Source organism: Haemaphysalis longicornis, unplaced genomic scaffold, assembly GCF_048455015.1.
Source record: "Haemaphysalis longicornis isolate Haplotype H1 unplaced genomic scaffold, Haemaphysalis longicornis Haplotype H1 scaffold_3, whole genome shotgun sequence".
Classification (NCBI taxonomy): Eukaryota; Metazoa; Arthropoda; class Arachnida; order Ixodida; family Ixodidae; genus Haemaphysalis; species Haemaphysalis longicornis.
Window position 1 is genome coordinate 48,424,831 of NW_027526335.1, and position 288,358 is coordinate 48,713,188.

Consider the following 288,358-nt stretch of genomic DNA (forward strand, 5'->3'; position numbering starts at 1 on the left):
AAGAATACCGACAGGAAATCTCCGGTATGCACACCGTAGGGCTAACGTTTGGGCTTTGGGTGTACGTCGTGATTCGGAACCTGCTGCCTGGTGTTCGCTTCGGCCATGCCGAAATGAAGGAATCGGATAGACGCCAGCTTCATAACGCGACGGAGCCAGGTTCGATTCGAGCCACGGGAAGCGCTTTTTCTTTCACTTCACCAGCAATCATTCATCCTCAAGGCCAGAGAAAGTTGGCTTTCCTGCAGGGCGCATTGGCGTACAACGCCTTCGGTGAGGACACTGAAGCTTCACTTTAAAAAGTAGCCAATAAATTTGGTTTAGGGGGCAGCTTGAACTCTACCCTGTAAAGGTTTGTCTGTGCAGATGTGCAGGTATATGCAGATTTGACACATTGGAACATGTAACGCTCTTCTCTGCTTGAAGCGGCGGTTTATTCATGTTCTGATGGCATGAATGAACCACGCGGTTTGGATTGATAGACTTCGTACTCCGCGACGCAGGTTTTTCTTCCTTTCCTTTAATCTTCTGTGACGACCAATAGGCGGGTGCGCAAAGTTGCCGGTGCCCGGCCGTTCAGGCCACCTTGAAGAAAAGCGCTGCATTCGATGGCGCCGACATTAAACCTGCGGCTGCTTCGCTCCCCTAATCTATTTCGCACTAGAGAAGTTTATCTCTATTTCCACCTCGAGATAATAGAGGTAAGCTATCACGCGTAAGAAACAACTCGCATTTGCTGACAAGTGCTTGCTGATGGGGCTAGAACAAATTCATTGCGGCCGATCCAATTCTGAGGTATTAGCTAATCGCTTTCCAAATGACCTCGACACAAACACCAAAAAATGATAAAAAATCAACGTACTGCTGGCTCAAATTAGAAACGCTGTATGACACAACCACAAATGCCACCCGTTACCACAAACAAGACAGAAAACAAAATTAAAGCAGACAATATACGACTCTTGTCGAGCCGTCCAGAACCGGGGGCCCCTGTTGCTTCCCCCGTGGCTCCTGGGCAGCCAGAACGTACTGCCTTGGCTGTACGTGAAGAGCCTACGCCCTGATGAAATAGTAAAGAGACGCAAGCAAATTGTACCGAAAGTTAAGCAACGCCTAACCACTTTGCCTGTTTTGTAGAAAAATGGCAATTTGGAAACGTTTGCATTCCAGATTTTAACACCTGATAATTCCTACAAGCAGTGCCAACCCACTTTACCTACGGGCTTCCTTGGCGCTCGTGATAGTTCATTTATTTTCCTATGTTTACTCAACGATGCCCTCATTACCAATTATGATCAACAGAACGCGTAGAAAAAGCCTTGGCGCTAAAGGACACACGTACGGGGGTTCTAGGCCAGTCGGCTGCTGTTGGCAACTCGGGGACGTTCGTTTCACGGCCGCGGATCAGAGAGAAGAAACCCTTCCCTTCGGCTATCGGGGAAGCCTTGGCTACCAGCCCTAATGGATTCATACGTATGTAAGTTTACCCTGCCCGTATCTCTCCTCCTCCCCCGCTGCGCGCGGCAAGACGATAAAGATATGTTCCTGCTCATCGGACGCTCAGACGCCGCAATGTTTGTAACCAGTGCGCTACTAATTCTCTCGACGTCACTGCTGTTGGCTCTGCTCATGTAAGTCTGAAGCTGCCTGCGTATTCTAGCGTGCACTTTTAGGAGAAGTTCACCTCGCTTCCCGAGCGGGTATTCACGCTTGGTTGAATGATTGGACTTCTTTGTGTTCGGCATATTACTTGCAGAAGCAGTTCGAAAACGTTACAGAACGATAGCATTGAGATACAAGTAGGCGGCGTCCGACTGGTCATTGCTGTTTGCATGCAGCTGCAGCTCACGTTAATAGTTGCTTGATTGTAGGGTTTTAACGCGCCGTCGCAACGCCGGCGATGAGGCGCGCCGTAGTGGAGGGCTCCGGATTAATTTTGACCGCCCGGGGATCTTTCACGTGCGCCGAAATCTCGTACACACGGGCGTTTTTGATTTTCGCTTCCATCAGAAAAGCCGCGGCTGGGAATCGAACCCGCGACCTCGTGCTCAGCAGCGCAACGCCTTAGCCACTGAACCACCGCGGCGAGTCGCGGTAATAGTTGTGTGAAATTAAGGCACTGAAGTGCAGACTTTAAAGCATTGTTTTTTTTTTTTTATTCTGAAGTGCAGCGGAAGCCGTGAAGTTCAGCCGCAGCAGCGAAAAGTTTGAAGGGATACCTCTGAATCAAGGGTATATTGTGAAGGGATGATCAAGGTGTATCCTCAGCATTGCAACCCCTCAAAAGTTGCTGAAGGGATGCGAAGCCTGTAATTAGCAAGTTGTCCGTCAACGGACTAACAACGGACTAACGTTACGGGAGTTTGTGTCCAAGGTTGGAATGGAAACACCATCGTTCGGCGTGTGAGCGTTTTGGTTTGTCTTCTCACCGCACTGTGCGCCCGCTCACGCAAGGTTTATCTAACTTTGTTGCTGCGATGAGTGAAAACGGCGCACGCAGCTGTAATCGTTTATTTTTTATTTCGTGCTGAGCGCCCAACGGACGATGGAAATACGACGGTCTTTCCATATCAGGGTTGGTCACGAAATCTCGTAAATTGTTCGCACTGCGGGTACGCGACCCGTCGCTAGGATGCGTGGCATCTACTGAAAGCCACGCGCTCCGTTGTTCGTATTTCAATTTATCACGATAGTACACGTCATTCAGTTCTCAAAAAAAAAAAAAAAAATTCTGCGGCATTCACGGAGGCTAGTTCTTCTACGGTAACACAATATATTCGACATATCTGAAGGCATCCCAAGAATTAATATTCATAGAAATTTAGAAGGAACGGAAATTCCGCAGGGTGGAATGACCATTAAATGTTGTCAGGTATACAGATCTATTCAAATGTGATGGCACAAATATTCTTAAACTCAAGCACATTTTTTTTTATGAAGTAGCTTTGCGGAGGCTACAGAAAGCCTCCAACTGTTTTTTAGCTTGTTAAAACTGATACAAATTAACCAAGGATTAGCCAGAGACGTACAAAACAACTTTTTGTATGCATGCCTTACATATTGAAGCTACCACTTCGCTGTCAGCCACGCCATTGCGGTGGGCTACAGATTAGTTTTCACCACTTGGGGATCTTTACGAGCGCCGCAATCTCGATGCACGACGTGTTCGTTTATCGCCTTCATCGGAGAGCCGCTCCAAGGATGAACCTAGGTCCTTTTACTTAGCAGCATGAATTCTTTGCCACTGAGAAATAACCTCGGGACCCCCCAAATAGGAGCAACTTGCTGATACCACAAAAAAAGCATTCAAATTACTTTTCACAGCCTCTGTACATTCACAGATAGTCTTACCAGATTCATTGGTAAGTAAAACAAAACACATTTTGTGTTTTTCTTTAAGATGGCGGCGACGGCACTTTTCCTACTTCGAAAAGCTCGGCATACCTGGGCCCAAGCCAAACCTAATCTGGGGGAACCTTAGGGAGTACCACTCTATGGTAAGCATGAACCTACTTGTACATCAAACGTGGCAGCCTTTTTACGAAACATCCACTGACCTTTTTATCTCTCGCTGTCTCTGCATTCAGCATTTCAACTCATTCATAATGTGTGACATATTCCAAAGAATTACTCGAATGAAAGAAGAAGAAAACAAGAAAAATTTTTTCTTCTGATCGGTTATTAGAATAGCTGTTTTTACAGCAGTATTGATTTTTTTATGTTCTCAAATTGTTAGCACCACTTTACCCTCTGTAATCCCACTTCTATTTTCCCTTAGTTTTAATTCGTAAGCTTCCTCAACAATAACACCACAATCAGACTTGCTCAATCCCCAAGAGTGGGTACGCGCTATTCTTTTTATGGCCCCAACAAACAAACCAACCAACCGGCCATAATTGTTATGGTAATTGAGCGACTAAGCAGCCGTACCCGGAACCGGCGCCCTCCGCGAAAAGCGGCGCACAAAGTTCGCTCAGCGATTACGCAGTCTGTGTTTCAACAATGAAAAGAAAAGATCACAAAAAAATTGGTGCCTCTTGCTGCACTAGTGGTGAAAGGCTGGAGAAGCAGAAGACCTTGGGTGGACCTAGCTTCTCCCCACAGTAGCAGTTTTCGTCATCCCTTTCGTCGTCGTCTTCCGACGGCACAGCCACGCAGGGAAAATCTTGTAGCGCGTCGTCGCGATTGTTAGACCTCCGCTTCTTCTTCAGCTGGTCTGGTGGCCATCTCCACCTATGGATTGCGAAGGCTTGACAGATTCGTTGTCATCATCTTCGGCGCGGCGGACCCGTGGCGCGCCGGTCGCTACACGGCGACGACGACGACGACGACGACGACGACGACGACGACAAAGACAGGCGCTCCTCATATTGTATAAGCCCGCGCGCAAGCGCGGCGACGCCGGGCGGTCACCGCAAGGTCCGCGCTTACGCGTGCTCGGGGTTTTGTATTTACGCCGGCTGGATTTGTGTAGGTCTAAACAGCGCTGCTGTAAACGTTGCGCTTTGCAAAGCAACGCCTGGAATTTGAATGTTTCAGCTTGCGCCCTGCAAGCCGACCTGCGATTGCGGCCGGTTGACGTTAGACTAAAAGCCATAACGTTAGTCTTAACGTAGGACCCTCGCATATCCTATTGTTACGTGAGGCCCTCGCACACCAGCGTTCGCTGTCGCATAACCCGTCGCAGCCTATGCGGCCGGACGACAAGCCGGTGCTCACCCGGGTGGCCAGCCGCTGGGATGAAAATTATGATCAGGTGGGAAGACATTTGAGCCACTGGGACTTTTCACCAAAGGTGTAAGATGAGAAATTGGTTAGATTGGTTCGCGATACCACAGCGCCCCAACTTAGGCAAAATCCGCTGAACACTCCTGAATTTTTTTTTTTATGTTAGGGTACAACGAATGATTTATCATTATTAGGCAAGGAAGCGCATGTGATGTAAGATAGTCGTTATAGCGACTTATTGTTGCGTTAGCGTTGCTGTTTCAGAAAATAATTAAAGCTTGTTTGCCATGCAACAAAATTCAAATTTCAGTGGCCACCTCTGTGCCCTCCACCATCTCGTATTTGCTCCTCACCTATAGACCATTCTGTTTGTTTTCTTATAGTGCGACGGTGCAGTTAGGTTTTCTTAAGGAAGGCCTTGGGCACATACCTCAGCATACTGCCGCTCACAAATCGCTTGCAGACAACACTCCCACTGACTAAGGATGCCTCTCACTGGATGGTGGCCCTAACATCATCATCGTGCTCACCTCACTCGTACTTTTATTTTTAAGATAGGCTTTGCGGACTCGCCATTGTGCTCTATGTGCTGTGTGAAAGAAAACCTGCGGTATGTATGGTGCTACTGCCCGCAGCATACAACTGAACGCGAAACTGTGAAAAGAACTCGTCTGGGAATGCTACGCGGGAACTCTTTAGAACTGCATCAATTTCTTGGTCCGTAGCAAAATGACACTGACTCCGCACAAGACAAAAAAGGTCTTTTAACATTTTTTCCTGACTTGGGATTAATCGAGGTTCTTTATTAACCTCGAGATCCTGAGATATTTTCTTCTAATGCTGTAATTTTTTCTACGTTCCGAACTGATTTCATTTTCTTCTCTCTTATTAATTGTTGTTCCGAACGTCTTCCTCCTTTTTCTTTTCTCTTTTCTCCTCACTAGGTTCATTACATCTGAAGTAGCAAGCCCCGCCGTTTGTGGGGCTAACCTCTTCGGTATTCATTAAGGCTTCCCCTCTCTCTCTCCTGCTCTAAAGTATAATAATTGTAGTCTCTCTCCCTACTCGCTTTCATCACCCACACACTCGCACTTGCGCTCACCACTCGCATTGGCCACTCACGCTCACCACTCGCATCTTCCACTCACTCACAACTCACAACTGCCACGAACACTTATCAGAATTCTCACTCAGGTTGCTTCTTTCTTTACATGAGAATTTCAACTTTGGTGTATGTAAACCACATGGATCGTTCTACTTTGTGCAAATTCGGTAACATTGATGTCTAGCCTGGAAATAGAGAAGACCAGGATGCCGTCACGTGCAGTCCTTATTAGCTTTTTCGTTTCACTTTGAAGCCATCAAAAAGCACCTCTAAACACTTAAATGTGTTTATAGGGAAATTCTGGTAATATGTCCTCTTTTCATAAGCGGCGACGTCACCAGCTGCACTATTCAGAGAGAGAGAAAGAGAGAGAACTTTTATTTGAGCGATGGTTACTATGGGTTGTTGCTGGCTTCGCGAAGGCCAGCCGCTACTTCAGTAGCTCTGCGTTCGAGGGCCTCCTGAATCTCTTGGTTAGAGCTATCCAACACATCTCTCCATACCTCTCTGCTGGATATTTTAGGGAAGAGGTCGTAAGAGCAAGCGCACATGGAGTGTTCCAGAGTGGCATGATGGACGCATTACGGACAGTCAGGAGACGGGAATGCAGAGGGGTGGATGTGGTGTGGACGAGGTCTGCCCACTGAAGAGCCTCTTTGCAGGAGTCGCCAATAACAAGTTTGCTAAGGCGTGAGAGAGGAATGGGCGTGAGAGAAAGTGCGACGACAGAGTGCTCCATGACGTCGTCCCCACTTCCTCCGGGCGCCACCTCACGCGGCCGAGTTACGCGCTCTGGATAGGCGGGGAGGTAGAGCGAACGACCGAGGGACAAAAATCATGGTATCACATTATCAGAGCGCAAGCGAGAGTAGGCAACTACACGGCTAGCGGTGTTTTAAAAAACCAGCGACTCGCTTTGCTTTCGTATTCCGAGCAAGCCAGTCAAACGGTCCACAACGCCAACCTCGTCACTTCAAGCAGAAGCCCCCGTCGCTTGAACTCAGTAAATCGTTTTTAGTTCACCGGCACACATTGGAGCTTTGCAGCCACGCCGACAACTGCGGGAAACCAACTTCTGGTATCATCATATTCAGAATTGAGTTAAATATGAGAGCGCGGTAAAATTGAGAAAGAAAAGTTTCGGTACGTATTTCATCGCATAGCCGCATGCACTAAAAAAAGCTACAGAATTCTGACAACTTCGTATCACCTTGCCACAGAAACGTCGTCAACATGTCAAAAAATGCAGAAATGGCGTTGGAATTTACTTGAACTCATTAGAAACCCTGACGTACAGCAGCGGTGGTTCTTTCCGATTTTCGGGCAGCAATACGACAATGCGGATGAGGCCACAAGCAATGAAACCACTGTTCCTGCTTGCAGAAGCAAAATGCAGTGCTCCCAATTTGCATCCGTGATAGCAATGCACACAACAAACTTGCCATTGTGCGGACGAGGTAGCAGCCAACAATTATTTTGAGATCCTGCAGATACCTACTAATCCCTTACTGAGGCAATCAAAGTGAGGATTTGGTAGCCAGTCTTCGGTGAGTGGGCGCGGCAAAACGCTCGGCGTGTAATGCGAACGGTTCAATGACAATAAAAAACGCGGCAGTTTAGTCATTAAAAACGCTATGCCCCTGCCCAACAAGGAGCATACTAATAAAACTAACACATCGCTCGCGGTGCCCAAACAAGCGACGCTACTAAGTTCATCTCGTACCATGCACTTACTGAGACTTGTCTTTTCTAAAAACTTCAGAATTCATTATTTTCCTAGTATCACGCTGTAAGGAGCTCCATACGCAAATCTCTGAATACAAACCAACACAAGCGCGAACGGACACAAGCGCGCTCAACTTTTTGTAGCTTTGGAAATAGCGACAACGACGACAACGTGGCACCTCACAGGTAGCGCCAACGCGTGCCCACGCCTCCGAGCACTAACGAACAAAGATGTTTTAACTCACTCGCTCACTCACAAAGTATGTATTCGGACTGCCGTCTCTGCTAATCTGTATCCAACCGGCAAGTGCACGACAATCTGTGGGGCACCAAATGCGAGGAATTCGAGACTGTCAAGTTCCATTGAGCGTACTAGCGTAGCAAGCATGACGGGGGCTGCAAGGAGCGGGCTAACAACAAAGCGAGATACGGAAATAAAACAGCGCCACCAAGCAAGCAAGCAAGCAAGCAAGCGCAAGCAAATTCGTCTTCATAAATGGTGGACGACAGTGAACGGACAGAGTGAAAAACCAAAATGCGGGTGTTCGAGTCTCAATTTCAGATAGCGCATGTAGTTGCACAACCGTATTTGGTAAACTACCGTCAATAAAAACATATTAGATCGAGCAGCGCGTATTTTGCCTCTCGGGATGTGAGTATATGAAGTATATATGTCAGAAACTGCGCGCAACAGTAGTGATTGGTACTCCTAGATCCGAGCAGGTGAACGAAGAGTCAGACCTAACGTACGAATCTGACTTGTCAAACGGCATAAAGGCATACACAAACTTCAGCTGAAGCCAGTGAAAAAAGTGAATGACGCAGGCGGCGCGTCGTCATGACAAATATTCATTCAGATCCTTGTAAAGGCGAGCTACTTTGTTGATTAGTTGATTGATCGTGGTGTTAACACACCGATGCTACACAGGCGATGAGGCACGCCGTAGTGGAGGGCGCCGCATTAATTTTGACCACCTGGGGATCTTTAACGCGCACCGAAAATTCGAACACACGTGTGTTTTTGCTTTTCGCCTGCATCACAACTACTTTGTTCCTACACGTTGTGAAAGGCTTCGGTATTCATCTATAGGAATTAATACAACACGCATGTGACCATAAGAAACGCAAAAAGTGTGGTGCAATTTGCAATGAAATCCAGCAAAGAAGTTTTCAGGCGTTTGAAACAGGGGCAGTAACAGATAAAGTGCATCAAGACAAGCACCGTAACCACCGTAGAAGGAAAAGTGACGACGGGTCTCCGTGAAAGCGAAGTATGATGAAAGAGCGCCGCTGTAACTAGAAATGACAAGTACTTGTACGCAAAGACACCAAGGCGTTGAAAAGAGCTAGTTCTTTCAAAACACGCTATCCGACCATCCTAACTGTTTGGCCATTATTATACGCGAACACAAAAAAAATTGGGATGCCTCTTCTAGCTAGTACGGGCGCTCACAATTTGCGCTTTGAAATGGGCTATATGTTGACAGCCACAGCAATCTAGCTAGTGATGTACATCAAGAACTGCACCACCATACCACGGTGCTGTCTGATCCTTCCATCGCAGCGCACAGCATGCACCTGCTTTCTCGCGAAAATGTTACCGACACCAATTCCGCCACAAAACGCTACGAGCCCGAAAATAACATTCGCGGTGAGTGTACGTAGCGTCATAACACAAAAAAATACCAGTGCGGTACGACGTCAGTCGTCTATAAAATCGTATTCCTAAATCATCACGATACCTGAGAGAATGCAATTGCCGACACGGTGCGCCACAGGGGGAGTGCATTGACGACATACTCCAGAAACTAAATGCAATCACGCACCTAACAAGTGGTTGTGCGTTCGAGTGGATAGCACAAGTGGCAACCTGCAGTGAGCGAGCGGCTCCTGCGATGAGTAGCAAACAGCCAGTCCAGTACAAGAGCAAGAGTAGCGCCCACCATGGCAAGCCCGAGACATCGCATGAGGGCATTAACTATTCGCAAGTGATGAGTGGCACGCCTACGGTGAGAGGTGAGCGGGGCTAACCGTGAGTCGCGCTGGCACTCCTTCGCACTAGCACTGGCCAGCCAAAAGCCATGGCGGTGCTCTTTCAAGACTCATTCCTGAGTGGTGAGTGGGAGGTGTGTGAGTGAACTCGTGAGTGAGCCAGCCATGCTTGGGCGACCAACTTCCCTGCGTGCCTGGTCTCCTGCTCCCAGCTACGTTTTCCTTGGTCAGTACAAAATTCTTCCGAAATACAAGTGGTTCCCTACCCTACTGTCTATGATTACCACGTGGACGTTGTATTGTGGTACGCTTCCACAGAAACTTTCGACTCGGAGGGTAAAATACAAATGCCGACCTTTCCATAGACCCCGTGTTAAGGGATTGTAGTAAGAAATTAAATGCTTGGCATGCTTACTTCTCACGGCATCCAAACCTATTACTTTAGAAGTACTGGCATGTAACGACAAGTGCTTTCTCTTTGAACAGGAACTGTACAAGGTTCTCGGAAAATGGCGACAGCGTTATGGTGACATCTTTGGGTAAGACAGTGGTTTAAAGAGAACGTTACACAAGTCATTACCCTAAGTACACGTTTTACAAACATAAAATGATGAGAAGAGAATTTTGCTTTTTTTCTTGAAAGCAATTTTGGTAACTCTATTGTTTATTGACAGCCGTAATTTATTTCCTCCCATAGGTTTTTCAACGGAGACGTCCCTTTTGTTGTCGTCAGTGACCTGAAACTTATCGAAGAGATCTATGTGCGCAACTTCCAGAACTTCGTTGATAGAGGTGTAAGTGTTGCCGAAAGTTTTTATTAGCATATTTTAATCAAATCAGCAAAACGACCTTACGTTACAAAGTGTAGTAATTTCTTAAAATTGATGTTACTACACCATGATGACACACAACTTCTTTTGGTCAAACCTGTAATTTTAAGCACCATGGACTAATTAATAGCACAAGAAGTGTGATGTAGAAGCTGCAGCACCGAGAAAATAGCCGTTATGACCATATTTGCAGCTGCCCAGCCGGCGCGAGGATGCCGACAGATGAAAGCAAATCACATCTTTTTCTAGTTCGTTTTTCTGAACAAAGGCTACTGCTACCGTACAATGAAGGGCTATGCTATTTCTGAAGCATTCAATCTTTCCCCTCAAACTGCTTACAGCACTAAATTATTTGTGATCATCGGACACATCTATTACCATGATTCCTTATGTACTCTAAACAGCAGCTCAGGATAACAGGTCAAATTAACAACGCTGTATTTGGGACCAACTTTGACACTGCAATAAAAATACTCGCCATTAGCAAAGGCTTGATTAGTTCATTTGGATACAATCATAGGCTTAGTACCTAACATGAGCGGATCCACGTTTTAAGCGCAGACAGGCGACACAAAAGAAGAGGACACACGAGCGCTTGAAGATTAACAGGGAAAAGGGCTCAAAGAACTAGAAATAAACTGCAGTAGAATGGAAAGTTGAGATGGTTGAATCTGATTCATGTTTAAAGCGGAGACAGACGACACACAAGAAGAGCACAACACGGATCGCTGATAATAATTGTATTCTGCATAAATTTAAAGACAGCACAAAATAACGAATCATTCCACTTTGTAAAGGCGGATGACCAGTGAAGCTGAGTTGACACAGTGCGCTTACTATATCACGTTGGCTGTGCTGGCGTGAAAATTAGTGGCGACGTTAACGCCAACGGTGCGGCAAAGCTTTCGCGTGTTCGGCAGGCAGAGTTCTCTCCCCGGCGAACGCTTTCTTCGGTATAAGGTTCCTATGAGCGAGCAAGGAAGCACGCAACGACACAAATAGACCAAGAAATAAACACACGAACACCTCGCGCTTCAAAGATGGAAAACATCACGATTGTGCTCAAGCAAAGGCAACTTCCGCCACCTTCGGGGAGACGGATGATACTAGCCACGAATGTACTTAGAGCAGGGACAAACAGATGACGGGGTTTTTGTTGACGTAAAACAAAAAAACGCACGGAGCCATAGGCATAAACAGCTTCGCTGTAAATGTAGAGCGCTTTTCTTTTACCAGAATGTAGCATGATGCCTGCATTTCTCTTTCAGTTCACAATGATGACGGACCAGATGCATCCTGTATTGAAAAATTCCATATTACACATTCCTGGATCTCCGTGGAAAAGTATCCGCACTGCCGTTGCACACGGACTGAGCGCAAGCAAGCTGAAACTTGTACGTATACTAAATACAAGCAATCTCAAAGCAGTTGTAATTTTCATATAAAAGAAACCTGCGATGTATCAGAAAAAAATTATTCGCGACTAATTTATACGTCTACGTTAGTTGTTTCTGAAGTACCCAAATAATTGCACCAAATGCCAACGGGTGTCCTGTACTTCTGCGCTCATTACAAATTATTCTTATGAGGCTTCCTTGGGTAGAAGTACAGAAAGAAGTAGAGAAAAAAAATAGAGATAGACTACAGGCAGCTTTCTTCATTGCGTTGCTTTGCCCCAGCTGGCCTTGTGCCCAAAAAAACCCAACTATCTCGTTATTTCTTTATTGGTTGATTAAATCTTAATTTCGAAAAACTTAGTTATGGCATTACCACAAAAACCTTCGTTGAAAGCACGCATTTCTTTCATGCATGTCAGTTCAGTAAACTAGAATGTAGTGGTGTTTATTGCAGTGCAGTGCACTACAATACAATAACATGAAGTACAACATATGACCCGCCGCGGTGGCCCAGTGGATATAGCGTTGTACTGCTAAACCTAAGGACGCGGGTTTCATTCCCGGCCTCGGCGGCCGGTGTTCTTACGGAGGCGGAAGATTTTCATGAGAAGAGCAGAAACAATTCTAAGGCGCCTTTCACTTATTTGTACATAAAGCACGGAAGTTATAAGATTTTGTATTGTGGGAACTCACGATTTCAGGCAAGGTTGCGCTGTGCTTGTAAAGTACAATGAAGATGCCTTGGCGCTCCACAACTTTTGCAGGCAACGAAGCATACAGCGAAACACTGAACTAGCTAGCAAACCTTTCTTCATTAGTAAATAAAACTGTCATTAAAGCCTGTCTTTGAACTGTAGGCAAATCAGTCTCACATCAGTTTACGTTAACAAACGTGCTACTGCCTTGCTCGTCTGACGTTTAATTAGCCAGTCTATTGCGTAAGAGCCCTTTGCCGCATATTCATATTAAAAAATTGGGAAAACTAATAATTTCGCTTTATTATTGGTCATACTACGTTACTGACATTTAATTCCACCAAAGCCCTCGCCTTTAAGGAGCATTGCGGAGACGCGAACGCTATTCGGAGATACTCCTGGCATCCAATAACGTGCATTGGTACTACTGGGCTGGAAGATCACCTGTCTTCTAGAGAATAGCATGCTTTTTCTAAGTAGTAATACGTTTGGTATTTACTTATGACCTCGCCTAATTATTTATGGCTAAGCCCCTTCACTAGCGAGAGAGACACAAATTAACTCAGCGGTTTTAAGTTCGCAACACTTTGTAAAAGGAATGAGGTCTCACTTCTTTCTACAGATGATGCCCCACATCCAAGAAGATGCGGACATATTCATCAAGTCCATGGAAAAGTACGCCGACTCCGGTGAAGAAGTGCACATACTGCACAAGTTCGAAGAACTGGCCATGGACTACGTTGCGCGAGGAGCGTTCGGCATCGATGAACGTTTTCAGGGAAAGCCCGACCACCCTGCATTGGCGGTTGCCAAAGCAGCATTTAGAGGTTGCATGATTGGCCCTTTCCACATGATCGCACGTACGTGACCATCCGATTACGACTATGGTTGATAGACCCACGTGTTTTCTAAAGGGTTCATCTGAAAGGAATGGATACCGGCTTACGGCAGTCGCGCATAAGCATGCGTGGTTTCTATACAACACTTGCACAACCTGAGAAACAGACACCTTACGCGGTTCTTTCGGACTTCAGGCAAGGCTCCGTTTAATGACCATAACTTCAATAAACTTGTAAATGACAATTTCGGGAGATAAAGTTAACAACAGGGTCCATAAACATGATCAGTTTATTGCGTGGAACGAGCCATGGAGTGGTTTCTCAAAGTTGCTTAGCAACCACGAACATGAACCATTAATCATTTAGCAGTTGTTACCTCATAGCCAAGTGTCACGCCATCACCACGTGTCTTCATAATGGCATACATCTGTTGTTCGAAACGGCTTGTACGCTTTCATCATCGTAAGCAGCAGTAGCCTAGTTCTGTATACTGCGGACGAATGGACCTCTCCCATAGACCTCCAGCAGCGCTGGTTTGGCGCTGTCCGAACCCTACATTAAACCCCGTCTTTTCAAGTGTTATTTCTTAAGTAATTATCTCTCGTCTCCTTAATTTTAGTCACGTTTGTCAGTAGTTATTCCATTATCCTAATGGTCCACCCGTTGTCTGTTCTCCGCACTACTTACCCGAATAATCGCCCATTTGTCCACTGAATCCACTACGTCAACCGAGTGTTCAGTGTAATGCAAAACGCACGTTTCCTATCCCTAAGTGTCACTTCTATCACGTGCTGTCTATGGCCATAAGGACCGCCATATGAGGAAGCTGTCTTATGATGTAGGTCCCTCAGCTAACACGCGACTTTCCACCGAACAAAACACTGCCCCGTCGAAACAATTCTGGCTACTTTGAGCGCGAACTCTGATAAAACAGTTCCCGGGGACACATATCTCTGCCTACGGTGCTTGAAGGTGCAAGCATTGCGGCTTCCGGTCGCAGTGTACGCATCCTGTGCTTCGGTGTTGATGGCGCACTGGAATAGTTAACTGGGCTTAGCCGATGCAAACTTTCTATTCCGAGACAGAGTGAGAGTTATTGGAACGGACAGCACAGGCACTAGGTAGGCTGGCGGCTTTTCTTGGCGCTCTAGGATGCTAACCGCCGCGCGTGGTCGCAGAATTAAATGCGGAAACATTATTTAACTATGTTGGTAGAAAACCCGGCACTGAGGGCACACAAATAGGCCAACGCACGCGCACAAAATGGTCGACTGGTGAAACAATTAACCCTTTGGTGGACACAACAAAGGACAAATGTTATCGTGTTGAGAACATTATTGGCGGTGAGATGTTTGAGTGGCTCCCCCTGGATCTGACGTCGGCTTAGGGACCCGCTCTGGTGTCGTCTGCTACAATCGCGCCGCTGCTACACCAGCGCCTCGGTCGTCCGGTTGTGACTGGCAGTAGTGCCTTTGCTAGAAATCGCCCGATTTGATGCTTGGGTGCTTTAAAAAGCGTGTTTTCAATCAGATTCTGACAGCTCTGAATAATTTCAAGCTTTATCCCGCACAAGTTTACAACACACGAGGAGAGAGAGAACGACTTTTAGAGAGCATCGCTCACACAATCGTGTGTAACTCGTCCTCTCTAGCGTATTTGCGAGTTTCAGTACTCAGAGCTCCTCGATAAGAATTCCAAATGCGCAGGCTTCCCTAAACTATTTCTGAGATATCCTTATGAAGACTCATACAGTCTAATGCTACGCATCAAGCAGCGGGTCGCACAGCAGGAAATAAAACGGGTGTTTCCTATTTCTTTCGTTGTTGTTGTTAACTTGTGTTAGATGAATGTTTTTTTTTTCTGTGCCCAACGCATTCATTTTTCTGCACCGTCCCAAACGTCCTAGGAAATTCGGGGATGTTTTCGAGGCTCACGAAGTTCGTGTGGATATGCAATGCAATGAGGTTTGTGCTATGGCGCAGATAACGTTGTCCACAGTACTCGAAGGCGGCTTCTGTGCACCTAATTTCTATCGAACCATCGTTATCGTAACGAACTCAATCTCAACCCGAACATTTATGATATAATTACGGTGTTGAAAACTTGATATACTTGCTAACGAACGCAATAAATAGTATACATGCCAATTTTCAGTATAACACAATTCGAAACGAAGGAATATGTCCAGATAGCTCTTTGTTGTTTTCCAACCCCTTCAGTCGCAAAGAACAAATCCTGGCCTACTCGGGATGACATTCGGTGAATTGAAGAATGAATCTTACTCTCTCGTCTTGGGCTGAGGAGCCTGCCCACTAACCAGCGCGATTTTACTGTTTAAGTTTTCTCCTCCTGGTTCTCCTAGTCTTGAGTGCAGTTTTACTATAACGCCTATCTGAATATTGGGATGATATGGCTGTGGCAAATGTACCAAAATATCCCTCAAAATCTGAACATAGCCTTACTGTATGTTTGCCATACAGGTTACTCGTTTTGCTCAATAATAAGCCTGCATACTGGTTAGAAGCCCGGCATAAAACCAGCACGCGCCTATACACAAAGCCGGTTATTTGGAAATTAACCTACATTATTTGTGCCCCATAGTGCATGTCGGCACACTTTCATGCCGTGACAACGTAAAGTGACTTGATACAATAGTTTCGAGCGTTAGGAAAGGTTGCCAAATCTGTTTTACCTTACATAAGATTAGCTGGAATCGTAATGCCTTCTACGAAAGCCGACAGCCCCAAAGGCCTGGAATTTGTTTTGCTCCTCCATTTTCGCTGTTGTCGGTTATTAGCAGCTGACTGTTCCTTTTGTTCGAATGCTTACATGAGAAGCTGACGCCTAGCTCCGACTCTTCGCGCTCCGCACAGGACCAGCTTCGCAGCAGTGCATGGGCGACACCGGCAAGGTTTCTTTTTTTTTTCCGGAGCGGTATCAATAACTATACTTAAAATCATGCCTTGAGCTAGTTTACGCTATTTTAAGTCGTTTCTTACGAAAAAAAGTTGCGCATACGCGAGATCTGCGGCGGACAAGCACAAAATCTCAACCGCGCGCAAAGAAACAGCAGAGAGAGCGAGCCCGATTGAAGCAGACGACAAATGCGTGAATCCCTAAGCCGACGTCAAGGAGGCGCGTTCGGCAGCGCCGCCCGTGGTCGCGCTCACCGCCAATAAAATGGCTGTTTATCACTTCTTAATTATAACAAAAAATTCAAAAGTCAAGAAGAGTTTGGTCGCTTAGAAAAAAGTGGGACCTGTATTTCTCACTGTCCAGTTGGGTCACCTTGCTGAAGTGGGGCCCATTTGTTCCGTTGCCTACTTGGCGCAGGTACTTGTTCTTGTGAAATGGTGCACATAAACTCTCACGGGGGGGTTGTTGCATACATTCAATGAATAGTTATCGCCGACTTGGTTTTTGCTGCTTGAGCTCTAGCGCCACCACCATGAGATGAAGCTCTGATTCATAGGCGGAGGCATGCTAACTATATACGTATCCCGATGAAGTTCTTGTGGAGGTGCTTTTTCATCCGGAGGTATTTCTTCTTACTTCCATGCAAAAATACCATCGCTGCGGTATGAACGGCCTTCGCTCTGTCGCGGAGCAAATCGCACAGCTTATCGTACAAATCATTTTGTTTATCTACACACGCTCAAAAATCACAGAATATAGCTATTCGTTGTTTCTGAGACGATACTATAGTGCAAGAAACACAATATTTGCTCACCAGAAGTTTTTTTTCTTGCTTGAAAATAGCTTACAAAAACGGAAAAAATTACGTTATGTACATGAAAAACCACAGGATATTGCCTGTCCTGCAGTGCATTTTCCTTAAGCAGCAACGTTACGAAGGTGCATCTGGAATGTCCTGCTATAGCTGCTGGGTGAAGTTATTGACCCGTATGCAATGCCGCCAGAATTTTCAGGCAGCAATAGTGCCGAAAACGGTAAATAGAAAGTGTGACGTATGCGTACCGCTGTCCAACAAAGGGTTAAAACAGCGTTATGAATTCCTGGGAATAAAGCCACGTTAGTGAGGGGGCTGCTTTCAACAAATTCCAGTATGGAAACTAGTAAATGTCTGTTTGGTAAGATTCGAGCAAGGTTCCTCCGTAACAGGCCTCGGGCCCGTAACGTCTGTAACACCGCATCTCTAAGATAGTAATAATTAAAGGTGAATCCAGGGAATTAATTGTGGCATTTAACTTAGAAACAGCCGACAGGTACTCCGTCAAACAAAAATTTCAGCGTTGTAATTACACAAGTGGCAATTGCACGAGTAGCAAAGCGTATTTCCTCTAATAGCGTGTATGAAGGGCTATCGAGGGCGATTGGCCAAGCCTCTCAGTCATTAATAATTGGAAGAGGAAAAAAACGCCTCCAGTGTTATTGTGGGATCGCGATAAACATGTCTTATAAATTCCACCGGACACGTCCCGCTGTGGACACCACGTCATTGCCCTCCACAGAATGAACGCATTGCATTCCACACAATGCTTTTCCTAAAAATTAAATGAAGCTCAGATGACTGCGGCTTCATGTATATATGGCTGCGGCTACAAGCAAATTCATGTAGCAGCGCGAGCCGTTGGAACACTGACATTTCGGTGAATGCGCTACTAGCACGTGGTCACCAGCAAAGTTGCACGCCGTTCAAAACATACTTTCGACTTCAAGCTTGTACGTCTTATGGCTTGGATATGCACCCTAAGTGAAACAGTTGTTATTGGGCACCATTGTCAAGATAAAATTATTACCTAGGGATAACGCTTATACGTCTCATCATTTGGATATGCATCTTGAGACGAATATTCATTAATAGTTGCGATGTTTAAGACAATACATGTGCTTTAAACGATAACGGTTATTATGAATATACTTCCTAATTTTATTAGTACATCTGACAAGAGTTGTTAACCGAAGGGTAGAATGGGCTCAAAATTGTTGCTGACAAGTCGGTCCCGAGGAGTGCAATGATGTATAGACGATAACAAAGATGCAGGGAAAGGGTCTTGAACTTTCAACATTACCTCCTTCGAGGTCCGACCACACAGAGTTTGCTGTGAAAAGCCGCATGAATTAATCGCTCGGATGTATTTATTTTAGAAGTCGCAGAAGAACCCAACTACTTAACTGCGAGGCAGAACATAAATTTCACGCGACAGCTGAACATGAGTCTTTTAGGTTTCCGTCCGTGTATGTTCTCCTTCGTTTGTTGCAGGTACCGAATCTGTAAATGATTCATCTTGTATGGCACAATGCTTAGTGATACTTGCTATATCTTTTCCTCATCAACCTTGCGCAATTAGAATCGAGCTCAAGGAGGTCGTCTGTTTTGACAATGAAAACTTTTATTCGAAATAACTAAGTCATAAAATGAAGGTTTAGCTCAAACTATTTTTTACTCCCTAGAGTGTACCACGACTTTTGGAGCACTTATGAAGCCACTTTATTGGCTATCACTCTATCTGGGTGAATACTCATTCCAAAGCATGAACGACCAGGCGGCGAAGATAATTGAAATAAGGAAGCAGGAACCTAAGGCAAGTGCATCATCTGTCTTGAACGACTGTATTATGTGTTGAGCGGTTTTGCAAGCATTAGTTTCAAAATAACAGAACTCAGAGCTGAAGGGTTTGAGATTGTAGGGTCGTATTCTTGGAGAAATTTTCACAAGAAGGTACTTAACAGAAATCAGAATTACAAGGCAATTTGGTCAGCTGAACCACCACAGAACTTCGAACATCCGTGAAAGAAACAAGTAATTTTTATACATTCATGTTTTTTTACCTTTTTTTGCTCTGTTTCTTCGACAGCGGCGAAAGCCTGACATCTTGCAAAATCTTCTAGATGCTGAATACGTCGAGACAGAACAAAAAATCAGTGGTTCAAACCTGCCCAACGGTAACACACAGTTCATTTTTCCTGCATGAATTGTTGGTTTATGTGGATGCTCTCCCTACCGTTTGTTCGAAAAATCGGTTTTGTTGTACAGTTTCGGCGTTTTAACGGCCTCTGATAGCTCCACATTGCACATTTGAGGTTGCTGTTTCAGATTTTCTCTTCATTTGCTCGAATTGTTTCCTCAGCTCTCTACGAGAACGTAACTGCAGTTCCACCTCTGGGAGCTTTGCGTGTAATACCGTGCATTTAAATTTATAATGAATTTGTGCACAAGTACGTAATGTTTCGAAAACGTGAAAAGTCCTCACAAACCCTCACACAGAATTTGAATGTCGTGCTGCTGATTGCTCAATAGGATTTCACTATCAGGCTTTTATTAGGAGGTGGTAGTCAGATTACTTTTGTTTTGGTACATAGATGTTTCATGGCTGCGTACTTTTCAACGATTACTTTTGTATTTAGCACAATTTTTCTCGACTTGTGTTCCTGAGACCAAACTTTTTGAAGTTCCAGAGTTCAAAAAAACATCTTCAACCCCACATATATTACTGTGATTCGTTATATTTCTTGTTTATTGCATTTGTAGATTTTATAAAGCTTTCTACGTACCCCAAGGTCGTATAGCAAATGACACATTAACATATGACGAAGGTTTTTGCAGTGCTCCTAACTATACCAGCGATACCTAGGTGTTGCCATGTCTAGCTATAATTCTCCTTTGAAGTCAAAAACGGCAGTTGTCTCATCTTTTGCGGTCCTTCTTCTTAGCTTCCAGAAGGACTAACAGTTATAACCCCTACTGTGACGTTTCAAACATCTTCGATTTTGCATGCGGGTTCTTTAAAGGAACACTAATGTGTAACAGTGAGTTGGCCCATATTTGTAGATTAAATGGTCGTGAATATAAATTTACCACTGGCAGGAGTAGCAGTAGTTTATTAACACAAAAAATTCGAAAAGCTTGAAAACTGGTGCCAACGCCTTAGACATTTTTGCGCACTACTATTTGTTATATCACAAATTGTGGACATAGGGAGGAATGGAACCGGTGGGGCTTTTCCTACGGGTTTTTCTGAAACAAACCCTGAAGCAGGCACAATATTTAAATGTTAAATAAATCTATGCGGAAACGTTTGTTGGTCATGCGCTTTTTAAGATACAGAATCTTTATCTAAAGAACGGTATAAAATGTGATGCTTTGTTTAAGTTGAAATTTTCTTGATGGTTCTCCTTGCGTACACGCGCAATCAAACATGCATGCATGCGGTTGAAAGCTACAGCCTACCGCGCCTAATGACCACTAGCGCGTATACAGGGTGATCAAAATTAACTCCACACGTTTTTCTAAATTTAGGCGCTTAGATTTACGTGAAGACCACCTCTACAGTGAGGTTATGCGTATAGGGAGACACATAATTAGGTGGTAAATATTGACGCCGGTGGCTTGATAAACTGAAACTGAATAATTAACTTTTAGTGGCTGCAGTAAGCAGGTATGTTTGCATTGAAAAGGTGGATGCAATCGTGTTTCTACGCAGTTTCATTTGGCAGAATTCTTCTAGCGCATCCGTACCCCGAGAAATATAATTGCGTAGTTTAATTGCCGTTCGCGCTTGCTAGACAGCGAAGACCGGCGCAAACCTTCTTTTTTTGTGACGTGCCTGCTTTGCACGGTGTTTAGTTTGACAACGGGGTGGAGGCATAGGCAAAAGTGATAACTGGCACTCTTTCAGCCTTGGCTGGCGTTATCGCAATCTGCAGTAGGCAGAATCGCTATCGAAACACAGAACAAAAGGGAGGAGCGTCGCGCCGGTCTTCGCTGTATAGCATGCGTAATCATGCGAACAGCAATTAATCTTTGTCCTTCGTTATCTCGGAGTACAGATGCTGTAGAAGAATTCTGCGAAATGAAACTGCGTAGAAACACGATTGCGTGCAACTATTCCATACAAACATGATTGGTTTCTGCAGCCGTTAAAAAGTTAATTCTTTAATTTTAGGTAATTAAGCCACCCACATCAGTATTTAACACCTAATCATGTGTCCCCCTAGGCGCATAACCTCACTGTTCTAAGATAACCTCATTGTATATCTAAGTGGCTAATTAATAAAAACAACCGGTCGACTTAATTTTGATCTCCCTGTATATGCACCAACCCGTTGTAAAGCAATGTTATTAACGCAATGTACTTGAGATGAGAGGGCCGTTAACTTATTTGGTCAACTGCACATGTATTTTCAGCACATTCTTTAAGGTTACCGCCATCCTCGTCATTCCGATGACGCTTCCAAGGTGTCACCTTAAGCCCCACTTTTAAAGCGCCGGCCTGGTGGGCGAATTTGCCTCTGCACAGCCACAAGAAAATGACATTAAAAAGGATCCTTTATGATTGGCTGGGACGAAAGTGAAAGCCAATGAGAACAGGCTTTTATGAAGATGTCAATAATCGAGGAAATCTGGCACCGGTCTATCTGGGCTCTTTTGAAGTACTCTGAAACGACATAAAAAATGAGGTAGTGTCTAATATCACGGCAACCGTCAGAAATTTCTCGCGGCAGTCACCTCTCATTGACTGAAAACGCTACCCGGAGGTTCAATGGTATCAATATTCCCTAAAAGCCGAGCTTGCAGCTGCCCCTGTAGCGCTGTGGTATAGTACTATGTTATAAACGAGAAGGCTCACATCCAAGTCCGACATTGCCAGGTTTTTTTTTTCAGCTTTCGGTATTTTTCGGTCATCGTGGTTTTGTTAATGCTTTTTTTACTCTGTTTTTTACTATATCAAGAGATCGACGCACAGGACTTCTGGAATGGGTTGAATTACATTTAATATAGGCTGTGTTCTGTGTCGTTGGGCTGGGTTAGATTAGGTTTGTTGCAGTTTGGCTGGATTTGGGTAGGTTATGACACGTTCGGTTAGGTTACTTTAGGCTCGGTGAAGTTATGTTACATTAGGTTACGTTGGGACGTAATAATATTCAGCACATTTTTGGCCAGCAAGCTTTTTTCGAAACTGCCACGAGAATTTCCCAGAGGTAATTGTCACGGTTTCCGTGAGATTAGACAAAGAAAAGAATTAAAGCGGAACGGTAGAAAGAAATGCCAACTTTAAATATTTGTTTACGCAGACACAAGTCATCGCTAGCCGTCGAGTAAACGCCGCGGGAGCTAAACAACGCGTGTTCTTTAAACGGCCGTGAGGACAAAATACCACTTCGTTTAATTCAAAAGATCTAGCGTTTGCTAAACCCCTCGGCTCCATTTTACCGATTAAGAACCTTTTATGGTGGAAAAACGCCATAAATACCAATGAACTTTCAAATTTGTGCGTCTGAGACCCAATATGTGCAGGAGGGACGTTTTATGGGAACCACCAAAAATAGTAATCCGTGTGTTAACAGCACGTTAGCATTCAAGTGATACGACCAAACGTAACTAGATGTCCCTCTGCAATCGCTCAGTAATGTTTCTTGGCGATGTCGTAGCTTGGAGGGCGCCAACTGCACAACTTCATGTGACGTCATAGGAAAATTTCCCAAAGGGCCTCGGTTGTCGCCACTGCTTCGTATGTTTTCATTATATCTGAAATATTTTTTTGCAGTTTGCGATAAAATTATTATTATTGCTATTGGAACAGAGCAGCCTTTTTGATTGACCGATAATGTATGATGTCTTCACAGCCCCTTTAGGTTAAAACAAAATGTTTTCCCGCCTTCATTGCCGTTTTCAACAAATGATTGATACTTTTCTCTACTTCCGTCCTAAAAGAACTTTTGTGGCGAAGTGTTCAGTAAAAATATTTTGCAGATGTAAATTTATTAATTACGCCAATAGCACTACCGTAAAAAGGAAAGAAGTAAGAAAAGGTTTATTTAATGTTAATATTTCTACAGCCTTAGCGGCTAACACGCCTGTTCAGATTGCCATTGTAGATTGAGAGGCGGTTATAATATATAGTTCCTTGCAGTCGTGCCTACGGTTGTGCCACTTTGACCTGCTTAGCTGTGCCTCGACAAGCACATGTTGTGGGCATGTTCGTCTTATTCCTTGGCAGGAACCCCCAAGTCCAGAGCCCTAACCACAGAAGAAGTTGTCACCACTGCTGCAATACTTTTCGCGGCGGGGTAAGGTACCATTCAGTAATCATTATTAAAATTTACTTCTGCAACTGAAACCCAATACGGGCTATCTCACTCTGCGAAATTCCGTTCCCTAGTGGGTACAAGCCTGGCATTTCCTGTGCGCCACCAGGACCATCTACTGTATCTCTTGGAACACCCCTATTCGTTTATGCAACTGGTAAAAGGGCTTCGCCTCCCTGCTTTGTTAGTCTACTGATAGAACAGTGCATTAAGAGCGAATGCCAGTGGTTCGGTACCCAGCACTGCCGATGTCTTTTTCCAAAAGCAAAAATTTGTTTTCGTAAAATGAACTTTTAGCTCAATTCTGGGGTCTCGTTTTGCAAACAGAAGTGATTTGGCATCTTTTAGGTTGGTTTATATGAAGAACGCCGCCTATCGACGCGTTTAAGTAACGTTTTGCAGCGCACCAGTAGTGCCGTTATCGTAAATATCTTGAAGCAGAATACATGTCCCCCTTATTGTACCGCTTTCAGAATACAGGACGACTTAACAGATGTGAATCGAGACGATGACCCCGCTGTTGCCTTACGCAACACAACGAACAACGCACTTAAAAACAGTTAGATGGCATGGACTGGCTGAGGAATATGTGTTGTTTGTTAAGACGACGGTGTGGCATGCATGGTGGGAGATTATTCTAGATACCATTCAGCAGGGGGCATAAAATTTTTATAAGGAGCCCTTCACGGACAGCGCTGTGTATGATTGCTATAGATTACAAAAAAAGAGTGCATTTAAAAGGTCTCACTCGTTTACTGTGAAGTTTTTTGTGTCCGCACAATACAAATCCTTTATTTTTCCGGGAACCAGAAAATAGACAAAATATTTTCAATACGTGAATTTCGAAATGATAATTCAACGATAACTGCTGCTTCATTTTGAGAGCGTCCTTACGCCTCAAAATATAGAAGCACGTTGTCGCTCCCAACATTTACTTTTCCGTCGAGACCAAAGGTTCGGAAGTGACAATTACTTCTGCTCACGTGTAGGAATGCGAAACCCAAGCAACGGCGCCAGAGTACCACCGCGCTCCTCCACTGCGCAGTTCCCACCGCAGATGTCACGTGATTTTTGGAATCATTAATGTGGGCGCCGACAAGGATGTCACTTTTCGCGTTTGATGAAACACACCAGGATCTCACATTAATGACTAGGCTCTTGCATTTTGTTGAGTTTTCTAGTGTTCAGTTGGAGCAGGAGTAGGAATAACATTTATTTTTCTAGGGGAAAGAGGAGGGGGAAATGTGAGTGGGTGGAAGCCTCAGTCCAGGCCCACCTTCAGGCCTCGCGCAGCCCTCGCCCGGGAGATCAGGTACTCCTGATCCTCGAGCTGGAAGCTGGTCAGCCTGTGCTCCCACTGCTCCAATGTAGGTGATGGAATTGGGTTGAGATTTTTGACGCACTCCCATACGAGGTGATAGGTGGTGTTTGGTGTATTGCATGTTGTGCAGTTGTAGGGAAAAACAGTTGGAGAAATATGATGTAACATTGCCATGTTGTAGTAAGTCTGTGTTTGGATTCGGCGAGCACATTTTTTCCTAAATGCAGATTTGAGACGACGGCCACGGCCCTCAGCTACGTTGTTTTCCTCCTTGCGAAGCACCAGGATGTGCAAGAAAGGCTTCGACAAGAAATTATGGATGCTGTTGCTGCTAACGTAAGCGATGTTTGTCCCGGCAGTGTAGAAATAATGACCTTACGGGTTAGGTCTGATGGCAGGTTGCCAATGTCGAAATGCTTGTTTGGGGGAATGAGGGTTTGTTTTGGCTTTCGATAGGTACAAAAATTCTCTTTAAAAATCATGTCAAATTACAATTCTGAGTTTTGCTTTCCCAAATAAGCCAACGAGCAACGTATAATTAAAGGGACACTAAAGTGAATTTTTGAAACTTTACTTGTGTGTGCATTGTATAGAGGGGCTCAAATATTCAGTTTTCGCCGTTTAACCGGTCGCTAAAGCAGTATTTAATTTGTGAAGCCTGAAAGAAGAAAAAAGTACCTTGCGTTGTCTTTGGCGGCCGCAACAACTACAGCAGTGACGCGCAATGACGGGAACTTGTCTTGCAGTGTGATTGGACGATGTTCAAGACTTTAAAGGTCGTGTATACGCACTTGCGTATGTTTCAATGTTATATATTTTTAGAAAGAACTTTAGTAATATTTGCAGCAAGCATATGCGTCGAGAGGAAGTTCGTATGGTTTATTTCTGGAGAGTTGTTCAAACCGGTTTCGGTTTCGGATTCGTGCAATACGACCAGTCATTGCCACAGCAACAAGTTCTGTTTGCTACATGTTGGAAAACAGTACTCACGTTACCATTGTTAATGTGTACTGTTTTTTATATATGCAGAACGGGGTTCTGGATTACGAAACGTTCATGAAGAAAATGAAGTACTTGGGGCAAGTAGTGGACGAGGCGCTACGTCTTAATCCGCCAGGGCTCACGTAAGTAAACCACCAGTGAGAAGCAGTACTACAGCCGGCAGTTCTTTTCTTGCCTGTTGAATGCGCGGTGACGGCGTATGCAAAAAAAAAAAAAAAAATCACACACGCTTAAAACCACTGTCACCATCACTCCAATGTTGGCGTTTCTTTGCCATCTCCTCTGACTGGCGAACTACTATGGAGCGTGGAGTTTTATGCTAATATCTACTAGAGGGAAATCTCGCTCCACTTCCAAGGAGAACCACGCTTCAGCGAACATTCCGCTATGTTTTGGGCAGGCACGTTCCACTTCTGCTTGGCATGGCTCATGAACAATCTATAAAGTTGCCACTGGCTTCAAAAAAGCAACAGTATTACTGTAGAAGAATAATCGTATTTGTTATGTTAATATAAATTAAAATGTCGGAAAGGTTTTTTTCTCAAGGATTAAGAAAAGCTTCATGCAAGAGGAACAAGAAAACAAGGTAACTGTTTTTTGTTTATTTTGGATTCGAGACAAAAACAAGTCATGTGGCTAGCCAAGCTAAGTATGCGAGGAAGGTCGCTAGCTGCAATGGCGGGGCTTACGACGGGGCGCCACTGCAGTGCCAGATTTGCTCTTGTGTATATTATTATGAAACTATGCCTTGGAGGGACCTTCAGGCGTGGTCGTTAGTGAAGGCCGAACGTTGCCTCTACAAGAATTAATTCGGAGCTCTCTACTACAGAGTGCTTCAGAAGCCATGATTTAACGTCGGAGCATTAAACCCTAAATTATTTTTTAATTTAAATGCCTCTCCAGGCACAAATATCTGAGAGCTGAAATGGAGGTCGACGCTTACAAAAAACATTTGTTGTCGGCCGTAAGCTAAGCAGTATCGCGAACTATTGTAATACAAACAAAGCTTAAGTCTTCCGGGTTTTTGTGGCCACCTGAGAAATAATAAGGCTCCGTAGTACACAAAGCCACCATGAAAGCCTATACTCCGACTGTCATGTGTAAGACCTACAGTTCTCCGCATTCGAAGTTGATGTGTTGCGCTGGAAAACACCACGCGTGCAATGCAAGGTCCCTACCGATGTCGACTATCTTCCGCGCTGGCTGCTTGTCTCCTGCGTTTCGAACGTCAAGCTTTTCCTGAAGGGAAAGCGACTGACGTTTTCGTGACGCCATCAAGGCACGTCAAAGTTCGTGGTTGCAAGTTAAACGGGGTTCTCAAAGATTGAAGAGCACGATGAGGACGAGAGCACATGCTATTCTTGAGGTGGGGCTCTTATGGCGAACAGGCCCTTCCGGAATTCCGAAGTGAAACTTCTGTTGTAAGCGCAGTGATGAGGATGATAGCGTGGAGTAACATAGGGCCATCTAGTGGCGACGAATTGCACCCGCAAGCGGCTTCATACAATCAGTTGCGTAGCCAAGCCTGGCGAAGTCTCGTCAAACGCCAAAATGGCGGCCCGCCATTGTTACCGGGGTGGGTTCGGAGTGTCAGATTGCGACGATGATCCGGGAACATAATCTGAAACACGACGTAACAGGGAGGATTTTAATACATGGGCCTCTATGTGAGCTGCGCCTGCACTAGACAAAAACAACGTAGCAGCCAAGAAAACGCAGCACTAAGGAACGTAAGAACAGGGTCCTACTGTAATTGGTCGGATAAAATTTTGACAAACGAAAAAAAGGAAAAGAAAATTTTCATAAAAATTATCGGGCAAAATCAGAAACTTGCATCCTATACACCTCCCCCAAACCCCGGAGGCTAAACAAAAAAGTCCGCAAAAGAACGTTGGAAATACAAATAGAAAATGGCGTAAATGAACCAGCTGTGCGGTACGTTATTGATTTTCTGAAAAAAAAATCATGATTAGCGAAGTAAAGGAAGTACTTCGCTATACTGGTATACATTTGCCTCATTGGCGAAACGAAATAAAAGAAAACATAAAATGAATGAAGCAATCCAACGTCTTTTGGTAATAATAGCCATAATTAGCTGTAAAAAATTCACACTCTAGATAAGCGGGATAAAAATCCTACGCGTCAGTTAAAAATTCGCTGCACAAATTCTCAGAATTTCGGCAGATATTTTAACAGCACAGCCCTTGTAGGTCCAGTTGCAACGGCAGTCTGCCCTAATATTGCGTCGCATTCCTCCCGGAGAAGTTTTTTCTGCTCTGCAAAAACTGGTTGAAAAATTAATCAAAAAGTAAAGCTACGTAATAGGGCCTTCATAATTTGATACAGGAAGGCTTACATCGCCCGAAAAACTGTCTTCTCAGCAATGAACTTCTGTCTAGAGGTGAAGCCGACTTTAAGAAAATCAGTGTAAGCTGGGTTTTGGTAAGGCTTTTTCATATTGCCTTTGCGCAGTGAAGCGTGGTAAGCAATGGAGGAAGTCTGATTGTATAAAAAAGAGCTAGATATCTCGCGACATCGAAAGTATCCCTACAACAAATCATACATCAATTAGCCGTCAGAAGGACTATTCACGCCGAGTTTGATTCACTTGTCATAAATAGTTAGTCACAGTGTAGTTGTAAACGTTACAGACTTAGTGTTTGCTGTCAGAACATGGCAATCAACGGAGGAAATATGGTTAGAGATAGTGGCAGTAATCGGTGTTTTTCTGGTACTTTCCGGAAACAAATTATAAGGCAACTGGCAGCTAAGATGATGGCAACATTACACACAGGAAGAAAATGGAAGCTCAGCATAATCTTCGCAAAGACAACTTCCAACTCCGCTGTATCAACTGATTTCACATTGGGTGGAACTGGGTTTAGTTTTTTACCAAGAGGGTGGCTCCAAGAAAGTGTGACTGGGGCAAATGTGGTATTTGGAGAAAATATTACTGTAATTTCCACCCCTAAATGTTACCCGGAGTGGGGAAAAGAAGTGGTAGTTCTTTTTTTTTTTACTTGCTTGAGGATGAATGCAACTTTCGCGTCTTCAACTCGCAGTGTACCGTGAACGCACCTGAATGAAACGGCAGCGCTTTGAAAAAAAAAAAAGTTATTTAAGCTTCGTCACAGTAATGATATAAAATGCTGTGACTGCATTTTTTTCACTTGCAACAACGTCACCATTTGCAGATTTGTGACACGAAAAGCCAAAGAAGATTTCCAGTACAACGGCATCACTTTCAAAGCGGGAACGGCTTTTATGGTGTCGCAGTACCACATTATGAGGGATCCCAGATACTGGACTGACCCTTCGGTGTTTAATCCAGACAGGTTCGTTCGTTTTTCTCTTTTCTTTTTTATTGGCGTTCTGAAGTTTTTGGAAAGAGAAAGTGAACCACTGAGTGCGGTGGTCCCGGGAATACGATTCGGATATGTAAAATCCCGAACAATGTGATAACGGAAGCTCGCTCCTCGACGAATGGATCTCCAAGAGCGAGAGCCGTATCAGGAAAAAGAATCATCGTAGTTACTTAGTTCTCAGCTAGCATTTTCAGATTTTCAAGGTAGCACTTAAAAAAAAACAATTATCTCTGCTCCTTTTTCTTTGCCACCTAAGATATATACACGCCTACTGACGAGAGCCGGAACTGCTGTGAGAGATAGTTTTGGGAGTACGCTAAAAACTCTGACGTCACCCCTTTTGTACTGTGATGACACCCCTCAGTACTTTTTATGGGTTTCTGAATGAAAAAGCCTTATTGTCCAATTAAACCCCAGTCTGGCATATCCAAAGCCCTGCGTTCTCTGGCTACCTCATACTGTTTGTATCGCGATCTGCCCAAAGGATTTCGAATGGTTGGGATTTGTCTCTTGCGCGTTGCGCCGCTGCTTTTTCTGCCGCCTTGCCATAGAAGGCTCGACATTGGTGAGTTTCTCTGTCGGTCTGCTCGCCCGTTTTGCGGTGTTCTTCTCCTTCCTGATGTTACTGTGGTGTGGTGAGAGAAAGGACCACTTCACGCTGTCGCTGACTTTAGGCTCATGCCACGGAACGCTTCACGCTATAGAACTCTTCCAAGCTCCGATTCACGGCGTCCGACACCTACGCTAACGCCGATTTTTTTACTCAGTGGGGTAGTTAATACCTTTGCATAAAATGTCAATGAACGGGCATACATTTATGTGTGTGAATGCTTTGAGGATGTATATAAATTAACCAACAGAAGTAGCCCTATTGAACACGACAAGTGCAGTTTCCGCGCAGAACCGACTGAAAAAATCACCTGGCGTTCGGAGGAGACAAAGGTTCTCAAGTAGCGGGTGCCCCAACGATGCCCCCAAGATGCGCTGGCGTTCATTGCGTTGCTCTCGCAAGCAGCGCGACTGCCCGTCAGCAGAGGCTCGTTTCCCGATCCACCCGATCAAATACGACAAAAGCCGTGCTAAATTTGTAAATTCCGCGCGTCGTCCGCCAAAAAAATCGATTTTGTAGAATTCAAATTTGGCGCCGTTGGAAGACCGCCTCATAGTCTCTACAATGGCAGAAAGAGGGCGCCAGGAGTCCGCTAGAAGTAGGAGTTCCTGTATAAACATCCCCCTCGCGAGGGGCACGATCAAATGTAGAGCATTTCCGGGGGCGCACGACGTTAGATAGTTTGCGTTACGTTAATGTTGTTGCACTTGTGGCAACTGCTGACGAGAGAGCGCTCGTCAGCAGTAATTTGAATGAGTCAACGATATAACGCGCGTTAGTAGCGTTCCATTCTGTGCCGGCTTTGTGGCGCAGTGGGTAGAACACCATGTACATTGCGTTCTGCCCGCAGGGTCGAAGGATCGAAACCTGGCGCCGGATAGCATTTTCTTTTTTATATAGTAGGGACAACGACGGTGCGGACTACGGACGTCAACGCGGGTGACATCGTGAGTTACTGAAATGCTCTGCATTTAAAACAAGCGGTACACCGGGGCTCCCGTTCTTCTCTGATGTTTTAGAAACCATCACTAAGCGAACACTTTTCAAGCGAGCGGTTGGTTGAGCGGGTGGGTCAACGGCGCCACGCTGTCGGGCTACATCTGCCAGGTGCCGTCTTGTGTCCAGTGGTATGATGGCAGTCATTTTACCGTACATGTTGCAAAAGTGAGGCTCGGTGCCTCCTTTACGACTACACCTTTAACACTGGTCGCCTCGACACGTTACGTACCGTGCGATCGTTCTTGACGCCGTTGTGGTAAACAGGTGAAGACCGCATACGCCGGCAGAGGCAAAGCAGGATTGGAGCTTTTTTTCTGCGCGCGTTTTGCGAACACTTCCAACGTCTTCTTCGGTGAAAAATGCCGGAATAACGGCCTCGATAGCCAAGTTTCCATCGTAACTCTGGCGTCTTAAATTAAACCCCCAACCGCTAGAGGCCCCTAAAGAAAAAGCTAGGAACAGAGACACAAATTGTATGGTTTATTGATTTCTGACGCGATCTGTGGTTTTTTTTTACTGATTAGGACTCTGGCGTTGAGCATGACACTGACTTGTCGCGCACCGTTCATACGCCGAGTTCTCATGCGTGTTAGATATTCTTGTTTTGCCACTACTAAATTCAGTTTCATCAACTGCGCAGGTTTTCTGGTGACCACGACGCCATCCTGAGGCATATGCCGTTCGGTGTGGGACCACGTAACTGCGTTGGAATGAGGCTGGCGCTCTTCAAGATAAGATATACGATCGCCAGGTTATTACAGAAGTATCGCCTCGAACTTGGACCGTCTCAGAAGGTGTGGTATGAATTCGACAGGATGACGATAAAAACGTCGCTTTACCTCTATCGGCTTTTTCATTAAGCAGGAAATAAATCTAACTCTCACTTCTCGAAAGAAAAGGTGAAAAATAAAAATCGCCGCGGTCGCTTTTGGCGTCAGCTGTCAAGGATATGGTGCTCAAAGGACAAACGCGAATCGCAGGTTGCAAGAGCTAGCGCACCGAATATTTGCTTTAAATATGTGAGGTACATCAGTGGCCCGTACATAGATTCATCGCTAGTTTGGGGAGTTGTCACATTTTGCGGAAACCTCTTCCCCTAACTGTATATTTCGCGTCATAACGAACAAAATCAAAACCCTAGGTCTTCATGTTTGTAGATATGTTGCTGGAAGTTCACGTATAGGCGCCACTGTCTATGTTCGAGGACCATAATGTTTGTAACCTGAGCAGCGCTATGCATGTAGAGCCGCTAGTTACGCGCTTATTTTATGATTTTAAGCTCAATGTCATGCGAAAGCGTGCATCAAAAATTTCAGTTTGTTAACAAGATGGACAACCCAAGTACGAAACGGAAGACAAGCTGGCTTTAAAGAAAAAAAATATCGGTTTTGGTAAGGGTCTTCCAAAAAAATAAACTTTATAAAAATCAGCCGCATGTCTGCTCCCATGTCCGCAAATGTCGGCGAGAGCCGCCACTGCATCCTCTCTCCCCCTCCCAACTTTCACGATGTTTTCCTGCTGTCTCGGTCCTTCCATGATAAACACACGGAAGGTTTGCTGGATTCGATTTCCCCGTGTTCTCACTGCTGCCGCGCCATGTTTTGCGACCTTTTGTTAGAGTTCCGAGCCACGAATCGAAGGCTACAGCGGGAGCCTCCTTTGTATTTTTCGGTTAAACTGTTTCGTTTAAAGGGAATTTTTTGTTTAAGATCACAAAAATTGCGCTGATATCAATATTTATTGAAAGTGATGTATGTGAGAGTCTAATGAAACTGAAGTACTGATGTTCAGATTCAAAAACATTGTTATCTTTTACCTTAGCAATATTACCAAGTATAAACTATGCTTCCAGATTCAGTTGTTTAGACATTGTTTTGCCTGTATAATCATCTCATACAAAAGGTCTTATAACTTTCGGGCCGGAGGCTGAATCGAGGTACAGAGGTACATATAGACATTCATGCGGTCAGAAAGACCAAATTTTTCTTTAAAGTAGCCCACTAAGGACCACCATCTTTAAAAGTTTGAGGGGAAGCTCGCCTAAAAATTTAAAAAGATCCGTGACCCTAATTCGCACCTGAACACAAACTTAGTTCTTGGACGTAGCGTAGAGCGAGGTTTCTTTCTTAGCCAGGCGCTTGATGCGGCCAATATTATTACCTTTGTAATCTACTGGATAAACATCTGACGGCGTTGTTTATTCACTGCCTATACTTATACTCTAAAATCATGCCTTTTAGGAAGATAAGAAATGCACGCCGGTTATTGAAGATAGGAGTAAAAAGAAAGATACGCTATCATTTGTGGGTGGCCGGCCACAAAATAACTTAACGTCGTTAACATTTGGCCCGTTTTCAGGGTACACTGGAATTGGGACAGTACGCCATGGTCTCCACCCCAGCACGAGGTCCCTGGATCGTGTTTCACAGGCTCGACAACGGCTACCATAGAAAATGATATCCTGAGCTCATCATATGCAAGCAATGAAAACAGACAATAAAAATTACGGGGGCTTCGATCTTGTTGGCGTATTAGCGTGGTCGACCACGCCTTTTGGGCGCTGAAACTAGCGGTTATAGAACTAGTTTTATCCCGTGACGCGGCGCAAACTGCGTCTAAATGGAGACTGGCGAAACTTCACGCTACTACTTTTCCGGAATGTGAAATCGAACTTTTTTTACAGGCCATTCGTTTGTACACACTAAAAGAGGAATATTGATTGGGCCTTGAAATCCTTCTCGCGCATGCTTGGGCAAGAGTTCGTTATGCTTGAAAGCACTCATTCAGAGGTGTAAAACAGTTCTGCTTTCATTATTACGGGTTAATTTCTGCCTCATAAATAATTTCTCCCTGGAAATGACTTTGATGACAACATATTGATCGAAACACAGCCCGGAAAAGCAGAACAGCAGTACCAAGCTGTTGGTGTCACTTTTGAGCACAACTTACCTCTTACGTGCAGGAGTCTCTGAAATAATTTTCTAATATAATTTAAAGAGTGTAAATTACGAGCTCTAGTGTAACGCCCCCGGGTGTGGCAGCAATTCTCTTTTAATGAATAGCATGCACCTGCAGGTAAAATCGATGCAATGAAATACGTGATCCAATGAAATCCGATTTTGTGGCAACACGTAAGCCGCAGCTTTTATAAGCGTGTCGATGGCGTGAGACCTATCGTAATAATCACACACCATAGTATAGGTGCGCAAGCGTTTCTTGCCTTAGCATGTAATATGTCGCGTTGGACACCGTGTATTCATGTCTGATGTAAGAGAATCCGCGAATTGTGGATCAGCCAGGGACAAGATAGTTCCTAGCAGCTGAAATGCGTTGACCAGTAGAAGTACATCGCAGAATTCAGCCTGTATATGAACAAACGCGTGGCGGGTAAGCACTGACTGAATAGATCGGAATGGTGATGAACCACCAAAGCAAACAAAAACAATGATCAACCAAACCGCAAATTTAACCATAAAGGGCCTTCTCCTGTACGAAATCCGCTGCCTCGGCAATTGGTTGCAACGGCTGTATGAATACCTTCATCCACATCTTCTAAGCATTTGGAGCATCTCGCTTCCTTTTATACTGATTTACTTGATTATATCGTGTTTCATGATATAATTTTGCCCTGATCAAGGCTCACGAATGGGTTTGCTTGAAAACACCTCATAAAAAGCGATGCTGTGGATGCATTCAACACCTCGATGACGGTACTGTTGATGCTGACCCGCACGTAGTGGGCAGTGATCGAGTGTTTCAGAGTCAAAGGTTTAGCCCGTGCACCAAGTCTTTTACGTGTGTACGTATGAAAAGAAAGCCTGGTCAGTGCAAAGCGGGGAAGTGCATGAGTTGAATCGTTAACCTTGACGCGGAGAATGGGGTAGAGCGGGCCCGGCGAGTCTCGGGGTCACTTCAGCTGATAAGGGAGCGGTCTGATAGAACTCCGTGAGTGCTGAGTATGCAGAAAGCTGAACAAGCAGTAACACTTCGCTGAGGGGTCGATAAGAGGGAAGAACACACGTCAGATAGGCACTAGGTACTGTATACCAGCGTGGCATATGCGTGGCATATGCGCACATAATTATCCCTAAAAAAGAAGGTATCAACTAATCATATTCGAAAAGGTTCTTCTTTGTACGTCTTCTCCACCTGCCCCTTGCGGCTTGGCAGAAAGGTATGGTGAGTGGCTGAGCACGTCTCTTTACCGTCTGCTGTTTTTCATCAACAAATTGTTTCTTCAGGCTAAGAAAACTTTTAAACTTTCGCCCCCATTTCTTTTTATTAGCTTCGGGTGGAGTGGGTTTTGTTCCCAACTTTTTTGTTGTTTCTTTTAGGAACAATGTGAAATAAATAAATCAAAATCGATTGTAGGCACCAATCGACGACCGGCCGAGCCATATTAGTGACAAGGAAACGTAAACTTCCGTCCAATTTTAGTAGCGTGTATACTAAATCCGATACTTAATATTACCCCGCTCATTAGCTCATAAGGGGGTTGCATCCTGCAAGAGAGCTCTTGGCGGTTTCTAAAATAATTCTGTACGGAATACGGGCGAGTCTATGGCAACTCAAGAGATCCATCGACCAACACAACGGGCAACCCGCACACGACAGCGCAATAGACGACGCAATGAGACCCCCAAGCTAGAAAGAACGGCCGTATTAGTTACCAGGGAAGGCGCCCGAGGAGGCGCCATGTTTGATTATACCGAAGCACTCTGCTACATTGCCGTCCTAATATTTTAGAGGGGGTAGTCTTGCTTAGACTATCTCAATTATAAATTGGCTGCCCGTCCATCTGTCTGTCTATCCGTGCGTCTTTTCGTCCATTCGTCTTTCGGTCTGTTTGTCCGTCTTCCAGTCCGTCTGTCTGTCTGTCTGTCTGTCTGTCTGTCTGTCTGTCTGTCTGTCTGTCTGTCTGTCTGTCTGTCTGTCTGTCTGTCTGTCTGTCTGTCTGTCTGTCTGTCTGTCTGTCTGTCTGTCTGTCTGTCTGTCTGTCTTCTCTGTTACTAATTCAACCGCCCAGTCAAAAAGTTGGCTGCACTTCGCTCTAAATGTAATCAAAAGGCGATAGTATTCTTCCACCCCTGCCATGTAAACACCTATCGTCTCTCCTCCGCTGCGCCCTTCCCCCCTCCTCTCTCATGCTCTTCCACTCCCGTCCCTTTCCTCCCCCGCCGGGTTTGCTGAAGCAATTTCAACTTTCCCGCGTTCAACGGGTCGCGCCATCTACTAGAACATTTTGTTGCGGTTCAACTTGAACCCTCCCACGAGGTCCAGGCTCGCAAGGGCCTTTTTTACCTTCGGGTCAAAGCAGTCTTTACAGCGCGTATTGTTTATTTTCTATGGCAAAAATAGAGCAGCCATGTATATTTGATTTAAGGGACACTGCAAATGCCACCTATGTATTGATGCTTTGCTTCAAATATGCCTAACGATTTCTTGAATTGTGTTTAGCATGAAGTGTGTTTATACTTCAAATATGCCATGTGCTATCACAGCGCGAAGAAAGACCATGGATGAGAAGAAGACTACAAATAAGCGCTGACAAGGCTTCTTTTTGTCCCTGGTCTTTTTTCGCCCTGAGTAGATCATGGATTACTAACTAAACGGAACCCGCACGCTATTAGCTCGAAAATGCCTTTTTTTTCCGCAAGCATTAATGTTGACAAGCATGAAGTGTGCCTCCAGATTTAGTTTTCTGGAACGGTTTGGCTTATGTAAACCTGTCGTTCATGTATTTCTGCCGGCTTTGGTCGTAAAGAACAATAGAGGAACAAACATACCCCTTTTCGTAACAACGCACTGAATAAGACAAGTGGGCATGCATTGACATCCTCCTTTTTACCCGGTCACTGCTGAGATTTCATGTGGCCCCTAGAATGGGGTGTACACCCGACACGTGATAGACTCCAGAGCACGGTGGTAGCGCGCTGCTCACTGTGCCCAAATTGCCCATTTCTGGAAAGTGCGTCGGGGTACGTTCATTCTGGAGTGTTGTGCACAGCGGATTTCGAGGCCTAGGAGTCCTGCGATATATAAACATAACGCACTGCCCCAGAGGCATCTTTGCGTGCCTGATCATAGTGTCGGGTGCTTTTACGTTGTGGCGCAACCGAAATGGTTGCGCCACAAATTCGGTTTCGAAATGGTTTCGAAACCATTTCGGTTTCGAAATTTCGGTTTCGAAATTCGAAATGGTTGCGCCACAAAAACCGAAATGGCTGTGTGGCCTTATCAAACCCCGTTCTACATGGTGCAAATTTTAACTGCTAAATCCCACCGGCGGCACAACGGTGCGGCAAAACGATCATTTTTTTTAAATTTTCACTGCCGTGACAAATACCCAAATGCCAAGACGCGTTCAGAGGAGAAGTTCGACTTTTACAATTTTCGGCAATCCGCCACAGCAACGAGAATACATCGTTCTGCCGCGCGAGCGGTTCCGGAAATCCGAATTCGCCGGCGAAACTCGCACCATGTTATAGACATGGACGGGAGTTTTTATACAAGAGTTCTGAGACGAGTTTGCAGGAGTTCTGTCTACGTTAAGGCGCATGCGACGAAAAGTTTTGTTTTTAATTTTGGAGGAGCTTTTGTTCCTTGGAGAGGAAGAGTTCCTCAAACAGTGGTCATGTGCTTTTGTTTCTGTAGAGAAAGGGCGAGTAGCCCTAACTTTCAGGCAAGCATGGCTTGGCTGACTCGCCTCTTGAAAATATATTCCTATTTTTTTATTTATAGCTGTACATGGGCTTGTGTAGTTGTACAATGGCATTTCGCCTGCTTCAGGTAGTAAACGTAATTGGGCTGAGAATTTTCAGCGACTGTATTTTCCTGCAGGCATTGTACATGAATGTTCTTTGCTCTATAGCCTGTGTTTCAAGGGTAAGGTTTTGTGTGTATTGACAAACAAACTTTCTTCTAGAAGACATACAGAAAGTCAGACCAATGCTTTTGGGTTTATGTACCCCAAGAAAGACTATCTTCTTAAAAGCGGAAAACTAGTCTGGAGTGTATGGGTTTCTGTAACTCGTCAGTACCATACATAATTGTTCAGTATTCATCATACACCTGTGGTGTTTACGGATAGGTCATTAAGCCAAATGTATCTGCCCCTTACTCGTACCACTTCACCATGCGAGCTTAATAGCTGGAATGAAAGAAGGCCTTACGTTCTCGTACACGCTAGCGAAAGAAACTCTATTAGAGGGTTTTGAACATGTAGCGCACGCTGTGCTAGCGGCAGTGGGTACAGGGACATGACTGCGCACGCGTGCATTCGTTCCGTTGACGTTCAGACCATTCCGCAACAATTATGTATGCACGAATGTGTTCCGGAGACGGGCGGTCCTTTTAGGCACTGCCCGAACGCTCACCCCGCTTTCGGGTCCCGGTACCCACCGCCGCTAGCATAGCGCACGTTACCCGCTATGCTAAGACTCTCTATTGCTACTAACAGTCCCGACACGTACCGCGCTCGGTGGGTATTGACCAGCTGTTTCCGTAAGGGCAAATACCTTTCCCGTGTGTCCTCATAAAACACGGCCAATGTCAAAGTCGTTTGAAATATGTCAATTAAGATATGTTTCAGGCTGTCAACCTCTCCAGAGTTAAAAACCATGGAGTAAGTGTTAGGAACGGACGGGGCGCAACGGCAATTGAACCCTGCTTCCTCAAATGCACATTCTAGCTACAAACAAATAAAATGGGGGGGGGGGGGGGGGCGAGGGCGGAGAGTGGGGCGGGGGGGGGGGGGGGGCAAAGAGGCCATTCAGACAAAATGCAAGTTTGTTCTATTTGAAAGATTTGGTGTTTTAGAGTGCCCCAAGCGCTTTTCCTGCAGCCAGTGATACGTTATTCAATGAGAAATTAAACTATTTAAGTTAAAATTTTGAGTCGCCCACCAAATCGTGTGTCTCGCCATGCCTGCCATGACGTCACAAGGGTCTTCAAGCGAAATTCAAGTGCACTGTTTGGTCTGCAGCTGACTGCGGAGCCTTGTGTACCTTTAGTCCTCCTAGATAACGCCCCCATATTGCTCCGCACCGCTGTTGTCCTTCGCTTTGTTTTTGACCGTATTTTCACCAGGCTTGTGTTTGTTACGGCAGGTAGTAATCGTTTCGTGCCACGTGAGGTATGTTCGACAAACAGGGTCGCGTAAGACAATGTCGCTTACGCCAAACGGCCAGTGTAATGTCAAGCAAGCACAAAGATTCGCACTGCTGTGCAGCTATACTAAGCATAGTGCCCGCAGTACCAACCACAGTACGCACTTGTATGTATTTACGTGTACTTTCGTAACTGCCATTCTTTATATGAATGTTTATTACGATTAAGCGAAAATATCTTGTTCTGCAAGCTTATGAGCCCTGCGTGACTTGCGTTTGCTTTTTGCCAGTCTCAGCCAACTGCACGTCTGCGCACGTGGCGTCATATGATCTAGTTCGGATAAGGAGCTAATGAATCGCACGACCATTATATTGCTTCTTGTTATTGGATATCTTATTTGAGCGATGTTTACGTTACAAGGGGTCTTAGTATGATTCTAACGAGGCAGTCTTTCGAACGAACCAAACCGGTGTACTGTCTGCATGGCGCCTTTAAGTCTGCTGACGGGCTCTGACTGCGAACGCATTATGGGAATCAGAATTGCGGAATCGGGTGTGAGCCTATGAAGGCAGCTGTTATTATAAAGACAGTGCTTATAGAAGTGCTCAGTTTTTTATGCCTACACACGTGAACAAATCTACATATACGGGCGTCTCGAAAGCCAGCAGCCCGACTGCTAGCAAAATCATGGAGTGCGTTCGTACGAGTGCGCTTGTGCACGGAGTAAGAGCACCCTTGATCTCGGTAAAATCTTTCGCAGGCAGTGAGTACAATTTTATCGCTTTGTACGCCAGGCCAGAGGCCATGACCGGTCCCAGAGTCACTTTCGCGGCAAAATGCTTTGTGAAGCTCATGTTCCATAACTACGCACAAACACGGCTGGAAAACAGCTTTTATCGAAGCCATTCAACGGACAATGTTAGCAGGATATGGGTCAGTGCTGCCTCACCGATATCGCTGATTATATTATCATGCATCGTTTCTCGCGGCCCATCACGTGCTTTACAGAACGGCTTCAAAATTAGCATCCACAAATTATGACATGTGGACAACAGAACGTCCTCAGCCGGTAATGAAGTAATAGGCAAGTATAGTACCCCACATATAAATTCCGCACACACACACGCACGCATGCCTCCTCTTCATACTTCGACCCTCCATACATTGGAACCCTCCACGCTGACTTTAATTTCCTAATACTTTCTAAATAGCGCTGTAGCACGAGCAGTTTAGAGCTATCAGGGTACGGTCCTCACCCCAAGGAGCCCACCTGCCTCTGTTCGAACTGTCCACATGTAAGATGCCTCAAGCCACAAACACCTCACCTACTACTCTCACTTGCCCCAGTTGACCTTAAAGTCTTCCTGCGAAAGTGAAGTCTCTCTCTCTCTCTCTCTCTCTCTCTCTCTCTCTCTCTCTCTCGTTTACGCGTTATTTCTTCCTTTGGGTGTGTGCAGAGTTTGCCGCTCAGGAATACACCCTTTCCTGGGGCCAATACAAACTTGATTTTTTTTTCTTTTAAGGTTTTTGCGTGTACATGTCCACACAAATGTAATGTCTATTCGATAGCTACTACTGATTAATAGCTGCTGAGAGGCCATAGACCATATTGGAGTTCATCAAATGAGCAAGGACATTAAGCCTTTTGGGTAAACGGTGCGCAAGTGTTTCCCTTCTGTCACATTCTAACTGGAGAAATTGCCAGTGTAAAAATATTATCAGAGGTTGCGGTCGCATCCACCAGCAAGTATTTCAGTGACTTTATTTTATGGTTGACCTTTGTGGATGACTGCAACAGCGTTTACAGTCTCAGGGTGTCGTAGATACAAGTAACACTACAGATGACTGATTATTTCTGATTCTCTAAGTTTTCGATTACTATTGAGGATAAATCTTTTGTGTGGTTGCGGAAGCTTTAATTGTGAATTTTTTTTTCATTTCTGGAAATGTGTTTACCTCTCATTACTGTGTATTGTGTCTCTGTTGTGGTGCATCACCCATTGTTTATTATTCTACATGTGTTGCAAAGAATGATAACAATTTCCGTTTAGTGCAGTGAAATAAATATTTTTTCATTTATCTAGTGTCTGTTTTATGTTGCTTGACAAGATGTGAACACACGACAGAACTCGTAACTACCTGTAAACGGTACTGGTAAATTACAATTTCACGTTTAAAAGATGTATTTTTTTCTTTTAAAATCATGTGTCACCAAGCCTGATGATGATCAAATAAACACTAACCAATGCATCAGAGCGCCGAAATACCGTTCCGATGCCTGTCGCGAAGAGCAGCGCTTCCCAGCCATTTAAACTACCGGCTACAGTCAGTAACCGCGAAACAGAAACCGAAAGTTAGCTGTCAGTTCTTTGTCTAGCCGCTCGGTGTGTTGCAGTCAATTCTGCCGCAGGGTTTTATGGGTGTGTCTTCTCTTACTAGTATTTTTTTCTCTGTCCCGGTATTCAGCTACTGCCAGTACTCCGTACACACACGGACGCTGCGATGTTGGTTACCAGTGCGCTGTTGATTCTCTTCACGTCGCTGCTTGTGGCATTACTAATGTAAGTCCGAGGCTTTCTGTGGATTCCAATGGTTGTGCCTGCCCTTTTAGACGCTATTGAATTTCGTTACTGCGAAACAGCTGATGCCTAACCCCCGCAGTTTTCCTTGAAGTAAAGCCGCTTTACTCGGCGCAGCTACGGCGTTCCTTTCGCCACCGCCGACCCCTCTTCTTGCCGCTGTCTTGGATGTTTAAGCACGCGCACATAAGCGGTTGCTGATTTATGCGTGCAGGTGCGGGGAGTGGAGGGAGGACGGGGGGTGGGGCGTGCCCCCGAATCTGTATGTTTCATGCCCACATTGATGATGCGACCGTTCGGACGGGAGGCTTAGACGTGGACGGCAAACATCGGAATGAAACCTGTCTGGTGCATTCATAGGTCAAGCGGATTGGGTTGTGTGTTGTACAGATAGTAAGATGCCGATGACGCAAGAAGAAAACACACAGCCCCATATTCATTCGCTAGACTAAAGCTGTAGTCCTTCAGTTTTATTCAGTCAAATGGCTAGGAGGTGCGCTCAACCGCAAATTACAAACAAACGCGGTTTGTTTCGGGCACTCCGTCGACCTCATCAAGCTTGGCAGGTAATCAGTCGTCACATTATGGAAGGGCCCTATTTTTTATTACAAGCTGATATTACGTTTGGACGGACCTTCGGCTTTGCGCATCCATGTTTTCACCACAAAAACAGGGTGTAAACGTAAAAGACGAAAACAGTGGAAGCAACCTGAACGACGCCCACATCATCATCTTTTTTTATCTAACATCAACTGGCGTTAACAATAGTAGGAAGATACTGCAGTGAAGTGCAAAGTTTAGAAGAAAGTATTTTCAGTAAAGTGCTTTTTCTCCGGAGGGAAGGATTTAAGGTTCTGTGATGAAACAGAAGTATTAACATATCTCGATCCATACAGTGCGACTGAGTGCGTGAATGGGCAAAGTAGCTGGAATATAGTATTCAGTATAAGCTGTGTTTACCTGTTCATTGAGGTAAACGCGTGGAAAGGCGTACGTAGCATTATTCTTTTATGAATCAAGAAGTTATGCGACGCACGTTATGTTTCACTGCGCCTAATAAATTTCAAGCTTTCTTCGTAACAAGGATATGCCGCGGTTATCTTAACGTAACACAGTGTGGGATGTTTAGGTCTGGGATGGAAGCTACCTTAAACGCGGCCGGGAACTGGCGATAAAAACGTTACAAATTACCACGCTTATATGCAATCGTTCAAATTGGCCGCTCATTCCGAGACGTAATACAAACTATTCAATTTAACAACAGAAGCTGACTAAAAAATAGTTTTCCGTGGGAGCTCGCTTCGTCAGCTCGACGACACTTGGGAGCCGACGGCACTCACCCTCCCTTCATCAGGGACACCCTCTGTTGCAACAATTGAGCTTGCAAACCTGAACGGTACCCTCCATCCGACGGCGTCTGAAGGGTACTGACTTCAGATAGTTCGGCATAGCCTCACGTAGCTGCCTTCCTAATCTCGCGGAGCGAACTGCAGACAAGCTACATAAATGTTCGTGTCTGGAAGTGAACGTAACTACCGAAACCAAGCGATGAGGTTGCAGTGACGCGAAGAAGCGAAGAATGTCGCATTTGATAGTGTGAAACATTGCGAGAATGGGAACAGCCGCAAAGAAGGGGAAGTCGAAAGATCAGTAATTTTTTCAGCACCTTTTAAGTAGCAGTGTGCATTGGATATCCCAACATGTCGCGGTGCATCTTTACTTCCAAGCTCCAACACCTGCACATAAGCAATACCAATCGTTTCAATGCGGCCAAACCAATTGCACTAACAAATGCTTCCTATGCGCGAGGCTTTGTAAGAGTGACAATTCGTAGCGGCCTCGAAGCAAGGCAGCCAACAACGGCACACATGGCGGGCTCTGACGATTATCGGTATGCAACGTGCCTCTTTTTTTCTTGTTGTCGAGTGCGTCGCCACATTCCGCCGCTACAACGTCAAGGTAAAAGATCTGTCCCCAGATGGCGTGTTGGGTTTGGCATTCAGTATGATGGTACAGCGATGGAATGGGCAAAGATGAGATCTAATTTCCGTACCTTGGGCAACAGCTGTCCTCGGAAGCTGTGAGCGCAATGCACACACGCTACATGGCTTTTCTAGCGGCACATGCGATCTTGTTTTCGACTCCAACATTTAAATATTGGAAATGCCAGTTCAGCAAATTTAGGGCTTATCCTGGACACACTGAAATAATTCTAGAGTCAGCATAAATGCCCCATTTTCAGTACCTGAGGTTTCATCCCTTAGTTACTGAAGTGAGATTAGGGGCAAGTGGTATGGTTCAGTTGCGCCGTAGATTGTAACACCAAAACGCACTGCAGGAAATCCCGTTTTACACACTGGTATTCGACAAAATACCCATGATGGTGATGATGATGAAGCCCCTTAAGAAGAAATGTCGCCCCTGGCAGGAATCTAACCTTGGCCCCTTGCGTTATGAGGCCGACGTCTATCCGATTGCGCCATCCCGACATGGTCGAAGCAATTTAGATGATGGACTCTCACTTTGATCCTCGTTTCATGGGAGAAAGCTTCGCGATCTAACTTATCTCTCTTAAGAAAGGGGCTTCGATGTGTCCGACAATTCTAGCGTTTTTTTCATTATATCATGTCAGAAAGTTTACCCTGAAGGAAACCTCCAAACAGTAAAATGAAAAAAAATCTTGCTTGATCATTTTTGATATCGTATCAATTTTACATCGAGCTGTCACAAAATGTACAATCAATTATAGGCCGTATCGAAGGATGCAGGATCGGTTTCAAGTCAGCTGTGTGTGTCCGTAGTTACAAGTGGTGAACAGTATCTATCGACCGGTAAGGATTGTAGGAGAAACAAGGGGAGACATACGATGTTGTATCTTGTTGTATTGCATTTTGTTGGCGTGGATAACTTCATTGGAGGGTTCGTATAACGTTGATGCAGGGCAGAAGATTACGTCTCAAACTTCAAATACGTGCTATCTTCCTCTTGCGCTTTGCTATCAGTGCTAAAACGAAGCCCATCTTGCGGCATTCTCACATTCCAGCGCTGTGTCCAGCGGCAGAATTTTTTCCTTTACTCTGTTTGGAAGAGAGCGCTTACTAAACAGTGGAAATGATTCTCACTCGAAAAGTTTCCATGATACTTATTGCTGAGTGATGACGCCATTTTTTGTGAGACAAAACTGCATTCCAAAAATTCAAAGCCAGGACAACGCAGAAGGCATGGAGATTTACCTCGGCGGGATAAGCTCTCATTGTTCTCACGCATTCAGCTGCCTTCAAAAGGAATTGAAAAAAGCGGTCGTATATTTAGGCCGATTTGCTCTACAAAGTGACTTCCTGGCAGCAATAGGAAGCGTCGAGGCAGTTCCTTCTCTTGTAAGAACTTGTCTAATAACTGGCCTGGCCCCTCGCCATAAAAAAGAACAATATTTGGGTGTTTCACAACCCGGAGCGACCTCTGGGCTGACGAGCGCTGTACAGGAGGGCTACAGATTAATTCAGATTACGCGGGAATCTTAAAAGTGCGCCAATGTATCGGAACACGGGCGTTTAGCTCTTTAGCCTCCATTCGAAAAATGCCAGCCATGGCCATGACTCCATTCAGGTCATCGGGATCAGCCGAAGAACGCCCCAATTACGAAGCAACCACTCTGTCTCCGGGCCAAACAGGAGGAATGTGCTCATTTCCTTAAGCCTTTCTTCCAATTACTTTTGACGGCACCATACGTGTAGAGATAGTCTTATCTGCCAGGCACTGGAGTGATACATAAGTTGAAGAAAATAGAAAGGCGGTTTGGCTAGGCCAACCACGTAATATCATGCAAACACAGCATGCATGTTTGTTTTTAAAGTGTTGTCCAATACACGAGTGGGGTTTAACTCGGTCGGTATGTGGGTTGTCTACCAGCAGAAACTGTCGGTCATGCGCCGGAGCGAAGGAGCTTAACCCTGGCATTTGTTGTGAGACCTTGCATCGCTAACCGCTGCCGGCACCTTGGCGTTCAAAGGGGTGCACCAAACACTTATTTCTAATAAGTACCGGTTGACGACGCTAATTTCCTAATCCCGAAGTTGAGCCTAAAGCTCATCTGTTTAAGTTTATTGGTTGGTAACCTCCAAGTAGAACGTTACGACGCGCTAAGCAATTTTGTATTCATTGCACGTAGAGCAGCGGGTACCGGTTGACGACTTTAGACCTCAAAGCGCGACGTTGGACCTCGCGTCCGGTCGTTGCAAACCTCCGTCTACCTTTCTGCGGTGCGCGCCAACCCAGGAGCAAGGAGATGATCATGTCGAAAATATGGAAGCCTTCTCGCAGTACAGAAGGTGGCGTGATAAATGCTTTGGCGCTAAAAATATCTTCGTCTTCTTCTTCAAGACGGCGGCGGTGGCACTTTTCCTACTTCGAGAAACTTGGCATCCCGGGGCCGAAGCCAAACATCATATGGGGAAACCTGAGAGAATACCACTCCATGGTAAGCATGAACCTCCTTTTATGTCAAACGTAGTAGTTCTTTTATAAAACTTCCACTGATCTTTTTCTCTCTCGAGCTGTCTTTCAGCGCAGTGTATTCCAGATCAATCTACCCGAGGGTGACAATCCAAATTCAAAGGGAAAGAGCAGTTTATCTGCAGTGTAACATTTCAGTATCTTTTAAATTGATCGATTGATTGGCTGTTTATTGAAGGAGGTCATAAGACCCTCAAGGGGGTCTTATGACATATATATATAGATATATATATATATATATATATATATATTGAAAGGCGAAGATTCGAGGCAGCCTTTTATTCAGGCGATCGGGGCCGAAGAACACCAGATCACACAATGATGATGATAATCTACAAAATGAAGAAGTGGCGGAGGCCACTGTGTGATGATGGGGATTTACAGGTGATGCATAGAAATGCGCCCTTGTGAGGGGATTGGCCCTCACACTAGTTCGTCCCTCCAAGCGATGCAGCCACCTGACTCAATCCGTCCCCACACTATTTCCTCCCTCTTCGCGAAGGCAGGCGCCCGTCGCCATCAGTCCTCACACTATATATATATAGTGTGAGAACTGATATATATATATATATATATATATATATATATATATATATATATATATATATATATATATATATATATATACAGTCGAACACGGCTATATCGAACACGGGTATATCGAATTATTGTCTATATCGAATTCATAAATTATCCCCTTGAAAATTCTGTGTAAAAGTATAGGAATTCGTACGTTTATATCGAACCGTATTTTTCCCGACATCGGGTATATCGAACGCCGCGGGAGCTGGTAGGTGCTCTTCGGCGGTCGCTGCACCCCCGATTGAGGTTGAGGAGGATGTGGAGGAATGCGCGGGCATGGCGAAGGTCGGGTACAGGAGGCGACTCCTCGATAGGCTTTTGATGAACCTCCGCGTGGGCACCGAGCTTAAAGTTGACCTGCTGGGAGCCATGCATATGATGACAAGCGCTTGGAACGGCGTGAAGAAGGAGACCGTGGCCAACTGCTTCCGGAAGGCAGGCTTTGTGACGGCCGAACTTTCCGAAGCTTGCGAAGACGGCGACGACGACGACGAGTGCATGGGCGACACGTTTTGTGAGTTGTCGTCCCTTTTCCCGGCTGCTGTTCCAGCCGGAGTGTCTGCCGACGACTTCGTGACCGCTGACACCAATGTTCAGGCTGTTTCGAGCCTCGGTGACGAGGATATTGTAGCTGCGGTCGCAGGAACCCAGGCCGATAGCTCGAGTGGTGAAGATCGTCCGGACGAGGAGGCGGCTGCACGATCGTACTCCACGGGTGAAGTGGCCGCTGCTTTCAGCTTGATTCGCCGTTGTTGCGGCGACATGGAAGGAACTGGGCTGTCGCACCTGGACGGCCTCGAGAAGATTGAGACCAGCGTCTTTAATTTCATTTCCAGGACGAAGAAGCAGGCCAAGATCAGCGATTTTTTTTCACGGAAATAAAGCGGCCTGTTGCGTCGTAAGTGCGGAATTAGTTGTCATTCTTGAATGCGCCCATCGGTAAGTGATCGGTCGCCATAGATGAGGTCTCAGAGCCCATATTTTTTATATCGAATTTTTCATATATCGAACTATTTCGCGATCCCCTTGGAGTTCGATATATCCGTGTTCGACTGTATATATATATATATATATATATATATATATATATATATATATATATATATATATATATATATATATATATATATATATATATTGTATAAGTAAAGAGTCGGATTCACAGCAAGAACAATAACAAACAAGGTTTACTTACGTAGCGGTAACGGGACTTGCCTTCATCAGAGTAAAGTAAGTCCCGTTACCGCTACGTAAGTAAACCTTGTTTGTTATTGTTCTTGCTGTGAATCCGACTCTTTATTTATACTATTTCTGCGCGCTTTGTGAGTTTATCTTTCTCTAGATTTATATATATATGGTGTTGTGTACCGACGTGGCAAAAACTTGAGGGACCTCTTAGTCAACGCTAAAACAGAGCCACCTGAGCGAGCTCAAGGCTGCCGACCATGCGGCAAGCCGCGCTGTAAAGTCTGCGCCCACATCGAGACGACTAATATTGCCCAAGCCAGCAGGTCAACCTTTAAATATGCTATCAAAGAAAATTTAAATTGCGACACCTCAAACGTAATCTATAAACTTCGTTGCCTCGTTTGTAATCAGGAGTACATTGGACAGACCGAAACGCCCTTCCGCACCAGATTTAACAATCACAAGTCGCATGTAAAGGGACTTCCCGGTCTTCCACTGTCCAGGCACCTCCGCCTCCCGGATCACTCCTTCGAAAGAATACAAGTAGTGTTAATTCAGTCCGGCTTCCGCAATACTTACGAGCGGGAACAGAGAGAATCGTTCTTTATACATAAATTTCGGACGCTTACTGAGGGTATAAACGAGAGCGCAGGGAGATTGGGCTGCCTACGAGGCCATACGTGAACTTTTTTTATTATTATTATTATTATTATTTTTTTTGGGGGGGGGGGGAGGGGGCGGGGGGCGTGCGGCGAGGGAGCCAAACGAGTGCTGTTAGCAATAAATCTGCGGTTCAGACCTACTTTTCTCCTCATTATCGTTTTGCCATTTTTAACAAAATAGAGAACCCGCGCCTGGCGACCACACGGTTCGAGCTTCGGGAAAACGGAAGGGGGGGGGGGGGGCTAGGGGGGTGCGTTTCCGCACGGGAATGACTCCTCTGGCGACGTTTCGGCGCTCCGCTAGCGCTTCTGCACCAATAAATCTCCGTGGCGCGCCGCGCCGACTCGGGCTATCGATTACAACACGACTTCGGACCATGTTGAGTGCGCGGACCTTGCCCGACGCCGCAGCCTCCGTACTCATGTTTCCTCCGCTCTCTCGCTATGTGTGTTTAGACCCTGTATTGGCATTCGTGAGCTACTGGGGGCCATGTGGCGCCTATCTACATTCGCAACAACGTTCTTCAAACATAATTCACTCCTAGGGATTTTTCTTCGGTTTTTTTTTTTGTTTTTTTTTGTTTCTCTTTTTGCAGTACGCGGAATGCGGCACGTCACGTCATTCTGAGCCGCTGAGCGGTCCCTCACTCTACCTTTCAAGTTTCCGCTGTTCGACCTTCGTATTCGTCAGTGTCTGCTTCTGAGAACCCCCCTTTCTTCTGCCTCTCCTTTTCTCCCCTCTTTCTCTATTTCTAATTGCCTCCTTCTTTATACTCCTTTTTTTTCTCCTGTTTTCCTTTTCCCCTCTCCTTGCTTTGTATCGCCGCTCGCCTGGGGAGAGACGTGTATATGTGCCGCTGAGATTATTGTACATGTTTGCTTTCATTTATTTGGTTTCTTTTCTGGCAAGAAAGAGAGGTAGAGGGCAAAATTCCCCTCTCTCGTGAAGTGTGTTTCGTAGAGCATTTTCAGTCACTTGTAATTTTCCCTGAAGCAGACCAGACCACTGGTCGAAACTGTCGAAATAAAGTATTTGTTAGTGTTTTCCAAGTGGTCGCACCCAAGTTTTTGAATATTTAAACAGTAGCCAAGAATTCCTTCTCTGCTATATATATATATATATATATATATATATATATATATATATATATATATCTCGAAGGCATGTTAACTTCATTAACCGTAATAAATAAATAAAAAGCCTAGCCTAGCAAGGGTCTCGGTTTTGGCAGCCTTGATGCCCTAGGTAGTATAAGAGGGCTTCCCGCTAGTTACCCGCTCATGAAAGGCTGTAGACGTTCGAGTCACGCCCCGGGCGTTTAAAAGAAGGTCCCCTTCTCCCCGTGTAGTCAGAGTGGCGCTGGCTACCACCCTCAAGCGTCAGATACACTTCTAGTAAATATAAATAGCCCAGAAAGTGAAGGAGAGCACAGTCGCCCAGATAGCCGAATTGGTAAGGCATTCGAGATCTAATCGAAAGGCGTGGGTTCGGTCCCCACTCTGGGCGCGTGTTTTTCTTCCTTTCTTTCTTCCGTATATTAAAAAATATTAACTTCATTAACCGTAATAAAAAAAAGCCTAATCACACCCTTATGCCTCCTTTGGCGTTGTAGACTGCCGACCTATCTTTCTGTATTTCCTCAACGAGCCCCTCATTTCCTTACTATATGTATATGTATATGTATATGTATATGTATATATATATATATATATATATATATATATATATATATATATATATATATATATATATATACAGAAAGAAATGCCGGCAGTCTATATATATAGCGAATCAGAATAGGAAATGAGGGGGCTCATTGAAAATAACACAGAAATAAGAGTTCGCAGTCAAGAAAACTTCGGAAAGAAAAGGGGAGGATGTGGTAGGTCATTAAAACAGATAAATAATTTGGAAAGAAAGAAAGAAAGTGAAGAAAAAATGCCCGCCAGGTGGGATCCGAACCCACGACCTCCAGAATACCGGTCTGGTGCGATCGCACCAAACTGATCTTCCTCAGGCCTTCCTGAGGAAGACCTGTCTCAAGCCTTCCTGAGGAAGACCTATCTCAGGTCGAAACGTTGGAAATAAGGTCTCCGAAGAGCGTACTTCTACTTTGTGCGTATACCTGCAGCAACTAAGGACTCTACTTCACGACTATATATATAAATATATATATATTTATCAACTAGGCATGGATTTGTCCCCGTTACGCAAAGACGGACAGGCAATGTGTCCTAATCATCTGACTGGCTGTGTTTGACATTTGTTTTAAAGTTTTATTGTCTTAGCAAATAAAGTCGCTAAAACTGAAACTTGACTGCTGCGTAGGAAAACGTCCCTTGATGTGGCCCTTCGTTGGCGCGATAAAGTCTCTTGATTTAGGCGTCAAGTGAAGGCATCCTGTTTTCTTTTGCTTAAGCAACGCCGAAATTACAATCCTCCCTACAAAATACCTTAGGCGACCAAGTTGGATCTTTGTCTGGACTCTGGTGTAGTGCTGCTTGTTATGTTTTCGTGGTTCTATATTCATCCCAAATACGAACTGGTCACAACAACCACGTCTGCGCTCCCTGCTTCGTCTTGTCTTGGTACGTTCAATTAAAAATTGCTTTAATTGGATCATGAACAGAAAATTCGGACGTTTCGTGGAGACCCCGGTGCATATAATCACTGGCCGTATTGACATGCGTGGCCTATTTACTCCTTGCGTCGCCAAAACATTTTACTTTGGCGCGACTTACATGTCATGATGCATCTTTTTCTTTAACAGGAACTGTACAAGGTATTGGGAAAGTGGCATCAGCAGTATGGGGACATATTTGGGTAAGACATTGGTCTACAGCGAATGTTTGGCATGTTGCCCTATTTATGTGCTGTTCACAAACGTATCGCGATGCGGATGCCTTTATTGTTTTTCAAAAGCAATTTTGGCAGGTTTATGGTCCGTTAACAGCCACCATGTATCTTTTGTCTCATAGGTTCTTTAACGGGGACGTCCCTTTTGTTGTCGTGAATGATCTCAAACTTATTGAAGAGATTTACGTCCGCAACTTCCAGAACTTCGTGGATAGAGGCGTAAGTGTTGCCTGAAGTTCTCTATTGAGCTTTTTAAACAATTTGGAACAATTTTCATCCATAGCCATGGTTTAAATATTTAAAATTCAAGTACGTACATGACATCACACCGCATCGTGGGCGGAAAAATTTTTCAAGATTAAACTGCCGGACCATGTGTTAACATATGCAGTTCGATAGAAAAGCGCGAACACGCAAAAAATCGCCTCCTCTACACAACTTCGGGATCGCAGACAGCGTCGTGCTGCCGACGGGTGGCAGCGAAACACCCCTTTTTCAAGTTTGTTGACTACGGCGATTGTGGCTATACTGAGAAGGATTCTGGGCCATGTTTAAGGCTTCCCTAGATTCTCCATCATACTGAATGTCATACTAAATCATGTTATCACCGGGAGGGTGTATTGCAACATTTTATTGTGTGTCCTGACCAAAACTGAGTATTCACAGCTCAAAGCAATATTGCAACATTTAGGCCAATTTAACTTGTAAGCTGCGTCTAAATTGGGCAAAAGCATATCTTTGTTTGTACCGGGTATCGTGCTTGTGATGTGGACTGAAAACGGAAGTGCCAGCGTAAAGGCCCAAAGTTCGAGTAATAGAGAACTTATGTGCATACGTACAACAAAAAACACACACACAACAAAACAAAAGATTGTGCTATGAAGTGTGGGCTCAAGAAGCTGTTTTCATTTCGATGCTGTGTTACTCGGATGCCAAAAATGTTGAAGGAAGAAACAAATGATCTCTGCCTCGGAATGCAAATTATAGCGCATGAAGTGGCGGGTTCGATTCAGTCGAGTGGCCAGGGCAGATATTTCCGATAGCGGCTAGAAAGAACACCCATGCGCACACAATTGAACTACGCAATAAATGTTCCCGCAAGTGTAAATATTATTGTAACCGTGAACTATGTCCATCCTCACGCACGAAGTGTATTTTTGACGCTATTTGGGGTGGTATTGACCAATTTTCACCTTCTGCATATTTACTCAATTTCGCATTTTTCTGTGTTTACGCTAGGTTTTTACGCCGGCATTGTGAATTGGAAGTAAATTGATGTCCTCTAACGTCAGAATCCGGACGCTAAATGGGTTCTTTGAAACCTGATTTTTTTTGTTCACTTGTCAGCTGTGCCTAGAGTTGTTTTATTCAGCTTTACGGTTCATACCGCCAGCTAGAGAGCGGATGACTTGCATACCTGTGCACACCAACACGTCGAAATCCTTATGGCAAATCTCTTCCGCTTTCGAAACTTTGCACCCGTTTCTTTTCCCCTAATAATGAATTACGCCTTCATTTCTTTTCAGCTCACAATGATGACAGACCAGATGCATCCTTTCTTGAAAAAGTCCATAATTCACATCTGTGGGTCCCCGTGGAAAAATATCCGTACCGCCGTGGCATGTGGGTTTACAGCACGGAAGCTGAAGCTTGTACGTATATATTACCAGAAGGTATTGCTCAGAATGTGGTCGCGGTAACCAAATTTATTCGTGAGACAGATTCTAGTAAATTAATAGGTACTAACTGATACGCATACGTTGGTCGACTCCGACATTGCCCAAATCAGTAAACGTTATGATGTCTTCAGTAATGTTTATCTCGATACATAGAAGATACATTCATGGTTTGATAAAAGCACGGTCACGCTACGTCGACACGACGGCCGTGCCGACGATTCGCTAACTCGTAGGCCAACAACCGAGTTGGCAGACCGCGTTGTCACCCTTCGGCGACACAAACACGCCTGCCCATGGGGAAACCGCGTGGTGGGACTGGCTCGCCGACCAAAGACGCCGGTAAAACCGGTCGGCCCCCCGGCCGGCAGACGTGTCGTTGGAAAACGACGGAGAAGAGAAAACTGCGCCCCGACAGGTATCGTGCCGTAATAAATGCGATTATTTTGTTAATTCATACGGTGTACTCGACTTAGTAACGTTCACGAAGCTTAGAATACTCAAGAATAGTGCTGATGCGCTCAATATTTAGGGTTTACTATGCTTCGGCCATGCCCTCCGGTGACTTCGCAACCCAGGAGATGGAAACTGCATATGCGTGTGCTACCGGAACGCATTAGGAAAAAAAATTCATGCATCTCCACGAAGTGAATCATAAAGAGTGGTCGAAGCACTGGGGATCGTTCTTACCGTAAATCACCCGTGGGATTACCCACTCCCGCATGTAAATGAGTGACAACGCGTGTGTACAGTACATACAATTCCAATCTAATCCAATCCGATACAATTCAATTCAATCCAAACCAATCCCATCCAATTCCTATCGAATCCAATCCAATGCTCCTCGCGCATGCGCAACACTGTGTGCACGGACGCCAAGGGAGAAGCCACGGACAAAGCAAGGTCGTAAGGTGCTTCGCCCCTAAAAAATGTCAGTAACGGGCAGAAGAAGAGTTAAGGAAGGTAATTAGGGTAATAAGGAATCAATATCGACCAAATGTTCACAGGAAAGCGTAAAACCAAGTACGGCAAGGACTGTTCCCGCAGTGGGAAATCCCAGCCGCAGGCGGGGAGGCATTTGCTATCGCTTTACTCCGGTAAGTACAGCACATTTGCTGTTTATGAGCCATTGTGTGTGCTTAAGGAAACCTTGCTGCGCAAGGGTTATTTAGACATTTCCGTTTAGCAGCTAGGAATTCTATAAACCAGCTACTGAACGCTGGTGTATAAGACGCGAAGGGTGGGCTTTCATCTAGTACACAGGTTATTTCACCAAAGCCTACCATTTCTGTCGTGGCACAGTGGCTTCAAGCGTCGAGCGCTTTCCATCAACGTGGCGAGTTAAAGTCCCGGGAGGCGCTTGTTTTTTTTTTCTGGGTGGTTTGTAAAGTGGCCTGATTTGCGTGTCCTAAACGCGAAATAATTTTTAATGATTTTTAGAAGCAAACACCTTTGTCATAGAAAATATTTCTCGAAGCAGTGAGCTGATTCTTACAGCCACGCAATCAGTTTTACTTTTTTTCTAACGTGTTTCGTGAAAATTCAAAACCATAATGACATTCTAAGGTTTTCCTTATTACACGAGGATAAATGTCCGCTAACGTATGCACTAATTAATTTACATCCCTTTTCTACGTGCTACATATTACATTAACACCGAAGGTGTTGATCAAATCGGAACTTTTTGCGTCCGCAGTTGAAAATACCAACAAAATACCTAGCGCATGCCTTGCTGCGACTACCGGGCATAAAAAAAAACAAGAAAATGTCGAGAGCTCGTGTGCGCGTGCCTCACGACGACCGCCTGGCGTCCCCGGCGCAAGCTTGTCATTCGAGCATACCAACTTAGGAACATTGGCCAAAAAAAGAACAAAACTACAGCGTTCGCTGTAAACATGGCAACACTTGCTCGGAACGAGAAAGACTCCAGCGTTTGCCATAATCGTGCCAAGACTTGCTAGGAACGAGAAAGACACGTCATAGCATACGCCCCTCCCACGTGATGTCCCATGATTTTCACTTCCAATAAAAATGAAGCAAGTTCACACGGATGAAGCAAAAGTCGTTGGGACAGCAAAGGAGAAGCAAATAGGCTGCGATCGTGAACTAGAACCATCGGGATCGTCGTGAAGATTGCGCACATCTGCGATACCTTCAAGTCTTATGCGTTTGTGGGAGCTTCCTTCATTTTTTTGAGCGGGGTACAATCAGAACATCGAAACACGGCTCCTTTTTCTTCTTTGTCCGTGATCCGATATGAAGCTAACGAGCACACACAGTACAATCAGTACACAGGCGAGTACGCAGGTATGCCTTCAGTCAAGGCAGCAGCCCCACAGTACTTCCAATTGAGTAGAGAAAAAAAGGGTTACCCGGCGGAGTGGCGAGGCGGCGACGTGCGGGGTAGCGAGCCGTCGGTGTGGTGTGACAAGCGAGCCAGCCGACATTGTGTAGACACCACCGCCCAACCGATTTCTGGACAAGGGCGGTTGACCGACGGTACGCGTAGCCGCGGTGTGACATGGCCGCCGACAGCTCGCCGACACGGTGTCTGCCGACCGAATCGGTTGACGGTCGAGCTAGTGCGACCGTGTGACCAAGCTTTTACAAGGCAACAAAGAAAGCTTCGCGTTTTCTTTATGCAGTAGATTGAAGCTTTTCGCACCGACTTGCACGTGTCATTATGCCGCCACTGGTGAAACTGACATCGAGGTGCGCCTTGATCTCATTCAGCTGAATTCAGTACAAGGAATTACAGCACTGCAGTACAATGGAATTAATACAACTCAACGTAAATTACTCCAATACAGTTCAATAAAATACAATAATAATGTAATAGAAAATACAACACGATGGAAGATACTTTCATGCAACACAATGGAGTACAACGTCATGCAATGCAATACAAGAATGAGCCGATGAAATTTTATCGTTTTACAAATCCGTATTGTCAGTCTCAGCCTAACCACCGGTCATATCAGCGTTTTGAACTACGAGTAAAAAATTCCGGAAAAGTAAGATTGATTGAGCACGTACGTTGTTTTACTACAAAGTATGTTTCGGGATGTTTTGCTGATTACAAATAGTTTGGAGAAACAAAAAACTCCCCCCACCTACCCGAAGGGGATCGTGCGGAAATGCGAATGCACTGGGTGCACCGATGAGTGCGCTGCGGCAAGCAGTAACGGAGAGAGGCGTGCGCTCCACTGCATTTATATACATTTTCCGAGCGCAGCGAGCGGAGAGAGGGAACGCGGAGAGGAGAGAGAGACCCGCGCAACACGCCCACCCCGCGCGCGAGCTCTCTCTCCCGCCGAGCTCCGCGATGCGAGCGCCCTCACACGCCCGAGCGCGCTCCTCCTCTCCACTCACTCTCCGCTACTCCGCCCGAGCTCCGCGATGCGAGCGCCCTCACACGCCCGAGTGCGCTCCTCCTCTCCCCTTGCCCTCCGCTACTCCCGCCCGAGCTACCACCTGCTCCGGTTGCTAGGCGCGCCACAGCTGTTGCTAGGGGCGAGGAGGAGCGCGGAGAGATAACACATGCGGGCGCACGCCGACGGAGCACGACAACCCCCGACTGTAGCGGCGCGGGTCCGCCGCGCCGAGACGACGACGATGACGACGAAAGCAGAACTACGAGGCGCGCGCTCACGTGCGCTCGCGCTGGAGGAATGCAGGCGCACGCCGACGGAGCACGACAACCCCCGACTAAGAAATGCATTCGCATTTAAAACCGCTGTTCATGAGGCAGCCAGTGATGCACCCAGTGATACGGGCAGTGATAGAAGAGCAGAACCAAAGTATATGATGTTCTTATTTTGTATAGAGAACGGGCAATTTTCTGATTTGGTGTTATAAGCATTCACAATATAAGAGAAGATTGAGCTGTGTTACCGACTTATAGTTCATTAAGCTGGATTAGGGGTACCGAGCTGTTAGAGGCCAGGCTGCATAGAACGAAATAATTAGCCCACCAGAAAACAATCTTTACGTAGACATGACCCTCGGCCGGGAATTCCGCCGCCGTACCAGTTAAGACAGATTCTATAAAGAATTTTGCGCGCCGCGTGTTTTTTCACGAGATCCGTCGACTGTACTTTATCCAGGCGTTTTATAGACCTTGTCAAAAAGAAAGGCTCGTTGCCACAAGCACGAAGTTTAAAAGATTGTTACTACTGTAGCTTTCGTATGTGTATGTCACATGCGATGGCAACAAGTTTTCAGATATGCCACTGTCTTGAAGAAATATTGCGCGAATGACGCCTTCATTGCAGGCAATGTTGAGTTCCAATTACATGTGGCACCAATATGACCGTCGAATCCCTCGTAACTTCCAAACAATTTTACGCTATTCCCATTATGGATACTTCTGGTATCTATTTAGGACCACACTCGACTAAATACACTCTTAGCCAAAAAGGACTAACGGGGCATCGGCGTCAGTCCTTTTGGGGACTAACTGCGTTGCCACTAGCATTAGTCTTTTTTGGGACTAACGGCAAGGGTTCCAACTGTTAGTCCCTCTGCACTTAGTCCCTTGATGGGTACTTAGGCACCTAGGCACTTAGACTTACTGCCAGTTTAGGTTCGCCGTGGCGGCCACTATTAGGACCGGTACTGGAAAAGGAGCCGTTAGATAACACTGTATTCTGAAAAAAAAAAAAAAAAACACCATGAGGTAAAGAAAGATAATATGGTTCTGTTAGAGGGCTTTTATTACGGCGGACAGTCCGCGCCTTCGAGGAAAACTTCATTTTGTCGTTCTGCTGTGGTCCGGCAGATTACAACTTTGAGTTCCACGAAATATGGAGAAAAATGCTGTATTCGTCCAATTTACACCAGATTTTAACCGTTATTTTCAAGTTTTATTCTGGAAATAGTTGCGATTACGAGGGTGCAACTATTTTTGCCTTTCTCAACCTCAGAGTGTACGCATCCCTTGCTGATCCGGCGTTTTGCCAAACTTTTTGTAATTTTTCTTCTTAAAGGGGTCCTGAAATGCCTTCCGCCGATGCATGGATGTACATGTAACCAAATAAAGCAATGTATTAGCAATCTCCTCCTGCAAGAATTTTGTTAAAGCGATGAGTATTAGCTGAGAAATCGTAAATCAAAAACCGCGAATTATCGTCGCGCCGTATTTCCTCCTCCTTTCAACTGTTTCTTCGCTGTTGGCCTCCCCTCCCATGATGCTCCGCTCCTCAGCGGTGACGTACTTCCGCTATTGCGCTCCCACAGACTGCCGTCTGCTACGGGCCAGCTCTTTCGGCTTTTTCATCTCTGTAGACACCATGGAGACAGGCTGCAAAAGCGAACGAATGACCTGGCCGCATGTGTGCGGCCTGGCCTTGCCCTTTCGCGGTGTACGTAGCTGCAGGGCTGCAGTTGGTATCGGCGGCGAACTCGCAGCCGCGTGGGGAGAATCGTGCGCTCGTTCCCTTTGGTGCACCGCGCACTGTTTATCCAAAAAGCGCGGTCTCAGATGTGGCCCCGCTGGTGCCGGGTGTTATTTTGCGGTGGTTGTAATTCCTACTACCGGCGGCATGTGAAAAAATACATTTTCAACCGACACAGAACACTTGCACAAAACGCGCCGGATCGGATCGCTTTATCAGCGGCGATGAACGTGAAGGCGAAGAGCAAACCAACGCTGCACTCGATCAGCGAGAACCCGTGTTCTGACAAGCTGCACCCATGTGTTGCATTCAACACTGACGGGAAAGCGTTTGTTTGCACTTGTTTGGATAGTCGTAAAATGTCCAAACACTCCGGCACTCCGCTAGCAGATCAGCCGGCGAGACATTTCGGAAAACATTTGACAGATGGCGCCGTATGCATTAGTGTGTCGCTACGCAAAACTGATGAGACGCTCTACTAAAACTCCCATCGCGGTGTCACGTAGCGGGACGCAAAAATTTAGCGTTTAGCGTATGCAAAGGCCACAAACGCTGTACTAAAACTCTATTAGCAGCAAAATAACGTGCGTATGTGAAACCGCTTGCGTTTACAAAGCTGCACGCCGAGCGCGTACGTTTCAAACCTAGTGACATCGTTTAAATACACTGGCAAGCACAGTGTAACGTAGTCAGATATCAACCGTATGCTCAGGCGACAAGCAAGAGCTTGTTTTATGTGGGGCGGAGATTGCGCATAAAGGCCCGTTCGCACTTGCGACGAAAGCGAGTGAGAGCGGCAGGAATTCCGTCGCTTTGTCGCGCGACGATTGTTTTTGTCGAATGGTCGGGACAAATTTTGGTTGCGCGACAGAATTCCCGTCGCTTTCGTTCGCTTTCGTCGCAAGCGGGAATGGAAAGTTCTGCCGCTGCCGTCTGCTACGCAGCTCGGAGGTAACCGCGCGATCTGCTCGGGCCGGATGAACGCGCACACTCCCGCACGGCAGCGCCCCAAGCGGCAGACGGCCGCGTACATCGCTCCCGGCGCCCGCCTGGAGCCTGCCCTCGGCACACTAGCCAGTATATTTCAGGCTATAATGGAGGAAAGATTTTTTGCTTCCGATGAACCTAGTTCTTCGCCCCTGTGTTTTTAAATACGTGAAGTGGTTAGCACGTCGTCCTCACGCAGCTCTGTATCGTCGTAGCATCGCTGATTGTCCGAACGAAGCTTGCAGCTAAGCCAATGCAGCGACCGAAGCTGTGTGTGTGTGTGTGCATCGCCTCCTGTGTGTTGTGGGCGCGTTCGTTTCGCGATGAAATGCGACATTGTACTTCTGCGGGTGGATAGTGCTTCCCATGGTCTGGATTATCTTTCTCGAACGACGTTCCACTCAACCTCGCATGGGGTATGTGCAGTGTGCCTGGCTAAAAGCCTTCTCGCTTGCGCGCCAGAGTTGTGACTTGCTGCTCGTCCCCGCAAACCGGGTGTGAGGTGAGTGCCGTATTTACGACGGGCAGGAGACGGCAACTCATCGTCTGTCAATCGCGGTTCAGACTTGCAACGCATGTTGTGACGTTGCGTTCGTTCGAAACGCATCTCTGGATTGTTTTGAAGTTGAATAAAATGTACGCGTCAAACCCGGGCATTCGGCTCAGGGCGTTCTCTGCGATTGCACCAAAGAAGTGCCACGGGACTTTCTTTATGGTACGTACTCACGTAAGATAAAATCCACGTCGCGTTATGGCCGTGTTGCATTCAATACAAACGGTTAAGCGTTTGTTTACACTTGTTTCGTTTGTCGAAAAATGTCAAAGCACTCCGGCACTCCGCTGGCAGATCAGCCGGCGAGCCGACGCTGAGCAGACGACTCATCTCTTTGCCGGAAGTGCGTGAAAAAGCCGCCCAATAGCAGGATGTCTAGCTCATGATGAACATCTGGGAATCGATGATGTAGACATGTGAAGATGGCGGCGTCCAAAAACACGAAGGAAAGGGTGATAAAAAAGCGACAAACTTTGCAACAAAAGTGTGAGCTTTCCGCTGCGCGTAAAAGAGTAATACTTGGCACAGGTGACGTTGGCGACCCAATCTAGCGATTGCGCTAGTTCATTTAGTGTGCTCAAAATGCCTTTCAGGGCCCCTTTAAAATAGCACGTTTTCATTTAAAATTTAATATGTCCGCGAGTAATTCTTGTATCCTAGCAGCACCATGTTGTAATTTTAGTGTTCGTGTTTGCCTAAAAAGAGCCCTTCAAGAGTCTCGACCACGTGTTAACCACGCTTTATGACATTTCTGGCTATAAATTTATTAAAACTGCAATTTCAAAAAAAAAAAAAGTTAGCGGTTAGGTTCATTTTTGTACGCTTCTCCTGCTGGGGTGGTTATTTATGCTGTTGGGCAGCTCGTTTGAAGGAAAACTGCGTTTTTACTATTTTAGGGTTAAGTAAAAAATTGGGTAAATATTGACCGAAACAAATAAAAATTAGGCCGTCGTCGGCAGTAACGCACAGCGAATCGACTGGCGTTGGTTTTAAAAAAGAACTGACACTCTGACGCTAGGGTGCAACAAGCTCACGAACTTCAGAAAAAAGGGCGAATGGGGAAAAGCCGCCGCCGCCGCAGCTCACCTTTCGCATGTCCGTCCCTGCTGTCCGCCGAACAAGTAGAAACAAGTCGGAGGGCCCCCGGCAGTGGAAGCAACAGTAACGTTGCGGGAGCAAACGGTGCGGTTAGTCTTTCCGTTGGTCCCATTCGTTTCGAGGGTCCAACGTTTGGTCCCTTCATTTTGCACACGGCCCCAATCTTGGCGTCTTTGTTCTTTGGGGGACTAAATGTTCTTCGCGATGCGTAAATGCTGCAGTTCGTCTTATTTTCTCCCATTGTGGCTAAGAGTGCAGAGGGAGACCATTAACTAGCGACAGAGACCAAAAATACCGGATTGGTTTATATTTAAAAATTTAAAATGAGCTCACACTTTCTCCTGCAGATGATGCCCCACATAGAAGAAAATGCGGATATCTTCATCAAATATATGGGGAAGTACGCAGACTCCGGTAAAGAAGTGCACATGCTTCACAAGTTCGAAGAATTGTCAATGGACTACGTTGCGCGAGGTGCGTTCGGCATCGATGAGCGCTTCCAAGGAAAGCCCGACCACCCTGCTTTGGCCGTCGCCAAAGCAACACTTAGAGGCTGCATGATTGGACCTTTTCACATGATCGCACGTAAGTGACCAGTCGATGATGGCTATGAGTGGCCGAATTTTATTTAGGGTTTTTTGCAGCGGAACTGTTGTTACTGGCCGTAATTCCCGCGTTGCAAAAAACTCCCCGGCCGCATACACACATAATGAGATTGGCCAAGATTTGCAAAAAAAGGGAAAATCCAGCGTTCGCCGTAATCATGGCTACACTTGCTCAGAGCAAGAAAGACGCATAGCGTACGCCCCTCGTTTGTTCGTACTCGTGTCGTCGTTCGCATGCGCTCGCTATCGTAGAAGATCCCTCGCGCGCGGCAGCGTCTCAGACACCCTGTTTGAGAGAGGTCACCACGGCTGCCGCATTCTCTGGAAGCCATAATGGATAATTGGAGACATGGCTTTGAGAGTGCCCCTCCTTCCAGAGACGGCTTGCAGATACTGCCACCGTTGTCTCGAGTCGATGACGGAGAGCTGGAGGAAGTCTACAAGGCTGAGGATGACTTTGCACCCACCACTCGCCGCGAAGACGACAACCTCTTCAATACATATGGCGACGATTTCTAGCACCGCGACTGTGCAAATAAACAATGATACCGAGACTTAACTATGTGTCCGGAAATGCTCACCTACAACAGCTCCGCCTGTCAAGTCTTGCTCGTGAGTGCAACCGTCCCTAAATTTTGTGAAGGATTGATGTAGGATGAAACGCCCTGGTTTGCGGTGTTCTCGCGAAAGGATGAAGGTTTTACAGACGCCTCACGGAAGCACTAAATGGTATGATTCGAGAGAACGTGTAGGAAAAAGTTAGGAATTTCTGTCGCTTTTTGTCATGGGCATGCGTAGAATGGTTCCTGAAAATTGCGTTCTAGAGGCCTGAAAGACGAACTCAGTGGTTCAGTACCTACGTCCAAAAGTGCGAGTATCACGCAGCGAACAATCTGTAATGGCGAAAGTTTGCAGTTGGGAGAGGCATTAGTCCTTGCCATCCTCAACCAAGGCAGCGTACCTTTGTCCCCTGCGGGACGAAGGCTGCTTTTAAAAACTTCAAACCAGCCTACTCTGCGCGCTTTGAGAGAAAAATAGAAGTGGTAATTAATTTATGTGCCCTGGAGTCTTCGAATCTTTTAACTTCGTGTAATCTGCCCCCCACCCCACTACCAGTAACGTGTCTCGGTAGCTATTGAGTTTTCCTAAGGGTGCACCCGTTGTAAATTCTCCGCATTCCATATCCCTGCCAAAATTCACTTCTTTCGCCCAGTTCGAGCTATTTAATATCGTACAGCCGGGTTCGCTGTTTAGTCCGTCTCAGTGGTTTCTTTGGTATCATTATTCGCTTTTCTAACCATAGCTACTTGCGTGGCTATAAATAACACAATATCAACAAGCTGTCTTCAAGAATTTGGTATTCCAGGGAGCGCATTTGTATTTTCTTCGCCCAGTCTTTGTGTCTTGTTTTTCGCCGGTTTTTACAAAACTTCGGCCTTAAGAAAACCCTTAGCACAACAAGCAACTTTATTTAAATAGAAAGATTCAATTGTAAAATATTACTGGAAATTTGCACCCGAAGCGCGAACAGTGCAAAAATGTCGCATTAAGTAGCAGAAATGGGGGACCACCCGCAAGCTACATTACCGCACTTAACGTTTGAAGGTGTAAGTGTAATTTGCGCTGCTTCCTTACAGCGGCGACAAAGCAACCGTACGTTGACACAGTTCTTGCGGCTTGCTTTCAAAATTGAGACTTTTTCGCGTTGTAAATAAAGCATGACGATATTTTAGCCTTATTTAAAAATACCAAAGGGTACAGCACAGACACATCAACGAAATCAGCATAAGGAGGTATTACAAGCAACAAGGACACTACGCCGTGCATTGAGTACCCAATTATCACAACAGCACTCACTGTCATTGCCTGAAGCTAGAATAACACTGACACCCAGCTCATGCCAAAAAAAAAAAAAAAAAGAATCAGAGTTCAAGCTTATTTTTTCTCTTTAGATTGTACAACGACTTTTGGAGCACTTATGAAGCCTCTTCACTGGTTGTCACTGTGTCTGGGAGAATATTCATTTCAAAACCTTACCGACCAGACTGCGAAGATAGTTGAGTTACGAAAACAAGACCCGTCGGTGAGTGGAGCCTCTCTGTATTCTGTGTTGGGCTTTTTCGGCAAAGCCTACTTGCTAAGGGATTGAATAGATATTTGTCATGTTTGAGATCGCGCTCTGGCATCGTTACGAAAATTTCTACATGAAAGTGCTAGGCAGACACCAGCGTCAGGAAATAATTAGGCTGGTTAAATGAAACTGAAACTGCCAAGTCGTATAAAAGACATATCTAACTTTGTATTTAAAGTTTCTTTTTCCTTTCGTGCTTTCGCCTTCTCGAAGCTTCGAAAGCCCGACATCTTGCAAAATCTACTTGATGCCGAATACGTAGAGACGGAGCAAGATGGAAACGATACAAGCCTGTCAAACGGTAACACAGCTTGAATTTTTCGAGAAAATATGGTTTGTTCACATGCGTTTTTTTAGAGTTAGTCGAAAATATTTATTTTGTCTGTGGCCCATAAAGGGTGGTCATGATGCGGGCACTTTAGCTCCATTAGGTCCACAAATTAGAAAAAGTGAGGTGAAGCGCTACGAGTTTTTGTGCAATAAACGTCATAATTACACTTTGGCAGAACACCCGTGCACTGCATTCAGCCTTCTGCCATGTCTCAGAAGACAAATTTGGCTAGGAGGTGTCATGAGTCTCTATGTTATGGAGACCGTTTTGGGGGGGAATGTAGCACTGCGAGAATCATTCCAATTTGTTTCAAAGCGTTTGGTAAACTTACATTCTGAATGAACCTTCTCTGTACATCCATTCGCGGTAGTAAAAGTTGCGTAAATGAAAACTATCTTTAAGTACGTATATAGCCTAAGGAGCCAACCCACCAATTATGATCCCTGCGATAGCTTGCGACAGCTGTTAGTAGTGTCGTCTCGTAGTGTCTAGTGCTGTCTACTCGTGTGCAGCTTTAATCATTTCGGCTGCCATAAGATTACAATACGCAGCCGCATGTCATTGTCCTTCCTTTACAGTATCCCTAAAGTACAGAGCCCTAACCACAGAAGAGATAGTCACCAGCGCCTCAACGCTGTTTGTTGCTGGGTAAGATACCACTCCCTTAGCGTCATAACATCTCAGTCCCATTTCCCTTGACATGGGCCGAGAAAACGATGCGACACACGCCGCTGACCGCGTTATTACACTCCAGGCGTTTTCGTTGCCGGAAGAGGGCCTTTCCGCACCATCCACCTATCCCTCGGTTACTTCCGGATACAATGTAATCTAATGCTGTTTTTGCCAACTACGGCTTCAATACGTTCCTCCTCACCTATCCATCAGCACACAGGCTGCCCTAATTCTGCGTCGACTACAGACCAACACATACTACTACTCTTTGATACTCAACATCTCTCCGTCTATTCACCCCTACAATTGCCCCTCCTGCTCTGCCCCGAAAGCCACTTTCCACCTATTCTGGGACTGCCCCCATGCGCCCTAGTCTGGCATTCTCCCCACGAGCCCTCCCTTCTCCTTCCCCCAAGCAATAAGACGGCGATCCGACCAGCCCACGGTACGGTAACCAGGAACGCCTTATCGCTCACCCGTAGGCTGCTGCAATGGCTCGCGGCTTTCCCGACTAAAAAAGCTCCCCACTTGTATGCTCATTAAAGGTTTTATACCCACATCTAGTGCAATATACACCCTGCAAAAGTTTTAATAACGCAGCATCGCAAGAATGCACTACTGCTTTAACGTATGTAGTTTGAGGCAATCACCACCCGTCTGCCTTGCATGATGCGCCAAACATCGTGCTTAAAATAAGTTGAATGGTATGTGTGCAACGAAAAATGTAGCTCTTTCATAAAACGACGAGTCGAACATACGTGCTGTATGATGGGCACCAAAACATATTCCTCCATAGTTGCACGCTACAAGCCTGAAATACTTTTGGAAAAATATTTTTGGCGTAGAGAACACTTTATCTCATTAGCATGCCGGAAAAATGCATTTTCAGGGGCCATTTGATTGATGGCGATGTTTTTTTGGTGTGCAACAGTACAAAACTTTGTTTTCCATATTTTATTTCAAGAAATTTACTAATACCAAATTTTGTAACATCCTTTAAAAAATCTTAACGACTAGCTAGTGATACAAAAGGCTCGTCGTTTTTGAACAAATTTTTTATTTTATTTTGTGGCTCAGTTTCAACTTAAGGTGTAATGCGCATGTGGGTTTCTTTTATCAAGTGCACCATATCTAAGGGAAAGTATCTTACATCTTTCTAAGTTGTTGCTGTTTTCAATTGGGTTGTTGCTGTTTTCAATTGCCGTAATGCAGATTCGAAACGACTGCTGCAGCACTCAGTTACACAGTTTATCTCCTCGCGAAGCACCCAGAAGTTCAAGAAAGGCTTCGACAAGAAATCGCCGATGCTGTTGCTTATAACGTAAGCAGTGCGTTTTCCTGCAATGTAACGAGACTTACTTTACGGTTATGGTTTCATTGGACGACCTAGTCGCGAGAACGCTTGCTTCGTAAAATCGAGCTTTCCGTTACCTTTTCAGTGTGAATTGAGACACTTTTTGAAATCTCCCTCGAGAATAAATTTTCCCGATTTTGTTCTCATACTAAGCCTTATAAAAAATGCGTAGGCAAGACATTGCCTAAGAAGTAAAAACACACTCCGCCCTTTCTCATGTGGTAACTTCCGTCATTGTTATTAGTGTGCCTGCACTTATTACTGCCATAAATAAATTGCGTACGACTAAATCTTTGGGATTGCGTACTGCCGAATCGTCGCAGAAAATATATCTTTTGCTGCACCACTCAGAGTGCATTAATAGAAAATGCCACCAAATATCCGCGTGCTTCCTGGCCGTGAATTTGAACCGCGACGTAATTTGCATGTGAAAGAATATCCAAGAAATCTTGTTTTTCTAAATATACAGTTTTAGAACCTACACTAACACGACTCATTCTTACTCTATTTTGATATATATAGGAGGGTTTTCTGAATTATGAAGTAGTCATGAAGAAGGCGAAGTACTTGGCGCAAGTAGTCGACGAGGCGCTGCGTCTTTTTCCGCCAGGGCTCACGTAAGTACATTAAAATCTATAAAACGCTCAGGTTCCGTCTCTCATTGTGAAATGCACTGGCTCACACCGCAAAAATAACGGACAATAGGATTTCGAACACTTGAGTACACTCTCATCCTCATTGAAGCTTTGGTGCTTTATGGCGCAGCCCTTTGGCGGCAGATACTGTGGTTTGACGTTCGAGCCTACACAAGAGAACCACAGCTACTCTGCTCCGTCAGATTTCACACTGGGTGGAAATAGTTTGAATTTTTTTCAGCTATTTTAGAGCCACTTGTGAGGCGAATAAAGACTGTCCTACACATTAACGTATTGCAGTTGCACTTCATGTGAGAATGGAGACGAACCCCCGCTTCCTTTGCTGCTCCCACCCCATAAGGAAAATGCTTTTTTTTTTCATGAGACCCGTGATCATGATTAGCTCTTTGCTGATAAACAGCGTATTTTTCTTTTTAGGCAGCGGGAATGTTGGTGTGGCAACAACCGCTTGTCTGCGGCCCCCGCACGCCGGCTCGCATAGCGACGCTGCTTCCAGCGTGTAGGAGTAGCGCCATCGAGGGGCAGCCAGAGAAGGCGTTGCGTACGCAGACGTTCCAACACTTGAAAATATTGACTTAAACCAAAATAGGCGTTCCCGGGTTGACTAACGCAGCAAAAGCACGCAAAGAGTCGTCATAAAAGAGGCTATGCACACAGAAATGTGCAAGGGTCACACAATTGCGTGGCCGAGTGTTGCACCATGTATTGCACCAAGACCGAAACGAAGTTGTCGTTTGGGATCGCCGAGTGATCTAACGGCTCGGCTTCCGCTATATTGTTTCGAGCTTTCTTTTTGTTCTTGATCGTTGGAACACGACGCTACAATAAACTTCCAGGTTTTCTGTGGCGTCAGTGTTTTTATAAACTTGTGATTGCATTTTGTTAAAATATTTGTCACGCACTTCTAACTACTTGCTGTGTAAGCTGTTTGGTATAGCAAGTGGCAGCGACACTCGCCTTCCAGTTTTCGCTATGCGCTACCTTAATTTACAAAACCTACGCGTAAGATTGGCATATTTGTGTTCTCTGTGAAATAATCTATCTATACAAGGTGTTGCGACGAATATTGGAACACATTAAAAATGTTTACTGAGCGAACCTCCGCTCTGTTCGCGCCCAAACTTGCCACGAAGGTCGCATTTTGTGGTCTATTTTGTTTCATACCGGGAACAACGGTGGTACTTACCTGTGTATTCTGAAAATAAATGAAAACGATTTTCGCCTATAGGAAAATGGCGGCTGATTAGGACGTGCGAGCCAGCGCAAGTCGATGTTGGAACGACGGAACCACCTGGGGTATGCAAAACGAAAGGCACGTTTGGGATTCACGGTAGGAAGGGGCCTAATGGTGCAGCAGACGATTAGAAAATGCACCTAGTAATAAGCTAGCAGACGATCAGAAAACCCGGTTTTCGGGCTCGCACGTCCAAATCAGCCGCCATTTCCCATAGGCGAAAATTGTTTTTATTTATTTTCAGAATAAACAGGTAAGTACCGTTGTTCCCGGTGTCAAACAAAATAGACCACAAAATGCGACCTTCGTGTGAAGTATGAGCGCAAACAGAGTGGCGGTTCGCTCAGGAAAATTTTTTAAGGTGTTCCAATTATCGTCGCAACACCCTGTATAAAGCAACTTGTATTGTGCCTACCGTGTTTCTTTATAGTCCGCGTTCACGACGAAGGTGCATGCACGAAACAGACACGTTATTAAATCTTGGGCATTTGGGCTTGATTAAAGGCATTAGAAATAGCCTTATACAAATACGTCACTTTCCGCAGATTTATGACACGCAGAGCCAAAGAAGATTTCGTGTACGACGACATCAGATTCAAGGCTGGAACCTGCTTTATGGTGTCGCAGTACCAGATGCAAAGAAGTCCGAATAGCTGGACAGACCCCTCGGAGTTTATTCCAGATAGGTGCGGTGTTTTTTTGTGTGCCTGTATGACGGCTCGGTATCATTTGGTACATGGGAAGCGAACTCGTTTCTACAACAATTCATCTAATAAGGTGAAAACTGCATCAGCAAGTGGAAGCCAAGTGTAGCACGACACTATCGTGCTACACGTGACAGGTGGCGTCACGTGTGCCATGGTATCGTGACAGCCATATTACTGTGCACTTTGCAACAGTGATGCGTACTGCAGTCTGTTGCGGCGAGTTTTGCTAAAACTAACCGCCCCAAAACGCTGCGTGCTGGGCGGTCGTTCTGCGGGCCATTCTCGTTAACACGTGCAGAGTAAACTCGTGCAGCTGCGAATCTTGATTAGAGCTTTCCTCCTCTAAACTTCGGAGAACGTCTGCCTATTGTCTCTTCGGTGAGAAATACCAATCTAACGGCCCGGATAGCCCCGTTTCGATTGTAACATTCGCTCTTAAGAACTTTTATTGTTAAAATCGATACCAAAGCTGTACCATAAGGTACTGCAAACCCTACGAAGACTGCAGCAAACCAAGCCTAACTGATACCTAGGAGCACAGAAAAAAAGTATATCGTATCTTATTGAAATGAAAATATTATATCGACGTTTAAAGAGGCCATGAACAGAAAGAAAATCTGTAGAAATTCAGAGAATTGTCTACTAAAGCTTGGAATTCTTATCCCACTTTTCTTTAATGTGAGTTCTTTGCAGCAGTTTCTTTTCTAAATCCTGTCCGAGTGATCATCTGCATTTACGCTATTTTAACGAGTTAAGGTTGAACTTCTGTGAAATCTGCAACATTGTAAAAATGCAGGGCGTTACACCTTTCGCCATTTTCCGTAACTTTTTATATTTTTCTTATTTTTTAGTTTTTGCAAAATTTCATTCGTGGCTTACCTTTCAAACGGTGAGACATCAGTGAATCTCCTAAGTAAACCATCGTGTCCGTTTACTCCTTCAGTACCGCGCGTATATAACCAAACACGACACACGCTGGCTGAGTATCACTACAGGCGCTCGCCACAACGTCGCCGACGGGGAGCTACTCTCGCTCTTTCGCTATTTTTCGTCTGGCTCTCTATACCGAACCCAAGCAGATATGGAGTGCTGCCTGCTCCGGAAGTAACCCTCATTAATTGTAGGGTTTTAATGCGCCGATGCAACGCATGCGATGAGGCACGCCATGGTGGAGGGCTCCGGATTAATTTTGACCACCTGGGGATCATTAACGTGTGCCAAAATCTCGTACACGGAAGTAACCCTCATCGCGGATACCTAAAGGGCGATAGTAGAAAGGTTCAACCATTCTAGTGGGAAGGCTCTTAGGGACATAAACAGCGGTTCCTCACCAGACAAGGATCTGGCCACCCTGGTGCAGTAGTTGGCCGCCACCTCCCATGACTAACCAACTCAACTATCGATCCTCAGTCAACAGCAGCTGTATAAGGCCTGTCGAATGCGGCGGTAGAAAAACGATAGAGCAGAGAGGGCTAAGAATATCTGGGCCCGGTCAGGCCGCCGTCGGAACTTGATTCTGGCATCGTTCAACGCACGCACTCTGTCTAGGGAGGGAAGCTTAACTGTACTACTAGATGAGCTCTCTGACATTAAGTGGGATATTACAAGTTTAAAAGAAGTAACAAGGACAGGAAAAGAGTTCCTGGAGCTCACTACCGGAAATATTCCATTCTACAGTGGACCTCCAGAGAAGAAAGAACGCGGGGTGGGATTTTAATCCACAGAGGATTAACAGGAAACGTGGAGGAGTTTTTAAGCATTAACGAGAGCGTAGCGGCTGTTGGGATCATGCTAGACAAGCGATACAGGTCAAAGATAGTACAAGCCTATGCGCCAACAACCAGCTATGACGACGAAGCCGTAGATCGCGTTTACGAGGATGTCGAATCAGCAATGAAGAAGGCAACAACGCAGTTCACGATTGTGATGGGAGATTTTAGCGCAAAACGGTGTAAGAAGCAAAGGGGAGAAATTATAGTGGGAAACATCGGAATAGACAATCGCAACAGTCAAGAAGATACACTGGTGGAATTTGTAGAGAGAAATACCCAGAGGTTAGTGAACACATTCCTCTACAAAAGAAACAATAGGAAATGGGCATGGAGAAGTCCTGATGGTAAAACAAAAAAAACGGAATTGACTTCATTTTAAGTGACACCCCTGGAATCGTGCAAGACGTAGCGGTGCTAAGTAAGATTCCGGCCCGCGTTCACAGGATGGTTAAATGCAAGCTAAGGCTCAAATCAGCATAGAAAAGACGAAACTCGCGAAAACTAAAAAAAAAACCCGCATGGAATCAGTCAGATCCAGATCGCAGGAGTTTAAAAAAACTGTTTAGTAAGTAGAGGGCGACGACGAAGAGCTGGGAATGCGTGTGTGCTCCAACTTTTCTTCGTTCTTTCCTTTATTTTTTGCCTTTTTCTCTTTCGCACGTGCAGTATAGAAAACTAGGCTCTAGCCAGTTTAACATTCCTGCCTTCCTTCTACATCCTTCCTTTCTTCCTTCAATAAGCAGGACGAGGTCAGTGTGCTGAGGTTAAATGACAATCTATCATAGGCACTCAGTGAATCACCAGCAGCTGTAGGAGAAGCAACATGTAGAGAACAAAAATCTAACATCGGCCCTAAGGGATCAGTAGAAGCTGTGGGAGAAGCCAGGTGTAGAGAACAAACTGGAAAAATAAGAAAACGATTGAAGCATTTGCCAAACGTAAGAAGACGAAAGTGTCAAGTGTGGCGGATCGGTTTACATTAACGAGCTGTCAAAACAGATTAACCAAAATAAAACAAAAGATGGTCATGCTTATAACACGTCAGTGATCGAGGAACGCTGCAAATAGTGGGAACCTTGAAAGCGACTAAGAAAAAGCAAGTCATCGGCAAAGACACAATGTACGCTTTCAGAGATGAGGAGGGAAACATTACGCAAAGCTTGGGCTAGATAATAAGGTAACAGAAGCATTCTACACCAGGCTCTATGCCAGTGTTGTTAGACCAGGGAAAACTACTGAGAATACAAGACCAACATGCGATGTCCTATTAGTAACAAAAGAGGAAGTTGGAAAGGCGCTCAAAGCCATAAAAATAGGAAAAGCTGCAGGTGATGACGGAATAACCACAGATCTCTTGAAGGAGGGAGGAGATATTGTACTGGGAAAGCTTGCTGCACTATTTCCATAATGCTTGAATACCCTAAAATTGCCAATGGCCTGGAAAAACACCAACTAAATTTTGATTCATAAGAACGCAGATCCCAAGGACTTCAAGAATTACAAACCCGTCAGCCTACTCTAATCAGCCTACTCTACTCTAGTTGTTTACAAGCTGTTTACCAAAGTTATAATTAGCCGCACAGGTCAGCCTTGATCAGCCTTGATCATTTCAGCCTTGACTCCCATCAACCCAAATAATAGCTGGGTTTAAGAAAGGGTGCTGAGCCATAGATCACCTCCATGTCGTCAACCAAGTGATGGGAAAAATCCGCAGACTACAGTAAGCTGCTTCAGATTTATTTACAGATTGCAATAAAGCATTTGATTCCGTACTTACAGCAGGCGGTTTAGAATTACAAGAAGACCAGGGAATAAAGGAAACATTCTAATGACTGCTAGAAGTCATATATAAGGGATGCACGCCCAGGATAAACGTCCACAAGCAAAACGATTAACATTCCTGTTCCGAACGGGAGTAAGACAGCGAGATGCCATCTCTCCAAAACTATTCGCAGCATGTCTGAAGGGGCTATCTAGAAAGTTTGAGTAGGAAAGCACAAGATTAAAGATAAACTGGGAACACGTGAGCCACGTGAGGTTTGCAGACGACGTAGGCTTGTTGTGTGAGACTACAGAACGCATGCAAACAATGCTAGAGGAACTGCAATCAGAAATCGCACCCAGAGGACCAAAATAATTATGAATAAATCTGAAGTAATGAGGAATGAGTATGCCACGAACGTTTTCTTCAGCTTAGCAAACAAAACGCTACATGATGTAGCAGAATATAACTACCTCGTACGTATGCTGAGTGCTGACTCCAACCACGAGAGAATAATATCGCTTAGAATAGTTATGTACTGGGGAGCATTCGGGAAGCACTCTCAAATAATAAAAAGTAAGCTACCTCTGTCACTCAGAAGAAAATCTAAAAGCAGTGCATACTGCCGGGGATTACATACGGAGCTGGAATTTGGCTTCTTTCTAAACAACTAGAAAGCAAAATTAGGTCGACCCATCTAGCTATAGAACGAATAATGTTAGGAACAACACTCCGGGACAAGAAACGCGCTAGATGGATCAGAGAACAAACTAGAATCCACTGTATCATAGTTTAAATAGAGAAAAAAAGAAATGGATTTCGGCTGGCTATGTAGTAAGGCGAAACGACTACCGGCGTATAATTAGGGTAACAAAATGGATATGAAGATACGGGTTAGAAGAAGAGGAAGGCCAATAACCTAATGAAGGGATGAAACACAGAACTTCGGGGGTAAACTACTGTGAACTAGAGCAGCGCCCGACAGGAGCCGCTGGATTTCAATGGGTGAAGCCTTCGTCCTGTAGTGAACCGGAGCAGGCTGATGAGGATGAAAATTTCGTTTGACGAATTGTCTCCATTCTCACTATTATAACAATTACAGGTGAAACTTTCGCGAAAGCTTGATTATTGCGGCAATGCAGAGCTTTACAAGGTCCTGACTGTGACGCCACTCGGCAAATATTCCTACGTATTAAAATACAGCATTGTTGAGTTGGAAGCACCAGCGCTTGCTATATTACTCCGCTCAATTGCAGCCACAAAAGATGAGTTTGGACCGCCTAAATCGCCGGACCTATTAACAAAATGCAATTTTTTTTTGCTGTATATAGTGACGTAATATCAGCCGTAGGGACGAAATTTAGACCAGCACTACACATATATTTATTAGTGGGTTAACTGCGTGTCAGCAATCTATTTTTGTGGTCAATTGAGCTAAATGTTCTCCTACAATCGCTCAGTCATGTTTCTTGGAGGTCGCCCAAATCGACAGCCGCCAATCGTGCAATTAAGATTCTATAACGTCACAGAGAAATTGCCGGAAAAGGGCTCGAGAGTCGCTACTGCTGCATTTAGTTTTTTTTCTATCTAGATTATTTGTTTGAAGTTTGCGAATAAACTCTTGTGATTGTTACCGCGACAAAGTAATCTAAAAAACCAAACATGCATTCTGCCTCAATTTCATCTAAACTGGGTAAAAAATGTATGCCTTACGGTACGAACTGGCATGGCCAGTTTCGTACCGTGCATACGAGGAGTTTTGATGCACATTGTATACCTTTGTCTTGTCACAACTTAATGCAGTTTCATTGAATGCGCAGGTTTTCCGGCGATCATCACCCCGTTTTGAGGCACATGCCCTTTGGTGTGGGACCACGTAATTGCGTCGGGATGAGGCTGGCACTGTTGAATATAAGATACACTGTGGCCAGAATACTACAGAAGTACCGTCTGGAGCTCGGACCATCTCAAAAGGTAGGTGGCAGGTTTGAAAGCGTGTTGCTTAGAAACGTCGTTTTAGCTTTTTCAGCTATACTCGATGTCTGTTTTACAATATGCTGAAAATTATAGTAACTCTGTTTTCTAAAAATGTAATAGAAAGAGCCGTGGCTGGGTTTCGCGTGAGCGGTAAATGATAAGCTCGACTTAGACAACCAATCGGAAGGAAAAGTTGTGAGGGTATGCTCACTGAATATTTAATTGGAAGAAATGTAAGTGGTCATCTAACAATTAGAAGCACGTCTGGTTCGGTACTAACTGGTATTTTAAATCGTCGTCTCAGCGCGTGCAAATAAATTCGTGGTAGCTTATACCCCTGAGGGGGTGTAAAAGTTGGGGCTGCATGTCACAGAAGAGCATAACGTCGTTAATACTTCTCCCATTTTCAGGGAACAATGGAGATGGGGCAGTATGCGATGGTGTCGACGCCAGCAAGGGGCCCCTGGATCGTGCTTCACTCACTGGATAACGGCTGCATCACAAAATGATCTAATGAGCTCATAACACGCAAGCAATGTACGGAGACAATAAAAAGTATCCTCAGTTAGGCGTTTGTGCCTGAAGTGAATTGAGTGACCAAAGTCATAGCTGTCCATGGCGTGTACCTGCTACACTCACGGGACATCACGTTCACGTTCCAGCATCAGGCACCAGGATTCTTTTTCTTTCCCCTCTGGTGGTGTACCAGTAAGCAGAGAGCTCAAGGGCTTGGCTCCTGCTCTGGAGACCGGGGTTTAAATCCCACATGAACAGAAATGTCCTTTATGTATTTATTTTCACTTTACAGCGGCGTCATTTTGGCATCATTGATGTGGATGTCGATCATGACGATGATGACCACTCGTCATAGTCGATGAAACAGCTGAGGCTTTCACCTTACTAATGACCCTTGGTTTTCTAAATGACAAAATTTGTTTTGCTATTGACACCCCAAAATTTCGGACTTTAATAATTGCTCTGATCACATTCGTCAGCAATAGAGTGAGATGCAGCCAAGCGTGTTTGAATTTGGGCTCAATTATTGACCTAATTTGTTGAAACACCGTTTAATAGAGGGGAACAAAGAAGAGTGGGGAACATCAGATGGAGGGCGCGGAGAATACAAGTGGTTTACTCTAAACGTATATAGACGATACACTCATGATAATGTCACGTGTTCAAGCTGTCCAAAAGATGAAAGTAAATCTACACTAACGACCTTAAATTGTCTAGGGCACCGCAACATAGGCTGTATATTAGTCTCAGTTCAATGGCGGGTTGAGTGACGCAGTGGACAACGTGAAAAGCTTCGATCGGTTCCCATGTCTGTTTCCTGTGTGGAAGTCAAATGTCGGTATCTGCGCAGAATGCGGTACAGCTCCTTCGCCAGCAGTGCTTAGTCATGTACGAGTGTGCATCACTCCTTTCATTGCTCCGGAGCTCACGAAGACACATAATTATGCACCGCCCGGTTTTGCAATTGTAGGATGAACCACACGTCTGAGTAGTATGGTACACGCGCCTGTACGGCACGGGACATAACGGTGGGCCCAATGCCAAAACCAAGTACCTGGTGCCTACCCAGGGCCCCACCTTCCTTTTTAATGCACAGCTTTGCTAACCTAGTGGAGCCGTATTCCGCCGTCACCAGCAATTTGATCTTCATGTGACCGCAGCTGCGCCGTAGCCTTGGCAATGCACCGCGTGACAGGCCGCGTCGAGTTTCTGTTCAACCACCGCCGCCGGATTGGCGCATGCTCTCTCCGCAGCTGGGTCACCACCTGACCAGGTGACCAGCAGAGCACCTGGCTTAGAGTACCCCTAATCGGTGCGATTTAGGTGCGAGGTCGGGCCGTCTTTTCTGAGCGCTGAGCGGGAGCAGGCCATGGGCCGTCGTCGGCAAGCGGCGCCTGACCACCCCGCGGATACCGCTCGGCGAGCTGCTTCACTAGAGAGTGTCCGGAATGCCAAGTGCGGGAAGCTAGCGTCGGAGACTGAGGAAGATCGAGTCGCTCGGCTCGCAAATCGGCGGAAGCTTTTTATAGGCAGAGTTAGCTGAGCTAAGCCGCAGCCATTGTTGGTACAGCTGGTATGCATCTGGCAAGAATTTGAATATCATAAGCAGTAGGCGACCTCCGGCACCGAAAATTATTTGAAGATATATTGGTGCATCTATAAAAATGAGTGAGCATCGTATCCTTCTCGCTGGCGAACTCGAACCTCACTCCGACGCTCAGGCTATTTTCCCGCATTAGAAGCCGCAGCGCGGTGTTTCTCGCGGGCTCCTGACACACAGTGCCACTGTGCTTTGCGTACCACCCCGTTATTCTCCCAAACCAACATGACCGCACGTGTCTTTCAATCACAGCCATGCATGAAAGCTAGATCCACTCATTAGAGAATTAATAGTCACCCAACTTCGGGAGCCCTTTTCGAAATTGCTGAACACTTTGGCTGAAGTTCCAGAGATCTCCAGTCGGGCCTCTTTCTCAAGATCACATTATCGAAGCTGTCGCGTTCTCCATGGGGTTGGGGGGCTGTTCCTGAGGGCATTTGTACTTCTGGTCACCGCATTCAGAATACAGGAAGACCTATGTCGTTGTGTTCTGGTATGACATCGCGCGGACCATTCAACTGTAATTCGTGTCTCCCATGACGGAATCTAGGATGTTTGTTGGCGTAACTGAGTTTCACTGAAGGCGAGAGTCACCACCCAGGGGGAAGAGGCAGCCATTGCCGTAGTCATCCCCTCCAACCACAATAAAATAACTTTAACTCGCGCAAGAGGCCTGTATATGCTTTATAAAAGGCCACGTGTACAAATGCGTTCACGAAATACTTTGTAAACATTCGTCGCAAAAGGTGCTCATCATCTTGACCTGGGCGCATGGGTCAAAAGGGGAACGAGGCCTCCGATGCCGAAGCCAGATATCTTCTTGCCCTGTCACCTTCCTACGGATCCCCGTCCCTGGACACGGCGACTGTACTTTCGCCGAATAATTAATCCTATTGAGGCTCAACAGACGGACAAATCTATCATAGGACAAAAGACTCACTGAAGAGTACACTTTCCAGACACACCATACAGACACACAACTCACACTGGCTAAACCACACCTTGTTACTCCACGCTATATTCCCCGTTTGCTTCTTTCGATGCGAGATGACGGACGCTTATCACATGGTATGGGCCTGCCATTACACACCAAGTACACACCCAATCACGAAACCTTCGAGGAAGCAGTTGGAGGCCAAACTACGTAGAGATGCCCCTGCCTGCCAACGATGGCTCGTAGAGAGAGCCACAGCGTCGTTGGAAGCCAGTATAACCGGGAAAACAAGGTAGCCACTTTTTGCCTTGTCAGCGGGGCTGTGGTATTTGACCAAGAAGACGCCAAGTGCTCATGAGCGCGTGCCTCCCGGCGACCGCCGACGGTCTGTGGCACGTCCAGTGGCTTAGCAAAAAAAATACTGGCAAAAACCCGAGGAATGCCTCGCGTGGCCGAGCAAGCAACGCCACGGCTGGCGCAACACATGCTCCACGGAACATCGACGCGACTCCAGGAACGCCGCACATACGTCGCGTACGTACGCGCCTCTGCTCCAAACCAGCTGTCGTTTTTTTTTCTTTATTACCAGTCTTCAACACACACTTACAACACAAAAATAACCACACTGCATTTGGTACAACACACACCGACATTAACAGACCAGCTGTCGTCAAGTGCAACCGCGAGTGTAATGCTTGGCATGAGGAACACGATGATATCGATGCATATGAAGATGACTACTACAGCACAGTCTATCACAGGGCTAAGGGGCGGCAGAATATGTAAACAAACCATTGCAAACTTGTACAAATTCGTGGCGGTGATGTCCTTCAGTGCTCACGTAGAACGAAATCCTGCAGCTTCGATATGGGTGAAGCCTTTTTTGACAAAGTGCAAGCTTTTCCTTATATTTTAAAGACGATAGTCTTTCTTGGGCTACTTAAACCCAGAAATTTTGGTCTGTCTGTCTGTCCGTCTGTCTGTCTGTGACTCGATTCAGCCACCCGGCCAAAGCAAAACAATGCCTGCGCAATAGTCTTATACAGGGTGTCCCAGCTATCATGCACCAAGATTTAAAAAAAGAGTAAAGGCGTAACTCGAAAGACACCAGGTGCATAATGTTTGCAGTACTGTGAAGAAGCGGACAGTATTTTTTTCTTTAATGAGACTTAATTAACTAATTGTAATTAATTATCTAACTCTAGAAATACTCTTTTAATCACTAAAGTGTCAATGAGGCACTTGAAGGTAACCACGAGGGGCATCTAACTGCGGTATTTTCAGCAATGAGCTAATTGCGTACACATTTATTCTGACTGATAAAGGAAACCCGCGAAATATGAAAAATACCACGTGACGGCGCCTCCGCGCGCACCGTAAAGCAACGCCCTCAAACAGGCTGCCTCTGAGTTAGCCAGAATGAAATAGACAAAAGAAAGAAAGAAGAAATCGCGACCGAGTTTGTTCCTTATCTGCACACGCGTCCCGCGATTCTTGCTGCTGCTGCTCCTTCCATGCATGCTATTATCAAGGTGATGCGCTGTCTCTTCGGGCGGGTAACACGCGAAGCAGTTGCTTTCAATCAGCTTTGTTTGGGGACGCTGCTTTACAATGCGCGCGTAAGCGTCGTCACGTGGTATTTTTCATATTTCGCGGGTTTCCTTTATCAGTCAAAATAAATGAGTACGCAATTAGTTCGTCGCTGAAAATAGCGCAGTTAGATGCCCCTCGTGGTTACCTACAAGTCCCTCATTGACACTTTAGTGATTAGGACAGTATTTATCGAGTTAGATAATTAATTACAATTAATTAATTAAGTCTCATTAACGAAAAAATTACTCTCCGCTTCTTCACAGTACTGCAAACATTATGCACTAGGTTTTCTTAGAGTTACACAATTTCTCTTTTTTTAAATCTTGGCGCATGATAGCTGGGACACCCTGTATAGTCAGAGCTAAAAATACCCGTCTATGTCCGGTGTAATGCTCATACTTGTCAAGATTGTTGAAGAAGAACAAGACATTACGCAAATATGAGACAACAAATCAATACAGAAGTGATATCTGCAGTGTTCCTTTATAAAAAATCAAACATGCTGGACTTTTGCGAAAATAATACTTCATCAACTGCAAAAAAAGAATTCACTCCGCCGTCGCCTGCTGTCGCCCGCGCCACTACAGCTTCGGGCGCCATTTTAAGAAATCAACCGGCAACAGTTACGCAAGGTCCCACTAGATAGATTCTACGTTCTGCTTGCAACGCACGTGGAGTAGGGAAACGCGGTTCTATAAACGTTGAAGTAGGCCGCCTCGATGAACGCTCGTCTTCACCGTACGGCAGCGTTCGCATCGAGACACCCGGTTTGGAGCAGTGGAACGCGGGAAATTTAAAATGATTTAAGCAAACATTTTGCGTATTTACCTTGGGAGGAGCGCGACGCAAGAGGAACAACATGAGAGGTGAGCGGGAAAGCGAAAGGAGGCATTTACTTCGCAAAAGCCGATAAAGACTATCGTCTTTTGACGGCATTTGCAACGAAAGGAGCAGATACGCGGCCATTTTTTTTAAACAAAGATGTTCTGAATTAATCAAACAATGAATCAATCATAATTTCCGTCTATGCTTTTATGCGAATCAGCAACTTGTGCAGAAGAATGGTCGTATTTTAATACAAGAGTTGCAAGTGTTTCATTTATTGTCGCTTTAAGACGAAAGCTTTAAATGCAGCGTCAAGCGTCGGCTTGGTTTACATAAGGCTGAAGTGCCACCGAAAGCGCAAGCAGAATGAAGGCAGAGAAAATAAATAGGCCGATCATTTCATCCTGGAACCTACAAAAGGTGACTCCAGCAGGAATCCCTGCACCATCGCCAAGCCTTTTAACATGAAAACATGTTTATCTGCACAATAAATGACGAGGATACGAAGAAAGGACACACGGCTATACATTCGGTTACATTGTGTTACACATAGACAGTATTCTTATGTCGTTCACTGCGACTTCTTTTATTTATTCTATTTCCCTATTCCATGCTGCTTATTATTGCGTCAAAAAGAATACAGAACGGTAAGAAAAAAACCTGAATGGTGAAAGCAGTCAAGGGTTGACACACTAACAGGTAAATGACAGAAAAAAACTCAGACGCAACGCACTGTGGACTGCTGTGTGTACCTGGTTAAGGGTAATCCCACTGAGACATACGTTAGCTTCAGTTGACAAAAGGTGCACCTGGTTATATCGTTGCGGCCTCCGACTTAGACACATGTGTGAGAGGCATGTTTTGAGGTCTACAGGAGTAATTTAAGCATGCTCATTACAGCAGTGTAGCAAAGCACGTTTAAGCTCATTGCGGAAAGGGCGAATAAAAAGTAAACAATCCCCGTTCTGTGGGAACACGCCAATACCGCAAAGAGAAAAATCAAAGAGAAAATGAAAATGATGAAAGACGAAAAGGACTGCGAGGATGGCGATGGGAGGACATAATCGCTCCGGTGTAGACATAGAGGAGAGGTAATAATCGCGACAGGCTACCATTTGACTGGGGATGGCAGAGCTAGAATTAAGATGTTATTCGTTTCGCAATCCAACAGCGTTAATGTCTCCCTGAATATTTTATTGTCCACAAAGCGTTTCCGTACGACGGTGAACTCGGCAGATCATCGTCAAAGGCGGGCCTCAGCAAGTCTGTGAGGCGCAATCCAGAGGTCCCATATGTGCATCGAGACCATGGCGTATTGTCCCAATTCCATTGTTCCCTGAAAATGTACCAAACGTTAGGAAATTATGCTATTCCGCGACCTACGGTCCACCACTATGCGTCTGCTATAATACGTAGAATTCTGTGCCGACTTTTCCTCTGCCCCCCCAGCCAGGACCATGTCACGCCCTGCGTTTAAACAATATTGCAGATTTCACAAAAGTTTCAGCTTTAGTCGTTATAGTAGCACATACAGAGATAATCGGTTGAACAAAGTTTCGAAAACCAAAAAACAAGAAAACAAAAATATAGCGAAAATGGCGAACCTTGTGACACCCTTCATTTACGCAAAAATGCACTTTTGGCGGAAGTAACATCTGTAATAGTTGAAATAGCGTAAATGGAAATAATTGTTTGGACAGAGTTTAAAACTGTCTAAGGGCTGGTCTTCACGACAGCCTGCTCTAGTATTGTGCACGATTCTTCCGGAGCAGGTTTCTCCGCCCTGCAAAAGCTGGTTGCCAGTACAGTAAAAAAATTCAATAAAAATAGAGGTGTGTAATAGGGCATTCATAATTTCATATAGGACGGCTTATATAACCACTAAAAATGTCTTACCAGCTATACATTTCAGCTTAGAGGTAAAGCCGACTTTGAGAAGATCGGTGAAAGCGGCCTGACCTTGTAAGCTCGTTTTTCCATATTGCCTTTTGCGTTGTGAAGTACGGCCATCTACGAAGGGAGTATGATTATAGGAAAGAGCACAAATTCTTGTGTTATAGAAAGAACCAAGAAACAGACTAAATGACAATTAGCCGCTGAAACGACTAAACACGCCACGTTTCATTCACTTGTCATGAATAGTCAGTTCAGAGTGCTGTTGTAAACGAAAAGCCAAAGAACATTTCCCATTAAAAGACATGAATTTCAAAGCGGGACCGGCTTTAATGGTGTCGCAGTACCACATTCTGAGGTATCTCAGATACTAGACTGACCCTTCGTTGTTCAGTTCAGACAGGTTGGTTGTGTTTTTACCTTTTGTTTTTCCTTGGCGTTCTGAGGGTTTTGGAGAGAGGAAGTGAGCCACCGAGTTCGGTGGTGACGGAAACACAACTGGAGTAAGTAAAAGCCCGAACAATGTGATAACAGAAACTCGCTCCTTGACGAATGGATCTCCAAGAGCGAGAACCGTATCACGAAAGAGAATAATCAGAGTTACTTATTTAGTTAACGTTGTTGGCTTTTCAAGGTGGCGCCTAACGCACGACAAAATATTACTGCTCCTTTTTTTTGCCACTTAAGATATGTGTGGCCAACTGACGACTACTGGAACCGCTGTGGGAGATTGTTTTTGGAGTAGGCTAAAACTCTGAGGACACCCCCTAGTACTAGTTATGGGTTTCCGAATGAAAAAGCCTAAATGCCCAGTTGAGCGCTAGTCTTAAATTTCCAAAAGACTGAGTCCTCTGGCGACCCCATACGCAATCTGCCTCAAGGATTTCGAATAGCCGCGATCTGTGTCTTGCGCGTTGCGCCGCTGTTTGTTTCAGACACCTTGTAATGGGAGGGTCGGAGATGGGGAGGTTCGCTCCCTGTCTGCTCGCTCGTTTGGCAGCGTTCTTCCGTTCCCTTATTTTATTGTGGTGTGCTGGCCCGAAGGCCCACTTTATACTACTGCCAATGTTAGGCGCATGCTATGAAATGCTTCGCGCTATGGAAACATGCCAAACGGCCAATTCACGGCGTTCTACGTGTACACAGACACCGCTTTTTCACTATTCGGGGTATTTATTACCGTTGCATTAAAATGTCAACCAACAGGCAGAGAATTACTGCTGTGAATGCAATGAGCACGTATACAGACTAACCGACAGGAGTAGCACCAATCAACACGACGAGTGCAGTTTCAACGCAGAAGCGCGTGAAATTCAAGTGGTACTTAGAGCCTCGTGTTCTTATCTCGTGTTTTGGAAACCACCGCTACGCGAACACTTTTCAAGCGAGCGGTGCGTTGAGTGTGTGTTTCAACACAACGACGCTGTCGTGCTACATCTGCCAGGTGGCGTCATGTGTCCCGTGGTATTGTGGCAGCCATTTTAGCGTACGCGTTCTAACAGGGATGCGCGCTGCATGCTGTTGCGGCGACTCCTGTTACAACTGGCGCTTCGTCAAGCTACGTTAATGGGGCAGTTCTACGCATCGTTCTGGTTATCGCGAGAATGGGGCATAATCACGCAGATACAAATCAGAATGATAGCTTTCTTCCCTCCCACTTTGGCCAACGCCTCGTGGAGAAATACCGAAATAATGGCCTCGATAACTACTACGTTTCGATAGTAACACTGGAGTCTAAAATTAAACCCCAAAACACTAGTGGCCAGGAAAGAAGTAGCTAGGAACAGAGACATAAAGTGTATGGTTTCTTAGTTATGACACGACCTGTGGGATATTTTTACTGATGGGCTCTGGCGGTGAGTATGGCACTGACTTGTAGCGCACCTTTTATGCGCAGACTTCTTATGCGTATTCAATATAATGGTTTTTCCACTAATAAATTCAGTTTCATCAATTGTGCAGGTTGTCTGGTGATGACGACGCCATCCCGAGGCATATTCCGATCGGTGTGGGACCACGCGACTGTGTCGGGCCGAAGCTGAGGCTTTTCAAGATAAGATATACGATCGCGATATTATTGCAGAAGTATCGCCTGGACATGGGACCATCTCAAAAGGTATCATATCAGCTCGACAGCTTCAAGATAAAAACGTCGCTTTACGCCTATCGGCTATTGCTCCTGTTACGTTAGGCTGAAAACGAAACTAGCGCTCATTTCTCAAAACAAACAGTGGAAAATTCCTATCGCCGCTGTCGCTTTTCGCGTGCGCGGCGAGGTATGTGTTGCTAAAAGAACAAATGTGAAGCGCAGTTTGGAAGATCAATTTCACTAAATGTTCTCATTAATTACATGAGGCATCAGCGGTCATTGCATAGATTCATTGCTTGATTGTCGAGTTTACAAATATTACGCAATAGTTCTTCTCCCCTAACTGTACATTGTGCTTCGACAAGAACAAAATTGAACCCCTACAACTTCATGCCTGTAGCTTTGCAGCTTTAAGTTTCTGTGTAAACGACACTGTTTACTTTCGATGAACACAACGTTTTCAACCAGAATCAAGATAGTTTCACATGTACAGTCTCTCATTTACGTGCTTGGCTTACGAATTTATGCTCCGCGTCATGCAACAACAGTATATTAGAACTATTCCGTTTGGTGATCAGTTGGGCATGACAGGTTCAAAAGGGAAGACAAGCTTCTGTTTATAAAGGTGGGGGTGGGACTAGTGTCACTAAAATTTCCTGTTTCTTTTTTATTGATTTCGCCGATGCTTAACCACCTGGCGAACCCGAAACATCACTTTGAATACTTGAGTGCATGTTACTTAATTAAATGGAACAGCTTAAAATTAGTTCGTTTTGGTTTTACGTGCTTCCACCCCAGAGGGGGCGTGTGACCGAATAACGGTATGACGTCACCGTTTTTTGCGGACGTCAAAACACTGTGAAGGTCACTGGGAGCGTTGTTTCGACCGCCCCGCCACTGGAGCTGAGCAGCTCAGCTGACTGATGGTGTTAGGCCTAGCATTGTGGCAGAAATTTGGTGACCGCTTTCAAGTAAAGTCCTGATGGTACCTTCTGTTGCGATTCTGGGCTTTATTACAGCTCTTTTCCCGCGTGTGGAACTTTATTTTTGGCAAGAGTGCCTTTCTGGGCACCGGTTATGCCTGTAGCTCCGGATACGGGCATCACTTTGTAAGCGCACCAGCGCCCAGTCGCCGCTTGCATGGGCGCGTGTGTGAATTGACATAACGAGTTTCTGACGAACATCGGCGGCACACGGCACGTCACTCGCTTCCAGGAGTGATGTCGCGCCGGTATCCAGTTGCTGCGCGCGTCTTCGCGTGCTGTTCCGTCGACGCGATCAATGAAGTCCGATTGAAGTATGTTCCCCGCGTCGCAGGCCGCTCATATTTCAGCGGGGGTATTCTGTTGAGTAAAGGAAGCAAACTGCATAATAATATTAATACCAAAAATTGGTGTCAGTACCCCTGTAAGAAAAATTATCGGTTTATTCAAGCTCTTCAGAATAAAAAAAAACACCCTTAAAAATCGGCGGGACATCTGCTGACTTTTCCGCAAATTTCGTCCAAAGACAATAGTGTTTTTCCACCCCCGCTGCGCAATTCTGTCTCCTTTCTCTTTCGCTCACCTTTCATGCTGTTTCCTTCCGGTTTCCGTCCTGCCGTGATAAACACACCGCAAGTTTACTTAATTCGATTTTCCCGAGTTAGCTCAGCTGCCCCGCCACTTTTTGGGATCTCTTGTTACAATTCTGAGTTACGAGTGCGAAGTTATACGGCGACCCCTTTTTTTTATTTTGTGGTTAAAATATTGATTCAACATATTTTTTTTGTTTTCAATCGCCAAAATTACGCGGAGATTTAATTTAGTGAAAGTACTGTGCTATAGCAGTTGTGTGTTTACGTTCAGCTTCAAATACGCGCAATGCTTTCTTTTCGCTTAACAATATTGACAAGTATAAATTATAACACTTTATCTTTGTCGATTCAGTACTTTGGACATTGTTTTGCCTATATAATCGTCTCGTTCAAAGGTTCTTATAGCCTTTGGCCGGGAGGCTGAATTAAGGGACAGAGAGACAGACAAACCTGCATACAGACGACATTTTTCCGTTCAAGTCGCCCACGAAGGACTATCGTCTTTAAAAGTATTGAGGGGAAGCTCCCCCAAGAATTACAAAGGTCGTTGACCCTATTTCACACCTAAACACCAACTTTAGTTCTTCAATCTGGCGTAGGGTGGGGATTTTTGAGGAGGCGCTTGATGCGAGAAATATTATTACCTTCGTAAAATACTGTAGAAATATTTCACGGCATGGTTTATTCGGTGCCTACTTGGATCAGGAAACAGATAAAGAAATGAAGGAACGTCACACTAACACATAAGACTTGAAGGTAGCGAAGCTTTATGCAACGTTCACGATCATACGGAAGATTTAGGTCCAGGATTGCAGCCGACTTGCTGCGTATTCGCTGCCGAAACGACCTTTACTTCATCATTGTTTCTATCAGTACGAGCTTCCTTCATTTTTTTTGGAAGTGACAATCATTATACATCACCCTGGAGGGGCGTACGCTATGACGTGTCTTTCTCGTTCAGAGCAAATGCTGCCACGATTACGACGAAGGCTGGAGTCTTTCTTCTGCGAGTAAGTGTTGCCACGATTAAAGCAAACGCTAAAGTTTTCTTTTTTTTTTACCAAGAAAATGCCGTCCGCTCGGCGTTTTCTTGGTATTGGTTAACTGGCGGGGGTCGCCGCAATGTTGGCCAATATCCCTAAGTGGGTATACGCTTGGCTTGACGAACATACGCATGGGACGCTGGGAGGTCGTTGCGTTGCACCCACACACACGAGCGCTCAGTATTTTCCTGCATTTTTTTAAGTGCCAGGTGACCGCCGCGAGGACCGTGCTACGTGCGCGCGCTCGGAAATTTCTTGGTATTTTTAATCGCGGACGCGAAAAATTACGATTTGCTAAACAGCTTCGCTGTTAAAAAAACCGCGGAACTTATTGCACAGAACAGTAAAAAAAGAGACGCTAACTGTTGTGGATGGAATAGCCAATAACTCAACGTAGTTAGTTTTCTTTACTTTAAGGAACCATAAAATTGGGCCAGTACGCAAAAATCTCCATACAAGCACGGGACACGGATCTGGCTTCACAGTCTAGCCAACGACCATCGTGGAATGTGATCTGCGGAGCTCCCCATATGCAACCAAGGAAAAGAGACAATAGAAATTACCGGTGCTTCGTTCCTGTTGGTTTATTTGTTTAGTCGACCAAGCCTTTCGGGTGCTAAAAGTGGCGGTTTTATAGTCAGTTTCCTCCCGTGACGTGGTGCAAAATAAAGTTTTTGCCACGCCATAACTTTCCCTGAATATAAAATTGAACACATTTCACATGTCACGTCATGAAGGAGGGTTCCAGAAATATTTAATAACCTGCAGTGCCTATCACCATCGATTAAGGAAACGTTACCCGTTTTGTTATGTATTTGATATTCCACAGATTTTAAATACTCATTTCTTCATGCTTAATGAGTAGGAATCATTAGTCCTGTAAATCTTTCTCGCGCTTGTTAGGAAAAGTATTCGATATGCTTGGAAATCTCATCGAAAAGTGTAGAAACGTCCTACTTTGATTATTGAGTATTTATTCGAGCCACGTAGACAATTTAATCATGGCAATAACCTATTAATAAAACCACATGGCGACAAAGCAGAACACCAGAATCAAGCTGTTGGTGCTGCTTTTGACTACAACTATCCTGCAGGAGTCTCGGAAATCATTTTCTTATATAAGTTAAAAAGTTTCAATTACGAGCTTTAGTGTAACGCCCCCGGGTATCGCAGCAACGGGGAGAGTGCACTTGCAGGTACAATAGATCAATGAATACGTGATCAAAGGAACTCCAATTTTGTGGCAACACGTACGCTGTAGCATTTATAACTATGTCGATGCCGTTGGACTCATTGTGACAATCACACATTACAGTATAAGTGAGAATAGGTTGATTGCCTAAGCGTGTTTTATGTAGCGTTAAACCCCGTGTATTCATGTCCGATGTAAATCTCATATACGTCTATTGTAAACCCGACACTTGTGGATCCGTGAGCGGCGATTTAGTTTCTACCAGCTACAATGCGCTGACCAGTTGAAGTTCATCGGGTAATGAAGCGTGTATATGGTGACAAATGGGTGCCGGGTAAGCACTGAGTGATGGGTCCTAACGGTGATGGACCACCAAAGCATAAAACGTTGGAGAAAGACTCCCGCTGATAAAGTAAAGCTCACCGCAGTTTTAGCCAGGAAGGGTCTCCTCCCGGACAATATTCGCCGCCTCCCCAATTAGTGGCAATGAGTGTGCGGATACGTTCAGCGAATACTTCTGACACCTGGTGTGTATCTCGCTTCCTCATGTACTGATTTAATTATTTATACCATGTTTCCTGATATACTATTTGTTCTCAAATCAAGGTTCACCAGCGGCTTTGCTCTGTAAACATCTCGTAAAAGGCGATGCTGTGGATTCACTGAACACATCGTTAAACGCACTTTTGATGTTGGAGCCGCGGATTGGGGCAATCACTGGATCGTTCGCAGTTCAGGGGAATGGCCGACAAAGTCTCCGACAAAGGTCCGGCAACATGAAAAGAAAGCCTGGCCAGCACAAAGCGGAAAAGCGCATGACTTGAACTGTTGACTTTGACGCGGAGAATGAGGATGTTGCCGCCAGGGCGGGTCTTGGGGTCACTTCCGCCGATAGGCGAGTGGTCTGACAGAAAGCCGCGAACGCTGAGTACTTCATGGGAAAGCAGTAAGACTTCTCTGAGGCGCCGATAAGAGGGAAGAATACGCGTCTGATAAGCACTGGGAACTTTTATCGGCGTGCGATCTGCACCCATACCTATCTTTAAGTAAGAGCATCAACTAACTATTCTAAAGAGGGCTCTTCTTTGTTCTGTGTATCCTCCAGCTGCTCCTTACGGCTTGGTATTGGACGTAGATAAGGCGACTGGCTGAGGATGTTTCTTTAGCGTCTGCTGTTTGTTCATCAAAAATTGTTCCTTCAGGCAAAAATACATTGAGAATTTCGCTCTTTTTCATTTACTTTTTGTTATATTTAAAGCGGTAGTAGCTTGATTGGAGAGGGTTTTGTAATCCACAGTTGTCGGTTTCAGAAACAACGTGAACTAACTAAATAAGGGCCCCCATGCGAGTATAGGCAGAAAACAACGACTTGCTCAGTTCTTTTGGTGGCCAGGAAACGTAAACATGCGTCCCGTTTTAGTGGCGGGTAGACAAACTATTATACTAATATTACCTACTCAACAGCAGGTGAGGGGGCTGCATCCCGGAAGAGAGTTTTGAGTGGTTTCCGAAAAACATCTGCACGGGAAACGGGGGCCTGTATTGCACTTCAAGGGCTCCATCGACCTACACTACGGGCACCTCTTACACGACAACGCAATGACAGACGCAACGGTTCCCTCAAGCTATGGAGAACGTCCGTATTGGTTGCCAAGGAAGGCGCGTCAGTAGGCGCCATTTTTGACTATACCTAAGCATGTTGCCACACTGCCCTCCTGATATCTAAAGGCGATAGTCTTGGTTACTCTACCTAGAATAAAAACTGTTCGTTCGTCCGTCCGTCTGTCCCTTTGATTCAACCGTCCAGTAAAAAAATTCGCCGCTCACTTCGCGGCATGTGTCGCTGAAAGACAATAGTTTTCTGCCGCCCTGCCACGGTAAAGGCCTCTCTTCTCTGCTTCGCGGCCTCTTATGCTCTTGGCCCGCCGTCTATTAACACACGGAGGGATTTCTGAAGTAAATTCAATTTTCCTGCATTCCACTGTTAGTGCTATATACAAGAACATTTTGTTGCTGCTGAACTTGGAACACTCCCACGAGGTCCATGCTCGCGTGGCGCTTTTTTGTATTCTGGGGTCAAAACACGTATTTTTCATTTCCTATCGCAACAATCAATTAGCCGCGCATATTTGATTTAGGAACTTTGAAAATGCCGCCTATGTATTGGTTCTTTGCCTCAAATGTGCGGGATGTTTTGTTCTTCCACAACTAATAATGTTGCGAAGCCTGAAGTGTGTTGCCGCTTGAAGTATGCCTAAGGTTTTTTTTCCCCAACCATTATGTTGACAAGTATGAAGTCTGTTTCCAGATTTAGTTGTTTAGAAAAGTTTTGCCCGTGCAAAACTGTCGTCCAAGTATTCTTTAGGGATGTGGTCTGAAGGCTGAATCTAGGAAGAGACGATCCTCTTCTCGGAACCAATTAATCGACTGAGTAGTGTCTGTGCTACACGGTAACTTTCAATTGACAATTGTACTATCGCCCACAACTGTGTCCTATGTATTTACTGTGGGGAACTCGATAGACAGTTGGTGCAACGGCTTTTGGAAGGCCTTTGAAACAGCCGTGTAGCACAGGCATTAGACATGTTGGGACGCATTGACCCCTTCCTTTTCACCAGGTCACCTGAGAGATTTCATTTGGCGCCTTAAATGGGGTGTTCACCCAACACGCGATAGACTCCAGAGCACGGGGGTAACGCGCAGCTCAGTGTGCCCCAATTGCCCATTCCTAGAAAATAGCAAACATGTGGTCCGAAAAACGTGTCGTGGCACCGTCATTCTGGCATGTTGTGCATTGCGGATTTCGAGGTCAGGGATCCTGCGGTGGTACTGTCCCAGAGGCCGCTTTGCGTGCCTGCTCATAGTGTCGGCTGCTTTTACGTTGCGGCAAAAGCGCTGAAGAGCAGTCGCGAATGGTTACCATCGTCGGACTGTGTGGCTCATTCTAAAGCCCGTTCTACATGGTGCGAATTTTGGGTTTGAATTTTGGGTGCCAACTCGCATCTGCGGCGCTGTTGGCGCGGCAAAGCTATCTATATTTTGTAGCGTAAGCTACACCGGCCGAGGTTGAGCAGTTTCGCGTGGACCTTGAAGGGCTGTGCTGCGCAAGCGCGAGGAGCATTAGATTGAATTGGATTGGATTGGATTGGATTGTATAGGATTTGAATTGGATTGGATCGGATCGGATTAAATTGGATCCCATTGGAGTACGGGTGTGTAGAGAATTGGGTCTGCACATTGGCCGGTCTGTGCATTCCAGAGACGTGACGTCATAGCCACGACAGACGCACTGGCGCCGACGCGTGCCCAGCTGTGCCGGCTCCGGTCTTTTCGGTACAGGACGTTTCGGTACAGGGCGTTTCGGTACGGTCTTTTCGGTGCACGGGCGTTTCGGTACACGGGCGTTTCGGGACACGGGCGTTTCGGGACACGGACCTTTTGGTACAGGACATTTCGGTACAGGGCGGTTCGGTACAGGTCGTTTCGTTTAGGCGAGCGCTTTAGGCTGCGAGCGTTGTTTACGGGGTGGTTACAAGCACGGAATTTGTACCTATTTATTACAAATGTTCTTGTTCGAAATTCTGCGTTATTTTAGGCCAGCAGTTGGTTATGCGGCCTTCCCAAAAAAACCTCTGTTGATTTGTTAAATATTAGCTGCGATATTTGTAGCATTCAGACAACCTACTAGTGTTCATTATTTTGTTTCTTAGCGACCTATTATCACCAGAATGTTATATAACAAATCAGTGATAGTATCATCGTGTTTTTCACTCGTTTTTTTTGACGACTTATTATCACCTGTTTATTTTTTCGAAAATCAGTGAGGTAAATATTTTCTTTTTGCACTTTGCGGAAACCCTTCGACAACGGTTGCGGGAATGAGTCCCACCGCACGGCGAAGGAACCTGTCCCTTTATAACGTAATGACGAAGAAGTTGCAATTTCTTGTGTTTCTGCATTTGTGTGCGTTGCTTTCTTCTGATAACGCAAGTACTTGAGGTGTTATTAGCAATGCATTACGGAAGGTACCTATTGTACCTTGCCGCGCGCTTCCGTCCCGACTTATTCGTAGTTAGCAGGGACTGCGGCGGGTTTATTGTGTTTGTGAATCAAATTTGAAATTCTTTGTAATGACGTTGAAAGCACTCTGTAATGTTTTATGCAGCATACATACAGTTATTCGTCTTCGCAAGGACTGCTCATCTGAAATTCTTGGCGTTTTGCTAATATGGTCGTGACCTGAGACCAATGTCACCTGCTGCTCCCCATAATCAGTACTTTTTTGAGCCGCACAGCGTTAAAATGATCTTCGCAGAAGCAGGTGTCGGCACATTATACATGGCATATATATATATATAAAAAAAAACAAGTGCCGACTGCAACAGGCATGCTGCAGGTTAAAATGAGCCGCTGCAAATCAAATCGCGTGGGATGATGTAAGTGAAAAACCCAGTGTAACACTTTAGCGCTACTATTCCGACGGATAAAGTTTCTAACTGCACTGTTAAACCATTTCATTCTTATTTATAAGATAGGTGTTTACTTAGTTTAACAGCCCGGAAGAGCGCTTAGTGCGTAAGAAATATTTCCCGCAGCAAACATGCACGTCAAAGCAGCGTCCCCGAATAGGAGCCACGTTGGATCGTGGCTCATTGGTACCTCTGAAGTACGGTACTTTTGTGACAAATAACTTCGCTACTCAGAACAAAATTTAAAAGAATGTCTAAGTAATTGAATAATCGATTCAAAGAACATTTATGCGAAAAGTAAACAAATGAAACAGGATCGAGGAACTATCCTCAACAAATATTTACAGGAGAAATCGCTTGAAAAGCATGCGGATTCGTAAGTAGGCGTTAAATAATCACAATATGAGCTCAGAAGCCGTCTTAAAAAATAGATCATAGGGATCCTGTGCAAAATGAAATCAAAACAAAAACAAAATAAAGAACTAACTGATATGTTCATGCAGCGAAAACTCTTTAAACCCGTAAATTTTTTATTCTGGACCAAAATTTTCGGCCGAAGGGGCTGCGGAACCCCAATGGAGGTTCCCCGTGGGGTCAGTCACCTGTCTTACCAGAATTTCTCTGGACGCACGGAGAGTGGGGGAGGAGCGTGCATGGCTTGCGGCGGAGCTTGCCTAAAACGCTCGCCCTAAGATCGGGCTCCCGCTGACATTCATGCCGCTAACCATTCGGGGTACCAAGGCATGTTTTTTTTTTTTTTTTAACAGAATGCGCCGAAGCCCAAGAGATCACGTGGGCGACGACGGTATGGGAAACGCGAGGGCGCAAATAAAAATTCAGCCCCGCGAGAGGACGAATATTTAGTATTTCTTTTTTTATTGTAGTGTTTAACGCGCCGACGCAAAACGCAGGCGATGAGGCGCGCCGTAGTGGAGGGCTCCGGATTAATTCTGACAACCTGGGGATCTTTAACGTGCGCCGAAATCTCGTACACACGGGCGTTTTTGCTTTTCGCCTCCATCAGAAAAGCGGACGCCGTGGCCGGTAATCGAACCCGCGACCTCGTGCTCAGCAGTGCAACGCCTTAGCCACTGTGCCACCGCGGCGGGTAGAAAATACATGATGATATTGTCGCTAAAGAAACGAAGTAATGAACAAGCCCATCTTATAAATAAGAATGAAATGGTTTAACAGTGCAGTTAGAAACATTATCCGTCGGAATAGTAGCGCTAATGTGTTACACTGGGTTTTTCACTTACATCATCCCATTTTATGGCTACGGTTACGCAAATAGGCATTTTTTTGGCATGGCCGCATAAATTTCTACTGGACTAAAGTAACGCAGAAATACAAGCAACAACAGTTGTAATAAACAGGTTCGATTTGCGTACTTGCAACTCCCATGTTAACAACGCACGCGAATTTGGCCGCCTCAAACGCTCGCTCGAATTCGTTTTCGCACCGAAACGACCTGTACCGAACCGCCCTGTACCGAAATGTCCTGTACCGAAACACCCGTGTCCAGAAACGCCCGTGTCCCGAAACGCCCGTGTCCCGAAACGTCCGTGTACCGAAAATATTGTACCGAAACGCCCTGTACCGAACCGCCCTGTACCGAAAAGACCTAGACCCCAGCTGTGCACCTCCGTTGCGCAGTAGCCAAGTCTGACGCTGCGCCGGAGCCGCTTGATAGCCGTTTCGCGTGGCTCCTAGATAGCCGTGCTGCGCCTGGGTGAGGAAGAGTGACTGGACTGGACTGGACTGGACTGGACTGGATTGGATTGGATTGTATTGAACTGTAAATCGTTTTAGCAGTAGTAAGCATGATAATCAGCTAATCCTAGACAACCAGGAAACCTAAGAATAACCACCTGAACCTTACCTCACGCTACGTATATCATGGCATAGACGAGCTGAGCCACTGCTAATTTTTTTTTATTTTCACTGCTTTGACAAATAGCCAATTCCCAAGCGGCGTTCACAGGAGCAGTTCAACTGCTCCAAACATTTGGCAATTGGCTACAGCAACGAGAATAGTTTGTTCTGCCGCCGAAGCGGATTCGCAGGCAAAATTTACAACACGTGATAGACATAGATAGGTGTTTTCATGCCGGAGTTCTGACACCATTTGGCAAGAGTTCTGTGTACCTTAGGTCGCATGAGATGGGAAGTTTTGTCTTGCCTTTGGGAGGCGCTTTTCTTCCTTGGAGCGGAGCAGCTCCTCAGACAGTGGTCATGAGCTTTTGTTTCTATACAGGAAGGATGAGTAGCCCTAACTTTGAAACCAGCATGGCATGGCTGACGCGCCTTTTTAAAATATATACACATTCTTATTTATAGCTATAGTGTACAGTGGCATACCGCCTGCTGTAGATAGTTCACGTGGTTGTGCTCTGTATACCTGTAGGCACTGTACATGGATATGATGCAGACCGCCAATATCTCCAGGTTTAAAATCCAAAAAAGTGAGGTGCTGCAACTGAACCCCGCTTCATCAAATGCGAAATCTAACTACAGAAAAGCAAATTTCTGCGGACACTTAAGTCTGCTTACGGGTTCTGAAGGCGAAATATTTATGGAAATCAGAAGTGGGGAAGCGGCTGTGAGTGTATGGGGGCCGCTGTTAATAAAAGGAAAGCACAAATAGTATGGCTCACATTTTTATGCCTACATACAAATCTACAAATGCGGTCGTCTCCGAAGCAAGTAGCCTCACTGCAACCAACATCACGGAGTGCGTTTGTGCGCGAACGAGCACCCTTGACCTCGATAGACCTTTCGATGGCAGGGAGTACAATTTTATCGCTTTGTACTCCAGACCACAGGCCATGAATGGTCCCGCCGTCATTTTCTCGGCAAAATGCTTTGTGAAGCTGTTTTCCGGTGACGCAGAAAGCCCGCAGGTAAGCAGCTTTCATGGAAGTCATTCAACAGATAATGTTAGCAGGAAATGGGTCAATGCTGCCTCATCAATGCCAATGATTATATTATCATGCTTCGTTTCTGACGGTCGATCACGTGCTTCAAAAAACGGCTTGACAATTAGTATTCGCAAATTATGAGACGTGAGGAACAGAACTAACTGAGCCGGTCATGAACAAATAGGCAAGTATACCAGCCCACATACTCGCCCGCACGCCCACATGCACGCACGCATGCCTCCCACTCATATATCGACCCTCATACATTGGAACTCTCTATTCTTACTGATTGTGCACTACGTTCTAGAAAGCACTCTAGAGGCGTGAGTCCGCTGTGCTCACCTCACGGGGCCTCTCCTGCTTTCGCAAGCACACCTGTTTCTGTTCGAACTGTCCACCTTCAACACATCCCATGACACAAACACCCCGTCTTCTACTCCCGCTTCCTCCACATGACCTTACAGTCTTCCTGCCAAATTTTCTCCCTCTCTCTCTAGTTTTCGCATTATTTTCTCATTTGTGTTTGTGCAGGGTTAGATTAAACGCATAATTTTTGGGAAATGATAGCCATCATCGCGCTGCCTTTGTACTTTTCTCCGTGAAGGATGCGAAGTAGAGGGCGCTCTGTGAACACAGCCTATGATCGGAAGTTGCAGCTTGATCCATGGTCTGCCGCCGTAGTGCCCTTCAGCGGTGTTGCAGAAGTCATTTTCGGTTTCCACCGTACCAACGCAAATGGCATCAAAAAGCCTATCGGCAAACCACAAAGAATCAAAGCTCGCGAGGGGGGCTTGAAGATAATACGGATGTATTTTTAAGAGCACGGCTGCTACACACTGAGCCCCTTTAAAGCTGGCTTTGCAACTCTAAGTAAACGAATTGCTGGTAACCTATTCACTCGAGTTAAGTAAAGGTTGTTTTTATAAGTAAATATTGGTGTCCCTCTGGCCATTTTATTAAAAATCTTCTCTAGACCGCACGCTTTACGTGAAACTGATATACGCTGAGTGTCTCTGAAGCCAGCTTCACTAGTATACACCATGTATTGCTGAGAAATTGTTTTGCAGGTGCAATATAGGTTGTCTGTTATGAAACTTCGAAGGCGCCGAGGTCATTTATTAAATGCATCAAAGGCCGCAAGTATTGAGCACAATAACTGACCACTATACACCGAGCCCTGCCAAAGTTGTCGTTGCTAGTATACGAAAATGCCTTGCTGGGAAGACATTTTTAGGGCAATATTAGAGAATTTTTTTGAATATAAATTGTACTAATCACTAAGGCTTACATGGAAGATGGTTCTTCACGTGCGGTCGCCACAGAAGTCCTACGCATATAAAGGGCCCTAAGTAGGGTCTGAAGGGCTATAGCACTACGAGCTGATAAGCAAGAGCAGAACAACCTAGAGACACTTGTCAAGGCGCTTGCTTTCCGAAGTACGCGCAGCCACTGGTCCCGCTCAGTAGGTAGTTCGTCCGGCTTTTTATTTTTAGCAACCGGCGCGCATGCGCCACCTAATACCAGCTGCGTGGCACTGCTTTTCGCGTCGGCCGTGCTGGCGGTGGCACGTCAGTTCTAGCATAGGGGAAACCAGGGTTTGAACACCAGATAGGAGGGCTCCAAAACCAACTTGCTCACTCACGACAATAGTTGGAGATTTGCACCTACGACTACCGGCCTGCTTACGTTTCTTCCATGCGGCGCTGTCGCAGAGAACACGAAACGCAGTTATCGGCTGAGTCGACTTCTCCTTTCTCTTTAAATAAAGTAACTCTCTATAAAGCACCTTTCAATAAAGCATCAATAAATTAGATTCAATAAATTCAATAAATTCAAAACATTCAATAAAGTAGATAGGCTGGTGATGATGATGATGATGAATAAAGCATCTCTCTCTCTCTCTCTCTCTGTAGGGAACCTGTTGAAATGTCCACAGATCGCCTCTGATAATAGATAGGCGCCGTTGATTGTATTTATGTATGTATGTATGTATGTATGTATGTATGTATGTATGTATGTATGTATGTATGTATGTATGTATGTATGTACGTATGTATGTATGTATGTACCCGCCGCGGTGGCTCAGTGGCTAGCGCGTTGCGCTGCTGAGCACGAGGTCGCGGGTTCGATGCCATGCCGCGGCGGCCGCTTTTCTGATGGAGGCGAAAAGCAAAAACGCCCGTGCGCATGAGATTTCGGCGCACGTTAAAGATCCCCAGGTGGTCAAAATTAATCCGGAGCCCTCCGCTATGGCGCGCCTCATCGTCTCCGTTGCGGCGGCGCGTTAAATCCTACAATCAATCAGTCAATATGTGTGTATGCATGTATGCATGTATGCATGCATGAATGCATGTTGTATGCATGTATGCATGTATGCATGCATGCATGCATGCTTCTAGTTACGTTTTCACAAGAAATGTGCGACGCGCAACGCTTCTGCCGCGCTGACGATAAATGCAACGAACGGTCATGCAACGCCTCGTTCGAAACTGTTTTGCGAGCAGACGATAACTCAAGCCCACATTCCGGCTGCAGACGGATAGACGGGCGGCAGACCCTCCTGAAGCCATTTCCGGCGAACCACCTAAAGAAAAGCGACGTATGGAAAACTCGTCTCCAGTGGTCATATTGCGCACACACCGGCTGTTTGTCGACTGGTGGTGTCGATGGTGCGGTCGCCACCAACACTTCCGTGGAAGCTGCCGGTCGCGTAGAACCCCAGCTCACACAACACTTACTCTATAGACAGCCATCGAGTGAAAGCCGTCTCGAAGTCGTCGCAAGCGGCTGTCGGTCGCGAGATGACTGCCCAGCCATTCATTGCACAGTACTTTTGTAGAGATAAAAACGAGCTCAAGTTTTACCTCCGTTTAAAAGATCTGCCGGAGTAGAAATATGCCAGCTTCGGCGACCAGGAATAATGATCCACGCTCAGTCAGCGGCCTCTACGATCATCACGAGTTCATCTCGGCTGTGCAATACAGTTCCTGAGTTTTCTCCTAGTTTTAAGTTTAATCAAGCACATCCAGCCCACTCGTGAGTGCAGCATCGCGACGGAAGTAACACCCACCCACGGCGTCGACTTTGTGGATGGCGTAGCGGCGTAGCCACGAAGTCGTAATTTGATGCCCGCTAGCAGCGACAAGAACATAGCACCAAACAAAATGAAGTCCCAGTGCAACCGTGAGTCAATGGTGCCACAGTCTCGGGGGCGGTCAGTCCGAACTTGCGTTCACTCTTGTTCGAGCCGATAGATGCGGTCAAGACAACAAGATTTTGCCACGGCAGCCTTCTTGATACACTGTTAAAGCACAGTCGTTGACATATGACACCTTCAACGACTAAACTCACTCGCCAAAGCTCAAAGACGCTCTTGACACGCTGAATTGGGGCGATTTTTGGTAAGCACCCACTGTGCACACTCAACCAAGCCGTAAAGAAATGCCATGTTTGATGGCCGGGAGTAGCGCGCGTTTCTTCCGCTATAGTGAATCCCTCTGCTTACTTCTTTTATGCTTGCGATGAGCTGCTCTGGGTCTACCCTCCAGTGATGTAGCAAACATAATTCAGTGGATGAACAGAGCACCGAGAAAAACGGACCACCCCGTGCCAGGAGTGGCCAACACGCAGGCTGGAGATTGCAAAGTAGTGGTGGGGTTATTTAGTTTATGCGAGGGAATGAGTATTGCATATCAATTCCAGATGACGCTGCATGCGGACGATAGCACAAGCCTTACTTTGTCAACGTAAGCGGCCCCAATACGGTGCGCTGAATATGCCAGGCGTGCTGCGCGCGGTTCTCGGGAGTATCGGATGCCCCACTATCACTACTTTCATGACCCAAGCAGATGGAAACTCGGCAGTAGGCAGAACTCGAGCCTTCTGGAATAGCGCCCCTGCTAGGCGCTGCGTTGTGCGCCGATTAGCTGCTGCGTTGTGCGGCGATTCGTGCGCGGTCCATGTCCACCGTGAAGGCAGATTGTTGCTTTAGTCGCGTGCGGTCAGTTTCTGCCTGCAGAAGACGTTCCGTGCTTGTCAGTGTTCTTCATATCTTGTAAACAATGCGCTATATCGACAAACTCAGCTCACCTCGTGTGACGGAGGCTGACGATTGACATTTGTCCCTCTCGTGGAGTGTCGCTCTCGTAAACGCCGCCCAAATCACCATAACAATCTTCACCTTTCCCCAGGCCCGGAAACGCTGATTTACTGCAGCATTTGATGGAACCAGCCAATAGAGGCGCCGTAACCTTCAGTGCCACCTGGGTCATAGAGGCTACGTCGTAGGCAAAAAGCTACGTCAGATCACCGTTGAATGGTGGCAAGACTTCACATGCAAAGAAGGGAAGAAAAGAAAGCTTATCTAGAGATAGCGCGCTTGAAATCGCGACCTATTTGGGGCAGATTTAAAATAGTTTCTTTAGGGGCACGCGAATCTCGTTGATGTTGCGCATCGGGAAGCATGTTGTCTATGAAACTACGCTGGGCGGGCTGGACGATAGCTGATATCCTGCGGGGGAGGAGGTGTGCAAACAGTAGAAACGTCCTTGTGCCCGCCTAACACAACCCACGGCGCATTTGCAGATACTTCCAGTACGCCGGCCACACGGACGCCGCGATGTTGGTCACTGGTGCGCTGTTGATTCTCTCCACGTCGCTGGTAGTGACACTGATCATGTAAGTTCGGTGTTCCAATGGTTGTGCCTGCCATTTTCGAAGCTATTTAACTTTCTTACGGCGAAGCAGAATATGCCTAACCCCCGCAGTATTCATTCCGGTGAAGCCGCTTTACTCGGCACCGCTCCGGTGTTCCTTTTCACCACCGCCTACTTTCTTGCCGGTGTCTTTGACGTTTCAGCACGCGCACGTAAGCGGTAGCGGGTTTAAGCGTGCACGTGTGAGGTGCGGAGGGAAGAGGGGGGGGGGGGGGGGGCGTACAAGCGGACCTATAGGTTGCATGTCCTAACTGATGATATGTCCGTTGTGAGGGCGGGAGGCTTACATGTGGACGTCATGCGGACGAATGCGACCTGTCTGGTGTCTTCACTGGTCGAGCGGATTGGGTTGTGTGTTCCACGGACAGTAAGATGGCGACGACGCAAGAGGGAAATAGACCACCTCATGTTTTTTTGCTAGAATAAAGCTTGAGTCCTCACAAGTTTCATCCAGCTAAATGGCTAGGAATAATGTTCAATTGCAAATTACAAACTAACGTGGTTTGTTTCGCGCACTCAGTCCACTGCGTCCATCTTGGCTGGTCATCCATATTCTCTCAATTAAAGGGCCCTATTTTTTATTTCAAGCTCGTATTTACGTTCGGATGGACCCACGGACTTACGCGTTTATGTTTTGACCACAGCAACAGCGTGTAAACGTGTGAGACGAGAACAGTGTAGGGAAAGTAAACGACACCCACATCACACTTTTCTTCACCTAACATCAGCACGTTAACAATAGTAGTAAGTGACTGGAGCGAGGTGCAAACTTTACAAAAATTTGTTTTCAGTCCAGAGCTTTTTCTTCGGTGGGAAAGATTAAAGGATCGATGATAAAAAGGTAGCCAAATATCTTGATCCAAACAGTACGACTGAATGCCCTAATGGGCAAAGGATCTGAAATATAATCATTCGGTGTAAGTTGTGTGTATCTCTTTATTGAGGAAAACGTGCCTAACAGGCGTGCGGGGCATTCATATTTTATTAAACAAGAAGTTTTGCGACGTCCGTTATGTCCCATTGAAGTTAATAAATTTCGAGCTTCTCTTCGGAGCAACGAGATGTCGCTGTTTCATTAACGTAAAGCCCACTGGGATGTCTACTTATGGCGCCGGCAGGGCCATCTCAAGCAGATTCATTGCACAGTTTTTGTACGCTGGAGAAGGCTGCGTACCCAAAAGTGCAATACGATTTTTAGGCCTCAAGCAACCTTTGGCGCGGCCGGGAACTGTCGATAAAAATTGGCCACTCAGTGTGAGACGTAATACAAACTACTAAATTTACCTACTCAAGCAGAATAAAAAAGTATTTTCCCCTGGGCACTCGCTTCGCCAGCTCGATGACACTTGGCAGTCGACGATGCGGACCTTCGCTTCTTGAAAGACACAGTCTGTTGTAACATTTCAGCTTGCAAAACTCAGCGGTACCCTCAATCAGACGGCGTCTGAAAACTGCTGACTTCATTTAGTTCGCCATAAATTCACGTAGCTGCTCTAGAATCTCAAGGCATAGTGGTTGCCTTCCCATTCTCGCGGAGCGAACTGCAGACACGTTACATAGGTATTTGTGACTGGAAAAGAACCTAACTACAGAAACCGAGCGGTCAGCTTGCAGTGAGGAGAAGAAGCGAAGAATGTCGCATTTTATAACGTGAAACACTTGAAGAATCGGAAGATCCCCGAGGAAAGAGGAGCCGAAAGAATTGTTTGAGCACGTTTTAAGTAGCCGTGTGCGTAGGATAATGCAACATGTCGCGATGTTTGTTTACTCCCAAGATCAAAATACTGCCCATAAGCAATAGCCATCATAGCATTCCAGCCTCAGCGATCGCACTGATAACTGTTTCCTATGAGAAAGGCTTTGTCAGAGTGACATTTCGTAGCAGCCTCAAAGCAAGGAAGGGAACAACAGCGCAATGGGGGGCTCTGGTGATAAACGGTACGCAACAATCTTCTTTTTTGTCTTGTTGTCGCGTGTTTTGCTAGACTCCGCCGCTACAACGTCAAGGTAAGCGATCTGTCCCCCGATTGCATTTGGCATTGAGTACGATAGTGCAGCGATAGGTTGCGCAAAGATAATATTTAGTTTGCGTACCTTGAGCAGCAGCTGTCCTCGGAAGCAGTGAGTGCGATGCGCAGCCGCTACACGGCCTTTGTAGGTGCACCACCGATCTTGTTTTCGACTTGAACATTTAAATGTGGAACTCTCCTCGGGATAAGCCCCCGGGGGGGGCTTATCCCGGACCTATTGAAACTATTTCAGAGTCAGCAGAATTGACTCACTTCCAGTCCCTGGGGTTTCATGACGTAGTTACTCAAGTGACAGTAGTGAAAAGTGGTACGGACAAATCACGGGACAATTTTCAAGTGAAACTTGCTATGGCTCAGTTGCGCCGTAGATCGTAACCCCATAACGCACTGAAGGAAAGGCAATTTTACACACTGGGTTTCCACAAAATACACTTCATGGTGTTGATGATTATGATGATGATGGTGATGATGCTAATGATCAAGCGCCTTAATAAAACGTCGTCCCTGGCAGGAATCTAAACTGGGTCCCTCCCGTTATGAGGCCGACGTCTATCCGATTGCGTTATTCCGACATGGTTGGAGCAAATACGATGGTGGACTCTCACTTTCATTCTCGTTGCATGGGAGAAAGCTGCGCGTTTTAACTTATCACTTTTAACAGAGGGGGCTTTGAAGTTTCCGATAATTCTAGCTTTTTTTCTTTATCAACCTGTCAGATATTTTTTTCCGTTGAAAAACCTCCAAACAATAAAACGAGAAAAAAAAACTTCCTTGATAATTTTTGATATAGTATCAAGTATACATCAAGCTCTCACTGAACGTAGAGTCAATTTTAGCGCCCGTATTAATGGATGCAGGATCGGTTTCTAGTTCTCCGTGTGTGTCCATAGTTACAAGTGGTGAAAAATATCTCTCGACGGCCGCATGTATAAGGAAGGTAGGAGGAACAAGGGGAAGCACATGCTGACGTATCTTGTTGTATTGCATTTTGTTAACGTGGATAACTTTATTACGAAGTTTGTATAACGTTGATACAGGACAGAAGGTTACATCCTGAAACTTCAAATACGTGCTACCTTCCTCGAAGAGATTGCGCTTTTCTATCAGGGTAAACGAAGACTTTCTTTCGGCACACTACGCGTTCCACCGCATTGTTCGACTTTAGGATTTTCTTCCTTTACTCTGCTTTGTACGAAGCGCTTACTAAACAGTAGAAATAATGCTAACGTGGGTTTATGAGGAAAGTTCTCATGGTACTTACTGCTGAGTAACGATACCAGTTTTTGCTACGACAAAACTGCTTTCCAAAAATTCATATCGAGGATAATATAGAAGGCATGGAGATTTGGCCCCGTAGGATAAACATCCACCGTATTCACGCTTTCAGCTGCCTTCGGAAGTAAGTTCATATATTGCCATCATTATCAATTGTACTTGTCATATCGCCCTCGACGACAGCCAAGCGATGACTCGTTCATCACTGGTCATCATCACATCTGGTCCTAGGGGTTGGATAAATAGGAGGTTGACGAAACGCGATCGGCTTGCACGAAAGCCATTCCTCGCTCGGCTTCAGTTGATACGTAGCACTCTTTGCCGACTACCCCCCCAGCCAGAGGCGTGTAAGCCCTGCATTTCCACAATAACGCAGATATCACAAAAGTTCCAAATGTAATCGTTAGAATAACGTAAGTGGAGATAATTTGTCAAACGGAATTTTGAAAAACTAAAAAATAACAAAAACATAAGAAATTACGGAAATAAAATGTCAAAACGTATAAGCATGGCATTTCCACAATAATGCGGATTTCGCGAAACTTTCACCCGTAGTCGTTATAATTGCGTAAATGGAGATAATTGCTTGAAAAAAAATTCGAAAACCTGAAAAAATACGAAAAATATAAAATTATTACGGAAAATATTTAACCGTGCAATGTCCTGCGTTTGCACAAGAATGCAGATTTCCGAAGTTCCAGATGTAATGGTTAGAATAACGTAAATGGAGATACTTGGTCGAACGAAATTTAGAAAAACTGAAAACATATGAAAAATATAAACGAATTACGGAAAATGGTGAACTGTGTAACGCCCTGCATTGCCACGATAATGCAGATATCAGAAAACTTCCAAATGTAATCGTTGGAATAACACAAACGGAGATATTTGTCCGGCAAACTTTCGAAAAACTAAAAAATAGGAAAAATCGAAAAAAATTCCGTAAAATGGCAAAAGGCATAACGCATGGCGTTTCCAAAATATTGAAGATTTCGCGGAGGTTTCACCTGTAATCGTTATAATAGCGTATTTGGAGGTAATTGGTCGGACAGAACCTAGAAAAAACAGATAATTTGGCTGGAAAGAACTCGCACTCAAGACAGGCGGCATAAGATTGCTACGCATTAGTGGGTAATTCTCTGAATTTCTGCAAAATATTTTTACCAATTAAATGCCTCATTTAATGAGATCCCTGTGTTGCCCGTTACGATATTTAGGCCTATTTGTTCTACTAAGTGACTTCCTGGCAGCAATACGAAGCGTCGAGGCGGTTCCTTCGCTTGGAAGAACTGGTCCAATAGCTTGCTAGTAACCTGGCCCCCCTAGATGAAAATAATAACGTGTGGGTGTTTTTCGAAATACGGAAGGTGGCGTGATAGTGCTTTCCTGCTATATATAACTTCGTGTTCTTATTCAAGATGGCGGCGGCGGCACTTTTCCTACTTCGAGAAACTTGGCATCCCTGGGCCGAAGCCAAACATTATATGGGGGAACCTGAGAGAATACCACTCCATGGTAAGCATGAACGTTCTTGTATATCAAATGTAGCACTTCTTTAATAAAATTTTCACTCATTTTTCTCTATGTTAAGCTGTCTTTCTTAGTAGTGCATTCTAGATCAATCTAACCGAGGGAGGCAATCAGAATACTATAGTGCGGAAGAAAAGGGGAGTTTACCTGCTGCCCCATGGTTCAGTGTCTTTCATAATATTTTTACACTAAACAATGCGGACTATGAATGATATGACATCTATAGCAGCCTCTTGCTAAATTAGTTTAATATGAACTGTAAATCCTCGTGGGGTAAGTTAGGTATGTCTACTACCCGGCAATCAGAAAAGCGGCCGCACGCCCGGGATCGAACTCGCACCCTTAAGCATAGACTGCCCACAAAGCATTGGTCAGTGAGCTACCGCGTCGGGTCTCTGAAGAAACTATCGACTGAGTTTATTTCTGTAACATAAAGAAAACCGGCTAATTGCAGGTGTATCCCTGGTTTCACAACAGTCAAGCACACCAACAAAGGAATATTTTGAAGAACACCTAGGAAAGAGAAAAATATTTTGAGCGAGTTTTTAGGTGATGTGGTGTGCGTAGAGCAGCAATTTGGCTCTAGCATTTTGTGGCTACCGTACATTGGGACTGGGTTCCCATAGATCGCGTTGTATAGGAATTTAAGACGTTGAAAGAAAGATAAAAAAGTGTTGCAGGCATCTTTTAAGAACTAATCTCCTGTACTACGAATAACAATGTTGGATAGCCATTCAAAAGCCAAGTTGCCAAAGTTTTTTCCAGACATTTTTTTACTAAAAATACTTCAGTGGCCTCAATCTGTCGTTCTTTTGGAACAAGTGGAAAATAATTCAGGAGCTTTGGGGCAGAAAATTAAAAAAGGCAGGCCTAGTTCCGAATTCTCAAGATAATTTGTTGATAAACTGTGTGTTATCGAAACTATCCCGAAACAAAATGTAATAAAATTGGCCACCTAGAGAAAAAGAGAGAGAGAGAGAGAGAGAGAGAGAGAGAGAGAGGGGGAGAGAGAGAGAGAGAGAGAGAGAGGGAGAGAGAGAGAGAGAGAGAGAGAGAGAGAGAGAGAGAGAGAGAGAGAGAGAGAGAGAGAGAGAGAGAGAGAGAGAGAGAGAGAGAGAGAGAGAGAGAGAGAAGTCTCTTTATTGGAAAAGCAGAGAGGTTTGCCGGCATTTACGGTCGCCTACATGCTTCTCTGCTGTGGGTTGGGGATGGGGAAGAAAAGGCCCAAGAAAGAGCTGGGCAGTAAAGAAAAAAAGAACATTCATGGACTTGGCGCGGTAACAAACTTTCATGCATATTTTTGTTCTGAGCTTGGGCCACATAATTTACAGTTTTGGAATTAGGCTAATTACATCCAAATAAGAGAACAAACTCCGTAGTGCTTGGCGCTGCTTCGAGGGACAACTCCATCGTCCTAAAATATTCCTGAGAGTAATTGGTCCCTGTTCTAGACGTTCAATGTTTTCAAGGAAGTGGGATCTCGGTTCCATGTAGGCCGCACATTCTAATAAAATGTGTTCAATTGTTTCGACGAAGGCACAATTGTCAGCCTGCGGATTTGGCGTCGCTCTAAGGCGAAATGGGTAGCTATTTGCGTATGCACAGTTCAGCCGTAGGCGATGGTACAAGGTTTCCAGGTTAAGAGGAAACTGTCTCGGGAGTCTCGACTTTATTTCTGTGTCAATAGTGCGGAAAAAGCAGCGAATATTTTGTAAGTTGCTCTATAGACGGCTTCTTTCAGTCACCGGAAAGTGGTGAGCCATGGCAGAAGCTTCTGTTTTCATGAAATACACTTTGCGATATTTTCCGTAAAGACGGCCTTTACGGGCCGCTTCATCGGCTGTTTGGTTAACTTTAATGCCACTGTGTCCAGGTATGCACTGCAATTTAAATTTGTGTCCAGAAGACCAGGCGAGATGGTGAAGTTATGATAGTATATCACAGGCTGCGATTTGGTGGGGGGAAAATCTACTTCTCCTATATAGAATTTGCAGAGCTGCCTTGGGGTCTGAAGATACTCCACAGGTGCGGCTGATGGCGCAGAATGTAAACGATTGCCTCCTCTATAGCGTAGAGCTCAGCCGCTGTCGAAGATGTCTGTCACTCCAGAAGAAATGAAAGCATTTCACCAGTTTGTGGTATGTATTGACCAGAAGAGGAACTTTGCATGGTTGATGAACCATCGGTGAATATGAATGTACTTGCTGAATGCGCTCTATACATGTAGTCTAAAACGATGTGGAAGATTTATGACTGAGGCACAGTCTTTTTGGGGACAATTACTGGGATACCACATTCAGTTTGTCGGGGAGCAATGTTCCCCGGAGGGAAATGCGGTGGCGTTATTGGTGAGCGCTGCGTTGGAACAGACAGTGGTGTGCTATGAATGGTCTGGGTAAATCCGGAGCTGCTGCACTTGGAGGGGACACGACTTAGGAAATGATTTCTTGCGTGTACACGATGCCTCAAGTGCACTCGGAGGGTCTCCTGTTGGCTAATAACTTCAAAAGGCACACAACGTGCCTCTGCAACGATTCCAACGCTCGAAGATCCCTTCGGAAGTCCTACACAGGTGCATAGTTTGGTTGTTTCTGGCTGCCTCAAGGCTTTTCTTGCTTGTCTCAGATATTTTATGCAGAATAGGGAGGCTGTAACGCAGCACTCCATTCACATAGCTCTTGTGCAGCATAACCATTGAATGGCAATCACTGCCCCATCGCGGACCTGCAAGACATTTAAAGACGTGAGTGGCCGAAGAAATGTGGCTTCGTATCCGTTTGACTTCGGGTGACCAGGTCAAGTTGCTGTCTATTAAAACTCCTAGAATTTTTTTAACTCGTGCATACGAAAGTATGCGCCCTCCCAATATAAATGGATATTCAAATTTTTTTGAGTGAAGGCCATGGCCACGCTCTTATCTGGAGAAAGTTGAAGGCCGCGGGCTGCGAGGTAGTTAGAAATGTTGTACAGGGCTCTCTGTAATCTCTGCTGTGTACATCGTCGTGAGCGAGAAGCACACCACACACAGATATCATCTGCATACAGCGTGATCTTCACTCGACGCGGAAGGGTTCTTTTTGGGTGAAATGAGGGTCAGGTTGAACATCAATGGACTTAGTACGGCACCTTGTGGTACACCCATTTCCACGGCGTAATGCGAAGTTGAGCCTTCCGGAGTGGTCATGAAAAGGTGTCGGCCATCAAGGTAGTCCACTATCCATACTTATAACTTGCCCCCAAAGCCATGCATTCAAGAGCGGCAAGAATCGCTGTGTGAAGGACCGAATCAAACGCGGCCTTTGTGTCCACGAAAATTGCTGTTGGTGTGCATCCAGAACTAAGTGATTCTTCGAGTGGGGACACCAGAACAATGATATTGTCTATCACTGATCTGTTCTGACGAAAACCATTCATTTTCTGGGGATAAGCCTTTCTGCTCTCGCGAAACCATGTCATCCTGGTATATATCATCTTTTCCATTAACTTTCCGATGCAGCTGAGCAAGGCGATACGATAGAAGGATACATAACTGGATGGCGCTTTCCCAGGTTTTAAAAGCGGCACAATTTTTGCAAGCTTCCACTCGGTGCGCACTTTCTCTTTTTGCCATGTTGAATTGTAGAATTCCAGTGGACGTAGTTTAGAGGGCCGATATAGATGGGCTATGGCTTCGTGGCTGACGCCATCATGGCCTGGTATTGAGCGCTTTTTCGCATCAAAGATAGCCGAAGAAAGCTCGTCTATAGGGAAGGGAAGATCAAGGTCTGGCTCCGACACTTTAGAGGTAATTGAGGAGGAGGCACGTACAAATCGTTGGGAAGGCATTGGTGATGATGAAAGAAACTTACAGTACTCTTCGGCAACTTCTTTCAAAGATGCGCGCTCATGCAGGGAGAGGGCAGTGAACGGGTGCAGCTGCTGGGTGCGTTTTCGCATTCCATTCACAGTTCGCAATATGCGTGTCAGAGGCTGCCTGACGTTCAGCGTAGTGCAGAAGCTCCTCCAGTGGTGCTGGTGTAGCTTGTTCAGGTGCCGTCTTATATGCCTTTGCGCTCGCCGAGAAGCTCGCAGGTCCTCCATGGTTTTGGTACGCAACGCTTTTCTCTCTGCCCGCCTTCGTATGGCGCATAACCTCTGGTACTCTGGATCCTTTTTTGGTATGCCATGACGACTGGTTACGCAGCGCGTGGTGTCCCGCAAACAAAATGCAATCAAGTCAACAAGTTTGTCATCCACTCTTAAATGCAACCCAGTTCGTCGAGCACTCATGTCAAGCACTCATAAATGCAACCCAGTTCGTACATTTCACTTTCATAGAGCGAGATGACTCCGACACGTCGAGGGTGGTTATCGAAATAGGGGAATGGTCACTTTCCCTCGTTTCCACGTCAGTGGCTCTTTAAATCGTCGAGAAAATGGAGCGGAGGCGAATGATAAATCAATGCAGGTGGTCACGGTGGGGGACTTGAGGTAAGTGATGCTACTATCATTTTGGTTCAATAACGTAACTAATTAGCAAGTCAGCAAGGTTCTGCCCTCTTGCGCTTGTGTGCGTTCTCCCCCACATTACATTGTGTGCTTTGAAATCCCCACAAATATTGTAGCGAGCGGACGTAATCTTCATAAGATTTTCCAGCCGCGACACGTCGAAGGCAGCACCTGGCTCGAGGTAGGCGGATAATAAACGAAAGAGTTGACGGCCGATTAAAATACTCCCACATACAAACTCATTTGTGTCCTGCGGCGTGACGCCAAATTCAACAGAGGGCATGTCACCCCGACAAGCGACAAATAGCCTGCTTGGCCCATTAAGTCGCCGCGAGTGCAATAGTTGATAACCGTTCATACGAAATTCATTACCCACACGATACTCTGAGAGGATAATGAAAGGGAAGCGGTAGGCGGTAATAAGGTAACGAAAGTCTGCAAGCTTAGACCGCAAGCCACGAGCATTCCACTGAGAAATTGTAGACTTCCTGTAATTGGTTTGAAGTGACTGTCCAGGGCCTGCCGCTTGCGTTGTTCTGGCGTGCCTCCAGACGAGCACCGCTGCATTGAGGAGGCATTCACCTAGACGAATTTATGCTCACGCCGAGTTTATTAACTTCTCGTGATTACTTAAATCATGGTGAGGTTTTAAACAATTCAGAATACCCGTCTTCTGCCAATACATCTGCTTCCACGGGAGGAGTATGGTTGCGGTTGCAAAAAAGTGCTGAGAATCGTGTTTTACAGAGGAGCCGTTTACCAATCGTTCATTCTAGCCTTTCGCAACTTATTATAAAGAAAATAAATAACCGGCACCGGCAGGATTCCAGCCTGTGTTTGGTAGGCCAGCGGAGTTAGCCAGTCGTCTTATTCACTCGGCTACGACGTGAGTTAGTACCCGAAAGTCAAATGGCTTAGTCACTCGACTGTGAATGTGGGGAAAGGAATCACGGAACCTGCTCGCCACAGAACACGTGATAGGGCACACGTTGCACCTGCGGGCACCTAGTTTAAGTGTGCACGTTCCCTTCGTTTTTTCTGCTTGTTCAGTTTGCTTCTTCGCCGTTATAGCAAAGATGGAGTAAAGGTCATTGGGCCAGCAAAGAGGCAAATAGGCTGCAATCGTGGACTTAAACCGTCCTGATGGTCGTAGAGGTTGCGTGCAGCTTCGCTACCTTCAAGACTAACGCGTTAGTGTAAGCTTCCTCCATTCTTTGCTGAACCTATCACAAAATAAATTATGTGGCGTTGGACTGTTCAGACAACTACCCACTAGTGTGGATTTTTGTCTCAGCAGCTGGATGGGTAACCATCAGTGGCAGTTATAATTGAAATAGCAAACAAGGCACCGATCCTTCCCCAATATTTCAGTACAATCGCAATAGCACCGGTAACGAGCAGCATCATGCTTGTCTGCTAAGATAAAAATACGGGTTTAATCGCCAATTAAAAACAGCCATTTTTTTTGCTTTTGCACTTTGATGTACGACGTGGCTGTTTATCGGGTTTTGCTTTGTGCACTCTTTGACTTCACCGTTCAGCATTGTTGACACCGTGTATGTATAATATATATATATATATATATATATATATATATATATATATATATATATATATATATATATATATATATATATATATGGCGAATCAGAATGGGGAAATGAGGGGCTCAATAAATTGACAGAACCACGGGTAGCCAGTTTACACAGGTAAGAAAAGCCAAGGGGGAAATGCGGTAACTCATTTAGTGACCTTAAAACAGATGCAGATTTTTTCAAAGAAACGTAAATAGCCGAGAAAGTGGAAAGGAGCATAGTCCCGCTTGTAGCGTAGGGGTCATCGCACCAGAGGTGTATTTTGGAGTTCGTGGGTTCGGATCCCGAACTGGCGGGCATGGTTTCCACCACGTTCGTTCTTTCAAAAGATCTGCATCTGTTCCGAGGATAATAGATCTGCTACGGGCAGGTACTGTGACTTAGACATCAGAAGGACGACGTTTGACGTATGTTCTATTGTCTCAGCAAATACATCTGATAACTTGAGAGAGAGAGAGAGAGACAAAACATTTTAATGAGCTCAAATGTGAGAGTGGAACCCTAGTCCGGGAATCCATGCGTTGCCCTCGCCGTCTTGGCCCGTGTCACCAGGAGAGTCTGGTCCTCCGGTTGACAGCTGGATAACTTGACATCTGCGCAAGGAAATGTCCCTTGCTGTGTCCGACTGTGTGCCCGAGAACGTCTCTACATTTCGGCGGCAACTGAAGGCACCCGGTGTTTTTTCTTTGGCGGCGCCGCAATTATAAACCTTCTTACAAAAGACCTAAGGCGACCAACTTTGATCTCGGTCTGGTGTAGTGCTACCTGGTGTAGTGCTACCTGGTGTAGTGCTACCTGGTGTAGTGGATAACTTGACATCTGCGCAAGGAAATGTCCCTTGCTGTGTCCAACTGTGTGCCCGACAACGTCTCTACATTCGGCGGCAACTGAAGGCACCCGGTGTTTTTTCTTTGGCGGCGCCGCAATTATAAACCTACTTACAAAAGACCTAAGGCGACCAACTTCGATCTCAGTCTGGTGTAGTGCTACCTGTTATGTTTCTCGTGGTAAGTTAAATATTCATCCCAAGTGCGAACTGGTCACAACAACCTCGTCTGTGCTCCCTGCTTCGTCTTGTCCTGGCACGTTACATTAGAAATTGCTTTGAAAGGACCACGAGCAGTAAACGCCGACCTTCCAGGGCGCCGCCGTGTTTAGACTCGCAGGACGTGTTGAAATGTGTTCCCTATTTACTCATTGCGTCATCCAAACCTTTCACTTCGGCGCGACTGACATGTCATCAAGCGTCTTTTTATTTTACAGGAACTGTACAAGGTACTGGGAAAGTGGCGTCAGAAGTATGGTGATATATTTGGGTAAGACAACGTTTTAGAGCGAATGTTTAGCAACTTGCCTTGAATACCTGCTGTTTACAAACTGAACACGATGCAAATGCAGATCATTGTTCTTTAGAAGCAACTTGGGAAGTTATATTGTCTATTGACAGCCACGGCATATCTGTACCTCATAGGTTCTTCAACGGGGATGTCCCTTTTGTTGTCGTCAATGATCTCAAACTTATCGAAGAGATCTACGTCCGCAACTTCCAGAACTTCGTGGATAGAGGTGTAAGTGTACCCTGAACTTCTCTATTAAGTTTTTTTACCAATTTTGCTGAAGTGTCAAGTATGAAGAAACACTGCATGTCCTACGAAATCTTGTTCTCACAGGGAGAGCGTATTACAAGGTTGTATTGTATCCTGAAGAGTAATGAGAATTCGCAGCTTAAAGCAGTATTAATTTAGGCCGATTTAACTTGCGCTCCGTGCCTAAATATAGCAAAAGCATCACTTTCTTTGATAAAAACATAAGCAGAATACTTTGAATGTACGATTCAGTGAAACTAGTTGACTCTATTGTGCTTCGTTCTTCGTTTTAGTTATAGGCAAGCTCGGCCATCACGTTTACAAATTATGCTTAATGGTGAGCGCCTTTTAAAGCGAAGCTTGTTTGGGCACGCTGATTGCAATGTAACCAACACGGACAGCAAAAAAGCCAAATTTACACTACGATAGGGCACAGGATGATGATTAAACAAAAAAAAAAGAAACCCTTGCCGTGGTTTGAAATAAAGCAGGGTCCATCGCGTTATGAAGCCGGCGACTATCCGATTGCAGCACCATTTCTTTTTACAGCCGGTCTGCGACATTGAATCTTATTGAACACAAAACCATTGTACAAAAATTGCACCTGCATGACCGCCAGCCCGACTTGGCTGCCATTGCCGTTTTAAATTCCTCAAGTGCCACCAGGGGGTACACTTTAACAGCCACACAGGAAGGCAATTTTTATTGAGCCCCACAATTAATGAACCATTCATAAACTACGCAGTCGAATCCTTTCTGTGAATAGAGCTGAAGCATTGAATTGCCAGTCTGAGTGGCGTCACAGCACTCCAGCACACACCTTACCTTTTAAATTTTGGAAATACTGTACGACCCTCATTCCGCAAGCCTGGTGTGGTCCTACTAATTCCATCATCCCAGTTTGGAGACTTTGCGCGATAATTGTTTTAATTAGGTTAAAATCAATGTTTGTTAAAGATATAAGTTGATGAGATGTCAGACATTTAGGTTTTTCTGCATCTTAAGTTTTCGGAATTGCACTGAGTGGGAGACAAAACAAAAGGGGGGGCGAGCTTCGATTTATATCGCTTTGCTTCGTGTTAACTGTCAGGACAGCAACAAGATGCTCACCTTTTACTAAAAAGCAGCAGTTACCACATCTGGGCCAGGCAATTTTCCAGAATATAGATTCCCAATAGCCGTTCTAACTTCACGTTCTGAGATTGCTATTGTATAGCTGTTTTTACGTCGTCATATAATGTGATCATACCATTGGCAAACTATGTTTGGAGCCCTTGAACAGCGGCGGTCTGGAAAGCGAAGAGTGCCTAGATATGTTCATAAAGCTCTTCCTGTTTTATGCTTATCGGTCCAAATGCGCACTTCAAATTTTATCTGGTTTATTTGGTTTCGTCTTGCGTACGGTTTCTCGATTCCTAGAGCCCACCTCTTAAACGTTTCTGAAGCAGCCCAATGATCTGCTCTTGCCCGCAGTAATACACAGCGATTTCGGCCTTTATCTACAAGCTCGAGTATGTGCTCAACCTTTCTAATGTCACCGCTGAATACATCAGGCATTTTGTTTTCCGGACTCGTGAGTTTTTGTAGATTCCTTATTAACTCTTTTTTCTTCATTATCGCTTCACATCTGTCAACACAAGACCCTTCAATTGCTTTTATTTAAATTCCTTACTTAAATCATTCCAGTTTTTGAATGATTTCTTCTAAATTTCCTTCCGGAATTCTTGAAAATTGTGGTGGTGTACGGTGCAAAAGCGTTCTTTTATAGGATCGTAAAATTCAGTTTCCAGACGTACAACTTAAAAGGTGCTTTATATTTCTTCCTCCCAATATCGCATTGCACCTGAAAAAGACGCAGGAAGTAGCCTAAACTTTTCGCATTTATTTCTCAAGTTCTACTACGCTTACAGCCTATCCTGTCGTGACTGACAGGACCCCTAAAAATGGGTTTACTGCACATCTCGGGCTCCCTCCAGACACTCTGCTACGTCTACTTTGCCAGATCCTTGCATTACTTCAACGAGAAGCTCGGTACTGACATCTCTACAAAGGAAGGCTGCTGTTTGATTTGGACAGAGAGAATAGCACAGAATAAAAACTCCCCATCTATATGAGTAAACTTTCAGTTATCAATTGGTGTCAAAAATTAGAGAAAAATTCTCTTCTCTCATCCACCCTATTCGGAACATACACACATACCCGCAACGTCACTGAAGGATATCAGACAATAAAGAAGCCTCCCTGAATCATACGACATCACGGATTCCTCCACAAGGCCAAGCATCTTGTTTACAATCAACACACATACTGCCGGCGAGCCAAAGGCATGATTGGTGCAGGCGTAATAACGCAACCAGAAACGGTCCGCGATGCTCGGGGTCTCCCCTTCTCGTTAAAGTTTAGTTTCTTGAGGGGCTAAGACGTCTAAACCCCGTTCCGTTGACAGCCGGAGCAACTGGGCTTTCTTACTTCTAATAGCCAGTCTTCTAACATTCAGGGTGTCTTGTAACGTTTAAAGAACCTCCCACACGAATTTCAACCTAAAAGAGGAGACGGGGAGCGCAATACCTATCTGTTCGTATTAGGGCGTACCTCCCTTCCCGCCCCGTATACCCCTCAGGATCCAGATCGCTGGAGCCGAACGGCTACTAATGAGCCGATGGCGTCCGTAGAAGGCTCCGGTCTTACTGGTTGTTAGGCCGCGTCAGCTTGGGTGCCACCTGTTGACTCTGCGAAGGAGAGTTTGACATCCACCTGAAGGCAGCCCTACGGTCACAAGGGAAAGCTATACAGCTTTCTCAGAAACTTCGCACTTGAAAAAAAAAAAATTCGCGCTTGCCCAGGATTCGTTCCTGGACCAGGACGAATTCTTCTTGCGAGTAAACTGCGAGTTTACGCCGGCAGTATTAATTGTAAGTAAATTGCTGTTCGTTTACGTTAACACCCAAACGCTCAATGTGTTCTTTGAAGGATGCTTTTCTTTTTTTGATTTGCCAGCTCGGCCTAATGTAGTTTTACTCACCTTTACGGTTCATACTGCTAGCTAGAGAGCGGAAAATACTGATACATGTCTACACCAAGCCTTGAAAATCTTCGTGGCAATTGTCTCCAGCTGCCAAAGCATGACGCCCGTTTTTTTTCTCCCTTGCAATGGACCACGCCTTTATTCCTTTTCAGTTCACAATGATGACGGACCAGATGCATCCTTTTTTGCAAAAGTCCCTAATGCACATTTCTGGATACCCGTGGAAAAATCTTCGCACTGCCGTGGCCTACGGGTTTACTGCACGCAAGTTGAAGCTTGTACGTATATACTTGTCATGAGCTAATCCTGAGCATGCTGTCGTCCTAACAAAATTAAATCATGTGACAGATTCTAGTGCAGTTAGAGGTACTAACTACTACGCATACTTTAGTTGGCTCCGAAATGACCCAAATCAGTGAAAGTCATAGTGATTTTATGGTCTATCTCGGTATGACAACATTAAATGACTTTACATGACATGACTTCGTTGTCATTTCATGAAAATAAAGAGAAGGCTTGGCGCTTTCGCTATGCAGTCCATTAAAGCTGTTGCGTACATCGTGGCACACTTCATCCAACCGTCACCGGTGAAACTTGGCAATGTGTGCCTTCTTCTCGTTCAATTGAATTCAGTGCAAGACAATGCAGCACTACAATACAATGTACATATTACAATTCAACAGAACTTGAATGAATAAAATTAAATACAATTAGATGCAATATAAAATACACTACCATGTCATATACTCTAATGTGGCCCTATGCAGTACAATGTCATGGAATGCAGTGCAAAGCTGCGCTGATGAAATGATTTTCCTTTTTCAAATCACTGTTGTGAGCGTGTCAGCCTAACCACCGGTCACATAAGCCTCCTGAACGCACCATAAAGTATTTAAAAAAATAAAATTGATTGAACGTGTGAGTTCTCTTAACTAGAAAGCATTTTTGGCATGTGCCGCTGAAAACGAATGTTATGAAGAAGCAAAAACCACTGTTCGTTATGCTACCAGTCATTATTTTCACAAGAGAATAGGCAAAGTATAGGATGTTGTGATGTTTTATTTTTGTGTAGACCGCGGGTAATTTTCTCATTTGGTGTTATAAGCACCCACTATATTAGGCACGGACACGCTGTGTTAACTACTTCTAGATACGTAAGGTATGTTGCTGTTACCCAGCTTTTAGAGGACACGCTGCATAGAACAAAACACTGAAACCGCCAGGGAAATATTACTGCAGAGACATCAAACCCGCCCCTCTATTACGCTGTCACTCGTTAAGTCAAAAACGTTTTGCCTGCCTGATGCCATTTTACGGGAATAAACGGCGGTACTTTCTGTAGGAGTTATATAATCCCTGTCAAGAGAAGAAACTGCTTGCCACAAGAGCAAAGTTCAAAAGATTGTTACTACTGTCACTAGCGAAAGTGTGTGTCGCTATACGATAGCACCAAGTTTTCGAAGATTCCCTCTGTCTTGAAAAAATACTGCGCAAAATGACCATTTCATTGCATACAATGTTGAATCCCAAATACATGCTTCAGCAATATGACACTCGAACCCTCGTAACTCTTATTCCATTTTAAGCCTATTGTAATTAGGGATACTTACAGTATCTATTTGGGACCATCCTCTATTCGCTAAGGGGAGGCTATTTCCTAGAGATAGAGACCGAAAATAACTGAGCGGTTTTCAGTTCGACAACATTTAAATAATAAAAATGAGGTGGAATCTCTTTCTGCAGATGATGCCCCACATCGAAGAAGATGCGGATATCTTCATCAAGTCAATGGAAAAGTACGCCGACTCTGCTGAAGAAGTGCACATGCTGCACAAGTTTGAAGAACTGTCCATGGACTACGTTGCGCGAGGCGCGTTCGGAATCGATGAGCGTTTCCAGGGGAAGCCCGACCACCCCGCAATCGCTGTCGCCAAAGCCACATTTAGAGGTTGCATGATTGGCCCTTTCCACATGATCGCACGTAAGTAACCAGTCGACTGCGACCACAGTTACTTGACTTTAATATATTTATCGATCTTTACCCCTCAGTGCTTCCAGCTTGCTTGTGGCAGGGTGTCAGGAGAGAGGCCCAGCGCTCGTTTGTATACCTTCCGCAGCAGTATTTCGAGTTGGTTCATTTTTCTTGGGTCCAGAGGGAGGTAAGGGGTGGAGTATATCACGCGGCTGACAATCATGGCTTGCATCAGTTTGATGACGTCGATACGCTCCATCAAGCATCGGCTTGATGGAGCGCATCCTGCATGTCACCTTCTGACCAGCCGTAGTCCAAATGGTAATGTCATCTGCGTAGAGCTCGGTTTAATCTCTTGAAGAGTGTTGAGTTGTTGCGGGGGTTTCATAATGGCTATATTTAATAATGTCGAGGAAAGCACCGCTCTTTAAAGTGTTCCCCGGTTGGGCATGGTTCGAAAAGCCGTTCTTAGTAGTTCGATGCCTACAGCCCCCTTGCGACTCGTGAGGGGTGCCTAGATGTATTTGAACATTAGTTCTGCATAGTTGGTGTCATCTGGGTTTTGTAGGATGGCGTTGTGGCTCACGTCGCCAAAGGCTCCTTTCAAATCGGAAGCGAGGATAGCCCGGGTAAAGTGAGGCGACATTCTACCAAAGATGTCTCGCTTTAATTGAACGAGGGAGTCTTAAGTTGATATCTGGGGCCAGAAGCCCAGCATTGTATGTGGGTAAAAGTATTGAGCGATGTATGGTTGTAGCCGGGCGATGCTCAAAAAGCTTCTCTCCGCACCAAGGTAGCGATATAGGGCGCAATGTGTCCAAGTTCGTAGGTTTGCGGGGCTTCGAAATGAGCACCATTTCGTCGTGTTTCTATTGGAGTGGTATAGGGCCCCATTCTAAGTGCTCATCAAAGTACCGCGTTAATTACTGGATGCTAGTGGCATCGATGTTCCTGAGAAGGTTACTTGGAAAGTGGAAACCTGTCTTCACCCGGAGTGGTGTTGCCGGTCAGAATTTGAAGTTTCCTACTGTTTCTTCGGGATGGCGTCGAATAAATATACTGACTTGTCATGTCCATGGCGAACCCGTAAAATACAAGGCGTGCTTGTCGTATATTATGGCACAGCACGCGCATCGTGTACTACGAAATTCTACTGCTTCGAACACAAACTCTTCGTTGGTGGTGTCGAAGTATCAGAGGCTGAAACTATTTAATATATCAAAGAGTTGTATGCCCTCTTCGTGATCACTTTATTTAAAAGGTGCAGAAGTCAAAACTTCCGCCCAGAAATGGGTTCTCTTTTTAAAATGGCCAACACAATGAGGAAATATGATTGGTTGTTTGCCCATTTTGCTTTCCAAGATATCGTAATACAGGCAAAAAAGAACATTTTCCTATTAAAATAAAATACTGACAACGGCAAATCTTAAACGGGACAAAGGTCATGCAGTTGCAGTGGTTGGTTATGTGTTAGCAATCATCATCAGCAGCAGCAGCGTGGTTGCGTCTACTGCGAAATGAAGGCCTCTCCCAAAGATATCCGACCACGCCTACAGAGTGATAGCTGAGCCTACCTTTTTTGTTGTTGGCGGCCGGGTTCCTTGTTTTCAGTTATCTATGAGGGCTGTTTAAACAAACGCCATTTGAGCGAAACTAAAAATTTTGCGTCACCATATAAATGAAACCAAAACCACACTTGAACCCGCAATTAACCAAAGACATACCCCAAACCGCAGAAATCTTGTAAGCGCACCCCCTTCGAAATACACATCACTTCTCGGGTTTCTTCACCAGTGGTTTTGTGTTTTCTCGCGAACTTCTCACCCTGCACCACCATCGCTTGAAGGCAGTTGCGGTGTGCTTCCAGTTGCGTTCAGGTAGGCTCGAACCTCAGAGTTTCATTCGGTGTTGTATACGCATTGCTTCGCGAAGTCAGCATTTGATGGCAACGCTGAAACGACCACATAATGCCCTTAGGTAGGCAGCAAAAATAGAGATCATCAACGACTTGGAGAGTGGTCGCTCTACGACAAGGGCGCTTGCTACGAAGTACTCCACCCCCGAAAGCATCCTCGCTGTTTTTGGGAAGCCTGCAGAGCGTAAATGGCGCCACTTACAGAAAAACTATGAAAGCTAAAACAAGGATATATGAAGTCGTTTTCTTGCTATTAAAAAATGTGCGGTTTGACTTAAGTTTACCAGAACATCGAGCAAGTGTCCTTTGTCGTTTTTTTTTAATTTTAGTGGCAGTTTGCAAATACCTACGAGTGCTAAGCTGAAATAAAGCTGTGAAAAAAATAATTTTGCTGCGTGCACAAGCAGTTTGTTTTTTGGTGACTCTAGGAAAGCGCTATAAAATTTTGCATTCAAGATTAACAAAAAGTGAACTTCATCATAAGAGCAAAAATTTCATAAGAGCCCATTGTTCACGAGAGCAAAATGTTGCTGGTAAAAATGAGTCCGGGATGCCCATAGCCAGATAAGCTTAATCGGCCTTATTTCCCCCTCTATCACAGTAGGTCTTGCACAAAAAAGCAGGTTGCAATGATTTAATATTCATTGCTGGGCTGGGCTGGTATTAATGCACGTTAAACCCGAATCGTTATAGATTCCCTGTTTGGTTATAAGTACATGCAATGCGCGTGGCTAACTGAACAACCAAATAATCTAAACCAAATTGCTTACAAATAGTAATAAAAAAAATGTGGTGATATTCAGTCTGGCACCGAAGATAGCAGGATGAGGTTTGAACTATCCCATTTGATTTCTCTGAGGTCCGGCCACAGATCATTTGCTATGACTGGCACAGGAATCGTTGATGTGTTGTATAAGCCATGAATCCAATACCACTGCTGAACTGCAAGGTAGAATATAAAATGCATTTGACCGCCGACCGTGAGCCACCTCGTAGTGTTCGCCCTCGACTGTTCAGCTTGGTTTGTGGTAGGCGTAGAATCTGCAACTTGCTTGTCTTGCGCGGTTCCCGGTGCAGTAATTTCTGTTTTGTTTTCTCACAGTTCTATTCCTGTTTTATGCTTTATGTTCACAGTACAGTAAATGCCGGTTCATTGTTCTCAAGTCCGCACTTGTGTTCAAAATAACCAAACGACAAAAAGAAAGCTCAGCTCGAACTGTTGTTTTTTATCCTTAGAGTGTACAACAACTTTTGGAGCCCTTATGAAGCCTCTTTACTGGCTCTCATTGTATCTGGGTGAATACTCGTTCCAAAGCCTGAATGACCAGACTGCCAAGATAATTCAGATGAGAAAACAGGACCCTTCGGTGAGCACAATCCGTCTCTGTTTCAGTCAACAATAATATGCATTGAACTGTTTCGGCAAACCTTATTTCAAAGAGAATCGAATGCATGACGGCTATGGTTAAGATGGCGGGCTGCTATTTTGTCAGAAATTTCCACATGAAGGTGCAAGCAGAAACCACTGTCAGGAAATAATGAGGTCAGTTAAACGACGCTAAAACTTCTAAGTGGTTTAAGTTAAATTTGTCATTTTGTGCTAACCTTTTGTTCATTTATGTTCACGCCCTCTCGCAGCTTCGAAAGCCCGACATCTTGCAAAATCTTCTGGATGCTGAATACGTAGAGACGGAACAAGAAAGCAGAGATTCAAGCCCATCAAAAGGTAAGACAGCGTTAATTTGTGTTTGTTATTCGTTCACGTGCTTGTTGCAAGGAATAATTCAAGGAAATATTTATTTGGGCTATGCCCGTTAGGCGTGTTCATGGTCCAGCCAATTTTGCCGTTCCCCAAAGTAGAAAAAAAGAAGGTGAAACACTGCTTTTCTGTGCAAAACAGGCATTATTACTCTTCGGCGGCACACCCATGTACCGCGTTCAGCACTACATAGTATTGCCTCAAGAGACGAATGCCCGCCAGCAGCTGCAATGTGTCCCTTTTGTGAAGACCCATTTAGGTGCCAATGTAGCACTGTGGGAAGTGTAACAGATTGTTGAGAAGTGGTTGGTAACATTGCAACCAGAAATAAACTTATTGTGTACATTGTAGCGTGATCGCAAAAGTGGCATCGGTGTTTTTTTTTATTTTTCTGGGTACCTAGATGGCTTAAATAGCCATCGTGCCTATTGTGATTCCTATGATAGCCTGAGAGACCTTCTATGCCCTCCTCTGTGGGCTCCACTCTTGTCTAGCCCTGATCAGGCTGGCTGCTCCAGATAATTCTTGCAGTAGTGGCTGCTTTTCTGGCGGAGGCGAAAAACGATAGCACCCGTGTGTTCGACATTTAGGCGCACGTTAAGGATGCCCATGTAGGCAAAATTATTCCCGAGCCCTCCACAACGGCGTGCCTCATCGCCTGTGTATTTTCGGTGCTTTAAACCTCATAATCAATCAATCTCGGGACAATTATACGCAGCTTTCATGACTTTTTTTTTCTTTGCAGGATCCCCAAAGTCCAGAGCCCTAACCACAGAAGAAGTAATCAACAGCGCCTCAATACTGTTTGCTGCGGGGTAAAATCACTCTATTAGTGCCATAAAATTTTATTTTTACTGCTAGTGACCCTTTTCAGAGGTTCTCATAGCGTACCAATTCCAGAAGGCCCTACTGAAGTAACGGGTGTGGTTCGGGGCATTGACCATCTTACCTAATTCGCCAAACAGCGCTCTACATACTATTTCCTCACGAGGCGAATGATAATAGCGAGATGCTTTGAAAGCTATTCCTTGTTTCAGGGCAGAACACGTCACTTGTTAAAATACAGAAAAATATACATTTGAAATGGCCTACTGATTTACGGCAGGTTTGTTGGGTGTGTCCCGTAAAAAGCTTTTGTTTTATAAGTTTTCTTCAAGAACTTTTGTATCACTGAATTTTCTAGCACTTTTTAAAAAAATCTCAAGGGACCATCGAATGCGGGAAAAAAAATATTCTCGTGGTAAACACCGCCCCTTTAGTCGCAAAGTATTTCGATACAACCTCATTATTATAGTGTATGGGCGAGCCTTGTTTATTGTATTCAGGGCGCATCATCTCAAGAAAAGTTTATTAAATCTTGTTTTCAATTGTGTTATTTTTCTTCCTAATGCAGATTTGAAACAACGGCCACGGCTCTAAGCTACATAGTTTATCTGCTTGGGAAGCACCCAGAAGTGCAAGGGAGGATTCGGCAAGAAATCGCCGATGCTGTTGCTGATAACGTAAGCGCAGTGTTTCTCTGTAACGTCAATATACTGACGTTACTTGTACAATTCCATGACACGCGTTAATCTTAAACAAGCTTGCTTCGTAGAATATGACTTTCCTTTGCCTTGCGGGGGAGAAAAGAAACGCTTTTTTGAAATCCTACTCCGTAATCAATCTTGGGGCCCTATTCTCGACTGCACAAATTGCCGGCAATTCGCCCATGTTTTTTTTGCGTAAGCACGACGTAAGCAATCAGTGACGTGCTGCACCTATTGCTATGACGACATGCAGTGTAATTTGACGAGTCACTCATAAAGATCGCTACCAAGTTATCAAATATTGTGCAAGAAGGGTATAAAAACACTTGGCATGTACTATAAAAATTAAGACGGTAGCTGAGGCTGGCAAGAAAAACACATTTCTGGAGGTCAAATTTGGTGTCAACACAAGGCGATCAAGTAACGTTGATCCAAAAGCGAGCGAAAGGCGGATGTCGAGCTAAAGAACATCACACAACTTTTTTACCGTGTATATTTATTTCTTTCAATCGCTTTTAGTAACATAGCTGGGCTCTCAGCTTAAACGCAAGCTTTGTTGCGTTATCGCCTTCCCTGCTACCGCCACGCCATCGTCTGTTGCTATGTGACAAGTTTATAGCGTGATCACAGAAAAAGACGGCCGCGAGCATCGCTTCTATGACACATAAGAGTAGCGAAGCGCTTCGCCTGATAACCGCGGAGCGCACCGATGTCGCCGATTCACTCATTCGTCAAGCTCGACTTCAATCAGCACTGTAATGAACCAAATAGTCACTTTTCTTTGTTATTTTTTTCTTGAGTTCGATCATGTGACCCAACAGCTTACTAGGACGAGTATGGACAAATGCCATGCATTGGGTTCTCTTTGTCATGGAGAGGCTTGTACTGCCCTCTTATGTTGCGGTTACGCCAAACAAATAATTTTTATTTTATTGCCAAACATAAAAGCAAAATACTGCACGTTATTTGTATGCTCCATGATCGCTGACTTCGAAGCAGTTAAAACTATAATTTGTTTCGGTAGGAAACATGCTTTAAACAGCGCGCATGCGAAACAGCGCCTGCTGCAAATTGCCGCACATGTCGCGGCGCCGTAAGGTGGGGCAATTTTTTGCCTTATTTTGCTTGTATTTTGCGACAAAAACAGCCGCCATTTTCAAGCTGTTACGTAGCATTACGTAACTTTTACGCAGGCTGAAGTTGCCAATGCATGACGTAATCGTTCCCGCCAACTGTTTAAATAACGTCACGCCTTCTCAGCCAATCACAGAGGGGGTGTGTATTACAAGCAGTATTGTTGTTCAATAGCAAAGACAGGCTTACGTTGTCATATCCGCTTCATTTATCTGGTTTTTCATTGCCGGCCAGGAATTATGCGCCTTTAGTAACGAGAAATAAGGCAAACTTTAGAACTGGTGTCCGTAAAGCGGGATTCACACGACGGAGGAACCCTCTCACGGAGGCGGACGGATATGTGACGTCAACAGCACGTGACCGGATTATCCGGCCTGGCGGCGCATCCACACGTGCGGAGCTACGCGGAGTGAGTAGCAGACGACAGCGCCGAGGAACAGGTTTTATTCCCCGCCGAGGGCCACCGCCGTCGAGCGAAAACACGCGGAGGCATTTTCTTTCGCGGAGCCACCACGTGCTATCCCCACCGAGGGGCGGAGCCTAAAACCGGTCACGTGAGCGGGTCCCGCGGGCCAAAAAGAGAGGGTTTCTCCGTCGTGTGAATCCCGCTTAAACGACATGAAACGTCAAAATGACGACAGCACACCCAACCGCTTTGTCAAACGGAAGCACGTGACCAAAATTGAAAGCCAATCAGAAAAGACTTCCGGCAAATTGCCTGAATTGCCGGCAATTTGTGCAGTCGAGAATAGGGCCCTTGCCGTCTTTTTCACGACAGCGAAAGAAAAACGCGTACCTAATGCCAATGAAGGTAAGGGCACCAACGTCGCTTTGCCATCTGGTAATCTGGTAATTTCCGCCATTGGAGCTGGTCTGCCGGTAGTTAAACTGCATAACTGGAATGTACAGTCATGGAGAATTCAAATACAAACCGCGGATCGCACGGCCGAAGATACCAGTGCCGTCACCTGGCAGCGGCCGTGGAAAACGCACGGACATGCGCAGTTGAGATGACGGGAGCGAGGCTTCGTGTTCCACTGCAATATGTTGCCCTCTTCTCGCTCGCATGCTTGCCTTGTCGCCATGCCACAAGAGCGCTGCAAGCACTGCAAGTACTATCGCCGCTGCAGCTGATGGTGTTGGTCGCGTTGAGAGCAATGCGGCGCATAATTGCTTGCGGCTGCGGCCAGTGCTTACCTGGGAAACGCGTGCATGCTCTCGCAAGGCATACTGTTGAGCTCATCATGCTTTCTTGAAGAAAACCAGAGCGCATAAATGAAGACAAAAACAAATGCATGCCGCCTAACTTCTGATGGCACTGAATTGTTTTGCGTTCGTGGCGAAGTGGCTCGGGAATTGAACAATCAGCTGGCCGCCAACAAGAATGCGCCTTTGTTCGACGGAGTCATGGCTGAGTCACTTGGCGGATTCAGTGCTTGTAGCAAATAGATGTACCACCAGAAGTCGTCTCCAATGATATACATTAACTGCAAGCAATGTGTGGGCTGGAAAAATCACTGGCAGAATTCTAATATTCAAAAAATTAAGAAGATAGGCAGGTCAAATCATTCTATAGGCCAGTTGCCCTTGCACATCAATTTTGGCGGCGCGATTTTTTTCGTTTTTTTTTTGGCAGGCACCTCACTGCTTGTAGAAATCTGCGGAGCGGGCATTACTGAGCATAGTTTTGGGCGTGACCCAGGTGTCTATTGGTATTTGATCAAGTTACGGCCTTCCACATGCAAAGCTATGGCGGCAATGTGACACCGGCACACGCGGGGAGCAGGTGCTCGTGTGAGCCGAGCACACAGTCGCCGCAGATACTATCTCGCGCCGCATTGCCAACAATTGTTTTCAGCGCTCTGGCGGCATGGCGACAAGGCAAGCATGCGAGAGAGGAGAGGGCAATATATCGCAGTGGGACACGCAGCCTCGCTCCCGTCATCTCAACTGCGCATGTCCGTGCGTTTTCCACGGCCGCTGCCAGACACCGGTATCTTCGGCCATGCGCTCCGCGGTTCGTATTTGAATTGTCCATGACTGTACCTTGGTTGAATCCTTGTGGCACTGTAACGCGCCTACAGCACGAACTATATCTTTTTGCTTCACCTTTAAGAGCAGCTTTAATGTCAAATGCCAATAAATTGTTTTCTGCTTCTTCACTACGAAATTGAATCCCGACGTCATTCGCACGTATGAACATGCACAATTTTTTTTTTCCAAAGTGTACACCCGCCCAATTTTTTTTCCAATATCACAGGAGCGTCGACCATTCGGTCTATCAGCGCCGCGTGATGGAGTGATACGGCAAACTCGGCGAGAGTAGCCGCATGCGCACTAACCGAAGGCCGCTGCTGCAGTCGTCTGCTAGGCTGTTCCAAAAGCAGAGGGCAGCCCCCAATTTTTGTTATTCGCTTATCACACTGCCTGCCACACTAGAAACGTTTCTTCAAGACCAGGCACATGGCGCCAACTTAAAAAAAATAATCATCGTTACCAAACGCAAGGTTCGTTCAGCGCAAGGTTCGTTCGGTAACGCTGATTACTCTGTTTTCATTTGGCGCCACATGCCTGGTCTTGAAGAAACTTTTCAACTATGGCAGGCAGTGTGACAAGCAAATAACAAAAATCGGGAGTGGGGGGGGGGGGGGGGGGGCTCTGTTCTTGGAACAGCCGAGCAGACGACGACGGCAGCAGCGGCCTTTGCTTAGTGCGCATGCGGCTATTATCGCCGAGTTTGCCGTATCACTCCATCACGCGGCGCGAACGGTCGACGCTTTAGTGATATCTGTAAAAATTGGGCGGGTGTACAGTTGTAGAACCCCAAACTAACATGGCTGGTTTCTTTGATATTCTTAGCAGGGTGTTCTGGAATACGATGTAGTAATGAAGCAAGCGAAGTACTTGGCGCAAGTAGTGGACGAGGCGCTGCGTCTTTATCCGCCAGGGCTCACGTAAGTACACTCTCAGTGAAAACCAGTGATGAGACGAGCATTTTTTGTCTCACATGTCAGAGAGTCGGGCTCACAAGTCACAAATAACGCATACTATAAGGAATTCCAAAGTTGTTCCAATCCTCGGTCCAACTTCGGAGTTTTTTTAAGAGCGAAGCTTTTTAGCAAGGAGCAATTTTTCGTGTCTGCAGTTCGTGTCTCGGAGGAGGAGGTGCAGGTAAGCTTTATTTAGCCTAGCTCTGTTACGGGGACGTGGTGGCTGCTGGCTTTAGCCTGGCGGCGACAATGGCAGCCTGATTCGTCAGGGAGGCTTGAACCTCCGGATCAGAGCTGTCCAACGCCCTCTCCCAGTGCTCGTCGCAGGTGATTGAGGAAAAAGGATCATTGGGGCAAGCCCACATGGTGTGGGATAAGGTGGCGGGAATGCCGCATGATGGGCAGTTCGGGGAGGGAAATAAGGGTGGGTTCGTGTCTCGGCACTTTCTTAAAATTCCAAGGAAGTGCCGAGTTCGCGCACGTGAGCGCGGGTTTTGCGGCGACCGCCCGGCAGTTAAGAAACCCAAGAAAATTCATAGCGCTCATGTGTGCGCGCATTGTGACGACCGCCCATCGTCCTTTGAGCCCGTTTGCAAAGCCAAGCGTACCCACATAGGGAGATTGGCCAAGATGGCTTTGACCGGCCGTCAGTTAAAAAAAAACAGGAAAATGCCGAACGCTCATGTGTGCGTGCTGCGTGGCGATTGCCCAGCGTCACCGGCTCACGTTTGCAAGCCAAGCATACACACTTGGGAAGTTGGCCAAGCTTTGTCAAAAAAAAAAAACTCCAGCGTTCGCCGATATCGTGGCACCACTTGCTCAGAGCCCCTCCAAGGTGATGTCCAATAATTATCACTTCCAAAAATTGAAGACAGCTCACACTTATAGCAACAATTATTCAGTGAAGGTCATTGCGGCAACGGAGAAGCAAAGCGGTTGCAATCGGGGATTTAACCTTCGTGATGGTCGTGAAGGTTGCGTACAGCTTCGCTACGTTCAGGTCTTACGCATTAGTGCGAGCTTTTTTCATTTTTTTTACATTTCCGCACGGCGCATAACAGTGTTGGATCCTTCGAACGTGGGCTAGGCTATAGCAGAGGTTAGATGTTCTCACTCCAGAAACAAATTTGTGTTCTAATGTAGAGGACCGCGCTGACGAAGACTATTACCGCGCATATTGGAATCGGGTGTCATTGAAATGCGAACAAAGCGTAAGTCTAAGTACATGCCGCTTCCGCCACCTCGTAGACTTACGGTAAACAATAAAAGTGACGTTACAGCCGCTATCTGTATTACGTAAGCTGCTGTTGTAATGGTCTATCCCAGCAATGTTACTCATTCAACGACAACACGTTGCAACGATGGCAGACTTCACAGAAAACAACTCACTTCGCGAAGTAGCTGGTTGGTTTCAGCTTCTTCGCGCACTACCATAGCAACTATATTAGTTCTGTTTTAATGCCAAAAGAATAGCAAGTAAATGCCAAGTGTTTTCGTAAATGAGGGGTGCGTGTCCCGCCACAAGCTAAAACGTCTGTATCCGTCCTGTACGTAATTGCCGTCTTGTTCAGCGTGAGAGTTGATATATTCGTTGAAGAGCCATTCATTCTGCAACCAAAATCAGTACCGTAAAATGTATTGTGACTATATAAGTGTTCCTTCTGCCAATTACTTTCCCTTTGGCTCAGTTTAACAACAAAACTGAGGGTGGCAAGTAAAAATGGGCGTTTTCCACCACTTGGCTCGTTTACCCCCTGCAACTAGCCGTATATGGCAACACAATTAGGTTCATATGAGTACCACCTAAGATAACATTAACAGTGCATTATACGCAAATGGCGGCACCACACATAGGTTTTCATCATTGCACAGTACACAAGCATTTATTGTATATAGAGTACAACTTACGTGTGCGCACCAGCGATATTTTATCAAAAAACGACTACCTTTACTCCAACGCTGGAGTTTTTTTTTTTTTTTGCCAATCTTGGCCAATCTCCCTAAGTGTGTATGCTTGGCTTGGCAAACATGCGAAGGGGACGCTGGGTGATCGCCGCAAGGAACGCACTCACGAGCGCTCGGCATTTTGTTGGTAGTTTTAACTGTGGACACGAAACTGTAACGATTTCCTAAACAGCCTTTCTGTTAAAAATACTGCGCACGATGCGCAAATGCCGCGACAGACAGGGTACTGATGCTCCTGAAGGTCATTATGTTTAAAATATTGGGAAGGATATTTCTGAGCAAGGAACAGCGATTCTTCGCCCTTCATCGGGGAGTACAAAAGTTTTGGCCTGTCCCATTTGATGAGGCGTCTGATGAGATGTAAGAGCTACAGAGCTTGAGAGAAATAGGCTGTTTTGCTGACCTTTTCGATTTATATTTCTGTCTATTTGATTATTGTTCGCACGCAATGCAGAAGGAGGGCCCGATGTTACAAGAACTGTCCACGGAATCCCGGCACTTCTGAATTAACTAAAAAAAGCGACATGATTAGTCCCTAAAATGATTTCATAGACAAAAATAGTTCGAGAAAAACTAAAGAGCAATACATTACATGAAATGGTGAACAATATAAATTTCAACATATTTACAGCATTGTTCAGAGGTTAAATTTAAACTCGAGATTGACGCAAAAGCTTTATACGAAATATGGTACGAAAAGGTTAACTCCAGAAGAGATACGAAAGCCAGTGACATTTGAGGACTGCAGTGAGCCATAAATGAGTTTTAATAAGAAAGTACCTAGATGTTGCTTTTTACCATTGCTGAACTGTGCTGATGTGTGAGAGGGTTTTGAATGTCTAGAGAGGAGATTCCATATTAACATTCTCATGAATTAAGCTGTAAATGTAAGTTGCAAGAGTATTAAAATCTGCATTTTTGCAGTAAAACTTTGTAAAGTCAACCGTATTTATTTCGACGTAAATGGCATACAAAAATGAAACACGAACACGAAAACATGAACCAGAAGGCAGAATTGGCACGATTTCATCCCATGCAAGTCAAAACGCCGCGTAGGTCAGTAAAAAAAAAAACTGTTAAGAATTGTGGCTTTCCCAATATAACAATAGCGCGCCAATATTGGATGTCAACGAACCGTATTTTTCAATTTTGTGTGTTCTGGTTCATATTTTCATGTTAGCTTTTTATTTGTCTATAACTGTACGCTGAAACATCCCTCAGTACGTTCAAAAGTTTGCAAGTGACGGTGCATGATGCAAGTGACAGTCCCGTGAACGGGCGCCAAACGCGACAGCAGCCTACATGAAAATGCGCATACGGCAAACGATGTTCTTTCCAAACCAAGGTTGTCCGCGAACTCTCGTAACTCATTCCAACTGAACATACGCACTCCGCCACCAGCATGTGCCCCACACGCACGTATTTCAATGTATCCTGATTATTCTGCAAGTCGGTAGGAATACCCGAACACCGTACCGCTCGAGTTTTCGTCATCGTAGCGCTCCGATGCTTCGCCCTTCGACTATAGTCTGAGTGGCCTTGGTGGGTACGGCATCGTCGCATTAGAGACAATATGTCAAACTGCTGCCCATGGAAATTACTAGAACAAAAATACTAGAGGCTTACTGTTGATGTTATGCTGCCGGCCGACAGTACATAAGCTCATTCAACGTCGGGTGTTTGGCGTAAAAGTTGACCGCGTGGTGCTCACGTGCTGCTGACGTGGCGGGTGTATTACCATTGAGATAATTCAGGCAGCCCATTTCACCATATAATTATCCTTTTCCAAGCTCACATCCTGTCTAGAACAACAGCGTTACCTGCAAGAAGTTAATTATTCGTGGCACTACCGTCGTCTTTTCAAGTTATGAGAAGCTGTTGCTGCAGCGCGCGACCCCAAACTGTTTCAGGACAGCTCTTCACTGGGACTCTTCGATTTACAATCTCGGACTTACCGCAAACTGCAAGAGAAGCAGTACGGCATTCGATTTTCCCATGAATCCCTATGGCTTCGGGGAATCCTCGGACTACCCGCGGACTATCCGCGGTGAGTCCGAGACTGTAAATCGAAGAGCCCCAACTATGTGTGGCCTGGGTTTGCCCACTTACGAGTTTTTACAAAGCACAACTCTGCAACGTGTACTCGGTATGCTGCCACAAGCTTGGTTGCTCTTATTCCTACCGCGCCAGGCGCTGCAGGCTATGGTATTCTTTAGTTATTTCAGAAAATAGAAATTCGAGCGCAAATCGTCAGCGCGCTTATTCGTTGGTGGTAATTGCGACTGAGCCGAGCTGGATCGCGATCGACTGTTATTGAAATTGGCCGTTTAGCAGCGCTGATGCAGATATAGTTTCATAAGGAATAACTCAATCGCGTTTGAGAAGGCCAGAGCAGAAAGAGATATACTTTGCATATTGATATTAACTTAAATATCTCTTGGTAGAACTGCAGTAATAACTGTGACTTTTACGATGGTGCATCTTATACAAGCACTTTTTTGTCTGCAGAGTGTGGTTTAAAGGGTGTCGAGACTGACATCAATAAGCCATTCATGCGTCAAAAAGATGATAATTCTCAGTCGTGATATTGAACCACACGAGTGCAGAAAAAAACTAATGCATCTGCTTCATCTTTAAGGGCTTTGCTATCTATAACTCCAACTTTTTCATCTTGAGTTCCGTGTTCGCGATCATCAACACATGCATAAAACAGACACGTTTTCTTTTAAGTTGGGCGCTCCGGATTGATCAATAGTATCAGAAAAAAGCCCTATACTGTAAAGTTCCGAAAGAACGCCCACCCAAACTACAGGGATATAAAGATAAAAAGACGGAACGGGCGAACTTTCACGACAGGCGCGAAGAACTACAAAAAAGGTGGCCACACCACCAACCGAAAGTGTGGAAGTATCAAGTAGACAGCCGGAAAGGCTCTGACACTTTTCTTCAGAATCAAGTCATCGGCGGTCTTCGCGGTCGCGGGACCTTTTTGCCGAGGGAACTTCCCGGGCATTCGGACGAGTCGATGCTAGCGCGATTTTAGGGGGGTGGGCGATCTTTGTTATCTTTAAATAAATTGAATATTTCACCCCTAACGGGGCTGGTCGATGTTTCGGGGGAGCGTGGTCTCTCACAACCTTACTGTAGGTACATTTTTGCCTCTTACAAATACGTCACTATCCGCAGGTTTATGACACGAAAAGCCAAAGAAGATTTCGAGTACAACGGCATCAGGTTCAAGGCTGGAACTTGCTTTATGGTGTCGCAGTACCAGATGCTGAGGGATCCTAAATGCTGGAGTGACCCTTCGGAGTTTAATCCAGACAGGTGCGGTGTTTTTCTGACATTATTATTTGAAAACGTCCAAATTAGTTACTGTTTGACTAGACGTGTTAAGCTTCGCACCTTAGTGCATAACAAACAAAAAAAACATTGCCCCTCTTCTTACAATCCGAGAGAGATGTAATGACAAAATTCTATGGCGGTATCATAAGGAACTGCTCCGGTACTTTATGAGAGCTGGCTCTAAATTTTAGTTGAAAGGAATTACTTATGGGAATGCAATTCAGGTGTATATAAATAAATCATTACGAGTAACGCGATCCAAAATGACGAGTGCGTCTTCGACGCAGGAACTCCTGAAAAACCAACGGCATGCAGAGCCTCTCGTTCACCCGTGATTTTACGTGAAAAAACGCATTGCGAACAATTTTCAAGCGACCAGTGTGTTCTGTAGGTGTTTGAACAGCACGACGCGGTGGTGCTTTATGTGCGGATTCGATTCCCGGCCGCGGCACCCGCTTTTCTGATGGAGGCGAAAAGCAAAAACGCCCGTGTGTTCGAGATTTCGGCGCACGTTAAACATCCCCTTGTGGTCAAAATTATTCCGGAGCCCTCCACTACGGCGCGCTTCATTGGGTGTGAAGCGACGGCGCGTTAAAGGGGCCCTAAAAGGCGTTTTGAGCACACTTAATTGACTAGCGCAATCGTTAGATTGGGTCGTCAACATCATCTGTGCCAAGTATTACTCTTTTAGGCACAGCGGAAAGCTCACACTTTTGTTGCAAAGTTTGTCGCTTTTTTCTCACCCTTCCCTTCGTGTTTTTGGACGCCGCCATCTTCACATGTCTACGTCATCGATTTCCAGGTGTTCGTCATGAGGTAGACATCCTGGTATTGGGAGGCTTTTTCACGCACTTCCGGCAGAGATGAGTCGTCTGCTCAGCATCGACTCGCCGGCTGATCTGCCAGCGGAGTGCCGGAGTGCTTGAACATTTTACGACAAACGAAACAAGTGTAAACAAACGCTTAACCGTTTGTACTGAATGCAACAGGGCTATAACACGACATGGATATTCTCTTATTTGAGTACGTTCCATAAAGAAAGCGTTGAAGCCCCGTGGCACTTCTTTCTTGCAATCGCCGAGAACGCCCTGAGCCGAATGCCCGGGTTTGACGCATACATTTTATTCAACTTCCAAACAATCCAGAGATGCGTTTCGAACGAACACAACGTCACAACATGCTTTGCAAGTCCGAACCGCGATTGACAACGATGGGTTGCCTCCTCCTGCCCCTCGTAAATTCGGCACTCACCTCGCGCGCGGTTTGCGGGGACGATCAGCAAGTCACTTAACTAGCGCACAAGCAGAGATGGCTTTTAGCAACGCACACCCCATGCGAGGTTGAGTCTTACGCCGCTCGAGAAAGATAATCCAGACCATGGGAAGCACTATACACCCGCAGAAGCACAACGTCGCATTTCATCGCGAAACAAAGGCGTCCACAACACACACACCATCGCCTCCTGTAATGCCAAACGCATCTCGCACTTCAAATGGGAGTGAGTAGCATGCCTGCAGTGCCTATATGCCGCGAGGTGGGGCCCCAAGATGAACCTGGATCACGCAACCGTAACTGGCTTCTAGAGCGGTTTGTGCCTTGTTGCCAGGGCAACCGATGTTTGATATTGTCAAAGAAATGGCGCTCGCTCCAGCGCTAGAAAGCTCAGAGCCGCGGTGGAGCATGTTTTGCCCAACCTTGGTTCTATAAACGTTGGTTTTGCCAACGTTGCCGCCCTCCACCACGCGTCGCCCCAAGCTGAACTGGCGTTTTGTGCTCGGGTTCTGTATCGGTTTAAAATGTCTTTTTTACATGCCGCCGGCAGGAATTACCAGCGCCACAAAATAAGACCCGGCACCAGCGGGGCCACATCTGATACGGTGCTGTTTGGATAAACAGTGCGCGGCGCATCAAGGGAACGAGCGCACGACCCTCCCCGTGCGGCTGTGAGTTCGCCGCCGATAAAAAGTTATGTGCCGCCAGCAACGTACACCGCGAAAGGGCAAGGCCAGGCCGCCGCACGCATGCGGCCAGATTTTTCGTTCGCTTTTCCAGCCTTGAGCGGAGTGCGGGATTCATGGTGTCAACAAAGCTTGCCCGTAGCAGACAGCAGTGTGAGCAGCGCAATAGCGGAAGTACGTCACCGCCGAGGAGCGCAGCATCATGGGAGGGAAGGCTCGCTCACCGTCACCAGCGTAGAGTAAGTTGAAAGGAGGAGGAAACGCGGCGCGACGATAATGCGCGGTTTTTGATTTACGATTTCTCAGCTAATACTCATCGCTTTAACAAAATTCTTGCGGGAGGAGATTGCTAATACATTGCTTTATTTGGTTACATGTACATCCACGCATCGGCGGAAGGTATTTCAGGACCCCTTTAAACCCCCCAATCAGTCAATCGATCGTGCTATATCTGCAGGTGGCGTCACGTGACCCGTGGTATCGTGGCGGGCATTTTGCCGCACAATTTCCAACAGGGATGCGCGCTGCAAGCTGCTGGGGCGACTCCCGTCAACACACGTCGCCTCAACGCCTTACGTACCGTTCGGTAGCCCTCCATGCTGCTCTGATAAATGTGTAAAAAGCGCCTGCCCGCTGCCGAACCCCGAGGAACCCCGATAAAGATTGAGATTATGTGACGTCACCGAGAGGTCACCGAAAATTGTCTGTTTTTTTTTAATATCGAATAATTTGATCGACGTTTGTGATTAAATTGACAGTATTCTTATTAAAACATAAAGGCCTAATGAACCAAACGTATATTTTTTTTATTGCCTCTGTAATAATGTTGGAGTTTTTGTTTAGCACACACCATGACTACCAGTGCAGCTTTCATACGTGCAGTTATGGGTATGATATATTCTGTTTCTTTTTATTTCAAACTGAAGGCAGTTTCTTCAAATGCGCAGGTTTTCCGGCGATCATGACACCGTTCTGCGGCACATGCCCTTTGGCGTGGGACCCCGTAACTGTGTCGGAATGAGGCTGGCGCTTTTGAAGTTAAGGTACACGATCGCCAGATTATTACAGAATTACCGCCTGGAGCTCGGACCATCTCAAAAGGTGGGCTATAAGTTTTAAGGCATGTTGCTTTCAGGCGTCGCGTTAGGTCTGTTGATTACTCATGTCCCTTATACAAAAGGCTGAAAATAAAGGCAACTCTGTATTTCTAAAATAAATGAAAATCGGCGTTGCTGATTTTAGCGCCAGTTGTAAACAATGTTCTTAAATGAGAAAACAATGCTGAAGTGCACCTTGCAAGAAGAAAGTTACTGGATTATTTATTGCGAAATTGTATAGTGTCTCTTTAAACATATAAAGCATGAATGATTTCGTACCAACTCGCATTCCTAAATGAAGGTCTTTTCAACACAGCCCAGTAATTTGTTGTACGTTATATCACTGAGGACGTAAAAGTTGCGGTCTACATGCCACATAATAGCAAACGTCGTAATATTTCTCCCGTTTCCAGGGAACAATGGAAGTGGGACAGTACGCGATGGTGTCGACACCAGGAAGGGGCCCCTGGATCTTGCTTCGCAAGCTGGAGGATGACCGTCGTATAAAATGATCTCAAGCAACGTACATAGACAATAAAAAGACGTCTTTCAAGTTAGACGTTTATGTGTGGAGTGAACTGAGTGATCGCCTTAGTGAAGACGATTACGAAGAAACGTTCCTCTGGAAATAGTCTTATTACCTGCATTGAATGCGAAAGCTTAGCGAATATGACATTTTTACGGCTACATCATGTTTGGGCCTCTTTTTTTGTTTTCGTTTCTTCGCCTTAGGCGTAATTACTCGGTTAGGCAGGTAAGGCAGGCTGGCCGAAATTCAAGCGGCAGCTTCCCCGTAGTCAGAGCGCTCTCCTCCACGTGCACCTGCTTTACTTACGGGCCGCCAAGTTAACCTGTCGCGCGCCATACATCAGGCTAATTTTTATTGCACCATTTCGCCCCAGGGCATCATGGTGATGATGATGAATAAACTTTATTTGAGTCTAGGTACTGATGTTAGGGCACCCGCCCGGTGGGAGACTGCCTTAGTCCTGGATGCCTTGCACTGTACTGGCCATCCGTGCCCTCTCCACCAGTTGTCGCTGGTGTTAGAGACCGGAGCTGGTCAGCAGTTCCACGCACTGCTCATAGGTAGGGTTGGGGTTAGGGGTGCGGAAAGGGGATTGCTGGCTCTCCACTACCATGTGCTACAGGGTGCCTGGTTTGGGGCAGGATTTGCATGTGGGAGGGTATGGTGTGGAATACATGGCATGTAGTAGGGCGTTATGTGGGTAGGAGTTAGTCTGTTGTCGCCGGAAGGTACTAGCTTCATCACGAGAGAGGTTCGGGTGGGAGAAAGAATTGCAAAAAAAAAGCAAAGTGACGGAGTGGAAGCGGTTTCATGCATGACCGAATTATTCAAAGCTTACCAGGGTTCCAGTAAGCACAGTTGTAACGCATTTGCCTCCTGCCCTGTAAACCGTGGTTCCAATCCCACTCGTATCCAAAAATGTTCGAGTTATTATGTTCGAGGCTCAGTGGCTAAGGCGTTGTGCTGCTGAGCACGAGGAATCGGGTTCGATTCCCGGCTGCGGTGGCCGCTTTTCTTGTGGAGCCGAAAAGAAAAAAAACACCCGGCGAAAAGAAAAAAAACACCCGTGTGTACGAGATTTCGGCGCACATTAAAGGTCTCGAGGTGGTCAAGATTAATCCGGAGTCCTCGACTACGGCTCGCCACATCGCCTGCGTTGCGTCGGCACATTAAACCCTACAATCAATCGATTTATTAACGCGATAGCGTTATTAGGCCCATTTTTGGATTCCCTGTGCCTGGTAACCGTCCGCTATCAGCCGTACTAAACAAGCGCCCGCGGAAATACAGCATCGCTGCCACCCAGAAGCTACAGCTGATGCAGCCACATGCGAGCGCTGGCCTTAATCTATAATATGGCGGGCGCGGGGGGTCAACTGAAATGTAGAGAGGAGGAACACGATACTACGGCGGATACGCAGGAAAAGACACGCATTTTCAGCAGGTACCATGCCTGTGCAGTGAAGTTCGTCCAACGCCCAGCCGGTGGTAGCATGCTCGGCAGACATGGTCGTCAGCTGTGCCCGCAACGGCCTTCATCACACGAAAGGGTCTTCCTGCCGTAAAATATACATACTATTTTCGGTAATTCACGTGCCGAAGCTACACTTGTGCTATGAGGCGCGCCGTAGTGGAAAGCTCCGGAATAATTTCCACCACCTGGGAATGTTTATTTTGCGGTGAAATGTCGACAAATGGGCGCCTAATTCAGTTTTCCGGTTTCATCAGGAAAACGGCCGCCATAGCCGGGAATCAAATCTGCATCTTCGTGCTCAGCAGCGCGACGTCACTGTCGAATAAAGAGAAAAACGCGCCCCACGAGCGCAGCCAGCGCCGGGAGCTCGCTCAACGAGCGTGGCTCCCGCGCAGCAGTCGATTCGTAGGCATCTTTGATACCCGCTCTTCTCGTTCCCTTTCGCCACGGTCACACCCACTGAGCCACCCCGGCGTGTTTTCCACCGGAACTGATGCCTATCTAGAAGAGGGAGCAAAGGATTAACGCCAGTATATCAGAAATCAAGGAAGAGGTTGGTTATAAGGAGAAACGAAATAAAATAAAGCCCAATATATAGGATCTAATCACATAAATTTTCAATGTACTTTTCAATACTCCCGAGGATCCATATCCGCTGCAAGATCTGTTTGGCAAACGATGGAGGGCGTCGCATGGTCAAGTTAAAAACTGCCCTAAAATATAATATGACGTGTCTTTCTCGTTCCGCGCAAGTGTTGGCATGATTATGGCGAACCCTGGAGTTTTTCTGGCCAATCTTGGCCAATCTCCTTAAGGGTGTATGCTTGGCTTGAGAAACTTGCGCAGGGGACGCTGAGTGCTCGTCGCGAGGCACGCACACGTGAGCGCTAGACATTTTCTTAATTTATTTAACTGCCGAGCGGTCGCCGTGAGGCCCTCGCTCACGTGCGCGCGCTCAGCAATTTTTTGGTAATTTTTGACTGCGAATCCTCAGAATTTCGATTTGCTTAGCAGCTTTGCTGTTAAAAAAATAATGAAGACACATTGGTGGGTCTTTGAAAATGCGTGAGCATTCTATCTATCCACCCTACTGAGCATAATTGAGCCGCCGTCCTATGCGCTTGCCTTGTTCCGGCTAAGGAAGCCGCTGCACGAGGTGACGACGTTTCTCGCGCGCACCGAACACACCATGACACTATGCTTTGCGTGCCATCAAATGATTCTGCCGAGCCGAAATAGTTGCACGGGTCTCTAATAGCAGCCGCCCAATGAGTGATTTATCCACTCCGGAGAGAATTAAAACTCCCTCGAACTTCGGAGGAACTTTTGAGTATTGCTGAAGATGTAGGCTGATGGCCCATAGAACTCCGATCGCTCCGCTTTTGGAGATCGTCTTAACGAAGCGGACCCGTTCTCCGGGGAGGGGGGGGGGGGGGTCATTTATTCGTTTCAATCTGCCTTGCCTCTTTTTTGGTTACCTTGGCTGTTTTGGATTCCCCACTGTTCTTTCCGTATTTCATCGTTAGCCTCCTAATCTTCCTTATCCCCTGCGTGTCCACGCTTTTGAAGTATAGGTACCTAAAAACCTTAGCTGCCCACCTTCGTTGATCCATTGCTCTCAACCTCATCTCAAAACATATTTTACTCTGTGCTTCTCGAACTTCAAACGACGCCCAGCCCATATTTCCCTGCACTGCTTCGTTGGTTGTTTTACCATGCGCGCCGAAGGCCAAACGGCCTACCGTTCTCTGGTTCACTTCAAGGCCTGAAAGAACATCTGATTTTAAGCAGAGTACAGCCTTCGCAATTGTGAGACCCGGAACCATTACTCCTTTCCACATTCCTCTCACTACTTCATATTTGTTATACCCCGACAGACCTCTATGCTTCATTGTAGCTGCGTTTCGCTTTCCCTTACCCTTAAGTTGCTCCTCGTGAGTTCGTAAGTAGTTATCCCCTTCGTTTATCCACACTACCAAATATTTAAATTCTTTCACGCTGGGTAATTCACCTTGCTGGATAGACACTTCGTCAGTGCTAGCGTGATTGAAAACCATTATTCCCGATTTTTCTGCACTACAATTTAACCCGAGGTCGGTGGCTTCCTGGCCGCTAATATTTATTAGCTGTTGCATATCGGTCTGGTTATTAGCTAAAAGAACAATGTCGTCTGCGTATAACACTCCTGGAATACGCGGTTGTACCACTTCGCCTTGCAGCATATGGGTTAGGCTGAACCCTACTTGACTTTCTTCCAGTTTCTTTTCTAACCATGCTATGTAAACCATGAACAGTATTGGGCTCAAAAGGCATCCCTGTTTCAGTCCCCGATGAGTGTTGACCTGCTGGGCGCATTTCTGTCCTTCCCATGTAAGGTGCACCCTATTGTCTTTATAGATTGCTATAAGGAACTGTATTAATTTGTCATCTAATCCCTGGAGGTTCAGCATTCTCCACAGCAGTTCTTTGTTTACGTTGTCGTATGCCCCCTTAATGTCCAAGAACGTAATTCATAATTGTCTATTCTGCGCTTTCGCAATTTCAATGCATTGCGTTATCACAAACCAATTATCATCCAATCGTCTGTCTTGTCTAAATCCATTCTGCAGTTCCCCAATTATATCATTTTGTTTCATCCATGCTTGAATTTCTGATTTTATCGCCTGCATTACGAATCTATACACCACTGACGTTACTGTGAGTGGTCTGTTTGAATCAATACTGACTTTGTTGCCTCTACTTTTAAATATTAAATTCATCCTACTTTCCAGCCGGTCCTCTGGTATTTCTTTGGTTTGTATCATATTGAATATTGCTCTCATAAACGATTCCTTACTTTTAGGTCCAAGCAGGTTTATAAGTTTCATTGGTATTCTGTCCGGGCCCACTGCTGTCTGGAGGCAAACCTTTTGCTCTTCCTTTTTCCAATGGAGGTTGCTCAAATTGTTTCCCTTTCCGCAGTCTTCTGTGGCGCTGATGTTATCGGTGCAGGTTTCCCTGCCCCTATTTCCCTAACCTTCTCACTAATCACTCGATGAATATGCACTAACGCGTGCTCTCCTTCTAAATGTTTCCCCTCCTCATCAATCAAAAATTTTTGATGGATATCGGTTTTTTAGCTTAGTAATTTCACATGGTTCCAAAACTTCTTGGATGCGCTTTTGTCCTTCTTCCATATTTCTGCCATCCATTGTTCGCTTTTATGCTTGATCTTTGCTTGCACCATTTTCTTCACTTCTAGTTTTTTTTTTCCCTGGTAGATATCCCATTTTTCCTTCACTATCTCGGGTTCCATACCAGTTCTTTTTGCTTCTCTATTTTTCTATAGACGCCTTTCTTCGCTGGTCGATAGCCTCTTTTATTTCCTTATTCCACCAGCTTCTCCCTTTTTTCTTCCCTTTTCATCGATATCGTTGCTTTGCTTCATTCATCTTACCCTTAATGTACGCAATCATTTCGTCGCAATCCCTATTTTTGTCTGGGTATTTATTAATTTATTCTTCCAATCTATGTGTCAAGGTGGGCGTTTCTCTGTTACGCTTTCCCCTGTTAGTGCGGCCTAAACGTAAATGCACACGGTCGAAGACGCATTCAAACATTGATACCTGCTATAAGACAAGGTCAGTGGATTCGAAAAGGCCGTGCACAACCGTAACAAAAACGCAGACAGCCCAGTACTTACATGAGTAGTGCCACCAGCAGCGACGTCGAGAGAATTAGGAGCGCACCGGTCACCAACATCGCGGCGTACGAGCGGGCGACGCATTGGCAATGAATACCTACCGCCGCTCGTCTTTCACATTAAGCAGAATGACGGTTTTCGAAATCGTCCGTCTCATCCCGACCGCACATTATCTTTCAACCATCACTCAACCCAGTGTGGTTTAGAAAGAAGGCGTTTCTGGCTGCGCAACTTCCTCCAATTCTCCAAAAATGCGCGAACATATCTATAAAGCGATTTTAGTGCGTAAGCTGTATTTGCTGTCCGAATGCGAAAATCCCTCCGTGTCGCAACCATCTTGCTTTACTTGCATAAAATTGCTTTATTAAGGGCCGTTGCACCGGAAAGAGGCCGCTGTGAGTGCAGCATTTTTCCTACTAAAGTTGTCTGTAGCGCACACTAGGGCATTGGTAAAGAAGTGGCGATTGCTCGACCCCCTATCACCCATTGCCTGCAGCATGCGGTGCCAACGATCTATGGGGTCGGCACTGAGACACGGTGTTAAGAAAGACGCCGTGATGAATGCATCGGTTTCTTCCTGCCATTTGTATTATCTGCAAACTGACTGGTCGGCTACAATATCAACAGCTAACGTATTTTCGTCTGCGCCACTTAAACTGCTCGTTCTTCTCGGCCTTGTTATTATGACGTTACCTTAGATGCCTTCTTTGTGTGGGCGCCCGTGCGTGACTCGTGATAATCCCGGCTGTTGCTGTCTAGGACCGGGCGCCGACACTTACGTAAAAAAAATTACGCCCACCTCCCCTCGCGGGAACCCTGGTGTGATGCGACGCTGAAGGGGGTTCCATTGGCGTCGCATCAAGCAATAGTCGGGTATGGCAAGAGAGCCAGCGCAAGCGCAAGCGCGGACGACCGTCGACTGAGAGACCGGCCGGAGCGCGGCACTCCGCTTCTATGCGCAGCGCGCCCGAAGGAGAGGAGACCGCGGAGAGAGAGAGTACTGCACATGCGCACAGTGCGCAGCCGCGCGCAGCGCGACCGCAGATGTTGGGAGAGAGTGTTTGCTATCGGAGAGAGGAGAGGAGGCGAGCGGAGGAGAGACGCAGCTGTGCGGACGCGGACGACGGACGCACGCAGGACAGGGCCGCCGGCAAGAGATGCTCCTCTCAGCGTCGCGTCTAAATATGAATGCTACGAGCCGATCCCGTGACATGCGTGGCATCTTTCCAAGGAGAAATGACCCTCCGAACCACCAGGATACAGAAAACGTGCTGCTGCTTGCGAGGCAAACATCTGCGGAACGTGCCTATAGCCCTTAGAATACCTCTTCCCAGCAGGGCCTTTTGTACGGTAATGAAGGCAATGTAAGGTAATGTAAGGTAATGAATAACGGGAGAGGCCTTTGCCCTGCAGTGGGCGTAGATAGGCTGGTGATGATGATGATGAAGGCGCGCGGTTAAAAGGCCTCGGTATACAGCGCTGCATAGGGGTACAAGGGGTCTTATGTAGGTATTAAAATTTTCTATGGTCTTCATATTTTCATACGAAAACACCCATTTGCTTCTGCAAGAAATAACCCTTCTTCAGAGAAAAAAGGTTTGAACGCGGAGCTTTGAATTTGTCGGAACGATGCAATTGTAGAGACGCCGGCTTCATAACGCCAGGGACCCAGGTTCGATACAGTCCACGGGAAGAGTTGTTTTCTTTTTTCGTTATAATCACCATCATCAAGGGCCCCGATTGTGCAAAGTCGGCTTTCCTGCAGTGCGCTTTGGCGCTAAATGGAACACCATCAGTGAGAAATAGAAAGCTTCGCTTTAGAGGTCAGCACCATTCCACTCTATGAAGCTGGATGCCCAGCGCAGCTAAGGAACGCTACTTATCTATAACGTGCCCTGCGCGGTGCGCGGCGTCGTCAGCCAACGATACACACACTGGCTATTCATGCTGAAAACAGCACACGACTCGGTGCCCCAAGCCACAAGCTAGAAGACTTCCTGTTCCCCACGGGACCGGACGCCATCCGACGGGAGGTCTTCCAGCACCTAGTCAACTCCCTGGTTACAACAGGACTAGCGCTGCGTTTGTAGCCATCGAGTCATGGTCTAAACGAACGCGATATAGACTATCTCCCACTCTCCTACCGCTCTTCTCTTCCCCCTTCTCTCTTCCTATCCTTTGAAGCCCCAATCCCCTTCCCTGGACTGGGTCGTATGAGGGTGAACTCCCCGTTGAGTTCAAGAATATCCCCAGGCCTTTTCTCTTCCCTCCTTTGTTAATAAATCACCACCACCACCACCAGCACATAAAAGACGGAGACAGAGAAGGGAAAAAAAAACACGGCGGTGAAATAGCATTCACGAATGCGGCGATCTGGGCAAGTTGGTAAACGTTTACGCAGTGGCTAGACCCACTTTTCTATGTGGTTTACTATTTCGTTAGTACCTACGCTTGGCTATAGCGACATCTACGGACGACCGAGCGGCGTGTGAGCCGCTCTGTCATGTTAATTTTCTTCGAGATCCTTGTTCCTTAAGGGAAGCTTGGGCGTCCTCACCAGTGCCGTTGTACGCCAATACGCCCTGCGAGAAAGCCAACTTTCTCTGGCAGTGATGATAAGTAGTCGTGGGTGGAGTGAAAGGAAAAAAACGCTTCCCGTGGCCCGAATAAAACCCTTCTCCCTCGCGTTATAAAGCCGCCGTCAATCCGATTGTGCCATTTTGAAATGATCAAAGAGAACGTCAAGCAGCAGGTACCGATTCGCCCCGTACAGCCCAAACTTAAACGCTATGCCTACGAAGTGCACCCGGGATAGTTGCTGTGGGTATCCTAGAAAAGTAAGGTGTACCTCCAGAGGAGCACATACTCGCAGTGCGGGACTGGCCAACCAAGGAATCCATCAAGAGCAAGCTTTTCGGTCAACCACCGTCGTCGTTAGACTGAGGGGTGCACGATTTTTTTTTTCTCTTTTTCTCTTGGTTTCCGGGCCCACCTGAGCGCCCGCATCGCGGTCATCATCTTTGTTTCAGTATCCTTTGGGCTGTCACCTCCCTGCTGCCGACAGAATGACACGAAAAACCCTGACCAACGAGAGCATTGTACAGCTTCGCTGTACAAAGCTCGGTTGACGCAGACTTATAAAGGTGCATGCTATCTTACGTTCGCTATTTAATAATACGCCCAAGGACGTTCTTAATTTCATATGAAACCGCGAGAAGTGCCCCTGAATAAGTGTATTTTCATGAATTTATTTGCGTACGTAGTGAGGCCGGCCTGATGGGGCTCGGCTTGCGGCGCTTTACACGAATAAGCGGGACTAATTGAAGGTAGTTAGTAAAAAAAAAAAAGCGCCAGGGCTGCAGGGACGAGGTCATTTAAGATCCTTGAAGACGAACCGCTTCTGGGGTGTGGATGAATAACGTCACAGCGCACAAAGCTAGGCTTTTTTTTTCTTTATTACCTTTTTTTTCGCACCCAATACACGTCACGGATAGATTAAAAACCGTCAACCGAACTTCGGCTGACGGGAAAACTTAAAATAAACATCAAACGTACACAGTTCTCTAGTACAGGTAGCCATTCCATATCGGGCGTCTGCCGCTTGTGCATTTCATAGAGCAAACTAATACTCTGCAAAGTATTTGCTCACAGTGAGGGCGTGCGGGTCAGCGTGGCACACCGCCATCCTCGACCTCGAAATGGCATGCAATCCTAGAGCCATGATGAGGTCATACGGCACACTGTTGTCACTAGGTACGCAAAGAAATCGTATGCCTTGGGGTGAAACGGGCAGGTCTATCTTTAAGGTCCTTTGCAACACATCCCAGAAAAAGATGGCGTCCCAGCACTCCGCGAAAACGTGCTCAACAGTCTCTGGTTTGTTGTACAAAGTGCACGTTGTAGGACCAGCGACCAACAAGCCTTTCTCCTGCATCCACGTCTTAACGGGAAGTGTACCGGTGTGCAGTTGAAAAAAAAAAAAAAGGTTTTCACGAATGCTGGGACGGCCATCTTTTTAACACGAGATAACACGTCCTGGCCAGGAACAGATATATACACCGATCGGTAAAGCGGCCCAGGTAACAACACATTGTAAGTCTTTAGTAAGTGCCTTTCTTGACACAGCTGGTAAGTACTCAGTGAAAACCGTGCTTCTAGAAACCTGAAAGTCTACAACCTCCTTCATATAGCCTTTAGGGCTGCTACAGCTTTCGTCTGCGGACGAGACAATATATGTTGGCAACGCTTTTGACAGCACACTTTGTAAAACTGTTCGCAGAAAAGGGTCATTCGTATCCCGTAAGAACAAAAACCGATTAACAAGCTGGCGAATGTAAACATGACACAACCCAACCCCGCCCTCCTTAACACGCCGAAAAGATTGGTTCTGCTTGAACGCTCCCAAATTGAAGACCAAATGAACACGGCAAACACACGATGTTTTTTCTGAACTTGAACTGTCGAACAATGAATGATTTGCATCACGTACCACAGCTTTGCTAACAGAAAAAGGTTGCAAACTGTGGCACGTGCGAAAACAGACAAAGCTCGACTTCCTCACTAGGTTGTCTTTTCGCGCAGCCTCACCATTTCGGATTCCCAGTAATCGCGGCTATCCTGATAGCTGACCAGGGGAACTCCGAGATAACGCACTGGTGTGCGTGACCATATGGTGCTGCTGCCCACTCCCCATGAAAAAACCCCACACACTTCGCCCAATTAACAGAACTCTTTGTAAGGCGACAAAATTCTTTTGTTATCATTATTGCTTCGCTGATGCTCTCCTTATCCTCACAAAATACAGCCACGTCATCCGCATATGTTAATAGTCTGACCTCACTCGAGTGGAGACGAAACCCGCGCGAACCGTCATCATTGATTATGCGCAAGCAAAAAGGTTGCAAAAAATGCAAAACAACAGGGGAGAGGCAGGGCATCCCTGTCTTATAGAAGATAAAACTGGAATACTTTTGGAGACATGCTTGTTTACAATCAATTTTGTGAAACATTCACGATACGGCATACGTATGTACACTCTCCTTCACAACATCGCCAACATTAACATAGTCCAGAATGCAAAACAAGATTTCGTGACACACTGTATCGAAGGCCTTCTCATAATCAATCTGAAGCATTGCTACTCTTCTACAGAATACATCACAACATAGTAAAACACTGCGTGCGACATGAACATTGTTTACTATGCTTCTGCCTCGTATGCCGCATGTCTGATGCGGCCCTACTAGTGTTGTTACTATTCCCTGTAATCTATTCGCTATAATCTTCTTCAGTACTTTATAGTCTGTATTGGCTAGGGTGATTGGCCTGTAGCCAGTTACAGACTGAAGTTTTGCCCTGTCGTCTGATTTTGGGATTAAGACAGTTTGCGTTCGCGAAAAAGAAAGCGGCAGAGCAGCCGCCTCGAACGCTTCACATAACACCCTATACAGAAATGGTGGTAGGATGTTTGAAAACCTCTTGTAAAAAACGGCACCCAAGCCATCCGGGCCAGGAGACTTTCCTCCCTTTAAATTGCCTATGGCTCTCTCTACTTCGCCCTCCATTATGGGTTCTTCTAATGTATTTTTAACATCGTCCTCCAGACGTGGCATGAAGCGAAGGAAGTCTTGCTTGAAGTCTTCGATGTTAGGAACGGCAAGACTGAAGAGTGTAGTGTAATGTTGTACAAAAGCATCTTCTATGACCTTTTTATCTCGGGTAAGCCCTCCGCCTACGAGTATTTCATTAATCGTGTTGGCTTTAGCATAACGTGCCTCATCACTTAATGCTCGTTTTGTGGGGGCTTCGCCCGCCAGATAGTGTTCGGCTCGCGCTCGCACGGTCGCCCCCATGTATTTTTGCTTATCTATTGCTTCTAGCTTGTTTTTTATTGTCTTTATGTCATCCCGGAAGGCGTCAGGTGTTCCGCATTCCAGCCTCAGCATCTCCCTCAAATTACGCTTCAGGTTACTTCCGGTTTCCTTCTCTTTCCTCCTGAGTAAAGTCCCCCTCTCTATCGCGTTAAGCTTACAATCCTGTTTGAACAATTCCCACTTTTCTCCCCAACATATACCTTCTGCGTTTGTGTGTTTGCAAAAAAAAACTTCTTTTCCAGACTACACGAAAGTATCATCATCCAACAGCTTTATGTTTAACTTACACAACTCCCATGTTTAACTTACACAACCCTTCTCTCTTTTCTCCCATGGAAAAAGAAACAAAACAGTAATCACTGAAAGAAACGTCGTCTACGCAATATGTTTTGCATGTGGAAGCTAGATCGCAAGAAACGTAACCCCTATCTAATCGCGCGTGGCTCGCTCCCTGAAAATGCGTAAACCTCAGCACATTTTCATTTCCTGTGAAGTGTGGAACATCGGACAGTTCACACTCTTCAAATAATTCACAAAGAATTTGCACACTCTTATCCACTACCCCGCGTGGTCCATTTCTGTCCCTCCCCTCGCAAACACAATTGAAATGCCCCAGTAAAATAATTTGTCCTTCCGCCTTAAGTCTTGAGCGAAACTTTCAAAAAAGGCCGCACTTTCTTGCACGACGTTTGCGGCGTAGACACAAAGGGCACGGAATTCACCACCATCATATCCAAAATCGTAAAAAACTAACCTGCCCGTTTCACAGGAAAATTTTTTTTGTATTTCAATACCAATATCATTTCTAACGAACACACAACATCCTCCCGACGTGCCGACCGCGTGGCTGACACAGACACTAAACAGGTTTTGAAAGGGCTTTATCATACTGGCGGTGCAGTTATCACTTTCTGTCTTTGTTTCTTGGACAGCCAAGATATCTATTTCTTTTTCCAGCATTATCCTTTTCAGCTGGTACTGTTTGCGTCTGTCCCCAAGGCCTCGCACATTTAGTGCGGTGAAACGAAGCGCTCTTCTGGAGCCTGCCATGATTTATAGTAATAACTGCACCGTCGGCACTAAATAAATTGACGAGAGAGTGCTAAAACATCCACAATAAAAGAACACAGAAAAAGCATTGAAAGCAAGCAAAAGGAAAACCGAAACGAACCCATTTCCGGAAAAGCAGGGACGCGACGAGGTTTCCGACGTCCCCGTGCTCGAGAGGCCTGCCACACATAGCAGTCCTCTGTGACCACACCTTCGAAAACTCCCTCCCCCCTCACCATCCCACACAACCCGCACTTGTAGCGCCGTGTCAACAGTCCGATCACTTCCCCTTGGGTTTGTCCGGTCGAATATTTGCCTTGGCTCCAGGGCGTCTCTCGACTGCGGCGCGGCTTTCGCTGGAGGCTCCTCGGGGCTTGGCCCTGGGGCGTCTCCTCCCTCAGCCCCACCACTTTCCCTTGCACGTTTCCCCGACACAGCACTTGCGCCTGGGGTCCCGTCTTCGTCTTGCCCGTCAACGCTCATGTTGGCAACGTGCGACTCACAAACACTTTTGCTGGCATTAGACACCTCGGCGACGGCACCTTGTTCCTGGGGGGTTTCAGGGTCTTTCCCCGGCACTGCAGGCGGGCTGAGCTCCGGCGGGACGACGCAAGCTGGCTCAGGGGGCGTCACCTCCTTCGCCGGCACCTCTACCTTGCCCCTTGCTGCCTCTTCCGCCTCCTCTGTATCCATGATGAACTCAGACGTCTTGTCAACCCCTCGTGGTCCTGCGACGTTTGCGTAGGTGCGAATGCATCCGCTCTCGTTGTGGCCGAAGCGACGACAAAGAACACAGCGGGGCACCCTACACTCTCGTCGAATGTGTCCACTCCGGTGACAGCGGAGACAGAGAGCCGCACGCCCGCGCACCACGACCAGGGCTTGCTCGCCGGCGCGCGTACCTGGTGGGGGATGTCGTCCACGCTGACACCCGACTTGAGCTGTAGGGTGATGAGGTGCGTAGTCGAGAGCTTCGCGGAGCAGCCTGGCACACGCCATCGGTCCCGGGTAACTTCCGTGACCTTGCCGTAAAGCCCCAGGGCGCTTCGCACCTCGTCGTGGGGGACGTTGTGGAGCACCCAGTGGAGCTTTAACCGGATGTCCTGGTGGCGGGGATCGATGACGAGGCAACGACGGCCCTTGACTTGGACTTCCCCGTCGGCAGCAAGTTTCTTCGCTCCTTCGGGGTTTTTGAAAGTAACCGCCCACAAATGTTTCATCTGGTACGCCCCCAAGGCGATAACCTCGGGGAACAGCTCCAGATGAACCAAAGTGTCGCGGAATTCTTCGACCTTGTACGGCCTGGCTTTCAAATCGGCGTGCAAAAAATCGTATTAAGCACAGATGGTCCGGACGGCAGTTGCGGCAGCATAACTTGATAATCCTGGGCGTTACCAGTACCGGTTGACCTGTTACCGCGGGCCGAAATAAGGTCCGCCAACGCCGCTCCTTCAGCGGAGCTCACCATCCTGCGTCCGCACTGCGCAGTAGCTGGAAGCAGAATTCACAAAGCCAGGCAACCGTGAACAAATTTCAGCAATTCGGTGACACAGATCGTGCCATGACGTACCACAAAAGAACTAGAAGGACACAGACAACGAGTATCTGGGTCGATTTGAGGTATGCGGTGTGGAAGCCAGACAAAAAAATTCTTTTGGGTGGAATACACTCAAGGATACCATGCTAACGCAAACGTCACGGAGGCGTGCCGTTTCAGAAGCCCCAACAATATCTCTTTTAAGCTGATTACAATGTTCTTTTAATTACAACAACCTCGTGAAAGCAGTCCTGCATGCGCAGTTTCGGCGATAGGGAGTTTTACCTGACCGTTTTAGACCACCCGCTCCGCTTCCGGCAGCCCCCTCAGCTTAACCGGTGGGTCAGCAGCCAATGCCACTCGCGGCCAAGCGCGTCACGCATGCGCCCCGCTTGATATCGGAGCGGAGCGCAGCGTCACAAACGGCCAGCTGATACTCGGTAATGAGCACTGATGTCCGCAGCGCCTACAGTCATTACGTTCCAAAAGTGCTCCCGCAACCGCACGTTTGCGCACGTTGGAGGTCTGGCCGGCATATTTGCGACCGCAGGAGAGAGGGATTACGTACACCCCATTTTCGGCGCATGCAACCATCTTTCTCCAGTGGTTTATCTAGCAATCATTCTTGCGCATTTCGCGGAAGGAGTTGCTCTGCAAAGCTTTGAGAGCTTTTCGTCAGCGGAAACTACCGCTTTTACGTTGCTCGGCGGGTCGATCGACTCGAGTCCAATTGATAAGTGGCGACCGTCTAGAAGGGCAAATTTTCCTCTATCCTCCCCCTTGGTGTTAACAGTTCACATCTACCAGGGGCGTATTCGCCGCAGTGGCAACATGCAGCGAAAGATATCCGGCGTGTCTTAGACGATCCGCCTGCGCGTTCAGAATTTGCTTGCAGTTGTGAAAGCATGACGTCGTAAAGAAAAATGCGGGTGTATAGAGCTATAGGTTCAAATATTTTTGGCCATTGCATTCGGGAATCTTGTGTGTGACGACAAGCGGCCCCGTAGAAAAGGTGTCAAAACGCTTTTCAAAGCACTTTCCGCGTTGATCGGGGGAGGGGGGGAGCGAAGAATACTACTGTTTGTATCCAGGGTTCTCCCACGATTTACTCGAACCATCAAAGAAACAAGTACATAAAAGTAAAGAGAAATGAAACATAAATAACTACATCACGAAGGTCTGTGTAATCCTGTGCACTCACGCGATAAATTTGAATACAGAAAACGGAAATGCAATAGGTAATAAAAAGTAAAAATGTTCACTACAATACCAATAATGTGAACGTAAAGCTGACGGAAGGAAGAAACGCCATAATAATGCTTTCGCACTGGGAAACATTTCTGAAAATTTCTGTACAATATTTTTAAACAGGGGAAGCTGTTGAGGGAATTGTTAGTGTATGGTGTCCACAGATAAAAAAAAAAATGCCGAGCGCACGTGAGTGCGCACCTCGCGGCGACCTCCCGGCCGTTAAAAAACCCAAAAAATGCCGAGCGCCCGTCTGTGCGTGCCTGGCTCTCGGCGACGGTCCAGCGTCCCCGAAGCACGTTTGTCAAGCCAGCATACCCACTTAGGGAGATTATCCAAGATTTCGGCCACCGCCCGGCAGTGAAAAAAAGCAAGAAAAATGTCGAGCGCTCGTGTGTGCATGCTTCATGCGACTGCCCAGCGTTGGCGCGTCACGTTTGTCAAGCCACGCATACCCACTTAACGAAAGTGGCCGAGATTGGCGAAAAAAGAAAAACTTCAGCGTTTACCGTAATCGTTGCAACACTTGCTCGGAACGAGAAAGACTCCAGCGCCTGCCGTAATCGTGGCAACACTTGATGGGAAAGGGAAAGACACGTCATAGAGTACAGCCTGCCAAGGGGATATCCAGTCATTATCACTTCCAAAAAAACTGAAGGAAGTTCACACTTATCGCAACAATGATGGAGTAAAGGTCGTTGCGGCAGCGAAGAAGCAAATTGGCTGTAATCATGCACTTAAACCATCGTGACGGTCGTGAAGGTTGGGTACAGCTTCGCTACGCTAGAATCTTAAGCGTTACTGTAAGCTTCCTTAGTTTTCTTTGTTGCCATCGTCGTGTGTGTCGCTATAGTAGGATGCCTTGTAGGTTCGCTGACTCTCAGTGAGTTCAAAGCCACTCTGCAATCCGTGCTTGCTAGCCCTGCTCCCTTAACATTGCTTGCTGTGTTCCGTAAGAAGCACTGCTAAGAACGTGTCGTCCCAACGATCTGCTGGTGAAAGGGAGTCACAAGGGCGCCTGTTGAGCCCCCAGGTTTTAACATCTACCTTCGGCATTGTATTTTGGTGTAGTCTGTGGGTCTATTTCAGGTACTGCTAGTAAAAATGCGGCCAGAGTGCCTGCTTCCTTCGCGGCAGTTGTCGGCGAAGGCAAAACAGGTAGCTCTTCGGCCGCCCCAGACATGTATCACCGTATTATCTCTTGCTCCCCATCATACACGATGTTCTCCTTCTATCTCGCTTCTACAAATAGAAAGGAGATAGAGGTTTGCTCAGTTAAATTAAATTTTCCCGCCTTCGCACTGCTCCCGCGACATCTCTTGGTACCATTTTGCTCTCACTCTTCTTCGAGTTCGAGTCGACATCTTTTATTTAGGTGTTTGCATTTATTTCACTGCACTTGGACGCCCTTGTAACGCATTGCTGTTTTTACCATCGTAAAAACCAACCCAACCCGCTTTATTAATTCAAACAAGGCCTTTGCGCTCAGTAAGGTACTTAGAAGCGCAATACCTGGGCTCTGCCCTTTCCCACTTACAGCCACTTCCAGAAGTAGTCATCGCATGCTTGTTCTGTTACCAGCCTTGCTTAATTGGAGTGTCGCTAGTCAATTTGTTCGCTATCTGGTCCTGCGCAACAGGTGGTTGTGTTCCATTCACCGCGCACTTCCTCTGGTAGGCCCCTCTTATGCTGATGTCTTGATATAGCCGGAACCGCCTTGACCAGCAGGTAATATTAGGTATACCGTACTTTACAGGCCCACAACTGCTATTATGCGCAAGCTGACGTTGCCTCCTCTGCAATATGGCCAGCCAGCTCATAGCACGGATCCCGCTGTCATGTTTTCCTATTAGTAATAGCCTCTCTAAACGATAATTATGTGCGGAGTATGCATGCCGGTACTCGGTGCCGATTGCTTAAGTAACACGCGTCCTTAAGCTCTCCAGCACGTCAGCGTAATCGTCCCACTTGCTAATCATATTCTTTGTGTTTGCGGAGTATCAGACCACCCGCTTATCAGCTGAAGTGACCCCTGCCCCAGTCCAACGGCCTTTGGGGTACAATCTTATACTCTGCTTCCTTATAAAATGCCCGCGTAATACACTACCTCTCCCTGTGCTGATAAGGCTTCTTTTTTTTTACACGGGTGGGATTCAAAGGCTTAGTAGGCTACCCTTTTGGATTGCGAAGTATTCAATGTCGGCCTGCCGTCCGCTCCTGCACGAACGGTGATACGACGAACTAGATGTCGACGGAATCGACATCATCGCCTTCTACGAGGCGTAGCCCCAGGTTCTCTAGGATTCGCAATAGTCCATGTGGCCTAGAAATAATTTTTCAGGGAGCGATGTAGGACAGGACTCTATAGGTGTCCAAAAAATCATGAAGGAAAAACGGGTACTGTAACACAAAGAGAGACAACATTTTAATGATGTCGATTGTGAGAGTGGCACCCTAGTTTTGGAATACATGTGTTGCCCCAGACGTTTTCGTCCGCTTCACAAGGGTGGTGTGGCCTTCAATCTTGTTGTGAATTTGCTTTGCTGAGCGCGCGGCCAGTGCTGTGCAGAGCTGAGCGATGAGGCAGTAGAGGCGACGCTGGGTTAAAGGAGCATTTATATACAAAATGTACAACAAGGGTGATACATCGTTGGCTCGAAAAAAGGCGGGACACATCTCAGCGCGGTGTCTACGAATCGTCGCCTCGGCGGCTTCCTTTTAAAGACGATCGTCTTTCTTGGGATACTTAAACCCAGAAATTTTGGTCTGTCTGTATGTATGTCTGTAACTCGATTCAGCCACCCGGCCAAAGTAAAATGCTTACTGCGCAATGGTCTTATATACTCACATCCAAATGTAAACGTCTAAGGCCGGTTTATATGTTCACACTTGTCAACTCTGTTGAACAAGCGCCAGACATAATACAAATATAAGACAGGAAATTAGTGCCCAAGGGATATTTAGAGTGTTCCTTCATTAAAAAATTCATGGGTGCTTGGTTTTTTTATAGCAAATGATATTCTACATCGACTGCAGAAAACCGCCGCCTCCTGGCGGCATATGAAAAATCACGCGGCAACAGCAACGAAAGGTTCCACTAGCTAGGTTCCACGTTCTGTTTGGAACGCACGTGGAGCACGGCCACGCGGCTCTATAATCCTTCTAGTCGGCTGCCTCCATTCACGCGCATCTCTGCCGTACTGCAGCGCTGGAATCGAGGAACCCCGCCTGTAGCAGTGGAACGTGGTAAATTCAAATCGCCTTGAGCAAACCTTTAGTGTGTTTACCTTGGAATGAGCGCGACGGAACAGGAACAGCATGAGAGGTGAGCGAAGAAGCAAAGGGGGGCATTGCCTTGGCAAATGTCTACAGGGACTATCGTCTTTTGACGACATTTGCAACGAAAGGAGCAGATACGCGGCCCATTTTTTAGCCTGCAGCGGTTAAAATTCCTCCAATCAGGGCGCTCCGCTGGCCGCTGCTGTAATTCGAGGAATGGGAGCGATGCTGCTGCATCAGTTGACCCGCCGAATAGAGGGGGAGGTGAGTCATCGGTGCCGCTTCGGCAGGCCCGGGCAAGTTTGGCGCCGGCAGTTGTACAGCAAGACGAGATTCTGCCCTGCCGATCAGAGCGGCCCCTGGCCTCAGCAGCCAAGCGAACTTCTGACGAGTGCCCTGGCACAATATTCCACACCTTGTCAACAGTGTCTTCCACAGCTCAGGGGAGCAACCGGGCGAGAGGGGTGGTAAGATTCAATTGTGTGCGCATTTCGAAATTATACGTGCGAGGGCCCCTACCTGTTGTCAAAATTCGGTCGTGCATTGTATTTTTTGGGGGGGGGGGGGGGGGGGGGGGTGCTGGTGGATGCATTAGGGCCGGATGCAGGAATGTTAATTGCTGTAGTGTGATTTTCACATTATCGCTCAGGGTAGGGTGACGGCACAGGAATTCTTAAGACAATAGTTCTTCTAGGGTTACTTGAATGCAGAGAATTTGGTCTGCCGCTATGTCTGTCTGTCCCTCGAGTCAGCCACCCGGCCAAAGTGAAACAGCAGCTGCGCACTAGCTTTATACACCCACAGCCAAATCTGAACGGTTAACTAAAAAATTTATGGATGCCTAATTTTCGCAATAGCAAATGAAATACTGCATCCACTGCAGAAAAAAAATCACTCTGTCACCTGCCGTCGCCTGTAGCAGTATAGCTACTGTGGGAATTTTAAGAAATCAAAGGACAACAGTAATTGAAGGTTTCACTAAATAGCATCTACGTTCTGCTTGAAACGCACGTAGAGTAGGGGGCCTCGATTCACGCGTGTCTCCGCCGTACGGCAGCCCTGTCATAGAGACACCCGGCCTGGTAGAGTGCAACGCGGAAAATTTAAATTGACCGAGCAAACCTCTAGCCTGTTTATCATGGGAGGAGTGAGACTGGAGAGGAACAGCATGAGAGGTGAGCGGAAAACAGAGGGGAGGCATTTACTTGGCAGGTGTTCCAGACGACTATCGTCTTTCGTCTACTTGCGACTGAAGGAGCAGGTACGCGGCCATTTTTTTGCACTGTGGTCCTCCGTTTAGGCCTCCTCCGTATGAACACGTTTGTGCCTCCTCCATTGGGCGAATTATAATCCGAAATCAAAGCACGAACTGTTGAAAGCATCCCACCGCACGTCAGCGCGCCTAAATCACTCTCACCCAATAGAACACATACCTGTTCGAACATCAGCATTCTCAAGTTCATTCTTTCCCAGTCCAATAACCCTTTAAAATTTGCTACCCGACAATATCATATCATGCACTGATCGTGCACCTTTTCGAAAAAAATTGGACGACCATTATCACAACTGCGAATATCAATGCTGATTCATACGCCTTACCAGTTTGAACCTGTGCAATCGCTCTTGCTTGTCTTGTCTTTTTCTGTGCTTTTTTTAATTCGTGTAACTGAACCTGTGTATTTGGTATTAGTCTTCTCTTATTTGCCTTTTTTTGTTGTTAATTTTACTGCCTGATGCACGTCAGTAACCATTATTTTTTTGATGCCCAGTTGTATTTATTATATACTTATTTATTGTCTTCCCTATTTGTATTTGCCCCCCCCTCCCCTCTAATGCCTTCGGGCCCTTAAGCAACTAATAAACGAAATGAATAAATGAATGGATTTAAAAGTTTGCAGTTTCTTGATGGGTGAGGAGAGGTGTGGAGTGATCTTAAGGGCTTAAGTGTGCGAGACTGTTAAGGAAAGCAGTTGTTGCGTTGTTGCCCGTTACGGAGGATTGTGTAGGTGCCAACCCGATGATTGATTGTTGAGAAGGGTAGTAGCATTGAAGAACCCGGAGTGCCGTAAGGGGCACCATCACCGACAGGAAACTTCGGCAGGCTGCTCTTGGATCAGCTCACGAGTGTTTGTGGAAGCGTGACCACCCGAGTTCTCGAGCACTTATCCGAATACTGAAGTACAATTTTCTCGGTATATATATCACCTGGTGAGACGATTCATGGACTTGGTTTCTAAGCATCCGCGGATGAAGAATTTTTTGTAAATGCTCTTTCAAGCTAGCGTTTTGTTGACCACGCAGAAGCGCACAGTCAAGCGTACTGTTATTGAAGTCATTCTACTGGCGTTTCTACTGTTTGCAGGAAATGGGTGCCTTCTGCCCGATTGGTGCACTTGGTTATGTTATAATACTCCTGTTTTGCCTAGGAGTGTCATGTACAGAACGTCTTTATTATTTGTTACCCATATTGTGGCAGGCAGGCGCGTAGCCAGGATATTTTTTTTCGGGGGGGGTGGGGGGTAAAGTTTTTCTGAAGCTCCGCCCCCCGACAGAGCAAAAATTGCGGTAGTTTGCAAGCGTCCCTAAAGGCTAAGAAGACAAAATACATGTTTCTTTCATTTAATAGACTCCATTGTCCGGATAGCAATGATACCAATCTTATGGCAAGCTTCAAAGGAGTAATTGAGATATTAAAGAAAACCTAAGAAGCAATGGTGAATCCCAGTCACTTTCCGAAAATTTCTCTATGACGTCACAGGAACCTGTTGGTAGAATTGGCGCCCAGGGACCTAAACCACCGCCAAAAAATATGATCGCGCGATTGATGAAGGACCTCTATTCAACTGATCCTATCGCGTGAATTTTAACGTGCTGCTAACACACTCATAACTACGTCTTAGTGCTGGCCTACACTACATCACTCCTGCCGATATTACGTCCCTGCCACGCAAAATTTGCAAATTTTTTATATGTGTTGCGTTGCTTTGCTTGAAAAATGTCTTCTGTGACGGGAATGGAGCTCAGTGAGACACCAAAGGCTAGTTCTTTCAAATTCAACAACGTAGCATTCAGACTTCAAATGGGATGTGTTAGGTCTCGCTCATGATATTGGTGTTGATTATGATGGTATTTTAGTGCCAGGTGAAGTTGTAAATGGGGAAAAAATCCGTAGACCACGCAGACATTGCCTTAAATGACCCTAGTTTCATGTCATTACTTCTTTATTTAAACGTGTGTGGTATGATGAGTGTGACATCCGCAATCAAACGACTAGGCCGTAAGAATGAGTTTTTTTATTTAGTTGCTGTGGCCCAAAATGCAGAAGAAAATTTATTGCTTATGAGCATTTTACGCCCGTACAGCAGCTTCCAGTGTTGGGCCAATGGAGCTCATTTTGTACTGCCTACATCGAATCTATGCACTTACGTTATGTGTTGCGCTGATCTGATCTTTAAAAAAAAAATGAGAGGCTATGAATTATATATACAAGCAGCGTTATATCACTGCCAATAATTTCAGCAAATACCAAACCTTAACCCAGACATCACGCACAAGAACTGCGCTGTTAACGGCGAAGATTACACAAACATGGTAGGATTAGCCCTAACGCAAAGTTGAACTATTCAGCCATCGGTATTGTCAAGCGATGTCAGTTGAAATTTTCGCTTATGTTTTGATTCTGTGACGCAGTCCGTCCACCTCGTAACTTCTGAGGACGCCGGCCGGACATGAGAAGCTGGTGCTTTGTAACAATATCAATCTGGTTAACATTTCGGTACAGCCAAAATGTCGACTCTGGACCGCCCCCTTGGTGTTTTAGAATGTTTGCATAATTATCTGTCGAGTTTTCAATGCTTCGTGCGTAAATGCCCTATAGTCTGCCTGAAGGCGGGTGCTATCCAGAAACTTTTCTGGGTCGGCCATCCCCTTCAGTTGTAGGTACCACTCCTGGATAAGGTAGAGCAAGTCACTGCAAATTTCAGTATTATAGAACCTTAAATTTAGCAAGAGAAAATAATAAGGCAAAGACGGTGTTGTCGGACATTACTCTCGCCGTTGGTCATGTTCTACGCAAATTGAGCAAAATCTTTCTCCGTTCGAACTTCTGTCACGAGATCTGAGGAAACAATTATTATGAGGTCCTACCATTCTGGTTTGAAAAAATTGAAAGAACATACTTTTTAGCGGACGCGTGTGCTACTTTGTTCAGCCGAGTACACAGTGCCGGCTTTAAAGCTAAACGATAAAACAGCATGAGCGGGAATGTATAGGACGCATAGGATTTTTGTAGTTTTCGTTAGCGAGACGGGAAATCGAAATTATGTTGGGAAGCTCCTTGGTCCACCAGAAAACGGAGCATTGGGCAGTTGCACAGAGCCAGCATGACCTTCAGGCGTCGGTTGATGCTCAAAACAAGTTAGCATTTTTTTGCCCGCAGGGCTCCAAAAGATCATGCGTAAGGGCACGGCCCCGCGTTCATAAATGCTACAGACTACCGTGTTTCAGCACGAAACGGACAATAATAGTACAGTTCAGGCACTCGCTTGGTTTACAGTGACGGTGATGTTCAAACTGAAGCATGGTTTCAGGCTACGCCACAATATATTGGAAAAAATTGCAAAGATTGCGGGGATTATTCCTGTTTACTGTGATGACTCCACGGGCATTTTGGTTAATTAAGTAATGCTGACTACTGCTCAAAATCCAGGCAGAATCACATCAGCGCGACCCGTGTGTGGGGGAAGGGGGGGGGGGGGGCGGAAGTGTGTTGGTGCTCTTGAAGGGGCCTTCGGTCTGTAGCCTATTTTTTTTTAATTACTACATTCGTTCATCATGCCAAATAGATTGAGCATTGAAAGAAAGATACTCTTCAGCCCACAAAACTTCAAAGAAAGGCCAGAAAAAGGGAAAAGGAAAATTATACTAGAAAGGCACGTTCGTTTCTTCGCCACCAGTACGAAGGTCCTTGACTTCCGCACACTGCTGTGATGATTTTAGAATTGGGTGTAGCAGTGGATGCACGCGTCGGTATGTAACGGGGCAGCAAAAGGCGCGATGACGGGCATACCATGCAACAGCGGCTACCTCACATGAAGTTGCGTGTCTGTAAATGAAGGAAACTACTAAAACTGCAGCTAGAACAAATATATATTTTAACTCTTCATACTCTACTCTTCATGTACTTCATGGACAACGGTAACTTTTCATGTACTTAACGTTGTTCCGATAAGCTCCGAGTAACCCTCGCCAACTTTGTGCATCATAGGATACTCAGGCGTTTATATGAGTTGAATTTGCGTTTTCCTTCGTTCCAAGTTACCTACCCGCTTCATCGTGGGCCCTCCTTTCAACAGCCAATTCAAAAGCAAATATTGCATTCGAAATAAAACGAGATACACATTTTTTGGCTCGCAGTCATAAAGGTACTGTGACATCGTGTAAATATTTGCAAGCGATTATTTAAATATTAAAAGCCTGCAGTGATAACGCCAGGATAAATCAGGGGTCAGGGGAAAAATGACATACAATTTGGGTCTCTTTTGTGCGTGGGCACTTCCCAAAGCCAGGGCGCTGCTGTCCTTGCGCCGTTCTGTCATACGGCCTTTGGGACTGCGGCCCCTGAATATACACTACTCTGGGCAGCCGCCTCCCAGGGAAAAAGCGACCGTGGACGCAATGGAGGGGCTTTAGTTGTGACTGAGGTCGAAGGTGGCCATCGGGTATTTGGTACTGTCGCGACCGCCGTCTGCAGGGCTGGTGACCGTCGTCGTGCTTTCACGTTTAGGATTAAGTCTTGAATTCGCGTGGCGAGCCGCTGCGTGCCCTTTTTGTCAGCTCGCTTTTCCCTAGTTGCCTAGGTTGGTGAAAAATACCGCTTAACGAATCTGTCTAATCGCGGATCAGAAAATGACTGTCTGCAACACCGCTTTCAGAAGGGGACACGCAGTGCGGGCAAGCTGAGGCCATACAATTATCCTGAACCAACACCCTCTCGGGCTTCACAGAAACGTGAAAACGAAAAAAAAAAAAAAATGAAGGGGGATGCACCGAAGAGGGGCATACTTTGCCGCATTCAGCTTAAGCACACATTACATTTCGCCCAATACGCAGACCCATCTCTTTCTTTCAGCTAACTTGCAGGAGTATTGACTGTCTGCCACCGCCGCTTGCACGTGGTTCTGCTTAGACATAGGAAGATCGTCTTTTCCCTATCCGGCTTTCATCGTAGGAGTCTTCACCCATCAATGGCTCTCCACGTTTACGCCGCCAGTTAGTGCGAACCACTCCTTGCTTCCCTCGCCATTCCGTGACGAGTCAATATCCTCTGCTGGGAACGACTCAGCCGGCCAATAGGTAACCGGTAAAAAGCGCAAAGGCTCATGGGTACATTCTTTTCTCCCGTGGAGTGCCGCCACTTCCGGTTCGGGAGCTCTCCTGGCCTGCCGTACGCCGTCGGCTTTCACGCGCGTTGGTGCTTGTTGTTTATCCGTTTCCACTGGGGGGAGGGGGGGGGGGGACGCTCATGCATCGGGAATTCCATAAATAACGATTGACCTTACTAGGGTTTATCTGACAGCTAAGCACCCTGTGACAAATAAACAACCCGCACACGCGCCTGAAAGCCACCGGCGTATGCGAGGGCAGGAGAGATCTCGAACCGGAAGTGAGCTGCCCCCCTTCGCAATTATCCTGACCCGGGCGCTTCGTTTTGTGCAAGCACCAATGCGTTTGGACAGGCAGTGAGTCGTGAATGTTTTTAATAGTGGCACGTCCGAAGGTTATGCGCCTCTGTTCGCAGGTGACGTACTAGGCATGACAGGTAGCACGGCGCGTGCCGGAAAAATTTCTGGGGGGGGGGGGGGGGGGGAGGTTGAACCTCTCAACCACCCCCCTCCCCCCCCCCCCGGCAACGCCATTGTCGGCATGCAATATTTAGGAAATTGACGTGCGACCACGCGAGCACTTACTAAAGCTTACCAACAAGTACGCACTCTCACCCACATGCCAATCCACTAACCCGTACGCACGCAAGGACCTAGGGTATTTTACTAAATATCCCTATGTGACCCTATATATCACTGCAATAGTCTATAACCCAAGCCCCTATAAACTCAACTGTGCAACCAGGCACAAGTGCATGACTCAGAAAAAAATTTATTTGTATGGCAATATAAGCTGTCATAATATACATCCATGAACCCTATGTGTCCCTATAAAGTGTTACTTAACAAACCCCTTGAAGGTTGGCTTCACAACTAAGCTGAAGAAGGGTAGGCATTTTATGGGCAGTATTAAAACCTTCAAAAACGTTGAAAATATTCGCGTGGGGTCGCCAAAGAATGCGCTCCGAGTATTGAGATTTCTTGATTACGTCTATCATTGGTGATATGTCGCAGCGAGAACCTCATTGTTTTCAAGCCACAATGGGGGACTGATCGGTCAGCGCTAATCTGCAGGGGTGAGGAGGCGCTGTTAGCATCCTTCTGCTCACTTGGAACAACACACGGCGATAAGTTGACCCAGCCACTGCTTCGAAATCTCAGACACCGCGATGTTGGTTACAGGTGTGCTCGTAATTCTCTCGACGTCCCTGCTGGCGACACTGCTCATGTAAGTCCCCTGCTGTTTGCGGAATCCGTCATTTTATGCATCCTTTAAGATGCCATTGACCACATTTTCTGAGAGAGTGATGAAATTTGGATGGGTAGTTGGTCTTGTGCATTTACGTTCACGCTGAAGAAACGATGCTAAAACACAACAAATGCAAGTAATCAGTTTAGAACGGAACTTTAGTCTCAAAATGTTCAAGGTTTGACGCACAGATAATAGTGTCTGAAGAGTGTCATTGTTAAGAATGGGACAAGGACGACGCACGCAGAGAGACGAACGCTATTCAACGTGTTGAAGACTACAATTCACCGGATGGGGGACAAGCACAGGACGTGAGCATAATAGATGACGGTAAAAGGCACAACAAAGTCTGGCAGGTAGGAAAGTCAAAGAACGGATCGCAATGACCAATAGGTAAACGGTCTCAAGTTCCGTTGGGATAAGTTTCTAGCAGCCAAGACAAGTAGAAAGACGGAGACGAAGCGTGTAGTCCGCGTAAGTCTCGAGCACGGTCGTGCTGAACGCAAGCACCCAAAAGCAAGAACGGAGCGTCAGCGATTGGCGCACCAGCACCACGATGACGGTGCCCAGATACGGTGCCCAGATACGCTCTCCAGCCTTGGCGGAGGGTAACGACGGCTTTGTTCAAGGTGACCCGTGGACCAGGCATCCCACGGGGTCGTTTCTACGTAACCGCACCCTGTTCCGCCGCTTGACGTCGTCGTTCCAGCTTCCGCGATCACTCACGCGCATTGTCATTGTCGTCGTCGCTGCAGTTCCCGCTGGCTGAATTGCGTGGTCAATCGCACACGTGGCCATTAATCACAGTCATTTAGACCTTTATAGGCCCAAATACTGCCGTTCAGGCTTTTATAAGTTCAATTCATATTTTCTTCAGCAGCGACTGCCAGGAAAAAGTTTGGCTTACAAGGAGAACTGCGTACATAAATTGTGCTGCGAGAAAATTATTTCATTTTCCTCGTTAAAATAAGCAGCAGAAGTATTGCCATTTTAACAAACTTGCGCTAAACATAGGATGGCCCGACACTGACACAAAAGCTATAAAAGCCATGGTAAACTAGCTCCATCATAATGTTTTGCGGCTTGAATTTAAAAACTTTTCTTGGAGTAAAATTTGCGTAAGAGCTGTACACAAGAACTTGTGTTTTATGAAAAAAAAGAGAATTTCTACTATTATTTTTACAAAGTTTGAGTTGCTAAGCGGAAGCGACGAGATGCTATTGTTCCCATAACGTTACGCTGATCAGGATATTTATTTGTGGCGCAGGTAAAGCTATCCGGAGCAGATGCATCCCGTGCTTTTCGTAAAAGAGGGCTCGCTGCAAAAATGAACTAGCATCCCTTCCTAAAGAAAGTTGAGAGAAGCGCGAAAGCTTTATAACATAAAAACTGCGTCAGAAGGGCATCAGAACCTTTCCTAAAAGTGCGTCCAACCTCCGCTGAAAGTGCGTCCAGTCAATGGTCAAGCCATCAAAGATCCCAAAAAGGGAACAAAGAACGAACCCATTAGACAATTTTTTATGAACTAAGCAGGCGCATGTAGGAACGATGTAAATGAGCACCGATACGTGGCTTATGAGATAGATGTATACTATGAAACTCCTTCCTTATCGATGTGTGTATTGTCTTATCCAGCATCCTTCCCTTTTCGCGACTTTCCAGTACACAATGGAATCCCGGTTTCGTGCAGGCGCCGTGTGTCCAGAGACCTTATTATAGATTTTCGGTTCGACCAAAAGGTTTATGGTGAAATGAATTAGTTTTCTGACATTACACCAGCGGTGGCACTACGAAAGCTTTCTCATTAAAAGTCTCAACTGAGCGGGAACATTATAAGTTGGGGTACGGGCTGTCGACGCAGCGGCTAGTGGACGATGATAATGTAACTTTACGTTTTCTCGTGCGTAGGTGCACTGTGATATGCTTCGCTGCGATTGTACGCACTCAGAAAATGCGGCACCGCATCACTGTACGGAGTGCAAAGGATGTACCTTCGCTATCCAGAAGACCGAGAAAGGTTTTCGGCCTTTCGCTTGCTTTGTAGGCATTTCCAAAGAGACGGCAAGGGCGCTCGCTGCTGAAAGAGGGCACAGTGTTGCCCCATTTGGGCATGCCGAACCAAGACTCCCGTTCATTTGGCGGTGGTTGGAAGCTGACGAAAATGTGCAGCATTTCGTATTCGAGCGATAAGTTCGACATCTTGCATGTTGCCTCCTTTTAGCGGAGACCTATACAATCCGCACAAAATGATAGCCCAGTGCTGGTATTTGAGATGAGCACATGCTTCTTTTGAAGATTTATTTTTCTCTGACTGGCTCCTACAACGAGAAGAAAGCTTGCGCTCATTCTACTTTAATCTGCCCATATTCCTGCTCCGCGTTACCAGGGCTTAGAAGCACCTGCAGCCTTACCTGTCTAGCATGCAGCGGCATAATGGGTGCTGTGGCTGTTAGACTGTTTAGGAGCCGTTGCAACAGTTGCTGTTGGGAGCCTAGGACGTGTTCAATGTATCAACAATTTTATTCCCCTTGTCGCTAATAAAAGTCACTATAAAACAAGTATGCGAGGGGACAACTTTTTAGATGAGCCATAGTATCGTCCTTGTGTTCTCCCGTCGTTCACCTGGCGAATGCGCAGCGCTTGAATCAGCGCGTTGGACGTCTGTAAGAGGCCGGCTCAAGTAGAGGATCGAGCAGTATGACTCGCTGTGACTTCTTTGTTATTATTCATAAAGAACTACAGAACGGCTATCATACGTACGACATCGTGGAAGCGAACGTAAAGTACCGAAAGTGAGTGCTTAGCCAACAAGACGGACTAGAGCGGAGAAGGATCTATTTGATAGCGTGTAATTCCGCCGTAATTCGAAGCAGCCGTAAGAACGAAAAAGCTTCGGTATAAGACAGTGTTTCAGGGGCTTTCAAAATAGCGGTGGTCATTGAACAGTGGCGTTACGTTGTGATGCTTTTCTACAGCCAAGCTCAAACACTTGCCATCAGAGCATTACAGCCGCAGCGATCACACCAACTATCACTTCCTACGCTGGAGGCCTTACAAAAAATCTCCCCGTTGAAAATTTACGCCGGCCTCAAAGGAAGGTAGCGAATATCAATGTTACACAGCCGCAGCCAGTGGCAATGTGGATATGTGTTCCGTTACACATGTAAACAACGAACACTTGCTGAGAGGTCCTGTTTACTGGTATCTGGGGTCTCCGATGTATTGGTCAAGTGATCTAGCAATGCGTAACTCGTGCTCAGGCACTATATGAACATCGTGTTGTTCTTTAAGATGGCGGCGGCGGCATTTTTCTTACTTCGAAAAACTTGGCATCCCAGGGCCGAAACCAAACCTCATCTGGGGGAACCTCAGAGAGTACCACTCAATGGTGAGTATGAGCGTCCTTGTGTATCGATTGCGGTTGCTTTTTTATGAAAGTTCCGCTGAACTCTGACTCTCTCTGGCTGTGTTACAGAGTAGAATAACCTAGATCATTCTAAACAAAGAAGGTAATCGAAATACAAGTTGCAAAGAAAAAAGGCTATCTACAGTCATGCGGTTAAGTGTTCCTGTAATAATATTGGCTATATAATGATTGCCTGCCGCCATCATGGCAGAATGTAAAGCACTATTATGCTAACTTTTCTATGTTTTCAAAACCATTGGATCAATCATAACAACATATGTGCTTACTACTGCTCATTGATTCTGTGTCCAAAGAACAAATAATAAACTGCTTCTCGTGGAATTCTGTTAACAAAACACGAAGTAGCATTTACCGATAGTCTGAGGATTCAGTGAAGACTGCATTTTTTATTAGTGAAAGAATAACCAAACGCGACTTGGTATTATCTGCACCGGTGAGCGAGCTTCACTCTAGTAGCCATGCTCAAACAAATACACACAAGGCACGCAAAAGAAAATAACAAATAAAAATGACTAAAAAAGAGTATGGCCATGCGACCCCGTAGCTGATTTCCCGCACTAAAACTTATGTCGCATAATGGTAGCTGTGAGATTGGCTGCGACCGGCAAAGTCTAATGAAAATTAAACAGGGACTACGAACTTGCAGAACGAGCTGTTTGCGCTTAACTTTCAGGCGCATTCGTTTATAACAGCAATAATGGAGGGGTGAGCAATGTCAGTTAAGAACGGACACGTAAACATTGAAGCAGCAGTGCGTACTCCGTGCACTATGCCGGTTATAGCTCCACAGCCGTCCAGCACGTTGAGATTACACTAACCAACTAGCTTAAGCGACGTGGTCTTCTGTGACTCTGCCTGTGCAGCATACAAAATGTTTCACGAAGGGAGTACTGTCAACCGTAACAAACATTATCCAGGCACAAATCCGGTCAAAAATAAAGCAACAGCGGTCCCGTGCGTTATGGTTGCGCGATCTAGGAGGACTGAGAGCAAGCAAGGTGTTCCGCCGTTCGCATCAGCTCTACTCCCCATACTTACGTTCGCTTCGGGACTCTGCCGTCTGCCCTGGATGCGTTATCGCAGACGTCATGAAACACATGACTCAGCGAAAGAATCAAAATTATTGCTGATATTGTTTGATTTATCAGTGAATAAAGCATCGTCTGGTGCCACACCAGCACTGCGGGCACCATAAAAAACGAAGTCTTTCGAATAAAACAAACTCGTATTTTGTCTGCATCGCCCATTTTAAGTGGCTATGAAACGCGTGTATTGCTGTAACGTAAATTTACCGACCAAAAACGGCAATATTTTTTATATGTCACTCAAGCTAGTAAACAATGCCACATTGCGAACAGCACCTAGAAACAGAAAAATCTATTTTGAGCAAGTTTCTCAGTTAGATGATGTGCATCCGGCTGTGACTTTGGCTCACGTGCTGTATAGCTAGTCAATTTCATTTATTCGCTTCTTAAAGGACCGAATGCATTACATAAGGAGCGGTTTGCACCAAGGTATAAGAATACATACAGTGAAAACAACTAGTTAATCAACGAAATAGACGCTTTTTTAACACAGTCTAGTCTAGAATCATTCAGAGTACAGAGCGAGAAGGTTGAAAAAGTGTCGAAGAGGCCATTCGGTAACTAAACTTTTGTAATGAGTGACCAAGATGGATACGTATTTGACAGTACGCCTTCGTCCTAAGTTCTGAAGTGAAGCTTTACGTGGCTAGGTGAAAGCGAAATCCGGCTGCCCCGTGTACGCAGAAACTTCCCCCGTGCAGCGCCATGCGGATGCGCGAAAAAAAAAATCAGTTTTGAGAGGAAATAGAAAAAGAGAGAGATAGGCGGAGCTTCTAGCTGACGTAGCTACACTCTCTCATTTACCCACATTGGCAAGTGGGAACAGCGCTTCGGAAGGAGCGACTCTCTCACAGCAGAGCACGCAATCAGGGGGCTACTGCGTGAAGCACAGCTCCAGCGACAACAGCGAGCAGTGCCGCCGCGGTGCGGGCGGAGCAGCGTCAACGTGGCACTTGCAAACACAGGCCTCATGTTACAGCTTCGCTTGTTAACCACTGTTACAGAGTGCATATGCGTATTTTTTTCTCTTTAAAAATTGTCTGACAGAGTTTTTTTTCTGCACCATCTGTCCGTCGTATTTTTTGGTTGGGTGATAAATGACTGGAAAAAGCCTGACAAGAAATGAATACATGTCTAAAGCTATATCGTATCATCAATACATTGTGTTTATGATCCGTAGACGACAAAACAGTCACCGTGGCCTAAATACAGCATAGTTTCCACAGCTAAGTGCAAAAAAAGAAATATAGGATGAAAAATGAGCCCCAAGCACCACATTTTGCGAAGTCTAAAATGAAGCTCAGTCAACATTCAGGACTGCAATTTATTTTTGTGTATGGGAATGTAGCATGCATTTATAAGTATACTATGAAACGTACTAGTAAATAATCTTGGATAATTATTATAGCGTCTGATTTGATTTTATTGATTATGAGATTTATTGCGCCGGCGCTACACAGGCGATGAGGCACACCGTAGTGGAGGGCTACGGATTAATTTTTGACCACTTGGGCAACTTTAACGTGCACCGAAATCTTGAACACACAGGCGTTTTCGCTTTTCGCCACCATCATGAAAGCGGCCGCCGCGGCTGGGAATCGAGCCCGCGTCCTTGGGCTCAAGCAGCACAACACCTTAGCCTTTCAGATACCGCGGCGGATCGATATAGTCTCTGTGTCCGTACGTGCTGCGGTGGCTTAGCAAAAAAAAGAATCGGAGAAAAAAAAATCAACTTTGCTTTCAGTGCATGGAAACCTACCTGCCAATGACCGCCTCAGTGCTCACCAATGTTCGTAGTTTCTAGGTCAGATATAGGTTTTTTTTTTCCTCGGGCAACGCCCTAGCTAGGCCTTAAATATTTCTTTTCCGATAAGCTCTCAGGTTCTGTTGCGCTCTTTGCACTGCTTCTCTCGGTTAGTCCAAAATTCTTCTTAAATGTAAATGGTACACGACACCCCACTACCTCCCCCCCCCCCCCCCCGCTTAAGCATAGCCTGGTCTTGGTTGGTACCGTCGTTGTTTTTTATGGGAACTGTTCGAATGAGCACGGCGAGCAGACTATGCTAACTTTTCTCTGGAGACTCCCGGTTAGAGAATACCTGTGAAAAATGAAACGCCATGCTTATTTATCGCCTATACGTTCCTCAAACCTGGTGCGTTGGAAGAACTAACATGTAATGGGATGTGTTTTCTTTTTGAACAGGAACTGTACAAGGTTCTCGGAAAATGGAGACAACAGTTTGGTGACATATATGGGTAAGACAGTGGTCTCAAGAGAATGCCACTAGTCACCGTCGTTAAATAGATATTCTGTTTACAAATAGCGGACGATGCGGATGCTGCATGTTGGTTTCTGATGTAAAGCATAAGCACACTTGGAAGCTCCATCTTCCATCATAAATCATGGTGATATATTTGAATCTCACAGGTTTTTCAACGGGGATGTTCCATTTGTTGTCGTCAGTGACCGCAGACTGATCGAAGAGATTCATGTGCGCAACTTCAAGAACTTCGTTGATAAAGGCGTAAGTGTTGCCTGAATTGTTTTGTTAAGATCTTTTGTACGAAAATTTGTTCGCGTTGAAACAGTCTAAAAATCCATAAAATCCGAATAGCTCTAAAACTTTAGCCCCATCTTATGAGGAAATTTGCGTTTAAGGTTACTAGATGTATTACTCTCACAAGCAGTGCCATGCGGCAACAGGAACACGTAGCACAAAAAGCATCAAACACTGATGTCGGTGTAGGATGACAAGCATCTCCAAGTTTTTTTTGCAAATGCCACTGCTTCGGCATTGTTTTTAGGCCATTCCTTAAGTAGACTAATGTTGCCCCTCCTACCACTTGCCGTGCTCTATAATTCCCCTAATAATCAGAAGAGTCTACTACAATGGTTAATTTTGCGTTCCAAACAGAAATTAAATTTCACCACCCGAAGCAAAAACCATGGTTAATAAACCAATCTCAGTACTGCATCGGAGTACATTTATTAGCAATAGCACCAATAGTTTATTTTTATGCCGACGTAAGCTGGCTACCAAACAAGTACGGATCAGCGAAATAATTCATTCTACTATCCCGCCTCTTTCATTTTAGTAAATATTCCAACGTTACCTTTACCCATAAAGTGCCTCTTTAATTGTTGCTTTCGATTCGCTTTGAGATTCGCTGTATTAGAGTCACGGCAACGTGCGTTGTATTTGATCCATGTGCTACCATTGGTGGCATACTTTGTAGCACAGGACCCGCCGCGGTGGCTCAGTGGCTAAGGCGTTGCGCTTCTGAGCACGAGGTCACGGTTTCGATTCCCTGCCGCGACGGCAGCTTTTCTGATGGAGACGAAAAGCAGAAACGCCCGTGTGTACAAGATTTCGGCGCACGTTAAAGATCCCCAGGTGGTCAAAATTAATCCGGAGCCCTCCACTACGGCGCGGCTCATCACCTGCGTTGTGTCGGCCCGTTAAACCCTACAATCAACCATTTTTGTAGCATAGGCATCGTGGAGAACACATGAATTGGCGGAAATTCTGGCCTGTAGATTACTCTCTTGCCCCCCCTCCCCCCTACCCCCCAGATCAGTCAAAGCGGAGCAGATACCTGGGGACACTGCGGAACCGGTGGCAGCAAATGCTTAGTAGATACAGAAATACTCGTAATGCGCCACATCTAAAGTGACGTCACATCGATTTTCAGAAGCAAATCGATCATATTACAAACGCACGAGCCGCCTAGCGTTAGGTGTAGCGCATGTGCGAAACCATCAATGGGCTTACACGCACGTAGAGAGTAGAGAGTAGCACCTCGCGAAGGCCGGAGAGCAAGCGAGCTGGGCGAAGAAGCTGCCACCGCTCTGCTCTCGCAAAATATCCCACCCATCTGCTGCAACCTACAAAAAGGGGGCGATCCGTCATCTTTGCAATTATGGAATTGCACATTGTGCTAGAATGAGGAAACACTGGAAACGTTCTTGGAGCCAACCACGTATGCGTTGCTTACTTGCGAAACCTCTCGGATTTCCACGCAAAAGCACTTCTTCGTAAAATAAACCACATCTTGGACAGCGTCGACCTACCCACTATCAGGACACTTTCAAGCGTATACCTATCCTGAAACCGGGCCAGTCTATTCACTCTGTGCGCAACCTCGGTCCATTCTTCTTGGCGGCGTGATTCTGTAAAACCAGGGAAAGCATGGTAAACGCAGGATTAACACCAGCTGCTGGTACCGACGCAGTGAGGCTTCTCGTATGGGCTGTGTACACAAGTCATGCTGCTAAGCCTTTGAGAAGTGCTTGATAAACAGTCTACCCAGACGCGAGGGGTGGTCGGTGCTAACATCAGAAATGATTTCACTCCGTTCCGCATGACACGGTTCTCACCAAGACCCCAGAGCTCCGCATATGCGGAAGACTTTCGGACTTCCCCGAAGCCTTTTTGCAAGACTGCACCTACCAAGGTCCCATAGCCAAGGCGACCCGCTTATACATCAGAACAACGGCGGAGTAGCCCCTCGCTCCGTTATTGTACTCTTTTTAGTATTGCCATGTATTGCCGTTTGTGAAAATTCCAAGCAGTAGCTGGGCTATACCATGACATTTATACCGGCTACGTCACCGTATAGACTTATTTACTGCGAGTAGTTAGGCTCGCCTTAGCCGGATGGCGCCAGCACCGCACTCCCCACTACTGGCCTTTTCCAGTTTCATTATCGCCATCGACTCTCATTGCCCGCTCGAAGGGCGTCGCTAGCAAAATGGGTTAGGCTTGGAGAAAAGACATAATTTAATATTGTGGACGCAGTCGGAGCTCATGTTGGTCGTCGCGAAATGCAACGGGATGTTCGAAATAGCACTCCATTGTATGCGGAAGCGTATACGAAGTCTCCGGCACGGCTCCACCAAGCGTGATTCAGTCATTCGCTCCCGATAGTTCAGTTTGTCTCTACGGTCCCCATGTGTCGGGCTTATTACGACAGGTAGATCATGCGAAGTCTAGAAAAGCAGAGAAAAAATCTTTATCGAGAACAACCGTGGCTCGGAACGTAGGCTCATTCTGCACCCTCAGCGAACATCACGTACCTTGCAAGGGAACTCTCGAGGAAAACAGTAACTGAAATCTTGATCGATGCATTTCGCTGGCAAGCCTTTGGAGGTGATTATTCTAGCGGTACATTTTCAGTGGAGTGCGATACAGAGACATAACTGAGGATGCACCAAATGGAAGTTCGCCAGTTGAAATCTCTGTAGTTATGTCCTATATATATGGTTCCAATCGGCGGAATACATGGTTATCGCAGCAAAGCCATTATTTCATGAACAAATAGAACTTGCTGCAGCAAATCTGGCAAAAATAATCCACCAATGCATAAGTAAAAATACAAACTAAGGAAATTTTCGACAATTGTCATGTCGCATATGCTCCTAATATCAAAATAGAAAAAAACACTCTCCTTCGCAGCCTTAGCTATATGCCAGCTAGCGAAGTATTTGCATGTGTTAACAAAGCTTGATTCCCCGATTTGATCGTTTATAAACTTCCCTGTAGGCGCTAAGCATTATTTGGCGATTTTGCGGGCTAGCGCGCCTAACGATGATACCCACGCATATGCGATTTTTCCGCCCACTCTGTGCGCCACATATGGCAGTTTCAACATGTGTTTCCATAGCCGCAAGTGAGCACATACGACCAGGCAACAGCTGATAATGGGGTACAGGTACACAAGCCAGACCGCGTCAGCAGTATGTCAGCTGTCAATCATAACGCTGAGCCCTGCAGCTTTTCCATCGCACGCCGTAACATCAAGAAGCGATAAAGGAGTCATAAATCACTTCCACACACACGCAGGATTACTTTTCTTTACAGCCCTTCATATTCAGAATATAATGCGTCCACAGCCAACCATTTCAGCGTAGGCCGGAGTGTCAATACTATAAGAATTTTTCAGGTTCGCCCATCGAGCCGCGCCAGCGTTCGCCTGTGCGCACGGGCTCCAACGAAGGCCACGGCGAGAAACGCGTTCTGAAAGGCCAGCCATGCGGAATGGTGTAACGCCAGCCAACACGGCCGCAACCAGGGCGCCGTGCTGTAAACGGTCTAAAGTCACATCAAGGTTCCGTCGCTGCTGAAGAAGACATTCGCAGAGTGTCACTGGACCCTGTACATGAATACACATGTTATATCATCAGCCTGTCTACCGCCACACATAAGACCGAATGCTAGGCCATTCAAGGAGGCAGACGCACAAATGCAAAACAAGGGGAGAAGGCGGCTAGTAATTGTGGATTAGAAGCTAAGATTTTTCCACGAAACTGTAGATGAGAATCCTAGGCATGCATTTTTGCGAGAATTGTAACCTTTTACTCGGTTGCAAAGAGTGTTTAGGACATGCGAGAAAACTCACACTCTGAGACTTGTTTAAAACCTTATACGAGGTATAAATAAAAGTCAAACTAAGCAGGTCGTGCAAGGCTCGCTGGTATCTTACACCGCATGCGAACTGCCCTGCCACCCTGTCTGTCGTGCGCACGCGTTTGCACTCGAGAGGCTGTTACCCGAGGCAATCCACATTTGATGGGACTTCCCCGTTACAACCACCTTGAAACGCTCAAGAGCTGCATACTCATTTTTACTTGTCGGAGGTTCGAGACAATGATCATAACAAGCAAGGTGCCCGGCTTCGCGCCACAGTCATCGGCCTCGACCAGCTAGTCTTCAAGTCTTTCGCCGGCTAGTCTTCAATACCAGCGGTCTACCATAACCCTGGCGAAGTCATTGCCGAGAAAGCTGTAAGGACTTTACGTTTCATTGTGTTCCCGCACACCGCGACATCCTTGGAAATGAGAAGGTAGGCGGTAACATGCACGGATTTAAAAATGCAGCTAAATACAGAGATAAAGTTCTGTTGTCCATTTATTACACTGAAAGACTCAAGAAAAAAGTTACCAAAAGATCTTGACGCGTATACCAGCCCCTAGGGTACAGGGCTCCAGTTGTCAATTAAACATTAACATGTAGTTTGCAGGCAACTGCCGCAACCTTGGTAAACGCACATACGAAAAGAAAGAGTTTACCGGGCAACGCATACAATTTCGCGCACGGCAAACTCCGTACAGTTAAATTTCCTCAAGACTTAGTACATAGCAGCCCACCAAAAAAGGAAAACAAAATATGCGCAAGGGACAAAGCTGACTTGACACACTCTCGGTGCTAGCAAGGAACCCCTGCCAAGTCATAACGACGACGCCTTTGCCGTCGTCACGTATCCAAAAACTGCAACGAAAGCTACAACCAAACGATAAATTCAAGCGGGGACACCGTTTACATCGCTTTGGCTCTAACGCTTTTACCGCCGCAGGCCCGCTACCACTGTCCCGAGCACCTGCAGCGCTTTCCACACCAGGGCTCACCTGAAGCCTCTACTGCGGGACTGCGCTCGCTGCAGTATTCCTCGGTATCGTACCCTCACCAAGGGGTGGCAGGGACGGTGTCCCATGTCTCTTTAGTCCCGGTTCTGTCCACCGCCGCAAGCCTGTATACTTTCAGCATGCTACTAGGTTGTGATGTGCCCTGCAGCTCTCCCTCCTGGACCCCGCAGCACCAGTTGTTAGCGACCACGTATGCCGCGATGCGAAGGATACGACGACAGTTACGGAACCAAGCTACCACAGTGGTGACTCCAGGTCGCTGACTTAGTCAACTGAGGCATACATATTCCTTCCCACTCTTTCCTTTCTTTGCAACACCCCTTCCAACTCTATGCTTGCCTATAGTAGCTCCTTAGGGCAGCAAAATGGAATATTCCCATTCTTACAAACTCCCTCGCACGTTATTTTCGTATACATTATAGACGAATCAATATCCGAAAGCGCGGGAGTGCGCTCGACTTTTTCAGAAGTGGATAACGCTGGAGTGGTCGAAATAAAGCTAGGGTGGTCAAAGCTGTGCCAGTTATTCTGCTAGCAAGATTGCGCAAAAGACGTACTGGTGGTCACCAGCCCATTGAAGGCCCAAAGGCAAATGCTTCCAGCTTTCAAAAACGGTTGTACCCTTCATTTCCGCAATAATTCATGCCGCCTCCATTTTGTTTTCAGCTCACAATGGTGATAGACCAGATGCATCCTATTTTGAAAAAGTCCATAATGCACATCTGTGGATCCCCATGGAAAAATATCCGCACAGCGGTGGCTTACGGGCTTACTGCAAGCAAGCTGAAGCTAGTACGTATGCGCTTTCCACGAAACATTTATAAGCAGTTGTGACGGTGATGCATTTAAATCGTGCTGCAGATTCCGTTAAAGTCATCACGCGAACAGATGAGGTTACGTTAGCTGTCTCCAACATTGCCTAAACTAGTGCAAATTGTGCTGACCACAGCGCTATGCTTCTAAACTAAATATTTATTGTTCCTTCAAGGTTTCGTGACGTGGCAGCCGAGATACTTTGGCGCTGTAGTTACTGGAGTTGATTGAAGGTTTCTTGTGTCCGCCGGCAAATTTCATTATGTCAGCCCCAATAAAACCTGTGTCCAAAGAACGCGTTTCTCTCATTCGACTCAATTCAGAACAGCGCCATGCAATAAGAACACAGTAGAATGCAATTGAAGCCAGAGCAATGCGATACAATGCAAAATTCAGTAACAAATACCCCACATTGCATTATCTTACCATGAAACACAATAGAACGCACTGTTGGGCTGGTATACAGTTCTCGTTTAGCGGGTAAATTTTATAATCTCAACCTAATTAACTGTTTCGTTACATCAGCCTCTAATCATACATTTTCTTGCTAAAAAAAGACAAGAGCATAAAAAAAGGTTACAATACCCTGTTTCTCTGTGTAAACACAGCTTGTGAGTTTTCAGATTTGTGGTTGCCTTGTGCTAAATACTGGTAGTTAATAATTCTTGTTGGCGCTCCGCAGCTTTTATATACGACGCAGCGGAGGACGAAAAACTGAACGCACAGACAAACTGCTCTCATGTCGTCATGAGAACTGGCTGAAATCCATTGTTGACCTCTTCAACGCGGATAGGTGTTCATTGACTTTACGTACTTCGAGGTGTTAAAATGGCTCGCTTCACCTTACATCTTGTCCTAAGTTTTGTTTAATGTGTTACAGGGCAGCCTATTGTTGTATGCGCAGTGAAAAAAATAGTGACTATTTGTACGTTTGCATCTGTACTTTACGTGTGACAGCGCTTAGTTTGTCAAAGAAGTCCTCACTCTTGAAGACGTGTCTTGCAATGTAAAAATTTCATCAGCGACAATGCTGACGCCTGACTGCATGCCCCAGAAATGCCCCATTCGACGCTCTCGTTACATTTAACCCATTTCAAACTTATCATTGTTAAAGGCAATGATAGTATTTATTTAAGGACCATGCTCAACCATGCTTAAAGACCAGCCACCTTGTACCATCGAGGAACACATAAAATAAACAGAGTAGTTTTCCAGCCAGAAGCATCTATTTGAAGGAAATGAGCTCACGTCTATTTCTGTAGATGATGAACCACATTCAAGAAGATGCGGATATCTTCATCGAGTCTATGGAAAAGTACGCCGAATCCGGCGAGGAAGTCCACATGCTGCGCAAGTTTGAAGAACTGTCCATGGACTACGTGGCAAGAGGCGCCTTCGGCATCGATGAGCGTTTCCAGGGAAAGCCCGACCACCCCGCAATTGCTGTCGCCAAAGCTTCATTTAGAGGGGCCATGATTGGCCCTTTTCACATGATCGCACGTAAGGGACCAGTATACGATGGCTATGCATTTTGTCTATGTGTTTTGTCAAGGAATCATCCTTAATAAAGCTTCCGCTAGCTTAAGGTACTCACTCCGCGATTTTGCTATGAATAAGAACCTGGATAACTAAGTTGGGTTGCATCCCTTACGAACTAAGTGTGACTGTTGGACAACAGAGTAGATAATAAATAACGCTCGATAGCTGAAGCCGAGTCCCGTAATGCCCCATCTCCGACTCTGTTTCTTGCTATGTTGAAGGCACCGTACCTGTAAACAACTTGTAATGTGCGGCACCCTGCGAAGTTACTGGTGCTTTATTTTTTCATACGAAGCTTGTGCAATCACTTGCATTGTAGTTTATGGAAATATTGAAACCGAAGCATTCTACGCAGAAGTTCGAACAAAAGCAACGGCCCCCTGATAAGGTAATATTGCTTATGCTGACATTTTTTTCTTCTTTTAGAGTGCACTACAACTTTTGGAGCACTTATGAAGCCATTTTACTGGCTCTCACAATGTCTGTGCGAATACTCTTTCCAAACCCTGACCGACCAGACTGCCGAGATAATTCAGATAAGGAAGCAGGATCCTTCGGTGAGTAAATCCAGTTTCTTTCTTAGACATTTTAACTCGGTTTTAAACTATTTCGAGTAAGCTTTACTTGCGAAGGAACTGAACTTACAATTTTATTAGTTCAGGGGATGGTCTGGTTTTGATGCAGACGATTCAACATGCAAACGATAAACAACACCAGTATTTACAATATAATTGAATCGTTTTTAACAACGCTGAAACATCAACTTGCAATTGAAACTTTACTTACTTGCAGTCGCAATGGAAACTTTTAAACCTGTAATTTCATACAAACTTTTATTCTTGCTTGTTTTCCCCCTTTGACAGCTTAGAAAACCTGACATCTTGCAAAATCTACTCGATGCTGAATACGTCGAAACAGAGTTCAAGAAGGAAGATTCAAAACAGTCAAATGGTAACACAAAGATCATTTTAATCTATGAAAAGGTCGTCCACGTGGCTGCATTTGGAAGAGTTAGTTCGAAGAAGGTGTTTGTCTTTATTTCCCCGTTACAACATATCATCATATATGTGAGTGTGGTAAATTTATTTAAAGGGGTTGCTCCAAGTTTTTTATTATCTACCCATTTCTCGGCAACCCTCCACTACCACATAATTGTGCGGTCATCGTAGATACTTCTGTACACCACATTAGGTATTGAAGCTTGTAAGAAACACCTGAAAATTTAGCTAGTAAATCTATTAATGGTTGGAAAATCGTTAGCGGCACTCGTACAGGGTTGCAAAATTTTGCTATTGGTAGGAACGTAGGTTCTCGGGTGGATTTGCGGTGATAGTTACAGCAGCCGTCACAATCTTACAACCGATTCAGAGATTGCCGTTTGGCGGTTACGTCAACACGTCAAGGTCGTCCTGGCCGAAGATGTCGCTCGCACCCAAAAGCTCCAGGCCGCCATCTGAGGGGGAGGAATCCAGGAAGATCCCCACTTCTCCTTCCTCCTTTCAGGCAGTTTTGGGCAAAATGAAGTTATCATCATCATCATCATCATCATCTGCCCCATTTCCTTGCAGGCCAGTTTTAAAACATGAGCCAGTGGCGATGACCGTTGCAGTGGCGCACGCAAGGTTACTTCCCCACGTTCAGTTTGCCTGCGACGTTATCACACGCACCCCATTTCTTACAGGCCACTTTGGAAGATTAGCCTGTGATGATGACAGCCGCAGTCAGTATCCTGGTCAATTCAACAATATTTATTGGCAGTAGCGGCAAGATAACCACTTACGCATGCGCTTTTGTGACTACACTATAAGTGACACTCGCGCATTCTTAGATCTCAGGAGAAGGCATAGGCGCCCCTCTAACTTTTATTACCCTTATAGAGCCTGAATGGAAGCTATGTCAGTTCCAATCCCTACTGCAGCTTGAGAGCTGTTGTGACCTTTGCAGGGGTAGCCACCATAGCAGAGGTATCTACTGTTGTACAGCGTTGATCGTTTTAGCTGTCCCCCGTCAGGCATACGTAGCCACCGCGTTCTTAACTGCCCTTTGCAGGAGTTCCCAAGTCCAGAGCCCTAACTACAGAAGAAGTTGTCACCACAGCTTCAATACTTTTTGCTGCGGGGTAAGATACCATTATGTTTACCTCGTTGACATTAAAATATAGACTGCAACATATATGCTACGCTGATAACGATAATTTAAATCTTCTAAAATATAAAAATGTGGTCCGATACGTTCACCAGCCTGGGTGCCTTACATGTCTCGCCGAACAGCCGCTCAAAACGAGTTGTAAGAAATAGGCGGGATGTGAAATACTCTTCACTTTGTGAGACGACGGGCCTGATGTATGGGCCTTGTTTATCGGAGTAAGTGTATATCTTGGAATACAGTCAATCAGCAAGCTTATTGGTCTTGAAAAATAGTTTTCTGCGCATGGCACTGTGTTGCTCGTTAAAATGCAAGAAAACTATCGCATGAAAAGTCCTTTTTTTAATGGTTAAATTGCATTGAGCTGCATAATAACATAGATTCTGCCTATAAATTTTTATTCAACAAAATACCCTTCAAAAATTGACAGATGGTTCATCTGCGTCAAGCACTGGCATACACGGAAAACCGCGTAAAGGCGTGCCTTAAGGTGTAGCCAACTGCGGGTGTGTACCCTGTGGCCATGTAAGACTTCAGTAGGCTCCAGAGTACGCAAGCAGGCTTCTGCGCACGGGAACTGATTTTTTGTGGTGTACCCTCTTCATGCTTGCGCTCAAAGGAATTGATTGATGCATTCGTTGGTTTCTTTGTGAGTGCTCCCTAACGCATCAAGGCATTTGCACCTCTTTGCGCATGTAATACTTTGCTAGAGCAACAGCAACAACTTTCGCGATGCGCCGTTAGGCGTGACATTTTTTTTTGTCTTACGGCGTCAACCAGTTCCATGATTTGAAGCGCAACAAAAAACACGGACAAAGAACAGAGTAGGCGACACAGAGTACACAAGCGCCTGTCTCGTCTACTGTGTTTTTCGTTCCTGTTTTTTGTTGAGTTTCAAATCATGGCAACTATTCACCAACTAGCCCAGCAAGAAGTTCTTCTCGGCGTCAACCCTATTGCTACTTCGGGTACAGTGAGTACAGAGAGTACGTTTTTGATGAGTACCAGTCGGAACTTGAAGTGCGGCGCCTTGGATAGAATTAGGTATAAAGTCAGGTAATCTTTAAGTGACCCTTACGGCGTGTCACCCAAGTAATGCCGTGCTAACTCCACGTCGAGTTTCAGTGCGGCGTTAGACAGTGCCGTCCGATACCGACTTGGCTTTGCGAAAGATATTTACACAGTGGAAAATACAGAAAATTTCTCGAAAGAGGCATTACGAATTTTCTGTGAAACCGCTAGGCGTAGACCAATAGTCCGTAAGCACTAAAGCTCTCGTCAGCAAACAAAACAGGGCGATACCTTTAGAGAAAAAGTATCGTTGCTTTGGCAGTAAATATATGTTTAATTTGAGGCTCAGCAGCTACTATTTATTGTATAAACTGCAGAGGTAAATTTTATTGAGTGCGCTTCACCTGAGATACGTTTCTTGCACAACGCCAATTTTTTTCTATTTTCAATGAGGTGAAATTTTTTTAATGCAGATTCGAAACAACAGCCACGGCTCTCAGCTACGTGGTCTATGTCCTCGCCGCGCAGCCGGAAGTTCAAGAAAGACTTCGACAAGAAATCGCCGATGCTGCTGCTGTTAACGTAAGCGACGCGTTTCTCTGCAGAGCTTAATAACGGACCTGACGGGGAAAATTCGATGGCGCACCGCAATTGCGAAAATGCTTGCTTTGTAGAATGGGGCTGTTCTCTACTTTGCGCATGTGAAAAAAAATTCTTTAAATCCCCCATCCAAAAAGCAACCTTGAGGTTTACTTTTCCAAAGAGACTCACGAAGAAGGCGTATTTATGAAACGCCAATGCGACGAACAGTACTTCAGTTCTTCTAGCATCCGACAGATAGCGGGTATTCTAATTTTGGTAACACTACTTGCATACAGAATGCCACAACTCAGAAAATGTATCTTTTTAAACGCCAATACCTGGGTAATGCTAACAAATACAGATAATATGCATTTCTGCAAGACGTCTAAGGGCCCATTTCAATGTCAATGCCATTCAATTATCTTCTGATGCCTGGCATTGAGCTCAGCCCACACACCAGTTTCAGGTCCGGTTATGCCTAAAAAGTGCTGTTTTTTTTTCAAATTGTGCACAAATAGGAGCTGTACTAACGTGGCTTCTGTCTGCTCTATATTGAATATATTTAGGAGGGTGCTCTTGATTATGAAACCATAATGAAGCAGACGAAGTACTTGGAGCAAGTGGTGGACGAGGTGCTACGCCTTTATCCCCCTGGCCTCACGTAAGTAAAGCAGAGTCAAAAGCAGTTAAAGAGCTGGCAATGTTCATCTTACGTGACTAAAGCACGTCGACTGCTCATTCCAAATAACCCACACCATATTTTTGAACAGCATCATAATACCGTTACTCTCCTTTCCAATTTTCCGTTTGTTCGCCATTTTCTCCAAACGCCATCAGAACCTTAAAAAATGCTTCAGGCGCGAGCTTAGTGGAGTGCGCGCGTGGTATTCGAAGTCATCAGCCAGAGTCTTAATTGAGAAGTCCGGTTTGACGGAAAAGTCTTTGTCTGCTACGAGCTAAGTCGAATCGTACCCATTGAAATTGAGCTAAGTCGAATCATGCCCATTGAAATTCACTCGAAGTTCATGGCTTTCGGTACGTGCTGCACCAGGTTTCGGGAACCTGAGAAATAATGAAAATGCTCAGAACAAAAAATAGCTTTCAGAGTAAGTTCCTGTTCCCATGTGTGAAAACTACGATGCTGCCCATTCAGAGTTACCATGTCGCGCCAAGGGGGCACTTGAGAGTAAAGATTTTACATCAGCGGCGGAATTCCATGGACGAAGTAAAACGTAAACTGCTTTACGCCTTGTTGCTACGGTAGTGTGCCCTGAAGCGAAGTTTTTCTTGGGCTACCCAAACATGAAATTTTGGTCTATCTGTCTGGTTGCCTGTCACTGACCAACCAGTTACCAACGTTTGAGTAACTGCAAAGTCACGGATCAGTGACCAGTGACCAGTGAATCACAAGCGACCTCTGGGTGTGATGGGACGGGTGAATCACGTTATCCAAAAGTGGAGCTGAAAAGAAATGGAGGATTGCGAGAGAGGGGTAGAGGGGAGGAAGCGGCGGATGGAAGCTAGGGATAACGGAGGGTATTAAATGGAAAGAAGGGGACTAAGAATTGGAGAGGAGGATATGAATGGTGAGGAAGGCAGGTGAAGGGAAAAAGAGGACAGTGAGAGGTGCGAGTGCTTGAGGGGGGCAGAAGAGAAAGCATGGGGGAGAAAACTCGGCGAGAGTGAGAGGTGTTTTCCAGCAGTCCGGAATAAACGCTTTCGTCTTCAAACGACATTGGCAGGAGGGTACGTAGAAACGCGGTAAACATTTTCTGCTGTACTGGTGGTATTAAGTCCCTAAGACCCACCAGAAATTGCGCTGATGACAGTGGAGGCTGCTCGACATGAAGAGTATACAGCGCGCGCAAGTACTGGGAAACTTAGGCTTAGTAGTGACGGCATTTTGGTTGTCACTGTTGGTTGATCCTGGTGCTGAGTGTTTGACAATATGCAAACTACAGGCACACATCATTTACAAATAGTAAATGAATAAATTGCTTCAGCAAAATTATTCAATCAAATTTTTTCCATTATTTGAAGTCGTCAGGTAATAGAAAATTGCTCAGTCGGGACGGTATTATCAACGCTTCTTTCGTAGAGCACTTATAAACCTCCACCTTGCCCTGTTAACCGTGATTGGATCGGGCTGAGGCGTGCTAGACTTTGAAATGGCCCGTTCAGCTGTTCCCGAATCGCATATAGTTGGATAAAATTGATTCGATCGCAATTGAAGTGTCCTCCGGGGAACAAAGTTCTAGTTTATACAAGTTTATATGAGTTCTAACATAAACTATTGATTTAGCAAAAATTTTTGTTGTCCTTGCTTTAGACTTTGGTGCGCCTTATACAATTCATTCCCATCTACGCGGCGGCTGCGGCGACTTGCAAAAATGTCCGTCGTGTACATAAAAAATACAGAAACCAGACACCTTAAATTTTACCCAGAGTACAAAGAAAAGCGATAAATCTTCTGCTTCTATCATTTTCCAGTGCCTAAGCTAACAGCTACGTATGCGGCTTAAGCACCCAATGTATGATTGAAACACCCGAAAGAAGCAGTGGAGTGTTTTATATCTTTCAGATTTAGGTTCGATTTGATTGATCGCACTTAAGATATACCTTCTTGTTTTTGTCTTTTGTTACTTACAAGAGTCATTATCCGCAGATGTGTGAACAGAAGAGCCAAAGAAGATTTCGAATACAACGGCATCATGTTCAAGGCGGGAACGTGTTTTATGGTGCCGCTGTACCAGGTTCAGAGGGATCCAAGATACTGGACCAACCCCTCGGAATTTGATCCAGACAGGTTATATGTGATGTCTTGTTTTCTTTTTTGAAGCTTCCAGTTTTTTTTAGTTTGAGTAAGATAGGGAATTGAGCCAATCAGTCTAGTAGTAACCACAAGTGAGGTGCAATGAAATAGGCAGAATGCCGCCCAAAGTTCTAACGAAAGCTCGCTCCTATAGCAATACAACAGGAAGTGAAAGCGGCATGGGAAAACGAAAATGTCATATTTACTAGTGCCCTAGCTGGACGCTTTCAGCTTCAGTAGTAGCGCCTGAAAAATAGAAATTCCTGCTCCTTGTTTTATTGCCTGAATAAGATGCACTAAAAAAATCCCATGGGCCCCTTCTACATAGAACTGCTGTGGAATTTTTGTATGGGAATCAGCTCAAAAAGTGAATGAAAAGCGGGGAAGTTACTTGTAGGAATGATGTGAATAGGTAGGTAAATAAACCATTATGACTAATACAACGGTTGAGGTGACGACCGCAGTTTCAACGCAGAACCGCATGATAAGTCAGTGGTAGGGAGAGCCTCGCGCTTTTCTTCAACGCTTTGGAAGCAATTGCTGCCGCTGCGCAAGCACTTTACAAACGAGCGGTGCGATGACGGGGTTTTTAGCAGCCCGACGCTTCTGTGTTACTTTCTCTTCGTGATTTTTCCGCAAGGAATATGACCAGAGACGATCAGAAAAAAAGAAGACGTATGAAAGAAAGAAGATAGATAGGAAAACCAACGTAAGAAAAGAAGATGAATTGTGTAGCAGGAGGGAAGGAATGTAGGAAAGCAAGAATTCTGGTTTTGTGAAGAGATTTTGATGGAGGCTTGTAGCGTGACTTGTCCTGCACCGAACAAGGTTGCAGTCGTCAGATTAACCGGTCACAAACCGACTTCTCTTGGGGCATTGTAGCGAGTGATATTTGCGCCTGAGCATATCCGTACTAGATGTTGTGCATTCGCCCCCGCCACAGCAGCCCGACCCTTTACACATATTTCTGGATAATCTCGTGCGAGTCTTCAAGTTCATGTAACTGAATTTGTGAGGGCCACCCTAGCCTGGAGGCTCTGCAGAGAAAATTCCTCCACCCGAGGAAGGTTTTGGGGAAATAGCCGACACACGGGGGAAGTAGGGCATGTTTCTACTGTCAGGCCAGGCATTTTGAAGCTAGAAGAAAACAGGGAACTTCCCCAAGTTCTTTTCCATACGGTGTCCGTGTTACTTTTGCTTTGCAGTGGCGTGTGTCCCCCGGTATCGCGGCAGGCATGCATTTTGCCGCACGCATTCTGAGATAGGTGCATACTGTGCATTCTGCTATAGCCACTCTTGTTAAAACTGGCCGCCTGAGCATTCCATAGCCCTTCCCTTCACTCTTCGCGCCCTTCTTGTAGACACGTGAAAAGCGCATGTGTCCGCAGCGGCAAATTGCGATTGGAACTTTTATTCCAAGCGTCATTACACGGGCAACAATCTTCTTTCTGCTGCAAATAGATAAATGAAAGCTTTGATAGCCCCGTTGCGGTGGTTATAATGTCTCCTGCCATTTAAAAGAAGGCTTCATCCAAATAGTAGCGGGTAAAACAATAACTGGGAGCGTATGCACACAGAGTATGGCTTCTTTTTTCAGTGGCATGATGTGTGCCCTTTTTTATGGATAGAAACATTAGCTTCATGCGCCCCCCGGACATGCAGCTCAGGTTTTACACGACGTGCTCTTATGCGCATTAAGTATCTTTGTTTTATCACAATTGAATTTAGTTTCATCAAATGCGCAGGTTTTCCGGTGATAATGACGCCGTTCTGAGGCACATGCCGTTTGGTGTGGGACCACGTAACTGCGTCGGGATGAGGTTGGCGCTGTTGAAGATAAGGTATACGATTGCCAGATTGTTACAGAAGTACCGCCTGGAGCTGGGACCGTCTCAAAAGGTAACCTATAATGTTTAATGTTTCACGGCTTGTTGTTTGGAAACGCCGCTCTAATTTTATCCGCTATTGCCCTTGCGTCTTTTACCTTGGCCTGAAGATAAAGTAACTCTTTTTAAAATGAAATCCGAAAACCATTGAAATCATCCCTCTTGGCTTTCGCCTCAGTATGAAATGACGTGTTCGACTGACACAAAAAATCTGAAGAGCAGGTTGCCAGACAGAGCTCACTGAATATGTTATTGCGAGAACTTGAAGCACATCAGCTGCCCTTTCATCCCGACATCGTTTGACCGCGGATTATGCAAAAACTTTTCTGGACTGTTCCTCTCGCTTTACCGTACAACGCATATAAAAAATAAACCAATAAGAACGATACATATCCATGCTTCGCGCTAACATTTCGGAGCATATGTGGACGCCACCATCTTTGGGCGAACTTGTTTAAGCAGAAACAGCCGTCGTTTGAATGCAAAATCACTTATTTTCAAGCTCATGATTTGTCTTTATGCCCAGCGCCACCCAACAGCCGATCTTCAACATTTAAATTTCTTATAGTTACGACATGGCACTTTCAAAACGAAGGGCAAGCAGCTTTTAAAAATTTAAATAGGTTTCTTCAAGGTTCGAAATCAAGGGGTTTCAAGATAATTTAAAGAAATTCAGAGAATTGCCTACTTATGCATACCATTCTTACGCCGGTTGTGAAGAGTGTGAGTTCTCTGGAGCCAAATATGGCTATGATCAGCGAAATACATCGGATTGTTTTATTCTCTGTAAGTTTTCTTCGGCTTGTTTTCACCGATGATGTAAATATATAATATCGTAGCCACGAAGTGCGGTTACTTCGCTAATTGTTCATTTTTTTCCCGAAAAAGCGGGGGTACTGCAGAGTTGGCGCTTTTACGCTATTTTTACACGTATTTACACGCGGACCTCTTTCTTTTGTTTTTAGGATTTTGTGGGAGATGTATCAGATGCAAATCTCTGATTTTGTCAGGTCGGCTTGCGAAAATTTTCTTTTTTCCATTTTTTACATCTTGGTTTCTAAAATTCTTTTCGACCTATTGGTTCCATTGAAACTATTAAAGCGATTACAGCTGTTTTTTTTGCCAAATTTTAATTGTTTGCGGAAACTGAGGGCATTACACAGTTTTTCCTAAATTTCGCCATTTCTTTTTTCATATTTTGATCGTTTTTTGCAGACTTTTTGTGTTTATTCCCAAATTTGGCCGAACGAGGAGGGGGTAGCAAGAGATGCAGAAGATGAAAATTTTATTTTTTTCGATTTGTATTTCTCGGTTCTTGAAAATTCTGTTTCACCGATTATCACCATTTACGCTGTATAATGATTACAGATGTTTTTTCCGAAATTTACATTTTTTTGTGGAAATGCAGGGCGTACACAGTTGATCGCCATTTTCGTCAGTTTTTAGACGTATTTGAAAGTTTTTTAGTGGACTATTCATACTAATTCCTGGGTTTTGACTGGAGATGTATAAGATGCATAGTTTTGATTTGTGAGGTCACTTTTGGGAAATTTTTTTTTCTTAGTTCTTGATATTTTGAAATTCTGCTCCACCAATGACATTCCTTGGCGCTAATATAACGGTTATTACTGGCGTTTTTTAGCCAAAGCTGTATTTGCGTGGAAATTCAGGCGTTTTGTGGTTTTTCGCCATTTTCTTTTTTTTCGTATTTCGGACGTTTTTTCGGGGCTTTTGCTATTATTCTTGGGCTTTAGGGGGAGATGTATAAGATGAATATTTTTTATGTCTCAAATGATATTTGTAAAATTTTCATTGTCTGTATTTTTTGTATTTCTTGGTATTTAAAAATTTGTTGGATGAATGATCTCTATTAACGCTACTATAACAATTACAGGTGTTGTTACGTCTGATTTGCATTTCTTGTGGAAATGCAGGGCGTTACACGGTTTCTCGCCATTTTCACCATTTTATATTTTTATTTTGATCATTTTTTCAGGGAATTTGTTTGCTTAGCCTTGGGGGGGGGGAGAGGGGGTGGAGGGGAGGTGTGTAAGATGCAGATTTTCGGTTTTGTCAGTTCATTTTTGTAAAAATTCTATTTTTGTATTTCTCAGTTATTTATTCAAAATTATGTTCGACCAATTATCTCGATTTACGCTGTTGTAAGGATTACTGGTGTTTCTTTTTTCGCCCAATCTGCATTTTTGTGGAAATGCAACGTGTTGCACGGATTATCGCTGTTTTCGCCTTGTTTATTCGTATTCTGAACAGTTGACAGCGGACTTTGTTAAAATTTACTCTTGGGTTTTGTTGCGAGCTGTATAAGATGCATTTTCTTTTATTTCGGTGAGATCATTTCTGTGAGAATTTTTTTTTATTTTTCCTATTTCTCGATTTCTTAAAATTCTGTTCGGCCAATAATCTCAATTACGCTATAATAATTATTGGTGTTTTTTCACCTAACTTGCATTTTTGTGAAAATGCAGGGCATTACACGGTTTTTCGCCAGTTTCGCCAATTTCAAATTGGTATTTTTAGGACATTTTTCATTTTTTCTTGTCTTTGTGTGTGTGTGTGTGGGGGGGGGGTGATGGGGGGAGATGCATTACAAGAACTTTTTTGTTTTTGTCATGTCATTTTGGTGAAAATTTTTCTATTAGATTTTTTCTTATTTCTTGGTTTTACCAAATTACTTATCTCCATTTACGCTATTATAATGATCATCGTTTTTTTCTTTTTCACCAAGTCAGCATTTATATGTAAATGCAGGGAGTTGAACCGTTTATAGCCGTTTTCGACATTTTTTATTCATATTTGAAACGTTTTTTGGGAGGTCTTTGTTGTTTATTCTAGGTATTCGGGGGTAAATATACAAGATCCATATTTTTTACTTTGACAGAACAATTTTATAAAAAAATTTTTGTTTTTTTTTCTTTTTTTTTTCATTTTTCTCCATTTACCCTATATAACGATCACAGTTTTTTTTCACCAAATCTTAATTTTTGTTGTAATGCAGGGAATTACACGGTCCTGACTGTGGGAGTACTCGGGAACCAATGCTACGTGTTAAAAGTGGTTAGCAGTAAGACGCTGTAAAATTGCTTAAGGTCCCAGACCTATGTTTGGAACTGAACACTAACTTTATTCGTTGTGAACAGCTGGGATGAGTGCTTTTAGCTAGGTGCTTCATGGACCTAGCATTAGTACTTATTAACTTAGGGGAGAAACATCCGACGGCGAGGCTTACTGTGTACCTATTTGCTGTCATAAATCATAATCTTTTGGAGGAAGCCAATGAGCACTTTGTACGTTGTTGGACTGGCCAGTACAGTAATAGGCACTAAAAGGTCTACTCTGCATATTGCAACATAGCATAACGTTGTTAATTTTTCCCCCGCTCCCAGGGAACAATGGAAGTGGGACAGTACGCGATGGTCTCGACACCAGCAAGAGGTCCCTGGATCGTGCTTCACAGACTGGATGATGGCAGCCGCATAAAATGATCTTCTATAGCGTTCATCATACGCAAGGATTGACAACAAAAAATAAATAAGAATACCTAATAAATCAGTTACGCGGAATCAAGTGACAGCTGTTTTGTTGCTATTGGAACTACATTCCAGTCTCTAATGGACTCTTGTTCATGCACAGGAGACCACATGGGTTTCTTGTCTTCGGCCTCAATATTGGCGTCTCATTCAGGCTTCTGGTCGTAAATTTCGGTAAAACAGCTTCAAAAACAAACCAGGGTAGTTATAGCGCAGTTGAGTTACGGACAGGAGATAACACCCATAGAGCATGATGTTCAAGCGTACAATAGAAACCCGGTCAGAGCTATGCCGACTATATTTGGAATTTACTGATGGGAAAGTCCTAAGCACGAGGCACATGGACGGCGAAAGCACGTGAATGGCATTGGACTGATCGTTACGACGGTCTTACAGAACTGGTTTTGGCGTCGTACGCTGGTCGGAGGGGGCTCACGACGTGTGACTGGGGAGCCAGATGCAACCGTGCAATCGTTGCGACCGTCGTGCGGCAGCAGCCAATAAGATCCCATATGTGTCGTCATAATGACGTCACAGGGAAAGCTTTTATCAAAGCCTCGATGAGGCGCTAATGGTAGTTCCGAGTATTTTGATGGACGCAGCTCTCTGCCGACGCCGCCAACGCGCGCACTCCATCGATAATACATACACCTAGTAGGCACATCTTGCCAGCGGTACCAACAGCACAGAAGAGCGGAATCGTCAATGCTAAACGGCCCTACAACGCATTACTGAGCATCCAAAATGCAATGTATAACACAATACAGTGGAACCCCGTTAATCCGTTTTTCATCGGTCCGCGAAAAAATAACGTAACGTAAGAGGAAAGGAAAAACGTAAGAGAGAAGAAAGCCACGAAAATGGGCCGGCGTCTAACTGGCGTCATTAAATCACCCCCTATCTAGAGTTCCATTGTAACCAACTTGGGTTCTGCCCGTCCGCCAAATGTAGCGGTCTTTTTTGCATTATGTGCACATTTAGTGTTGCCAAGAGCAAATAAGAAGGGCGTCAAGTCATGTTAGTTGTCGTAAAATCACGGTACTACTCGTTCGCCGTCACCCTACTCGGGAAGGTCGACAACAAAATCGGGTGTCGTGAAATCACCGTAGCACTCGCTCACCGTTCCGATCAACCTCCCTGTCTAGGAGGCCGTGAGCCCGCGCCAAAGCCAGGTTTCGTTGCACCACAGCTTCTTGAGTTACGGCAGCGAGTAGGTAAGTGCCGGCGCCCACTGTTCAAGGTAGGGGTGGGAGTTAAGGTTACGCAGGCAGGAGAAGATGAGATAATACCTTGTAATATGTGATTAGCAGTGTGATTGTCGGATGAGAAGAGGGGTGGTAATATTTTGTACTACGAAAACTGAAAACGAACATTTTGAAATCAGATAATCACAAACCAAAGAACGCTTGGCTTTTCAGGAGGGCGCCCCTCGAAAATGAATTCCACATGTACCTTTTTTTCTGCACAGTTGTTCTGTGCATAATATACCCAAGCTGCAAGTCCTCTTGTACGACTAGCGCGTGATTGCATGGTGAGCCCAGAGCCACTAAATATTGTTTTATTGGTTACGCAAAGTTACCCGCCCCTAACGACACACCGATGGGGCACTGTCGGCTTGCTCCGTTTGCTCAGTACGTTTCCTAATTTAAGGAGCCATGAAGACAAAACACAAGTTTGGTTCATTCAAAAGACGGCCTCGTTAGAATAATAGTGACACCAGTTTTAAAGTAAACTTCGCTCAAATAAGCTATATAATTAGGAAAAAAGGGAATGGCCATGCAACCCACTCGCACATTTCCCGCAACAGAACCTATGATGTCATACCAGACCGCTGTGCGACTGGCGGATGCCGGCAAATGCCGGCGGATGCAAATGCCGGCCGATGCTGGCGGATGCCGGCGGATGCAAATTAGGCTGAGCTTATAAGCTTGCAGAACGAGCTATTTGTTCAGGACAGGACACATTCTTTTTAAAGCAATAAGGATGGTGGGACAAAGAGTGGAAGTTACGAAAGCACATGTAAACATAGAAGTACTGATTCGTACTACTGTTGGTACTGCGCGCACTATGCCTGGATTAGCTGCACACCACTGCGAGGCTTTGGGATTGTCTCAGACGACACTGGCCGATTGACGCAAGCAACGGTGTCTTACGTGACCATATTTGTCGAGCGGGCAATATGTTTTCCGAAACGATTATTTTCTCCCAGAACAAAAACAAGCCAGGTTTCACTACGGCAGAAAATGGCTTGCCACGGTATGGCAAGCCATGGCAAGCTAGGTTCAGTAACGTAAACAAACGCGCGAACGCCACCGCTACTGCCCGGCCGTGCGCAATCGGCTGCAGTAGAATACCTCGATGCCAGCACCGCCGTAGACGGTGGAGACACCCTTGGAACGGTCCCGTGCCGCCGCAGTTGGGTCAACGTCCTCAACGCGTTGTTCTTTTCGTTACCCACGAGACCCAGCAACACCAAACAGATAAGATGATTCAAACTTCGCCAGTAAACGGCGTGGTGGCGATAATTTTACCGCGGTTTTCATACAACCAATTGCTTCGGCGGCGAGTGAGTGACCCAAAATGGCGGCACCAGCGTATACGTGTTTCCACCCTGTACGGCGGATGCGTGGATCAAAGTACCCTAGGCTGCAGAGCGGTCAGTTCCTGGGATGTCATTGAAGACCACGAAAACACGCGATTTAGCGGGAAAATGAAAATTTTAACTTAAATCGATTAATGCCACAGTGAATAAAGCATCGTTTGTATCCAGGCAAACGCTGGGAGCACTATAAAACACGAAATCTTTCGAATAAAACAAACTGGTATTTTGTCTTCATGGCTCCTTTAAAGCAGTGTCTTCAAGAGCGGTCGTATGGGCGTACGCTAAAAAAATATCTGGAAGTTAAATCGGAAATCTTGAATAGTGAGCGAAATATTAAATCTCCTGTAGCCGAAACAGGAGCATCTTTTCGCGACGGACGACGTCATCCCTAAAACCCACACTGCATAACGCAAAAGGCAGCAAGTATACATCTGTTGGGAGCCCCAGTCCCAGCGCAAGGAGTCCCAGCGCAAGCAACACGATACGAGATGATAACAGGGCCCAAACACGGCGCTGTGTTTGTGCTTTCTTATCTTCTTGTGTCGTGTTGTTTGGGCTGTTACTAGGCATAAAATGCTTACTAGAAGTGGATCCCCCGAACGCTAAAAGACCACCATAGGGTACACAGCGGCTGGAGTTCACAATACTCTTTACGATACAAGGCGTGCGGTGCTGCATTTTTGTGTCGTATTGTAGTAAAATACGATTATTGCGTAACCACTGGGAGATGCAGTCAAGGAATTCGGTTCACCGAAACATGCCATCACGAGAAAAAAAAAATATATCGGTTGAAAGGCTTCCACCGTTAAGTTGACGCTCACCGCGCTTTTGACCACGAAAACCTTTCTCTCAGGCTTTGTATGCCGCCTTATCCCAGGCAGTGGGACGCATGTTCGAATACGTTGTGGACTTCTTTTGGAAAAAAACAACTGGTGTACTCTGCTTCTTTGTGCGCCGCGTTGGTTAGCTCTACCACGGCTTATGATATATTTTTATTCGTCCTAATAAAGGTGCCTGAACGGGTTACCTTTGAAAACGCTGCGTAGAGCATGAAGATGTCGATTTATTGAATATTTCGCTTACGTGCTATTGATTTGTCAGACGCGGATATCGGGCAGCCATTGAATCCCCGCAATAAAAAATATAGGCGACCAAATCTTTAAAGTGTGCCGGCCGGTATAAAAATAAAGCGTGGTAAGCACAAAGCACGGGAATTTATCGCCTAGACCCCTAGCCCGTATGGGGAGGAAAATACCCTATTTTAAAGGCAGCAAAGTGAGCCGCGGAACACTTCAATTGATAAGAGGGCGGCCTCACAGAACTTTCCACGTGTGGAGTACCTGATGAACAAGCAGAATGAATAACGCTGAGGAGGACGAAAGCTGGTCAGATAGGCGCTCTGCGCCGAGTGTCTTGGCACTGGATCTCCTGCCCGAAAGCCCAGGTAGTAAGCCCAGGTTAAGACAGATGCGCATTATCTGTCTTCCTTCTTTTGTTTGTCCATTTAGCGCAATTGTCGTAATTCATTACTAATAGCAGAGCCTTTCAATGCATTTGTAGGCACAGAAGGGACACAAGATGCCACTATAGATTCCGACACACCGGCGTGCAGCGTCTGCCCCGTTTCAAACCGATTATCAATGGTGGTGTCAAGATAACTGTACTCCCATTGTAGTCGAGGCCTTACTTTGCGTTCTGTGGGGACAGTTTGGAGCATTAAACACACGTCGTGGGCTTAGCATGGACAACTACTGCTATATCGCGGAGTTTGACGTAACCAGTGACGGCGCGCACACATGGTTGCCCGCATGAGTGCCACTCCAGTGAATACAACCTTTACGATCGCGCCTGTCAACGAGGAGGCTGCGGTGGCATTCCGCGATGCTTGTGAGCCGGCTGTTAACTTTTTCCATCGCCTACATTCTTCTACTCTTCCTTTCCACCAGCAAAAACCTGAGCAACTATGCATATTTTTGGGTGAGTTACTGCCGCCTAGCTTAGCTGCGAGACAGAGGCAAGACTGCGCGTGCTATAAAAGAATACGGTAATGTTCGTTAGTTACGACTGGCACGGCTACATTTTCGTTCTGGTCTGGCGGAAATTGGAAGTTTTCAATTTTTGACTAACATTTGATTTGCCGCCTAGATGATTGGGGTTAACTAGCGACGGAACTAAAGCGGTATCCAGCCCTGGGTGCCCTGGTGCGGTGAGCAAATTGTATACCAACCCGGCTTCTTAGCACGTTGATTCAGCGCTGCATCTGCGAGATTTTAAAGCGAGGGAATAATATAGTAATAATAGAAATATAGATGTGAAAGATGAGCATGGACAGCAGAAAAAAAAGGCCAAAGAAACGGAAGCAGCATAATGGATGCGCAGAGGTGGAGGAGGTTAGATACTGCAGCCTCGGGTGACCTCTAGGGTTTGCACATAGGTAGGTTGTCTATCAGATAAAAACTTGCACGCAGATCGTCTGCCAGCCACCCACTCAAAGAGAACGTTAAAGAAAACACGCAAGCACAGCTAGCCATGTTCGGCTTTTCAGAGCCCAAAATAATTGATTTGATTATCAAATTGCGACCACCGCAGGCTTTTAGTGCGCAACGCAGATGACAGGAAGCTTTGAGCGCTGGCTGGCAGTAGCAGGCAGCTGCAAAGCGTCTGCAGAAGCTCACCACTGCTGTGCTGTAGAAGTGTTTATTTACACACGTCTGTGGCAGTAGCGGGATAGGTATATGGAAATGGGAGATATCCAAATATCATAAAAGCCATCATACATACAGTAGCTCCCGTTTCTTTGATGCTAGGCGACGACAACCGTCATCGTTGTGCAGGTTGGTTTACTCCTTGAGGCAGCTACAGTGTTTTCGGATTTGTCAGAAAAGCCGGCAGGTCTTCGAATATCCCAGGGGTGGCGCCGACGTGGAGCTCGGCCTTCTTGCGGTGGAGCCGCTTATATTGATTGCTTATTATGAATCTACCGGCTCTATAACATCCATGGAGTCGAAAGGTTCTCGCACACGCGCACCTGCTTTGACTAAAAACTGAGAACGTCCGTCTCCTGTCGTGGTTGGCTGCTTCCACGGGTCGCGCTGTTCGAGGTCACTAGGGAAGCAGACCAGCGAAGCTTTTTCTATGTAATTCAATAGCCAGAGCGGGAAACGCGCACGCAGCACATCTGAGACATCATAGTTTACATGGTTTCCCTTCGTGATGAGTGAACAAAGATATATCGCGTAAAAAAAAACAAAAAAAAAAACAATATCGTGACTCAAGGCAACGCCAATTCGACCGCAGCCGTCCAAGCCTCCTGCAGCGGATTCACCGCGCCGGCGCGCGGGAGCTTTGGTCCACATATGAAGCTCTCCCATAGCGTAACGCAGAAGTTTCGTGACCAGAAAGGCATTGAAGGACCATGCTAATAATCCCACATGCCGCGAGACACCGAAAGGCAACTAGGTCGGCCATATTGTCCAGGGTGAGGCATCAAGATGAGCCCAATGGTAATGGTGTGTTTACAGCGTCGAATGCATATTATTACCTACTCATCAATTGTTGATGGGGCATAACCGAGTATTTTTTTGAACGAGCGGACTACCAGACAAGAAACGCAGTGAATGGAATTATCCCACTGACAGGGCAGGCCAAACCAGTAAACGGGTACACGGGCGACACTCCAGTAAAAAAAAGGAGATCTAAGAACAAAGGCACCTACAATACGCGGCAAATGAAACGTGAACATGAAAATATGAATCAGAACACGCAAAATTGAAAATACTGTTCGTTGAGGTTTAATAATGGCGCGATATTGGTATATTCGGAAAGCGACATTTCCAGAATTTGTTTTTCTAACCAAGCCAACGCGTCAGTTTGACTTGTATAGAAAGAAATCGCGCTATTTGCGTGTTTTGATTCACATTTTCGTGTTAGGGTTTCATTTGTGGCGTATTTTACTTATTTCTGCTGGAATTGGGGTTGACTGCCATGGAAGAGTGGCGCCATTGCTGGTCCCGGCATACCTACAATTACGTACGAAAGCTGCAGTCGGACCGAATTCGACTTCTGTGCTTCGTTTCACGCGCGTTTATTAACCTAAATTCCTCGGCACAATACTCGCAATATCGAGCGCATATAAGCCGCGCTGTGTAACAAATCTTTTCGACTCGACTCCTTTCGATCCAATATAGCTATGGAATTTTTGCACCGACAGCATTTAAACACAAGGGCGCACAATTAAAAGCATGCCTGTGGTAAAGCGGGCCTTCTTGCCAGCGTGCCGGTGAGTAATCCTGTCGGGGGCTCGTAATGGCTTTCTAGTGTTCGCAATGAAGCACGTAGACTCGGAGTATTTCGTGACGGAACACTCATGGCCAGGGCAACCGTCTACATAAAAATTGTGGACGGGAAACTGGTTAGTCTAAGACCCCCGGACTACATCGTCCAACACGACGGGCCACCCACGCAAGGCAACGCAATCGCCAACGCAATCGCCAACGCAACTCATCTCCCCAACGTATTGAAAAGGTTGAATGGGTTGACGAGGAAGGCGCACAAGCTGTTGCCGCGAATTAATATGTGACAGCACGTTGCGGCAGTGCCTTTCTGCACGGAGGTTTTGCAACCAATACTCATGGTAAGCAACAAGACCTCGTAAACCTGCTTGACTCCTTTACGGGAATGTACTGCTAAAAATACACATATAGGAGCGATGCTAAAGCCATTTCTTTGGCAAGTAGAGTGTTACTCGGAGTTTTACGTGACAGACGGTATTCTGTGTGGGTACTTTAAGGACATTTTGTGCATTAAAAGTTGTTTCTTTGCGGCCCACGCCTATAGTTGGGACACAACGCGCCGAGAAACGTATTGTTCATAAAAATAAGCTAGATAGACTGACTGCTAAAGAATATGCTGCAATGAATTTAAAACAGTTGAAACTTGTTGAAAGTTGGGCCGGTCGGTACCTAATTTCGAATTAAAAAGAGCAAGGCTTCACACATCCCAGAGCAACACGAATAAAAACAGTTGAACGAGAGTTTGTCTCAATCTTTACTTATCCTGTCTGGCGCCTTGTTTCGAATCCTAGAGGGCGATGTGAGGAAACCCGTCCCCCTATCACTTCGAACACCGAGCAACGATAAGGACACACTGACATTCGGCCACACGGACGCAGCAATGCTGGTGATCGGTGCGCTCCTAATTCTCTCGACGTCGCTTCTTGTGGCACTGCTCATGTAAGTCCGGGGCTGTCTGCGTGTCCTAACCGCTGTGCGTTCCCTTTTCATAACTATGGACTTCGTTTTCCGTGCTAAAATTTGCATTCCTGTGGATCTTTACCCCATAAATATGCTTTCAATTCGCGCCAGCAGGGGGAAACTCTAACATGCGAAGTCAATGAGAGAAAAGTAGACGACGTTCATCTCGTCTTTGTTCTTATTGTACGACATGAAGTCGCGTTTATATCGCTCCAGTGCCGCGTATATGACGGCACTGAAGTGCACACTGCGGCGCATGTTTTCCTTAGGACAGTATGCGCTCTTTCGCTTGGATGAGCGGTTTCGGATTCTAGGGAAAAACAGAAGTATTGAATTACATTGATTATATATATATATATATATATATATATATATATATATATAGTAAGGAAATGAGGAACTCGGTTCTGGGAGCCTTGATGCCTAGGTAGCATAAGAGGGCTTCCCGCCAGTTACCCGCTCATGACAGGCTGTAGAATTTCGAGTCACGCCCCGGGGGTTGAAAAGAAGGTCCCCTTCTCCCCGTGTAGTCAGAGTGGCGCTGGCTACCACCCTCAAGCGTCCGATACAATTCTAGTAAATATAAACAGCCCAGAAAGTGAAGGAGAACACAGTCGCCCAGATAGCCGAATTGCTAAGGCATTCGAGATCTAATCGAAAGGCGTGGGTTCGGTCCCCACTCTGGGCGCGTGTTTTTCTTTCTTTATTTATTTCGTATATTAAAAAAATGTTAACTTCATTACCCGTAGTAAAAAAAAAAGAAAAGGCCTAACCACACCCCTATGCCTCCTTTGGCGTTGTAGACTGCCGACCTATCTTTATGTATATATACATATATATATTAGGCTGAGTTGGTCGGCTGCCAGAGTGCCAGACTGCAAACATAATGTTTTAGGTAATATTTCAAGCTTCTCTTGAGGGTAGCCAAGTTTAAGAGACGTACTTAGCACTGGCCTTCTATTGAAGAAGCAAGATAAACTACGCATTAGATTTCGCATTCCTCTTCACGAAATTCAGGGTTCTCAGTGGAAGCAACAAAATGCAGCGTTTCCAATATATCACGTCCATCGGGATGTTAATCTATGGCGCAGCTAAAGCATTATGAGCTTTTATTAAGCAAGGGGGGGGCTTAAAAAACTAATTCAATCCACAGAGAAAAAAAATGTTTACGACTGGGAGGTGGTGTCGGCACGCACAGACCAGCAATCCTTCGTAATTGTCACTGCAAGTTAACCTGAGCTACTGAAACTGAGCAGTAAGCCATCAGTGACGGACGAGAGCTAAGAGTGGAGCGTTTTTAGCGAGAAACTGCGCAAGGGAATTGAAGACAGACGGTCGTAAAAATCAATGCTTTAAGAGCGCTTGGAATTGGATCATGTTAACATGTCGCGGTGCTCCTTGCAGTCATTCCAAGCTCTAACACCTGCGCGTGAACAACGAGTATCGGAGTATTCCGCCACTTTCCACGCGGAGAGCTCTCCCACGAAATTGATATGTTGCTGCAAATCATGTTTTGAACCTAGTGCGGAAAAGTAACGTTTGGCTGATAAGTCCCGTAACAAAGAGGATGAAGGGAGGACGTACGCGCCAGGGCTTGCAGGGCTTTGTGTCTTTTTGTGGATTGGGTAGAATACGCTCACTGATATGTATACCCTGTTTTGCGCCTTATTTCTCGGGTGTGACTAAACACCGAAACATGCTTTCCCCACATAGGTGACAATTTACTCAAACACGAAATTGGTCGTTAAGCACCGAAGCTACACGGGGGCAATGAGGCGCGCCTTTGTAAAGGGCTTCAGATTAAGACAATCTCCTAGGTATATTTAACGTGCACCGAATTCTCTGCTCATGGGCGCTTACTTTATTCACCACCATAAGGAAAGCGGCAGCAGAGGCATAGGTTCAACCCACGTCCTTTGCCTCAGACGCACAAAGCCATACCAGAATGAAGGGACAGCAAAGAATAACGGCACGGTACGAAGTGTTCCAGCAAGCCTATCAGTATCCATGCGAATCTTGGTACTAGTTCAAGAATCTCGATCGGCTTTGCATCAAATTAATAGCGCAGATGCAGCAGCGGAAGTACCACGCAGTGATAAAAACGTTCAGACTAATAATTTGACTGCAATGTTGTCAGCAGTTTTGACATACTGTTGATTGTTGGCTACCAATAGTGCATTCTTTCACAGTCTAGTACAGTCTTTCATATGGAGGGATCTTCTAAATTCACCCACGATGAGCCCCGCCCCAATGGTAGGAAAACTTTGCTTATATTCATCAGGCGCCACACCGATGTAATCCCTGGTTAACTCGAACTCGGTTATCTGGAAGTGTCGGTTAGGTCGACACTTTTTTTTCGCAGCGCATTTAACTCCCATAGTTGCTATGTGTTTGCCTCCCTTTACCTCGAACCGTTTTTTTGGTAGACCACAGATATCTAGAAATATTGACAGAGAGGATGCATGCCAAAGTCCGCTATGGGCAGCTCTAAGGTCACCGTTCGAACGCTAAGTTCGCACTACGTGGCGAACACGTGGTCGTGAACGTAAAATTTACGCGGATGCTGTGCGAGGCCGATGTCCCAGTTACCGGAATGCTGTACTGCGCCTACATTGTTGAGATAGCTGTAGACGACACAGCTGATCATGCGGACGACGGGGAGCTCCGAGAAGTGTCTACGACGGCAGAAACAAGAAATGTGCTGCGTATGTTTCGCGACAATTTAGAATGTAGCGGTGGCGACCGACGATCGATGTGATGCGTTGAGCAACTCGAGAATGCCTTTCTGGGTCAAGATGCGAACGCGAAACAAACGAGCATCATGCAGTTCTTTCTTCCGCAATAAGGACTTTTTTTTCCCTGTGAATTATTTTGCTTTTATTATGAAAGCTTCCGTGCGCAGTGGCGCTTTTGTTACCAGCACCAGCCGTTATTTCGGTGACCTGACCGCACATTTTCGGCATTTCGCCTGACACGAAATTCCGCTTATCTCGAAATTTTCAGCGGATTTTGCGACTTAAAGTTACCGAGGGATTACGGTACTTTTGACGACAGCTGTACATGCAGAACTTACCTAAGCTTTCTTGCTGTGGAGTCATGAGTAAAACGAACCATATATTCTTGTTGTTTTTTAAGATGGCGGCGGCGGCACTTTTCCTATTTTGAAAGAATTGGCATACCCGGGCCCAAGCCAAACCTCTTCTGGGGGAACCTAAGAGAGTACCACTCCATGGTAAGCATCAGCCCCTTGTATACCAAACGCGGTCGCTTTTTTTGAAAGCTTCGGCTGATAAATTTATATACCCCCTCTTTCTTTCTCTGTCTCTCTATATTTTTCTTTCCTTATTGTGTATTATATTTTATCTTTAAAAAGCCGGACATTTCAACTGGTAATTTGAATGAACTAGGAAGAGTCTCTGTAGTCGCACGATCCAAATATTTCTTATACTACTTTTAATCCTCAATTGTACCTGCTAACTATATTTGCAGCGTATAAAGCACCATCTCTTTGCACTTTAATTAAATTGAAAACCATTGCCTCCTCCTCATGTATATCACATTTCGAATACTACTCTCCACTTGACCGACGTACAAAAAATGGTGGTGTCGATAGCTAAAGACTTCTCCTTTTAATCGGGGCAATGGCAAATGCCACCTCGCCTGCGCATGTAATTAAGTTAGGGCTGTTTATTTTTTTTAAACTGACTCACGTATTCTTTTGTATTGTGCGGCTTAACTAGCTGTGGTTGTTGCAGTCCTGTTACCGCCCCTTTCAAACATGACTCCAATCACTTTTTTTGCCAATCTCCGCTCAGACAAGTGAATACCTCCCTCAACCGTTAAAACCACTCTTTTAGGATGATGTGTTTTCTCTCCATTTCCTACTGGATGTTCACGTTGGCACTCCATTCTTAAGTGCTCCATTGTTTCGGTATCTTTCCACAACATACTCAGGCCCCATCCTGTTGCGTGTATTTGCTCGTATAGGTCCTTGCCCTTTGGACTCGAAAAGCAACGCAATCGCTTGAGTGCTATCGTGAATTCTTTCGTCCTTTTCCCTCGTTTGCTGTTTTTGAAAACCGCTATTGACCTTTTTGTTCCCATCTTTAGTGCCAACCTCAGCCCCCCCCCCCCCCCCCCCCCCCCCCCGGTTTCCTTCCATTTCCTTTTCACTTTACTTATTACTCGGCTTCCATTAAAAATAGATATTGAACGGCCCGTTGGTGAGTGGTAATAGCACACGAATACGTTACTTTTGCGGGTAATTTTAAGCTTTGGTAGATAGGGCCTTTCATGCCTGTGCTACACGGTACCTTTCGATTGACAGTTGAATGCTCAGTTACAAGTTCGCCCTACGTATTTCCAATGGGGCACTCGATAGACAATTTGTTCAACGGCCTTCGGAAGGCCTTTGAAACGGTCGTGTAGCACAGGCATTAAACAGGTAGAACAAAATCGTACAAGCTATGCAGTATCCACAAAACGTCCTTACGTTCTGGTCCCCTTGCTCCAGGACAAGCCGAGGGAGCAAAATAAATAAATAAATGTAACTTTATTAGGGAAAGGGCTGGCTCTGCGGCCTATAAGAATGGTAGAATAAATAAATAAATAAATAAATAAATAAATAAATAAATAAATAAATAAATAAATAAATAAATAAATAAATAAATAAATAAATAAATAAATAAATAAATCATGGGGTGTGCGTGAGTGCATCAGAACATTTTATATGTGTTTAAACAACTAACCAATGACCAAATTGAACTCGTATTCAAAAGAGCGCGTGCATCACATTAAATAGCAAAAGCAGTTCGGCGTTTTTCACTTACGGCGGTTTCGAATTAGGTGATTATAATTCGAAAAAATTGAAACAAACAAAGAGTAGGCCATGGTCCATGGCTGAAACCCTTAAAGTATGTCTTTACATTTCGTAAAACAGAAAATTTTCGTCGTGCCCTAAATACAGTTTATAATTTCTGATGCGAGATGGTAAACTCAAAAATGAGTTACCTAAAACTAGAATGCCTGAATTTTGAAAAGAATACCGACGTCAACCCCTGTGAACAGTGCTTTTTGTGCAGTAACGTAGCCAGCATTGCTATATTATATAGTACACAATATAGTATAGTAATATAATCATTACGCAAAGACGAGTAGGTGATGTGAGAGAGTTGTTTCAAGGCTTTGTTTTCAGTGCGCGTTAGTGTCTTAGCAAAAAAACAATAAAAAATATAAACGTTAGTGTCGAAGAAATTTCAAATACAAATGAACCCCTTTTTTGCCGTCAACTTCTCCCGAGGTGCGCGCCAGTTCTCGGCGTCTAGGTTTTTTATATGATAGCGTCAAAATTAGGCTTTTACCGGGGTCGTCAGGCCACTAACTTTGCTGTCTGGCTGCTCCATGCTTCCAGTCATATACTCTAGGTTAAGCTTAAAAACAGCTAGATTGTAAGTGGTTGAGGGCAGCCCCGCATACGCTGTCCGGCTTGTCTTGAAGTCCTGGCAGGTTTCTATGTAAACTGCTGCAATGACAAAAGTCAACAGGAAATGCCTATGTTCCTGCGAGGACTGCAGGCTAGAAAATTAGTAAATGAACTGATAAGCTTTGATCATTAAGTGATTACACTACTCCCACCTGCTACTTTAACAGAATCACCCACCGTAAAGTTTCGAAAGAACGCCCGCCCAGAGTACAGAGATATCAAGCGAAAAATAAGGGATGGGCGATCTTTCGAGTCAAGTGTGAAAAACTAGAAAAAAATTGGCCGCGTGGCGAATCAAAACTGCGGAGATATTGAGAAAATATACCAGATGGGCGAACTTTCGGCTCAAGTGCGGGAGGGACCAATAAGGGACCGCATAAACACATGAATAGTTTATTCTCGTTTATTTTGTTCCCTCATCGGCGCTAAAGCCATCGATTTTAGGGTGTGGAAGATCTTTGGGCTCCTTTAGTAAATTGAATATTTCACCCTTACAGGGGGTGGGCGATGTTTCGGGGGTGTGCGTTCGCTCGGAAGTTTACTATAATAGCACGTTCTGCTATCTTTTTACACAGGAAATGTACAAGGTGCTTGGGAAGTGGCAACAGCAGTATGGTGACTTATTTGGGTAAGACAAAAGCCACAATAGATTGTAATACAGGTGTCTAATCTAAGTATTCAGTGCTTATTGACAAGACACGATGCGGGTACATTTCTCTGGAAGCAATGGTGTAAGCTGCATCGTCCATTACCAAACTTGATGTATCTGCCTCCCGCAGGTTTTTCAATGGAGACGTTCCTTTTGTTGTCGTCAGTGATCTCAAGCTTATCGAAGAGATTTATGTTCGCAACTTCCAGAACTTCGTTGACAGAGGCGTAAGTGTTATGCGAATTTGATGTCTTCTGTTTTGTAATTAAGTCTTATCAAGGTGCCATGCATTGGCAAGTTTCAGATTTCCCTTTTGGAATGGACAAGTGAGAGGTCTGAAGCATGTGTTAGCAAATGCACATGAAAGTCGTCATTTCTTTCCATTCAATAGCACATAGAGAATTTCTGAGAAAAGGAGTTAAAAAATTTATGCTCACACCGAAAGTACCGGAAACGCCAAACTGACCACGTTCTGCACATTTGGCTTTATGACCATACCCGCATTACGTGACACACAAAATATTTTGACAAGGTTATGTCTTCGTAATGGGTATAGAAATATTTGTGAAAATGTTTGTACGAATTGTTATGATGAGCACCTTCATTGCAAATGGTTTTCGATAAAAAAAACTACCCAGTGCCAGTGTATTTCCATTCAAGCACCGGTGACAGTAGTTACCTCTACGCAGGTGTTCCAATGTTTGTTTTTTCTGAACGGCCCTTTCATCAAAGCGTAACTTTTGCACTAGGATCACATTTTATGTTCTATCAATTTAACGCTCCTATCAGAGGCAGCATTCACCTGGTGATCGTGAAGGTAGGAAAGCTTAGGTGAGGCCGTTACCACCCGTCCTGAGAAGGCAGAAATGACATCTAAGGAGCTCTATTTTCCCGGTTGTTTTGGGCACGCTCTCAAATCTTTATTCTTCTTTATTCGTTCTTCGTTTTATCTGCTCTTTGAAACTCCTATCAACCATACGATAACGGGGACACTTCGCCTTAACGTAGGACCTCAGTGAACCGGCCTTTCGTCTTCGTCTCCAATGACCGGCAAAAGCTGCCTGATTTCCCGCACACGTCTCGCAATGCACAGGGATTTCTAGGGGGTTCCCCTAATCTTTTCTTTATTCCGTAGTAGTTGGTTTAGAACCTCAAGCTGTTGCTAGGTACTTATTAATTAAAAATAATTGAAATATAAAGTCGGGATCGGACGGGCGGTGGCTATTGCCTCTAACCCAGCCAAAAGATAAGAAATTGTATAAAAACAGACAAAATGAAGCCTTAGCATAAAAAAATAATATTTTTCTAGCAGAAAAACATGAAGCCTTAGCTCATTAGGCACCAAGTTGATTTTGATCATGATGTTGGTGTATACAAAGGACAGAAACAGTGCAGCAAATAATTCAATGGTTTGGCACAATCAGCTCCTTTAAATACTGAAACGAAGGTGGAAGAAGTCATGTTTTCGCTTTTCTGCTGTGGCAGATGATTTCTTGATAGTGAAAAAATACGAGAACGTCCGTGAATGCAGCGTTAGTCCGAGCTATAAGTATTCATAGTGGTGTATATAGTCCGTGCCCTGATATTACGTCCCTTATTATATATAAGATGCATAATTGTACTTCGTTAAACACCCCTTAGCACTTTTTATACGTTTAACTCCCTTACATATATATTCAGCTTCCTCAGTACTTTTAACTCAGTGAATAAATATTAGAAAGACGGCTGTTTTGAGCGCATGGATTCCAATCCTTATGCGACTTGTTGGACGCCTTAGATTAGTCTTGTGTTGTCTTTGATGTGTGAAAATGTTTTTGCAGCTTTATGGGTTTTATCTGCGCACAATAATTGCGGAAGATATTGTTTCGCTAGACCACTCCTCAGTACGAGGAATAAAACTGCTTTCAACTATATTCTTCAATATTGTCAAGGCAATTTCTATGTGATTTACAGCAGGTATATCCGCTATGTAAAATTGGTGGAATTTTAGGGAAGAGTTCTTGACATACCGCTTACTTTTTAAAAGAAAAAATAAGAGTTCTGTTACGGCGCATATTCATCCAGTCGTTCATTTCGAAATAAAGTTGCGATTCTTATGCGAAAATCAAACGCCACAGCTCACAACTGTGATAGCACATGTTAGCATTCCCTTTTCAAATAAAGCGCATAGCATTTCTGGAAAATGCCCCGCAACCAGCAAAAAGAACACTCATTAGCCAGAAAGAGTTGAAGTGGGCAGTTTATCTTTGTTGAACCGTTATTTTTAGGCTCCCAGTGTTTCTGCACTCCAAAACATAGATACTTGGCTTCCTGCTTGGGGAACATGGCTTGTACTGACGCTTGTGTTCAGATGGACTGCAAACAGAAAAATCTTTGTCCATACAGCTCTTAAACTTGTACGGTGTATTCAGGTGCGTTTTCTCCCTTCCGCTGAAAGAATCGTGAGCATTGCTCCAAACTTTGAAAAAATTCTACGCCTTATTGCTGCACTATGATTTCATCGTGTGGCCAATCTTTTTCAGTTCACGATGGTGACGGACCAAATGCATCCTTATTTGAAAAAGTCTTTAATGCATATTACTGGATCTGCGTGGAAAAATACACGAATGGCCGTGGCGTACGGATTGAGCGCTAGCAAGCTGAAACTTGTACGTATTTTTCAGTAGTGAGTTCTACCCATTCGTCACGGTAATGAAATGAATATGTGGAACCTATACACGAAAATTAATTGCAAGGATCTTTTTTGCTTAGTTGAGTTGTTTGCGACAATGCGGAAATAACTGCCCGTTAGCTGTCACCAATGCCGTACGGTGGCGCTGAATATGAATGATTCCCTGGAGTCTTCTTTGCTCCAGGAACACAGAAAGCTTCGTTCTTTGTTTATGAAGTTTATTAAGCTTGTCTTCTAGAAACTTCATTATGGCACCACCGGTTAAAGCTTAGTAGAGTCACAGCTCACTTTATTTCGATTCTATGCACCACAATGCAATACAGCATTGTGCAATAGTATAATATACTCTACAATTTGATGTGGTTTAAGGTAAGTTGTAAATACTTACGGCTGTTTAGATGGCTGTAAATTCTGCTCCAATCATAAGGGAATGTATGAATTTCTTTTCGGTAGACGAAGCCTGTCTTTTCAAACACCGCCAAGTTTCTTGGCGTCCCTTTTTGAAGCAATTATGATTTACTGGGGTACTCCATACTAACGCATTTCTGCCATTAAAAAGAGCATAAACACGATGCACGTATCGAAAAGGATTTTTTAAGCTACAGAGACTAGTGACACGACCCACAGATTTAGCCCAAAGTAAACCGTGGGCACATTTGAGGTAAAACGTCACTATATCACAAAGGATTGAAAAAATATGCATCTGATCCACTTGTACTAAAACTAGCGAATAAGAATTGGTTAAAATATATTCATAAATGCGACATAAAAGTTCAACAATTAATCATCTCTTGATAAAGGGCTGTAAGAATGTTGGACTCGTAAGGTCCGAGCACCACTCCCGATCTCCAGGTTTTCAGATACGTGTATATGGCTCGTGTTCATTTATAGTAACATACTGGTGCCCTTGTCGTACGACGTTTCATTTGCAACCGTGTTACGCAAGCACGAAATAAAAACATTAGATTCTCCTGTATGGGCTGTTAGAAACTCCCTAAGAATTTTTTTTCGGGGTTCATCTTCCCGCATAAACCTAAATGTAGGTTTGTCTTGGGGGCTTATGGCCTACGGCCTCTCATAAGGGTTTTTATTCTAACCTTCCATGCGGCTCATGTATACCTATGGAGTGCATCATTCCAACCGTTACCGGCGTACAGCTGACGGACAGACGGACAGAAAGAAATGTCGATGCAGTTGCCTAAAAACCTTCATCTATAAATACGCTCAACTAGTAACCTCCGATCAATGGCTCGCATACGATGTTATTTGACTTTTCAGAGAGCCCTTGCCTGAAGTTTGCGTTGAAGACATACTTCACAAAGTGATCCATATTGGAGATGTTTTAATTGAGACCTGCGTGCACTAGTAAGGTCGGGATCGAGGAACTCGTAATTATAATGGGTGAAGCCAATTCTATTTTGAAGTACTTATATTATTTACAACAATTAAGAAACATGCTCACTAAGGAACATGTAGAGAGAAAGGACCAAACTAACTCAGTGGCATCAGCACATGAGGGGGTTTGAAAAGAAATGAGACCGCACCTTTTCTATAGATGATGCCCCATATCGAAGAAAATGCGGATATCTTCATCAAGTCTATGGAAAAGTACGCCGACTCCAACGAGGAAGTCCACATGCTGCGCAAGTTTGAAGAACTGGCCATGGACTACGTTGCGAGAGGAGCGTTCGGCATAGACGAGCGGTTCCAAGGAAAGCCCGACCATCCTGCAATTGCTGTTGCCAAAGCTACATTGAGGGGTGCCATGGTTGGTCCTTTCCACATGATCGCACGTAAGTATCCAGTCGACTGCGACCACAATTACTTGACTTTAATATATTTATCGATCTTTTTGTAAAGATTGCGTGCGTATCCTCGGTATTCAATGGCGTGGAATGTATGCCGGCAACCAAGTGTGCGGCGCCATATCTGTGGCCAATTGTGTGTTGCTAGGCGACGTTGCGGGCACGGCCCGCAAATCAGGCACCCCTCTTCTCCTCCATGCAACCATGTGAGTGCGCCCGTGGCCTCCGCGATTGTAGCCGATTGCGAAGGCCACGGTGCGCCGTCACTCGTTACGTCGGGCTCCGCGGGATGGCGGCACTTGTCCATGCTAAGCACGACTGTGAAACACATGACTGTGTTTCACGTTACGAACTCTTTGCCGAACACAAAGTATTGCATCGAGTTCACTGTGAGTGCGATTAATAACAACTCTGTTGGCGCCACAGTTTAGAATCGGATTGGAACGGAGGAGGTGACGCACGCCGGTGTCTTTTTTTTTCTTCGGCGTGCGGCTGCAGTGGCCCAGGCTGCGCCGGGTCCGTGGCGCATCGGCCATGTCTGTGGCCGTTTCCAGTGTGGCTAAGCGAAGAAATTGACCGCTAAACTTTTCAACGAATACCGTCTATAGAAACAGCCACCCGTCGGCAGCCCTCTTTAGATACCTAAATTGGTCATGTGAAATGACCTCCAACCTGTTTTGGTTTGTCAGAACACATTGCCATAACCGAATCTAAATTTAGTCGTCTTTACTTTTTTGTTGTCACAAACAGATACTGAATACTAGCAAGAAATGTAACGCGTTCGGATTATAATTGTTTTGCATTGTATCGATGCCTGACGCAAATGTAACGGGGATTTTAATTCGCTGCTTAATTTCAGTCAATCTATTGTTCCTAAATCTGGTTCCTTATTAGGCTTCAGTCACATCTTGATGTGAAACTGCTCATCCAATGTTTCGGCTTGGTTTCTCGGGAAAATATCTACTGCAATAAACACCCTGTGAACTGACGCAATCCGTGAGACGCGATCCGTGTGAACTGACGCAATCCTGTGGCGCACTTAACGACTGCTTGATGCACGCGGCTGTAATTTTTGCCCACTTTTTTTTGTTTTTTTTTCAACAACGTTAACCAAGTCACCCGTCACGTAGAAATTTTGTTTTCCGCTTATATTTTGCCTTTTAAAACGTTTTTGCCGGAAAGCGCTAAGTGCGTCCCCTGTACAAATCGCGTATGCAGTTCTGTCGGAATGGGAAACCTGTCAGCGGGCGAAAAAATACCGTGAAACAAGATAGAGGGTGGCTACGCCACGCCCAAGGGGCGTCGTGGATGTTACAGTTAAAAATTAGTAAAAGAATAACGAAGTGGTGGTCCCTTTACTGGGCTTTAACACTTCTACTCATCGTAGTGAAACTATGAGCTTTTCTTTTGATAAATTTCTGCCTCGTCTGAATTCAATACTCCCACGAAGGGAGATGTAATACTTCAACGTTTCGACACGAAAATGTCTGGAGGTGTTAACTTGGTTATTTCAAAACCGAATAAAATACGAGAGGAGTTTGACCTTGGCAAATCTGATATGTAGCGTTTAAGCGGGGAGTGCGCCGGTATATTATTATTGGTTTTATGGTTCTTGTCGTTTTCGAAATTCTTTTTCATCTTTTTCGGGCTTTGTTGGTGCATCTAACACACATGTGGTGAATAAAAGTGCAGGGTAATGCCAGTTCTATTACTTACAAGTTGTTACGTAATGGTGTATTGATTGCAGACTAGGAAAAAAGTCTACAGGACCTTGTTCGAACTCGCGATATCATATTCTATGCAGTCTGGCAGCCGATCATCCCCTGCTATGTACGCAGGCGTGTTGCATCGGCTACGGGCTCAAGCGACTCTGGGGCTGCCTGGCCGGAAATGAACTGCATTCTCATAAGTGCAGGCATAGGACTTTGTGACCTTCGCGATCTCCTTTCTCTGATCAAGACATTGGTTCCGACAATGATTTCCCTCGCGTGGCCACCTGTGGAGTGATTTCTGGTTTATTGCATTCCAACTAAGCTTGCTAGTTGCCTACTTTGGAAGTGATACAGCTCCCGTAGTTTCAAAACTAAGAAGTTCTTTTCGGGCAAGTTTCGCTGATGCTCAGTTACTTTTCTTTTTCTTAGAGGCTACAACTCAGTTTGGAGCTGCTATGAAGCCACTTTACTGGCTGTCACGGTGCCTGGGCGAGAATTCATTCCAAAACCTTAACGAACAGGTTGCCAAGATAATTCACATAAGAAAACAGGACCCTTCGGTGAGTGGAATTCCCTCCATTTTAAAGCAGTATATTCTACATCAAGCTACATTGACAAAGCACACTTATGAATAAGTCGAAGGCATACACTGGTAAAATGTTAGAGAAAGAGAAAGAATTCACCGCAGCGAGGCGAGAAGCCAATAGATTTACGGCTTCATAAGCTGCGATCGGGCTCGAAGTAAAACGTTAGAGGTGGATGCCTATAACGTAAGATGTCTACGACGTCAGCAGGAAGCAGACATCCCCATTTTTGTTTGCTAAAATATAGCTGGAGTCCTTCCAAGTTTCATTCACATAACTCACCAAGAAGTAGGATCAATCGCAAATTAAAAACAACGTGGTTCGTTTCGTGCTCTCCGGCGACAGTGTCCAGCTTCTCCGGTCATCCATCTTCACTGAAGAGAAGGACTCAAATTTTTTTCTTCCTTCTCCGTGACAGCTTCGAAAACCTGACATCTTGCAAAACCTTCTTGATGCGGAATATGTCGAGACTGAAGACAGCAGCGAAGATTCTAACTTGTCGAACGGTAAGAGAGACTAGATTTTGTTTTGTATAAAATGTTCGCTGATGGGGTTATTGGGGGGGGGGGGGGTGTATTAGTTCGAAGAATTCGTTTCGTTTTCAATTTTCAGCGTTTTAGGTACGTCATATCGGTGAGTGTTGTATGGGTAAGGTTGTTGCTTGAAATTTTCTACATAGCGCCAATTATATGAGCTGCATTGTCTGAAAACAAACCGGACTTTCTCCGCGGAACTTTTGCATTGTTAGCTATTGTATTCAGTACACGGTGCTATGGCCGGGAGCGGCTCTCTTGCAGGGTTGTAGGTTGGGCAACTGATTGTGCTATCAGCCTAATATTTTCGCAGCGGTAGCCAGATTAGTTTTTTCTGTGGCCGCATGCTTGTCTCTCGGCTGCATGCCCTCCAAGTAAAATGTCATTTACGACAAATAATTTTAGAGCGAGAGCTCTAGTACGCTACAATTTTCAAGGCCATTCATCGCATCGCAAGGGGACTCTGCGGTGCCCGTACCGCTGCGGTGCCACGTGACTAGGCGAGGGTGTAACGGCGTTACCTGCTGGTCCCGCGTTACCTGGCGGTGCCTCAGTCTCGCCAACGAGGGGGGCCGGGTAGGCTGCCTGAGCCTGCTCTTGAACGCAAGCAAAGGGTTAACCCAATCATCCAGTAAATATATCTAGATGGCAGGCCGCTAAGTCTTAAGCAAAAGCAAATTTTCACGAAACACTTTGTGCATATTCTTTCCTTTGACTCGTCGTAAATAGGCTTGGAACTGTTACACTTGAGCCCTTTTGTTAGTTGAGCGTCGCAGTAGGGAGCGGTGGAACGTCCAAAATAATAAAGCATGATAATATTAAAGACGATAGTCTTATTTGGGCTACGTAAATGCAGAAATTTTGGTATGTATGTAGGTCTGTCTGTCTGTCTGTCTGAGACTCGACTCAGCCCCCCGGACAAAGTGAAACCGAAACTGCGCAACAGTCATATATCCACAGCCAAATCTAAACGTCTAAGTCCGGTGTCAATGTTCATACTTGTCAAAATTGTTGAACACTAAGCAGGTCTGATGCAAAAATAAGGCAGAAAATCAATACGTAAGGAAGATTTCAAGTGTTCCTTTATTTAAAAATTCATGGGTGCTTGGTTTTTGCTATAGCAAATGGAATACTACATCAACTGCAGAAAACCGTCGCCTGCTGTTGCCCGCGTTACCTGGCGGCATTTTAAGAAATTAGCGGCAACAGTTACGAAAGGTTCCTCTAGGTAGGTTCCGCGTTCCGTTTGGAAGGCTCGTGGAGTAGGGCAACGTGGTTCTATAAACGTCGAAGTAGGGTGCCTTGATTCACGCGCGCCTCCGCCGTACGGCAGCGCTGGCATCGAGGCAACCGACTTGGCGCAGTGGAACACGGTAAATTTAAATTGACTTCAACAAACCTCCAGCGTGTTCATCTTGGCAAGAACGAGACGGGAGAGGAACAGCATGAGAGGTGAGCGAGAAAGAGAAGGGAGACATTTGCTTGGCAGGGGCGCCAGTCGACAATCGCCTTTCGCCGACATTTGCAACAAAAGGAGCAAATACGCGGCCATTTTTTTACAAGAAACCCTGTCATACTGCTGTGATTTGTTTGGTTTAAGACTCAGTGCACTGGTGAAGCACACGCCTTCTCGATTTTCCTATGCTTGGTTGGGCGTCCTTGGCGGGACTAAATCGCAACGCTTTAACGCAACCAAGGAAACACGCGCCGGGCTTCCAACCAGTGTAGGTGAAGTCTAGGATACTCTCACTAGAATTTACATTTCCGGTTACAAATTTCAGTTATGTGATTGTTGGTGTCTTCGTATTCGCTCGTGTGGCTACAAGTTACAACACGTGCAATGGCACGTCGAAGTGATTCTGTTAGCTTACCGTAGTTAGCGTATTGACTTAATACCATTCTTTGTGTCAGGTATGTAGAACTACAGTGGAACCCCGCTGATACGTCCCCCGGACTTACGACGACCCGCTTCTTACGACGAATTATCGCGGTCCTGGCAAACTCCCCATAGAAACAATGCATTAAAAACCGCGATGATATGACGCTCGGGTGCACGCGGTGCGCTTCTTACGGCGGACCCCGGCGCGGATATACAGGCGCTTCTCCCGTATGTTACACCGCGTCTTCGCTTCGTCCTCACCTTCTTATCTTAACCCCCGTTTCACCCTGCTTGATGTGCAATGGTCAGCAGGCGGTCCATATCAAAAACAGAACAGACGCAAGCAAGCAGGCGGGTATTCGTGAGTGTGACTTACCCTTCGACGGCCCCACGCGGCAGCAGTACGCCAATGCGCCAACCACGAGAAGTCAAGTTCATGTGGAAGGTGGACCGTGAATTCCAAGCTCCCGTTGAGCCGCCGACGAACGCGAAAACATACGGCGCAATTCCACGGCGATGACCGAACAGCCTCTTTCCCCACCCGCTCGATCGAAGTTTCTTTCACGACCCTCTTTCTCCCTGGATCTCTGCTGTCTGCTTATCAGTGTCTTTCAAAGCCGCGTTGTCACTGCGCTATTTTCTTTGCTAGAGTGCCTCAATTCACGCGCGTCCGCTGCAAGGGTGGAGCAAAATACAGGAGGCGATGGCGGGAGACACGTACCCGTCGGTACCGCCATTTTGGGTCACTCACTGGCCGCCGCAGCAAGTCACTGTAGCAAGGCCGCGCTATAATTTTCGCCGCAACACTATTTACTCGTGAAGATTAAATTCTTATCTATTTGGTGTTGCTGTGTCTGTTGATAAACGATAAATGCTATGTGTTGAGCACTATGACCAGAACAGCGACGGCACGGTACCGTTCAAAGGATGTCTCCACCATGCACGGCAATGCCGTTTTTTGTTCATCTGGGTCCTGTACTATCGTTCGCTGCAGTTTAACACTCCTCATTTCCCCTCTGAATTTGTTCGACCACGTCGGCCTTATATCGCGTAGCGCGCGGCGCTTGGCTGGCGGCACTTGGCTGGCGGCCTAGCTGGATGCCATAAAAGGGATGGGCACAACATTGGCGTTGATTTTTTTAAAGACGATAGTCTTTCTTGGGCTCCTTAAACCCAGAAATTTTGGTCTGTCTGTATGTCTGTATGTCTGTCTGTCTGTGACTGGATTCAGCCACCCGGCCAAAGCAAAACAATGCCTGCCCATTAGTCTTATATAGTCACAGCTAAATCTACCCGTCTATGTCCGGTGTAAGGTTCATACTTGTCAACATTGTTGAAGAAGAACAAGACATTACGCAAATATGAGACAGCAAATCAATACAGAAGTGATATTTGCAGTGTTCCTTTATAAAAAAATCAAACATGCTTGCTTTTGCGAAATTAAATACTTCATCAACTGCAGAAAAAGAATTCACTCCGCCGTCGCCTACTGTCGCCCGCGCCACTATAGCTTCTTGCGCCATTTTAAGAAATCAACCGGCAACAGTTACGCAAGGTTCCACTAGATAGGTTCCACGTTCTGCTTGCAACGCACGTGGAGAAGGGAAACGCGGTTCTATAAACGTTGAAGTAGGGCGCCTCGATTAACGCGCGTCTCCGCCGTACAGCAGCGTTCGCATCGAGACACCCGGTTTGGAGCAGTGGAACGCGGGAAATTTAAAATGATTTAAGCAAACCTTTGGCGTCTTTACCTTGGGAGGAGCGCGACGCAAGAGGAACAACATTAGATGTGAGCGGCAAAGCGAAGGGAGGCATTTACTTCGCAATAGCCGATAAAGACTATCGTCTTTTGACGACATTTGCAACGAAAGGAGCAGATACGCGGCCAATTTTTAACGGGATTTCAACTAAAGGTTCGCAAATCACGCGAGAAGGAACTAAATATAGTAGTTGAAATAGGTTCTTAGCCCACCTGTCACGTGAGACCGTCTTCTAAGCCGGCATTTACCCTCACCCCGGTCGTACGACCCCCTGGTCATACGACGCTTTGTCGCTGCCCCTTGAAAGTCGTATTATCAGGGTTCTGCTGTACTACGAAAAAGGACAATACTGCCGAGGAAATGGGAGCATGCAGCATCAGATCAAAGGAAAGGTATACTGAGAATTGTGTTTTGAAATAAAATGAAATAACTCATCTAAGATGCTCAAACAGGGATATTTAGGAAAACAGCCGTGCATTTTTAGGTTTCATTCCTTGTAATACACGAGTGAAGCATACGCAGGAGGAAATGATAGATATAAAAACGCGAATTGGAATTTTTTATTTTGCTTAGTTTTTAACATTCCATATCGCGGCAGTACTTCTATTACCTCACCTAAAAAGGCGTATTATGAGTTATATAGGTAAATGAAGCACTTACTGATTATTTATAATAACTTCGCGGATACCGGAGATGGCAGACGCACGAGATCTTGTGCCGTTGGTCTCTTTTATTCAACGTCAAATATTCGCCATTCCTACGTACGTCGTCATCTCAAAAATGATCTCAATTGACAGCATTTTTATATAGGCAGTTGGGGAGTTGCGTCCAGCAGGTGCTACTTTCAGGATAGGCCCTTCCGAACAACCATGTCATTAACGAAGGCTCGCTATCCCGTGGCAGCACTGGTTAGTGATTGTTGCTCCTAGTTCTTTGTTTTAGTTCGAGAGCATGATTGAATAAGCGCACGCAGATTTTTCTGCGTGTATGTACGCCTGGCCTTTTAACAAAGAAGCTAGTTGCATTAAAATCCCCACAATCGCACACCCACGGATACAGATAGCTGCGTCTTCATTAACCAGGGTATGGTTGATATGATACAACCAGAAGAGAAAACGTAGCAGTTCCTGCCCACTTTAACGCTTGACAAAGTTTTATGCCCCTGCTTGTAACATCCATTGTACATGTTAGGGGACAAGCCCCTTAGGGGCTGGTGCTGTTAGCGTCCCCTGTCATCGTCGTCGTCGTCGTAATCGTTGTTCGTCTCTTGTAGTTATGGTACTAAAGCCCTGGTAAACTCCTTTACGCCTCGCGCTAGGACGTAACGCGTGCAAAAAAAAAAAAAAGCACCGGGACAATCGTTTAGGTTTCGCGCTGGAGGGCTTTGTAACGCGTGCTAAAAAAGCACCGGGACACTCGTTTGCGCCTCGCGCTAGAGAGCTTCGTGCTTCAAAGACAAAAGAATTTTACAACAAAAGACTTTCACCTGTACCCCCCAACTTTTTTATCTCCGTTGGCAAAAAACGCCAAGGTACCATGAATACATTTATACACCGCGTGCTTCGCCCCTCTCCAGGTTGAGATGGCCCGGGATTTTTTATTTCAGGTTATCTCTTTTCTTCTGTTGTTTGTACTGGTTTATTGCATGTCCGCCAGAGTTTTGAATTGGTTTTCGGACACCTCTGTAGCTGCAGCGTTCTTATGACTCTTTAACAGGCAGCCGCAAGTCGAGAGCTCTAACTACAGAAGAAATAGTCACCAGCGCTTCAACACTCTTCCTTGGAGGGTAAGATACCCATTCAAATTCCACAATGACAATACAATTCCCATGCAAATGATACAACCGGCTTACCATAGGTTAAATATTTCGTCGGCCCTAGCCTACGAAATCACGCGGTATAAATGTTTTGTTACAAAACTTTATCACTTCCATAATTAAATACCTTTTTAACAGATGGGGTTTCAGACATTGAAGAGCTTGGCTGCCTTGCACGGTTAGCCAAACAGCGTACTTAAAACTACTTTGATGAGGTGGGTGAGATGACAAAGGAGCGCCGGTTGGTAAGACAATGGAGTGGATGTACGTGTTAGGTGACTAGCCAGCGTAAGTTTATATTCCTACACACCTTAAAGCACGAAGCCCTAGACCCAAAAATTAGTCGTACAAGAGGCGTACACCTTAGCCGATACTCCTTCACTTGGAAAAAATGGCCGTGATCCCGTCATGCGAAAGGGGCTGTCCAGCGAAGCTTTTGTAAACCACTACACGTACTTTTGTGAGAGGGTATATAATGTCCGTCGTCGTATCGGCGGGGTTCCCCCTTGCGCTCGGCTTCTCTGTCGGTAGAGCCTGACGCATGCGCTCGCCCTCGAATGACGTCAATCCAATTTTGGCGAGCAGCTGCACACCTAGCCTTTACAGGAACACACAGTGGGCCCAATTGTTCACAGGCGCCTTATCTTTTATCGTCCGGTTGGGTTGCATTTTGTGTTTTTTAAGGAATATAGAACTCTATGCTGCATGCATGACAGCAAAGAGAGATTGCGCTGGGCTTCTGTGGCGGCAAACGCTAGGTCGTGCCTAGCCTGACGCGTGCGCTCGGCGTCTTGGGCGAGAACTGTTGGATCCTGCCCGTGTTTTTTGTTTGCGACAAGAAATTTTCCAACCAACTAGAGGCTAACAGCTTCGTTACAAAAACATTTCAAAGCGTTTTCTTGTTAACAGGATCGTTTATAGGTCTTCCCAAAGAAAAGTTTTCGTTCCACAAGTCTATCTGAGAGAAAAAACTGTAATTCCTGAGCTTTTACAAAATCTCAAAAAATAGGAAAAATCCTAAGCGGTCCTGTCTATTTATCTGTAGAACAGTTTTTTTTTTAAACTTATATATGCAATACTCGCAGGTATACCTTTAAGATTTGTTTCTTGTATTTTGACGACTTCATCTACAGGAAATCTTTTCATCCGGAGCCAAATTCCTGCTGTTTTCAATTGGAGTATTTTTTTCTCCCTCAACAAAGATTCGAGACGACGGCCACGGGGCTGAGCTACGTAGTTTATGCCCTTGCGAAGCACCCTGAAGTACAAGAAAGACTTCGTCAAGAAATTGCCGATGCTGTTGCTAGTAACGTGAGTGATGCATTTCCCTCAAAGTAAAATACTAATATTTCGAGTACAGTTTCGTTCGACATCCTGGTTGTTCCGTATGACCTACACTAACCATGTTGGTGTCTACTTCATATTGGATATATTTAGGGGGGTGTTCTGGATTACGAAACATTCATGAAGCCAACGAAGTACTTGGCGCAAGTAGTGGACGAGGCACTACGGATTTACCCGCCAGCGCTCACGTAAGTAAACCAACTGTGAAAAGCTGTTAAGCAATGGGCACTTTCCGTATTGCGTGCCGAAATCAGCTGGACAAATAACCCACGCCTAGCTTCGACACCTTGTAACTTCATCGTCGTCCTCTCTGCAAATATGGACATTAGTTGCCATATTCTCTCTTTAGCACTGTTTGGCACGGAACGCAAGTGTTCATAGAGGGGTGGGAGGCGTTCCAAATACTCCGATATTTCGTATGGACTTCTGGTAGCATGCAAAAAGGCAACATGGAAGCGTAAGGATTCCTCATTGCATTCATTGGCCACACTGTGCTATCAAGGCGATCGGCGGTCTTTGTCACAGGCACTCGGCTTCACAGAGAAAAGGAATAAGCCTTAACAGTGGCATAGGTTTTGCTATTGTTGAACCGGGAACGTTTTTCACTTTTTACGCAGTTCGAAATATAGGCACAGTAAAAGCTCATTATTTCAAAGTCAATTAATTCGAACCTACAGTTAATTTTAACTGATACCCTGGTCCCGGCACAGCCCTTTACATTTCAATGGGGGAAATTAAACTCCCGATAATTCGAACGCGCAGGTATCCAGACGATTAATACGAACTGGGATCCCCTGGTTTCCATCGCTGCTCGCAGAAGAAATCAGCCCAGAGTGATTGCAATGTGTTGAAAATCCAAACCAAACCAAAGTTACTAGGATGCAAAACCACGAAACAGAAAAATAACAGTTCAGCGTGTGCGATACGCGGCTGCGACAGGTTATTCCGATTCCGCTGCGGGAGCCACTGGCGCCAGTCGTTCTAGCGTATGCCGCTGCAGGTTTTTTGTAGCGTGAGCTGCACTGGCCGAGGTTGAGCAGTTTCGCGTGGCTCCTGGAGAACCGTGCTGCGCATGCGCGAGGAGCAGTGACGTCACAAGGCTACCAGAACGTTGGTCGCTGCCCTGCGTGTCTCACACACCCCGCGCGCACAGCGTCTTGGCCGACCTCCGTTCCGCACGCGGCGGCCCGGTCCACTTGATCATGCGAAGGGTGGCGGGGTGTGGAACCGATGGCTCGTGCGTCGGAGCTACACCGGCGTGCGCCTGTTAAACCAGCTTAGCCCTGGGGCGATTGGTGACGCTGCGCCGGAGCCGCTTGATAAATATACATGTGTCACATAATGCTTATACTGTCTGTGTGTCTTTGAAGCAGCAGTAAGCATGATAATCAAGCTAATCCTAGACAACAAGGAAAGCTAAGAATAACCAGCTGAACCTTAGCTCACGCTACGTATATCGTGGCATAGCCGAGCTAAGCCACTGCTATTATTTGTTTAACATTATTTACGAAGGCACCTGCCACAAACGTGCAGTAGCGTAAAATTCACGATAACTAGCCCAGAGGTGGCTTCTTTGTGTTCTGCCCGCACAGTGTCGCTCCTATCTCCATTCATTTTAGCACCCGCCCGCTAATTCGAACACCGCCTGATTCGAACTCCGCTTAATTCGAACAATTTTATGGTCCCCTTCTAGTTCGAATTAACGAGTTTTTACTGTATTTCTATTCCACGCGTGCTGTTCCATGTTAGGATTGGTCGAAATCTCGTCACGCCGCTAGAGCCGCAGCTGTGTTGTGACTGCGTTGATGCCGACAGACACGTCACTACCTAATGTCCACTGTTGGCCCCATTGTTCCCCACTGTAGAGCCACCGTTCCGTCTGCACCTCATATCCTCTTGCGGTGCTTACAAGGAGCTGTTATGCTGGAGAGAACGGTGAATACATATAAGCATTAATGACGCGCGGAAAGTCAAGCGCAGAGTCAGTGAAAACTCTCGGCGGAACATTGCGTCACTGAGTGCGGGCACCGGCTTTCTTCTGGCCTGTCTAGTGTACCTGGGAAACAACTAAAAAACCAACATGGAGCACGCCTCCCAAATAGGTGGTAGCTCCCTGTAGCAAGTCATTCTTGCCCTAGTCAAACCCGACACACAGTATGCAGAACTTTTTCCGTGCAACGTGTGAAGCACGAATGAACTACATGCCTTTTTTTGTGCCGGGTGGTAAAGCCACGATGCGTGTCGGTCACTGCAGCGCGGTTCCAATCCCTGCATCACGTGACCGCATTATATTTACAGCACAGGTGACAACTTTATAAGGTCTCGGAATAAAGTTGCACTCTAAGATAAGAAAGCCGTACACCGGGCAAAACTGTGTAGGTCTCAATTTGCATCGCAGGTGGGGCGTGTGTGCATATGTCTGCGCGTGCGGAGAAACATTCACGGTTAATGACAGCGGGCGTCAGGAATAATTACGAGTCCACTGCACTTGGTTGCTCAGTGATTTCCACTGCAATTAGCGGAAAACGCCACGTTGGGAGCCCGCCTTGGCGTTGTTCCCAGAGTGTGAAGTATTCGACAATATTTTCATGAATACCCAAAAACCCGAACTCAAGTACGACCTTGCAACCACTACACATACTAATAAAACAGGAGCAATAGCACACGAAGCCAGCCATTTTAAATATGCTGTGGTCTATTGTGAATACCATCTGCGTTGTAAGATTACAGTGGTAGAGAGAAAACGTAGAGTTGCGGCTATTGTCACTTGAGATGTCTTGAGATGTCGTTTGACCGAAAAGAAAGCTTCTAACGTTGGCCTGGCCAAGGTGATCGTTCTACCACTGTGAAATCTCGGGGACATTTTTTTAAGACCTTAAGGCCGAGGTTTGTCTGTCCGGCGTCCGGCATTAGTGTTCACGGCACAGCACCGTGTAAATCGAAACATCTGTGAACAAAAGGTTCACAAAAGGTTAACAACCACAAAATAAAAGGTTTACAAAAGGTTAGAGAGAGAGAGAGAGAAACAGAAAGAGAGACACACAGGACCATGTAAATCAAAACATCCTTGAACGAACGGTTCAGAAAAGGTCAACAAGAACAAAGTAAAAGGTTCACAAAAGGTTAGATAGAGAGAGAGAGGAGGGAGAGAGTGCTCCTGGAGAGCCATGCAACGCATGTGTGAAGAGCATTGGATTGGATTGGATTGGATTGGATTGGATTTTAATTATATTAGATCGGATTGGATTGAAATGGATTGGATTGGATTAAATTGAATGGTATTGTATTGGTTATGATTGGATTGGAAACCGTTTTAGCAGCAGTAAGCGCTTTCACAGGTGATTTAGGGTAAGAACGACCCCAGTGCTTCGCCCACTCGTCATGATTCACTTCGTGGAGAGGCGTGAATTTTATTTTCTCGAAAGAACTGATAGAAACCTTTTTTCAGGACATGTTGCCTACTCGGACTAAATCCGGCTCATTAAATTTGACTAGTAGTGCCGAAATAAAGAAACGGTTCCGGTATCATCTTCCAACGTTTTTTTAGTACCTTTATGAGTGCCGCTTCTATGCAGTAGACGCCCAATCGCAAAGAAAGCACCACAAGGGAAAAAAGAGTTTTTACGCGGGACATTTGAGCTCAATCTTAAAGGGCCCACATCTTGACTTCAGCTGCCTTTTTTCCCTTTACGAATACATCCCTATCCCCAGGTTTGTGACTCGAAAAGCCAAAGAAGACTTTGAACACAACGGTATCACGTTCAAGGCGGGGACGTGTTTTGTGGTGCCGCAGTACCAGGTTCAGCGGGATCCGAGATACTGGAACAACCCTTTGGAGTTTAATCCAGACAGGTTCGCTGTGCTATCTTCTTCTTTGACACAAACATTTTGTTGGTCGGACAAGCCAGTGTTGTGACCACCCCAAGAGAAACACCAGAAGTACAACTGAATTGGCAGAATGCCGCACGAGGTTGTACCAAATAGTTTGTTCTAGGTAAATGCGTCTTATACTGCGAAAAACTTTCTCAACATTAAAAATGTCCTAAGAATACTCTCCTTACTTAAAGTGCGCAGATGTTTTACGTGTTACACTAACAAAACAACCGATAAATGGTTTGTTGAAGTGTAAGGCAATAATCTTCTAAGGTCATGATTTGAAATTTGAGTGACATTATGCCTGCGGTTCTTCCATGTAGCTGGTTCTTGAATTTATTATATATCCCAGTTTTCTCTCACCTAACTTCACTTTTATTAAATCTGCAGGTTTGCCGGTGCTCATGACGCCATATTGAGGCACATGCCCTTCGGTGTGGGACCCCGTAGCTGTGTGGGGATGCGGGTGGCTCTGATGAACATAAGATATACGATCGCCAGATTATTACAGAAGTACCGCCTCGAGCTCGGACCATCTCAAAAGGTATGATACAAGCTTTGCCTGATGTGGCTTTTAAATATTTTGTTCGGTTGTCTTTCATGTCTCTATCATACTAAGCTAAAAAATAAAAATAAAAAAATTTCTGTTTGACAAAGGGAATGGTAAAAAAAATCCCCGGTGCTGGTTTTTGTTTGCTGATAGAAGCCGTGACCGACTGACAAACATTTTAAAGCGCAGGTGCTCAGAGCATGCCCAATGCATGTTTTATTCAAAAAATTTAGTTACATTATAGCGGCCACCTCATCCATGCATGGCGCAATTATGCCTTGTTAGGATGCAGGACACTCACTATATCTTGAGGCTTACAAACCGCTTTCAAAGTTCTTTTTTCTGAGTGTTTGTTGCATCCCCCACAAGATAATGAAACAAAAACGTTAATTTTCATACGATTTAGATGAAGCAGATCGAAGTGCGTATACAGATACCGCCGCCTACTTTCAACGAGCTTCCCCTCCTAAAGCCTAACCAAGCCATGTTCGCGTACGCAGCTATTATTTTCATCATCATCATCATCATCATCATCATCATCATCATCACCAGCCTATCTACGCCCCCTGCATTGCAAAGGGCTCTCCCATAGATTTCCGCTTATCCCGGTCCTGTGCTAACTACGACCAATATACCTCCGCCAACTTCTTGATCTCATCTCCCCATCTAACTTTCTGCCACCCCCTGCCACGCTTGCCTTCTCTAGGGATCCACTCTGTTACCCTTATTGACCAACGGTTACATTGCCTTCGCCATTATATGCCCTGCCCACGTCCATTTCCTCTTCTTAATTTCTACTAATATGTCCTTTACGCGCGTTTGTTCCCTGACCCACTCCGCTCTTTTCTTGTCCCTTAATGGTACACCTATCATCTTCCGTTCCTTTTCTCCCTTTAGTCGTCCTCAATTTAAGTTGAACCCTCTTAGTGAATCTTCACGTTTCTGCCCCGTAGGTGAGTACTGGTAAGATGCAGCTGTCATGCAGATGTCAAGATGCAGCTCTCACCGGGAAGCATGAAAATGTGGCCCCTAGCGAAATTCTAAAACATTACTTGCTCCGCAAAACTCATAATGGAACTCAGCGGCATTCAGACGAACATAATACCTTCATAGTCCAAAGTGCGTAGGTGTACTTCGATTTTTTAACCGGCGCGTGATAGTTCATGTATTTGTAACGGTAGAAAACTGAAGAAACTCTTGATGGCACAGCTCATTTGATACGTTCTTTTGTTCGAAACAATGGCTACCTTAACATAGTAACAGAATACAAAGTAGTTAGTGGTGCTCCGCGTAGGGACCGACTGCATGTTTCGAAATATCGTAACGTTGGTTGTGCTTGCTACACTTTCAGGGAACCATAAAACTGAGCCAGTACGGGATGGTTTCGACACCGGTATGGGGCCCCTGGATCGTACTTCGCAGACTGGCTAAAGAACGCCCTTGAAGATGACCCGCTGAGTTATTCATAACACAGAAACACCGAATAAAATCATTTACAAATATCGTTTGGTACAAGTTCCTGCTTCGCATAAAACCTGTGACGACAATAGTGCAGTGGCGAGTGGTTTCCTGACGACGAGTTACATAGGAACCACATCTCGTATTGCAAGGCATAGTTATAACACAGCAGGAAAAATCCGTTTCGTTTAGTTCCTCAAGCTTAGCGCGGGGTTCAAGGCGCCGGTCATTATGGTGGCGAAATAATTGCGCAAATAGTCAATGTGGTGAGCGTGGAGCCAACTTACCCATGACTAAACAACAGACAAGCAGCCGTTCTTTGGGTTTTTCAAAATTTTGTTCGACCAATTTGCTACATTCACTTTATTATAACGATCAAAAGGGGAACTTGTGCGAAATCGGAATTTTTGTGGAAATTCAGGGTGTTACGCTGTCATGGCTGGATGATTACTCGGCAAAGAATGCTAAGCATTAAAAACAAACGTTCACAGTGGAGATCGGCGGTGGCTCAGTGGGTATGGCGTTGTGCTTCTTGGCCCGTGGACGCGGGTTCGATTCCAGGCCACGGCGAACGCTTTTCAGATGTAGACGAAAAGCGAAAACACCCGTGTGTACGAGATTTCGGCGCACGTTAGGATCCCCCAGGTGGCCAAAATTAATTCGGAGCCCTCCACTACAGCGTGCCTCGTAGTCTACTATAGCTTCGGTGCGTTAAACCCCACAATCAATCAATCACAGTAGAGATCGAGCCCACGACTTCAAAAACATTTCGGATACTTTACCAATTCGTCTATCTGGACGACTTTCGTCTTTGCAATTTGTGGAGTATTTTTGTTTTTTGCACAACTGTGTCTTGCCTTTGAGTGTAATTAGTTGCGCCACTGCACTTTTTAGACCTGACTCGAGCGTCTACAGCATACCAAGAGGTGTCGACTGACGAGGACCCCATGTATGATACCTTTGGCATCGCTGCTGACAGAACCTAGGACCTCACTATACTTGCAGCCTAACATGGTTAGGAAGAGGGGCTCCTTGAATGAATTCAGAAAGGAAAGCCAGCAGTCTAAAGGGTCAAAGAAAGCATAGGTGCACAGTTCAACGGTGTTTTTGTGATAGGTCTCGTAAGTTGTGTGGCTTGCCAATCGCATTTGGCGGCATTCATGACAGAAGTATATACGTTTAGCATTCCAGCTTCAAATACACCGTCCTGACGTTTACATTTGGTAAGTTTTCCGTGGGTCGAGAACCTAGAAGCGAATGTTACAGTCAATGCTAAGGGTTAGAACTCGGTGGCCCGCACCGCGTAAATGTCAGCCGGCTTTTGTTGGTGCGAAAAAATTCTGTTTACTTCCAGTGAAAAAAAAAACACTGTCTTGTTGGGTGAATGCTTTCCTTGCCGCGCATGTGCGTCCTTCCGTGATCAGGAACTGTTTCGAAACGAGACATGTCCGTTGATAAAAAAACGGGGCGAGGAGTGACCGATAAAGGATATCCTGCGGGGGTGCGGATGCTGGCGCTTAAGAAACGAGCTGATATAAAGAGACGCTGCCAATGTTTGAAGAACTGGGACGCCGTAATGTTGCTTACCGGGGTGGTGCTGGTTCTCTGGACGTCGCTTCTGCTGGCGCTGCTCATGTATGTACGGCACTGTCGGCGTTTTGCGAGGGTTGGGTTCGGGAATTTCGCAGTGGATGACCCAGTTTCTAGAGCGAGATATAGTGTCGATATAAATACGTGGCCTTTAGATTGAACTTGCAAAGAGACATGTAAGGGCGACGAAAAGAAAAAAAAAATCACGGAGGCGGGCAGGAAAAAGCAAAACCAGTTTGTCGCGTATTCTTCATGTTTTTTTTTTTTGCCCAAGACACCCTGCCCTATTAATAGCACGTTCACAGGACAGACAACTAACTTTCCGAAAATTCTCCCGCCTCAGCAAAAAAGATCCTAACTTATTTCATAACACATCAAACTAAGATACGCCCTCGCAATTTCTGTGCCCGTGCCACTCGGCATTTTGGCGTTTCGTTAAAAACCGTTTGCAGGGATACTATCCGGTTTGTTTTGTTCAGTTTTCTTGCCGGTCGCTTGCCAGTCACACCAAGCTAAGCTGGGAAAGATTTGGAAGTGGTGGCGGGTTGAAAAAATTACCCACCCCTCCGCCTAACGACGACGATGATCGAACGCGAAGCTTTCTCGTGACAGCATCTTTGTTTGTCGTCTGAATTTTTACTAAGGTTGCCCAAATGGTGCAATCGGATAGACGCCGACTTCATAACGCGAGGAACTGAAGTTCGATTCCGGCCATGGGATGCGTTTTTTTTTCTTTTACTTCACCCACGATCCTTCATCATCATCGTCTGAGAAAGTTGGCTTTCCTGAAGTGCGCTTTCGCGTTACAGCCACCGCCAGTGAAAACACTAAAGCAATTCACTCTAAAAAGCCGTGGTAAGAGCATTCCATTACAAGCTTCAAGTACCTTGTATATAGATATTTTTGCGCTGTAGATATTTTATCGAGTTTTTACTTCCCGCAAATCTTCGTAAGCACCTGTAAAATACATATTCTCTAGTAGCCAAAACGACGGCAGCGGATGTAGTATAAAAAAACTAGCAGTGGCTTAGCTCGGCTTTGCCAAGATATACGTAGGATGAGCTAAGGTTAAGCTGGTTATTCCTTTGTCGTATTCGGTTGGGCGTTTACGAGCGCTCTGTAGTGCTCTGGAAAGCGTCCGCGCCTTCGGTTGGTATAATTCGAGTGCTCGAACTACCTTGTATTTGTTCTTTCGGAGCGTCAGCCTCCGACTCGGAGCGCTCCCGACTGCTCTGACTTCGAAGTGAGAGCGTGGCGCCCTCTGGCCAGGAGAACAGGTCACGTGAAAGAAAACGCAGTGGTTTACCCGGCGGCTTTTCGCCCTGGCTGCACGGTGGCGCTACAGCGCGCTGTTCCGAGATCGCCGATGCATTCGGTTGTTAGGCTGCCTCTCGCGCTCTGATTGCGAGCCGCCTTGGCATCTGGCGGCTCCGAGCCAGAGGACCGCAGCGACCAACCGAATACGCCATTAGGTTTTTGGCTGTCTAAGATTAGTTGATTATCAAGCTGACTGCTGCCAAAACGATTTACAATCCAGTCCGGTCCAGTCCAGTCACTGCTCCTCGCGCATGCGCAGCGCGGCTCTCTAGGCCCCACGCGAAGCGCCTATCAAGCGGCTCCGGCGCAGCGTCAGAATTGGCTACTCCGCAACGGAGGCGCACAGCTGGGCACGCGCCGGCGCCAGTGCATCTGCCGCGGCGATGACGTCACTCCTCTGAAATGCGCAGACCGGCAATTGTGCAGACCCAATTCTCTACACACCCGTACTCCAATTGGATTGGATTTCCCATCCAATCCAAATCGAATCCAATCCAATGCTCCTCGAGCTGGCGCAACACGGCCCTTCAAGGTCCACGCGAAACTGCTCAACCTCGGCCAGTGTAGCTTACGCTAAAAATTATGCTCGCGTGATACAGGCGAAACAACACACGATCGTCAACTGCCGTGATTTCACGGGGAAAACGGCGTACGTCATTTTCGACCCAAATATGCGTGTAAGCGCGCGTTTTGCAATGGGGAGTTTGTGTGCGCGTCTTTTCTTCATAAAAATAATCCCTCTCTCTCCCTCTCTCCCTGCGCAAGTGCTATTCAAGCTTTGAATCTGGCACTGATCTTTTTCGGCTGTATGTGAACCGGCCCAGATAGGAAGACTCGACCCCAAATTTAAGTTAGCGAGCATGTTCACTCATATGGCCTATTTTATGCTCTCTTGGCTGGATATTTTTGTTTGCCATATAAGCCCGAGCAGATTGCCTTGGTGACATGAAAACGGGAAGGCTTTCACTGCTATTTAGCATCTATTCTTGCCCGCCTGAGCTAATTTTCACTATCCCTTGTCCACCTGTTCTTCTGCTTGGTCTTTTAAGCGATATTGTTGCACGCTGTTATCCTTGTTCACTGCGCTTGTTTCGATGCATGTGTGTGGTTGGGCACGGAAAGCCGTGAAAGACGGGCTACTCATCGCACGTAACCCGCCGTGGTGGCTCAGTGGCTAAGGCGTTGCGCTGCAGAGCACGAGGTCGCGGGTTCGATTCCCGGCCGCGGCGGCCGCTTTTCTGATGGAGGCGAAAAGCAAAAACGCCCTGTGTTCGAGATTTCGGCGCACGTTAAAGATCTCCAGGTGGTCAAAATCAATCCGGAGCCCTTCACTACGGCGCGCCTCATCGCCTGCGTTGCGTCGGCGCGTTAAACCCTACAATAAAAAAAAATACTCATCGCACGTGCCTAAGGTGTTATCACCGAATTGTACCTGGGTTGTACGGCCACGTCTTCAAAGATAACGTGCGCATTTAAATCTATGCAGGGAAAGGCTGCGAAACCGATGAATTTTGCCTCGGATTTCTTCAACAGCTGCTGTTGCTCTGCATTTGACACAGTACGGGCGCCGTCAATAGTAATTAGAATAAGGATTTATAAATATCACAACACATTTGTCTTAGTGGCATTATAAAAGCCATTACCGGATTACAGGACGCTTTTTCTATTATGGAGGACTCCTTCAAGCGCTCACCATCGCAGCCAGGCAGTTTTCCCGAAGAAGAAATTTCTGTAAATTGACGAGACTATGCTCCAATTACTTTTGGTGGCACATGCACATCATTAGGCCATTTGAAAAAAATGCCTATTCCAGTCATGCATGCCTTCTCTCTGACCATGGTTTTCAGTTTAAAAAAGGTGAATATAGAAATTTTTGACATTCCACTCTGTGAAAGTAAGACCCCAGCAGAGCTGTACAGTTACACAGAGAAGGCCTGAAAGAGCAATTACAAAATAAATCTCACCGGATCACTTGCGCCGGATCACGTTCAGTGAAATGGAAAGCCTGGCGAAACTTCTTTGTGGCGTCTAAAGTTGCGTCCGTCCGTACTATAACCACTCCACGATATCGACGTCCACCGGCATTTTGTAAAACAACCGCCGCGTATGGCTCTACATCGCTGTCCCTAAGGTAACATAAGCACAAAACCCAACATAACGTACAGAAACAATAATTTAAAACACCAAAACCCATGACAACTATAGGCCATGAGAAATATTAATACATGAAAATTAAATGAATCTAAAGATAAAAGAAACAGCACAGGCAGCAAGCCCGTCTCGAGCCACCATCCTTGGATTCAGGAAACTAAGACAAAACCTGGAGACCAATTTTTGCTTTTTTCATGGAATTTAAATCAAATATAGAGAAACGTATGTTCTAGAAGTATTTACTAATCTTGGCGCTTAATATACAGGCTGAAGAGGTTAATCTGGAATTCGGCGAACAACACATTGACAACAATTCCCGATAGAAGAGTCGCTCAAAAGCATTGAATGACTCTTCCGCTTCTAAGGGGGCAGAGCTATCCACCGTGCGAAACAGGTTACCAGTCAGGTCTCAAATGATTTTGGTAATAGTAGCCTTTTAGCTCAATTATCATTTCCCCAAAGTGCACCTTTCGCTTTTTATGGTATTTTTTGCACTATAGGGGAATGTAGGAAACGATCTGAGCTATAAAACAGCGCTGGAAACAGGACTACAGAGAGGTACAGAAAGGTATGGTTATGTACCAACTGGCCCGCCTTCAATCTGTGTAGTAAACGATATTTACAACACATAGTTCCAATGATGTGCACATACAGATCAGTTGACTATAACATTAAAAACAAAAACTAAACACAGTAGGCAATTGCAAATATTGGTGAAAGTGAATGAATCAGTGAACAATTAATAAGCACGTGATACGAGTAAGGCGAGAATGACGACTCTGTGCTGTGTAATTGAGCTAGTATAATTAAGTTTGGGAACGTGCTTGTCTGGAACTGTTTCCAATCTGTGGTTTCTGCACTCGTCAGGGATTTGTGTGCTGGTGGGTATATTTCTTGATACCATGCCAGTTTGGCCGAGTATTTTATGGGGACTGGCGTGGGTTCTTCGAGGTCGGATTCTTCGGGTGCTATATTTGTGGTGCAGGCTCGAGCTACCCTGTCCCTCTGTATGTTACCGGATACCCAGAGTGCGCTGCGCCCGCAGGACCGTATCTTGGACCTTAGGTTGCTGCCCAGGTGGTTGGAGAATACCTCCTTCGGCCTGGAAGAATACACAGAGGGTTCGGTAACGCATTAGAGACCCATAGAGCTAGCTAACTTGCGATAAAAAGTTGTACAGTGAAGCCCCCCTCCCCAGCCTGAGAGCATTAGGGGGAAGCTAGCTTCTCTATTTCCAAGAATTTGTATTTCACGGCCAAGCACAGCTTATATCGGGGAACAACCCCGACGATGTGGAAGTGTCCCGTTCTTGGTTTTCTGGCAAAACACAAACGCAACGTACTCGTCTGGGCGTCACTGAAAGTATCATAAATTGTGGAGTGAAGCCGACCTGAACACTTTCCGCTCTCACCCGCGAAATTTGTTGAGAGCTAAGCAGCTAAGAATAAATCTTAAGTTGTTCGCATAGCTTCAAGTCTAAGTATTTTTACACTTCTTATATGCGACAGGGGTCAGCAGCAGCGCTTTATAATAACACCACACACCTATTCCCGCAGGCGATATTCCGCAAGTGATCTGGTATCAACATCCGGCCCCTGTGAAGCACGCGTCTCCTTAAGCGGGAAGAATACAACCAATGTCGGGGCGCAATTTCGAATCTCGGGTGAGGCTACACCAATCTAAGCTGGCCCGGTGTACCCGGTCGTAGTTTCATACGTGAGGTACAGAAACTATTAGGGCAAGTCATGGCGGACTGGAGCCAGCGACGACCACTTTATGATGCCTTTTTTGCTTTCAAATGGACATTCGAGAAACTGCGCTGTAGTTTCTTCAACCACATTGGTTAAAGATATTCCTATGCCTATGCGGCTGCAACTTGTCTCGCACCTCGCCATGACGGCTCGTGTTGGCGATGGTGATGGCTGCAGAATGACGATGCGCGTCGTATCAAAAGACCGCGGTTCATTCTTGCTTCCTTGCATCAACCGTTTTGTTTGCGCGTAAAAGAAAACTCAACATTTTTTTGCAGGGCCCCAGCATTTATTTTTGCCGTTCACGGCGGACACTGGCAAAGTCGACTACTTCTTGTGCGGCGGCAGCTCGCAAGTAGCAAATGATGCGCTGCCGCCTGATGACGCGATGCGCGCGCCAAGATCTGTGCTCTCCTTGCCCCCGCAACGCGCATTCGCGCTGTTTTCAGGCGGCGCCGTTAGGATGCTCTAGCAGTAGTTCGCGCCACGCACTCGCCTGTTCCCACTAAGTGTGACCGCGATAGTACTTCGAAGAAAGGAAATCTGGGCTGGAGTGTAAACACGTTTATGTATGTCTTTTTTGCGTGGTTAGTTGGCCGGCACTCCATCGGGGTCTCGAGCCGTGTATTGCAGCTACTGACTTATTGCAGAACGGTACCCTTGGTCCATAGCTCGAACAGCCTCTGCTGCTTTGCATGAACAAGACCAATTTGGTCTTCAGAGTGGGCGGTGGAAATCAGTTCCCCCCGTATGCTCCACATTGTAGTCGGTGCTTTCGGGGACAGCCGTTGTTTTGGCATTCCCGTGATGTGTGGTAGAGGGTGGATTTTTGATTGCACAATGAACAGACGCGTGAACATTGAGTCGGGTAAATTTGGCTGAGTATAATTAAGTTTGGGAACGTGCTTGCCTGCAACTGTTTCCAAGCTGTGGCTTCTGCTCTCGTCAGGGATTTGTGTGCTGGTGGGTATATTTCGTGATACCGTGCCAGTTTGGCCGAGGGGGGGGGGACTGGCGTGGGTTCTTCGAGGTCGGATTCTTCGGGTGCTCGATTCGTGGTGCAGGCTCGAGCCACCCTGTCCATCTGTATGTTACCGGATACCCAGAGTGCGCTGTGCCCGCAAGACCCAGTCTTGGACCTTAGGTTGCTGCTCAGGGGGTTGGGAAACACCTCCTTTGGCCTGGAAGAATACACAGAGGGTTCGGTGTCTTACTCATCCGTTCAAATAATTTCTACAGGCCTCTCACAAGTGCGTAATTATCGTAAATGATCGGCCCGTCTATAGTTCATACCACAAGCTGCATGCAGCACTGTGGAGGCTATTGAGCGCCAACTGAGGGCGCCAAACGCAACCCGAAGGAAAGCGAGAATAGGCACCGGGGCCTTGTCGTTCCACCGGCCGAGAGGGGAGAATGAAAGGTCCTTTCAAAACCCGCTTCATGGTGAATTAGGCGCACTAAGTGGGAGTTCTATTGACAACAATGTTTCCTCCACAATGCTGCATGCAGCTTGTGGTATGAACTATAGAAACCCTCCGCCGCTGCCAGCGCGACAGCTACCTCCCCGGCTTCTGTCGTGGTGCAATGACGTTGCCACACACTGGTATTCACATGGAGGTTTGAGTCTCTCAATAGAGCCACACTGCGCCCATTCCTTGGATCTTGTAACGACAACTTTTGTTCTACCGCTCGCAACGTGTTGGGATAGCACAGTCGGTTGAACATCGGCCTGCTATTTTGAAGACCCGGCTTCGAAGCCTACCTTATAACACGCGTTTCAAACTTCTTTACTTTTCACAATGGCGGTCACTTTCTAGATTGGGCAGAAACGGCCCATTTTCGCAAAATGGGGCACTTACGGCTTTCGCCTTAATACGTTTTATTCTATGACGCGTAGATCCCCATGTAACAAAAATCCGGTAGTTGGTCACCGTAAAATTACCTCCTGCAAGAGCGAATACTGGAAAACGTCAGTCTTCGCCCAGCGCCACCTAGAGCATCAAGTTGTCAGCACATGCCTGACTGGTATGCCTCGGCTCCTTACGGAACGCGCTGGAGTTTTTAACCACCATAGTAGAGACCCGGGAGGCACCTCTGTCCAGTTCAGCCTCAGAGTACCAGGTACACTTGGTCCGAACAGTAAGGCAGGGTGCTGCTGAATCTGGAGGCCTGGACATGAGTTCCCACCTACAAGTCTGCCTGTAATCTTTTAAACCTCTCCCTTCCCATTTTTTTCTATGCTAAATGTTTTCTGCTGCTACTATGCTGACATGAAAAACTAGTGGGGACTTACTTACGTCTGTTTACATTTTTTTGAAGGCGAAAGCCCAGCGACCCTAAAAACATCTTTACTGCTGCATCGTGTTTAAGTTTGCGTTCGCCTTCGTTTATTCGTCTTCTGTGCGAATCACTTCGACAGGCCGGCTGGCAACACTTCAAGCCCCCCCTGTGTAGCAGGTGTGGAGAGGGCCTATCCGTAATCCACATACTCATACAATGCAAGGCATTTCACACAACACGACACAAACACTTCAGAGAACTCTACAGACAACATATCCCACTACATCCATCGCTGTTTCTAGGTGACGATGCCATGGTTTCCGTGAAACGTGTGTTTGAGTATTTGTCAGACGTTAAGTTTTTAAACCTCATTTCCTATCACGCATTATCAAATCTGGCCCTATACACCAGCCATCACCATTATCTTTAACTGATTTTACTATGTTCGGTTGACACGTTTTTTTTACCTACCTTTTTGTGGTAACCCTTCACTTCATTAAATAACCTTTTCTCTGGCGCTCATTGCCCTTAGTCGGCCTTGCGCCATAAAAACCCAACAATCATCATCAACACTTCAAGCCGCAGCTTCTCCAGAATCAGAGCTGTGTGTGGCTGGCGTGCAATTGTCACATGGCACGTAGTAGGCTGTCATTGCGCCACTGGCAATGCCATGGTGACGCATTATGCTCCTTATTTGGAGAACCGTGTTTAATCTTCACACGAACGTAAACGTGCTTTTTATTTTCTATTTGTGCGCTGCGATGTTTGTGCCACGTGCATGAAAAACGTAAGGCAGGGTAGCCTGAACAGGTCCACTGTACAACCGTCTCGTACATTGCCAGATTTTACCTGGAGAATAAGTGTACCCTCTTAACTAGCCGAGGGAAGTCGGGAAATCGGGAAATCTCCATGGTCAGTTCAGTCTCGTAATCACGTGATTGCCCGGTCTTGGGGAAAAAACAATACGGGCACTGTACCCTATTTCTGTATTCTTGCTGCGTATTCTTTCGTATCGTTACATACATCGTTTGCGAATAAAAAAAAATACGAGCTGAAGTAAAAGTTTGCCCCCTTCTTTATTAGTTTCGTACTTGGCGACCACCCAATATGCCTAACCCAACCGCGAATTAAAGAATGCACAGTCGAACCTCGGTTTACAGAATACCTGTGCCCTGTTCAAAGATACGCACACTCGCCCTTCCAGTGATTGGCCGTTATCTGTAACAGTGGAATACACTTGGTGCTCTAATTTCTGCGCAAAAATAGCTTGATTCCATTGTATCCGCAATCAACTAATTGAACAAAAAGACAGGTGCTTGCATTTCTAGATAATGGCTCCACCTTATCAATAGTTTTGCATTCAGCAATCTGCACCTAATCTAACGTCGTTGGCACAATATCGGGCAAACCTATTGCTGGGCCTATTACGGGCCGTAGCACATACCAGCCAGATTGGTATTCGTCAGAGATTACCATAAGGATATTCAGTTGCATGCGAGGGCAAATGCTCATATAGTGGTAAATAACAACAGAGCATCAAAACACCCCAAATGGTATTGGCCAACGCTGATCTCCGGGCTTTTCATTTCATGTGACTACGCAAACACACAAAGCACAACACACTCGGTGTATGTTTAATAGGCCAACGCTTTCCGTTTTGTGCGAGTCGCAAACCTCGAAAAATGTGACCGCTTCGCGCACATGCTCTCTGATACTGGAGGCACGAACCAATCACAGTGATCCCGCGAAAGTTTCTCAGGTAAACACCACTACTGGAATGCTAGTTCTCACAGCTTACAACATCTTTTGATAATTGAAAACCTACAGCGACTATTTCTTGCATAGGCATTGGCATTTTGCTTGGCTGCGACAGAACCAGTCGGCGACTTTAATGCTCTCACTACGAAAAACGACATGCAGGACAGGTTCCTCAATTTCGCCTTACAAAACTTACATTTCGCTTGGTAAAACACAAATAAACCAACAGAGCACAAGCCGTTTTTAAACCTTCTCTTGACCAAAAACTAACGGTCATTGCCATTACTCTATAGTAATTCATCATTACTTCCCCGCATAAACAGGAGTAGTGTTTTGCAATACCTTCGGTGGTCATCGGCTTTTGCGGGGTCGAGATGGGGCACCAAGTTTTTTTTTTTGTACGCCAAAAGTATAAATTCTGGTAAGTATGTTGTAACAGACCAAAATTGAAACTGGCAGCACGGACGGAGGGTAAATTCAGACTCTCTAAATAAAATGTTGGACACACACATATAATAAAGCGAAGCTTTGGTGTCGTGATTAATGCCGTTGTACGCCAATATGCCCTGCAGGGAAGCCAACTTTCACTGGCGATGATGAGGGGACGAAAAGAAGATTCAAGGCTGTCGAGGGGACGAAAAGAAGATTAGAATGCTGGTGGACGAAAAGCAGAGAGGGGAATATTGCCTAGGACAGTTACCACTTGTAACAGAAAAAAAAAGTATTTTGTGCCTAATAAGCTTTTTGTGCCTGCCCTAAAGCAGCGCTAGTATTGAACCAAAAGTGTAATAATAGGTATATTAGTCTTTTTTGGTAAGATGACATGTCATCACCCCGATACAAAGGGGAAACCAATAGAAATCATCAATCATCATCATGATGAATGATTGTGGGTGAACGGAAAGAAAAAATTAAAGCCGTTCTATTCAATGTGAAAGCTGTCGGAAGTGCAGAGCAGTGATTCGCCATAATGGGCTCTACCGCCGTTATCCGCTTACGGCTACCACCCCATGTAATTCAAATTTCCCGCGTTCGCAGTGCTTGCGCGGCCCTGCCTGAAACTGCGCCAGCGGGAGTTCTGTTCTCTTTGTGCTTTTCTCCCCGCACGTGCCGGCGTTGCACTGCCACATTTTGCGTTTACTGTCGTAAAAACCAACCCAACGGGCGTCCTTAACGGGCGCTACTGGGCGGGCGCTGGAAGGCGGGCGCTGCCCGTTAATTACGTATATTTTCCCCCAAATGTACCTATAGTTTTATTTGCGCTAAACAACGGGAAGATGTATTGCAAGCGCCAGCGTTTCACGAGTTTCGAACGCTTATGGCTCTGTAAACCGCTTGGCTTTCGATGCCTTCTGGGTACGCCGCGAGCAGCAGCGTTACCCCGGGACGACGCCTTGGTGCTCTATGTACACGTGGGCCGAGCGAGCGAGCTAGGACGACAGGGCGAGCGCCTAAAGTCGTCTGCCGGAATTGAACCTGCGTTCCTCGAGTTTTGAAGCAGGCGTCTATCCGATTGCTTCATTTCGACATAGCCGAAGAGAAAGCCAAGCAGCAAGTACCGATTCGCACCGTACACCCCAAACCAAAACGTTAGGCCTACGGAGTGCATACCCGACAGTTGTTGTGGGTATTCTAGAAAAGTGGTGCGCACCTCCAGAGTAGCACGTACTAGCAGTGTTGGATTGACAAACCAAAGAATCCATCACTAGAAAGCTTCGCTTTCAACCATCATCGTTAGACAGCGGGGTGCATAATTTTTTTTTTGTAATTCAGACGTTTCCAAAAGCAAGCTGATATTTTACTAGAAGAGGCTTTTCAGCAGGTATAATTTGCAAGCCTCGAGGCTTTTCTGTCATTAGGAAGAATTATTACGTTCCCACACCATGATTCAGTCCCCAACAGGTGGCAAAAAATAGTGAATATTCATGAACTTGCATTCAAGTTACTTCAGACGCCACCCCTGCAAGCGCAAGTACACCCCATTTCCTTGCAATAAATTTCAAAGCTAATAAATACTTTTTCATGATCTTCTTCGAGGTGGCGGCGGCGGCACTTCTCCTACTTCGAGAAGCTTGGCATCCCGGGGCCCAAGCCAAACCTCATCTGGGGGAACATTAAAGAATACCACTCCATGGTAAGCTGAACCCCCTCTCCCTCCTCCCCCTACTTGTCGTCATCATCATCACCATCATCATTATCATAATCATCATGAGGGGCATAACATAAGGCTATTACATTGCATGTAAAAAATTCAACAAGAAGTGAGGGCCAACGGTACAAGGCCTACACGTGAATCACGCACCTGACCAAGGCAGTTTAGAATAAAGAAAATAACTATGCATACGGGGCACTGCAGGTGTCATAAAACTGGTAAGAAATGGAAATTTCAGCGATGTTTCAATGGTAAGGCTACCTGTTTGCTGAATAAAGGCTTCAGCCAGGTTATTCTAATCTTGAAATTCCATTCCCACAGCTTTTAAGGGGCATGAATGTGTGTTTCTTCACACCTTATTTTTGGACGTATTGTGTTCAAGAAATTTAAGCTGTGTACCCTTGTATCCGCTGGCAATGTTAGCTATATGCCGTGTATTGTTCCCTTGATTTCTTGAAGAGAGCACGAGAGGACACTGATCAGCCGGATGTATTTAGAATCCTCATTCACGCAAGATGTCTCGATGATGGCCCTGAGGCAGCTATCGAAATATGGAAAAATGTACATGAAAAATCCCACGCAGATAGAAAAAACTGAAAGCCAGCTGCACAACGGTGCAAGCCTGGCGTCACAGTAAAGCTCTGTTCGTCTCACTAACCTAAGCCCAACCAGCGCCATATGAGTCACCGAGAACCATTTGCCCTATATATATATGTGGCGCTCACCAGAAGACCAAATCAAACGTAAAGTAAATTATATGCGTGCTTTTTTGTACAATGCCCTCTTCACTCTTCATATACTTCATCGTAGGCCGCCGCAAAGTCTTCGTCGGGCGCTCCCTCGCCGTTGAAGACGTGCTCTTTTTCTTGTTCTTCTGGGCGATTGCATTCTCTCCTGGCAGCGCGGTGCGCTTCCTGATGCGCCTCCTCTTCTTCGCGCGTCCGGATCTTGTTGGGTGTCCTCATCCCCCATGTGCACGGCACATAGTCGGAGGGAGTCCTACGCCGCCGCTGCGGCGCTTCCGAATTTTATGAGCCCAGGTGGTTGCCCTTAGCAACGCGGAGCAAGTGACGTCACGAGCAGACAAGAGTCGTTTCGTAGGCGACGCTGATTGCTCAGCCACTTGGGGTTATGTGCTCTTTCTTCATTCAAATGCTAAAGTTTCTAACTTACAGTTTTGTGTAGCGAGCGCATCAGCCCGCCCTATTCCTGGCCGATCCCCCACCTGGGTGCGTGCCGCCGGGCGCTCTCACGAGACGCAAAGCTCATTCTTTTGTTCCAACCTCTAATTCCCAGATTTTTAACGATTGTCGCTTGTGAATATATGCTGTTCCTGCATTCAAATTCTTAAATTTCTAATCCACAATTTTGTGTAGCGGGCGTATCCCCCCCCCCCCCCCCTATTTCTGGCCCTAAGTTCCCCCACTGGGTGCGTGCCTCCGGGCGCTCCCACGAGACGCAAAGATTATTCTTTTGTTCCAACCTCTAATTCCGAGATTTTTAACGATTCTCGCTTGTGAATATATGCTGTTCCTGCATTCAAATTCTTAAATTTCTAATCCACAATTTTGTGTAGCGGGCGTATCCCCCCCCCATTCCTGGCCGATCCCCCACCTGGGTGCGTGCCGCCGGGCGCTCTCACGAGACGCAAAGCTCATTCTTTTGTTCCAACCTCTAATTCCGTGATTTTTAACGATTCTCGCTTTTGAATATATGCTGTGCCTGCATTCAAATTCTTAAATTTCTAATTCGCAATTTTGTGTAGCGGGCGTATCCCCCCCCCCCTATTCCTGGCCGATCCTCCACCTCGGTGCGTGCCGCTGGGCGCTCTCACTGAGACACACGCTCCACGTGCGCTCAGGATTTTCTTGGTATTTTTGCTATTCATTGACGGCGTAACCAAGATCTTGCTGGTAAAAAAAAGGTACAACGCAGATATCCCGGGCGAGCCTTGCGCATTGATGCCTTGTTTTAATCTATCTCTGAACATGCTGTCGTCAAAGCGTTTGCAGCTTATCTTATTCCGCAGGGGGTTCACACAACTAGGAACACCCAGACCTGATTCCAAAGTACTCCCCTCTGTAACTCCCCCCTCCACGCCCACGCCTCTCTATTTGCGCAACTGACATAGACATTATGTTTTCTGCGAATGACGCAAATGGACGCAGTAGGGAGACAATGTGGAGTTGGAGTGTAATCGCGTGTGTAATCGACCGAGCAAGGCGCTGTTGATGCAATAGCCAGATAACCTTTGCAAACTGCACCGTCCTGAAGGTACATAGCCTTCATTTAGAGGTCCACCCTCGGCTATTGTTCTTCCACGTGAGAGATACCAAATTCCCCGGAAACTTAAGTCTGCGTGATGGGAAGCTAAAAGCCAGAGAATATCGAAGACTTCTTTACGGTTACATCGTGTTTGCATGTCTTTCTTCGCTTTCATTTTTCGTCTTTTGACATGAATTACTTCCGGAGGTGGACTGACCGCACTTGGGCGCAGCATGTTTCCCTCAGTGCGAGCTCTCCTCCGTGTCCACCTGTTCTATTCACGTGCGGTAACGTCCACCTGTCATGGTGCACACATTAGGCTAAGTCTTGTTCCATTCTGACATCGTTCTTAGTGGTAGCACCTTCTCCAAGCATGTGTGTCAACCTGACTTTTAAAAATACATACAGGTGAAGAGCCAACTGTTGTTTTTTAACGTATTTTAGTGAACGTGCTGCTGTAATAGATAGACTGCGATATTCTTTCTGACATGTAGTTTTCTGTGTAATAAAGAAAAAAATCTGGGTTAGCGGAGTGGTTAGTGCACTTGGTCTTGCACCGACGACCGGGGTACGAATCCCACAAAACCCGAGTGAGTAAGTGAACACTTTATAGAGACGAGCTTCAGGCGCCGTAGATTGGGCGCCCGTTCGGTGGGGGGTCTCCTCAAGTCCGGGAAGTCCTGGTCCCTCTGGCTAATTTGGCCCTCTCCACCAACCAGGCTGCACTGGATTGAGGGGTCGGTGTTGCCAGCTGGCCCGCCCACTGCTCGTACGTTGGGTGCGGATTGGGATAAGGGTCGGCAGAATCTGAGCTAGTTGGATCATACCTGAATTAATACTGGTCAGCCTAAATTTAACTGGGTACACAGACAATGACAAGAAACGAAGCACAGGCGCTGACACAGAAACGAAGCACAGCGCCTGTGCTTCGTTTCTTGTCATTGTCTGCGTACCCAGTTAAATTTATGGGATAAGGAACGGAGTTTTCTGAAACTCTCATACGAAGAGGTACAGGGTGCCAGGTTGGGGACACAAATTACAGGTAGCCTGGTAGAGGGTGGTATACATGGCATGGAGGAGAGTCCCGTGGAGATAGCAATTTTTCTGAAGTCGGCAAAAGGCAGTCGAATCATGAGTATTTATTTTTCGCTTTACAGCGGTGATCATTTTGGTACTGTTAAATCTCCCGCTGGCTACGCGCCAGTCATCCGCATCATCATGTAGATTTCCCCTGTTGTTCCAGTTGTCATCCCTGTTAAGGGCAGCCATGGCCCAGGTCTGCCTTGCGTCGTACATCCGCTACATTTTGGTGCCGTTAAGCCCGGGAGAATGAACACGTGCGGCGAAGGAGACCTCCGACGTCCCCTCCGGCTTGAGGTTCGTAGAACCCCGCACCTTTGACTGCTGTTAACGCTGCTCAGCCCCGCCCTCAGCCGGAGGTCAGCATGGCTGGCCCTGACCACCTACCGACGACCGACCGAATGCGTGCGATGAATAAGCTGCGCCGACAGCAACGCATCCTTCGCGGTGCTACTGCGAGACTTCTGAAGGCAGCGAGGAATCTTCTAGATGCTACTTCAGCGTCTCCGCACGACCTGCAAAAGGTTATTGACCAGCTAGAGAGCTAGTACACCGCAATTCATGAAGTAGATCAGAAAATCATCGATCTTCTTGAGAGTGATGAAGTTGAATGTGACTACTTCGAAGCCTTGACCTACCAAAGAAAGATATGTCATGCCATAAACCACTGCGCTCTGCCTTTAAGTCTCCGAAGGCTGTCGGCCTGAGACATAAAACCTACGTCACTTTCGTCCATCCAGATGATCCCCTTCAATGCGGCTCCCACGCATCGGCCTCGGCAGTTGTCTTTCCGAAGCTGCAGGTTTCTACCTTTAAATGTGAGCCACGTGGGTCCACGTGGATCGGGGCCCATGGGAAAACGACGACCGACAGTCACCCGAACCGTCCCGATATCGTCAACGTGAGCACTGCGAACCGATTGGAGCTCTACTTGCAGGAGCAGCAGACAGATGTCTTGACGTTCATGTCCCTGAAGAGTAGCCAACAAGACAAAGGCTGATGCGACCGCTTTGCGATCACCATGACGTCCGCAACTTCGACTCCGAATAGCGTGAGGCCAGAAACTTCTCTTGCGAAATTCTACTCTATGACGTTGGTGCAAGAACCCGTTCCGCACAACGCAGAGAAGGGATGCCTACCTCAAACCGGCTGCCTACCTCAAACCGAATAAGATCAGGCGATCCAGAACAATTTTTCTGGTAACTTCCCGCAAGTCCTTGTAAAGGAGCAAGCCGTCGTTGCAGCGCAAGATTGGACTGACCCCAAGAACTTGCAAAAGGGAGCCTTCTGCAACGTAGCATCGAGCGCCCCAAGACAATACGGGTGTGAACAACGTGAGGCTACGCCTGACGTAGACAAGGACGACTGGCCTGCTTCCACCCAAGCAGACGACAAAAAACGTGAGGCAAAGGACGGGAAAGAAAACGTAGAAGTCACACCGTATGTGTCTGAGTACATCGTCGTTGCAGAACTCATTTACAGCGAGTCATTGCTTGAAGTTTTGGAAACCCGTGGTACGAACAAGACCGGCTTCCCAGCGCCGCTACACCCGCTGCACAAGGGCTACCGCAAAATCGAAAGTTCGAGAGCTGTCCATCATCATCTTCAGCAAAATAGGTACATCACCGAAGGGCTGGAAACGTTTCAAAGACCTTGGAGCGCAGTTTTGTTGGCGACCGCTTCAGCTTGGGGCACCTTGTCTGTCTTGAAAGCGGCGAGACGGTGCAAGCCCCGCTGGAAACGGAAGAGGAGACAGTTTGCCAACAGCTTTCCCTGTTTTGACCTGGATCGAAAAGCAACTTTTAGGATTGTGGACATATTTTTCGTCATCACCCCGATTCTCTCGCGGGCGGGAGTGAGATATGTGGTTAGTCGTTAAAGCAGTGTAACCTAAGACTACGGTGCACGTGTCTGATGAAACCCTAGCAGGCTATCTTCTCCCGCTGTCGCGCTCTACTCGCTAGACACCTGAGTAGAGGCATCGGTCCGTCGAGAAAAGGAACGCCGTCGCAATTCCCTCTAGAAAAGTGGCCCACATTGTTACGGCGTGTAAACGAACCGCGCTCTCAAGATGGAACTGCGATTCAGCGTAGGCAAGCCACACCCCAAAAGGAGCGGCTCATCTCGTAACGCAACGAGGAGTGTAAGCTATCATTAAAAGCTCTCCGATGACCTAGAAGGCCCTTTGCCCAAGTATCATCCAATAAGAAACGTGTTACAGGACGCAGCAAGGGATCAGTTTGCGCTTCAACGCTTGTGCCAAAACATTGAAGGACACTGATTGTACCTCTTAATAGCAGACGTGAACACTGCGCGCGCGGGAGTGTGTTGAATCTCCCGATGGATATGCGGCAATAGTCATCAGCTTCATCATGTAGATTTTCCCGTGCTAGTAAAGTTATCATCCTCGCTAAGGGCAGCCATGGCCCAGGTCTGCCTTGCGTCGTTCTTCCGATACAGGTACCATTAGGGTTGACGGACGAGGACGAATATAGCCACTACTCGCATTCGATGAGGTGCCTGACGATGTCGCGTTTATAAATTTTCGACAACAACAAAATTTCTTCCACAACGTCTCAGTCCCCCACCCCCGCCAGGACGGTTTCTTGATTTCTGCGCGAGTGTAAGGTGTTCTGATTTTCCCTGGCCAACGCTCGAGTGAGGGCTTGTTACGCAGCTCCTAGAGCGACAAACTTCGCTCTTTGCCTCTATGAGGTTCTCTGCTATGTGACCCATGATTACGCCCGAAATCCGCCTGTTAGCAACTGTTGAAGATGACACCGTATAAGCTCTGTGCGTAGTCTTCTTATTTTGGTGCTTCCAATGGACAGTTTTGTTGAGCACGGCGAAAAACAAATGCCGGCTTTCCGTGTGGACCGTGGGTTTGAAAATCTCTTAACATAAAAAGCTTTGCTCATTTATTGACTACGCTGCTTCACGTTTTACTTTACATAAAACCGCTTGTAATGGCAGCATTTGTTTTCTCCTTGGACAGGAACGGTACAAGGTGCTCGGAAAATGGCGACAGCAGTACGGTGACGTATTTGGGTAAGACCAAACAGCCAAAGAAAATATTACCTTAATGTTTTTGCACATTCCACTGTTCGAACACACGTTCTTGTTTTCTTTTTCGAACCCTGCTGGAAGCTGCGTCCCCCTTGGTTGAACAATCGTGATGCATTTTTTACCCACAGGTTTTTCAACGGAGATGTTCCTTTTGTAGTGGCTGGCGACCTAAAGCTCATAGAAGAGATTTTTGTCCGCAACTTTCAAAACTTCGTTGATAGAGGAGTAAGTGTTGTTTGGATTTTACGGTGTTCTTTTAACAAATTCAGCCAAAGTATCATACGATACGATATTATGGAGGTCTTGATATTGGACTAGATATAACCTGTTAGCCCACGACGTCTTTTGGGTAAACCTACGGGTTAAAGCTAATAGGATGTAGTACTAGGGTGAGCATTGAGGAATAGTAACTGGAGCACGTTGAAAATATCTGAAACACAATACTTTCAGGTATACCCAGACGTCGTACTGGTTTCAGTACCCGTATTCCAAAACGCCTCGCTGCACAGCGCCCCCACGTGACATGTGGATGTCACTGCAGGCGCTATTCTATTGATCTACTGGGAAAAGGATCCCGCTTTTCGGGCTCTGAGCCTCGAGGTAGAGTTCTGGGTATTGGCGCCGGCAGCCTCGCATCGAGCCCCAGGAGGTCTACTTTGAAATATTTTATGGCATTTTTTTTCTTCTAAACTCATTTCTTCGTTCTGTTTTGATTAATAATGGTGATTTGGTTCGTTTTAGGTCACTTTAATTTCGGGTCGCATCTTCTGACCACGGTTAATTAACGTTTTCCATCGCACGACGTCATATTGCACGTGCCACGAGAAGGTGCTGTGCAGCGAAGCGTTTGGAATTACATTTCCGGGATGTGGCGGCAAATAACCTGTTCCTTAATTTAGTTTTAGGAACAGAGCAAGAATATATAGGAGGCCAAACAGCCCATATCGGCAAGCGCGGGTGAGCGACCAGATAATGTGACAATGAAAACCAGCGGTCTGCAAAGCTTCGTAGCTGCGACGGCGAAGGAGAGGGTAGCGGCACCTGACGGGCGAAATGATAGCGGCGGAAATACATTCCGTGGCTGCGCAGTGCAATGCCAACCGCGGTGGCCGCGCAGTTTCTTCACCCGTGGCAGATGCCGCTAGCTTAACCTATGACGACTGCTTGTGACATTATCTGGCCGCGCTAGGGAGCCTCGTTTTACCTCCTATGTTATCCTTGCTCCGTCATTTTAGGCAATGGCCGGTTGTATTCTATCATGCAGGATTTGTAAGCTTTTTCCATGCATTCTTACGTTCCCCTCTTCTACTACTTACCCCAGGACATCTTTCATGTTATAGTCGAAATCATCCAAGTTATAGCGCAGTAAATTATAAAAGCTTAATTTCTGTGCTGTGCCTAACGGCTTTTGATTTTTATCACAACGTAGGCGGTGCAGCTAGGATGTAGGGGTGAGTAAAAAGACTATTATCACAAAGCAACATTTTTAAATTCAATTAACTATGAACCCCAACACGGCTTCACTAACCTTGCGTGGTCATCGGGACAGTTTTAGCTTTTGTCTTTAACTTACACCAAATTTTGCAACAGCAACTTAATACAAATATAGGCTAGAGTTTAACATCTCATGGGTGGTGTCGCTCTTAGCCGCTAAACCACGGTGATACCACTTTTAAATTCGGCGAAATTCCCGCCTTCGGTTATTTTTCCAGGCATAAAATATTGCAAAGGCACTTAAATTTTTATTATTTCGCAACTTTTTAATGCAATTCGGGTAGTATAACTATCGAAGATCTCTACACGGCGGCCGACGCAAACCTTGGACATCAGGTTGCTGTTGTCGTTCGAATTGGTAATAACGAGAAGATAGATTGCTACTAACCAGCCATTACTGTCAAATCTGTGTTAAAAGCAACACACGTGGCAGGTGAACTCCCACAGCATCAAAAATTAAGAAAAAAGAAATAAAGCTATACAAAGCTAACACTCATTGCGCAATCAAGGACAATACAAAGAAAAAAAAAAGCGCTGGGACGACCACCCCTGTGTTTTTCTCTTCGCTGCTGAGCGTCCTTTTTCACGGGGTTTTACTTTTACAAATCATAAATACTGTAGCTCATGCGGTTTTAGCCTGAAATGTTGTTTCAGTTATGTGTTTATTTTCAAAATTAAGAACGTTCGCATATTTAGCTGACGATTGTTAGGCAAATGAACACGCGCGAACAGCAGCCACGGCGGCTATGTCTTGACCTTAAAAGTTCTTAGACTAGCTTTGCAAGATTTTGTGCTCACGACATGCAAAGCCATTTTTTTTTCTGCAGCGACGAAAGAGAAGCCTGGGGATAAACTCACCCGGTGGTGCGGCGAAGAACGCCATGCTGATTAGCGTTCTAGTGAGAGAGGAGTTTAACTCATGGAAATAAGGCGGGTGTCGGGTGGAGAATACAGGAAAAGCAAGAAAAGGATAAATGAAGAAAATAATGAAAGAAAAGAAAGAAAGTAAAAGAAAGGAAAAGCGGAAGATTTTGAAAGGACACGTCGGAGAAGAGGTGGGTAGAAGGGGAATCAAGCGATGTCGACTGGTACACATGTGTTGGAGTTGGTTCGTAAAGAACGGATGAGTTTATAAAGGGCTTTTCAGGAAATTAAGAGAATGTGTTTTAACTGAGCCCAACCAGCCCATCCTTCGTTTGAAAATATACATATGCAACAATTATTTGAAATGCACGGTACGAGTCACAATTCTGACTGCATCCGCAGCGGTTCTTTCGCTACATAAAGTGCACTTTCTTGGTGCGAACGCTACCAAAATGCCACGGCTTTCTACAGGCTACCCATGTGCAGGTAACCTTTCCTAAACTTGCTGCGCTTTGTTTTTACTCAACGACTACTGCACAGGTCCAGCCACGAAGCATCTGCTTTCTACCGGGTGAACTCAGGTTCGATTATCGTGGTTAATACAGTTCTTTGTCAGCCCCGCGGTAGAATTGCTCACCTAACTCTATTAATTAGGTGCACGCGTACGGATGTACTATATATACTGCCTTGTCGGTCGCTGCGGGATAGATGGTTCGAGTTTTACAAATTTCCAGCACTTTTGATTTGCTGCAGTAGCGCTTCTCATATTTCTTACTTTTTCAGTTCACAATGATGACGGACCAGATGCATCCTTTCTTGAAAAAGTCCCTAATCCACCTGCCTGGATCTCCATGGAAAAATATCCGCACAGCTGTTTCGCACGGGTTGAGCGCGAGCAAGCTCAAGCTCGTACGTATTTACCACTTGACATTTACAAGGAGTTGCCAAAGTTCAGAAATAAAAACAGGCGGCAAACATGCCGCAAAACCAAATAAATGCGGAAGATAACAGTTTAAACAATCCTAAACGATTTTTTTATTTGCAGTTCGCGATCACCATGCAGGAAGGCTTGGTAGGCTAGTGGGCTAAGAGGCTCAGGGAACATAAGAACCCCGTGGAAAAGATTGTTGTTTCGGGACATTTGGCTTCGCACTGCAGTAAATGTGCTTGCGTCTTGTTGTTTGGTAAGTGCGAAGTCATCACCAGAGAGAAAGATAAGCACGCACCCGAGGTTGTCGAAGCGCTTGAAATTGAGCGGCTTAAAGAAAACTGCATAAGCACGCCTTCGGTAGCGCTCTCGAAAAAAAAAGGACAATCTGGTGCAAGGTTTGTAACATGCTGAAGGTAGAGCGATAAGTTTTGACGTCAGGTTGTGTTGGTCATGCTATTGGATGTGCGGGAGTTTTATGTTTTTCTTTTCCGAAAAAAAAAATCAGTTGAAGGTCATCGCCTTTTCCTGTGTTTTTTTCATTTAGTGTCTCCGCCTGCGTGCGCTTGTAACCCCGTTAATAAGCGATCATCATCTTTGTCACAATTGGTAATGCAAAAACAATATTGGTCTGGATGCACTAGTTTTACGTGTTTTTTTTTGCATTTTCTTCTTTCTTTACAGCATTATTTAGATCCGGCATTATTAATACAGTATTTAGTTTTCTGAGCACTGCAACTTACCGATATAGGACAACGTGCTTTCCATCTGTAGTGCCCTTTAAAAAAACGATTTTAACTACCATTAGTTTCAGTTCAGCCTTTCTATGATAGTATTTTGGTCTCCTTAGACGTTCTTTCTATCTGGCAAGAACGTGTGCCTGGGAAAAGCAGTAGGAATTGCGACACCTTTATGGGAGAGAATATCGAAGCCTGACTACCAAAGCAACATGATGCTGGAAGTGACCGTATCTTCAAATCCTTATCAAGAGTACTATATTGTTTAGTATTTAGGGACTTCACCTTAGGAGTGCGGGGAATAATAATGGTACTTCAAGCGCCAAAGATTTGTATACCTCAGCGATTATCACATCCCAACTGTTTGTATAAAGAAATAAGATTGCCTTTGTTTCTATAGATGATGCCCTGCATCGAAGAAGATGCGGATATATTTGTACAGTCCTTGGAAAAGTTCGCTGACTCCGGTGAAGAAGTTAATATGTCGGGCAAATTCGAAGAACTGTCCATGGACTATGTTGCTCGAGGTGCATTTGGCATCGATGAACGTTTCCAGGGAAAGCCTGACCACCCTGCATTGGCTGTTGCCAAAGCTACACTTCGGGGGGCCATGACAGGTCCTTTCCACATGATCGCCCGTAAGTGACCACTATACGATGTGTATCAATGATGGACTTCAATACATTTTTAAGCAACTTTTCCTACTAACTCATTTCTCACTACAACGCTCCCTGCGTACAGGCGCGGCGTAGCCAATTCCTTTTAGCTTCATTAAAGACACTACTGGAAATCTACACGGCAGTTTCGAATGAAAATAATGGTGGCAAGCTTGGACAACTTTGAAAGTAAATTTTGCTAAAAGATGCACTAAGCTTGAATCTCTTTCGATGTAGATGTCGTAATTAAAAGTTTGACCGTAACTTCCTAATGGTGAATCATTATAAACATTCAATCTGTCGTTAGGCACTCGGGGGCATAGCACCCAGGGTCGTTCGTGCTATTTCGTCCCCCTTTTATAAAGTAAATTTTTTGTTCCAGAGTTTTTTGAGCGTGGGATTGCGTTACGGATGCATCTGTATACGCAGAGTATTTGTCTCTTTCTTAGACTCACAAAAGAACCTTCCGAGTCCTTGAGTAACATTTTTTTAATACAAGAGATGGGAATATGGGAAGCCGACAGTATTTGTCGTCTGAAGAGTTACTAGTGGTGTTTTTGTGGCAATACACGCTAGCAGTGATTCATGTAGGCAATTTATATATCTTTTACCGGACGGATTTTCTGTTCTGTGCCTTAATTATTAAACAAGCGGCAGCCGGCTCATGAGACCCGTCATAATTTGACGTAACGAAAAATTTACATTAGACGTGGCTTATGTGCTCCGGCATTGTCAATTGTGGGAAGGTGTAAACACCCCAGTTTACAATGTTCGCAACGGGAAATGCAAGGTAAGAATTCTACCCGGAAATAGCTTGAAAAAGTCGTGTACAACCGCTTAACTTTTAGGCAAGCATGGCGAATACCATGAACGAATTTAACATCGCGTATCGTTCTGGCGTACTGAAACATTTAAGGAAAAACTTTCTATTTAATTAGGTGTGTTAATTCAAATTATTTGGTCATGTACAAGGCAAATTAAGGCGGTTATGAATCGTCTAGTGCTTATTACAGGAAACAGCTGTGCGTGACACTGAAGAATGTGATTTAAATTGCTGTAAAAACGCTTCGGCTCTTTACTATGCCCGCTTTTGTGCGATTGATTGTGTACATTCAAGATACAGTGTATTGATTGATTAATTTATTGATTATAAAGTTTGGAAGTTTGAAGGACTTAGAAATAATTTTGATGCCTGGGGATCTTTAACGTGCGCCGAAATGTCGAACCCAAGGGCGTTTTCGCTATTCGCGTCCACCAGAAAAGCGGCCACCGCGGTCAGGTAGCGAACCTGCGTTTTTGGGCTCATAAGCACAGCGCCTTAACCACTTAGCCACCGCGGCGGTTCACAAAATTGCATTCATTGAGGCTTATCGCTAACCTGCCAGAGTTTTGTTGGCACGTTTGACACTCAAGGCTACCAGGGCAGTAGTAGTCTAATTCCTGGCGAATCGTTAGTATGGAGTGCGGTAATGTGTAGTCGGGGACGAAAATTTCGTGACGTGATCTTTAGTGTGGAAAATAAATTCTCCGAGTTGTGGTGGTCCAGAGTCTGCAATGCGCATCACTGCAAACGCAGTGCAACAGCACAGACACCGGGCCGGAGAAAAATTCGTTTGCATTACCGCAATTGCGTATTCTACATTTTTGTCCCATGCAGACGTATAGTACCTCCCTCGACCAACTTGAAGGCACAGAATTCTTGCTAGATTGGCGGAAGTGTTGGCGCCTATTTCTGCTTTAGTTTTTTTCTTACGATGCTCCCGAAATGGCGCATGGTCCAGCTGGGGCCAGAAACGTGCTTGAAAGTGAAACACGTTTATTTCAGGGGGCCTACCGAAAATAAATCAACCATGATGAGCAAGTTTCCTTGGAGATCTCGTATTATTAAGCGCAAGCACTTTAAGGGCTGCCACCATTACATGAGTGACGCCGCGTCACGCACCGAAACAGATGCTTTTAAAAGATCACCGCTTCCCTTTGCCCGGGATCGAACCTGGGTTGCTCACGTTACGAAGCCGGTGTCAATCCTGTTCCGCAACGGAGGCCCAGGTTACTCAAACTATAAGTGCAATGGGTGGTCTTTGCGCAGCGCCTTTGCCACGCAGGCTGCGGTAGCTAGGTCGCAAATAAGTACACAGTGTATAAAACAAGGGAAATACTTTAATTAACGTATTACTACCCTAAATAATGAAAGATCAATTCAGTGTCTCTTTATAGGCCTGGTCACGGTCTGCGGCACCCTCTCTTGACTACCAGCATCAATGTCAGGCTAATACTGACATTACTCAAGAGAGGGCGCTACATCCCCTCTAGCGGATCACTGCTCCGCACTTGAAAGCGTTTAAACTGAGTGGAACTGCTTTTATGTTTCTTTTCGTAGAGTGTACGACCACATTTGGAGTTTTTATGAAGCCTCTTTACTGGCTGTCACTGCACCTGGGAGAATACACATTCCAACAGCTGAACGACCAGACAGCCAAGATAGTTGAGATACGAAAACAAGACCCTTCGGTGAGTGCATTCGTCGGCTGTTCAAACCCCAGCCTTCTAGAATGAGCGCTTCTGTCAATGTGTACTTGCCGAGGATTCTAACGTATAAGTATATAGAATATTTGTGGCGGTGGACAGGTATTACAGGAGAACTTTCCGTATAAAAGTGTGAAACAGAAACCAGTATTAGAAAGCAGCCTGATCGGTTGTATATTGACAAAGCTTCCGACCTAACTCAAATAAACTTCTTTTTTTTTCGCTTACATTTTTTATTCACTTTTCTCTCCAGCTTCGAAAACCTGACATCTTGCAAAACCTCCTTGATTTTGTATACGACCACACACAACGCAACGAACATTCCAACCAGTCAAACGGTAATAAATTTCATTCACTTCATTGAACTTCCGAGGCGTCCTTCGTGGAATCTATAGAGTATGTCTAATTCAGTACAAATTTTGCAGCTATGGCATGCCAACAGGTGGAGCAAAATTTGCACTGTTTGTCTACGCGCTGTCAGTAGGATGTTTCCACCACAGTGTACTTTACAGTTTTCGCAAGATAATTACCGCCTTACTCGACCTAATTTTGTTCGTGTTCGAAAAATTATTAAAGCATTTATTCCACTTGCGTTCGAGGGGCAGAACTGTTTTGAAGCAACAAAAATATGCTGCGGGAGTGAAGTTTTCGCGTGTAGCCGTAGCGGTATCTTATGACTTTCTGGGGTAAAAATGTATTTTTATATGTAAATATGATGGCTAACATGCAGGCGGAATAACAGAAAAATTGGTTTTGATCCCGATTAATGCTTGAACGAACCGTTTTGCCCTTCGCAGTGGGGGCTATTGCTGGAGAGAGAGAGAGAGAAAGACTTTATTTATGGCCAGCAGGGAGTGGGAGGTCGGGCTGCGCAGAGCCTCCACATCCCACCCACGTTCACGACGTCTTCGGGACTAGGCCCCGCCGGCCAGCTTCTGATCACGTCGGCTGTAACAAGATAGGTAAAAGCAGACTCCATGTCTTCGTCGTTCCTTTTCAGGACCACCCAAGTGCAGAACCCTAACCACAGAAGAAGTTGTCACCACTGCTTCGTCTCTCTTTGTTGCGGGGTAAGATACAATATATGCTAATAATAATAAAAATGTAATAAATAATAATGTAAAAAAAGACTAATAAAATGTTATTCACCTAAAAATGCTACAATAGCGGATCAGCTGCAAATATTAAGCACGTATACGTTGCACGACTGACATAACTGAGAACGTAAAACGAGTTGGATGAGACAAACAAAGATGGCGGCGTGGAAGAACGGGTTATAAATCGCCGTAAAATTATATTGCCACGTAGTGTTGGGAATCTACTGTCAAATACGTGTGAAATAGTTGTCAGCGTGTAGTACAATGGGCTGGTCGTTAAAATGCTGATCATTACGAATTGCCAAAGACGTTCTGTATAACGTTCAGGCTTTCAGGGTCCAATCAGTAACAGGGCCTTTATTATGTAACTTTACACGGAGGAAAATTGCGGATTTTAATTGTGAGAACCGTGACGTCGTTTTAAAGAACCTTTGCGCCTTACAGAAAGCGCTAGATGCTTGTGAGAAGCAAAACGGTCGTTTTAAAGGTACACTCTAAGAAACCGGTGCAGGTAGGCTTCACGACAACGCCCCAAAACGACCATTCAACGTGTTTAAATGTGCGAATTTGGTGAATGACGAGGCCAAGCATGCGACTAAAGTAAAAACTAGGACCTGCGCTGGGACAACAGCGCACATCCACGCCTTGCGCAGTTGTCCCAGCGCAGGTCCTAGTTTTTACTTTAGTCGCATGCTTGGCCTCGTCATTCACCAAATTCGCACATTTAAACACGCTGAATGGTCGTTTTGGGGCTTTGTCGTGAAGCCCGCCTGCGCCGATTTCTTAGAGTGTATAGGAGGAGTGGCGCTTTTTGGAGGCTTAGATGCCGCTTATAAGTAAGTCATGCAGGCGTGTTTTGTATTGGGCGCACTTCTTCCAATGAAAAACAAATCATGCCTCTTTTGAATGGCGGGCGTTTTCAGCGCAAGTATTTTTTTCTTTTTCCACACAGATTCGAGACGACGGCAACCGGGCTAAGCTACGTTACATTCGCCCTTGCGAAGTACCCAGAAGTGCAAGAAAGGCTTCGAAAAGAAATTGCTGACGCTGTTGCTACTAACGTAAGCGTTACACCTCCCGGCAAAACAAAAATTCTGATGTTACGATGCAGTGCTATAGCTAAACTGTGTGGTTCATGGAACTAGCGGCTGCTTCAACATTTAAGTGTTTATAACTCGTTGCTGAAACTCCCGATCGAAAGAAAACACAAGAAAGCGCTATAAAAATAATTCTAATGGACAGTACTTCAGCCACTTTAACATTAAAAAGTGTGTCTGTCAATTTTACTGGAGCAATATTATTTGTATTCTGATCGCCGCAACCAACATTCGATCTTGTAATAAATGATATGGGGTTGCGAGCAACCTAGAAGCCTGTCAATAGCGAGTTACAAGTGCGATTTTCTTGCGCATGGCCAAACGGATTGCTGTTAAAGCAAAGTCCGTCACTGAGCTGTGTCCCACTTCTTAACAATCGAAATTAACTCAGGCCTGATTTATTCGTAGAATAGCGCATTACACCACTTTCTGATTTCCAATTGTAAAAACGCGAAACACGGAATAGCAGTGCATGTTCCTTCAGTATGTTTCATATATTCTGCAGGGTGTTCTGGATTATGAAACATTCATGAAGAAAACAAAGTACTTGGCGCAAGTAGTCGACGAGGCACTACGGCTTTACCCACCAGGACTCACGTAAGTAAATTATCAGTAAAATGCATTTAAGAACGGGTGCTCTGCTTAAACGCATAATCCTCAATTGGCACAGTCTGATGGCCTTCCCGAGGTGGAAAAGCAGGCCTGAAAAGGAGTCACACTTCCAAAGATCAGACCAGAAACGCGCTGTCCCTGTTCCCCTTCCAAACCCCAATAACCCCTTCTCTTCACTCTTACCCATTCCCTCAGAACCGAAACCCTTCCACAACTTTTCAAGTGAGATCAGGGAAGTATACCCGGGCCCGCTGTCCTGGCTGCGGTGTCGGTTGAGTAGCTTTGCACCTTTATTTTATCTCCATTCTTAAGCGGTGCAAATCCCTCCTGCCTTTTGGCCAATTTGTTTATTGTAAAATTTGGTTAAGCCGGTTATCCTTCGGTTGCGTCCGCCGAGGCAATTTGATTTACTTTTATTTCTCGAGAACAAAATTAATAAATGTTCGTGTCGCACGATGAAACTGTATGGCCGGTGCTTGAAAAATTTGTCGCAGCTGGGTTGAGAACACCGCCATACTCGCTCCTAATTTGGAAATTGTCAGCCATCTCCTCAAAGACAGGGATCCTGGAAGGTTCCCTGGGGTTTGGTTGTCTGTGGAGGCCACATGTTGTCTCAACAGGTTTAAACCTGATTGCTGGTAGAGTTGTCTGAATTAACTTGACCAGCAAAGTCGAGTCGCTAATTATAAAAGTTAGAACGGTAGAAAAATTTACAGCAACTTAGCGACTAGAAGTGCACACCCTTCAAGGTGAGATCAGAGCGATACAAGTGATAAAATTGGGCATTTGAAAAATAATACTTCGAAACTGCGAAAAGTTGTGTAACAAGGGCACTTTGAATGCTTCTGCGTAGTTACGCCAGAAAACTACCAAAGTAGACACAGGAAAAACAAATGCATAATTTCGGGGACTTTTTTTGTGTAACTAAAAACACAGAGGGTAATTTTTCTTATCACCTGACTGTATCAAAACATTCATGTATCAAAAAAAAGCACTGTATCAAAAAAAAAGCATGTATCAAAACATTCTTTTTTAAGCTTTATTCGGGAACTCTTCTAGTCAAAACATGGAAGCTGAAAAAGGGTTGTTTGTGCCATGAAGAACAGCTTGTATTTTGTGTAAAAAACCCGCAACAATAGACCACGTTTTCCTACACTGCTGGGTTGCCGCCTTTGTTTGGGACGTCCTTTAGCCTACACTGAAAAAAGGCTTGCCTTTGATACCGCATGGAATCCGTTTCATTCCAGTCGACAATCATGACAGTGTGCCGTACGATTTGATAATGCTTTTGGGCCTACACGCCACCTGGCTGAGTCGTATGGCAGTGCGCCACTGTGATGCTGACGCGAAGGCTGTCAGCAAGTACTTTGCTCAGAATGTCAGTATGCTGAAGGAAGTAATTTATATGCGGTGCCCGGAGCTTACGTGGTTACCCATTTTGGAGGAGTTGTCTTCTTTCGATGTTTATGATAGTTTTCGCCCACCAAAGTTGGCTGAGCGGGTTTTAAACCGACACTGATGTATTTTAAACCAGAATCGTAGACATTGGCGTGACTGTTTGTTCAATATGCAATAAAGAAAAAAGAGCTAGGAATGTTATTTTGCAAGTCACAAGTTCGAATCCCCAAGGGTACATTGTTTTTTTTTGTTTTTTTGTAAGTGGACGTTTTAGTTTTCTGCGATATTTTCTGTACTTACTTCACCATTTTTCGGCCGTAACGTTCACTGCTCTACCAACTAGTTCACAGAACGCGCGCAGGCTGACAGTGACGGGCCAGCGAGTTCTCGGCGTGCTGTTCCCATAAGCACCAAATGCTAGCGGGCAGTCGGCACAGGCTAGAATCAACAGACCCTTGGCCTGGTGCGAACACGCTTTTTAGGATACAGGAATGAGTGAGGCAAGCTCCTAATATGGGGGACAAACCCATGGCATTTGTGCGTCTGCGGTGACGCGGAGGGCGTTCATCCACTGCGTAGGCCTCGGCTAGTGATTACTGCGATTCGAAGCCGTCCTGCGAGGCTTATCTTACAGAACCGAAACCGAAACTTGTTTGAATACTATTCTTGAACATCGTCCAATCAAGGTGCATCTCTTCTTGTCGTCACAGCCGTTAGTTGGTGCCAGTTTGGGCCAGTCTACGCAGTGCAAGCAAAACAGAGAGCTTGAAAAATTCCCTTCAGGGTCCATTTACACCTATACTCGACTATGAATGCACAAAACTGATAGAGGGCATTTTAGGGGCGAAGCACCTTAAGGCCGAGGCTTGTCCGTCCAGCGTCCGGCGTCCGCGGTCATGGCACAGCACCGTGTAAATCGAAACATCTGTGAATAAAAGATTCACAAAACGCTAACAAGAACAAAATAAAAGGTTCAAAAAGATGATAGAGAGAGAGAGATAGAGAGAGAGAGAGAGAGAGAGAGAGAGAGAGAGAGAGAGAGAGAGAGAGGGATAGATAGATAGATAGATAGATGGATAGATGGATAGATGGATAGATGGATAGATGGATGGATAGATGGATGGATAGATGGATGGATAGATGGATGGATAGATGGATGGATAGATGGATGGATAGATGGATGGATAGATGGATGGATGGATGGATGCGCACACCACCGTGTAATCGAAACATCTGTGAACAAAAGGTTAACAAGAACAAAATAAGAGGTTCACAAAAGGTTAGAGACAGAGAGAGAGATTGCTCCTGGGGAGCCGTGCTCAGCATGCTCGAGGAGTATTGGATTGGATTGGATTGAATTGGTTTTGATTTGAATTTGGATTTAGATTTGGATTTGGTTCTGATTGGATTGAAATGGATTGGATTAGATTGAAATAAATTAAATTTTATTGTATTGGATTGGATTAAAAATCATTTTAGCAGCAGCAAGCACTCTCACGGGTGATTTACGGTAAGAACAATCCGCAGTGCTTCACCCACTGGTCATGGTTCCCTTCGTGGATATGCGTGAAATTTTTTTTCTAAAGGTTGGGCATTTGGGCTTGATATCATTGATACCAGAGATGCATCAAAAGCTGCCTTTTTTTTCTTTTCAAACTATGTCAATGTTTGCAGATTTGTGACCCGCAGAGCTAAAGAAGACTTCCAATACAATGGCATCGCATTCAAGGCCGGGACGTGCTTCATGGTATCTCAGTACCACGTTCAGAGAGACCCGAGATATTGGAGCGACGCTTCGGAGTTCAATCCGGACAGGTTCGCTTAATTTTTTTCTCCGACTTTTCGGAATATATTTGGCGGGGGGATGTCAGTCAGCCAGCGTAGAGGTCACCGCCAGAGGACGCCAGCATCACTAGAGGGGGATGGATAAAATGCCCCATGATGTGATATATAAAAAACTTACAACCAATTCTCCTGCAACACCTAAAATTTTATCAGTAAGAGGGAATGACTTATTTTCAGCTTTTTGAGGAAGTACCTTAATACAAAAAAGCTAATTAAAATAGTAGCGCAGCACATTTATTTTATTTGTTTGTTCATTTGTAAATACTGCAGTCACTCTCGAGACTTTTGCAGGGTGGGTACGGATAAGTAAATACAAATAAATACAAAATAAGGCAACAAAGAAATAGAACATAAAATGAACAACAATAAAAATACATATCTTGTTACAAACACTTTTCAAATGGAGGCAATTACTGCTGTGTTACCGCTTCGTTAGTGAGATCGCTCCATTGAACAGTTGTTTGAGGAAAAAATGAATATTTGTAGCAGTTATTTCGAGGGTTCAATTGGGTTATTGAGAACGCGTGGCGGCGCTTTGTATTATAACCGGATGAATATTTTAGGATGCGAGAAGGCCAGTGAAGTAATGCCCTGTAATTAATTAAAAGAAGAACTTCAGGTGGCAAGTCCGGTTTTAAAGCTGATAATGACTTTAAAGGAGACTTTAAAGGTTTAAAAGTTTTAAAGGTTTTTTAAAGGTTTTAAAGGTTTTAAAGGAGAGCTGATAATGACTTACAAATATATAGCGCAGAAGACTAGAGACACAGACAAGTAGACACACACGGCGCTAACTTCCAACACCTTTATTGAAAACGATAACGCACATATATAGGCAAGAATCCCGTGACTTCACACACATGCGTACATCAGCACGAACGCAAGTAGGCAATCTCTTTTTCTGATAATTTGATAGAAGTCGAACTTGCACAAGAGCTTCCTAACCTGGTTATCTTTTCCGCCTCAATAATTCCACGTGTACACTTGTCCTTAGTCTTACAAATAATAACACATTTATCAAGGAATGGTTTGCAATCTGTACATGCGTTACAGTGCGTAACTAGTAGTCCATCTTATTCATTTTTCTTTTTTACATTGCGATTGTGCTCACGAAGGCGATCATTTAGACAACGACCGGTTTGACCAACATACTGTTTACCACAAAAGAGGGGAATCTGGTAGACAACACTATCTATACAGTCAACGAACGAAGTTTGGTGTTTCTTTTTACAATTCTAAGAAATCTGTCTATCACCCTTATTTATCTTACAAAGCCTATTCAACTTCTCAGGGGCTGCTTGTCTGTGTGTGTGTCTACTTGTCTGTGTCTCTCGTCTTCTGCGCTATATATTTGTAAGTTATGAACCAACAAGCCCAAATTTCCACGCTACTGAAGCTGATAATGAGGTGCGCCCATTTGAATTGTAAATACATTTTGCAGCCAGTTTTGCCACCTTTCTAATTTATTAATACCGGATTTTGTGGATGTGTCCCAGATTACTACTGCGTAGTCTATCATTGGTCGGATAATTGCATTATATGCAAGAAAACGTACTATTATGAGCAATGTGAAAGGGAACACAGGAACGCGTAGAAAACACCCTCAGACCCAGCTATCAGTGATACGCAGCGGCAGCCGTCGGAAACAAAGTGGAAAGGGGACGCTGTTCTAAGAACTGTTTCCATTCCCGCCGTGCGTCTTATCGGCTGTCGGACAATACCATATTATCGGCGAAATGGCGTAGGCTGCTGCTTTGTAGAAATGCCAGCGTGGTGGGGGTGCCAACAGTTAGTGGAAGAGCGCCCTCCATTCCCCCTTTGTTTTTCACAGCGCCATCCGAGTATCACTGCGAGTCTGTTTCGAGGCTGTTTGCCACGCGTTCCTGTGTTCCCTTTCATACTGCTCATAATAGTACATTCGGTGTGTACGATTTTAAGGAACGCCGTTGAAAGGATAACTTGCGTAGTGATCTAGCTGTCATCTTGTCTATGCTTTTGATACTTGCCACACACGCGGAATATGTTTACGATTTCACGGTTTCTCACTTGGAGACATGACGTGCTCATTACTTTGGAAGCAAGTGCTAAGTCCGCCCTGAGTACTGTTGCAAGTTTAATGCACATGGTACCTGTCATACATCCGTATGACATGTTTTTTTACAACAGAAGGCTGTTTCACTTCATTTTCAGGTTTTCCGGCGCCCATGACGCCATCATGAGGCACATGCCGTTTGGTGTGGGACCGCGTAACTGCGTTGGTATGAGGCTGGCGCTGATGAAGATAAGATATACGGTCGCTAGACTGTTATTGAAATACCGCCTGGAGCTCGGGCCGTCTCAAAAGGTATAGTAAAGTGTAATGCGTGAGGCGTGGGGACGTCACTAGTTCCCATACCACGGCCTTTCGAGAGGCCACGGTGATAGACCAGACCACGGTGGTTTATCACATTTACATAAAGTTAGAAAATGAAAGTAAGTCTGTTTTCTCAAGCAACATGAGAAAAAGAAAATTTCCGCTGTGGTTTTCTGGTTCGGTAAAAAATGTTGGGGTCAGATGAGACCAAAATTTCAAAGCAAGTAGAAAGATCAAGGCCACTGAACACTTTATTACGTGAGGTTTAAACGAGCCATGAAGAGAAAACACAAGTTTGGTTCATTCAAAAGATTGTCTCGTTAGAATCATACTGACACCACTTTTAACGTAAACTTCGCTCAAATAAGCTACATAATTAGGAAAAACGGGAACGGTCATGCGACCCACCAGCTCATTTCCCGCAACAGAACCTATGTCGTCACATCAGCTAAGCTCTGCGATTGGCGGAGGCTGGCAGAAGCAGATGAAAATTAGGTAGAACTTACAAACTAGACGAACGAGCGATTTGCGCTTAAATTTAGGGCACATTCTTTACAAAGCAATAAGAATGATGGGACAAACAGTGGAAGTTACGAAAGCACATGTAAACATAGAAGTACTGATGCGTTCTGCTGTTCGTACTGCGCACAGCATGCTTGTTTAGCTGCACAGCACTACGGGGCTTGGGGTTGTCTCAGACGACACTGGTCGATTGACGCAAGCAACGGTGTTTTACGTGACCCCATTTGTCGAGCGAGCACTGTTTCAGGGAACGAATATTTTCTCCCAGAACAAAAACAAGCCAGGTTTAAATTCGGGCAAAAACAAACCAAACGCTTGCCACGGTATGGTGGCGCCATCTAGGTTACGGAACGTAAAGAAACGCGGGAACAAACCAACACCGCTGTACAGGGTGGAGACAACCTTTGAACGGTCCCGTGCCGCCGCAATTGGGCCAACGGGCTCAACGCGTTATTCTTTTCGTTTCCCACGAGACCTAGCAACGCGAAACAGACAATATGATTCAAACTTCTTCAGTAAACCGCGTTGCGGCGATAATTTTAGCGCGGTTTTGACACAATGACTTGCTTCGGCGGCGAGCGAGCAACCGAAAATGGCGGCGCCAGCGTATACGTGTCTCTACCCTCTACGGCGGATTTGTGAATGAAGGTATTCTAGGCTGCAGAGCGGTCGGTTCCAGTGATGTCACTTGGGACCACGAAAACGCACGATTGAGCGGGAAAATCAAAATTTTAACCTAAATTGTTTAATTTCTCAGTGAATAAAGCACCGTTTGTATCCGGACAAGCGCTGGGGGAACTATAAAACACGAAATCTTTCGAATCAAACCAACTTGCATTTTCTCTTCATGGCTCCTTTAAGGTAAATTAGGGGCCGTTTTTGTTCTTGCAAGGTTACATTCCAGAATTTACCAAAAACGTACCAACTTTTAGCCAAATGCTACTTCGAAAAACAGCTCTAAAAACAATGCGATGGGAGGAAAGGGCGAACACTGCGCTGACAAAAACAGGCTACAAGCACGAACACGGGCTACAACTAGCTCGTCTCAGTTCACTTGTTCTTAGCCAAACTTTTCATCTTGTAACAAAAAATTGGGACGAAAAAGTTACACATCCAACACATCCAAGCATATACTCGCCCCATTCAACCTGCGTGTATAAACACCGCTGTCTGCTCTGAGCGAATCTAACCTGTTTGAGCAGAACCACCTCAGCATCACGGTATGAGCCATCTTTCTACGTGCCTATTACGTTTTATTTAGCACGGCATTATCCCCTGATTAAACCATTCCAGCGGTGAATAAGTTAGACAATGCTGGCGCAAGAAGAAAATATAACTTCTCTTTTTTGAGAAATGTTTTTTTGAGGACTCTCTATAAAGGGTTGAGCAGGAACCTTGGGTATATCAATTGAACTGTGATAGTAATTTGAATCTGATCATTACTTCATCTATTGAGAATAGAGAAAAGTGACGGCTTTATAACCAGGCACTTGGGAGGTCAAACTTGGGTAACGTTTTTAATTACTGAAGAAAAATCTGATAGCGTTGCCTGAGGTGTCAATAATCAATATCGTGGCCTTTTCGTAGCCAGGAAATCCGTAGCAGCTACTCGCCCTCAGTACCCGCCGCGGTGGCTCAGTGGCTAAGGCGTTGCGCTGCTGAGCACGAGGTCGCGGGTTCGATTCCCGGCCGCGGCGGCCGCTTTTCTGATGGAGGCGAAAAGCGAAAACGCTCGTGTGTACGAGATTTCGGCGCACGTTAAAGATCCCCAGGTGGTCAAAATTAATCCGGAGCCCTCCACTACGGCGCGCCTCATCGCCTGCGTTGCGTCGGCGCGTTAAACCCTACAATCAATCAATCAACTCGCCCTCAGTAGTTATCCCCTGCGCTAACACTTGTGGACTGCACGGCAGAGAATAGCATGGCATCGCTAATATTTCACCTTTTTTGTCAGGGGACAATGGAATTGAGCCAGTACGCCAAGGTCTCGACCCCAGCATGGGGACCCTGGATCGTGCTTCACAGACTGTCTAAAGACCGCCACTGAAGATGATCCACTGACATAACAATCATAGGAATTGTAAATGGACAATGAAATATAAATATCGTCCGGAAGTTTCTGCCTGGCTTGGAATTTGTGGCGGCAAGGGCGGAGGCGTCCGTTAAGAATTTAGCGCCGCTCACTTGCACGGTAATCACGTCTGCGTCTCTACAGGAGCATTGTTCTAATACAGAAGACATACGTTCGAGGTTTCACCCTCGTGTTTGTTGGGCGATCAAGGTTGTCCCGATCCCGATTATGGGAAAAACATTTGTGCGAAGAGCCACGAGTAGTGAAAACGAGGCTAGAATTATCAACGACAAAGGTGGAGACATATTCGGAGGGACAACGCGTCCTATTGTACAGCAATTTATCTACGGAGGCGGCTGTATGTTTGTATATTTTCAAGCGTGTTTGTGTGGATGTTAATATATTCGCTCCCTTGTTCGGGCGATATTGTTTACTTATGTTAGGTGACGCGAAGATGAGTCAGGGTATGGGCCAAGTGAGTGTGCAAGTGACAGGATGTTCGCGAGACCTCGGTATACCGTGGCGAGGATGCAAGAGGAACGCGATACATGTCACTTCACTGGAACATGAGAATGGTGGGGCGGAAAGCAGCAGGGCATTGACTGTGCCTGCCTTGCTTATCTGTACTTCGACTAACCATTTGCCGCCCAACGGCCGTGTACCCCCCCCCCCCCCCCCTCCCTTATAGTGTCGTGAGTTACGGGCCCGTTGGGTACAGAAAATTACATCCTGCATGGGAAGAGTTTCATTCGTAATGAGAGCATCGTGATTTGGCCTAACGGCGTGTTTGAAGCCCGTTCGCGCTACCTTGACTTCGTCGCTGCATTGGGTTGCAAATGGCGCACGACGAAGTTATTAACCGTAGCCTGGATGGGCGCCAAACGCGGCGGTCGGCCAAATCACAATGCCCGCACGCCTAACGATGCTTTTTCCATACCAAGGTGAGAGATGGACTCTCGTGACTCATCCCTACTGCGTACACGCGGCTCTGCTGTCAGGATACCGAGCATATGTACTGAATAGTACGCGCTATGTTCGATTATGGATTTTTTTTGATAGTACATAGCTGTAAATACCGCAATAACGCGACCGCACTGTGTTACCGCACCCACTGCCAGTCAGCAAAATAGCACCGTCAGACAAGGTCACCCCTCCCGAGGTTGCACATTTCGTTTTGACAAAACAACTATTCTCAAGAAATATAGCGACCGGGTCTAGCACGAGATAACAGGCATTGAGGTAAACACTAGGGGTGTTACGCATGCATAAGCTCACCGCTCCCCCTCCCCCTCTATCGCACTCCGAAAGAAACAGTGCTGAATCTTTACACCCATGCGCCACTTAAACCAGACTTGACGATTATGCTTTCTGACACCTGCTCGCATGTGTACGTTCGTTGTAGTTTTCGAATAAACTGCTTGTTCAGCGCCGCTGTGCGTCCCGTCCCACATTTTTCCTCCCTCCAAATACGGTATTTTTTCTCCCTTAATAAAGTCCAAGCAAACAAGCTCAAATCGCCACTTCAGTGCAGTTGCTAATACGACAGGTTGCAGCAATGATTGGGAGTGGTGACTTATTTTAAGGCCAGCATGTCTGTATGGTTCCTGCCATAAAATCAGTTTTCGCCCACGGCAGCCCTATCGCAAGCGCACAAATTCACTGTGAATTCGCCGTGTTTTTTGCGTAGGTAAAACGTAAGCAATCAGTGGCGTGATGCTCGTATAGCTATGACGACATGCTGTTAATTTGGAGCTTTTCTCATAAGGACCACGGCCAAGGAATCAAATATTGCGCATAAAAGATACAAAAACACTTGGAATTTATTTCAAAAATTAGGACGGAAGCTGAGATCGGCCAGAGAAGCACAATTGTGCAGGTTAAAATGGGCATCAACACCCCACGGCGATCAAGTAAAGTTGATCCAAACGTGATCGAAAGGTGGGTGTTGAGCTAAAGATCATCACACAATCTTTTTTACCGTATCTATTAATTGCTTTCAATCGGTTTTAGTAACACAGTTGAGCGCTCTGCTTTAATGCAGGATTTGTTGCGTTATCACATTCCCCGCCGTCACCGCCGCCACGCTATCGTCTGCTGCTATGTTACAGGTTTATGGAGTGATCACAAAAAAAGATGGCCGTGACGATCGCTTGTATGACACGGTAAGGACCGCGAAACGCAATGCCTTATGAAGGTGGAGCGTAGCGATGCCGCCGATTCACTCATTTGTCAAGCTTTAACTCAATCAGCGCGATAATAAATAATACAATCAGATTTCCTTGGTATTTTTTACTCGACCATGGGACCCTCCAGCTTACTAGGAGGAGTGTGGACAAATGCCATGAGTTGGGTTCTTTGTAATGAGGAGGATTGTAGTGCCCTGCTATGTTACTGTTACGCCAAACAAATATTTGCTTTTTATTGCGTAACATAAAACAAAATACGAAACGTTATTTTTATGCTCTGTTATCGCTGACTCGGAAAAAGACAAAACTATTAGTTATTTCTCTAGAAAACAATTTTAAACCATGCGTCATGCGAAACTGCGCCTGCTGAAAATTCCCGGGGCTTTCACCAAGGTAACTGGTAGCGAAGTTTCCATAGAAGCCCATACGTTCAGAAAATGGCGGCTCTTAAAGGGACACTGAAGTGAATTTGTCAAGCTCCTGTTTTTGCTTGCACCGCGTAGACTGGCTCAAATGAGCACCCTTTTCATCGTTTATCCGGACGACAAGTCGGTAATTATTTTACAAAGCGCGAAAGAAGAAAAACTACCATGCGCGGTTTGCGGCGGCCGCACCAACTAAAGGCTGTGACGACGGGAGGAGACGCACCGTGATTGGACGATGCCCAACGTTAGAAACCAAACAAGTTTCGGTTTCGGTTCTGTAAAACAACGTGCTTGACATCCGACGGCATCGTTGGATGGGAATTCTCAATACCTCAGTAATCGTCGTCCCACGCTTCTGCCATGTTGTCGGCTGTAAAATGCATAAGCTAAGCCTCCCAGGACGGCTTGGAATCGCAGCAATCACTAGCCGAGGCCTACGCAGTGAATGAACGCCCTCCGCGTCCCCGCAGACACTCAAATGCCATGCGCTTTTCCCCCACATTTGGAGCTTGCCTCACTCATGCCTGTATCATAAAAAGCGTGTTCGCACCAGGCCAAGGGTCTGTTGATTCTGGCCTGTGCCCACTGCCCGCAAGCAGCCAGTGCTTATGGCAACAGCACGCCAACGAGAACTCGCTAGCGCACCAGTGTCAGCCTGCGCGCGTTCTGTGATCTAGTTCGTGGAGCAATGAACGTTGCGGCCCAAAAAAAGGTGAACTCAGCACAGAAAACATCCGCGGAAAACGAAAAAAATAACTTAAAAAAAAAAAGAATGTACCCCCAGGGATTTGAACTCGTGACTTGCAAAACACTTGCATTGACATACCTAGCGATCCAGACCACTCGGCCACGGGGGAGAAGGAGCGCGGCCTACCTTGGAAATATGATGTATATAATGTATAACAAGTTTACCCTTTTATTTAGTTTTAGCATTTCAAGCAGCTTCGGGGACTATTTTTTGTATTGCAATCGTGCAGTCCCCCAAGTTTCCACAATATCTCACGTCTAGCAATTGCATTTCTTAGACAGAAAAGCCTTCGCAGATGCGTAGTCGTGCTGCTGACCGCTGTGCTTGTTCGCCCAGCGCAAGAAAGTGCTTCCCGCACCCTAGTTTTACGCTGTAGGGTAAAAGTATCACTTGATTTTATTTCCGTAGTACCTGTATTGACTTCGCTGACTGTTCTCCCGCCTTCAAGAGGCCTTATATTTTCCTACTGGTGTACCAGTTAGCGAAGCATCGCATGTGCGCTTGTGCAGCGCTTGTGTGAAGCGACCTCGACTTGGAGCTAGATACACTGTACAAACTAACGAAGTAAAGAAAGGCACATTCTTCCATTCACAAATGTGTTGTGGCTTAGTTTCAACTGAGCGAACGAATTGCGACGACCCGTCGGCGACTGGCGGACGAAACACTGGGCCGACTGACTTTGTCTGAAGTCCGGGGAACAGTCCAGTAGCGCAGCCAATTGCCAGCTCATCTCCTCCCGACGTCACACGAAACCGCCACAGAAAATGGGCGACGGTGCAGAAAGTAGGACAGCATTTTCGAATTGATTTTTCTACTAAATAAATTCGCGTAAACGCGCTCAGAGTGGTCGAAACTGGGCCTAGAGACTCCGGACTACAATTTGCGCTTGTAATCCCGCAATGTTTACAAACCACTTCAGTGTCCCTTTAAGCTGCTCATAGGGCTTAGCGCCTTCTGTGTGAGGAGGGAACACTTCCGGCGAAACAAAAAATAAACAAGATGTGACACAAGATCCGGTCAGAAAGTGACGTCATTTTGGTGGCATTACCGGGAAAATTTGACTTCAAAATAGCCGTAGCAGGCCTCTGATCGCTGAGGGCTTATGTCATCGCCATCTGACTCAAGTTGGCGAGCCCTTGGCGTGTGTGCTTCAAGTCAACGCCAGCTTAACTAGTACAGACTCGTGACTAGAGAAACGTACTTAAGCATACTGTCGTATGATTCGCCTCGGTGTTTATAAAAACATCTTGCATTTCCTCTGAACCTTTATTATGTATTCATGCCTTCCACTGCTGTATAAAAGCAATCCGTTGTGTAGTTTGGTTGCAGTGGGTGGCGAACCGGGAACCGGGAACCAAGCACGTACCCTTCCCCCCCCCCCCCCCCCTCCCCCGACCTGAATTTTTTTTCTCCCATGGGATACAGAGCGCAAAATGACACTTGACCACTCTCCTCGGCCCTCCCTTTCATGTAAAAAAGGTGCCCACTCCTCACCCCGATACAAATTTCTACCAACGCCACTTTAATTGCGTCGCACATACGGAGGTTGCGTGCGTGCCTTAAGTATACATCAAGGCTATATAATGCTTTCTCGGTTTGTGTACTTCTGTTCTAAGAGAAGAAATAACGCATAGTTATGGTATAATCAAGATATTTGAATTTTATGCCAGGATAAACATAAAACAACTTTACTACACTGTAGAAAATCAGCACGTATACAATAAGTACAAAATGTTCGTGGGCACTACTACATGATTTTATTTACGCACCGTAAACTTCACTTTACCCGTAACACATAGCATTATGAGCAATGAAAGTCTCAACAGCAGAACTACTTCCAAACAAGAGAAAAGAACTAGGCACTGCACCTTGACGCAGAAAACCGGACCGCAGGAATGCCGATTCACGAAAATGCAGCGAGAACACTGCAGGTGTCCCGCGTCTTATCAAGTAGACATGGGTTTCTACAGAACTTCACTCAGCATTCACGCCTGGAATTTCCTGGTTGCATTATTTCGGCAAGTGTCGCAACAGATAAGTAAAAATAGGAAAAATTAATCAATGCAAATGAAAGCTACGGCAGTATGTAAAAGCACATAGCACGATAGATCTGGCAGCAGCGCAGCACGGCGCTGCAGAACACAGTACTGCAATGGAAATAATGCTTGCGCATACACGTGCGGGAAGCAACGATCACTACAAGCATTGTGATGCAATAAAGAAGGCACTGAGATAGACAATTAAAGCGAATCGTTTAAATTCCAGTGGTAATACGCTGAGATGTCCTAGAGTAGTTGACACAACTTGCTCCGAGCCAGCCTCAGGTGAAATCAAAAGATAACTGTGACATAACAAAGCTTTAGACCTATTTTGTAAAGACGATAATCTTTCTTGGGCTACTTAAACCCAGAACTTTTGGTCTGTCTGTATGTCTGTCTGTCTGTCTGTCTGTCTGTCTGTCTGTCTGTCCGTCTGTCTGTCTGTGACTCGATCCAGCCACCCGGCCAAAGTAAAATTGATATTGCGCAATAGTCTTATATACTCACAGCCAAATGTAAACGTCTAAGCCCGGTTTATATGCTCATACTTGTCAACTTTGTTATTTACAGTGTTCATTTATTAATTAAAATTCATGGATGCTGGGTTTTTCGATAGAAAACGATATTCTACATTTACTGCAGAAAACCGCCGCCTCCTGCGGCATATGAAAAATCACGCGGCAACAGCAACGAAAGGTTCCACTAGCTAGGTTTCGTATTCTGCTTGGAATGAACGTGGAGCACGGCCACGCGGTTCTATAAACCTTGTAGTCGGCCGCCTACATTCACACGCGTCTCCGCCGTACTGCAGCGCTGGCATCGAGGAAACTGGCCTGTAGCAGCGGAACGCGGTAAATTCAAATCGCCTTGCTCAAATCTTTAGTGTGTTTACTTTGGGATGAGCGCGACGCAACAGGAACAGCATGAGAGGTGAGCGGGAAAGCAAAGAGGGGCATTTCCTTGGCAAATGTCTACAAAGGCTATCGTCTTTTGGCGACATTTGCAACGAAAGGAGCAGATACGCGGCCAATTTTTTTTTTTTTTCGAAGCACCACCAAGTCTCCTTACAAAACCCCCGTGCACGTATTAGCAGTTCTATTGTTTCGCGTTACCTGTGCAAATGAGAGGAAAATGGTGCAGTAAAACGCCAGGCGTACGGGAGTTGCTGTTGCAACTTTGTACATCACATCGTTTTCGTAGGTACCGAGGAAAGAGCTCCGCTCCAACCGTTGGCAGCATCGTCCCATAGTTCACCGTGCCCGCCGGGGACGGTAATAAACGTGTTCACCGACGATACAACGCACCTCGCAACTCCACGCACAGCGAAAATTAAGTGCACACCAAATTAACAAGGAAAAACGAATGCAATTGTGCACCACCAAAACACGCGAGGGCCGTTTCCTAGCAGGCGAACTTTAGGAGCGCCTTTCCGAGTACTACAAGGACTGCATCACAGAGCAATGACATGTGCCATTCTTCAGAGGGCGCTACAAAAAAGGTTTTTGACAATGAACAACATTTTAATAAATTATTTGCACACTGGGCCTAAATAAATGTGATTCAGAAATAAACATAGTTCGTAAAATATAACTGTTGTTTTATTGTTGAATAAAACTTGGTTTTTTGTTACTAGTGTTTCTTTCCTCCTCACCCAGTCGCGCTTCAATCGCCACTCCCACAAGCCCCATGCTGATGTCGCTGGCAATACGTTCTGAACCGCTTTTTGCTCGAAGCTTCGCTACCATTTACATTTACCTTGCTTTCACGGCGCCGAAGGTCAGTAAAATTCGTTATCCTATTTCACGGCAACGGCGGCCCCACTTTTCAATCTGTTAAGTAACAGCGCGCCCCTTTTACGCAGGCTGAAGTTGCCAATGTGTGACGTAAGCTTTCCCGCCAACTGTTTATATTACGTCACGTCTTCTAAGCAAATCGCAGAGCCGTATTGTTGTTGAATAGAAGACAGGCCTATGTTGTCATGTCCGCTGCATTTCGCCTAGTTTTTCATTGCCGGCCAAGAATTGTGAGCTTTCAGCAGAGAGAAATGAATCAACCTGTAAACGTCAGTAAGCTTCATGAAACGTCAAAATGACGACAGCGCACACAACCGCTATGTCAACCGGAAGCATGTGACCAAAAATAAAAGCCAATTAGACAAATCTTCTGGCGAATTCACAGTACACTGTGAATTTGCGCAGTCAAGAATAGGATCCCGGGTTTCTTCTTGACAAAACTAACGCCAGCCTCATGAAGTATTTTGCGGATAAAGCGCTTCCTCAGATGCTGAATCAACAAGGCAGTGTCTGACCTCTGGAGTGGCATAAGCAGCGATAAGATTGCACGCACTTCGTAGCACGTGTAATCGGCCACACGGATTCTCTGGTTTCCACAAACGGACGCCGCTATGTGGTTCACGGTTGGTCTGGTGGCTCTCTTTACATCGCTATTTATTGCCTTGCTCATGTAAGTACTAGCAAACTATTACAAGCTTCCAAATTTTTTTCATTCTTATTCAACAGAAAATATCTGTCCCGATTTCCTTATTCTTGCTAACAATTATTTCCCTGGAGCATATGCTTCCGATAGGGTCTAACAAACGCACGACTTCATCGCTCAGGCTTTACCAGCGCGCGTGGTGTATTTTGTTGCAGTTCAAGGATCTATGCCAGGTACTGATAGCAAAGCAATTCACGGCGGAAATACAACATTGTGAAATAGAGCGCGTGCCTTCTTTGGCAACATATTCTAACCTTCTCGATACTTTGAGAAGACGGTTGAGCTAGCCATTGCGTTGTTTGCAGTGGGTCGGTTGCCCGTTGCGTGGACCGATGCGCTGCCTGAGTCGCCGCTCACTGCCCCGTGTCCTGTGAAAAATTGTTTTGGAGACCATTGTCCTACGCTATAGCGTTTCGTCTCAAATTCGTTCCAGGCCACGTGAGCCACTGCGAACTTCAGAGAGCCGTAATGAGCTTCCGGCAAGCTGAGTGACCGGCACGCTGGTCAACCGTCCTGGTGTAGCACGCGCGCACTTGCATATGCATGCTCGCACTGAAAAGCTTGTAAGGTGGCGCTCTCTAACAAACAGTAACCCATCGTATTTACGGCTGCCGACGTGGAAATTGCATCACAGTATTGAAAAAAAAGCATATTTTCAAAGCAACCTAAGTTTTAAACATGTTCAGTATTGCGGAAGCTGAACCGCAGATTTTAAATTAAGATCCGGGAGGGAAACAAGGCGCAGAAGTCAAGGTGGGTCCATATGCGCAACTCGGATCTAAACGCAGCCCCCGACCCTGTGCCGCCAGTCTCTCTCTCCCCATTTATCCCCAGTTCCAGCAGAAGTGGTGATAAATCATCTCTCCTTACGTACTTTACGTCGGTTCTTATGTGGCTAGCACTGTCGTTGCCGGTGTACCTGCCCTCTAGCTTGGCGTGTCCAGCCGGTGTATTGATTCCGGTCTACACGCTGCTCGACTGGCAGGTAGGCAGCTCTTTGTATGAATAGCAGATGCAGTCTGATCCTCCGTTTTGCGGATAATACAAACTATTACATTTTGCAGACATCCTGCTGTTGTTGTCTTCATGTTGAAGATTTTCTCTCGACAATACCGCCCACCACGCTGGCTTATGCAGCCTGCCGGCATGTTTGACTATCAGTAACACCGGTGTTTGTGGATAATTATGTGGGGAAATCCCCTGTCACTATTCGCTGCCTAATGCCTACCTGGAACGTCTCCTTCCCGTTTTCCGTCACCTCAAGGTGTCCTTCTGATCGTTCATCAGACACTTATCTTTCCCAAAACAGTGTCACACTGCCGGCTTATCAACTGTTGTGACCCCGATTCTCGCCAAACGGGCTTGGGTTACAAACTCATCCTCTGCGTCCGGCATCTGTTAGATAATCACTGCCCACATATACTGACTGGGCTTCGTTTTATGACGATCGCTTTATAAACTTGGCGGGCTGTACACACGTCATAACTCTTATTAACAACGTTCCAACGCGTGGCCGTCGATACATACAACGCAGCCTATAGGCTGGCGGTTATGAGTATACTCATAGCCGCCTTCATAGAGAAGGCAAGCGTTGCAGGGGGCGGAAGAAAGTTAGATGGGCAGATGAGATCAAGAAGTTTGCGGGGATAAATTGGTCACAGTTGGCACAGGACCGGGGTAATTGGAGAATAATGGGAGAGGGCTTTGCCCTGCAGTGGGCGTATACATAGGCTGATGATGATGATGATGATAGCCGCCGGCGTTACCATCTAGATTATGGGACGACGCTGCGGCAGACAGGCATGGGAAGCGCTATTGCATCTTTTACTTCTGCTTCTTTGGAAGAAGCGCGAGTTTCTGCGCGTTCAAATAAAGGAAGCTAACGCATGAGCAATATTACCTGTAGTTACTATCTTAAAAATGAAAAAAAACAGAGCTTCGGGGAACACGCGAGTTCTCTCCCCTTCGCATGAGTGCTAAAACATCACCCCTCACTTTATGAACGTCTGTGCCTTATGACCGTGCGAAAAGCGACAGACAAGTTCACTGGTTATCACGCGAAGAAAATTTCAAAAATACGTGTTGGCCGCTGTCGCAGTGAGTCACTCCTTGCGCCGAACCTTGGTAACATGGAAACATCCACAATACCTTTCCCATGCCGAGCAGCCACAGCGCCGTCCACTTATTTCGCTGGCCATGCCGGTGAACATCAGCAGGATGAGTAGTATGTATCAGCGGCCACACATTCGCGGGTTGTTATAAAAGCGAAGCTTTCTATGTAACACTGATGGCGTATGTCGCGTAGAGAGAGAGAAACAACGTCTTTATTTGGCCTGCGGAAACCTCGGGGGGCACCTACTATCGCCGGCCTCCCTGGGGGGGAGGTGACAAGTTCGGCCGCTGGCGATCGATGGCCGCGAGCGCGAGCTGCGCAGCCATCTTCTGTAGTTCATAGTCCGCACTGGTCACGTAGAAAACGCACTAAACAAAACCTAGGTTTCTCTAACGTTGATGATAACTGTGGGCGAAGGGAAAGAAATAAATGGCCGCGCTTCTGCTGACTTCATTTCAAATGTTGCTCCAAGACGATACTCGTCTGCCGCCCGTGTTACATAAATCACTTCGTTTACCGCGTTTTACAGCTCCACTATGAGGCCCTTCTCCACGCGCGATCCACGCGCCGGAATTTTTTATTACTGTTCAACAACTTGGAATGCTACCACGAGCTATAGTCACGAGGGCGACAGTAGGCAACGGCGTGATTTTTTTCTACAGGGGATGTATTATTCCATTTGCTATTGAACAAATTTGAATACCTCTGTATTATAATAAGGAAAAACTGCAAATATCACTTAGGTATTGATATTTTGCAATAAATAAGCGCAATGTTTTGTTTGTGTTCAACAATGTTGACAAATATGAGCACTTCCCCAGGTCTAGGTGCTTAGGAATGGTCGTCGGTATATAAATGCCTTGTTCAACGACTGATTTACTTTGGCAGGGCGGCTGAATCGAGGGAAGGACAGACAGGCAGACAGACAGACAGACAGACAGACCAAGTTTCTCCCTTCAAATATCCCAAGAAAGACATCATCATCATCAGCAGCAGCAGCCTACTCAGATTTGTTGCAAAACGAAGGCCTCTCCCAAAGACCTCCAACCACTCCTGCCCGGCGCTGCTTGAGTCCACAATTCACTCCCCGAATTTCTTTATTTCATCCCACCATCGGCTTAGTGGCCTTCCCCTTCTTCTGGGCCCATCTCTTGATATCCACTCTGTTACCCTAATTGTCCACCGGTTGTCGGTTCGTCTGACTACATGGTCAGCCAAAGTCCATTTCATTTTCTTTATTTGAACTAGGATATATTATACTATAGTTTGTTCTCTGATCGAGGTGGCTCGTTTCCTGCCCCTGAGTACTATTCCTAACATTATTCGCTCCATGGCCCATGGAGCCGACATAAGTTTGCTTTCTAGCTCTTTGATAAGGTTCCATGTTTTAGCTCGGTATGCCATTACCGGCTGTACGCACTGGTTGTAGATTTTTCTTTTGAGGGACAGAGGTAGCTAACCATTTATAATTTGTGACTGCCTGCCGAGTGCTCCCCAACCCATACCTAATGTGCGCGGGATTTCCCTCCCGATGTTGAGGTCTGCACTAACCATCTGTCCAAGGTGGTAGTTGTAGTCTTTTACGTTTAGCGTTTCGTTTCCTAAGCCGAAGTGTACGTTTGGAATCCGACCTTAACATTTGAGGGGTTTAAAGAGCCTGAATTGTATTGGCTCAGGGTTTATTTGGGTTGTCAATTTATATAACCTACCTTTGGGTGACAAAATGAATCAGTCAATGCATGTGCTCTCCCCAGTATAACTTCCGTTATCGGTTTTAGGTCAACAATAGAGCCCTCGTCAAATATAATTGTAGGCAATGTTATTACTGTGCAATATATGAGGACATTACGAAGGAACGAATGTTGTACGTGTCCTAACAAAACAATTGCTCTTTTTTCTTTAAGATGGCGATGGCACCACTTTTCCTACTTCAAGAGGCTTGGTATTCCGGGCCCGAAGCCGAATCTTCTCTGGGGAAACATCCGCGAGTTTCATTCTATGGTACGTTTAATGAAAGATATTTGCCTTTTACAGCTTGAGCCCTTGAAACCTTGTTTTCGAAGTACTACACCTACTACACCTACTACACCTACACCAACAAGAGCAGAGAGCAAAGTAAGGTTACTCGTTCACATCCACTTGCGTGCAGTAGTTAAATCATCTACAAGATAATTCTTTCGCGCTTAGGGGTGCCCGTGTGTAGCCTGTAGAGAACGTCACATAATGGGCACACAGTTTCTGTACATTGCTACCGTTTAAAAGAAAGGCAATACCAAGTATATATGCAGGGACTGCTGATTCCCTCAGAATTCCTCTAATGTGGAAACAAGCATTTGTGGCAATAACTAAATGTGCAAAATGGTTCTGCGTAAACAAGCTCGATTGGTGTGTGCGTCTGAGTCAGAGGATGCGGAAAACCTGAGACCTGCCAGAAAGCTTACTCCTGAAGAACTCTAAGTGAAAAAGTGACTTGACGTTATTGCTTCTCTACTTAATGAAAGCACACAAACTGTGAGCTTACTTTGTTCAATCTACAAAGCTCCTGGCGTGTGTTACGGCTCACCTTTCCACAACAAAGCTTATTCACTTACAGTAGACAAAGAAATATAAACGCCCACTGCGAAGATTTATTTAGCAATAAATTGGTACAAAGCGCAAAAATATGGCATAGAAACAAAGCCCAGGTAGCTTAAAAAACAACGGTAAAATCGAAGTGCTTTACTCAGTGGAACTTTAATTGATACATTAGTTAATTGGTACCCCGTGAACAAGTTGCCGGAGGAATCAATTGCCATTGATGTTTTACGCTTTCTAGACGCGCTAATCGGGAATTTAAACAAAATTACAAATGTCATAACTTGAAGATAAGCTGTTTTGAATAGGGCAGCTGTTGAGCAAATCGTTTATGTATGGTGTGCGCCATTAAAAATACCAAGAAAATGCCGAGTGCTCGTGAACACGTGCCTCGAGCGCACGTTCTTTAAGCTAAGCACACCCACTTAGGGAGGTTGGTCAACATTGGCCACAAAAAAAAAAAAAAAAAACTCCAGCGTTCGCCGTATCATGCACACACTTGCTCGTAACGAGAAAGACGCGTTATAGAGTACACCCCTCATTCGTTCGAACTCTTGTCGTCGCGCGCATGCGCTCTGTACTGTAAAAACCCCACGACTTGAATGCCGAAGCTGCTGTTGGTGATCATTGACTCCGCATGGCCGACCGTGGATAGTTCGCACGTCCGAGGAAGGGGCCGCGCTTCGAGAAAGTCGGCGTGCAAAGCATCCGCTAGAGACGAGAAGTCTCGCTTGCAGAGTGGCATACGCAAACGTCGACCAAAACAACGAGCTTACTCAGGCCTAGCTCAAAATAAGGTCATTGAAATGCCATGCCACCGACGTAAACCACGACATCCCGACGATACTAAAACTCAACTTAGTCTCCGTCACTGATTACATACAACAGCTTCACCATTGAAGTCTTGCGCGTGAGTGCAAGCTTCCCGGAATTATTTTTACATGGTCTTAATGGAATTTATTGAACAATGCATGCAGCCCCACTACAAGGTTTTGGAAAAGTGGTTCAAGGAGTACGGCGACATGGTTGGGTAATGTTACGTTTATTCTCAATCTTTATTGGGGAGATTTTCATAACGCGTTGTTGATCCTCTTCGGAATTCACCTTTCATGTCAAATTATTTTATACCCCCTTCAATGGATCTGACAAGAAAAGAATAATTTTTTTCCACAGCTGAGCTTTCAAAAACAGAAAAAGTATTTTCCTGTATTCACTCAAGTTAAAAGTGAAAATACAAACCATCCAAAACGCATCCCCTGTAGTGCCTTTGTTATTCCACAGTATTTATATATTTCATCAAATAATTTCTACGTAGGTGCTAAAAGCTCTTTACAAAACGATATTGCAATTTGAAGTTTCAAAACAAGCGCGGTTTTACAAATATTACAAAGGGACTAGTACCATGGCACTTCACCATTAAAAAAAACGGAGGAGTCTGTTTTATGGCGACTAAAAATTAGCGTTAAAAAAAGAGGAAACGTTCTGAAATGGCTAGAAATAATATGCGAGTCTTTCTTACGCTCCTAAAAATAGCCTGTTATTCTAGACTAAACAAAAAGATGTCCCACAATCCACGTTCAATTATTCCTTACGAGGAAGATGTTGCAGCTCTTTTCGACTGTGTCGCGTGAATCTAACGAGTACAATACGTCTCTCCAGATTTTACAATGGTGATGTGCCTTTCGTGGCTACGAAAAATTTGAAACTGATTGAGTACATCTGCTTGCGAAACTTTACCAACTTCGCGGATCGTGGGGTAAGTCCGTCATACCGCCACTTTTGAAAGGTTTTCATGTTTTGTTATTTTGGCAAAAGTACAACTAAATACGGCTTCTTGATTTGCCAAACAAGTGTGCTAGAGTGCGTCCCGCTGCTAGCGTCGGTAGAATTCTAGATTGTTCTCAAATATATGCACGTATTAGTGCGATTCATTGTTACCCAGGGACATCAAATGTCATGGCAATAACATTTTTATAGTTCAACCTTGGCAGTACGCTCAGAAAAGTTTAATTCCTACTTCGTGTCTCCTTTCTTACTCCTCAAGATGACGCACATAATTCAAGATGAAGCTTTTCAACCACTGCAAAGTCACTGAGATCACTAATTGAGTGACTTTAAAAAGCAGGGATGGTGTTCTGGCCAAACACAAACGGTTTCAAGAGCTGTATTTAAACGGGTGCATGCCAATGCAGCTAAAGGGGTAAGCAGCATTAATGTTTCAGCTACCTAGGAAAGGCAAAATGGACTAGGTTGAATCCAAAGGGACAGGGAAAACACGTATTTTAAAAGGCTAAAGCTTGGTATGGTGCTATTACGCAAAAGTCACACTACAAGCTGAAACTTTTACAGTGGATCAGAAGTGTCTGGAGAAGTGTTTGTTTCGTTCCCACCGAGTTGTACCTATTCGCTATGACTAACACGTCAAAAATGAATACGAATGTGTTGCCTAGCGACGCAGATAACTCCATGAAGTGAACACAGCGTTACATATATGGTGATGCAACTCAGCACAACAAAAGAAGCATCTAAGTGAAATTCCAGTCAGGAGCGCTAACATTGCGTCTCATTAAAGCAACACGTCGGATCCAGAAAACATGAGTCAAATCAGCGTATCATTTATATTTTGACATTAGCGACTGAAAATGTTTATGGACTTGCACATTTTATGGCTCTGATAGAAAATGTTTGTCAAAAACAATTATTAAGTTTCTTTTCGCAGACTCTCATGATAACCCATGATGCGCACCCGATCTTCGGAAAGTCCTTGATAAACGTCGGCACCCCTTACTGGAAAAGGATTCGGGCCTCGGTGGCCCATGGCTTGTCGGCGGCGAAACTTAAGCTGGTAAAGTGGTATTTTTAGCTATTTTGCTCCTGCTAGGATAGTGAGTTAAATAGTTCATCCGCTGTAGCAAATATACGTGCAGCGATAGATATATCATTCTTGTTTCAATCAGGGAGGCAACTTCAAAAAACCTTTTCTTGAAAATTTACTTAATCACCTTCAGCTCAGAAGAGGTTGGCCAAAATCATTCTGGGGATGTGCCTACAGCGTTATGCTGCACTTTACTCTTTGTCACCTTCGGGTTGCAATATTTGGGCACCTGCTTAAGCGAAGAGTTGAAATGCATTAACGGTGAAATAAGAGGCCATGCTATGCTAAGAGGCCATGCTTCTGCTAAGACTGGGCATAAACATCCCTGATTGCCTATTGAAACCACAGTAGACATCCCTCGCGAACTACGCCGAAACATCAGAGTGGCCCCGCTGCCCAGAAACATGCACCCGCAGTTCAACGAGGGTCGGAGAGAGGCGCGAGTTAGAGCCCTGGAGAAAAACTACGGCTCAATCGATATGGTTTATTATACGGACGCCGCAGATTATGCAAGACGAGGAGCCATGGTAGCGACTGTGACGAAGAAGGATAGCCACGCCACGAGCCTCACTCTCAACAAAGTCTCGACGCTACAGGCCGAAGAGGTAGCTATTGCGCTGGGAATAACGCAGACCCCAGCGGAAGTGATAATCACAGATTCACAGTCAGCGTGTAGGAGCTACCTCCAAGGCCGCATCTCGTGCATCGCCATGAAGATCCTCGGCCAGAACCCTCCGAAGAAAAGGGTGTCGATTGTCTGGACACCAGCTCATGCTTCCCTCTGCGGTAATGTCTTTGCTCATGAGACTGCTCGAGGTCTAACCAGCCGAGCGCCGCGAGAAAGTTGGCTTGAGACAGCGATCCCTGTAACTTCATACCAGGAGGTGACCCAATTCTACAGGTTCACCAGGCTTATGCTACCCGCTGGCCACCCCTCCCTCAGCAAGGCAGGGGAGCGCTCCTGGCGTCTCCTCCAAACCAACACGTTTTCCCACCCGACCAAACTCCACTTATTCTGGCCAACAATATACTACTCACAGTGCCAATTCTGCAACGCGCCCTGCACCTTGTATCACATGGTGTGGGAGTGCCAGCTTAACCCCTCACTTTCCCCGATATCTAATCCCTCGATTGAGCAGTGGGAGGAAGTGCTGGCCAGCTCTAGCCTCGAAGAGCAGCTTCGGCTGATCCACCGGGCTGAGGCGGCTGGACGCTCCAACGGGGTCCTGAACTGAGGAAAGCGCGCGCTTGACTCCTCTCATTAAATAAAGTTTATTCTCTCTATCTCTCTTCGCAATAGTTCTAAATAGTTCAATTGTACTAACGATCTACGTTCTACATGCTATTTCTGTATTCCCTAGAGGTTCAGCTTAACGAACCTTCATGGAATGGGAACTCTTGTTTTAATTTAAGGCAACGCTTCTAAACGCCATTTTAAACCGTCACATTACCATCGTGTAGGAAGATTTAAAAGCTGCTGTATTTAACACTATCGGTAGTACGCGGTGGGGCCCGAACTGGCCACCAAACTAATTACACGAACGGGTATAACGCTTGTTAAGTTATCTCTTAGTTATCATAATTATGTAGTTCGCTATAGAGTTGCACACAATTAGGAACTCCTGCCTGCTTTCAATACAAGGGCTCCTCCTGGAGGCGTGTAGTTATAGGTAACGACTATAACTCGTGCTGTCTTCGAACTATACCGAAACTAACTGTACCAAGATGGTGTGCTCATACAGGTATTATGTGGTAGATGGTAAGAATACCCATGTGTGTTCGTTTTATAAGAAATTATTATAAGCTAGTATAATAAACCGGGTTTATTATAATATTACCAATAATAAACGCAGCAGTGCCCTGGTGGGCCACTATACAAAAAACACGAATGGGTATAACACTTGTTATCTCTTACTTGTAATAATTAAGTACTTCACGATGGAGTTGTACACAACTGAAGTTACTGCCGGCTTTCAATACGCGGGCTCCTCCCGCAGGCGTGTGGTTATAAGAAACGGTTGGAACTCGGGTACAAAGGACTACTTACTCATAAGAAGTATTCGGCGGTAGGTGTAAAAAACCCGTTCACAGTTTTGTACATGGGCTCCTACGGGAGGCATATGGATGCAGAAATTCTCAGCCGATGGCGACCGCTGTGCTACGCAGGAAAATTGTACTTAATTCCACTTCGAGAGGAGTGTAATTCTTAAACATCCCGCTTGCCTGCTTATACGCTTCATGGGACAATATACACAAATTGGTTTTTGGGGAACTTTACAGGCAGCATGTATAAGCAAAAAAAATTGGGTATATCACCGGGCTGAATAGTTGTTGAAAAATCGTTAAAAAACGATTTTTTAGCGAAAAAGTTCTGATTCTCCCTTTAACACGGCTGTTATAAAAAATATGGTGAAACAATTTTTGCACATTTGTATTGATTACTTATATCAGCAGAAAACTTGTTCGATATCTCAGCAGGCCTCCTATAAAAACAAGAATTTTTCGGAACAATTCTTTAGCGCTTCTCACCATCTCTGGGGTGTTTTTTTTAGAAATAAAGCAATATTCACGTACTACACCATTATAGAACTGGCCTTCTCAAATTTAAAGTTGCTACAACAAGCATCTTGGCTTGATATTCACAACAAATGTTACGCCATTTTTAGCAAATTTAAAAAATCTGTTTGGCCCGTTGAGCGGCGTCGCAGGGTGACATCCTTAAAATTAGTTTTATGCATTTGTACGACTAACATTTCTTATCAGAAATAAATTGGATAAATTAATGATTCAAGTAATTATTGGAGAATCTATAAGAGAGCACGACTTTCTTTCAAAATGCAGAATCTCTCCAATTGTAGTGGTTGCGGCGAAACCTAAAACGACTTTGTAGATATTCTTAAGGGCTACACATGTCAGCAAAAATTCACTTTCGACACGTGGAATGGTGAGCGAGATAATCACACAATTTGGGAAACACAATTTCCTCTTTATCCTTGCTTAGGAATGCAATTTCGAAAAACGCCGCCTTGGTAAGCCCCTACGCCATGACAAACATGTACTCCCGAAATTCGAAGTCTGTAGCTCTATCCGTTTTTTTTTGGGGCGTTGATGAGTCATTCAGTAAGTCAATCAGTCGGGCACTTCTCTTTACGGGTATAGATAAAAGGAGGCTGCATCAACAGAAATCAGTGGATACAAAACGAACTGCAGTGTGGTAGTTTCGAGTAGTATACCGCTCAAAACGTCATTACGCGGGGTTCGTCGCCAATATTCATGAAGGTTTTATATCACATCATCATCATCATCATCATCATCATCATATTTTATATCCTTAAAGACATCACAAGGGGGTATTACCTGAGGGGTGGATATACAGAGTTTAAAGATAGTTTGCCGCATGAGAGGTTGATACGCAGGATTTAGATAAGGAATATTTGCTACATAATGGGCCGGTATACAAGGAATAAAACATTGCCACATAGGGGGCGAATATAGTAGGTATAATAACACTGCCATAAACTCTCACTGACAGAGACGACTGGTTACATTTTAATGAAGGTTGATGGGCGGGTGATTGTGACGACGTGGTTTGGGACGTCGTTCCAGTCCTTCGCAGCACGGGCAAAGAAGGACTTCAGACAATGTAGTAGTCTTGGCACGGTAACACCAACATTGAAGGGGATGGCTGGTGCGATGCGAAATATACGTCGGGGGGATGACGTATGGATGATGGTTGAGGGGTGAATGAAACAGCTTGTTAAACAGGGAAGGGTGGCTATGCGGCGGCGAAGGCAAATTGGCTGTAATTCACTGTAGAAGTGGCTGTGGACGCTACATCGGGGTACTTGTACTACGGGGTTAAAGTGGTCAAAATGCGTACTAGAGATTGCACCTGCTTCTGATTACAGCGGAGACGGTGCATTTGTACGGTCGAAACTAAACAGGTGCAATTTTTGTATAGGCTGCGGCCATTCACCATCAGCGTGTCACCATTATTATATAGAAGTTCTGTTGCGGAACTGTGCAAAAAAAAAAAAAGCTCTTCCGCACCCCCCTTAACCAGCCCCTCTGATAGGCCCATGACACAGAATTAACCGTTCCCTGGTCATAACACGGATGCTACAGCAACTTGCAAGGACTACTCTTTCTAAAGAGTAATCAAGGCTGGTCTGAGTCTCTTTCTGATTGATTCAAACCTTTGCAGATCATCTCCTTAACTTTATTACAGTGTCCCAGGCTTGGTTCTTGGAGCGTTCGAAATGGAAATTGGCTTTCGAACTGACTCTACTAAAATGTGATACCCTGCAGGTAATGCCAAGTTTTGAAGAAGAATGCGGCCTTCTTATTAAGAGCCTTGAGAAGCACACCGACTCCGTTAAGGAAGTTAACATGTACGAAGTCTACGAGCAACTATCGTTGGAGTATGTAGCAAAAAGCTTGTTCGGCCTGGATGAGCGCTTCCTGGGAAATCCCAATCACCCGTTGTACCAGCTGGTCAGTTCGATCTTCCAGAGCATTATGACCGGACCCCTGCATATGCTTGGTCGTAAGTAGTTTTCTAAAATAGAAACGTTCTAACTTACTCAAAAGGCGTAACAAAACATCCACCTAAGGAAAGTGTACCACTACGCATGATTGGCTTTCATTTCCTCTTCTTTTTTCATCTCTTGAGAACAAAAAGAAACCAGGCACTTTCGGAAGCTTCCTTACAATTTGATAATCTAGAAGCGGCGTTTTCCACTTAGACCTAATGTTTAAGCCTACGAGTCTGCACATAATATTCTAAGGCCTGGTAATTTATCGCCATTTGGTCAAACGTTCTCGTCAGGTACCTCCACGTCTCAAAATACAACCCAGTTTGCACCGTGCCTTCACCATTTCTTGCCGTCTTGACGACTCCAACGATGCGTGGTGGCCAGGTGTCTAAGACATTCGAAGACGAAGCCCGATCGAGTATAGATGACCGTTAGGATGCACTTGCGCAATTTAAATTTTCCAGAGAAGTAAACTGTTGTGAGTGCGAAACCTTTTGGTGCACGCTACAGTTCAACAGTGGGGCTTAGATCGCCGAAATTGCTTAATTATCGCATGATTTTTCGTCCGCAGATATTGCTGCCACTGGTTTTAAACCAAGAGAATTTTCTTAAAAATAGAAGCTGAGCACTGCGGTGGCAATGAATAAGAAGAGTAACAGTTGTGCGACTTTGTGCCTTTGTTTACGCGAACGGCCTATCTGGTTGGCTAAGTACTGTTCGTTAGGTGCTTCATGGCTACGCACCAAATTTACTTAATTGGTGGAATTTTTTCTAAGATATATATGGTTATAGGTCATTTTAAAATACCGGGAATTTAATTACAGCAACTACCACGCGCAACTTAGCAAAGCTCTTGCATCGATTGAAAACTGGTGTGAATGTTGGAAAATGAAACTAAATAAAGAAAAAAGCGGTTGCTTAACGTGTTACTAACAAAGCCATAAGTGTCCATAATTTCCCATATCCACTAAAAACTGGCGAGATAAGCATAGTCAACGCAGTAAAATATTTGGGTGTGACTAGTAAAAATGACCTAAGTTGGGCTTCTCATATTACTAATGTTTGTTCAGCTGCCGAAAAAAATCCCTGGTTTCTGCGTAAAAAACTAAAACTGGCACCCTCATCGGTGAAGCTATCTGCCTATCTAACAATTGTCAGGCCAACATTAGAATACGCTAGCATCATCTGGGATCCGCATCATAAAGGTTTAATTGATAAGCTTGAAAAAGTGCAAAAAAGGCGGCTCGGTTCATATTATCACGTTACTCACGCACTGAGTCTGTCTCAGATGTGCTTGAAATTCTTAACTTGCCAACACTAGCAGATCGTCGCACTCATGCGCGCCTGAAGTTTTTCTTTCTACTTACCCAGAATGCCTTTAAAATACAAACAACCCAATACCTAATTCCGAGACAAGGTAGAGACATGCGAAATACAAATAGCCGCACTTTCACTGTCCCACAACTCCGCATCAACACTAACGCATATTCTTTTTTGCCACGTATAATACGTCACTGGAACGCATTACCAGAATCTGTCGTTCTATCTCGGACTGTTTCGGAATTAGAGAACCGCCTTCTTGCTAGCCCAAGTACAAATGAACCTAACCTACGTTGTTAGTAGTGCAGAATGAATGTTCGCACACATGTGTGTGTATATGTATATGTATATATATGTATATGTATATGTATATGTATAGATTTCTTTATTGTACTCATTCGCTTGTCTGCATTTTTTTGCGTTGGTTTGGCATTATTTGTTTGCATTGTTTGTGCAATAATATAGGCATCCACGATTATGTGTTTGCTTTTGTGCGTGCTTATGCACGCTTATATGTTATTACAAGAATTTTGTAATCCCACCCTGTATCGGCCTCACCGGCCAACAGTATGAGTAAATAAAAAATGAGAATTCTCCACGCCCCCTTCTTTTGTCTCCTCTTTTATGAGCAGTAAGCTTCCATACGCGTATATGCCTTCAATTCTATTTTACTACTATGCCCGTTTGTTTATTTGCGCACAAAATAACTGGGTTTCTGTTCTAGTGCACAACTGATGTTACCGTATTCGACGCTGAGTGCCGCCTTCCTTGTTTCAGAGAGCACGACAGCGTTCGGCTCGCTCATGACGCCGGTCTTCTGCCTTGCAAATGCCCTGTGTAAATTCCCATTCGGAGCCCTTATCGATGAGACGGCAAAGATCGTGGAGCTTAGACGAAAGGATCCCTCGGTAATTACTAATTTTTTGTTGTCACCAAAGCTTTCACTTGCACCGTATAATATTCTCTGAAATGACAGAATTGATTGAAACGCCATGCCCATGGGTTGACAATGCCGCGAGGAAGTTTTCTTACGCGAATACAAACTTAATAACGCTGTTGTGAATGGAAATTAATGTCTGAGATGTATTCACAGGGGGCTCTAGGTCATTGCATGCCGGGGTCACTTATGCTAGGCGCAACTCTTTTGCTACTGGCCAAAGTGAAACAGATGCTGCACCAAAGGTTTATATACCCGAGCCAAGTATAAACGCCTAAGTTTTGTGGCAATGTTCATACTTGTCAACATTGTTGAGATAAAGCAAAATTTTACGCTTATCTGGTGCAAGCCATCAATGCGTAGGTGATATACGCAGTTTTCTTTATTAAAATATACGTACGGTTGGTTTAATGAAGAATATCCCCAGAAAAATGCAGAAGCAGTCAGCCGTGGTTTAACTAACGGCGTTTTAAGAAATCAATTGGCAACAGTAAGGAAAGGTTCCAACAGAGAGTTTTCACGTTCTGCTTTGAACACACGTGGAGTAGGGTGCATCTCGATTCACGCGGGTCTGCGCCGTACGGCGGCACTGGTAACGACGCATTCGGCGTGGAGAAGTGGAACGCGGGTAATTTAAATGAACTTTAGCGTGTTTATCTCTGGAGAAGCGAGACTGGCGAGGAAAACATGACAGGTGAGCGGGAAAGAGAAGGGAGGCATTTATTTGGCAAGGGCGCCAGACGACTTCATTTTTTGACGGCATTTGCAACGAAGGGAGCAGACACGGGGCCAATATTTAGGGCGCAGCCATTTGGTGGCCGTCTATGGGCTGCGCCGCGTTAACGGCGTAACCGAGCGAACGATGACAAAACCGACGAGTGAAAGAAAAAGCGAATGATGAAAGAAAAACAGAGGAGGAGAGTGTCGCGAAATGGGTAGCGGAGGGCGCTAAATCGCGGCGGCGCGAGCCAGCGCTCTCCGACAGCGTGCGGTTGGGGACGGGAGGAGGAGTATGCCGTTCCCGCCCGAGGCGCTCGACGGCGCGACGCTTGGCTTTCGCTTAAGCGTTCGGTTAAGACGCAGTTCACGGTCCCTTCCTGAGACGCACTTCGTGCCGCCGACGTTGAGGCTCATCATCGCTGCCGTCGAGAGAACCCACTAGTGAGTGCTCCCTCAGCTCACTGCTGCTGCGCTAAAATATCGCATTAAGGGAGTATCGGAACCGCCAGCCAGCCAATTTTTTCTTCGTTTTCTCAATTTCCCCTCTCCCATAAGGAGGACTGCAAACTAGGCCTTAGTCTGTTTACCATTACTGCATTTCGTTTACCTCTGTTCCTTCTGTCCATACGCACGCCTCCACGCCATATATATATATATATATATATATATATTGAGTGCGGGTGTATGTGACAGAGCATTGGGAGATGGGCAGGCGGGCGTGCGTGCGCACCTTCGTTGTGGGCAACACTGACAGAAACACGTTACGGACATTGAAGCAAGGTTTGCACACTAGTAGATATGTTTTGACATACCTAATGGCGTGAATACCTACATTGTAGGGATTAACGAATTCATGTTATTTAAGGAGAACCTGTGCATGATTCACGCTTCTTTTCAACCAAAGCTCAGAAGGCCAGACATGCTACAGAATCTCCTCGACGTAGAACTCAGCGACCAGGAGTTGGGACCAGATGATACCTTCGATAAACAAGGTAAAGCTTACTTTTGGTTCGTCTTATAAAGTACGAGATAAGAGTACAGAAATCGGTACTCGCTGGTCAGGCTTTCGGTTCTTCGCAGTGTAGTGTGTCAAGTGCAACTGTATATCAGTTTCATTCCGCTCCTCAAACATGTCTAATTCATTTAAATTGCACTTTTACGTGGCATTCATTAGTAGGTACTCGCGCCTAAGAAGTGTGTCAGTAGCGGGCGTGTCGTTGTGCTCATCCGCCGCTACTGCTCGAATACTGGCTTGCTGAAATAGTTGCGTCCCAGTGAGGGCAGACGTGAGGCAGCTTTTTAGAAATCGGTACTCGCTGTTTAGGCTTCCGGTGCTTCGAAGTGTGTAATCTATAAAAAAAAACGTGCTGTGTAGATGTCACAGTTTATGTGCATCAAAGAAGCATGTCACAATTTCTGAGCATACCGATGCTCAGCAACCGCCCTCCGTCACATTGTCAGGTCTGAAATGCTGCCTGGTCCGGTCATAACGTCACCGGATGCCACGAGAGATTGTGCTAGACAGGTTGAACCATGCTATGTGTGGCTCCCTGGGACACAATTCAACATTTACTCATCAGACAAAATTTTGTCAACCCTGGTTGAGTGCATTTCCCAAAATAACGTCCGACGGATTATACAATCACACTTTCCGCCTTCAGGTACTCGATACTCGGGGCGGGGGGTACCGGCTACCACCCCCTTCCACAGGAAACAATCACCTTAACATTAACCGAGACAATTAAACAATTACCTTAACCTTAACCGAGAAAGTGAAGGGGAAATAACCCCGCCGGTAGCATAGTGGTAGCATGGTATTCTGGAGGTCGGGGGTGCGATTTTCTTTCTTTCTTTCCTTCTTTCTTTCTTTCTTTCTTTCTTTCTTTCTTTCTTTCTTTCTTTCAAAAAACTCTGTTTCAATGAAACTAAAACGACCTACCACACTTTTCCCTTTGCTTTCCTTGGATTTCTTGACTGCCAGGCCTTATTTTTCTGGCTTAATTCAAGGAGCCCCTCATTTCTCATTCTGTTTAGCTACACACACACACACACACACACACACACACACACACACACACACACACACACACACACACACACACACACACACACACACACACACACACACACACACACACACACACACACACACACACACACACACACACACACACACACACACACACACACACACACACACACACACACACACACACACACACACACACACACACACACACACACACACACACACACACACACACACACACACACACACACACACACACACACACACACACACACACACACACACACACACACACACACACACACACACACACACACACACACACACACACACACACACACACACACACACACACACACACACACACACACACACACACACACACACACACACACACACACACACACACACACACACACACACACACACACACACACACACACACACACACACACACACACACACACACACACACACACACACACACACACACACACACACACACACACACACACACACACACACACACACACACACACACACACACACACACACACACACACACACACACACACACACACACACACACACACACACACACACACACACACACACACACACACACACACACACACACACACACACACACACACACACACACACACACACACACACACACACACACACACACACACACACACACACACACACACACACACACACACACACACACACACACACACACACACACACACACACACACACACACACACACACACACACACACACACACACACACACACACACACACACACACACACACACACACACACACACACACACACACACACACACACACACACACACACACACACACACACACACACACACACACACACACACACACACACACACACACACACACACACACACACACACACACACACACACACACACACACACACACACACACACACACACACACACACACACACACACACACACACACACACACACACACACACACACACACACACACACACACACACACACACACACACACACACACACACACACACACACACACACACACACACACACACACACACACACACACACACACACACACACACACACACACACACACACACACACACACACACACACACACACACACACACACACACACACACACACACACACACACACACACACACACACACACACACACACACACACACACACACACACACACACACACACACACACACACACACACACACACACACACACACACACACACACACACACACACACACACACACACACACACACACACACACACACACACACACACACACACACACACACACACACACACACACACACACACACACACACACACACACACACACACACACACACACACACACACACACACACACACACACACACACACACACACACACACACACACACACACACACACACACACACACACACACACACACACACACACACACACACACACACACACACACACACACACACACACACACACACACACACACACACACACACACACACACACACACACACACACACACACACACACACACACACACACACACACACACACACACACACACACACACACACACACACACACACACACACACACACACACACACACACACACACACACACACACACACACACACACACACACACACACACACACACACACACACACACACACACACACACACACACACACACACACACACACACACACACACACACACACACACACACACACACACACACACACACACACACACACACACACACACACACACACACACACACACACACACACACACACACACACACACACACACACACACACACACACACACACACACACACACACACACACACACACACACACACACACACACACACACACACACACACACACACACACACACACACACACACACACACACACACACACACACACACACACACACACACACACACACACACACACACACACACACACACACACACACACACACACACACACACACACACACACACACACACACACACACACACACACACACACACACACACACACACACACACACACACACACACACACACACACACACACACACACACACACACACACACACACACACACACACACACACACACACACACACACACACACACACACACACACACACACACACACACACACACACACACACACACACACACACACACACACACACACACACACACACACACACACACACACACACACACACACACACACACACACACACACACACACACACACACACACACACACACACACACACACACACACACACACACACACACACACACACACACACACACACACACACACACACACACACACACACACACACACACACACACACACACACACACACACACACACACACACACACACACACACACACACACACACACACACACACACACACACACACACACACACACACACACACACACACACACACACACACACACACACACACACACACACACACACACACACACACACACACACACACACACACACACACACACACACACACACACACACACACACACACACACACACACACACACACACACACACACACACACACACACACACACACACACACACACACACACACACACACACACACACACACACACACACACACACACACACACACACACACACACACACACACACACACACACACACACACACACACACACACACACACACACACACACACACACACACACACACACACACACACACACACACACACACACACACACACACACACACACACACACACACACACACACACACACACACACACACACACACACACACACACACACACACACACACACACACACACACACACACACACACACACACACACACACACACACACACACACACACACACACACACACACACACACACACACACACACACACACACACACACACACACACACACACACACACACACACACACACACACACACACACACACACACACACACACACACACACACACACACACACACACACACACACACACACACACACACACACACACACACACACACACACACACACACACACACACACACACACACACACACACACACACACACACACACACACACACACACACACACACACACACACACACACACACACACACACACACACACACACACACACACACACACACACACACACACACACACACACACACACACACACACACACACACACACACACACACACACACACACACACACGCACGCACGCACGCACGCACGCACGCACGCACGCACGCACGCACGCACGCACACACGCACGCACACACGCACGCACGCACGCACGCACGCACGCACGCACGCACGCACGCACGCACGCGCGCGCGCGCGCACACGCACACGCACACGCACACGCACACGCGCACGCGCACGCGCACGCGCACGCGCACGCGCACGCGGACACACACGCGGACACACACGCGGACACACGCACACACGCACACACGCACACACGCACACGCACACGCACACGCACACGCACACGCACACACACGCGCACACAGCACATGCGCGCACACACACACACACACACACACACACACACACACACACACACACACACACACACACACACACACACACACACACGCGCACGCGCACGCGCACGCACACGCGCACGCGCACGCGCACGCGCACGCGCACGCGCACACGCACACACACGCGGACACACGCGGACACACGCACACACGCACACACGCACACACGCACACACGCACACGCACACGCACACGCACACGCACACGCACACGCACACACACGCGCACACAGCACATGCGCGCACGCGCACACAGTTATCTGCATATGTATATATATACCGGTAACTAGCAGAAGAAAGTTTGGAAAAGATACAGGCGTGCGCGCGCATCTGTCTGTGCGAGTGTGCGAGCGCGCACACGCATGTTACACTCGAAAAGAAGTAACAATAGAAACATAACATTATTCATTTGAGGTTTTGTGAACCGGGATCTTGCTATAATTGTAATCTAAAATAAAACACCGTTATATTTCCTTCACATTCAAAGGGAAATCAATGCATTGCTTAACACTCAGCCCAGTTTTTTAGTATTAAAATGGAAAACAAACAGAAGTATACGTATTCCATCTCAGTGTTGACTTGCTAACTTATGAATGATGCTGTAGGGGTCGATGAACCTCTTATTTTGTCTGGGAGGGCTGTGACTGCGTAACTAAAGCAACAGAGTACAATATCTATTATAAAATCCGATGGCTTACCTTCCTATACTAGCCAAACTGATAATCATTTGTTCCTTTCGTTTTGCTTTTTAGGAGTTCCGCAACCTCGGGCACTCACCGCTAAAGAAGTTGCAGTTAACGCAGCTGCACTGTTCGTGGCGGGGTAAGCCATGATCGCATACTCGAAAGCATAACGCTCAGCTTCTA

General features: G+C 45.7%; 7 protein-coding genes across 13 annotated transcripts in view; all 7 read left to right on the forward strand.

Moving 5' to 3' along the window:
- The first annotated feature begins 1,480 nt into the window (after positions 1-1,480).
- On the forward strand, positions 1,481-33,177 carry LOC144174429 (cytochrome P450 3A14-like). Its single transcript, XM_077703140.1, has 14 exons — positions 1,481-1,631; positions 3,401-3,497; positions 10,037-10,089; positions 10,248-10,344; positions 11,649-11,774; positions 13,095-13,332; positions 18,727-18,857; positions 19,131-19,218; positions 23,274-23,343; positions 24,910-25,018; positions 25,712-25,806; positions 28,879-29,019; positions 31,299-31,452; positions 33,017-33,177. Exons 1-14 carry the CDS (start codon positions 1,540-1,542, stop codon positions 33,113-33,115), a joined length of 1,590 nt encoding a protein of 529 aa, XP_077559266.1. The 5' UTR covers positions 1,481-1,539; the 3' UTR covers positions 33,116-33,177.
- Positions 33,178-34,649: 1,472 nt separating this feature from the next.
- LOC144174430 (cytochrome P450 3A4-like) lies at positions 34,650-74,626 on the forward strand. Of its 3 annotated transcripts, none has more exons than XM_077703142.1 (15): positions 34,650-34,837; positions 41,234-41,328; positions 45,727-45,823; positions 51,062-51,114; positions 51,270-51,366; positions 52,674-52,799; positions 61,205-61,442; positions 63,415-63,545; positions 63,807-63,894; positions 64,503-64,572; positions 65,809-65,917; positions 66,476-66,567; positions 68,386-68,526; positions 73,902-74,055; positions 74,469-74,626. In XM_077703142.1, the coding sequence occupies exons 1-15, from the start codon at positions 34,835-34,837 to the stop codon at positions 74,565-74,567; spliced, it is 1,593 nt and encodes a 530-aa protein (XP_077559268.1). In that variant the 5' UTR covers positions 34,650-34,834; the 3' UTR covers positions 74,568-74,626. The 3 variants fall into 3 exon arrangements, with proteins under 3 accessions (XP_077559268.1, XP_077559267.1, XP_077559269.1); XM_077703141.1 differs by having other exon boundaries at positions 34,651-34,837; positions 66,473-66,567; XM_077703143.1 differs by having other exon boundaries at positions 34,651-34,832; positions 66,473-66,567.
- A 24,061-nt stretch (positions 74,627-98,687) lies between these two features.
- On the forward strand, positions 98,688-135,173 carry LOC144174432 (cytochrome P450 3A14-like). 3 transcript variants are annotated; one of them, XM_077703146.1, is made up of 15 exons: positions 98,688-98,743; positions 99,294-99,386; positions 104,148-104,244; positions 111,606-111,658; positions 111,814-111,910; positions 115,106-115,231; positions 116,697-116,934; positions 120,077-120,207; positions 120,479-120,566; positions 121,345-121,414; positions 121,993-122,101; positions 126,119-126,213; positions 131,401-131,541; positions 134,465-134,618; positions 135,028-135,173. In XM_077703146.1, exons 2-15 carry the CDS (start codon positions 99,328-99,330, stop codon positions 135,124-135,126), a joined length of 1,557 nt encoding a protein of 518 aa, XP_077559272.1. In that variant the 5' UTR covers positions 98,688-98,743; positions 99,294-99,327; the 3' UTR covers positions 135,127-135,173. The 3 variants fall into 3 exon arrangements, with proteins under 3 accessions (XP_077559272.1, XP_077559271.1, XP_077559270.1); XM_077703145.1 differs by lacking the exon at positions 98,688-98,743 and adding an exon at positions 98,925-99,233 and having other exon boundaries at positions 126,122-126,213; XM_077703144.1 differs by lacking the exon at positions 98,688-98,743 and adding an exon at positions 98,946-99,233.
- Positions 135,174-160,759: 25,586 nt separating this feature from the next.
- LOC144174433 (cytochrome P450 3A14-like) lies at positions 160,760-187,216 on the forward strand. 3 transcript variants are annotated; one of them, XM_077703148.1, is made up of 14 exons: positions 160,760-160,897; positions 164,210-164,306; positions 167,634-167,686; positions 167,859-167,955; positions 173,520-173,645; positions 174,929-175,166; positions 175,632-175,762; positions 176,069-176,156; positions 177,255-177,324; positions 178,835-178,943; positions 179,510-179,604; positions 181,609-181,749; positions 183,501-183,654; positions 187,046-187,216. In XM_077703148.1, exons 1-14 carry the CDS (start codon positions 160,839-160,841, stop codon positions 187,142-187,144), a joined length of 1,557 nt encoding a protein of 518 aa, XP_077559274.1. In that variant the 5' UTR covers positions 160,760-160,838; the 3' UTR covers positions 187,145-187,216. The 3 variants fall into 3 exon arrangements, with proteins under 3 accessions (XP_077559274.1, XP_077559275.1, XP_077559276.1); XM_077703149.1 differs by lacking the exon at positions 173,520-173,645; XM_077703150.1 differs by lacking the exons at positions 167,634-167,686; positions 167,859-167,955.
- A 7,682-nt stretch (positions 187,217-194,898) lies between these two features.
- Positions 194,899-221,186, forward strand: LOC144173243 (cytochrome P450 3A4-like). Its single transcript, XM_077701740.1, has 14 exons — positions 194,899-195,022; positions 198,179-198,275; positions 201,101-201,153; positions 201,305-201,401; positions 203,697-203,822; positions 205,401-205,638; positions 207,792-207,922; positions 208,365-208,452; positions 213,835-213,904; positions 215,137-215,245; positions 215,372-215,466; positions 218,990-219,130; positions 219,542-219,695; positions 221,053-221,186. Exons 1-14 carry the CDS (start codon positions 194,964-194,966, stop codon positions 221,143-221,145), a joined length of 1,551 nt encoding a protein of 516 aa, XP_077557866.1. The 5' UTR covers positions 194,899-194,963; the 3' UTR covers positions 221,146-221,186.
- A 1,478-nt stretch (positions 221,187-222,664) lies between these two features.
- Positions 222,665-259,160, forward strand: LOC144174434 (cytochrome P450 3A14-like). The gene is made up of 14 exons (XM_077703151.1): positions 222,665-222,794; positions 234,044-234,140; positions 240,499-240,551; positions 240,698-240,794; positions 243,711-243,836; positions 244,993-245,230; positions 247,629-247,759; positions 248,028-248,112; positions 248,775-248,844; positions 249,824-249,932; positions 250,474-250,565; positions 253,653-253,793; positions 256,011-256,164; positions 258,650-259,160. Exons 1-14 carry the CDS (start codon positions 222,667-222,669, stop codon positions 258,740-258,742), a joined length of 1,614 nt encoding a protein of 537 aa, XP_077559277.1. The 5' UTR covers positions 222,665-222,666; the 3' UTR covers positions 258,743-259,160.
- Positions 259,161-266,436: 7,276 nt separating this feature from the next.
- The window catches only part of LOC144174435 (cytochrome P450 3A17-like), a 282,872-nt gene continuing 260,950 nt past the window's right edge, over positions 266,437-288,358 (forward strand). The window contains exons 1-3 of the mRNA XM_077703152.1: positions 266,437-266,627; positions 270,678-270,774; positions 272,325-272,377. Of these exons, the coding sequence (XP_077559278.1) occupies positions 266,569-266,627; positions 270,678-270,774; positions 272,325-272,377 (209 nt within the window). The 5' untranslated portion in view covers positions 266,437-266,568. The remainder of the gene's footprint in view (positions 266,628-270,677; positions 270,775-272,324; positions 272,378-288,358) is intronic.

Bases quoted from the DNA above. Each gene is read 5' to 3' on its own strand.
- LOC144174429 (XM_077703140.1), top strand. From the start codon at position 1,540: ATGTTCCTGCTCATCGGACGCTCAGACGCCGCAATGTTTGTAACCAGT. The intron at 18,858-19,130 runs GCAAGTGCATCA...TTTCTTCGACAG, and splicing joins TAAGGAAGCAGGAACCTAAG to CGGCGAAAGCCTGACATCTT. The intron at 25,807-28,878 runs GTAAGTAAACCA...CACCATTTGCAG, and splicing joins CTTAATCCGCCAGGGCTCAC to ATTTGTGACACGAAAAGCCA.
- LOC144174430 (XM_077703141.1), top strand. The intron at 52,800-61,204 runs GTACGTATATAT...TTTCTCCTGCAG, and splicing joins CAGCACGGAAGCTGAAGCTT to ATGATGCCCCACATAGAAGA. The intron at 74,056-74,468 runs GTAGGTGGCAGG...TCCCATTTTCAG, and splicing joins AGCTCGGACCATCTCAAAAG to GGAACAATGGAGATGGGGCA.
- LOC144174432 (XM_077703144.1), top strand. From the start codon at position 99,172: ATGTTGTCTATGAAACTACGCTGGGCGGGCTGGACGATAGCTGATATC. The intron at 115,232-116,696 runs GTACGTATATAC...CTCTTTCTGCAG, and splicing joins CTGCACGCAAGTTGAAGCTT to ATGATGCCCCACATCGAAGA. The intron at 121,415-121,992 runs GTAAAATCACTC...TTCCTAATGCAG, and splicing joins TCAATACTGTTTGCTGCGGG to ATTTGAAACAACGGCCACGG.
- LOC144174433 (XM_077703148.1), top strand. From the start codon at position 160,839: ATGTTGGTTACAGGTGTGCTCGTAATTCTCTCGACGTCCCTGCTGGCG. The intron at 164,307-167,633 runs GTGAGTATGAGC...CTTTTTGAACAG, and splicing joins TCAGAGAGTACCACTCAATG to GAACTGTACAAGGTTCTCGG. The intron at 173,646-174,928 runs GTACGTATGCGC...CTATTTCTGTAG, and splicing joins CTGCAAGCAAGCTGAAGCTA to ATGATGAACCACATTCAAGA.
- LOC144173243 (XM_077701740.1), top strand. From the start codon at position 194,964: ATGCTGGTGATCGGTGCGCTCCTAATTCTCTCGACGTCGCTTCTTGTG. The intron at 203,823-205,400 runs GTACGTATTTTT...CCTTTTCTATAG, and splicing joins GCGCTAGCAAGCTGAAACTT to ATGATGCCCCATATCGAAGA. The intron at 215,246-215,371 runs GTGAGTGATGCA...GGATATATTTAG, and splicing joins CCGATGCTGTTGCTAGTAAC to GGGGGTGTTCTGGATTACGA.
- LOC144174434 (XM_077703151.1), top strand. From the start codon at position 222,667: ATGCTGGCGCTTAAGAAACGAGCTGATATAAAGAGACGCTGCCAATGT. The intron at 247,760-248,027 runs GTGAGTGCATTC...TTTTCTCTCCAG, and splicing joins TACGAAAACAAGACCCTTCG to CTTCGAAAACCTGACATCTT. The intron at 249,933-250,473 runs GTAAGCGTTACA...TATATTCTGCAG, and splicing joins CTGACGCTGTTGCTACTAAC to GGTGTTCTGGATTATGAAAC.